The sequence below is a fragment of the Salvelinus fontinalis genome, chromosome 26 (genome assembly GCF_029448725.1).
Source record: "Salvelinus fontinalis isolate EN_2023a chromosome 26, ASM2944872v1, whole genome shotgun sequence".
NCBI classification, from domain to species: Eukaryota; Metazoa; Chordata; class Actinopteri; order Salmoniformes; family Salmonidae; genus Salvelinus; species Salvelinus fontinalis.
Genome location: NC_074690.1, coordinates 44,231,839 through 44,452,258, shown reverse-complemented (window position 1 = coordinate 44,452,258; position 220,420 = coordinate 44,231,839). Strand labels below are relative to the sequence as shown.

General features: G+C 45.7%; 4 protein-coding genes and 1 long non-coding RNA gene across 16 annotated transcripts; 4 read left to right on the top strand and 1 right to left on the bottom strand.

The window, feature by feature from the left end:
* Window positions 1-52,672: 52,672 nt before the first annotated feature.
* camsap2b (calmodulin regulated spectrin-associated protein family, member 2b) lies at window positions 52,673-146,781 on the top strand. 7 transcript variants are annotated; one of them, XM_055884056.1, is made up of 23 exons: window positions 52,673-53,363; window positions 64,330-64,589; window positions 87,790-87,978; window positions 90,827-90,916; window positions 93,969-94,001; window positions 95,147-95,288; window positions 99,614-99,753; window positions 105,392-105,482; window positions 105,640-105,727; window positions 105,884-105,906; window positions 106,044-106,410; window positions 106,551-107,187; window positions 107,538-107,678; window positions 107,900-108,128; window positions 108,388-108,568; window positions 108,789-109,449; window positions 110,638-110,774; window positions 110,984-111,192; window positions 113,039-113,135; window positions 140,472-140,537; window positions 141,781-141,905; window positions 142,069-142,187; window positions 142,289-146,781. In XM_055884056.1, the coding sequence occupies exons 1-23, from the start codon at window positions 53,225-53,227 to the stop codon at window positions 142,589-142,591; spliced, it is 4,467 nt and encodes a 1,488-aa protein (XP_055740031.1). In that variant the 5' UTR covers window positions 52,673-53,224; the 3' UTR covers window positions 142,592-146,781. The 7 variants fall into 7 exon arrangements, with proteins under 7 accessions (XP_055740031.1, XP_055740029.1, XP_055740030.1 ...); XM_055884054.1 differs by having other exon boundaries at window positions 141,766-141,905; XM_055884055.1 differs by having other exon boundaries at window positions 140,469-140,537.
* Window positions 146,782-147,652: 871 nt separating this feature from the next.
* Window positions 147,653-166,788, top strand: wdr47a (WD repeat domain 47a). 2 transcript variants are annotated; one of them, XM_055884050.1, is made up of 17 exons: window positions 147,653-147,788; window positions 149,831-150,000; window positions 151,104-151,187; window positions 151,437-151,521; window positions 152,680-152,811; window positions 153,497-153,673; window positions 153,840-154,342; window positions 156,754-156,862; window positions 159,746-159,939; window positions 161,674-161,943; window positions 162,108-162,174; window positions 163,007-163,176; window positions 163,329-163,501; window positions 163,768-163,938; window positions 164,081-164,212; window positions 164,339-164,557; window positions 164,937-166,788. In XM_055884050.1, the coding sequence occupies exons 2-17, from the start codon at window positions 149,843-149,845 to the stop codon at window positions 165,077-165,079; spliced, it is 2,787 nt and encodes a 928-aa protein (XP_055740025.1). In that variant the 5' UTR covers window positions 147,653-147,788; window positions 149,831-149,842; the 3' UTR covers window positions 165,080-166,788. The 2 variants fall into 2 exon arrangements, with proteins under 2 accessions (XP_055740025.1, XP_055740024.1); XM_055884049.1 differs by lacking the exon at window positions 147,653-147,788 and adding an exon at window positions 147,987-148,390.
* Window positions 166,789-170,982: 4,194 nt separating this feature from the next.
* Window positions 170,983-203,797, bottom strand: LOC129824414 (G-protein-signaling modulator 2-like). Of its 5 annotated transcripts, none has more exons than XM_055884044.1 (14): window positions 203,593-203,681; window positions 201,785-201,823; window positions 199,000-199,304; window positions 187,268-187,489; window positions 183,416-183,551; window positions 183,149-183,288; window positions 181,278-181,401; window positions 180,708-180,823; window positions 180,124-180,388; window positions 179,784-179,996; window positions 179,355-179,528; window positions 173,134-173,293; window positions 172,854-173,062; window positions 170,983-172,694 (listed from the first exon to the last, which is right to left on the bottom strand). In XM_055884044.1, exons 3-14 carry the CDS (start codon window positions 199,062-199,064, stop codon window positions 172,524-172,526), a joined length of 1,995 nt encoding a protein of 664 aa, XP_055740019.1. In that variant the 5' UTR covers window positions 199,065-199,304; window positions 201,785-201,823; window positions 203,593-203,681; the 3' UTR covers window positions 170,983-172,523. The 5 variants fall into 5 exon arrangements, with proteins under 5 accessions (XP_055740019.1, XP_055740021.1, XP_055740020.1 ...); XM_055884046.1 differs by having other exon boundaries at window positions 172,854-173,059; XM_055884045.1 differs by lacking the exon at window positions 201,785-201,823 and having other exon boundaries at window positions 203,593-203,683.
* On the top strand, window positions 196,050-203,597 carry LOC129824416 (uncharacterized). Its single transcript, XR_008754750.1, has 3 exons — window positions 196,050-196,302; window positions 196,972-197,100; window positions 202,243-203,597. It is a non-coding gene; the product is annotated as an uncharacterized LOC129824416 (long non-coding RNA).
* A 1,393-nt stretch (window positions 203,798-205,190) lies between the features above and the next one.
* LOC129824506 (uncharacterized) lies at window positions 205,191-219,811 on the top strand. Its single transcript, XM_055884204.1, has 19 exons — window positions 205,191-205,568; window positions 205,778-207,141; window positions 207,231-207,305; window positions 207,453-207,639; window positions 207,949-208,085; window positions 208,178-208,237; window positions 208,414-208,547; window positions 208,897-209,080; window positions 209,720-209,907; window positions 210,695-210,877; window positions 211,213-211,345; window positions 211,478-211,572; window positions 211,667-211,766; window positions 211,865-211,980; window positions 212,363-212,616; window positions 215,055-215,153; window positions 215,296-215,413; window positions 215,599-215,761; window positions 216,068-219,811. The coding sequence occupies exons 1-19, from the start codon at window positions 205,349-205,351 to the stop codon at window positions 216,236-216,238; spliced, it is 3,981 nt and encodes a 1,326-aa protein (XP_055740179.1). The 5' UTR covers window positions 205,191-205,348; the 3' UTR covers window positions 216,239-219,811.
* Window positions 219,812-220,420: the final 609 nt, after the last annotated feature.

Genomic DNA, 220,420 nt, shown 5'->3' with positions numbered 1-220,420 from the left:
TAACGTTAGCCAGCTAGCTAATCTCAAATGTCCGTGATCCTTTGAACGCGTTGGATGGGGGCGATGAAAGAAAGGATCCCCATTCAATGAAGGTAAGCGAGGTGGCAGAGGGGCGATTTGCACTTGGAGCTTGGCAAAAGGAAGCATGATTTGTTGACACAATTGTAATCCAAACCCAACCTTAATTTACTTGTTGTGACACACTGAGGTTCCAAACTCCATTTCAGACAATACTGACTTTATGACTATAATGATCCTATTTAAACTTTGTAGTCAATTTTGACTTGTGAATAAATGTTTCTGACTCATATCGATGCCAAGTAGGCCATTTCAAAAGGATTCATTGATTTATAGGGGCAGTCGCTCCTAAACATTGGTGGCAGCTCAGTTGCCACTAGTTCCCTTTCAGTCAGGCGTGGGAAGTGGGATCCCACTTCTGACACCAATGTAATGAAACAGCAGGGAGCAGGTCTCGAACCCTCGACCTCCTAGCCCGAGGTCCGGCGCGCTATCGACTGTGCCGCAAAAGCATGCTCAAGCGGCAGAGTCGATTTCCGCGCTTATAAACCCAGGGTCTTTACAATACTATGGGGAGTCGCACTCTTGCGGGGGGGGGGGGGGGGGGGGGCGGGGGCGAATAGGTAGTGGGCCAAGGGCAGGTAGGAGACCTGCGCCCACTTCCCAGGCTAACCGTGGAGAGCGGGAGTACGGGCAGACGCAGTGTTACGCAGTAGAGCGCACGGTGTCTCCTGTACGTGTGCATAGCCCGGTGCGGGTTATTCCACCTCCCAGCACTGGCAGGGCTAGATTGAGTATTGAGCCGGATGTCATGAAGCCGGCCCTACATATCTGGCCACCAGTGCGTCTCCTCGGGCCGGCATACATGGCACCAGCCTTACGCATGGTGTCCCCGGTTCGCCTACATAGCCCGGTGCGGGTTATTCCACCTCCCCACACTGGTCGGGCGACGGGGAGCATTCAACCAGGTAAGGTTGGGCAGGCTCAATGCTCAAGGGAGCCAGTACGCTTGCACGCACGGTCCGGTATTTCCGGCGCTACCTCCCCGCCCCAGCCCAGTACCACCAGTGCCTACACCACGCACCAGGCTTCCAGTGCGTTTTCAGAGCCCCGTTCCTCCTCCACGCACTCTTCCTATGGTGCGTGTCTCCAGCCCAGTGCCTCCAGTTCCGGCACCACGCACTAAGCCACCTGTGCGTCTCCAGAGCCCTGTACACACTGTTCCTTCTCCCCGTACTCGTCCTGATGTGCGTGCCCTCAGCCCGGTGCCACCAGTGCCGGTACCACGCACCAGGCAAATAGTACGTTTTGAGAGTCCAGTGTGCCCTGTCCCTGCTCCCCGCATTAGCATGAAGGTGCGTGTCCTTAGCCCGGTGCCTCCAGTTCCGGCACCACGCACCAGGTCTTCAGTGCGTCTCATCCGGCCAGAGCCATCCGTCTCACCAGCGCCATCTGAGCCATCCGTCTCCCCAGTGCTGTCTGAGCCATCCGTCTCGCCAGTGCCGTCTGAGCCATCCGACTCCCCAGTGCCGTCTGAGCCATCCGTCTGCCCAGTGCCGTCTGAGCCATCCGTCTGCCCAGTGCCGTCTGAACCATCCGTCTGCCCAGTGCCGTCTGAGCCATCCGTCTGTCCCGAGCCATTAGAGCCGCCCGTCTGTCCCGAGCCGTCAGAGCCGTTAGTCAGTCAGGAGCCGCTAGAGCCATTCGTCAGCCAGGATCTGCCAGAGCCGCCAACCAGACAGGATCTGCCAGAGCCGCCAACCAGACAGGATCTGCCAGAGCCGCCAACCAGACAGGATCTGCCAGAGCCGCCAACCAGACAGGATCTGCCAGAGCCGCCAACCAGACAGGATCTGCCAGAGCCGCCAGCGAGCCATGAGCGTCCAGAGCCGTCAGCCAGCCATGAGCGTCCAGAGCCGTCAGCCAGCCATGAGCGTCCAGAGCCGTCAGCCAGCCATGAGCGTCCAGAGCCGTCAGCCAGCCATGAGCGTCCAGAGCCGTCAGCCAGCCATGAGCGTCTAGAGCCGTCAGCCAGCCATGAGCGTCTAGAGCCGTCAGCCAGCCATGAGCGTCCAGAGCCGCCAGCCAGCCATGAGCGTCCAGAGCCGTCAGCCAGCCATGAGCGTCCAGAGCTGCCATGTATCCAGAACTGCCCCTCAGTCCAGAGCTGTCTCTCTGTCCGGAGCTGCCCTTCAGTCCGGAGTTGCCCCTCTATCCTGAGCTACCTCTCTATCTTGAGCTACCTCTCTATTCTGACCTACCTCTCTGTCCTGAGCTACCTTGTCCCGGAGCTGTCCCTTATTTTTGTGTGGCCTCTTATATTAGGTGGGTGGAATAGGAGGGTGGTCATTCTGAGGGGGAGAAGTAAGCTGGGATTGACTATGGTGGGGTGGGGACCTCGTCCAGAGCCTGAGCCACCACCGTGGTCAGATGCCCACCCAGACCCTCCCCTAAACTTTGTGCTGGTGCGCCCGGAGTTCGCACCTTAAGGGGGGGGGGGGTTATGTCACGTTCCTGACCTGTTTCTGTTAGTTTTGTATGTGTTAGTTGGTCAGGACGTGAGTTTGGGTGGGCAGTCTATGTTTTCTGTTTCTATGTTTGTTTAAGGGTTGCCTGGTATGGCTCTCAATTAGAGGCAGGTGTTTGGCGTTTCCTCTAAATGAGAGTCATATTAAGGTAGGTGTTTTCACACTGTTTGTTGTGGGTGGTTGTCTCCTGTGTCTGTGTATGTCGTTGTGTCACACGGGACTGTTGTCGTTTTTTTTTTTTTTTTCGGTTTATGTAGTCTGTTCCTGTTTCATGCGTTCTTCGTTATATGTAAGTTCTTATGTTCAGGTGCGTCTACGTCGTTTGTTGTTTTGTAGTTAATCAAGTACAGTTCGTTTTTTGTCTTCGTTGTTTTGTCGTGTCTAAATAAATATCATGTCTAAGTATCACGCTGCGTCTTGGTTCAATCCATGCTCCTCCTCTTCGGATGAAGAGGAAGAGGAGAACCGTTACAGAGTGTGGCGAGTTCAGATAGGAGATCTGCGTCAACTTCCCGTGCTACCCGTGAGGACCCGAAGAAGGAACCAGAGCCAGTCGGGCTGATATTGTAGGTGAGCAATGGGAATGATACAGAGACTGTTAAGGATTTATTGGGGAGTTTGGAGGAGAGTGAAATGAGGGAGCTGCTATGTTGGTGCGTGAGGCACAACATCCACCCGACAGAGCATGTGCGGGATGTGATGTTACCTGAGACAGCTCTCCATGCTCGTCCTGAGGTGCGTGCTAAGCATCTGGGAATGACAGTCCCACGAACCAGGCCTCCTGTGCGCCTCCCTAGTCCTGCACCTCCTGTAGCAGCCCCACGTACTAGCTCTCCTGTGGCAGCCCCTCGTACCAGTCCTCCAGTTCCGGCACCACGCACCAAGCCTCCTGTGCTTCTCCAGAGCCCTGTGCGCCCTGTTCCTGCTCCCCGCACTAGCCTTCAGGTGCGTGTCCCCAGCCCAGTACCACCAGTTCCAACACCACGCACCAAGCTTCCTGTGCGTCTCCAGAGTCCAGTACGCCCTGTTCCTCCTCCCCGCACTAGCCCTGAGATGCGTGTCCCCAGCCCGGTACCACCAGTTCCGGCACCACGCACTAGGCCTAATGTGCGTCTCCAGGGTCCAGTATGCCCTGTTCCTCCTCCCCGCACTAGCCTTAAGGTGCGTGTCCTTAGCCCGGTACCTCCAGTTCCGGTACCACGCACCAGGCCTACTGTGCGCCTCAGCCGACCAGAGTCTGCCATCTGCCCTGAGCCGCCTGCACTGCCCGTCTGCCCAGAGCCGCCTGCGCTATCCGTCTGCCCAGCACCGTCTGAACTGCCGGTCTGTCCCGAGCCGTCAGAGCTGCCCGTCTGTCCCGAGCCGTCAGAGCTGCCCGTCTGTCCCGAGCCGTCAGAGCCGCCCGTCTGTCCCGAGCCGTCAGAGCCGCCCGTCTGTCCCGAGCCGCCCGTCTGTCCCGAGCCATCAGAGCCGCCCGTCTGTCCCGAGCCGTCAGAGCCGCCCGTCTGTCCCGAGCCGTCAGAGCCGCCCGTCTGTCCCGAGCCGTCAGAGCCGCCCGTCTGTCCCGAGCCGTCAGAGCCGCCCGTCTGTCCCGAGCCGTCAGAGCCGCCCGTCTGTCCCGAGCCGTCAGAGCCGCCCGTCTGTCCCGAGCCGTCAGAGCCGCCCGTCTGTCCCGAGCCGTCAGAGCCGCCCGTCTGTCCCGAGCCGTCAGAGCCGCCCGTCAGTCAGGAGCCGCCAGAGCCGCCCGTCAGTCAGGAGCCGTCCGCCAGACAGGAGCCGCCAGAGCCGTCCGCCAGACAGGAGCCGCCAGAACCGTCCGCCAGACAGGAGCAGCCAGAGCCGTCCGCCAGAAATGAGCAGCCAGAGCCGTCCTCCAGACAGGAGCAGCCAGAGCCGCCCGCCAGACAGGAGCAGCCAGAGCCGCCCGCCAGACAGGAGCAGCCAGAGCCGCCCGCCAGACAGGAGCAGCCAGAGCCGCCCGCCAGACAGGAGCAGCCAGAGCCGCCCGCCAGACAGGAGCAGCCAGAGCCGCCCGCCAGACAGGAGCAGCCAGAGCCGCCCGCCAGACAGGAGCAGCCAGAGCCGCTCGCCAGACAGGAGCCGCCCGCCAGACAGGAGCCGCCCGCCAGCCAGGAGCAGCCAGAGCCGCCCGCCAGCCAGGAGCAGCCAGAGCCGCCCGCCAGCCAGGAGCAGCCAGAGCCGAGAGCCAGCCAGGACCAGCCAGAGCAGCCAGCCAGCCAGGACCAGCCAGAGCCGCCAGCCAGCCAGGATCTGCCAGAGCCGCCAGCCAGCCAGGATCTGCCAGAGCCACCAGAGCGGTTATTAAATATGATGGAGTGGGGACAACGTACCGCACCCGAGCCGCCGCCGTAGGAAGGCCCACCCGGACCCTCCCCTTCTGTGTCAGGTTTTGCGGCCGGAGTCCGCACCTTTGGGGGGGGGGGGGGGGGGGGGTACTGTCACGCCCTGGTCTTAGTATTCTTTGTTTTCTGTAATATTTTGGTTAGGTCAGGGTATGACAGGGGGCGTGTTTGTGTGTATTTGTCTCGTCTTGGGTGGTTGTTTTGTAGAGGTTATGGGGTTGTGTTTAGTGTAGGTGTCTAGGTAAGTCTATGGTTGCCTGAATGGTTCTTAATCAGAGACAGCTGCATTAGGCTATTGTGGGTAATTGTCTATGTTTAACGTTTGTAGCTTGTGTATGCACTTACGTTTGTAGCTTCACGGTCGTTTGTTGTTTTGTAAAAGTGTTCGTTTTTCGTGTTTCGTCTTCTCTAAATAAAAGAAGATGTATTTCTCTCATGCTGCGCCTTGGTCCACTCTTCCTCAAAGTTACGACGGTCGTGACACAGGCTCAGGGTCAGGTTAGGCAGAGGTCAATAATACAGAGGTGGGGCAACGGTACTGGACGGTAGGCAGGCTCAGGGTCAGGTTAGGCAGAGTGGTCAGGCAGGCGGGCTTAGAGTCAGGACAGGCAAGGGTCAAAACCAGGATGGCGAGAAAAAGAAAGACTGGGAAAAGTAGGCAAATCCTTTGTAGGAAACAACTTTGCCATATTATGATGTTGTCAAATTTTAGAGATTTCAATCTTGCCATAACTGTTACTAGCAAATTTGATAAAAATGGCTAGCAGTACTAATACGGTGGTCCCCACAATCTTAGTTAGCTGGCTTAAGTAATACTGCATCTAAAGTTAATCTGGCGACCTCACAATCATGAGAAAAGGTTTTCCTACTAACTATTTGCCTTGTGAAATGTTATCGTGTTTCAAAGCCAAATCTAAGCCATATTGAGGCAGGCTAACGTTAGCCAGCTAGCTAATCTCAAATGTCCGTGATCCTTTGAACGCGTTGGATGGGGGCGATGAAAGAAAGGATCCCCATTCAATGAAGGTAAGCGAGGTGGCAGAGGGGCGATTTGCACTTGGAGCTTGGCAAAAGGAAGCATGATTTGTTGACACAATTGTAATCCAAACCCAACCTTAATTTACTTGTTGTGACACACTGAGGTTCCAAACTCCATTTCAGACAATACTGACTTTATGACTATAATGATCCTATTTAAACTTTGTAGTCAATTTTGACTTGTGAATAAATGTTTCTGACTCATATCGATGCCAAGTAGGCCATTTCAAAAGGATTCATTGATTTATAGGGGCAGTCGCTCCTAAACATTGGTGGCAGCTCAGTTGCCACTAGTTCCCTTTCAGTCAGGCGTGGGAAGTGGGATCCCACTTCTGACACCAATGTAATGAAACAGCAGGGAGCAGGTCTCGAACCCTCGACCTCCTAGCCCGAGGTCCGGCGCGCTATCGACTGTGCCGCAAAAGCATGCTCAAGCGGCAGAGTCGATTTCCGCGCTTATAAACCCAGGGTCTTTACAATACTATGGGGAGTCGCACTCTTGCGACTTCGGTCGAAAGATCTACAATCACGCCTGACAAGGCCAGGTGATAAGCCTGAGGCTGGATTCATTCCTTCAATTATTGGGCTTATCACCTCGGTGCAAACAGGAACGATTCACACTACTAAAACAAACAATTAGTTATTCTTCAATTTGCTGGTGCAATGAGTAAGATGGCTAAGAAAACGACCGAGACGGTGTTGCCTAAAACGGGTTTGGGGTTAAGCACATGCCCCCAGTCATGCGGTTATAGCATTTCTCTGAAAGATACTCCCAATCTATGAGCAGTTTGTCTTGGCTTGGATCACGCTCAGGCGCGCTCGCTCGCACCAGTCCATGTGCCCATTGCCACGCACTACGTGCAAATTCCCTGGAATGACGTGTAGCATTCTTCAGGAAGCTTGTAATTACCTATGGCGACTTTCCCCAGATGCCGGTACCTCGACTGGGAGCGAGGCACAGGAAGCGGAGAGGGATTGGGTGGTCGGAGCAGATGTCTGGTCTGCCGCTCGTTTGGTCCCGCACCACCTGTTCCTGTGCTTGGTGAAGAGCGGTAATACATTGAAGGAATGAATGGGAGCCTGACGCTTATCACCTGTGGAAGGCAGGGCTTCCAGCGAGGCACGGATTTCATTGGCCTTGTCAGGCGTGATAGTTGATCCTTCAACCAAAGTCACGAGGTACAACATCGTTTCTGTCCTTCAGGGTACAGTAATTATAGTCATAATGTTACGTTTTAGTGTTACAAAGCAATTCATTTTAACAGTGTGGCATACATTGCATTCAGTTTATCAGTCAATATACATACAAATCCCCAAAATGTTTAATGTACATTGAAATCTACATTGATCTGATCTTGATGGTTATATATTACTTATACAGTACCTGGCCAACTAGAGGAGGATGGGGCCCCTCAATCTTCCTTTTTTGTGGAGTTTTTCCTTGAAGTCTTCTTTGCTTGCTGCTTTGGGTGTATGGGCCAGAGTTGCTTATAAGCATGTTGTTATAGATGCATTTGAAACAGAAACATTTAGATACAGTATATTGCCATTTACAATAGCTATCTAAAGATTGCAAAATGAAGAGCAGCAAACGACAACAGCACTGAGATATAGGGCCCTGCACGAGAATGAATTTGAATGCCCCTGACACCCTAGGCCCTACCCTACCCAGCCACGAATGCTTCTGCCAAATTTAAGGCCCCGGCCTGAAGCCCAAAATGAAAAAGGTAGTCAATCGATTAGCTGCTCCTCTATATCTGTCACATGCTCCCTGCACTCAGCTCGCTCTGCATGTGCTCTGCTCTTGTCGGCTCTGAGTATATAAGTATCCACAGCAACGGCTGCACTTGGGCTGCTCAATGAAGAGACACGAGACAAGGGTAAACAGTTAGCTAGATTTCGTCACTCCAAAGTCAGACAAAACTCAAGGAACCATATTATTTTCAGTGAAATCATTTCTCATGTCTTATTTTTGACGAGGTCGAAGCACTTCTGACACCATGTTATGATCTTAGTATCAGGAATCAAGGTAAGACCCAGACACGTCGAATTAACAGTGGTTTAATATTCCAGCAGGGGCAGGCAATAGACAGGTCAAGGCAGGCAGGGGTCAGTAAACCAGAGGTGTGGCAACAGTACTGGACGGCAGGCAGGCTGTCACGCCCTGGCCTTAGTATTCTTTGTTTCCTGTAATATTTTGGTTAGGTCAGGGTGTGACAGGGGGGATGTTTGTGTGTATTTGTCTTGGGTGGTTGTATTGTATAGGGGGTTTTGTAGAGGTTATGGGGTTGTGTTTAGTGTAGGTGTCTAGGTAAGTCTATGATTGCCTGAATGGTTCTCAATCAAAGACAGCTGTCTTTCATTGTCTCTGATTGGGAGCCATATTTAAGGCAGCCATAGGCATTAGGCTATTGTGGGTAATTGTCTATGTTTAACGTTTGTAGCTTGTGTATGCACTTACGTTTGTAGCTTCACGGTCGTTTGTTGTTTTGTTTTGTATAAGTGTTATTTTTTCGTGTTTCGTCTTCTCTAAATAAAAGAAGATGTATTTCTCTCACGCTGCGCCTTGGTCCACTCTTCCTCATTACGACCACCGTGACAGAATTACCCACCAAACCAGGACCAAGCAGCGTGAAAGGAGGGAACAGCGCTTAGTGGAGGAATGGACCCGGGAAAAGGATGAGTGGAGAACAACCTGGGAAGAGATAGACAGGTGGGCGTGCGATCCAGAGAAAGTGCCAGAGCCTGCCTGGGATTCGCTGGAGCAGTGCGAGGAGGGTTACAGGATTATGGAGTTGGAGAAAGGAGCACGAAGGCGCGGTAGGAAGCCCTCGAGGAAACGACAAAAAATTCTTGAGGAGGGGCACATGGGGAGTGTCACGTTCCTGACCTGTTTCTGTTAGTTTTGTATGTGTTAGTTGGTCAGGACGTGAGTTTGGGTGGGCAGTCTATGTTTTCTGTTTCTATGTTTGTTTAAGGGTTGCCTGGTATGGCTCTCAATTAGAGGCAGGTGTTTGGCGTTTCCTCTAATTGAGAGTCATATTAAGGTAGGTGTTTTCACACTGTTTGTTGTGGGTGGTTGTCTCCTGTGTCTGTGTATGTCGTTGCGCCACACGGGACTGTTGTCGGTTTGTTTGTTTTTTTCGGTTTATGTAGTCTGTTCCTGTTTCATGCGTTCTTCGTTATATGTAAGTTCTTATGTTCAGGTGCGTCTACGTCGTTTGTTGTTTTGTAGTTAATCAAGTATAGTTCGTTTTTTGTCTTCGTTGTTTTGTTGTGTCTAAATAAATATCATGTCTAAGTATCACGCTGCGTCTTGGTTCAATCCATGCTCCTCCTCTTCGGATGAAGAGGAAGAGGAGAACCGTTACAGAACCACCCACCAATCCAGAGCCAAGCAGCGTGAGTTCGAGCAGTGGACATGGGAGGACGTGTTAAATGGAAAAGGTTGCTACACATGGAAGGAGATCCGAGCTGGAAGAGATCGCCTTCCATGGGAACATCTGGAGGCGATTAGGAGAGCGGAGGCAACAGGAGAGAGAGACCGGATTTATGAAGGTACACGGCTAGCACGGAAGCCCGTGAAGAAACCCCAAAAATTTCTTGGGGGGGTGGGGGGCTAAGAGGTAGTGGGCCAAGGGCAGGTAGGAGACCTGCGCCCACTTCCCAGGCTAACCGTGGAGAGCGGGAGTACGGGCAGACGCAGTGTTACGCAGTAGAGCGCACGGTGTCTCCTGTACGTGTGCATAGCCCGGTGCGGGTTATTCCACCTCCCAGCACTGGCAGGGCTAGATTGAGTATTGAGCCGGATGTCATGAAGCCGGCCCTACATATCTGGCCACCAGTGCGTCTCCTCGGGCCGGCATACATGGCACCAGCCTTACGCATGGTGTCCCCGGTTCGCCTACATAGCCCGGTGCGGGTTATTCCACCTCCCCACACTGGTCGGGCGACGGGGAGCATTCAACCAGGTAAGGTTGGGCAGGCTCAATGCTCAAGGGAGCCAGTACGCTTGCACGGTCCGGTATTTCCGGCGCTACCTCCCCGCCCCAGCCCAGTACCACCAGTGCCTACACCACGCACCAGGCTTCCAGTGCGTTTTCAGAGCCCCGTTCCTCCTCCACGCACTCTTCCTATGGTGCGTGTCTCCAGCCCAGTGCCTCCAGTTCCGGCACTACGCACTAAGCCACCTGTGCGTCTCCAGAGCCCTGTACACACTGTTCCTTCTCCCCGTACTCGTCCTGATGTGCGTGCCCTCAGCCCGGTGCCACCAGTGCCGGTACCACGCACCAGGCAAATAGTACGTTTTGAGAGTCCAGTGTGCCCTGTCCCTGCTCCCCGCATTAGAATGAAGGTGCGTGTCCTTAGCCCGGTGCCTCCAGTTCCGGCACCACGCACCAGGTCTTCAGTGCGTCTCATCCGGCCAGAGCCATCCGTCTCACCAGCGCCATCTGAGCCATCCGTCTCCCCAGTGCTGTCTGAGCCATCCGTCTCGCCAGTGCCGTCTGAGCCATCCGACTCCCCAGTGCCGTCTGAGCCATCCGTCTGCCCAGTGCCGTCTGAGCCATCCGTCTGCCCAGTGCCGTCTGAGCCATCCGTCTGCCCAGTGCCGTCTGAGCCATCCGTCTGCCCAGTGCCGTCTGAACCATCCGTCTGCCCAGTGCCGTCTGAGCCATCCGTCTGTCCCGAGCCATTAGAGCCGCCCGTCTGTCCCGAGCCGTCAGAGCCGTTAGTCAGTCAGGAGCCGCTAGAGCCATTCGTCAGCCAGGATCTGCCAGAGCCGCCAACCAGACAGGATCTGCCAGAGCCGCCAACCAGACAGGATCTGCCAGAGCCGCCAACCAGACAGGATCTGCCAGAGCCGCCAACCAGACAGGATCTGCCAGAGCCGCCAACCAGACAGGATCTGCCAGAGCCGCCAACCAGACAGGATCTGCCAGAGCCGCCAGCGAGCCATGAGCGTCCAGAGCCGTCAGCCAGCCATGAGCGTCCAGAGCCGTCAGCCAGCCATGAGCGTCCAGAGCCGTCAGCCAGCCATGAGCGTCCAGAGCCGTCAGCCAGCCATGAGCGTCCAGAGCCGTCAGCCAGCCATGAGCGTCTAGAGCCGTCAGCCAGCCATGAGCGTCTAGAGCCGTCAGCCAGCCATGAGCGTCCAGAGCCGTCAGCCAGCCATGAGCGTCCAGAGCCGTCAGCCAGCCATGAGCGTCCAGAGCTGCCATGTATCCAGAACTGCCCCTCAGTCCAGAGCTGTCTCTCTGTCCGGAGCTGCCCTTCAGTCCGGAGTTGCCCCTCTATCCTGAGCTACCTCTCTATCTTGAGCTACCTCTCTATTCTGACCTACCTCTCTGTCCTGAGCTACCTTGTCCCGGAGCTGTCCCTTATTTTTGTGTGGCCTCTTATATTAGGTGGGTGGAATAGGAGGGTGGTCATTCTGAGGGGGAGAAGTAAGCTGGGATTGACTATGGTGGGGTGGGGACCTCGTCCAGAGCCTGAGCCACCACCGTGGTCAGATGCCCACCCAGACCCTCCCCTAAACTTTGTGCTGGTGCGCCCGGAGTTCGCACCTTAAGGGGGGGGGGGGGGGGGGTTATGTCACGTTCCTGACCTGTTTCTGTTAGTTTTGTATGTGTTAGTTGGTCAGGACGTGAGTTTGGGTGGGCAGTCTATGTTTTCTGTTTCTATGTTTGTTTAAGGGTTGCCTGGTATGGCTCTCAATTAGAGGCAGGTGTTTGGCGTTTCCTCTAATTGAGAGTCATATTAAGGTAGGTGTTTTCACACTGTTTGTTGTGGGTGGTTGTCTCCTGTGTCTGTGTATGTCGTTGTGTCACACGGGACTGTTGTCGGTTTGTTTGTTTTTTTCGGTTTATGTAGTCTGTTCCTGTTTCATGCGTTCTTCGTTATATGTAAGTTCTTATGTTCAGGTGCGTCTACGTCGTTTGTTGTTTTGTAGTTAATCAAGTACAGTTCGTTTTTTGTCTTCGTTGTTTTGTCGTGTCTAAATAAATATCATGTCTAAGTATCACGCTGCGTCTTGGTTCAATCCATGCTCCTCCTCTTCGGATGAAGAGGAAGAGGAGAACCGTTACAGAGTGTGGCGAGTTCAGATAGGAGATCTGCGTCAACTTCCCGTGCTACCCGTGAGGACCCGAAGAAGGAACCAGAGCCAGTCGGGCTGATATTGTAGGTGAGCAATGGGAATGATACAGAGACTGTTAAGGATTTATTGGGGAGTTTGGAGGAGAGTGAAATGAGGGAGCTGCTATGTTGGTGCGTGAGGCACAACATCCACCCGACAGAGCATGTGCGGGATGTGATGTTACCTGAGACAGCTCTCCATGCTCGTCCTGAGGTGCGTGCTAAGCATCTGGGAATGACAGTCCCACGAACCAGGCCTCCTGTGCGCCTCCCTAGTCCTGCACCTCCTGTAGCAGCCCCACGTACTAGCTCTCCTGTGGCAGCCCCTCGTACCAGTCCTCCAGTTCCGGCACCACGCACCAAGCCTCCTGTGCTTCTCCAGAGCCCTGTGCGCCCTGTTCCTGCTCCCCGCACTAGCCTTCAGGTGCGTGTCCCCAGCCCAGTACCACCAGTTCCAACACCACGCACCAAGCTTCCTGTGCGTCTCCAGAGTCCAGTACGCCCTGTTCCTCCTCCCCGCACTAGCCCTGAGATGCGTGTCCCCAGCCCGGTACCACCAGTTCCGGCACCACGCACTAGGCCTAATGTGCGTCTCCAGGGTCCAGTATGCCCTGTTCCTCCTCCCCGCACTAGCCTTAAGGTGCGTGTCCTTAGCCCGGTACCTCCAGTTCCGGTACCACGCACCAGGCCTACTGTGCGCCTCAGCCGACCAGAGTCTGCCATCTGCCCTGAGCCGCCTGCACTGCCCGTCTGCCCAGAGCCGCCTGCGCTATCCGTCTGCCCAGCACCGTCTGAACTGGCCGTCTGTCCCGAGCCATCAGAGCCGCCCGTCTGTCCCGAGCCGTCAGAGCCACCCGTCTGTCCCGAGCCGCCCGTCTGTCCCGAGCCGTCAGAGCCGCCCGTCTGTCCCGAGCCGTCAGAGCCGCCCGTCTGTCCCGAGCCGTCAGAGCCGCCCGTCTGTCCCGAGCCGTCAGAGCCGCCCGTCTGTCCCGAGCCGTCAGAGCCGCCCGTCTGTCCCGAGCCGTCAGAGCCGCCCGTCAGTCAGGAGCCGCCAGAGCCGCCCGTCAGTCAGGAGCCGTCCGCCAGACAGGAGCCGCCAGAGCCGTCCGCCAGACAGGAGCCGCCAGAGCCGTCCGCCAGACAGGAGCCGCCAGAGCCGTCCGCCAGAAATGAGCAGCCAGAGCCGTCCTCCAGACAGGAGCAGCCAGAGCCGCCCGCCAGACAGGAGCAGCCAGAGCCGCCCGCCAGACAGGAGCAGCCAGAGCCGCCCGCCAGACAGGAGCAGCCAGAGCCGCCCGCCAGACAGGAGCCGCCCGCCAGACAGGAGCCGCCCGCCAGCCAGGAGCAGCCAGAGCCGCCCGCCAGCCAGGAGCAGCCAGAGCCGCCCGCCAGCCAGGAGCAGCCAGAGCCGAGAGCCAGCCAGGACCAGCCAGAGCAGCCAGCCAGCCAGGACCAGCCAGAGCCGCCAGCCAGCCAGGATCTGCCAGAGCCGCCAGCCAGCCAGGATCTGCCAGAGCCACCAGAGCGGTTATTAAATATGATGGAGTGGGGACAACGTACCGCACCCGAGCCGCCGCCGTAGGAAGGCCCACCCGGACCCTCCCCTTCTGTGTCAGGTTTTGCGGCCGGAGTCCGCACCTTTGGGGGGGGGGGGGTACTGTCACGCCCTGGTCTTAGTATTCTTTGTTTTCTGTAATATTTTGGTTAGGTCAGGGTATGACAGGGGGCATGTTTGTGTGTATTTGTCTCGTCTTGGGTGGTTGTTTTGTAGAGGTTATGGGGTTGTGTTTAGTGTAGGTGTCTAGGTAAGTCTATGGTTGCCTGAATGGTTCTTAATCAGAGACAGCTGCATTAGGCTATTGTGGGTAATTGTCTATGTTTAACGTTTGTAGCTTGTGTATGCACTTACGTTTGTAGCTTCACGGTCGTTTGTTGTTTTGTAAAAGTGTTTGTTTTTCGTGTTTCGTCTTCTCTAAATAAAAGAAGATGTATTTCTCTCATGCTGCGCCTTGGTCCACTCTTCCTCAAAGTTACGACGGTCGTGACACAGGCTCAGGGTCAGGTTAGGCAGAGGTCAATAATACAGAGGTGGGGCAACGGTACTGGACGGTAGGCAGGCTCAGGGTCAGGTTAGGCAGAGTGGTCAGGCAGGCGGGCTTAGAGTCAGGACAGGCAAGGGTCAAAACCAGGATGGCGAGAAAAAGAAAGACTGGGAAAAGTAGGCAAATCCTTTGTAGGAAACAACTTTGCCATATTATGATGTTGTCAAATTTTAGAGATTTCAATCTTGCCATAACTGTTACTAGCAAATTTGATAAAAATGGCTAGCAGTACTAATACGGTGGTCCCCACAATCTTAGTTAGCTGGCTTAAGTAATACTGCATCTAAAGTTAATCTGGCGACCTCACAATCATGAGAAAAGGTTTTCCTACTAACTATTTGCCTTGTGAAATGTTATCGTGTTTCAAAGCCAAATCTAAGCCATATTGAGGCAGGCTAACGTTAGCCAGCTAGCTAATCTCAAATGTCCGTGATCCTTTGAACGCATTGGATGGGGGCGATGAAAGAAAGGATCCCCATTCAATGAAGGGAAGCGAGGTGGCAGAGGGGCGATTTGCACTTGGAGCTTGGCAAAAGGAAGCATGATTTGTTGACACAATTGTAATCCAAACCCAACCTTAATTTACTTGTTGTGACACACTGAGGTTCCAAACTCCATTTCAGACAATACTGACTTTATGACTATAATGATCCTATTTAAACTTTGTAGTCAATTTTGACTTGTGAATAAATGTTTCTGACTCATATCGATGCCAAGTAGGCCATTTCAAAAGGATTAATTGATTTATAGGGGCAGTCGCTCCTAAACATTGGTGGCAGCTCAGTTGCTAGTTCCATTCCATTCAGTCAGGCAACTTCATTACAACATACTATGGGGAGTCGCACTCTTGCGACTTCGGTCGAAAGCTCTACAATCACGCCTGACAAGGCCAGGTGATAAGCCTGAGGCTGGATTCATTCCTTCAATTATTGGGCTTATCACCTCGGTGCAAACAGGAACGATTCACACTACTAAAACAAACAATTAGTTATTCTTCAATTTGCTGGTGCAATGAGTAAGATGGCTAAGAAAACGACCGAGACGGTGTTGCCTAAAACGGGTTTGGGGTTAAGCACATGCCCCCAGTCATGCGGTTATAGCATTTCTCTGAAAGATACTCCCAATCTATGAGCAGTTTGTCTTGGCTTGGATCACGCTCAGGCGCGCTCGCTCGCACCAGTCCATGTGCCCATTGCCACGCACTACGTGCAAATTCCCTGGAATGACGTGTAGCATTCTTCAGGAAGCTTGTAATTACCTATGGCGACTTTCCCCAGATGCCGGTACCTCGACTGGGAGCGAGGCACAGGAAGCGGAGAGGGATTGGGTGGTCGGAGCAGATGTCTGGTCTGCCGCTCGTTTGGTCCCGCACCACCTGTTCCTGTGCTTGGTGAAGAGCGGTAATACATTGAAGGAATGAATGGGAGCCTGACGCTTATCACCTGTGGAAGGCAGGGCTTCCAGCGAGGCACGGATTTCATTGGCCTTGTCAGGCGTGATAGTTGATCCTTCAACCAAAGTCACGAGGTACAACATCGTTTCTGTCCTTCAGTGTACAGTAATTATAGTCATAATGTTACGTTTTAGTGTTACAAAGCAATTCATTTTAACAGTGTGGCATACATTGCATTCAGTTTATCAGTCAATATACATACAAATCCCCAAAATGTTTAATGTACATTGAAATCTACATTGATCTGATCTTGATGGTTATATATTACTTATACAGTACCTGGCCAACTAGAGGAGGATGGGGCCCCTCAATCTTCCTTTTTTGTGGAGTTTTTCCTTGAAGTCTTCTTTGCTTGCCGCTTTGGGTGTATGGGCCAGAGTTGCTTATAAGCATGTTGTTATAGATGCATTTGAAATGGAAACATTTAGATACAGTATATTGTCATTTACAATAGCTATCTAAAGATTGCAAAATGAAGAGCAGCAAACGACAACAGCACTGAGATATAGGGCCCAGCACGAGAATGAATTTGAATGCCCCTGACACTCTAGGCCCTACCCTACCCAGCCACGAATGCTTCTGCCAAATTTAAGGCCCCGGCCTGAAGCCCAAAATGAAAAAGGTAGTCAATCGATTAGCTGCTCCTCTATATCTGTCACATGCTCCCTGCACTCAGCTCGCTCTGCATGTGCTCTGCTCTTGTCGGCTCTGAGTATATAAGTATCCACAGCAACGGCTGCACTTGGGCTGCTCAATGAAGAGACACGAGACAAGGGTAAACAGTTAGCTAGATTTCGTCACTCCAAAGTCAGACAAAACTCAAGGAACCATATTATTTTCAGTGAAATCATTTCTCATGTCTTATTTTTGACGAGGTCGAAGCACTTCTGACACCATGTTATGATCTTAGTATCAGGAATCAAGGTAAGACCGAGACACGTCGAATTGACAATGGTTTAATATTCCAGCAGGGGCAGGCAATAGACAGGTCAAGGCAGGCAGGGGTCAGTAAACCAGAGGTGGGGCGACGGTACCGGATGGCAGGCAGGCTCAGGGTCAGGTTAAGCAGAGGTCAATATTACAGAGGTGGGGCAACGGTACTGGACAGCAGGCAGGCTCAGGGTCAGGGTAGGCAGAGGTCAATATTACAGAGGTGGGGCAACGGTACCGGACGGGCAGGCAGGCTCAGGGTCAGGTTAGGCAGAGTGGTCAGGCAGGCGGGCTTAGAGTCAGGACAGGCAAGGGTCAAAACCAGGAGTGCGAGAAAAAGAGAGACTGGGAAAAGCAGGAGCCGAGAACAAAAACACTGGTTGACTTTTCAAACAAGAAGAGCTGGCAATGGAAAAACAGAGAACACAGGTATAAATACACAAGGGATAATGGGGAAGATGGGCGACATCTGGAGGGGGTGGAGACAATCACAAGGACAGGTGAAACAGATCAGGGAGTGACACTTAGTCAGCTATGACTGTACTGCGCAGCAGAGCACACAAAAATGGCTCAGGTTCAAAATGTTAGTGATCGATTTCAGTGATCTCTGAGCCCTGCGTGCACCCCAAATGTTGATGAATAACAGGCCCGCCCTGGCCCTAACCCGATGTATAATGTCTTGGATAGCAGAGCTCTACTGAGATGTCAATCACTGGTTAATTCCCATATTCCCAACTGTCACAAAACACTATTATCTCTATTATCGAAGCAGTAAAATTTCAGTTCATGCAGGACCATGGAATTCCCTCACTAAAGATATTTTTGTTGTTGTTGTCATGCCTAAGAGTTACAAAGGTTATTTGAAGGTTTTACTAAAATAATAGACGTCAAGAGAAGAATGCTTAAGGGAGGTGAAGGTGGACACTGGAAAGAGACAGTATAAATTATTATTATTTTGCTCTCTTTACTGACTGCTAAGATTTTTCAAGTGGATATAAATGACTCTGCCATATTGATTTATCACCACGTTTCATTATTGTAATTTAACCAGACCACTGCAGGACTGTTCGGGGAATAGCTGTAGTACAGGCAACCAACACTAGATAGTAGCATAGTACCATTGCATTAGGCCTGATAGGTTGGCCATGTTGGGTTCAGCACCACCCCTCAGTCATTTTTTGTATCAAGTACCAACTTCACAAAATGGACCGTATTCTATTCATGCCCTGGTTTCCTTCTAGCAGTCCCCAATATTAGAAAATAATAGGTGAATGATTGTGGATAAAGGATCAGTCTGGTGAATAGGGCGCTGCTCAACACATTTTTTTAAATGTATAAATTTAACCAGGCAAGTCGGTTAAGAATAAATTATTATTTACAATGACAGCCTACCTCTGCCAAACCCTAACTCGGACGATGCTGGGCCAATTTTGTGCCGCCCTATGGGACTCCCAATCACAACCAGTTGTGATACAGCCCATAATTGAACGGCGGTCTGTAGTGATGCCTCTGGCTCTGAGATGCAGTGCCTGCGCCACTCGGGAGCTCCAAATCACTTCCATCTTCATCTTTGGACACATGTTGATGCCTGGCTGGTGAATCATTTGGTGACTGCCAAGGAGTTTGGACAAGTTTTCGACCTTCTCAAACTAGATACTTTAGTATTTGGCTGTAAATGTCAGTTGGAGAGGGCCTAACTACACTAGCCACCATCATTGTAAGAGAGGGACCATCTCTACAGTGGCCCTGTTCCTCCAATCATGTGAAGCCTTCCCAACTGATGCTCTCCACCCACAGCCATTATTACATCATCATGATCACCATTTCTGCACGACTTAGCAGAGTGCTTTCCCATGAATAATACAGGGGACTGGGGACAGGGATGAGAGAGAGAGAGAGAGAGAGATTTATTCCCAGCTGGGACAAAGGACACACATTCCTTCAGTAAGTACCCATCATGCTGTCACCGCTCTCTATGGCTGAAGTACACTACCATTCAAAGTTTGGGGTCACAAAGAAATGTCCTTGTTTTTGAAAGAAAAGCACCTTTTTTGTCCCTTAAAATAACATAAAATTGATCAAAAATACAGTGTAGACATTAATGTTGCAAATGACTATTGTAGCTGGAAACGGCAGATTTTTTATGAAATATCTACATAGGCATACGGAGGCCCATTATCAGCAACCATCACTTCTGTGTTCCAATGGCACGTTGTGTTAGCTAATCCAAGTTTATCATTTTAAAAGACTAATTGATCATTAGAAAACCATTTTGCAATTATGTTAACACAGCTGAAAACTGTTGTTCTGATTAAGGACGCAATAAAACTGTCCTTCTTAAGACTAGTTGAGTATCTGGAGCATTAGCACTTGTGGGTTTGATTACAGACTCAAAATGGCTAGAAACAAAGACCCTTCTTCTGAGACTCATCAGTCTGTTCTTGTTCTGAGAAATGAAGGCTATTCCATGCGAGAAATTGCCAAGAAACTGAAGATCTCGTACAAAGCTGTGTACCACTCCTTTCACAGAACAGTTCAAACTGTCTCTAACCAGAATAGAAAGAGGACTGGGAGGCCCCGGTGCACAACTGAGCAAGTGGACAAGTACATTAGAGAGTCTAGTTTGAGAAACAGACGCCTCAAAAGTCCGCAACTGGAAGCTTCATTAAATAGTACCCACAAAACACCAGTCTCAACGTCAACAGTGAAGAGGCGACTCCGGGATGCTGGTCTTCTCGGCAGAGTTGCAAAGAAAAAGCCATATCTCAGACTGGCCAATAAAAAGAAAAGATTAAGATGGGCAACTGAACACAGACACTGGACAGTGGAACTCTGCCGTGAAGGCCAGCATCCCGGAGTCACCTCTTCTTTGTGTCACACCCTGATCTGTTTCACCTGTCCTTGTGTTTGTCTCCACCCCCTCCAGGTGTCACAGATTTTCCCCAGTGTATTTATCCCTGTGTTTCCCGTCTCTCTGTGCCAGTTCGTCTTGTATGTTCAAGTCAAGCAGAGTGTTTTTCCCGTTCTCCTGCTTTTCTATTCTCTTTTACTGGCCCTCCCGGTTTCTCAAACTAGACACTCTAATGTACTTGTCCTCTTGCTCAGTTGTGCACCGGGGCCTCCCAGTCCTCTTTCTATTCTGGTTAGAGACAGTTTGCACTGTTCTGTGAAAGGAGTGGTACACAGCGTTGTACGAGATCTTCAGTTTCTTAGCAATTTCTCGCATGGAATAGCCTTCATTTCTCAGAACAAGAATAGACAGACAAGTTTCAGAAGAAACTGCTTCCGGGGCGGCAGGTAGCCTAGTGGTTAGAGTGTTGGACTAGTAATCGAAAGGTTGCAAGATTGAATCCCCGAGCTGACAGGTAAAAATCTGTCGTTCTGCCCCTGAACAAGGCAGTTAACCCACTGTTCCTAGGCTGTCATTGAAAGTAAGAAGTTGTTCTTAACTGACTTGCCTAGTTAAATAAAATTACAAATTTATTTCTGGCCATTTTGAGCCTGTAATTGAACCCACAAATGCTGATGCTCCAGATACTCAACTAGTCTAAAGAAGGCCAGTTTCATTGCATCCTTAATCAGACAACAGTTTTCAGCTGTGCTAACATAATTGCAAAAGGGTTTTCTAATGATTAATTAGCCTTTTAAAATGATAAACTTGGATTAGCTAACACAACGTGCCATTGGAACACAGGAGTGATGGTTTCTGATAATGGGCCTCTGTACGCCTATGTAGATATTCCATTAACAATCAGCCGTTTCCAGCTACAATAGTCATTTACAACATTAACAATGTCTACACTGTATTTCTGATCAATTTGATGTTACTTTAATGGACAAAAAATGTGCTTTTCTTTCAAAAACAAGGACATTTCTATGTAACCCCAAACTTTTGAACGGTAGTGTACATTTATTTTATTTTACCTTTATTTAACAAGGCAAGTCAGTTAAGAACACATTCTTATCCACAATGACGGCCTAGGAACAGTGGGTTAACTGCCTTGTTCAGAGGCAGAACGACAGCTACATAGTCTACTTAACAGTTTAGTTTATAAAGCAAGTTTATAGAGGTATTGGATCGATGTGGAAGTTTATAGAGCTAATGGATCAATGTCTTACTTATGTCAGGTATGCATCTATTTGTCTTGCTAGGAAACACTACATGTGCTGGAATAAAGGAATGAGAATGAGGCACAGATGTTTGAATCTCACCATTTTATTAAGCAGTTATTATAAAATACTAAATACAAATCAAACCAAACATCAAATGTAAAATGTAATTATTCCAATGTGTGGTCATGATACTTTTGGCTCTTAGATCATACCCTCGTGTTATGAGCTTATACTGTATTTGTGTGTGTAGGCGCGTGAGAGTGCGCGTGTGTCAATATGGGTGTAAAAATACATCAAAATATAAGATGTTTTATTGTCACATACGCTGGATAGATGCAGTGAAATGTGTTGTCATAACAGTACGGCATCCCTGGAGCAAATGAGGGTTAAGTGCCTTGCTGAAGGGCACATTGACAGATTTTTCAACTTATCGGCTCGGGTATTTGAAGCAGCGACTCTTCGGTTATAGGCCTGACACTCTAACCTCACACGGACAGCAAGATCGTGTGTCTCTCTCTCTCTCACACACACACTCACACTCACACTTTCTCTCTACCTCTGCCCAAACACAGAAAATGAGGCAGGGAATGAGAAAGCATATTCAAAGTCACAGAGATGGCAATGATCATATTTCTAAACTTGGAAGTTGCTGAAAAACTCCGTCTTGGGTTGTGTGTGAGCTGAATTCATTATAACAGAATATTGTTGCACACACCCCTTCGCCTATCGCACACACACACAAACACATGCACACAGGCATAAATACAAAAACACATTTGTGCTCCACACACAGACACACACTCACACATACACACACAACTCACACATACACAAATGCAACAACACACACACTACACACACACACGCTACACAGACACACACACAGGAAGGGAGCAGAACAGAACTCCAGCTGAGGATGCGGCAGGCAGCAGCTTTACTGAGGGCCATTTCAGTAAGCGCTAACACAACCAACTGTATAATTACACACACACACACACACACATACATAGAGCTATCACAGCCCACTGTATAATTACACACACACAAAAAGAGAAGACGAAACAGCTAAAGAAGAAGATACTCAAGATGATTACACATTCACTCGGCTTCCTTCCCCCTCGCTGCACACACAACCACCAATTAGAGGAGAGGAAGATGACGAGGGTGCAGTCCCAGACAAAGACTCTATTTAAGTCTCTCTCTCTCCCCCCTGAAGACATCCAGAGCCAGGGTGAGAGAAGAAGATGGAAAGAGAGAGAAAATGGGAAAACAAGTGATAAAATAAATGAAGAAATCAGAATGTGGTGCATCCAGGATGATCTGGCAGAGATATTCCATCCGATGTTAGTCGGGGGGGGGAAACTGGGGCCACAGTTGCACTCATTGTTCAGTGAGCTTTTTCACAGAGTCCAACCCAGCGACAGCAATGAATGTTGATTGTGACCTTTGGAGTTGAGAGGCCTTTTGGAGGGGCTGGACTGGGGGACGAGATGGGGGGGGGGGGGGGCGCGTGTGTGAGTGTGCGTGCATGCTTCTAGTCAAAGAAAGAAAGGCAGCCTGTGGCATGTGTGTGTTTGTACACATTCACCTCCCGCCAGGTTTTCGTCCATCGTAACCACCCCAATTCTTCAACTCTACTCGGAAGTGGTCGGGGCAGGCCGCGGGGCACAGTCAACGGTCGATGGTTTTTATGTGATCCATACCAAACTCACCGACAGCGTTGAATGTTCACCGAGGTGAGCGGGACCGCAGTGAGTGCGTGAGAGTGAGCAGAGCTGACAGAGGGCTTACTGAGGGCCGACGTGAGGGGACAGGACAGGAGGGAGACAGTAGGAGACCGGAGGGAGGCGCAGGTGATAGAATCATAGAATGATAGAATGACAGAATTAGTGCAGTGTCGACAGGGTTGGATGCACATTACCCATAAATATACAGCCACAGTGCTCTATTAGACACATTGAAAAGTTGATTGTGTCAAGATATTCCCACAACATTATAACCAATGAAAAAGCTGTGACACAACAAGAAAGGCAGGATCCATGGCGTCTGTTCATTGACCGACAGGCCACACTGTCCGGAGCATCCGTAGAAGCACCTGAAATAGATAAAGAAGAAGAGTATTCTTTTAGTATGGCTGAATCCATATGAAGAAATGCGGTGGGAAAAGCATTACAGATACTGTATAGACTGAGTTTGCTTACATTAATATCAACACAATGGGGGATGTGTCTACTCTAAACTGGTATATGTTGTCTCGGGGGGTTGGGTATTAATATGTATATATTATTTTTCCATTCCTTGACTTAGATTTGTGTGTTTTAGGTTGTTGTTGTGGAATTGTTAGGTTACATGTTAGATATTGCTGCACTGTTGGAACTAGAATCACAAGCATTTCTCTACACTCGCAATAACATCTGCTAACCATGTGTATGTGACCAATACAATTAGATTTGATTTGATTTGAAAGACAAAAAATGACACATTTCCCTTCTTTTCGAATGGACAAAGATATTCTATAGTTGGACTATTTAATTCTTCTGCTAGCACCAATGGACACCCCGTGTAAATTGAATCCCGGAGTTAGAATGATATTGTTGGAGAATGATATTGTTGGAGAATGATATTGTTGGAGAATGATATTGTTGGACCATTTCTCAGGCAGTCACAGTTTAATAGATTTGCTGCATGGGGAACAATACAACAAACTCACACTGTGCTGTCCCTATAGTGAGACTGAGCTAGCCTGTGTGTGTGTGTGTGTGTGTGTGTGTGTGTGTGTGTGTGTGTGTGTGTGTGTGTGTGTGTGTGTGTGTGTGTGTGTGTGTGTGTGTGTGTGTGTGTGTGTGTGTGTGTGTGTGTGTGTGTGTGTGTGTGTGTGTGTGTGTCGACATGTTTAACCATACTTGTGAAGACCAGAACTCCCCACAAGAATAGTAAATTAACAAAAAATCTACCAACCTGGGACATTTTCCGTCCCCGCAAGGAAAAAGGATATTTCTACGGGGGTTAGGGTTAGAATGAGTGTTGGGGTTAGAATTAGGGTTAGGGGTTAAAGGTTTAAGGTTAGGAGTTAGGTTTAGGTTTAAGGTTAGGTTTAGGGTTAGGGTTAGCGATATGGTTAAGGTTTAGGATTAGGGGTTAGGGAAAATAGGATTTTGAATGGGAATCAATTGTGTGTCCCCACAAAGTTAGTAAAACAAGACTGTGTGTGCGTGTATCGCCCAATCCCCTCACGAATGAATACTCCCATTGTCATTGGCAGGTCATTGCTTGGTGGAGAAACGACCCCTGCCAGCCTCCTGGCCAGCAAGACAGCAAGATGGGCCGAGGCTGAGGTCATGATGCTACATGCTAATGCGCGCATTCATCAATCTCTTTCATAGACTTCGAGTTAACGTCATGGTGATGCTAGCCTAGCGTGCCCACTGCTCTGGGAAACTCATTGACTGGGAAACTAACGCCATGCTAGCATGCTAGTAGCTTTACCACAATGGATGAATGGAAGGACTATGCTAATATGCTAGCAGTCTTGTTACCCCACTTCACGAACTGGAGTATATGTCATGCTTGCACGCTACCACTCTAACAATGCTTTATGGATTGAGGTATTTACAGTCAATGGGATAATAATGCTAATGTGGTTATCGTTCTCCCTCTCTGACTATGACAAATTCCCATAGTCTCTTTATAGTATAGAAGGCTTCTTGGTTGTTTGCTAAGACCTCTGCTGCTTAAAATACATTAAAACTTGAAGACATTAAAAGAATATTACAGGGAGTGGGGTTTTTTCTTCATTTTTTCTTATAGACACCAACAGGTGAAGGGTTCTCTCTGAGATAAATAACCCCATTCATTCACCATCCTTGATAAGAGGCCAGGATCAAGGCCTTATAATTAGGCATAATAATCTATATTACACACAAAAAGACACACACAGACACACACAACAACACACAGACACGCACAACACACACAGACACATTCCCTTTGTCCCCCAATGAGACCTGAAATGAGAATCAGTCGCAGGGTAGAGGGAGGGGAGACAAACGTTCTCTCCATGGCAACCTCAGTGTCGGCCAGGCATTTCTTAATCCCTCCCGTTCATTGTCACGCCCTCAGAGGTGGGTGGGGGGCAGAGGGGAGGACCCTTATTCTACAGCTGAATGTTGCCATTGTGTGTGTGTGTGTGTGTGTGTGTGTGTGTGTGTGTGTGTGTGTGTCGAGGGTAGATCATAGCTAACCCCTGCTGAATGAGGGGCCAAGCTGCAGGCTGAAGAGTCTCGACATTACACAGGGAGCACCGATTAGAGGGGATCACCCCCCCCCCCCCCCCCCCCCCCCAGAGATAAACTTCAGAAATAACTTCATAATTACACCATATGGCAAACAGCAGGGCTTTCCTTTGTGAAGCCTATTACAGTCCAACCCATGGTTTCTGCTTATTCACTTATGAATATGATAGTGTGTCTCTCTCTGCCTGTCTACACAGGACACTTTCCCTCTCAGACAAAAAGAGCTTTAGAGGAGGGGGAGGGTGGAGAGAGGCGTCAGATGATAGACTAAATAAAAAGGCTCTATTTGTCATGCACAATAAACGTCAGCCATCTTGGAAAAACTCCACAGCTACCACAAGATTGGCTTTCATTACATTTCGGGCAGGAAGGGAACTATTTATTTTTTACTGTACTTCACTGGACATGATAAAAAATTGGCTTAATTAACTCAACGCATAATGATAGTGTGATGGCTAAACCAGTGGATCTATGCAAACAAAAACACATCTCGAAAATCAAGAACCAAAGGCATGTGTCACAGTGTGTCTTGTTACTATTGAATAATGACTGTACAGTCTATTGTGCTCCACAAGCCAACTAATGCGAGAATGGGTATCTGCATGTCCAAGCTGTTATACTTTATGGGGCTGTTTCACAGACACAGATTAAGTCCTGGACTAAAAAACAAAATCCATCCAAAGTGCTTTATATTCCAAGACTATGCTTAATCTGTATTCAGGAAACCAGCCATATGTGTCTATCCTGGGAAGAATTACCTGAGTTTAAATGTTGTTCATGGATTCTCAGATGGCTAATTCTTGTAGGAACCTAATGTGAAACACAGAAAGATATGAATTAATATAGTTCTGATCAAATGGGATCAAATCACCCCGTTCTTTTATATTTAAGCGATGAACATCTTCTCCAACAATGTAACAGTATATTCAAGCAGGAAGTCATAAAAACATTTCCCTGGGGGCCAGCCAATGAAAACATAACAGGAAGTGCCACTGGTCTGTCTCTAGGGTGGTCTGCCGTGGGCGAAGCTTTAATGTAGCTAGCTACAGTATGTCCCATACACTGTATACATCTATTCATAATGACTTACAGACTCACCGACCTACAGTTTGCCTGGAAGGGCCTCACACAGAACAGACTTCTGACACATACATAGTACACACAGCCACACATCACAACCTAAAAAATAATTATAGAAACATTTGCCACGTTTTGGATGGTGGTCTTTAAAAAAAGACTTCTGTGGTAACGGCCATTAAAATATGTCCCATTACCCAGAACTATATTTGTCCCCTAAAATAGATTAAAAAAAGACTTCTGTAGTAATGGCCTCTAAAATATGTCCCATTACCCAAAACTATATTTGTTCCCTAAAATAGATTAAAAAAAGAAATACACTGCATTGGCTACCCTTTTAGTACCCTCACACGAGTCAGAAAACTGCTTTGCTGCTGTGGAGTACCTTGTTACAGCCCCTTAAACAGTGAACATTATATACAGAAGAGTAGCCTTCATAATGCTTTCTTATCCACTTCTAGGCCCACTCAGTGACTACATGTACTGCAGTCATTACAGTACAGGGCCATAATCAGATGGGATTGGAGAGAATGGTTCATAGTGACCTTACATGTGGTAAAGTTATTGCCTGTGGCATACAACACACAAGGCCAGGACCCTGTTTCAGTTCAATCTACATTTGTTATACCTCTGTCAGGGAGTTTTTATCATACAGAATGACAAGGGCCAGTTATTCTTGCCACAGGAAAAACCACTGGCCCTGTAGTATAGCTACTGTTTCCACTTCACGACAACTACTTTAAACATCTGACAAAAACAATCATTTTGAGGGTAATGTCGTTACTGCTTGTTACTGATACCGCTATTTCCTGCCGTTGCTGCATCTGCTGAGTAGGATCGGCTTCTCGCCATCATCCTCTCTCTCGCTCTCTCCCGTATCCTTTCTCTCTCTCCGAGCACGACAGGATTAAACTAGCTGAAGACAGATTTATCCTAACTTCTGTTTGAATATGCAATAACCTCTCACTATCACCATGAGGTGAGAAAGTTATTTTAGGCTCCATTCGTCAAATCAAAGCTGTGAAAAGCAGATTTGTTCATTCGTCTCATCCAAGCAGTAAAATGTGTAAAAACGTTCATGCTTGAGCCGCAGTGGCTGGCACATATCAAAAGGAACAGAAAAGGAGAACTAGTCCGTGTGTCTGTGTGTCTGCCAGTTACATCAGAGAACAATGGAATAGTAGTGTCAGACAACCTCAAAGTATCCTATCCTAGTCCAGTTACTTTGTTCGTAGTCCCTCCTTGAAGAGCCCCAAAAGCACCATCTGAGTGTGAACGTCCTCTTTCCTGAAGCCTCTCTCTTTAAATCCTCCTTATTGTCCTCGGCAACCTGAGGCTTTGTCAAACAAAAAGACATCACCAACTCTAACAACGTGGCCGGTTCAGTCTTAAGCCGTAAGCAGTTACTAAACATGTTTCTTCTTCTTTGACTGTGTATAAGCCAGAGAAATTTGGGATTTGGGACCCAGGCTATATATATACAGTACCAATCAAAACTGTATACACTCATTCAAGGGTTTATCTTAATTTTTACTATTTTCTACATTGTAGAATAATAGTGAAGACATCAAAACTATGACATAACACATATGGAATCATGTAATAACCCCAAAAAATGTTAAACAAATCAAAATCTACTTAATATTTTTCAAAGTTGCCACCTTTTGCCTTGATGACAGCTTGGCCCACTCTTGGCATTCTCTCAACCAGCTTCACCTGGAATGCTTTTCCAACGGTCTTGAAGGAGTACTCACATATGCTGAGCACTTGTTGGCTGCTTTTCCTTCACTCTGCGGTCCAACTCATCCCAAACCATCTCAATTGGGTTGAGGTCGGGTGATTGTGGAGGCCAGATCATCTGATTCAGCACTCGATCACTCTCCTTCTTGGTCAAATAGCCCTTAGACAGCCTGGAGGTGTGTTTTGGGTCATTGTCCTGTTGAAAGACAAATGATAGTTCCAAAAAGTGCAAACCTGATGGGATGGCGTGTCGCTGCAGAATGCTGTGGTAGTCATGCTGGTTAAGTGTGCCTTGAATTCTAAATAAATCACAGACAGTCTCACCAGCAAAGCACCCCCACACCATCACAGCTCCTCCTCCATGCTTCACAGTGGGAACCACACATGCGGAGATCATTGGTTCACCTACTCTGCGTCTCACAAAGACACGGCGGATGGAACCAAAACTCTCAAATTTGGATTTATCAGATTTTCCACCGGCCTAATGTCCATTGCTCGTGTTTCTTGGCCCAAGAAAGTCTCTTCTTCTTATTGGTGTCCTTTAGTAGTGGTTTCTTTGCAGCAAATCGAACATGAAGGACTGATTCACGCAGTCTAATCTGAACAGTTGATGTTGAGATGTGTCTGTTACTTGAACTCTGTGAAGCATTTATTTGGGCTGCAATTTCTGAGGCTGATAACTCTAATGAACTTATCCTCTGCAGCAAAGGTAACTCTGGGTCTTCCTTTCCTGTGGCGGTCCTCATAAAAGCCAGTTTCATCATAGCGCTTGACGGTTTTTGCGATTGCACTTGAAGAAACGTTCAAAGTTCTTGAAATTTTCCAGAATGACTGACCTTCATGTCTTAAAGTAATGATGGACTGTCATTTCTCTTTGCTTATTTGAGCTGTTCTTGCCACAATATGGACTTGGTCTTACCAAATAGGGCTATCTTCTGTAAACCACCCTTACCTTGTCATAACACAACTGATTGGCTAAAATGCGTTAAGACAGAAAGAAAAAGAAACTCCACAGATGAACTTTTAACAAGGCACACCTGTTATTTGAAATGCATTCCAGGTGACTACCTCATAAAGCTGGTTGAGAGAATACCAAGAGTGTGCAAAACTGTCATCAAGGCAAAGGGTGGCTACTTTGAAGAATCTCAAATCTCAAATATATTTATATTTGTTTAACACTTTTTTGGTTACTACATGACTCTATATGTGCTATTTCACAGTTTTGATGTCTTCACTATTATTCTACGATGTAGAAAATAGTAAGAATAAAGAAAAACATTGAATTAGTAGGTCTGTACAAACCTTTGACTGGTACAGTATATACAGTTGAAGTCGGAAGTTTACATACACTTAGGTTGGAGTCATTAAAACTCGTTTTTCAACCACTCCACAAATTTCTTGTTAACAAACTATAGTTTTGGCAAGTCGGTTAGGACATCTACTTTGTGCATGACACAAGTCATTTTTCCAAAAATTGTTAACAGACAGATTATATCACTTATAATTCACTGTATCACAATTCCAGTGGGTCAAAAATGTTTATACACTAAGTTGACAGTGCCTTTAAAAAGCTTGCAAAATTCCAGAAAATTATGTCATGGCTTTAGAAGCTTCTGATAGGCTAATTGACATCATTTGAGTCGATTGGAGGTGTACCTGTGGGTGTATTTCAAGGCCTACCTTCAACCTCAGTGCCTCTTTGCTTGACATCATGGGAAGATCAAAAGAAATCAGCCAAGACATCAGAGTTTTTTTTTTAGACCTCCACAAGTCTGGTTCATCCTTGGGAGCAATTTCCAAACGCCTGAAGGTACCATGTTCATCTGTATAAACAAAAGTACGCAAGTATAAACACCATGGGACCACGCAGCCGTCATACCGCTCAGGAAGGAGACGTATTCTATCTACTTGAGATAAACGTACTTTGGTGCGAAAAGTGCAAATCAATCCCAGAACAACAGCAAGGGACCTTGTGAAGTTTCTGGATGAAACAGGTACAAAAGTATCTATATCCACAGTAAAACGAGTCCTATATCGACATAACCTAAAAAGCCGCTAAGCAAGGAACAAGCCATTGCTCCAAAACTGCCATAAAAAAGCCAGACCACGGTTTACAACTGCACATGGGGAAAAAGATCGTACTTTTTGGAGAAATGTCCTCTGGTCTGATGGGACAAAAATAGAACTGTTTGGCCATAATGACCATCGATATGTTTGGAGGAAAAAGGTGGAGGCTTGCAAGCCGAAGAACACCATCCCAACCGTGAAGCACGGAAGTGGCAGCATCATGTTGTGGGGGTGCTTTGCTGCAGGAAGAACTGGTGCACTTCACGAAATCATGAGGGAGGAAAATTCTGTGGATATATTGAAGCAACATCTCAGACATCAGTCAGGAAGTTAAAGCTTGGTCGCAAATGGGTCTTCCAAATAGACATTTACCCAAAGTATGCTTCCAATGTTGTGGCAAAATGGCTTAAGAACAACAAAGTGAAGGTATTGGAGTGGCCATCACAAAGCTCTGACCTCAATCCTATAGAAAATGTGTGGGCAGAACTGAAAAAGCGTGTGCGCGCAAGGAGGCCTACAAACCTGACTCAGCTACACCAGCTCTGTCAGGAGGAATTCACCCAACTTATTGTGGGAAGCTTGTGGGAGGCTACTTGAAACGTTTGACGCAAGTTAAACAATTTAAAGGTAATGCTACCAAATACTAATTGAGCGTATGTAAACTTCTGACCCACTGGGAATGTGATGAAAGAAATAAAATCTGAAATAAATCATTCTCTCTACTATTATCCTGACATTTCACATTCTTAAAATAAAGTGATGATCCTAACTGACCTAAGACAGGGAATTTTTATTACATGTCAGGAATTGTGAAAAACTGATGTAAACTTCCGACTTCAACTGTATATTATAGGCAGCCTGCCTCTTTCCGTTCTACACCCAAACCACTAGCTCAAACCTCTTGGCTCAGGTTAAAAGTAGTACATAATACAGGGAATAGAGTGTCATTTCAGATTTGCATCACTGTAGCACTGTAAAACCCAGATCTGAAAGATCTGTAAGTTAGTAGCTTCAGACATCTGTAGTGTCTGGCTCCAGAGGGGGGCCACAAACAATCCGGTGGTGGTGAGACAGACAGAGAAGAGACCCAGACAGACAATTACTGTGCAGGTATGTTGGTTATATCCACCTAGGGCTGGCCAGAGGAAATGGAAGGGTTTATGATGTCATAAAAGAGGGCCAGAAGAGAGGTCTCAAGGAACCGGTTGTCACAGGACTGTAGGTTGTCTATGACCATAAAAAACTCCTGTGGTTTTACCTCCCCCAGGCTACAGAAACTGCCACTGCACTGTGTGTTGCTGCTACTGTTCAGGAACAATTATAGTAAAGTCTATGTCTGACTGGTAAGACTGGGACAACATGCTTTTTTGTGTTACACCATATACAGTATTGCATATGGCTCCAATACTAACAAAGACATTGGGTCTGACTTTTTTGCTGACTACGTGTCTTTGTTACATGTAAATAGAGACGTAGGCTTCAATTATTTTGTGAATGTTTTTTATTTTTAAGTACAAGTATGAATAATTTTAAATTGCTTATATTAGGCAAACCAGATGGTACGTTTTTTTTTTTTTTACGGATAGCCAGGGGCACACTCCAACACTCAAACATAATTTACAAATGAAGAATTTGTGTTCAGTGAGTCCGCCAGATCAGATGCAGTAGGGATGACCAGGGAGGTTCTCTTGAGAAGTGTGTGAATTGGACACTTTTCCTGTCCTGCTAAGCATTCAAAATGTAACGAGTACTTTTGGGTGTCAGGGAAATGTATGGAGTAAAAATGACATTATTTTCATTAGGAATGTAGTGAACCAAAAGTAAAAGTTGTCAACAAGTAAAGTAAAGTACAGATGCCTCCAAAAATTACTTAAGTTGTGCTTTTAAGTATTTTTACTTCAGTACTTTACACCACTGACCATTTGTTGTTTCGTAATGTGTTGTGCCCGACAGAAAACCCTACTCCTACTACTCCACATAGCATTCTAAAAGCTAAATGCTACGTACACCTCTCTCTCTCTCACACACACACACACGCACACGCACAACATACCCTCCCTCTTACACTTACACAAAATCACACACAGACACAAACAGATACACTCACGGGGCTTGTTAAAAAGGGGAAGAGAGAAAGGGGGTTATTTGTTCTACAAGCTCTACAAGGTTTCCCATTGTAAAAAGGGGTGGCCCCTGTTTCCTTTCATCCCCCTCCTCAAAGCCCCCCCCCCTTTGTCTGGCGGGGGATGGACGGAACTGTGCGCCGCCGCGATACGCTGGTCAAAGAACCGGGAACTACTACCACTACCTGCACAGTGGGACTAAATAACAAGAGGAGGAGGAGGAGTAGAGGAACGGGAACAAGGGACGGGTGTGTGTCTTTGTGTGCGCGTGTGTGTAGGAACCGAGAACAGCTGGAGAGGGAAGAGGTTGTGAAATAAAAGCTGTTATTAAATCCCAAAAAGTTATGGTAGGAGGAAGAAGATGAGGAAGGGTGGGGGGGGGCTGGGTGAGAGAAACACTAGTACATGGAGCCCATGGGACCATGTAGTCTGAATAGAATGACAACGAATGATAGAGGAGGTCCAGATTTAAGACTATGGCCTGGCGTATTTTGAAGGGCCTTTCTTCATGTAAATAAATGCATTTTGTGTCACTTATCAATGGCCAAATGTACCTTTCCTTACAGTAAAAATGCACCGCTCTTGCCCAAGTAGCCTCTTTTTCGCTCTCTCTCAGACACACCCACACACACATACTCTCTCTCTAGTTATGAGTGTCACTGAGGACATTGAGGGTGAAAGAGGGGAGTCAAACGTTATTTTTCTTCTTTCGTTTCTGCACTTCCCTGCCCCCTCAGCAATAGCAAAGGGGTTTGTGAAACCCGGAGGGTTGAATCTCCTCCCTCAACCACCAACTGAATGGCTGACTGAATGTAAAGCTTTACAGTGTATACGTTACAGCCAGCTCTGTCTTGGCTACAATACTGTACTGTAACACCTCATTAAGTAACATACAGAGAGCTATGCAGTAAGGCAAGGGAAACGAGAGGCAAACAAGGACAAATGGGGGCCTACAAGGTTGTTGTACCACTGGAATAAAACAAATGGAACCTATATTGATACTAAAACTAAACCGCACTGCTTAACAGAAACATAGAAGGCCTACTATTAAAATGTCAAGATCTGTAAACATTTTTACATTTTAAAAAGTTTGTAATTTAGCAGATGCTCTTATCCAAAGCAACGTACAGCAGTGAGTGCATACTGGTCCCCCATGGGAATCTTGCCTGCAGCATCACTTAATTTACAGGCAGAGGCTTTCTATCTGCACCAGAGTGACTATTCAAGAGGCCGATTAGTGTACTTGGTATAAGTGTGCAGGGAAAATATTGAGCATGGAATTAGGGCTAGTGACCTAAAACTAAAAGGTCACTAAAAGGCTTCTTGACTTCATCTCACAGCAGAGACGGAACCGATTGTGTCTTCTGGTTTCCCCCTGTACTCCAACCCAAGTTTATTTTTGAATCATCCACAAAGAATGCCTGTCATTTCCTGGCATTCCTGCTTCCATGCGAAACCCCCTATTTCTTTTTGGAACAATGGGAGAGATTCAACACTTTCCAAATGGAATTTTCTCCAATGGTGACAGTATTACATAGACTCTGATTCCAGTACTAGACTCTGATAGTAGGTACTGACTAACAGGGCCTATCTTTTGCCTATTGGAGTTCCTTCAGAGATGCTTGTCTGATAACTTTGAAGACAGCATGAGGAGAGTAGAGTATCTCAATAAATGGTAGTCTTACAGGACGAGTATCCTGCAGGGATGACAATGGAAAAGAGGCTTTTCCTTGAGTCTTCATCACCTAACTGATTAGCAGCTTATTTGTCCATTTGTTTTAAATGCTGAACATTGGTGGCTCCAGGTTGTCGTAACAATACTTCTACCTTATTCCACCATTTTGCCTTTACTGTGTCTGTGCTATCTGTCTTTGATGCTACGCAGACTTATGTGGTGTTTCCCAGTTCATTCAGTGTTACACCGTAAGGTGTTAAGGGGAATGAAAGGTGACGCTCACACACCGCAACCGTTTCAGAGTTCGTTTTAGAGAGCGGATGTTTTCAGACACAGCTAAGCCGCTCGGGTTCTGCCAGGTGAGAGGGGTGAGGAGTCGGTGAATTGAGAGGTGAAGGGGTGTGTGGGATAATTGGGGGGGGGGGGGGGGGGGGGGGTACCTCTAACCACCTGATCATGGGTCACTTGGCCGTGGGGAATAGCCAGGTCTTATACAGGTCATTTGTGAAATCAATTTAGGAGGCTCTCACACACACGCATGGGCGAGCACACACACACACACACACACACAATTGTTAAGTTATCTGAGATATTTAATTTGCATACTGACCCTGACAACTTTACAATAAAGGGTCAAAGGGACCAAAGGTCAAAAGTTAAATGCCACCGATGTGACCAACCAGGTCCTGGGAACCGGAGCGATGACACAGGAGGGACACCTGGCTAGCTGTAGGGGTACACCTGAGAGTTACCTCAGCCCATTGGGTATACAAGAGATCAGAGGTGACACAGTCATCTATACTGACGTAGAGGCTGAAGCCCCAGGCGCAGTGCAGAGGTTCATCCATTTCCTTAACTCATTAATGTACCTCGACCCTTAGCCCCCCTCTAAAAATAGCAACTACTTAAAGCCATGTTAGGCCTCAGATAGTTGTGAATTAAAAAACAACTGATAGATTCATTCCATGTTTAATTGTTATACTATGGTTATAGCATCCCTGGATACCGGAAATAGTACATTTTTCTTCACAATTGTTGAAATGTAATGTGAAGCCCTGTTTCACTCCAGAAGGATGGTGTGAATATACAAAGGGATAAAAAATTACAGATCAACTCATTGCCTCTGACTGCTTCAATACTGGATGTGGAGTACAGTACAGTTTTCTCCAAGGAGCTTCCTGTTGTTTTTCTGTCTCTTCCAGATGACTAGGCGCATCGTTTTTTTTTTCATGTTTAAAGGATTTGGGGTAGAAAGCCCAACGGGGAGGAAGTGTGTGTTTCATATCCTTCCTATGAACTGTGGACACACACAGGGGCGTGTGGGTTTAGGAGGGGCATCTTTAATCATGTGATCATGTAATGGTTAAGCAGCAAATTTAAAACGGCACTAAAATGACAGAATAGTCTTTACGGGAAGATGTTTTAAATATATATAATTCATCTACAGTAATTCTTGTGATTCGATCCAAAATGTATTTCATGACATAGATCCAGATAAGGACATCATTTACCTACAGATAAAGGGTTTGTGTGCATTCATCTATCAAATTCCCTCAGTTCTCTACTCTCCCTGTTGTGATTAGAGAATACACTGTGAAACTCAGCACACATATTAGGCCTATGTACTGTACCTCCAGTGTGAAAGATGCTGATCCATCGTTCGCCACGGGGGGAAAGGAGATAAGCCAGGACCCACCTGTCTCCTTCTTTCTACTCTCCAGGGGGAAGACAGGATAGGGTCATCCAAATATCAATTGTAACCCTTTAATATAAAACATCCTGTCCGTTGAAAAGCATTTCCCGTCAAAGCAAAATTACACCCGCCACATGAAGGCATATGCACGCACACACTGTAAAAAAAAAAATGACTCTTTGGGTGAACTAAAAGAAATTGTGTCAACTGGTTACAAGTAAATAACTTTCGCCAATTGAAAAAAACTAAATTTGTCTAAACAGAATATATGATTCAATGCCAACTGTTATAATTTATTATTAACAAACTTAGATTTCAAGTTGCAATTAACTGTATTTCTTTCAACACTCACCTTACTTTTCCCCTTTGATTAAACCTAATAAATAACATACAGGAAGTACTAACTCCCCTTAACTTCCCATGTGTTGTTGTGTTACAGCCTGAATTTAACATTGATTCAATTGAGGTTCTGTGTCACTGGCCTACACACAGGAACCCATAATGTCAAAATTGAATTATGTTTTTAGAAATGTTCACAAATTAATTAAAAATTAAAAGTTGAAATTCTTGAGTCAAAAATAATTTAACCCCTTTGCTATGTCAAGCCTAAATATGTTCAGGAGGGAAAATGTGCATGAACAAGTCACATAATATGTTGCATGGACTCACTCCGTGTGCAATAATAGTGTTTAACATGATTTTTGAATGACTACCTCATCTCTGTACCCCACACATACAATTATCTGTAAAGTCCCTCAGTCGAACATTGAATTCCAAATACAGATTCAACCACAAAGACCAGGGAGTTTTTCACTGTCAAGTTGGTTGTTGATCATTGCTTGACAGCCATTTTGAAGTCTTGTCATAGTCATTCAAGACGATTTAAGTCAAAACTGTAACTAGGTCATTCAGGAACATTCAATGTCATTTTGGTAATCAACTCCAGTGTATATTTGGCCATGTGTTTTCAGTTATTGTCCTGCTGAAAGGTGAATTTGTCTCCCAGCGTCTGTTGGTAAGCAGACTGAACTAGGTTTTCCTCTAGGATTTTGCTGTTGCTTAGCTCCAATTTGTTTCTTTTTATCCTAAAAAACTCCCTAGTCCATGCCGATGATAACTATACACATAACATGATGCAGCCATCACTATGATTGAAAATATGTTGTGGATCCATCCTCAGTTTTCTCCTATCGCAGCCATTAAACTCTGTGACTGTTTTAAAGTTACCATTGGCCTCTTGCTTGAAAATATGAAGAGTGGTACTCAGTGATATGTTGTGTTGGATTTGCCCCAAATATAATGGTTTGTATTCAGGACATAAAGTTAATGTCTTCGCCACATTTTTATCAGTTTTACTTTAGTGCCTTGTTGCAAACAGGATTCATGTTTTGTAATATTTGTATTCTGGATAGATTTCCTTCTTTTCACTCTGCCAATTAGGTTAGTATTGAAGAGTAACTACAATGTTCTGGAGTAACTACATTGTCCTCAGTTTTCTCCTATCACAGCCATTAAATTCTGTAATTGTTTTAAAGTCACCATTGACCTCATGGTGAAATCCCTAAGCGGTTTCCTTCCTCTCCAGAAACTGAGTTAGGAAGGACGCCTGTATCTTTGGAGTGACTGTGTTTATTGATACATCATCCAAAATGTCATTAATAACTTCACCATGCCCAAAGGGATATTCAATGTCTGCTTTTTAAAATCATTTTCCCCCGTCTACCAATAGGTGCCCTTTGTTGCAAACCTTTGACAGTGCTTGAAGAATTTAAAAAAGAACATTGTGCAAATATTGTACATTCCAGGTGTGCAAAGCTCTTAGACACTTACCCAGAAAGACTCACAGATGTAATCACTGCCAAAGGTGATTCTAAAATCTATTTCTGACATGCTGACCAGACCGGACACATCGCGTGCGGGAGCGTCGCAAAATAAATGTTGAAATCCATGTTATTCAATTATTGCATCCACACTGCTTGCGCGCGCACCAACGGGCGTCTGCGATGCCAAGGGCTAAAATAGAACTCCTTTCTATTTCTGACGCAGATCGCGCTGAAAGCCCTGCCTCTCCCATCTCCTCATTGATTTATAGAAGCAGGTACCCACGTGCCATCTCCTCATTGGTTATACCCACGTGGGTGATTGAAAGTCAAACTTTGTTGCCGGTTGTCGTGGTAATACAATGAAAGTTTAGATGTGATCACCATATAAGTTCAAAGATGAAAAAGCCTGGAAGGAGGAGAGATGACTAGAAACGATTCGGTTGGCCGTTTTATGTGTGGATTAATTGTCGGAGTAGAGGTCCTTGTGCATTTCAGGTAAAATAACAACTCAATGTTTATATCCCAGGACAAATTAGCTAGCAAGTGCAAGCTAACTAGCTAAATTGCCATAAAAGTTTAATGCTTTTCGACCTGTCCCCAAATTAATGTAATTGGTTCAGAATTTGTTTTGATATTTTAACCTGTGTGTCGTGATCGCGTTTGGTTTAGGGGGACAAAATAAATGTATGCACGATAGCGCACGATGGCGCACGCGCGCAGCCGGTTTGGGTTCCGTGTCAGGGGTTTGAATACTTATGTAAATTAGATATTTCTGTATTTCATTTTCAATAAATTTGCAACAATTTCTAAAAACATGACTTCACTTTGCCATTATGGGGTATTGTGTGTAGATGGGTGAGATTTAAAAAAAGATTTAATACATTTTGAATTCAGGCTGTAACAACAAAATGTGGAATAAGTCAAGGGCTATGAATCATTTCTGAAGGCACTCTAAATACAAACTAATATATACACAACCCATTTTTTCATAGATTTTTCACTTTGGAATTACCTATCCACATTTCTTCAATTGGGTTACAAACAATTCAGTTAGAAGGGTCGTTTTGTCGAACAACCAACTGATTGGTTTCGGTAGAAGAAAAAAAGGCTACCCTGAGCATGTGCTACGGCTTGTGTGACGTCATCTATAATAATTTGGCTGTTCTAGTGTACTCTGTGTTGATCACAGCCTCAAGTAATGAACCTATTTTTGACACAATTGGCAGAAAATGCTCAATGCTTCAGGAAGCTTTGTTCTCCATCACTACTCTTTACACCTCGATCACACCTAGAGCGTCATTGTGCAAAGTTGTACGCAGCATAAACTGGATATGTGTGCAACCAAAGTTCAACATTCACCTTCTGCAACCGTTTCTGCCAAGCCGTCTACGCATACAAACACAGTGTTCCATTGGAAATGAATGTACTTCTGGTGTACCAAAACGCAATTACGATTACTCTATCGGTACAATATATATACAAAAGCATGTGGACACCCCTTCAAATTAGTGGATGCTGACAGGTGTATAAAATCAAGCACACAGTCATGCAATCTCCATAGAGAAACATTGGCAGTAGAATGGCCTTACTGAGGAGGTCAGTAACTTTCAACGTCATACAGTAAGATGCCACTTTTTTTCCAACAAGTCAAATCATCAAATGTCTGCCTTGCTAGAGCTGCCCCTGTCAATTGTAAGTGCTGTTATTATGAAGTGGAAACGTCTAGGAGTCACTAATTGGTAGGCCACGCAAGCTCACAGAACAGGACCGCGGAGCGCTGAAACACGTTGTGCGTAAAAAATCATCTGTCTGCGGTTGCAACACCAATTTCCAAACTGCCTCTGGAAGCAACATCAGCACAAGAACTGTTCTTCGGGAGCTTCATGAAATGGGTTTCCATGGCCGAGCAGCCGCACACAAGTTTAAGATCACTATGCGCAATGCCAAGCGTCGGCTGGAGTGGTGTAAAGCTCACTGCCATTGGAGAAGTGGAAATGCGTTCTCTGGAGTGATGAATCACGCTTCACCATCTGGCAATTCGTCGGACAAATCTGGGTTTGGCGAATGCAAGGAAAATGCTAATTGCCCCAATACATAGTGCCAACTGTAAAGTTTGGTGGAGGAGGAATAATAGTCTGGGGCTGTTTTTCATGGTTCGGGCCCCTTAGCTCCAGTGAAGGGAAAGCTTAACACTACAGCATACAATGACATTTTAGACGATTCTGTGCTTCCAACTTTGTGGCAACAGTTCAGGGAAGGACCTTTCCTGTTTCAGCATGACAATGCCCCCGTGCACAAAGTGAGGGACATACAAACAGTTTCGAGATCGGTGTGGAAGAACTTGACTGGCCTGCACAGAGCCCTGACCTCAACCCCATCGAACACCTTTGGGATTAATTGGAATGCCGACTGCAAGTCAGGCCTAATTGCCCAATAGCAGTGTGCCCAATCTCACTAATGGTCTTGTGGCTGAACAATAGCAGCAATGTTCCAACTTCTAGTGGAAAACCTTCCCAAAAGAGTGGAGGCTTCTATAGCAGCAAAGTGGAATGACATTCAGACTCACCGATTGCCAAAAAGAACAACCAAAAGCCACGCCCCCAATAGGCCACACCTCCAATAGGCCGCCGCTTCATTGCACCCACTGCTATGCAATGCTAATACGCATGAGCTGTTAACAGAAATTTAGAAGCTTTCGTTCAATAAAAAATGATCACATTGATCTGTCAAATTCACTATCTGATTTCAGACAAGTTGAATAGAACAGGTTGAACGAACAAAATCCTAATTCTGGATCATAACAATCAGATTAAAACACTTCAGATGAACAACAGTGCAGTCCCACTTTTTACAGTGCACACACACGCACACACTGCTCCTCTACATCTTGAATAATTAGGATGTCCTACTCTGTCGTTTCTGAGGAGACAACAGACGAGGCTAAAATGAATTATTTGTAACTTAGCCCAGAGAGGATAGAGGAAGTAAGGATACAGTATCTCAGACCATCATCTCTGCACCAATCAATATCGTTCAGTCACTCTGGCCTGCTCTGCACAGTTCCAAATAACCATGGTCCATCCACCACCAGCCCTGTAAGTAGTAATAGACCGCATTGGTGTACTATGTTACCTACTGCTATAAATACAGAGTCCTTTTCATTATGTGTAGCATAATGTACTGTCAACAATAGTATATTCATTACCACATTACCGCATTTGTTCATCAAAGTTTATATGGAAACACTCCACACGTTAAACATCCGCTGCCACGAAGCATCTCTACCCAGATGGCAGAAGAACTTATGCAGATTGCCTCATTAACCTGCATGCAGGCACAAAGAGAGGAACTCCGGCCGTTTGTATTAGATTTCAAAAAGCATCAAAAGCATTGCAGGCATTGTAGTCTGGTTATAAAGCAGTAGAGTTACTGATAGAAATGCATCTAAATACGCCATTTTTGTCTAGACTAATAGCAAACAGATTCAAATTTCAGAGACATGAATGGATTGGCAAGAATTCATAAAACCACAAAATGTGCATTTCTGCGTTTCTTCCTACATTTTGAAGTGAGTCGGCTACAGTCAGACAGATGGTAACAAAACAGTAGCCTAATAACCCGTAGCATATCCGTTAAAATCCTGCAATTAGAGCACAACATGGGTCCTATTTTGCCTACATACAATCTCAAAAACTTTGGGGGACACGCAGTGCGCAAGAAGCTTTCCTCCTTGTACGTGGGCATTTTGTCAACTACACTCATTAATTCATGAAAGTATCGTACCCTAAGGCTCTTCTTTGATTTTATCTAGCCTAACTCTAGCAAATGATTTTATGCGGACCTTACTGAGTCTGCGTAGGTGTGCCCGCCGCGCCACCACTCTGCGCTCAATGCGGTGCACCAACTAGAGAACATTGTGCACTGACCTGGTAACCGAAGAGAGGGAGGGAGGGGGTGGTCACTGACAGACCGAGGGAGGGAGACTCTGTTGATCATTCGTCTGGGCTTCAGGTGTCTCTCCTCTGCTTGGCTGCGGTTGGTCGGGGGATGTGTATGATATATACTGTAGACAAAGCTGGTGTGTCCAGACCATGAGGCTCTCTAAAGGTTTGACTTTATTATGTCCCTGATAAACTCTTGTTATGGATGGGATGGTTCATTTGAATTCTTTAGAAGCCCATTCTGGCCCCATTTAAAAAAATAAAAAAGCAATACTATCTCAAGATTTCTAGATACCAACATTTCTAGATGCTGGTTCAAAATTGCGAGATAACAAGTCGAAATGTCAAGATGCCCAAGTAAAACATTCAAAATACTTTCTCAAACTTATAGGACATGTTTCTTCATTTGTAACATTGTGTGGTCATTTCAGAGGTGTCATCACAGGAGTGTTTTCCTGGGGCCCAGAGTTTTCCGTGATCTGGTAGGCTAACCTAACTAGGTAAAACTCCGGACCTTAGTTGTAGGTTATGACAGTAATAAATCAGCTGTAAAACGATTTTATATGGGCTATGATGGGACCAGATTTTTTTTAATAATCAGTTAATATGCTTCTCTGGGCTACCTGCAGCTGTGGTTGTTATCGGTAGGCTATAGTTGATCAGACTGAAGCGCAGATTAAGAGTGGGGGCAAATGCCAGCTCGCCATACGTTTTGCAGTGACCCTACTGTGCCGATGTCCGCAACGTGGATAGATGGAAATAATGCTCCAAATGAGGACACAAATACTATATGTATGTTTTACTATCCCATATTGTGATTTACAGTAGGTATCTCGACATTTCGACTTACTATCTAAAGATGTTGAGATACTATCTCCACATTTTGAGATACTATCCGGCAAAAAAAATGTAAACGATCCCCAAAAATGTGAGATACTATCTCGAAACTCTTGATTTTACATATCTCGAAATGTTGAGATAGTACAGACATTTTAAAAAAAACAATTGTGGCGGGAATGAGCTTCCATAGAATCCATTGCTCATTGTGCCAGACGGGTTTAATGTAACTCCTGTACTGCACATCTGTATTCTGTCAACTGATAGCTTCCAGAGTTCACACCCTGATTAAAATGCTGAGGTTTCTCCGACTCAATTGCAACCCACACTTTGAGAGGAGAAAAATATAGCCTATTTATTCAAACAATGGTTTAAGTTTAAATGAATGTTGATGTATTGGATTAGATTAAACCCAAACAAACAGAGAAAATCTTTCTACATATAGACAAAGGCACAATAGGCTGATCCAGAACTTTACGAAAAAGTTGCATTGGTCGATGTGCGCAGATGTGCCAGAATCCTTATCAAATAGATAGTGAGCAATTATTCGGACATGCATAATACGCTATAGGCAGCAAAGGCGCGGATATAATTTCGAGACGTGCTCACGAGTTGTCCCGGTTCTTTATAGCCGCCAATAACGGGAGCTCGAGCGTGCGGATCCCAGACTGGCGGGCGGATAAGCACCCTCCTAGAGGTCACCGAGTTTAAGCGCACTTATGAATTTATTAAAGGAAGTGCTAAACCGACCAGTCTCCATGGTTAACGGTTAAATCATAGCAACAGATAGTTTCATTGCGTTGATGTAGCTTACTCATTTTCTCTCAACGACAACGTAGCTTCAGAGAAGGCGGTGTGCGTTAAACGCATGGAAACCGTAACTATCCTGCATCCGTTATAAACAATAGCCTACAATTCCTGATTTCTGGATATAAACAATATTCTACATGTTTTGGAATATGTTTTTATCGATTTTTTTTATTCGAAACATGCGTATAAATGTCCTTGAAAATAAACAAAAAACATTGAAAATATAGTCACAAAATAAAGAGTTGCAATACTTACGAATCATTTCCATTCCTGCAAAGCAGCTGGATGAAAGCTCCTTTAAAAAAATATATGTTATTTGATATTGAGCATCAATTCTTAACTGTAGACGGATTCCTTGAAGTCTGCCACAGCGGCATTCTCACTGCATCCCATCTCGTAGTATCTCTGTGCTGCCCACGTCTGAATCGAAGTCCACCCGGCCTGTGTTGAGACAGGAGGGAGGGGATTCAGGTCACATGGCTCAACAGGACTGTCATGATTGGACGAGACACTGTAGTTTACTAAAATATCTGTTTCTCATTGGACAAGTAAGGGGGAAGGCGAGGGGTGAGTGGGGGGAACTTCGTGCGTAAAGAATTCGCGGAGAGAAATCGGGTGGGGTGAAGTGAATATATTAATAGAAACATAGAACGGAGAATATATTAATGTTGGCATGACTCATGAGATTCTGCAAAATGTTCTTTAATCCATTCATTTTCATAATTTCATCTCTTCATATAAACACATCTTTAAAAGTCCCTTGGATGTAATCCCTGTGGATATAATTCATGTGATTTAGGTTACAGAAAAAAGGCTGTGTGGAGAATTGCGACATTTCTATGAAAGAAATTGAAAGATGAGCCTAGTATATTTTGAATATGTCACAATCAGGAGCCTTTTAGAATCAATATATTCATAGGCCAGAAAACCAAATAATACAGAAAAGAAAGTCAGTATGATGTGCTGTCAAGGGAAGGAGAGTATGTCTGTGTCTGTGGCTGAGTGTAAGAGTGCAAAGATAATGTGTGTATGGCAGAGTGGTGGGAAATGGTGCATGGATAATTCTGACTTCAGATCCTCCGGGGCGCTTAGTGCTCAGCCGAATTGATATTCCTCAAAGCTTTCTCATGTTACCTCTCAGCACTCTTATGATACGTTACTTTGGCAGGGTCAAGGGTGAAGGAGCTGTGAATGAGTGTCACAAGCAGAATTTTCTTCTCAGCTTTTGTGTGGTATTTGTGAGGTGAGGGTGGATGCAAAACTGCTTTTCTAATTCTGAAGGTACGGTATCACTCACAATGCTCTCTCTTATTCATTTGCTCTCTCGCACGCACGCACGCACGCACACACACACACACACACACACACACACACACACACACACACACACACACACACACACACACACACACACACACACACACACACACACACACACACACACACACACACACACACACACACACACACACACACACAACCTATGGTGTGGTATAGCCTCCTTAGTGAATTATTGGTGGGGAGACAGCTATAACAGACAGGGATAATATGAATAACCTCATGGGATCTCTGTAGTTAAAACTTTCACTGGTATCCATGGTGATCCAACACATTTCAACACATTTCTCCAAACTCTGCAACAGCAGTCTGTCTGTATCGCACCCAGCTTGTATTAAGTCCCTGCCCTATTACTTGATGCTATAGGTTTTTATTTGCATTTGATTTAATACCACAACATTTTGATTACACTGTTCGCTGATGTTTAATCTGTTAGATCAGAATTCTGTTCGGAAAATGCATTCAATGCAGTGAAATGAAAGACTCTCATAGTAAACTGATGAAACACCATGCAAAGTGATGGAGCCGTCTGAGGAAGGCGTAAGCCATTTGGTACGTCTCCCTCTTCCAATCATGCTGCATTATCTCTGGTGTAAATGTGTAGGGGAACATGCATAATTAATGGAAAGGAAGATGCTCTCAGAGGTAAAACCTAGATTGGTACTGTCTAATTTTAGATCAAGGTTGAGTATTCAAATGAGGGAAACAGCCTTAGTTATCTTTCCTCTAAACCTCTAATCTCTTTCCTTTCACTTTCCTAACTTCAGACTTTATTCTCATGGAAATAGCAGTGTGTGTGTGTGTGTGTGTGTGTGCACGTGCATGCGTGCATGCCTGCATGTGTGTGTGCGTGCATGCCTGCATGTGTGCGTGCATGTTCATGCCTCTTTGCATTGCATATGCGTATGTGTGTTTGTACTGACAGTAGAGAAGAAATTGATGCGCCTTCAATCAATTTAGTTAATTGCTGTCATTAAGAAACATATGCGTTAACTGTTTCTCACAGCTTCCTTTGTCACTGATCGTACGCACCACCGGGGAGTGTGTCTGAATGAGGTGCAACGTAGATTCCCATGGCAACGTATTACACCCAGGGATTTAACCATATCAGTGCCATACCAGCACTAAGTAAGAATGATGTCTCCCACTGCTTTGTTGATGAAATGTACTCTACCCCCTCATCAGGATGAGGTCGAGTTGATGAAGGCTCCGCTCAGTTTCAGCTGTTAGTGCGAACCTGTATGTCAGCAGTCATTTTTAGTAGTAAAATACTTGATGATTGTGGTTGATGAAGATCGGAATGGCGACAAAGTCTGATGGACTTGAGCCAGCAGAGAGTGAAGTGGAATCCAATGTAAGAAATATGCACGTGTTCAATTTAATACCCAGCTAGTTTTGATGCAGTGTTTACCAAATGATGGGTCAGGAGGGACGGTAGAGATATTCTAAATCTGTGGCTAAACCCTGGGATGTGGCTAGAGACATGAGCTCATTTATCTGATGGGTCAGAAGACATTATTAAAGGCTTAAAATGGATGACCACTCAAAAAAAGCTAACTGAGGAAGCACTGTGATAATGCATTTGTAACAGCTGTCTATCTCTTCTTCCTCATCGGACGAGGAGAGGCGAGAAGGATCGGAGGACCAATACGCAGAGTGGTAAGTTTCCATGTTTTAATATAATCCACGAAAACAAGACACAATACAAAATAACAAAAGAACTAACTGAAACAGTCCCGTGTGGCGACAAACACTGACACTGAAGACAAACCCCCACAAACCAACAGTGAAAACAGGCAACCTAAATATGGCTCCCAATCAGAGACAATGCAAAACACCTGCCTCTGATTGAGAACCATATCAGGCTAAATGAACAAACCTAAACATAGAAACAAATAACATAGACTGCCCACCCCAACTCACACCCTGACCATACTAAATAAAGACAAAACAAGGGAAAATAAAGGTCAGAACGTGACAGCATTTCTCTACACCATCCCATTTAGATGTACTGAGATCACGGAACACCTCGGCTCCATACCAAGAAGTACATTTCCCGGTTGGTTAACATTCTACTGCGATGCAACGTGCAAATCCTCCATCTCAATTAATCATAGATATTCTAATGGAATGCCTTCCTTCAGGAGGAGGCCCAACGCAGAGGGGGACCTGGTTAATGCTGCTAGTAATATCGCCTGATTGCCTTCATCATACACACACATGCACGCATGCACACGCGCACACACACACACAACACTCAGGCGTGCATGCGCACGCACACACATACTACAGATCTGGATTCACTGCAGATGTCTTCTAATTGTGGTGATTATGTTGAACTGAGGGTGGTAGGAAATAGGAATATGTAATGACTTCCCTCTCGCTTTCAGATCGTTCAATCCTTGACATCCTTTGGTTATGTGCATCTGCTGTACAACCACATCCGGAGTTGCTTGGAGAGGGACGAGAGTGATGGATGGGGATTGGGAATAAGCTCTTAAATGTGTGTCGTGAATGGCAGTGACTAACTCCGGTCCTGGAGAGCCGTAAAGTACAGGCTATCAGTTTAGCGCAACAATAGCATGCCTGATTCAAATAACTGTGGTGTCCATTGAAGATTGTGATTTAGTTGATTACTAAATAACACTCTTGCACTCTATAAAAAATGGTTTAGATGGAGCTGTAACATGTAAATTGCCTTTGCAAATTCAAAGCTCTTTGGATCAAGCAGGAATGTTTTTTGATTGCCATGTCACCCTAAAAAGAAGTCAATAACGAATAGTGTTTAAATGAACAGTTCGTTTTTTTCTCTTCTCGAAATAGAGAATAACCTCCCAAAACACTGAAATAAACAATGACTGTTGAGAGTGTAAGCCATTTGATTCATTGTGAATTTACCATTACACAGACGAGAGCTGGCTGATTCCTCTGGGGCTATAGTCCTTGCTGTCACACTGATGTAACAGTATCTCTAGATATGAGCAGAAGCGGTTCCATGCCCTATCACCAAGCGCGCGCGTGTGTGTGCTACGTGTATCCGTGTGTGTGTGTGTGTGTGTGCGCGCACGCACAATTTTGGGCATTTGTGTGTACATGCCCTATCACCAGAGGGTATATTATGCATTGTTGTTGGCATGGCCTACATGCTCATCCAAGCATAGCGTAGCGTGGTACAGAACGCACGTCTTCTCATTCCATTTCTCTCAAGTCACGTCCCCGGGCCTGCTTCATTTGTGTCTGCTGTTGATTTAATGGTCGTTCTTATAAACACACATACATAAATGCTATTAATTACATTTGAGCGCATGATTTACCCTACTTAAAATACATGATGTTTAAGCTCCATATCAAAATATCATAATTTCTTGAATTATTATCCCATATTTCTCCATCCCCAGTGGTTGATGACTGGTTACATAACACGGATACTAACACACCAATTATGTGCTTATTTATGTAGGCTACAAGTAAAAATGTACAACTAGTGAGTTTTTTACTTTGCCGTGTTATTTGAGGCGATCAGTGTCTAGTGTGTATGCAGATAACATGAGGTCTATGGTTTCCTGTCTACAGTTGGAAAATGAACGCAGGTGTTACATATGAAGATGTGTCATTCATTGGAAAAATAGGGCCCAAACATACAGGCGTTTGCCACCTACCAAGCGTGTGGGTTTTTACTCTCCTGTGGTACAGTACAGTGCTACATGGTAGCAGTAACGTCAGAAGCAGGCCCAATGCACGTGTAGCAATAAGCCTAAATGGAAATTGCACTGTAGTGTTCTGTTTACAAAGCTATGTTATAAGCCTTGTGCTAGATAGAACGCAAGCTTAGTAGTCGTCCACGATAGCATTTGTTTTGTATCTCAGTAACAATCAATGAGGCATTTTAGCATGCCGTAATCACTAGCTATCTTCTCCTTCATTAAATTATTCATCTTTGGCTCTCTTGCTTAACCGTTAGGATGGGTTGTTTTTCCACATAAAGAAATGGAGATTTGTGTGTGTGTGTTTGCCTGTGTGTTTGCATGTGTGTGTATATATATATATATATATATATATATATATATATGTGCGTGTGAATACATGAGCTTGTGTGTGCGTGTGTATGATATTGTGTGTGAGTGCTTGTCTCAGTATGTGTGTATGATGGTGTGTGTGTGATGATGTGTTGTGGCCTGTCAGGAGTGAGTGTGTTAAATTCTCTTAGCATGTGTGACGAATGAGGACCTGGGAAGAGCAGGCTCCTCTGTGGCCACTCTCTTATGCTGCATTCTAAAGAGGCAAAATATCGGTCGCACGAGGTCTCAACACTGCCCTCTCTCTCTTGATCCTTCTCTCTCTCGATCCCTTCTTCCTGTCTTTGTAACCCTTTCTCTCGCTCTCTATCTATGTCTGTCATTGTACCTCTATCTCATGTTAAATGGGGTTGATGCAGTGACTGTGGGAGAGATGGAGAGAGTGAGCGAGACAGATAAAGAAAGAGAGCATCCCCCACTCATACCTCTTTTATCCTAATCCATGTCTCTTACCAAGAAACGGGCCCCCTTTTCACGTCTCCACCAAAGCCTCTTATATGTGACCCCTAGCTGCTCGCCCCCCAGATCTCTCTCCCACGCTCAGAACGTACACAACATACACCACAATGTCACAATAATATACTATGTAAGACCATGTAGGCTTCATTTGGTCAATTTAGCATATTAGCAAGGTATTAACATGTAATCTGTTATTACATACAAACGACAATGAGAAACCTTTACAAGTTTGACTAATTCAAAAAGTGTTGTTGATTATTCGCTGATTGCATTTTCTATCAAGTGCATGGTGTGGGTGCATTGTATGTCCGTTGTGTGTGTGTGTGTGTGTGGACTGATAGTTAATGTAATAATAGTGGTATTGCATATAATAAACTGTTATAGGCCTAAACAAAGATGACCTGTTATAGCCTAAACCATACGATGCTGAAATGTCTGCACTAAAGGCTATGAAACTGCAGAAGTGGCATTTGTTGCCTGTTTGTGCCGTAGAGCTACCGTGTGGAGCCTCAGGCTTAAGGACATCTGACTGCAAGGCTGAGTAACACATCTGCTAGGAGAATGTGTCACTTTGTAAAGGGACTAACCCTAATAAGAACTGATGAGTTGGCAAAGTTATGTAATGAGTAAGAGTGTGAGGAGGATCCTGAAGCTGTAGTCCTTTTGTGTGTGTGTGTGTGTGTGTGTGTGTGTGTGTGTGTGTGTGTGTGTGTGTGTGTGTGTGTGTGTGTGTGTGTGTGTGTGTGTGTGTGTGTGAGCACATGCACACCTGCATGTGTGTGTGCATGTTAAGATTGATATGATTTCTCTATGGTGTAAAATAGTGTCGGTTTAGTTAAAAAAGTACAGAGCCAAGAGATTAAAACACACTAAAGCAGGCGCTAACCACTGTCCCAATAGAATCATCTCTCTATATAGTGGTCAAACCATGCTTTAGCAAGGACAGGATCCCCACCAGAACAGGAACGTGTACACCCATATCTGCCAGAGAGCTGATGGTAGCCCTGTCCTCTGTCCTGTACGACCCAGTAGACCCACCCCTGGTAAATACAGGCTAGGAGGTTCTCTCCATGTTTAAAAATACCCAGATCTAAGTTCTTATATAAGGGGTTATTATGGCTACTGTGGGGTTGAGGATCTCTCTCATTTTGTTCTTGTTAGCAGTTTTCTTAATTTGACCCCATAGAAAGTCAGTCTTATTATTCCATCAAGCTGTATCCACACTTTATCTGCAGTGCAAACTTTCTCAAAATACTTCACACCACAACACATTATACACACTGTTCTGTAAATGCCTGGATGTTCAACAGAATACGCCATTCCCGTTGGCGGTGTTGAAGCATTCAGGAACAGATATCCAAACTGAGTTCTGTAGGATCACTGATGTGGACGTTTTCTTGGAAAAAGTAGCTAAGGACTGCCATCTAATGGGCATTGAATAAAAAAGTCCCATCAAAGTTAGAAGCTGTTTGTACCGATACTGCCCACTGGGAGGCAATGATGTAACATATCAGTGTGTGAGTATTGCGGAAAAGGACTGTAAACTGCACAATCATCCAGGTAACACCACTATACTGCCCTACCAAGCAACAGAGCAGTAACTGCTCATAGAGTGAAACTGAGAAAAATTACTTCAAAGTTGTTTTATTGTCCAGCCAGATCAATTGTAGGCAGATCATTGGAGATGTGGTTATCTGTTGTCTTCCTGTTAGGTATTTTTTTTAATTCATATTGACCCTGACCTCTGATATGACCTTTGACCCTAGATGGCAGTTACTGCCTTCAGTGTCATATAGTTTGATACTTGTATCAGCAAAGAACAATAAATAATACAGAGGTCAACCGTAGACACTGCAGCCCAAAGCTCAGTGAAACCAAGGTCAACCGTAGACACTGCAGCCCAAAGCTCAGTGAAACCAAGGTCAACCGTAGACACTGCAGCCCAAAGCTCAGTGAAACCAATGTAAACCGTAGACACTGCAGCCCAAAGCTCAGTGAAGCCAAGGTCAACCGTAGACACTGCAGCCCAAAGCTCAGTGAAACCAAGGTCAACCGTAGACACTGCAGCCCAAAGCTCAGTGAAACCAAGGTCAACCGTAGACACTGCAGCCCAAAGCTCAGTGAAACCAATGTAAACCGTAGACACTGCAGCCCAAAGCTCAGTGAAACCAAGGTCAACCGTAGACACTGCAGCCCAAAGCTCAGTGAAACCAAGATAAAAGGCACTAACTGACATGTGTGATGGCAGTTACTGCCTTTTTCCTTGGTTTTTGAGTGGCGCAGCGGTCTAAGGCACATCAGTGGTGTCACTACAGACCCTGGTTCGATTCTAGGCTGTATCACAACCGGCCGTGATTGGGAGTCCCATAGGGCGGCGCACAATTGACCCAGCCTTGGCCGGGGTAGGCCGTCATTGCAAATAGGAAGTTGGTAGAGCATGGTGCTTGCAAAGCCAGGGTTGTGCGTTTGATTCCCATGGGGGACCAGTATGCAAATGTGTCCACTCACTCTGGAACAGAGCAGCTACTAAAATGAACTATCTATTGTGGACAAGCCTGCAGCTAATAGGCCCATGTGACATCTATTTTATATGTGTTGCACAATATTCTTCACTGTAGTGCTGAAATTATACTAGCAGTAACAAAAAAAACTATGCACACTAAGAGCGTGTCTGTAGAAGAGTTTGGTAGACGCTTATTTCAAAATGTGTTTTATGCATATCCCAATTTCCCCTAAGACAGCCTCAGAGAGTGGGGTCACAGCAGGGTCAGTCATTATCAGCAGCGGGGAGCGATAAGATTTAAGTGTCTTGCTCACGGGCACATCGACAGATTTTTCACCTTGTCGGCTCTAGGATTCAAATTAGCGACCTTCAGTTACTGGCCCAATGCTCTAACCGCTAGGCTACCTGCCGCCCTTTTTGTGTGGTGTGTGTGTGTGTCTAAGTGAGTGTGTAAAGAGTGGGAGGAGCATTTATGGGAAAGCAGAGTAAATTACTTCCATTTGTGTCTGAAAGAGGGTGAGCCATAGAAAGAGAGAATGAGAGAGGGGAGAGAGAGGGGGGAAGAGCTGTACGCCAGGTGTGAGTCTTCTCTGAATAAAACGACTGCTAAATTTGTATCCTATTTTCATTCATTGATCTTTTGTTGTTATTACTCTTTAATTCACTTACTTTCCTTTTGTTGTTGCATTGTCGAGTGGTGAAGTAAGCGTTTCGTTGCACTGTGTACTTACTCCATGGACATCATATGTATAGAACAAATGTAAACAACTAAACCAACTTGAAACTTGAACTTAAAAGGCAGTGTGACAGGTCTTAAAGAAAGAAGGCGGGGCAACAACTTGGGCGGCCAGAAACCCCACCCCTTCCTGTCTGAAATGCCTTATTGTTTTAACTGTCTTCACCCAAAAACTTCTCTGCCCTGAACCCAAGCCACTGATTCAGAATCAGAACACCTCATCCCTGCCTTTAACCTCAAACCTCTCATGTTCTGCTTGCTACATCTCCAACGAGAATCTCCAGTCCTATTCCCAGAGATTTGAAAAAGATATGTTACCGTGATGAGACTAACACGATAAGAAAACGTATGCATGCTTTGGATAAAAAGTGTCTTCTAAATTGCATATATTATTATTATAGTAGCGAAAGGTTAAATAAAGATTAGAGAATATAATTTCACAGCACTGAGATTCACCCTGCTTTGATTAATACAGTATACCACCCTATACGTCCTCTTTAGGTCATCACACAGTTATTGTAAGTAATCCAAGCTCCTAATCACATGGAGTACACGACCAAAAGTAACCATGCTGGCAAACAAGTATCATTCAGCGCAGCATAACAAGATCAAAAGTAATTGTTGTAGTAGACTTAGGTTTATAGAGATTTTGGGGGATACTGAGCGTAGACCTCTACTGGCGTTCCAAGTGCAGAGGAAACACGTACCGCGGGAATTTCACAAGATACTTGATACACTGTATCCAGCACTGTGTCTGTGGAAGTTATGGGTGGACCGCGCATGCGCTCTGTGGGCGCTCGCCTTTGAGGCCAGTGCGGCAGGAAAAGCGCAGGGGAGACGCCGCCGTGATCGAGGGAGAGGAAAAAATACAAACAGTTATGATGAACAATTCTGGACAAGGACAACCTTTTCCGTTTACTTATAACTTATAATTGAACTATTCCAGCGAATAGAAGTCGGACAAATGCGCGACCCGTTTCGTAGATAGACATAGCCACTGTATGCTTGGCAACCTGAAGATAATGTCAGGGAATCAATGGATGAAAATCCCCAAAACTACTGCAGTTGCCTGGCTGGAATTCTCGTCTCGTACTGAGAGTATCGAACACTTGGAAATAAAAACGGTTAACTTATAAGGACCACGGGAAGGAGCCACAACATATCTGAGTGTGAGGAATTATAACGGTGTCCAGTCGGTATTTGGCTAGATAACGCATTTAAAGTTTGAACGGAAAGAACAGTTTTGCTGCATCGAATTCCTTTGGACGGGATGTCATCTGCCACCGGTAGAATTCCACGAGCTAACCGACCATCTCCCTCTCTGTAAAGGAGGCCGAGCGAGCCAGGCGTGAAGATGAGTGATGCGGCAGATACCAAGGGGTTGAGGCGAACCTTTATCGTCCCCTCGATCAAGGCTTTTGATCACTATGATTTCACAAGGGCCAAAATATACTGTAGTTTGACATGGCTTGTGGCCAAAGCCTTCGGCTCAGGTGGGTGGCGCCTTTTTTTGTTTTCTGAATATTGGGGTGGAAATGTGTCAAATGTGATGCAACATTTGGACAAATTGTGTCAGTGCGCACATCTTCAGAGGGTTTATCATAATTGACCTCGGTATTCCCGATGGGCCAAGAGAGCATGTCTTATCTGTCTTAAGAATGTGTTATTTGGCCTCAATAGCCTTGTTGAAACATCATCTTCACCACGAGCGATTATTAAACATGCTAATTAGTCATTGTATTAGTCACACCAGGGCTCTCTAATTGACGGTCTGTGTCCGAGGAGAAGTGCAGGTGATGGACAGACTAACTGTTGCACGTTTGTCCAATATCTCCGATTTTTTCTGTTATGAACACGGCAGAGGACGCTGTTGCTGTTGTTGATAATGTACGTATTCTCCCATCGGCATTGACGTCTGTGGCATTTGATTGATCAGTAACTGCAGCTGGCTCCTGATGTTCACAGTAATGGCCACATGGCCCTATACAGGTTGTTGGAACATCTAAACAGTATTATAATCTGGGTGGTCTGATCCCTGAATGCTGATTGTCTGAAAGCCGTGGTATATCAGACTGTATACCATGGGTATGACAATCAAATACTTTCTACTATTCTAATTACGTTGTATATAGTGTATAATAGCAATAAGGCACCTCGGGGGTTTGTGGTATATGGCCAATGGCTAAGGGCTGTTTCCAGGCACTCCGCGCGTCGCGGGTAAGAACATCCCTTAGCCGTTGTACATATATTGGCCATATACAGGTAGCCTAGTGGTTAGAGCGTTGGACTAGTTAACCGTAAGGTTGCAAGATCGAATCCCCGAGCTGGCAAGGTAAAAATCTGTCGTTCTGCTCCTGAACAAGGCAGCTGTTCCCAGGCTGTCATTGAAAATAAGAATTTGTTCTTAACTGACTTGCCTAGTAAAATAAATATACCTCAGGCCTTATTGCTTAATTAGATTATTCCATGTGATTTGACAATAACACAGTTAGTGGGTGGTTGTAATTAGAATGTAACCTATTGTGAACAGAAAACATTCAGAGTACCGTTTCTGGATGACAGGCAACACGTAGCCTATATTAAAAGCTGCTACCAGTGTAGTTGGGGGAAAGGCTTGGCCTTGGCCAGTAGGCAGCAGCAGCCCTATGAAGTCAGTAATTCCAGCCGGTTGACTGACTCCAACTCTCTAAGGAAGTTTTTTAATTGGGCTACACTCGGTCTGTGTATGGTAATAATGGACAGAGAGAGAGCAAGAGAGGGAGAGAGAGAGAGGTTATGCTGTAGCTAGCCTTGGGAGCCAAGGATTCTCGCGTTCAATGGCCACACGACACTATGCTAAGCCTACAGCACATAGACTAGGTAGCTCCTCCTATAGTTTCCAGCATGTCATTTGTAAGCTTTTCTCAAGTGTATAAAATGGTGGAAAGCCCTGTCAACTGCTCCACTCGCCTCACTACTCTGTCATAGAGGCTATTAGCATACCAGGACTTGGTTGTTTTTTTCCTGTCCCTCCTGGTGACACACATTACTGCTCCTTTCCAGCACCATGAGAACTGTGGCCCAATTCATCAACCACGTCTTAGTTTACACACACAGCCACGTTTGGTCTAGTTACTATGGTTCTGACAGTAGTTTGGCCCACGTAATGCAGAAAATTCAAAACAATCTCTCCCATTCAAAATGCATGCTGATCACGGATGTAGATCAACTGAAATATAGCCTAGACACAGGACAGGTCTATAAGCGTGACCATAAGAGCATGTACGGACACATACACACTCACTAAATGGTTTCCTCTAATATGACACATTTTGACCAAAGGCATCTGTGTTTTCTGCTTTCCTGTCTGGCACTGGATCACTGACTAGGTCCCAATGCTCTCTTTATCTCTCTCTCGTCTCACTCTCTCTTTGCAACAAGATCTCACGGTCTAACTTTAGTGTTCAACGTTTGTCTCAGTTACATCACAATGCAGGGGCCTCCAGGCTGGAGACTGGGCCCAATGGAAGGACCAACAGAAGATGCTTCAGCTTTACATACTGGCTCTGGGCACTAACGCTCATTAGTCTAGTAACGTGTGAATTCATTAGCCACAATCAATGGGAGTGACAACATTTCTGGTATACTTTGGTCTGACTTAATTTATGTTCGTACTGCATTGGAAAATAAGTAGTCCAACATGAATTGGCATAGTGAGCAACTGAACAAAAATGTTACCTCTGAAAGCCACTGCTAAAATATATCTAGTTATTTCTCAGCGAAGTAACCCAGTGTTTTGAATCAGACATTATCAACTGCCGATATAGGCTACACAGGTTTCTAAGAAAGTAATAACTGCATAGTAACAGACAAGTAATGTTGCTGACTGGTGTACATTCTTTAATGTTCCCTCCCTGTGCTGTGCTCCAATTGGACGACTTCCTGTGGTCGGCACGGTAACGGTCGATATTCCAGGTCTCGTGTTTGGACTTCCTGCGACAGCTACTTCCTGTCTATTTCCTGTTTGATGGCAGACACAAAGGAGATCGGTTTTCCTTGATGCGGCAGCTTTTGATGAACTGGTGGAAAACTAAAGCCCACTTACTATGTGGAGGTTGTATCTGCACTCCACACTGTTAAAAAGAAGGGTGCTTTGTTGATCTTATAGAACATTTTTGAGGGCCATATGAACCAAGCCATAGAACCCCTGTTTGGTTCTTTATAGCACCATTTCTTCTAGCAGCACTTATATGGCAAGACTCTGTTAACATTGTACAGCATAAGGTACCGGCCAGATAAAGATGTGTAGTAGACTGTTACTACAGTATTTGCATTGGTGCTGTTTTAGGAGGCTATGTGAAGTCATAGGAGCTTTTGTCCACCCTCTCAGGGTTATGAGGGGGTTTTATAGTGGGGAGTGGGGACTTTATAGTGGGGACAGACAGTTATTGTGAGTAGCTGCTAAAGTGACTGGCTGTTAAGTGGTTGTTGGAATGGTAAACACCCGCCATTGTCGGAAATAGCCCACTTTCGTCTTTCTGGATAAGAAATTAGCTTCTGAACCCTCCTTGGAAGAAATGTGGTCTACTGATAGGGGATGAAGAGTCCTCACTTATGTCGGAAATTATACACTATAACCTTAACCCCACGTCTCTGCCTTTCATACAAGTAGGCTACAGTGTCCGCTGCACATCCCTGTTCCTTTTCGCCAGTCCACCATCCAGGCCGAGTAGCCCACGGTCTTCGGAAGTGTCTGGCTGCCTAGCTCCCTGAGCTCTCCATTCACTAGGCTACATGTTAACCCATATTTTCTGTCTTTATAAAGTAGCCTACAAACTTTGTTTACTTTTCCATTCAAAAAGAGAATCATAGGCATCAAAGTCTGCGTAGGCTTTAATAGCTTCCCAAGTGTAGGCTAATAGCACTCTCGCTTTACCAAGTCGTACAATATTATCACGATACTTAGGTGTCCCGGTATGATATGCATTGCTATTCTATATGTATCACGATTTATCCCCATCGATACTTGGAGTCATAGAATCGATATAATATCGTAAAAAATTATATTTTTTGCTGCCAGAATACATTTTCAATCGGGCAATAACAAATGAAGCCTATTGGACGGATTTTATGCGCGTAATGTCAGAATACACTCACTGTTCAAAGTGGGATTGTTATGCAAAAGGGGAGTTAACCTACGCTGCCTCAAACCAAGGCATGCTGCCTGCTAATTATCTATAGGCTATGTTTCAACTTGTCCATTTCAAAGGATTTTTTAAACAAGTTTTATTTTCTAACAACAGTTTGAATTGAGGTGTGTTCTGCCTCCTCGTTAATTCACAAAGGAGAAGCCCATTTCACTGTTGCGGACAATTTCTGTTTGAGGCTTTGCTGGGCCGAACAAACTTCTCTCTTCGAGGAGAGCCTAAGCACTTCCCCAGAGTTTCCCCAGATCAAGTATGCAGGCAATAGTGCATCCCCATTCAGAAATTAACTTTTTGCCACCTGGTACATTTTCCGGCTGGCACCCGCATTGCCTTCAATGTTGTTTTCCTTACTAATAATAACTTTGGACGTGTGCGTTCCTATCAAAGTAAGTGCCTTGTTACGTTATCATTATAGTTTCTGTATATCGTGTTATCGTTTCTACTGTAGCACACAGTATGTATGTACAGTGCATTCGGAAAGTATTCAGACCCCTTGACTTTTTCCACATTTTGTTACGTTACCGACTTATTCTAAAATGTTTTTTTCCATCAATCTACACACAATAATCCAGAATGACAAAGCAAAAAACAGGTTTTTAGTTTTTTTAAACAAATGTATAAATAAATAAATAATAATAAGACATTAACATAAGTATTCAGACCCTTTACTTAGGACTTTGTTGAAGCACCTTTTGCAGCGATTACAGCCTCGTGTCTTCTTGGGTATGACGCTACATGCTTGGCAGACCTGCATTTGGGGAGTTTCTTCCATTCTTCTCTGCAGATCCTCTCAAGCTCTGTCAGGTTGGATGGGGAGCGTCGCTGCACAGCTATTTTCAGGTCTCTCCAGAGATGTTTGATCGGGTTCAAGTCCGGGCTCTGCCTGAGCCACTCAAGGACATTCAGAGACTTGCCCCGATGCCACTCGTGCATTGTCTTGGCTGTGTGCTTAGGGTCGTTGTCCTGTTAGAAGGTGAACCTTTGCCCCAGTCTGAGGTCCTGAGCACTCTGGAGCAGGTTTTCATGGAAGATCTCTCTGTACTTTTCTCCGTTTATCTTTCCCTCGATCCTGACTAGTCTTCCAGTCCCTGCAGCTGAAAAACATCCCCACAGCATGATGCTGCCACCACCATGCTTCACTGTAGGGATGGTGTCAGGTTTCCTCCAGATGTGATGCTTGGCATTCAGGCCAAAGATTTCAATCTTAGTTTCATCGGACCAGAGAATCTTGTTTCCCATGGTCTGAGAGTCATTTAGGTGCCTTTTGGCAAACTACAAGCAGGCTGTCATGTGGCGTCTGTCTGGCCCCTCTACCATAAAGGCCTGATTGGTGGAGTGCTGCAGAGATAGTTGTCCTTCTGGAAGGTTCTCCCATCTCCACAGAGGAACACTGGAGCTCTGTCAGAATGACCATCTTGTTCTTGGTCGCCTCCCTGACCAAGGTCCTTCTCACCCAATTGCTCAGTTTGGTTGGGCGGCCAGCTCTTGGAAGAGTCTTGGTGGTTCCAAACTTCTTCCATTTAAGAATGATGGAGGCCACTGTGTTCTTAGGGACCTTCAATGCTGCAGAAAGGTTTTGGTATCCTTCCCCAGATCTGTGCCTCGACACAACCCTGTCTCGGAGCTCTACGGACAATTCCTTCGACCTTGGTTTTTGCTCTGACATGCACTGTCAACTGTGGGACCTTATATAGACAGGTGTGTGCCTTTCCAAATCATGTCCAATCAATTTACCACAGGTGGACTTCAATCAAGTTGTAGAAACATCTCAAGGATGATCAATGGAAACAGGATGCACCTGAGCTCAATTTCGAGTCTGATAGCAAAGGGTCTGAATACTTATGTAAATAAGGTATTTCAGATTTTTTTTTAAATATATATAATCGCAAAAATGTCTTAACTTGTTTTCGCTTAGTCATTATGGGATATTGTGTGCAGATTGATGAGGATAAAAAATTATTTAATCTATTTTAGAATAAGGCTGAAATGCCCACTCTCGCATGGCACTTGCGGGGGGCTGGCATATAGCGCTCCGGGCTATGAGCGCGCACTGGAGACACCGTGCGCTTTACCGCATAACACGGTGCCTGACCAGTACCACGTTGCTTCCGGTAAGCATGGGGAGTTGGCTCAGGTCTATTGCCTGACTCCGCCAATCTCCCCGTGTGCCTCCTCCCAAAAAATGTTTTGGGGCTGCCTCTCGTGCCTGCTGCGCTGCCTTGCCTCATATCGCCACCTCTCAGCTTTAGCTGCCTCTAGTTCTTCTTTCGGACGGCGATATTCCCCAGCCTGTCTCCAGGGTCCCTGTCCGTCCAATATCTCCTCCCATGTCCAGGAGTCCTGAACCCTCTGCTCCTCCATACCACGCTGCTTGGTCCGCTTGTGGTGGGTAGTTCTGTAACGGTCGTCGGATGAAGAAGGAGTGGACCAAAGCGCAGCGTGGTAAGTGTTCATGATTTATTTTCAAAAAACACTTGAACAAAATAACAAAGAGCAAAACGCCAACGAACAGTTCTGTCAGGTGCAGAAACACAAAACAGAAAATAACTACCCACAAAACACAGGTGGGAAAAGGCAACCCAATCAGCGCAGCGTGGTAAGGTTCCCAATCAGAGACAACAATAGTCAGCTGTCCCTGATTGAGAACCATACCCGGCCAAAACAAAGAAATACAAAACATAGAAAAAAGAACATAGAATGCCCACCCAAATCACACCCTGACCAAACCAAAATAGAGACATAAAAAGCTCTCTACGGTCAGGGCGTGACAGGCACAGCCATCTTTTACTATGTTTATTTGCGTCTTATAGTGAATGGGATTCTGGGATTAGGACGTTATCGCTTGTCAAACATAAACAAACATGGCTGCCATCATAAAGAATTTTTTTTTTTTTTTGGGCAGCTAAATTTCATAAAGAATTTAGCTGTCGTTGGCTTAGCTGAAACGCGTCTCTTTTCTAAACAATAGAAGGTGAAATTGAGAAATAATGTTGTAAAGACCTTTTATTTCCCATCAGTACAAAACATTGTTTAGGTGCTTTTCAGACAACAATGCTGTTTAGATGCATTTGTTACATCAAATGTTCTGTTACTACTGTTTCAATCACATATTTGCGATGGTATGCTGCAGGGACCACTCAGAAATGATCACAAATATGTAATCATACACGTTTAAGATGCCTGCCCTGTCTCCTGTTTCCCCCTGTTTGTGCCTGTGATTCACAGCCATGGCGTGGGGAAATGACCTCACGCACACCAGGTATGCACACACACAAACACACACCACAAACGCTCTCATTACCCCATACGCACCCTTTCAACTAGGGATGGTGGGAAATCGATACAGTTACAGACAATATTATATCGATTAGTCAAAAGAATTATAATATTTTTGAAAACTTTTTCTTGCTAGGTAGCATTAGCTAGCGCTAGTTGGCTGTACCTGTGTCACAATGCTGGTATTTTTCATCATGTAGCTCGTTCTTCATCTTCTTTTTAAAGTGGAACTGACAGAGTTTTAACTACTTTGCAGATATGAAAGAAACAAATCATCATAATATCAGTAAAACATATCAAATTCCCAGTTCATGCGACAAAACCAACTTTATAAGAGGTTTAAAAAAATATATGTTCTATTTGACTCAACATTCCATGGCGTACACAAAGGCATTGTTTCCAGAGTAGATGGATGCGGTTCAATGCATGATTAATATCATTTACCAATATATTTCTTGGTAGTCCAAAATGTATTGCTATCAGGTTGTAAATCACCGCTGGCCTGGTACATGGTTTGTTGCCTCCATTTGGGATGCACTGTTTCAGTTTCAATGGCTCAATATTTTGGACAAAATGGACAAATATCACTAAGACTGGGAATGTCAATACAAGGGCAAAGATCACAAGTCAGTCATAGCGTAGCTAATAGGCTAGCACATCTATTTTTGTAGCAAGCTAAAAACATGGACCCTAACGTTAGCTAGATAGCTAGCTAGCTGCTAGGAGGATGTCATGTCATGCCTTTGGAGGAGTGGGTGAGTGACTGACTTTTTCCCCTCATATTGTTTTTCCGCGGCTATACACAGCTAGTGATGCAGGTGTCATTTGGTTAGCTAGCAAGAACCTGAACGACTGTTATCCGGTTAGCATATGGCTAACTGGATAACACAAATTCACTCTCGCTATCTACTCCAATTTCAGAGTACTCTCATCTGAGTGTGCCAGAGCGCAGAATAACTGATGAATTTACTAACGTTACACCCACTGAATATGACTGACCGGTGTCAGTAAACGTAGGCAAAGAAAGTAAGTTAGTCACGAACGATCTAGATAACATGTAAACATCCTAACCAGCTCTGCTATGGAGAGTAAAATGGTCAGAGTGAGGTGTTCTCTCATTTGTGTCTGGAAGTAGCTAGCTGGCAAGCTTGCCAATTAGCTTTGGGTGCTTGGTTGGGACAAACATGCATTGTTGGCAGGCAAGCTGCAGAAGGACTAGGAGGCTACAATTTCCCCATTGTTTATCAGTGCAATTTTGACGGCCAACAAATTGAAAAAGCTTGAGAGGGTTTATCTAATGTTCCTTCGTTAGAGTTTAGCTCATCTTTCTCAGGCTAGCATTATATTTTGATATTTTTGTTGTTGATGTGAATAATTGAGGTTGTTTGATCAATAAGACTGTAAAGTTCCCAAATGGAAGAGGACTCCCATGCGGTATTGACATATTTGCAGAAATCCATTCAGGTCTATTTTGTGGCTTTTGACGAGTGTGTTCTAATGATCTAAAGTCACGCTGTTGCAATTGCCTGTAAACACACAGTCCAGTTCATAGTGAATGATGTCAGGCCCTACTGCCTGTAGACACACAGTCCATTTCAAAGTGAATGACGGCAGGTCCTACTGCCTGTAGACACACAGTCCAGTTCAAAGTGAATGACGGCAGGTCCAACTGCCTGTAAACACACAGTCCAGTTCAAAGTGAATGACGGCAGGTCCTACTGCCTGTAAACACACAGTCCAGTTCAAAGTGAATGATGACAGGCCCAACTGCCTGTAAACACACAGTCCAGTTCAAAGTGAATGACGGCAGGTCCAACTGCTGTAGACACACAGTCCAGTTCAAAGTGAATGACGGCAGGTCCAACTGCCTGTAGACACACAGTCCAGTTCAAAGTGAATGACGGCAGGTCCAACTGCCTGTAAACACACAGTCCAGTTCAAAGTGAATGATGGCAGGCCCAACTGCCTGTAAACACACAGTCCAGTTCAAAGTGAATGACGGCAGGTCCAACTGCCTGTAAACACACAGTCCAGTTAAAAGTGAATGACGGCAGGTCCAACTGCCTGTAAAACACACAGTCCAGTTCAAAGTGAATGACAGCAGTCCCTACTGCCTGTAAACACACAGTCCAGTTCAAAGTGAATGACGGCAGGCCCAACTGCCTGTAAACACACAGTCCAGTTCAAAGTGAATGACGGCAGGCCTGTGTGGCAAACAAAGGCCTACTGCAGCTCTGACTGGATTTGGCGCACCGGTCTGCGTCGACTCTGGTCCTGGACGAGACAGATGGTTCAGGTTTTATTTAATGCAGTTAATTGTCCAAACGCACAGCTGCTTCCCCACTCTGTACTGCTATAGAATTTTCACAAATGCCCTAGTACAGTATACGTAATTCCCAAGCATTCTAAGAATTGATGAAAATGTGAAAATGAGCATGTCTAAATACTTGCTTGACAGAAAATGTTTTTAAAAAGTCATATTCTTCCCGGGGGTGTATATGAACAGATTTGAATCATATTTAATTTAGATAAAATGCTGTCTGTTTCGCTTTAAATAGTGAGCATGTTTTCAGCACTTATTTCCATGACTGATCAAAACAAATTGTCTCTGCAGAAAATTTGTCTCTCTGCAGCAGGGCAATATGTTTGGAACGTCAAATCGCAATAGTATCGAATCGTAATACCTATAGAATCGTGAGAATCGCAATAAATATCGTATCGGCACCCAAGTATGGTGATAAAATCCCAGCCCAACTTTCAACCTCATCCGCCCCTTTCTCTGCCTAAAAAACACTCTCGGGACCCCTTGACACATCATGTGATGGCACATACCAGAGAAGAGCAGAAAGTGGTGTACTCTTTGCCCCTGAGTGCAGACAAGTCTATTGTGTGTGTGTGTGTGTGTGTGTGTGTCTGGCTATTTTGAAGATAAAGATAAAGTAAATCAGATTTAGCATGTGAGTCAACAGACAAAGAATAGCCTCTCTCTGTCTCACACACACACACACACCGTTCCTGTACCATACCGGTGTATACGGTGTTACCGTCAGTACACACAAAGGACGCTATTTCTTTACAAATGTAACAAATAAATCAAATACAAAAAACTCAATCTTGATCCAGGAGGGGATTGATTGTCTCTGCCGTAAGCAAGAAGCTAGCCACTTAGCTAGTAAGTTTGCCAACGAGATGCGTAGCTAGAGCCCTCTGCTGGAGATAAATGATATACCACCCAAGCCTGACGCATACACACACACACTCTTAACCACGCCGTCAATGGAGAAGGTCTAAGATCCGTGTGTGAGAGAACCATGTGTGCAATGGGAGAGTGGGGCTCGCACAGGCACGCCTGTTGCCGTCACAGTGGACTCATTCAGCGGGGGCCAGTACAGTCATGTCAAGTTATTGTTTCACCCAACTAACCTGTTTCCCCTCTCTCCACGGGCAGCCCAAAACGAGCTGACTGAAATGTTACTTATGTATCCCACCTATCCTCACGTCCTCCACAGATGACCTGCCAGAGAAACTCTGTTTATCATATGTCCACACTAACCTGTACCTAGAACTGGGCGATATGGACAAAAATCCATATCGCGATAAATTGCCTGAATTGATACGGTAGCAATAAATAGAACGAGAAGTTTATCAGGTTAAGGTGCACCACAGTTTACAAAAAAGTCTCCTTTAAACTACTACTACTAGTCTGATGGTTGTAACAATCAATTGTCCCATTAACAATCACCAACATTAGCAAACTTATTTAAAACTTCACATTTCTCTAGTATAGGCTACTTATCATAATGCCTGTGATAAGTGATCGGTATGGTAAGTGTTGATCATTTGGGGGTTATCGTCCCAGCTCCACCCGTACCCGCTCTCTCCACAGACACGTCCCCAGATGACAGTTATCATATCCCCAAACTAATCCAGCGCCCTTCTTTCAGAGAAACAATGTTCATCGTATCACCACACTAACCCCTCTTCTCTCCCTTCACAGATGCGGTCCCGGAGGAGCTGGCGGACCCCTTCTACAGGGACCAGTACAGCCAGGAGCACCTGAAGCCCCCTGTGGCATGCCTGCTGCTGTCCGCAGAGCTGTACTGCCGGGCGGGGAGCCTCATCCTCCGCAGCGATGCCGTCAAACCTCTGCTGGGACACAACGCCATCATCCAGGCCCTGGCACAGAAGGGACTGTACGTCACTGACCAGGACCGACTGGTCACAGAGAGGGACCTGACCGGCACACCCATACACATGGTGAGGATGAAGAGCTGTCTGGACACACACACACACACACACACACACACACACACACACACACACACACACACACACACACACACACACACACACACACACACACACACACACACACACACACACACACACACACACATACAGATTGTAAAGAGTGTAATATTAGGGTCTGGTTGGGTTTTGTTGGGTCTCAACCCATTTTTATGTCTCTACGTTCTCTTCCTTCTCCTTCTCACACACACACACACACACACACACACACACACACACACACACACACACACACACACACACACACACACACACACACACACACACACACACACACACACACTCGCTCACTCATCCTCTGTCTCTTTGTGTGTGCTCTAAGGTAGGGCTCTGTGAGTACAGTATTCTCAGCGGTGTCTCTTGGAAAGGACAAAAGCAAGTCTAATGACAGGTTTCCAAGATAAACCACTTACAGACAGACAGACAGACGGTACTCTTATGTCACATAGTACAAGGTAAAAATGTCTTTCTTCCGAAAAAGTTATTTTGATGTGCAAAGGAAAGGCTTAAAAGTCAGCCCTTTTAAATCTACAGTCCTTTTCAATTGATCATCATCCGTTGAAGAATGTATTATAGCTAGATATGAGGGGAATGCCGTGAGCTTCCCGTGAGGGAATGCGTCAACAGTAGCGAAATAGTTATTCTAAACCAATACTGTGTGGCTGAGGATCATGAGTTCAGAGACTGAACATAGCTGCTGACGAAATGGGAACCTACGTCGCAGTTCTCTCTGTCTCTGCCGCTCTCTTTCTGGGAGAATCGCAATTGCCCTATCTGCTGTGGCACACAGACTCTTTCATTCCCTAATCTCGCTCCCCTTCCCTCCATATCTCATCATCAGTTATTTCTGTCTTTCTCCATCTCTCTTCTTTTCTTTCTGTCTCTTCAACAGCACTTTCTCGCTCCCTCCCTTGGTCTTTCCTTCTTTCTCTCTCTTTTCCTCGGTCTCTCTCTCTCGCCGCCGTCTTTCTCTCCCCCCTCTCTATTATGTCTCCTTCTCTCTGGCCGTGTCGAGACTTGACAGTTAATGCAGTTTTTGTATTATGATCATGAAGTTCTGGTCATGGAATTTCGAATACATCATGTGTCTACACCCATTTTTTGTGACCCCACCCAAAATCTAATGACACAAATTTTAATAACAATTTTTACATCAACAAATAACCTTAAATTAATTTAATTTTCATCTCTTATCGAAATGAAAATAAACCAATAAATACATTTACTCAATCAAATAGTTTTTTTCAAGTTATCTTTCTCCAAACGTTTGTATATTGATCCCATACAATAATCGGTACTCTTTTTTAAATTATTAATAGTTTAACAACTTGATGGCAGTAGCTAACTACTGTAGATAACTAGGGTTGGGCGATGTCAATCGTTGTCCTATCATGATTAAGTACCCATAAAACATTGTGATATATGAATTTGAGAGAGAAAAAAATATATATTTTTGACTAGACATTTTGCGCTGCTTTGATGAAAATCTTAGCTCGGTCTACATTGTTCTCTTGCATTCTGTACATTGTTTATAACCACTTGCGACCAGTCATTCAGAGCATGTTTTGAGCCCCACCTTTCTAGCAACAAATAAAAAAATAATTTTTGCGGAGATGCCTGTTTTGCATGTTATTTTGTTATTAATACGTGTCACATATCAGTTTGCAAACAATGTAAAAAAAAAAAATTGCAAAATTTGAGTTAATTAAGTCGTATACAAACTTGGTCTCTTTTTTGCTTTCTTGAGTTAGGCAGCTCCAAAATGCAGGTGTTTCAGCCTAGCTCAATGCTTTATGTGGTGGTGGGGCAGCCAGTGGAAAATACAGACCTTAGGGGTTGGTAATGTTCTCTTGTTGTGCCGTGATTGGCACATTACGTCAACGCTAAATCTATGGGTAGAGCTAGAATATTCAAGCCCCTTGGGTGCTGCCATAGAGTTACATTAGAAGTGCTCATCCAAGAAGGCTCAAGGTCATTGGCCACAGATAAAATTACATTAAACCACGTTATATCTACAGCAGCTTTGATTGAACTGATCATGTCAACGTCATACTTTCAAAATCTTAGCTAGCATGCTAGCAGTCATCATCCTGAATCAAGTCGACAATCTACTGGCAAATCCTTTTTAATCCTTGTCATATGAAGAGAAATTATAGATAAAACGTATCGGTGCTCATCGGCCATTGGATATAGATATTAAACAAAAAGTTGGAAATCGCAAATTCAACAAGGAGTGGTTTTGAAGGAATCAGTGGCTAAATGCAAGCATTGCAAAGCAATCACTAGACTGCTATTCATTGGAGTGGGTGTGTGGTCCCAATTCTGGGTTAAAGCGTCTCTTTTCCAAGCTTAACAGATTAACATTCAACATTGGCCATGGTGTCAATCCATCATGACTTATGCCGCGCTCAAAACAACTGGAAACTCAGAACTGGGAAACTCTGATTTCAATGGGTTCAAGACAACTGGGAACTTGGGAAAAAACGAGCTCCGACTGGGAAAATACGTTTTGAACGGTCATCCAACTCGGAATTGGGAACTTGGGCCTCTTTCTAGAGCTCCGACCTGAAGAACCCTGACGTCATCATGATTCGACCTTGTATTTTTCCAAGTTGCCAGTTGTCTTGAAAGCACCATAAATCCAGAGAATGCCAGACTTTGATGACAAAGTTTGATGACAAAATTTGCCCAAGAAGGACTGCCGCGCCACCTTCCTGTTCAAGTGAGCACAGCACAACAAGGTGAGTTCAAAAATGTGTTGTATGCTGTTGCATAAATTATGTAATATGCCAGGGATATATGTAAGCTGTAGCTAAGAAAGTAATACTGTATGTTGTGTAGTAAGCTGTTCACCCCCTAATAAGCTCACCCTAATAATTTGGTCCCGTTTCCCCTCCTAATTTTACCTACTGTTCTGACTTGGTGGTGCACATGTAGTCTATAGCCTGTTTTAGAGAAATGTCATCATCAAATATTGTAAGAGCTTTCATTGTCTGCTTATATGCCCCCTTTATTTATCCTACAGTTCTGACTTGGTGTACAGGGAGAATACTGTAAGAATAGCCCATGTTCTGAATTATGTTGTTGTACATTTTAAAAGGGCTGAACAAATAGTTATATCGACTACGTCCGTCCTAGCTCGCTTAATCGAAATTATGGATTGCCTCTTATCTGCTCATCGTCCCCTTATGCCATAGTTTGTATATCGCAATTGTCAGGAGAAACCACATTTGTTTAAGCAAGTCAGACATATCAGCTATGTAAGGTGTTGGGACTGCTGTTGGGACTCTGCTGCTTTATGTAGGCCCTAACAGTGTGTGGGCACAATTTGTCACCGTTATAGTGCAATTCATGTATTGTTTAGTGTTGTGTTGTGTCGTGGGTTTTCTGGCATGCATCTAAAAAAAAAATGTTTTTGTTTGCCCCATCAAGATTTACATGCTAAAATGTCCACTGTTTATAACATGTTTATTGAAATAGGTTATTCAGGCTATAGCGAATAAATAGGCCACTTGTCATGGCCTTGCTGTGGGCTACCCGGTCAACTCTTTACTGTGTGGTGCCAGTCAACGATGGCTGTCAATCATCTTCGATATCCTATACTATCGTTATATTGCCCAACCCTATAGCTAACTAGCCAGCTAACCTACTGTATGTAGCTAGCCAGCAAGCTAGCAAGCAACGCTAAAGGGATTGCAAATGGATAATCATAACTCTATTTCTCTAACTATTAGCTAGATGGATGGCTAGCTTTTATGAGGCCAGCAAACACGTTCCCCACACTCTAGTTGGTATTTCCTCCAACGTTTTAATAAAAAGGTGCCTCTTGGTCCCAAAACACACGTTTTCCCGGAGACTTGTCGGCAGAGTACTGATGACTTCGCCCACTGTATGACCTTTTGGTAGCCTAATTGCATCAAGACTAGAGGTCGGCCGATTAATCGGAATGGCCGATTAATTATGGACGATTTCAAGTTTTGATAACAATCGGAAATCTGCATTTTGGACACCGATCATGGCCGATTACATTGCACTCCACGAGGAGACTGCGTGGCAGGCCGACTACCTGTTATGCGAGTGCAGCAAGGAGCCAAGGTAGGTGCTAGCTAGCATTAAACGTATCTTATAAAAAACAATCAATCTTAACATAATCACTAGTTAACTACACATGGTTGATGATATTACTAGGTTTATCTAGCTTGTCCTGTGTTGCATATAATCGATGCGGTGCCTGTTAATTTATCATTGAATCATAGCCTACTTCGCCAAACGGGTGATTTAACTAGCGCATTCGCGAAAAAAGCACTGTCGTTGCACCAATGTGTACCTAACCATAAACATCATCGCCTTTCTTAAAATCAATACACAAGTATATATTTTTAAACCTGCATATTTAGTTAACATCGCCTGCTAACATGAATTTATTTTAACTAGGGAAATTGTGTCACTTCTCTTGCGTTCATTGCACGCAGAGTCAGGGTGTATGCAGCAGTTTGGACCGCCTGGCTCGTTGCAAACTAATTTGCCTGAATTTTACGTAATTATGACATAACATTGAAGGTTGTGCAATGTAACAGGAATTTTAAGACTTATGGATGCCACCCGTTAGATAAAATACGGAACGGTTCCGTATTTCACTGAAAGAATAAACGTTTTGTTTTTGAATTGATAGTTTCCGGATTTGACCATATTAATGACCTAAGGCTCGTATTTCTGTGTGTTATTATGTTATAATTAAGTCTATGATTTGATATTTGATAGAGCAGTCTGACTGAGTGGTGGTAGGCAGCAGCAGGCTCGTAAGCATTCATTCAAACAGCACTTTCGTGCGTTTGCCAGCAGCTCATCGCTGTGCTTCAAGCATTGAAGTGTGTTTATGATTCAAGTGTTTATGATTTCAAGCCTATTAACTCCCGAGATTAGGCTGGTGTAACCTGTGTGAAATGGCTATCTAGTTAGCGGGGTGCGCGCTAATAGCGTTTCAATCGGTGACGTCACTCACTCTGAGACCTTGAAGTAGTTGTTCCCCTTGCTCTGCAAGGGCCACGGCTTTTGTGGAGCGATGGGTAACAATGCTTCGAGGGTGGCTGTTGTCGATGTGTTCCTAGTTCGAGCCCAGGTAGGGGCGAGGAGAGGGACGGAAGCTATACTGTTACACTGGCAATACTAAAGTGCCTATAAGAACATCCAATACTCAAAGGTATATGAAATACAAATGGTATAGAGAGAAATAGTCCTATAATTCCTATAATAACTACAACCTAAAACTTCTTACCTGGGAATATTGAAGACTCATGTTAAAAGGAACCACCAGCTTTCATATGTTCTCATGTTCTGAGCAAGGAACTTAAACTGTTAGCTTTCTTACATGGCACATATTTCACTTTTACTTTCTTCTCCAACACTTTGTTTTAGCATTATTTAAACCAAATTGAACATGTTTCCATATTTATTTGAGGCTAAATTGATTTTATTGATGTATTATATTAAGTTGAAATAAAAGTGTTCATTCAGTATTGTTGTAATTGTCATTATTACAAATTAATTAATTTGTTTTAAAAAATCGTCCGATTAATCGGTATCAGCTTTTTTTGGTCCTCCAATAATCAGTATCGGTATCGCCGTAGAAAAATCATAATCGGTGGACCTCTAATCAAGACTGAGGAGAAATCCGCACACAATGCTCACCACAGAAGGTGGTCAGCCGGATGTGAACACAATCAGACCACAAGCAACTTTTGTCCGTCTTTTCAATGCGATCTTCATATTCTGATAGCAGAAGTCGCATGTACGTGTCAAGTGTAGACAAGGCCTCTGTCTCTAACACACATGTAACACACAAAGTCACTAGTTCACTACAATGAAGATTTGATCAATTGAAGCAGTCGCTCAAGTGTGATGAGGGGGCGAGATGGAGGGGGGACTCTTAGTTTGACGTATTCCTCCCGTCCTCTATAGTATCCAAGGACAGCGTGTGTGTGTGTGTGAGAGTGTGTTTGCGGTTGTGTATAGGTGGTGATCTGATTAAGCAGGCAGCTTTAGTCGATATGTTTAAGCAGACAAATGGAGCCTATACTGTATGTGTAATGAGGGTGTAAACAGGAAATGACCTTCATCGGCAACAAAGCCCACAGCCAGTTAATTTACGAGCCTGTAGATCCTTCCTGACACATGCAGGGACTGACACACACACACAGACACAGTATACCGTTTACACCACCACACCCCCATTGTCCGTTACAAAATGCACAACCTCTTCAGTATAGGTGGGATCCCCATAGGAGTTGAGAGTGTGTATGTGTAGACTCAGCAGTCTGTGAAGTTTAGTGCAGATACATTCGCCCAGAGAATTGCTGTATTGGGTTTATGGCACATATGAGGAGAAATGATGACCTCGCCGTTATTTTTCACGCACCGCTACTTGGCACAGGTCCAGGTCGGAAGGCGGGATGACAGTATATTAAAGAGGAGGACAGCAGGAGGAGGAGTGGAGAGGGGGAGCGTGGCAGACTGTCGGGATGAATAAAGAGGGGGAGTGAAGGAATGGAGGGGTAGAGGGGCTGCCTCTTGGCTGGGGTCCAGGGAGGAAGGAGGGGAGGACTGTGCTTGAAGAGAGAGGGCGGGGAAGGGGGATTGTGGAGGTCTGTCAGATGAAAGGAAAAGAGGAGTGGTTTGAGGAGTAAGGGCTACTACTTGGTTAGGCTCCAGGTAGAGGAGGGAGGGAGGGTCGAGAGGGGAGGGAGGGAATAATATATCTGTGTATGGGGGATGAGATGACAGGTCGAGTATGACAGTATATAGGAAGTAGATCAGAGAGGGGATTACATCTGTGCTCCAGAGAAGGATGGGGAATGGGTATGTGACCATCTGTGATGGGAGGGGGGGGAGAATAGGGGGTTGTAGAGTAGAAGAGAGGATAAAGGGGGATGGAAGAGTGGAGAAGGGGAATACGTGCTGGTGCTCCACTGCAGTACGATAGAGGGTGGGGTCTCAGACCAAGTCTAGGCACATATATGGCAGCCTTTATAGAAAAACACATGCACACACACATCTCTCTCTCTCTCTCTCTCTCTCTCTCTCTCTCTCTCTCTCTGCTTTACCTCTCTCTCTCTCTCTCTCTGCTTTACCTCTCTCTCTCTCTCTCTCTCTGCTTTACCTCTCTCTCTCTGCTTTACCTCTTTCTCTTTGCTTTACCTCTCTCTCTCTGCTTTACCTCTCTCTCTCGTTCTGTGCTTTACCTCCTGCTGCCCGTCTCCCTCTCCTTTCTCTCTCCTTTCTCTCTCTCTCTCTCTCTCTCTCTCTCGCCCTCTGTCTGAGACACAGGGTGTTTCTCAATACGCATACTACCGTACTCCACACTCTCATGCTCCGAGAGCATTCTCCGAGGACATTCTCTTGAGTCTGTGGAGAATACATAAAACCTTTGAGAAGCACTCACACTTCCCCTACTGTATTACCTCATGCTACATCTCCCCCTACTGTATTACCTCACGCTGCATCTCCCCCTACTGTATTACCTCACGCACGCTGCACTTCCCCATTCACTAAACCTTTTTCCTGCCAGGATAATGGCAATAGAGACGAAACAAGATACAATACACAAAGCAAATGTTTTACTTAATAATTATCAGCTAGCTACATGTCTCTTCAAAGGGGGAGACACCCTGGACCCAAACTGTTACAGACCTATATCCATCCTGCCCTTCCTAGCTAAGGTCTTCGAAAGCCAAGTCAACAAACAGATCACTGACCATCTCGAATCCCACCGTACATTCTCCGCTGTGCAATCCGGTTTCCGAGCCGGTCACGGGTGCACCTCAGCCACGCTCAAGGTACTAAACGATATCATAACCGCCATCGATAAAAGACATTACTGTGCAGCCGTCTTCATCGACCTGGCCAAGGCTTTCGACTCTGTCAATCACCATATTCTTATCGGCAGACTCAATAGCCTCGGTTTTTCTAATGACTGCCTTGCCTGGTTCACCAACTACTTTGCAGACAGAGTTCAGTGTGTCAAATCGGAGGGCATGTTGTCCGGTCCTCTGGCAGTCTCTATGGGGGTACCACAGGGTTCAATTCTCGGGCCGACTCTTTTCTCTGTATACATCAATGATGTTGCTCTTGCTGCGGGCGATTCCCTGATCCACCTCTACGCAGACGACACCATTCTGTATACTTCCGGCCCTTCCCTGGACACTGTGCTATCTAACCTCCAAACGAGCTTCAATGCCATACAACACTCCTTCCGTGGCCTCCAACTGCTCTTAAATGCTAGTAAAACCAAATGCATGCTTTTCAACCGTTCGCTGCCTGCACCCGCACGCCCGACTAGCATCACCACCCTGGACGGTTCCGACCTAGAATATGTGGACATCTATAAGTACCTAGGTGTCTGGCTAGACTGCAAACTCTCCTTCCAGACTAATATCAAACATCTCCAATCCAAAATCAAATCTAGAGTCGGCTTTCTATTCCGGAACAAAGCCTCCTTCACTCACGCCGCCAAACTTACCCTAGTAAAACTGACTATCCTACCGATCCTCGACTTCGGCGATGTCATCTACAAAATAGCTTCCAATACTCTACTCAGCAAACTGGATGCAGTTTATCACAGTGCCATCCGTTTTGTTACTAAAGCACCTTATACGACCCACCACTGCGACCTGTATGCCCTAGTCGGCTGGCCCTCGCTACATGTTCGTCGTCAGACCCACTGGCTCCAGGTCATCTACAAGGCTATGGTAGGTAAAGTGCCGCCTTATCTCAGTTCACTGGTCACGATGGCTACACCCACCCGTAGCACGCGCTCCAGCAGGTGTATCTCACTGATCATCCCTAAAGCCAAAACCTCATTTGGATGCCTTTCCTTCCAGTTCTCTGCTGCCTGCGACTGGAACGAATTGCAAAAATCTCTGAAGTTGGAGACTTTTATCTCCCTCAACAACTTTAAAAATCTGCTATCCGAGCAGCTAACCGATCGCTGCAGCTGTACATAGTCCATCTGTAAACTACCCACCCAATTTACCTACCTCACCCCCATACTGCTTTTATTTATTTACTTTTCTGCTCTTTTGCACACCAGTATCTCTTCTTGCACATGATTATCTGATGATTTATCACTCCAGTGTTAATCTGCTAAATTGTAATTATTCGATTTATTGCCTACCTCATGCCTTTTGCACACATTGTATATAGATTCTCTTTTTCCTACCATGTTATTGACTTGTTTATTGTTTACTCCATGTGTAACTCTGTGTTGTTGTCTGTTCACACTGCTATGCTTTATCTTGGCCAGGTCGCAGTTGCAAATGAGAACTTGTTCTCAACTAGCCTACCTGGTTAAATAAAGGTGAAATAAAAAAAATAAAAAAAACGTGAATCGTAATAATCTAGCTCGTCAGCTAGTTAAGCAGAACTTTGTTATCCAATTCTTTATGGCTAGCTAGCTAGCTAACAGTAGTAGCTAGCCAGTTCGTCATATTAACTTACTATGGGCTTGCAATCTACGCACACTACAGTGGGTATTGTAAGCAGGTAAACATACCAAAATGAACACCGAATGTATTTATTAACGTTTTCAAGATAAAATATTGTAGTCCGGCATGAGATGTGAATGGGCAACATTTAATTCCCAAGTCTTGAGTTTTTCTCTCGCTTTCAGCTCAAATAATTGATTGATTTCAAGAAATTGGTTGCCTCATGTTTCTACTCCCTACTTTTCGTTCAAGCTTGCGTCGATGCATGATTCTAAATGTGTACGAGCGGAGTACGCATCCTAGAAGTCCCCTCCGTGCTCCGTTTTGCATACTTTGATTTGGACACATGCTCCGACCCTCCCGTGCTACAGTTTGCGTGCTCGGAGCACGGCAGTATGCATATTGAGAAATACCCACAGTGTTCCATCCACAACCCTCTGTAGGTGCTGAAAGCCGTCTATGAGACCAGGGAGCAGGACTGCATAGGGAGGGAAGGAGATGTAATTGAATTTGTCTGCCGAGGCAGCGTTTTCAGTGTGTGTGTGAAAAGCCATCTGTGTAATGACATTAGCATTGGAGGCATGCATAAGTGACAGTCCCACTACTTAAGAGCAGAGCAACAGAATGTATAAACTGTAGGCTAAGGAACAAAGGGCATCCGTCTCTCTGACCTTCATCCATCTCTGTCCTTGTGAAGTTCAGGGGCAGATCTCAATAGTCTAAAGGGCCCTCCTCTATTTGTCTCTTTTCCTTCACCTGCGCTGATCTGGAAACCAGTAATAGGTGAAGTCATTATGGTGAATGAAGGCCTACTTTTGAATAAGCTTTCACCGTTCCAGTAGTGGAAACAGAGACAAAGAGGGTACACCTTTTCAGACTTGAACTGCAGCCCCCCGTGTGTCTTAAAGCTCAGAGTGAGAGCTATAACCAGGAGAACAGATATGGCTGTAGTCATAGATGCAATACAGTGCATCATGTCGCCCTGACCTCTGTGGATGTCCGCAGTTGTGGCTGTTTTTATTGTCAGTAAATATCTTTGTCTCTGACGGTGTATCTTTGTCTCTGACGGTGTATCTTTGTTTCTGACGGTGTATCTTTGTCTCTGACGGTGTATCTTTGTCTCTGACGGTGTGTGTATCTTTGTCTCTGACGGTGTATCTTTGTCTCTGACGGTGTGTCTTTGTCTCTGACGGTGTATCTTTGTCTCTGACGGTGTATCTTTGTCTCTGACGGTGTATCTTTGTCTCTGACGGTGTATCTTTGTCTCTGACGGTGTATCTTTGTATCTGACGGTGTATCTTTGTATCTGACGGTGTATCTTTGTCTCTGACGGTGTATCTTTGTCTCTGACGGTGTATCTTTGTCTCTGACGGTGTGTGTATCTTTGTCTCTGACGGTGTATCTTTGTATCTGACGGTGTATCTTTGTCTCTGACAGTGTATCTTTGTCTCTGACGGTGTATCTTTGTCTCTGACGGTGTATCTTTTTCTCTGACGGTGTGTCTTTGTATCTGACGGTGTGTCTTTGTCTCTGACGGTGTGTCTTTGTCTCTGACGGTGTATCTTTGTCTCTGACGGTGTATCTTTGTCTCTGACGGTGTATCTTTGTATCTGACGGTGTATCTTTGTATCTGACGGTGTATCTTTGTATCTGACGGTGTATCTTTGTCTCTGACGGTGTATCTGTGTCTCTGACGGTGTATCTGTGTCTCTGACGGTGTATCTTTGTCTTTGACGGTGTATCTTTGCTGAGCAGACACTGGTGACTCAGGGAGCGGTAGGTGTCTGTCTGTCACTACTGGTATTATCAGTATGTTCAGCTGAAGTGGCCTTTCCTCTGAGTGTCTTTGATCAAGGACACACACACACACACACACACACACACACACACACACACACACACACACACACACACACACACACACACACACACACACACACACACACACACACACACACACACACACGGCAGATCTCTTTATGAAGGGATCTAAGACAGTCAGAGCATGGCTTTTAAATCCATGCTTTACTATCAACACCAGCACTGTTTTCATTCCAGAGGAGATCCCAGCTACCGTAAGCAGCCTAATACCCACAGTTTAAAACTCATCCCACCTGAGCGATCTAGCATGACAGTATCGTTCCTCAGCAACAATGTAAAACCTTGAAAACAACCCAGAGAAGGTCAAATATTATAACAGCTTTTACTGTAATATTGTCATCTTTTTCCCACATATTATAGCAAACAACATTTTCAACAAGGAATCACGGTCCGGAATGGCTGTCCCTACTATTTTCCTAAGTATGTGGCGAATGAAAAAAAGAAACTCTTAGTACAACACTCCAAACTGGTAAACACTTTTTAAAGCATTCATTTTGTTTGTTGACATCTTTCACTGCACAACCACTGATCCCCCCAAAAAAAGTTTACAGTGAAATATAATGAGTACATTCATTTTAACCACCAAAATACAAAATAATGACATCCTCTCAATGTAGGTATTTTAACAATCAGTTAATCCAATAGCAAAGTAAGGTGGACAAAGTATTCACACCCCTTGACTTATTCCACATTTTGTTGTGTTACAGACGGAATTTAAAATGGATTAAATCAAATCACATTTTATTGGTCACGTACACGTGATTAGCAGATGTTATTACAGGTGTAGCGAAATGCTTGTGCTTCTAGCTCCGACAGTGCAGTAACGTCTAACAAACTATACATATGGACGAGGGATGTCAGAGCGGAACGGACTAAGATACAGTAGAATAGTATAGAATACAGTATATACACATACTGTATATACACATATATACACATAAGTCGGAAGTTTACATACACCTTTGCTGAGTTTGTCAACATTTCTGACATTTTCAGAATGTGAAATGTCAGAATAATAGTAGAGATAATGATTTATTTCAGCTTTTATTTCTTTCACCACATTCCCAGTGGGTCAGAAGTTTACATGCTACCAAATACTAATTGAGTGTGTTGCCTTTAAATTGTTTGACTTGGGTCAAACGTTTTGGGTAGCCTTCCACAAGCTTCCCACAATAATTTGGGTGGATTTTGGCGCATTCCTCTTGACAGAGCTGGTGTAACTGAGTCAGGTTTGTAGGCCTCCTTGCTCGCACACGCTTTTTCAGTTCTGCCCACACATTTTCTATAGGATTGAGGTCAGGGCTTTGTGATGGCCACTCCAATAACTTGACTTTGTTGTCCTTAAGCCATTTTGCCACAACTTTGGAAGCATGCTTGGGGTCATTTTCCATTTGGAAGACCCATTTGCGACCAAGCTTTAACTTCCTGACTGATGTCTTGAGATGTTGCTTCAATATATCCACATAATTTCCCTCGTGCAGCAAAGCACCCCCACAACATGATGCTGCCACCTCCATGCTTCACGGTTGGGATGGTGTTCTTCGGGTTGCAAGCCTCCCCCTTTTTCCTCCAAACATAATGATGGTCATTATGGCCAAACAGTTCTATTTTTGTTTCATCAGACCAGAGGACATTTCTCCAAAAAGTACAATCTTTGTCCCCATGTGCAGTTGCAAACCGTAGTCTGGCTTTTTTATGGCGGTTTTGGAGCAGTGGCTTCTTCCTTGCTGAGCGGCCTTTCAGGTTATGTCGATATAGGACTCGTTTTACTGTGGATATAGATGATTTTGTACCTGTTTCCTCCAGCATCTTCACAAGGTCTTTTGCTGTTGTTCTGGGATCGATTTGCACTTTTCCCACCAAAGTACGTTCATCTCTAGGAGACAGAACGCGTCTCCTTCCTGAGCGGTATGACGGCTGCGTGGTCCCATTGTGTTTATACTTGCGTTCTATTGTTTGTACAGATGAACGTGGTACTTTCAGGTGTTTGGAAATTGCTCCCAAGGATGAACCAGACTTGTGGAGGTCTACAAATTTTTTTCTGAGGTCTTGGCTGATTTCTTTTGATTTTCCCATGATGTCAAGCAAAGAGTTGGAAGGTAGGCCTTGAAATACATCCACAGGTACACCTCCAATTGACTCAAATTATGTCAATTAGCCTATCAGAAGCTTCTAAAGCCATGACATAATTTTCTGGAATTTTCCAAGCTTTTTAAAGGCACAGTCAACTTAGTGTATGTAAACTTCTGACCCACTGGAATTGTGATACAGTGAATTATAAGTGAAATAATCTGTCTGTAAACAATTGTTGGAAATATTACTTATGTCATGCACAAAGTAGACGTCCTAACCGATTTGCCAGAACTATAGTTTGTTAACAAGAAATTTGTGGATTGGTTGAAAAACGAGTTTTAATGAATCCAAACTAAGTGTATGTAAACTTCCGACTTCAACTGTATGAGATGAGTAATGCAAGATATTTAAGCATTATTAGGTGAATAAGATACCGTAGAATAGTATAGAAAACAGTATATACACATGAGATGAGTAATGCCAGATATGTAAACATTAAGTGACTAAGATACTGTAGAATAGTATAGAATACAGTATATACATATGAGATGAGTAATGCAAGATATGTAAACATTATTAAAGTGACTAGTGTTCCATTCCTCAAAGATGCCAGTGATTCATAGTCTATGCCTATAGGCAGCAGTCTGATGTCCTTGAGATAGAAGCTGTTTTTCAGTCTCTTGGTCCCAGCTTTGCAGTGGGACCTTTGCAGTGACAAATTATACACAATACCCCATAATGACAAAGTGGAATTATGTTTTTTCGAAATTGTTACAAATTAATTAAAAATGAAAAGTTGAACTGTCTTGAGTCAATAAGTATTCAGGCCCTTTGTTATGGAAAGCCTAAATAAGTTCATGAGTATAAATGTGCTCAACAAGTCACATAATAAGTTGAATGGACTCACTCTGTAGTGCAAAAAATAGTGGTTAACATGATTTTTTAATGACTTCCTCATCTCTGTATCCCACACATACAATTATCTGTCAGTCGAGCAGTGAATTTCAAACGCAGATTCAACCGCTAAGACCAGGGAGGTTTTCCAGTGCATCGCGAAGAAGGGCACCTACTGGTAGATGGGCACTTTTTTTTTTAAGCAGACATTGAATATCCCTTTGAGCATGGTGAAGTTATTAATTACACTTTGGATGGTGTATCAATACACCCAGTCACCACAAAGATACAGGAGTCCTTCCTAACTCAGTTGCCGGAGAGGAAGGAAACTGCGCAGGGATTCACTGTGAGGCCAATGGTGACTTTAAAACATTTACAGAATTGAATGGCTGTGATAGGAGAAAACCGAGGATGGATCAACAACATTGTAGTTACTCCACAATAATAACTGTCACTTTCTGACCTTTATTTTCCCTTGTTTTGTCTTTATTTAGTATGGTCAGGGCGTGAGTTGGGGTGGGCAGTCTATGTTATTTGTTTCTATGTTTATTGGTCCTGTTTGTTGCCACACGGGACTGTTTCGGTTAGTTCTTTTGTTATTTTGTATTGTGTCTTGTTTTCGTGGATTATATTAAAACATGGAAACTTACCACTCTGCGTATTGGTCCTCCGATCCTTCTCGCCTCTCCTCGTCAGATGAGGAGGAAGAGATAGACAGCTGTTACAATAACCTAACTGATGTAGTGAAAAACCTGTACAGAATACAAATATTCCAAAACATGCATTCTAAAGTAAAGGCACTAAAGTAAAATTGCAAAAAATGTGGGAAAGCAATTAACTTTTTGTCCTGAATACAAAGCGTTATGCTTGGGGAAAATTCAGTACAACACATTACTGAGTACCACTCTCCATATTTTCAAGTGTATTGGTGGCTGCATCATGTTATGGGCATGCTTGTAATCGTTAATAAGGAATGGCAAGTTTTTCAGGATAAAAAATCTACAGAATGGAGCTAAGCACATACAAAATCCTAAAGGAAAACCTAGTTCAGTCTGCTTTCCACCAGACACTGGGAGATTCATTAAACTTTCAGCAGGACAATAACCTAAAACACAAGGCCAAATCTACACTGAAGTTGCATACCAAGAAGACAGTGACTGAGTTACAGTTTTGACTTAAATCAGCTTGAAAATCTATGGCAAGACTTGAAAATAGTTGTCTAACATGATCAACAACCAATTTGACAGAGCTTGAAGAATTTTGAAAAACATAATGGGCAAATACAGTATTGTACAATCCAGCAGCGGAAAGCACTAAGAGACGTACCCAGAAAGACTCACAGCTGTAATCGCTGCCAAAGGTGCTTCTAGCATGAATTAACTCAAGGGTGTGAATACTTATGTAAATTAGATATTTCTGTATCATGTTTTGACTTTGTCATTATGGGGTATTGTGTAGATGGGTAAACATTTTTTGGTTGAATCCATTTTGAATTCAGGCTGTAACACAACAAATTAATACTTTCCGAAGACACATGTTTCAAAATGTCCCTTGGAATGTAAAATGCTAGAGTACTGTAAGTTACAATACATTACACTGTTTTCACATTAGGCATCATTTCTGTCCCATGTATGATCATTGAAGACATCTTTCACAACGTAATCAAATGAAATAAATGAAACAAACAAAGTTTAGCAGGCACTAGTTTGTATCAAGCCTGTCAAAATCACAGTAAATATACTCATTGTTCATGTACCTGGGGGAAAAACGTTTGGCATGGCGAATCCAATCCTGACATACAGTACCAGTCAAAGGTTTGGACACACCTACTCATTGCAGGGTTTTTCTTAATTAAAAAAAAATGTCTACATTGTAGAATACTAGTAAAGACTGCAAAACTATGAATAACACATGTGTAATCATGTAGTAACCATAAAAGTGTTCAACAAATCAAATGATATTTTATATTTGAGATTCTTCAAAGTAGCCATCTTGATGACAGCTTTGCACACTCTTTGCATTTTATCAACCAACTTCATGGGGTAGTCACCTGGAATGCTTTTTAATGAACAGGTGTGCCTTGTTAAAAGTTAATTTGTGGAATTTCTTTCCTTCTTAATGCGTTTGAGGGGAAGGTAGGGGTGGTATACAGAAGATAGCCCTATTTGGTGAAAGACCAAGTCCATATTATGGCAAGAACAGCTCAAATAAGCAAAGAGAAATGACAATCCATCATTACTTTAAGACATGAAGGTCAGTCAATCCGGAAAATTACAAGGACTTTGAAAGTTTCTTCAAGTGCAGTCGCAAAAACCATCAAACGCTATGATGAAACTGGCTCTCATGCGGACCGCCACAGGAAAGGAAGACCCAGAGTTACCTCTGCTGCAGAGATCATCAGAGTTAACTGCACCTCAGATTGCAGCCCAAATAAATGCTTCACAGAGTTCAAGTAACAGACACATCTCAACGTCAACTGTTTAAAGGAGACTGCATGAATCAGGCCTTAATGCTCAAATTGTTGCATAGAAACCACTACTAAAGGACACCAATAAGAAGACGAGACTTACTTGGGCCAAGAAATACGAGCAATGGATATTAGACCAGTGGAAATCTGTCCTTTGGTCTGATGAGTCCAAATTTGAGATTTCTGGTTCGAACCGTAGTGAGATGCAGAGTAGGTGAACGGAGGATCTCCGCATGTGTGGTTTCCACTGTGAAGCATGGAGGAGGAGGTGTGATGGTGTGGGGGTGCTTTGCTGGTGACACTGTCAGTGATTTATTTAGAATTCAAGGCACACTTAACCAGCATGACTACCACAGCACGTGCCAAATTCTGTAGACCAGGTGTAGACCTTACTGTGAAATGCATACTTACAAGGCCCTACCCAACAATGCAGTTCAAGAAATAGAGTTAAGAAAATATATACAAAATAAACTAAAGTAAAATATGTAGTAAAAAGTAACACAATAAAATTACATAACAATAACGAGGCTATATACAGGTGGTACCGGTACCGAGCCGATGTGCTGGGGTACAGGTTAGTCGAGGTCATTTGTTCATCTAGGTATGGGGCAAAGTGCCTATTCTTAGATAATAAACAGCGAGGAGCAGCAGTGTAAAAACAAAATGGTCAATGTAAATAGTCAGAATGTTGACCAGTTTAAAGGTCTTGCTCACATCGGCTACAGGGTATGCATGCAATGTCAGGCATCTACTGGCACCCTGAAGATACACTGGTCACTAGTGAGGGGGGGAAATGAATACAGTTACATATCAGGATATGTCACACCCTGACCTCAGAGATCCTTGTTATTCTCTATGTTTGGTTAGGTCAGGGTGTGATTTGGGTGGGCATTCTATGTTCTCTATTTCTTTGTGTTTTGCCGAGTGTGGTTCCCAATCAGAGGCAGCTGTCTTTCATTGTCTCTGATTGGGGATCATACTTAGGCAGCCCTTTTTCCCTCCTTCAGTGTGGGATCTTGTCTTTGGTTGAGTGCATGTAGTTTGCACGACGAAGCTTTTCGTTCGTTGTATTGTTTAATGTTTTTTCTTGGTGGAACATTTTAAATAAAAGAATGTACGCCTACCCACGCTGCACCTTGGTCTCCTTCCGACAGCAAACGTTACAGGATATAATATATCGTAATGTATCGTCTTGACAATTTCACAATATTATTTTTGCACTAATTGGCTGTACCTGCACCAAAAGATCCAGTATTTTGCTTGGATAAAGGGAGCCAATTTTTTTTCAGTACTTTTATTTCCATGACTGAGCAATACTCGTTTTCTCGTGGCTCTCTGTTGTCCCTCTGCAACAGACATATGGTGAGCAATATGTTAGGAACATCGAAATGAAATCACAGTATCGAATCGCAGTACATGTAGAATCGTGAAAATCGTAATGTCACGTCTGCTCCCGCTCTTCCCCCCCAGGCGCTTGAGGGCGCCAGGCTGCCCTGCATCACGCATTCCTGCCATGTATTACGCACACCTGCCTTCCCTCGTCACACGCATCAGCGATATTGGACTCACCTGGACTCACTCATCACCTGTTTATTACCTCCCCTATATTTGTCAGTTCCCCTGCTCTGTTCCCCACTGCTGCATTCATAGTTTTTTCCCCCTGTGTTACTCGTTTGTTGATGCTGTTCCTGTCTCGTTCCATGTCAGTTATTTATTAAATGTTTGACTCCTCGTACCTGCTTTGTCTCTCCAGCGTCATCCCACGTGACACGTAATACATATCGTAACGGCACCTGAGGTCCCTGGCAAAGTATTCATAGCCCTTGACTTATTACACATTTTGTTGTGTCACAGCCTAAATTCAATTCATTTACATAAGTATTCACACCCTTGATTCAGTACTTTGTAGAAGCACCTTTGGTACGTCCCTAAGAGCTTGCCACATCTGGATTGTACAACATCTGCCCATTATTCTTAAACAAATTCTTCATGCTCTGTCAAATTGGTTGTTCATCATTGCAATACAACCATTTTCAGGTCCTGCCATAGATTTTCAAGATTCGAGCATACCCATAACATGATGCAGCCACCACTATGCTTGAAAATATGGAGAGTGGTACTCAGTAATGTATTATATTGGATTTGCCCCAAACACTTTGTATTCAGGACGAAAAGTTAATTGCTTTGCCACATTTTTTGCAGGAGGCATGTTTAGGAATATTTGTATTCCGTACAGGCTTCCCTCTTTTTACTCTGTCAATTAGGTTGGTCTTGTGGAGTAACTACAATGTTGGTCCATCCTCAGTTTTCTATCACAGCCATTCAACTCTAACTGTTTTAAAGTTACAGTGCCTTGCAAAAATATTCACCCCCTTGGCGTTTTTCCAATTTTTTTTCATTACAACCTGTAATTTAAATGGATTTTTATTTGGATTTCATGTAATGGACATACACAAAATAGTCCAAGTTGGTGAAGTGAAATGAAAAAAATTACTTGTTTCAAAGAATTCAAAAAACTTCAAAACAGAAAAGTGGTGTGTGCATATGTATTCACCCCCTTTGCTATGAAGCCCCTAAATAAAATCTGGTGCAACCAATTACCTTCAGAAGTCACATAATTAGTTAAATAAAGTCCACCTGTGTGCAATCTAAGTGTCACATCATCTGTCACATGATCTCAGTATATATACACCTGTTCTGAAAGGCCCCAGAGTCTGCACCACCAAGCAAGCGGCACCATGAAGACCAAGGAGCTCTCCAAACAGGTCAGGGACAAAGTTGTGGGGAAGTACAGATAAGGGTTGGTTTAAAAAAAATATCATAAACTTTGAACATCCCACGGAGCACCATTAAATCCATTATAAAAAAAATGGAAAGAATATGGCACCACAACAAACCTGCCAAGAGAGGACCGCCCACCAAAACTCACGGACCAGGCAAGGAGGGCATTAATCAGAGAGGCAACAAAGAGACCAAAGATAACCCTGAAGGAGCTGCAAAGCTCCACAGCGGAGATTGGAGTATCTGTCCATAGGACCACTTTAAGCCGTACACTCCACAGAGCTGGGCTTTACAGAAGAGTGGCCAGAAAAAAGCCATTGCTTAAAGAATAAAATAAGCAAACACGTTTGGTGTTCACCAAAAGGCATGCGGGAGACTCCCCAAACATATGAAAGAAGGTACTCTGGTCAGATGAGACTAAAATTGATCTTTTTGGCCATCAAGGAAAACGCTATGTCTGGCGCAAACCCAACACCTCTGATCACCCCGAGAACACCATGGTTCATGCTGTGGGGATGTTTTTCATCGGCAGGGACTAGGAAACTGGTCAGAATTGAAGGAATGATGGATTGCGCTAAATACAGGGATATTCTTGAGGAAAACCTGTTTCAGTCTTCCAGAGATTTGAGACTGGGATGGAGGTTCACCTTCCAGCGGGACAATGACCCTAAGCATACTGCTAAAGCAACACTCAAATGGTTTAAGGGGCAACATTTAAATGTCTAGGAATGGCCTAGTCAAAGCCCAGACCTCAATCCTATTGAGAATCTGTGGTATGACTTAAAGATTGCTGTACACCAGCGGAACCCATCCAACTTGAAGGAGCTGGAGCAGTTTTGCCTTGAAGAATGAGCAAAAATCCCAGTGGCTAGATGTGCCAAGCTCTGGCTCTACAAAGTATTGACTTTGGGGGGGGTGAATAGTTATACACGCTCAAGTTGTATGTTTTTTTGTCATATTTCTTGTTTGTTTCACAATAAATCCTATTTTGCATCTTCAAAGTGGTAGGCATGTTGTTTAAATCAAATGATACAAACCCCCCCAAAAATCTATTTTAATTCCAGGTTGTATGGCAACAAAATAGGAAAAATGCCAAGGGGGTGAATACTTTGGCAAGCCACATGGTGAAATCCCTGAGGGGTTTCCTTCCTCTCCGGCAACCGAGTTAGGAAGGACCCCTGTATCTTTGTAGTGACTGTGCAAGCGGCACCATGAATACTGGGTGTAGTAATACACCCAGTCAAATTGTAAATAATAACTTCAACATGCTCAGTCTTTTTGTTTTTTTGAGCCATCTACCAATAGGTGCCCTTCTTTGGGAGGGATTGGAAAAGCCTCCCGGTCTTTGTGGTTGAATCTGTGTTTTAAATTCACTGCTCGACTGAGTGGACCTTACAGCTAATATATGTGTGGGGTACAGAGATGAGGTAGTCATTAAGAAATAATGTTAAACACTACTATTGCCTGCAGAGTGAGTCCATACAACTTATTATGTGACTTGTTTTTTTGTTTTTTTAATAAATGTTATCCCATTTTCTCCCCAATTTTCATGGTATCCAATTGCTAGTAATTACTATCTTGTCTCATCGCTACAACTCCCGTACGGGCTCGGGAGAGACGAAGGTCAAAAGCCATGCGTCCTCCGAAGCACAACCCAACCAAGCCGCACTGCTCACAGCGCGCCTCCAACCCGGAAGCCAGCCGCACCAATGTGTCGGAGGAAACACCGTGCACCTGGCCCCCTTGGTTAGCGCGCACTGCGCCCGGCCCGCCACAGGAGTTGCTGGAGCGCGATGAGACAAGGATATCCCTACCAGCCAAACCCTCCCTAACCCGGACGACGCTATGCCAATTGTGCGTCGCCCCATGGACCTCCCGGTCACGGCCGGCTGCGACAGAGCCTGGGCGCGAACCCAGAGACTCTGGTGGCGCAGCTAGCACTGCGATACAGTGCCCTAGACCACTGCGCCACCCGGGAGGCCTTATTATGTGACTTGTTAAGCACATTTTTACTCTTGAACTTATTTAGACTTTCCATAACCAAGGGGTTGAATACTTATTGACTCAAGACATTTCAGCTTTTCATTTAAAAAATAAATAATTTTTTTATCAAAAAACATAATTCCACTTTGACATTAGAGGGTATTTTGTGTAGGCCAGTGAAGAAAAAAACGAATCCAATTTAAATTCTGTCTGTAACACGACAAATGTGGACTAAGTCAAGGGGTGTGAGTACTTTCTGAAGGCACTGTATTATGGTGTATCAGATGAAGCAGTTCTTCATTCTTGAAAGGGTGATGTTAGAAAATGCATGCGATCTTGGATAATTTTTTGAGATACTGAAACCTATAAAATAGTAATTAGAATATCTATTAAATGTATGGCTTTCACCAAATTCTAGCTGTATGTTAAATGTGTAATGTTCCATGAGGACTTGGTCTGTAGTGACACTGTACAAACCTACTATATTTGCTGGCAGTGGAGTAGAGGAACTGGGATGGGCTTTAAAGAACAGGGAGAGAAAGCACAGAAAAGTTGGTCAGTTGGTCTCTCTTTCTTTCTCTGTCTCTGTCAGTCTCTCTCTCTCCTTCTGTCTTGTCTGTCTGTCTCCCCCCTCTCTCTTCCTCTCTTTCGCTCTCTTTGGAAACACAGGGCCAAACTACGTGTAAACAGTCTCTTATATAAGCGTCTCTATGGGGTCATGAATAGAGGTCTGTGTGCCAAGTTCTGCCAATGCGTTGCTGTTTGTGTTTTTGTGTTCCTCTGTTTTGTTGCTTGGTGCTGTTAGTTGTGCGTCAGTATTTTAAAGCATAGTATTGTTGGAATAACAGAGTAAGTTCACTTCGAGGTTTCCTGTAGGTTGTCGCGAGAGTAGGCCACTAGCTCAGAGACTCCTTCTGCCTTAGTGTATTACTTCATATACATATTAGCTTGTTACAGAGTATTGACGTACGTTATTACACCAATAGTTATTCTGATCACTTCGTAATGTAGCACTGTGTAATGGCACATGCAGTGTTTCATCAACTGATTGGAGAGCAGCTCTTCTTACCACAGTAGTAGCCATCTGACTTCGTGCCGAACGGCAGAGCTGACCTGTGTCACAGGCAGGAAGTAAACACACACACTAGAAGATGTTAGAGTGAACCAGACCTCTGGAGAGGCAGGAAGAGGAAGGGGAGGGAGAGCTGCTAGCTGTTCTGACCGCCCTGGAATGGGATTGGAAAGGCCAGCAGAATGTCATGCTTCATAATGTTCTAGTCAGACAAACACACTAAGACACACATTTACACGGTTCCACATTTAGAACTCAAGTGACATCCGTTAATATTGTCATAAATACTGAAACGTATGTTTTGTACCAAACATGCCCGGGGTTTTTATGTGACCTGCATTTGACCTTAGATGGGCATCTATTACCTTTTTATTTCGGCGTGACTGGAAGAGGGAACGGGATGTCAAGTTTTCTGTGAAACATTGATGATGGTGTCCTCTCTGAGCATCCATTCTATCACCCATCTCTGAGAGGACACGGACCAACGTGGACCATTCTAACACCGTCTCCCTTCCCCAGAGTTCCCACCTGGCTCTGATAGACACTCTGATGATGGCGTACACGGTGGAGATGGTGAGTGTGGAGCGGGTGATGGCCTGCGTCCACCGCTACTCCTCCCCTCCCAATGACCTCTCCTCCCATCCCGACGGATACATCAGGGACCTGCCCTACGACACAGAAGACGCAGTCACCACCTGGATCAACAAGGTAGGGTACACACACACACACACACACACACACACACACACACACACACACACACACACACACGCACCATTAGTATTGATGCTAATTTTGCTAGCGTTCCACTCGTTGGCATCCCAGTAATGTCCCAGCATCAGTAACATCCTAAAGAGTACACACTCTGGCTCCGTGTTGTCGGCTACCAGCTGAGCTTGTTGACAACATTCCTCCCTGCTGCGAGCCCAAGGCCAGACGGATACACACATGCAGACACGCGTGTACACACACGCATGCTTCACACACAGATTCACATGCTTACAAATATAGTAATGGAAAAATGCACACTCATGCAGACATATGAGGATGGACAAACACAAATATTGACATGAATACACACGCCCACAGATGTGGGATCTTAATTTGACTAGTTTCGTCGCAGGAGTAAAAGTAGTCCTGCAGCAGTAAGATTTCATTATTCAAAAAATATATAGATATCTTTTTTACAGGAGATGTGTTTTGATAGGCTAGAGAGTGAGAGTGAGAACTATTTTATTTCCCTCATTAAAACTTCTTATGGCAGCAATCCCGTTAACGGGATGATATGACAACAGCCAGTGAAAGTGCAGGGCGCCAAATTCAAACAGAATTCTCATAATTAAAATTCCTCAAACATACATGTATCTTATACCATTTTAAAGGTCATCTTGTTGTTAATCCCACCAAAGTGTCCGATTTCAAATAGGCTTTACAGCGAAAGCCCCACAAACGATTATGTTAGGTCACCGCAAAATCACAGAAAAACACAGCTATTTTTCCAGCCAAAGACAGGAGTCAAAAAAGCAGAAATAGAGATAAAATGAATCACTAACCTTTGATGATCTTCATCAGATGACACTCATAGGACTTCATGTTACACAATACATATATGTTTTTTTCGATGAAGTTCATATTTATATCCAAAAACCTCAGTTTACATTGGCGCCATGTTCAGAAATGCCTCCAAAATATCCGGAGAAATTGCAGAGAGCCACGACAAATAACATAAATACTCATCATAAACTTTGATGAAAGATACATGTTTTACATAGAATTAAAGATACACTTGTTCTTAATGCAACCGCTGTGTCAGATTTCAAAAATCTTTACGGCAAAAGCACAATATTCAATAATCTGAGAACAGCGTTCAGCCACAAAAGGAAGCCATACAGTTACCCGCCAAATTGTTGAGTCAACAAAACTCATAAAAAGCATTATAAATCTTCACTTACATTTGCTGATCTTCGTTGGAATGCACTCCCAGGACTCCCACTTCCACAAGAAGTGTTAGTTTTGTTCGGTAATGTCCATCATTTATGTCCAAGTAGCTACTTTTGTTAGTACACAAATCCAAACGCTCGTGCAGGTCCAGCCGAACGTCGGACGAAAACTTCAAAAGGTTATATTGCAGGTTGAAGAAACTTGTCAAATTAAGTATAGAATCAATCTTTAGGATGTTGTTATCATAAATATTCAATAACGTTCCAACCGGAGAATTCCTTTGTGTCTATGGAAGTAATGGAACGCAAGTCGATATCGTGTGGAATGCGCATGACCAGGACTTGGCTCTCTGCCAGACCACTGACTCATTCCCCTCTCATTCAGCCCCACATCACAGTAGAAGCTTCATTCAAGGTTCTACAAACTGTTGACATCTAGTGGAAGCCGTAGGAAGTGCAAACAGATCCATATCCTACTGTGTTTTCAATAGGCGAGGAGTTGAAAATCGACCAACCTCAGATTTCTCACTTCCTGGTTGGATTTCTTCTCAGGTTTTTGCCTTCCATATGAGTTCTGTTATACTCACAGACATAATTCAAACAGTTTTAGAAACTTCAGAGTGTTTTCTATCCAATACTAATAATAATATGCATATATTAGCAACTATGACTGAGGAGCAGGCCGTTTACTCTGGGCACCTCTGTGCACCTTTCATCCAAGCTACTCAATACTGCCCCTGCAGCCATAAGAAGTTAAGTTTTGTTTATGTTTGTTGTACACATACAACTTCACAACAAGGCTTAGTGTCACGCCCTGGCCATAGAGAGGTTTTTATTCTCTATTTTGTTTTAGGCCAGGGTGTGACTAGGGTGGGCGTTCTAGTTTCTTTATTTCTATGTTTTCTATTTCTTTGTGTTTGGCCAGGTGTGGTTCTCAATCAGAGGCAGCTGTCTATCGTTGTCTCTGATTGAGAACCATACTTAGGTAGCCATTTTTCCCACCTGTTTTTGTGGGAAGTTGACTTTTGTTTAGGGCACTTAGCCTTGAGCTTCACGGTTTGTTTTTGTAGGGTTTGTTGTTTTGTTCTGCGTCATCTTTTATTCAATAAAAGAAAATGTACACTCACCACGCTGCACCTTGGTCCTCTCCTGTTAACGGCCGTGACACTTAGAGCTAGAGCGCATCATTTACGAGGTTATGAGAGGTTGCAATGTTTTTCATGGGCTGAATGATGGAAGTCATAGGACTGTATTTTTAAATGACATTATGGTAAATTTAATCTTGCCACCAAGAATGTTTAGTCTGTCACGAGAGACTGTAGTCGGTCCCTTTCTTTCTCACTTGCACACACAAAAACAAAACCTCTCCATTCATTCCCCCTTATTCCTTATTGGTAATGTGGCCTTCAATAATATCCATTCTCTTTCTCCAATCTCTCTATCTGTGTCTCTCTCTCTCTCTCTCTCTCACTCACTCACTCACTCACTCACTCACTCACTCACTCACTCACTCACTCACTCACTCACTCACTCACTCTCACACTCACTCTCACTCTCACTCTCACTCTCACCCTCACTCTCACTCTCACTCTCACTCTCACACTCACACACACTAGGTCAATGAGCACCTCAGGGAGATTCTGGTGGAGGAGCAGAGGTTGAGAGAGAGCTCCTGCCCTGAGAGCACAGCTACTGCATCACAGAGGGTGAGTACTGACAAGCACACACACACACTGACACACACGCTCTGACTTCTCTCCCTCATTGCCCTCTGTTGACATGGTCTGATATAACAGTCTAGACAGGGTCTCCCAGGCCCAACAGCAAGGGTCCCTCGCCAACCTCTCCAACTCCACTAGTACGAACTGACCATACAGATGCAGACATTTGTTTTCTTTCCGTCTCTCTTGCTCTCTCTCGCTCTTGCCACTTTCACTCCTCTCGCTCTTGTTTTCTCTTTGACACAAACAAACACACACACACACACATTTCCCAAGCTAACAGAATAACAGATGAGCTCAGTGTCATGTCAGCTGTATAGAGATATTGGCAAGAGGCTCTGCTGCACTACTGTTAGAGAGAGAGAGAGAGAGCAGCAGAGACCCACACAACACAGAGCAAGCGAGAGAGAGAAAGGGGAGAGAGAGAGAGCAAAATAGAGGGCAACAAATAGTGAGATAGGGGGAAAAAAGTGGAACAGAGCAAGACTGGGGGCAAGACAGAGAGAGCATCAGACAGACAGACAGACAGACAGAGAGAGGGCAACAGAGATCGAGTGGGACAGACTGCACTGAAGGGACAGTAGTTATGTAAGGCCTATGTGACACTCTGAGTCATCCCTCTGGTCTACTGCTGACAGTACAAAGAGACACGAGAGTCCTCATCTCACCCACAGTGACCTGTGTCAAGTCACGACCCTGTCTGAGAGGTCAAAGATCAAACCTAAAATGCTTTTTAGTTGCCTCTTTGTTCATTCTCCTGCCCCCCAAAAAACGTCATGTGAAAAAGTAGATTTTCAGTCCGGGCCTGATACTCTAAGAGTTGATTTGGGTTGGGTCGGCCCGGGCTTATGGTTTGAGCAACATTGTAACCTATGTTTGAGATCAACGCCTGGCCGTGGCTGTGTGAGAAGCGAGCCTGTATCTCTGAATGAGAATGAGATTCACTTTATATGACCTCTCTCCTTTTCTCTGCTCTGATAGACATGAGTCTGCAACTCTCATCTCTTCAGCGTTGGTCATTTTATTTCCTTATAGAATCATAGCTTCAGCACCCCTGATAAATTGAAATGAATTTGCTAAAGTTAAAGAATAACTACTGTCTGTTCAAAAAGAAATTAAGTCATTCAGAATAGCCTACTACACCATGAGAAGGCCTGTAATTTAGCCACAGAGGATCAATAACTTATTTTTAAAGCCTAGCTGTGGATTGTGTGCAGACCAATAACAAGGCATAGCCTACAGTTGGGAACGCACTGCAAATCTGTCAGTGAACAGCACGGGGACAAAACAGGCCTTTCCCAATATTTCAAGTACAATTGCGGGAAAACACAGGTTGGAAAGCAAATGGCTCCTACTGAAAAGAGAAGACTAATTTGTCTGCTGTAGGCTCCCAAAATATTTGATCAACTTCCAAATATTGTTTTACAATGTAAAACAAGAGAAAGATAGGCTTTTGGCACGAACGCATCGGCCGTCACCGGCGAGTGAGCCGCGCATCATTGGGTGAGTCAGTGACACTGTAAAGCGTTTGTAGGACTATAATTTCCTCCTCATATTGCAGCCTACATTACGTCTCTCCACAAGACACGGTTCTGTTGTTGAGCTCAGATGTTCGGTTTGTCGGTGTCAAAGTAGCCTGTCATTTCCGTCATTTGGGCGGTATGAAAGATTCTGCCAAAGTCTCCAGTCATGTAAAATGACGCTGAATTGCGTGAAATGCGTTTATAAAAAGGACACATTTTCCCCTGACCCTAGGCTATTAAAAATGGTCTATGCAAATGCAATGATATGCATGCAGTGCTTTACTATAAAGGGGATTTTTCTGTTATGCGTTCCGGTCCGCCAGAGCTCCCCAGGTCGCCCCCTCCGGCGTTCACTTTTTGTTCTGGCACCTCCCGGATTTACAAATGAACCACGGCTCACACCAAGCTCAAAGAAACATATGGTTCTCAGAACTTTGTGTTACCTGGGAACTTCCCTGTCAAAAAAAAAAATAATTTGACTTACCTGGCTAAATAAAGGGGAAACAAACAATACATTTCCTTTGACTGTTTCCTTTGGCAAATGTTGTGAGCATCTTGTGATCGGAGCTTAACGCCGTTAAGCTGGGGAACTTATTGAGAAGCCGCACGATTACATCAGGAGCCAAATCACATCAGACGACCTTTTATCAAAAAGTTACTACTCTGCCTATGATATGATAAGAGAGAGATCTTATCACACACACACACACACACCGATACCTTCCTTCCCACACATTCCACCCTTTTCAAAGTAAAAAATGAAGGGAGGCCTTGACGTGCTTGTTAGCCTCAGCCAGAGAAGAACTGTACGCTCCTAATAAACTGCTAGGGCACATGCTCTGTCAGAACCAACTCGCTATCACTGCCTTTAGCAGGGTCAACACTGGACAGGGCTGTCTGTTCACTGGACAGGCCACACTGTAAAGAGGGTCTTACGTCCCAAATGACACCCTTTTACCTACACAGAGCACTACTTTTGACCTGAGCCTTTATGAGCCCTGGTCAAAAGTAGTGCAATAGATAGGGAATAGGGTGCCATTTGGGAAGGGGACGAGGGCGTCGATTTAGTGTCACAGCTTGAATACAGACAACAATCCCTTTCTCAGACGAAAGCCTCAGACCGTCTCGGTTTAAGGGCCACGTGTGTGACTGTGAAGAGTCTTTGAACTTGATCTGATGACAGAGCGTGTGTTGTGAAGCGATTGGAGGGGGGTACTCTTTCAGTTGTGACAAAGGAGACACTCACAGTAGCTGCTGGGTAATTTGATATGGAGTAGGATGCATAGGGAGTCTATCAGCTGCAGCTCCATACCTCCCGTTGGTCTGGATGGAGAAGAGCCACTGTGTGAAATTAATTGACACATGAACCAATGATTTTTTTTTTTTAAGTCAAAAAGACAGAAAGGATGTCCCATAGGATGATGTGTGTGGATACAGTAGACCTGAGCCTTCCTAGGCCTAATGACTCTCCCCTCTCTTCCTCTTGTTGGCATCGTGTCCATTGTTATCTCAAGGCTCCAGACAAATGGTATTGGAGACTGGTACCTGTAAGTCCATCTATCAGCCTTTCCCTCTCCCCCAGACCTCCCCCTCCCGCAAACTCCCCAATCCCTTTCCCCTGGCCCCTTACCCCTACCCTATCCCACGTGCAGCCCTGTCTATCACCCCTACCCTCCACCGATGTTCCGCCCTGTTCCTTCCCTCTTACCTCCCATGTTGTTTGTTCGAACGACCGTATAACATCTGTATAGAGATGCTCATACTGCACCTCAACGCCAGTACAGCGCAACCGTACGCAAACAGCCCGCTATATCACACGAAATGCTAAGTCACACACCGGACGAAACGCAACTCCGACACCCAAAGCTCTCCTCTCTCTGCTTGAAAAATGGTGGCCACTCTTTCCCCGGGTAAAGTAATGGATGCCCGGGCCTGTTCCTTTTATTAAAGGGCAGACTGGGAGCAGAGAGGGGAACCAGTCGTTGTACTGGTGCAGCACCAGTGTGTTTTATAGGCTCTGAGAGAGACACATCTACAACTATAACGTATTCCCTCTTGTCAGAACAGCTTATTAAACTGTAAATCATCGCCCTGCCCTTATCCTCACCCGAATCATTAAGGGGGGAAGCACAAAGTGACCCCTGGATCAGATCGGCGAACCTGATCTCACCTCCATCCAGTCGACACTGCAGGACACCATAGTACAGGAGATTTTATTTTATTGGTTGGATACTGTGGCACAGTAGATTTATCTGGTCGTAACAGTTCAGGAGACGAGTGTAAATCGCTAGATGATATAGGGACATTCAGACGCAGTCACACCTAAGTGTAATTACAGTACACGACCTCCAAACCCAGTGGAAGTGTAGCCTTGGTGCCTGACTGTTTTTCGCATTCGACAACGATACAGGATCTTTGCCGTAGAGGACAATGTCAATGTAGCCTGTAAAGATGGCATTGGTCGATCCGTCAAAGTCTCCACAGTCTGTTTTCTTTGCATGCAGCGACACCCTACTACCTGTTTAGTTGAGTCTGAACCCTCCAATGCTTGAATAACCCCAGACTAAACTACTGTGTGTGTGTGTGCGCGCGTGTGTGCGCGCGCGTGTGTGTGTGCGTGCGTGCGTGTGTGTGTGTGTGTGCGTGCGCGTGCGTGACCCGTAATTTCTCTCTGTTGTTGCCATGGCTGCAGGCTCGCTATAGGAGGGAGCATGCTAAGCAGAGGTCAGCTCCCTCCCTCCCCCTGGTGGACAATCTGCTAAAGGACAACACAGATGGCTGTGCCCTGGCTGCACTCGTCCACTTCTACTGCCCAACGTCTGTCAGACTGGAAGGTACAAGAGGGTTATCATACCACGTCATACCTGGAGCCTTCTCTGGTTGGCCTACTTTATACTAATAGTTTACAGTAACAGCATCTGTTATAGCTCACACTCACTCAGAATGGTAAGTACATTAGTCTGCCGTGAGACAAGTGATTGACCAGAATCTGATGAGCATAGGGGCATTCATTCACAGCAAACTATATATTTTCTAGAAACATGATAGCTACAAGGTTACATTATGCATACAACAACTGTTGAAGTATTACACAGGGACTCTTTGGGCACAGAATCATCTTAGGGATCAACAAATGATGGAAATGGAAAGAATGACCAGTACTATCAACAGCTATATTGTTTTAACCATCACACATACAGTACTTATTGCAGGGTTTTTCTTATTTAAAAAAAAAAATACTTCTACATTGTAGAATAATAGTGAAGACATCAAAACGATGAAATTATACACATGGGATCATGAAGTAACCAAAAAAGTGTTGATGACAGATTTGCATACTCTTGGCATTTTCTCAACCAGCTTTGTGAGGTAGTCACCTGGAATGCATTTCAATTAACAGGTGTCCCTTGTTAAAAGTTAATTTGTGGAATTTCTTTCCTTCTTAATGTCACAAGCCAGTTGTGTTGTGAGAAGGTAGGGGTGGTATACAGAAGATAACCCTATTTGGTAAAAAACCAAGTCCATATTATGGCAAGACCAGCTCAAATAAGCAAAGAGAAACGACAGTCTATCATTACTTTAAGACATGAAGTTCAGTCATTGCGGAAAAATTCAAGAACTGAATGTTTCTTCAAGTGCAGTCGCTAAAAGCCATCAAGCGCTATGATGAAACTGGCTCTCATGAGGACCACCACAGGAAAGGAAGACGCAGAGTTACCTCTGCTGCAGAGGATAAGTTATTTAGAGTTAAGTGCACCTCAGATTGCAGCCCAAATAAATGCTTCACAGAGTTCAAGTAACAGGCTGTATCACATCCGGCCATGTTTGGGAATCCCATAGGGCGGCGCACAATTGGCCCAGCATCGTCCGGGTTTGGCCGGGGTAGGCCGTCATTGTAAATAAGAATTTGTTCTTAACTGACTTGCCTAGTTAAATAAAGGTAACCCCCCCCCCCCCCCAAAAAAAACAACAGATATCTCAACATCAACTGTTCAGAGGAGACTGCGTGAATCAGGCCTTACACCAGGAATGCACAATCCCTCCATCAGTGCTCAGACTGCCCACAATAGGCTGAGAGAGGCTGGACTGAGGGCTTGTAGGCCTGTTGTAAGGCAGGTCCTCACCAGACGTCAATGGCAACAATGTCGCCTATGGGCACAAACCCACCGTCGCTGGACCAGACAGGACTGGCAAAAAGTGCTCTTCACTGACGAGTCGCGGTTTTGTCTCACCAGCGGTGATGGTCGGATTTGCGTTTATCGTCGAAGGAATGAGCGTTACACCGAAGCCTGTACTCTGGAGCGGGATCGATTTGGAGGTGGAGGGTCCGTCATGGTCTGGGGCGGTGCGTCACAGCATCATCGGACTGAGCTTGTAGTCATTGCAGGCAATCTCAACGCTGTGCGTTACAGGGAAAACCTCCTCCTCCCTCATGTGGTACCCTTCCTGCAGGCTCATCCTGACATGAACCTCCAGCATGACAATGCCACCAGCCATACTGCTCGTTCTGTGCGTGATTTCCTGCAAGACAGGAATGTCAGTGTTCTGCCATGGCCAGCGAAGAGCCCGGATCTCAATCCCATTGAGCACTTCTGGGACCTGTTGGATCGGAGAGTGAGGGCTAGGGCCATTCCCCCCAGAAATGTCCGGGAACTTGCAGGTGCCTTGGTGGAAGAGTGGGGTAACATCTCACAGCAAGAACTGGCAAATCTGGTGCAGTCCATGAGGAGGAGATGCACTGCAGTACTTAATGCAGCTGGTGGCCACACCAGATACTGACTGTTACTTTTGATTTTGACCCCCCCTTTGTTCAAGGACACACTATTATATTTCTGTTAGTCACATGTCTGTGGACCTTGTTCAGTTTATGTCTCAGTTGTTGAATCTTGTTATGTTCATACAAATATTTACACATGTTAAGTTTACTGAAAATAAACGCAGTTGACAGTGAGAGGACGTTTATTTGTTTGCTGATTTTATAAATATATGGATGAGCAATGTCAGAGTGGCATAGACTAAGATACAGTAGAATAGTATAGAATACAATATATACATAGGAGATGAGTAATGCAAGATATGTAAACATTATTAAAGTGACTAGTGTTCCATTTATTAAAGTGGCCAATGATTTCACGTCTGTGTGTTGGCAGCAGCTTCTCTGTGTTAGTGATGGCTATTTAACAGTCTGATGGCCTTGAGATAGAAGCTGTTGTTCAGTCTCTCGGTCCCAGCTTTGATGCACCTGTACTGACCTTGCCTTTTGGATGGTGGCGGGGTGAACAGGCAGTGGCTCGGGTGGTTGTTTTCCTTGATGATCTATTTTGCCTTCCTGTGACATCGGGTGCTGTAGGTGTCCTGGAGAGCAGATCGTTTGCGTTGTGCAGACTGCACCACCCTCTGGTGAGCCCTGCGGTTGTGGGCGGTGCAGTTGCCGTACCAGGCTGTGATACAGCCCGACAGGATGCTCTCAATTGTGCATTTGTAAAAGTTTGTGTGGGTTTTAGGTGACAAGCCAAATTTCTTCAGCCTCCATTTCAGTTTGTCACTTTCCACCTTCTCCACCGCTGTCCCGTCGATGTGAATAGGGGGGTGCTCCCTCTGCTGTTTCCTGAAGTCCACAATCATCTCCTTTGTTTTGTTGACATTGAGTGAGAGGTTATTTTCCTGGGACCACACTCCTAGAGCCCTCACCTCCTACCTGTATGCTGTCTCATCGTTGTTGATAATCAAGCCTACTACTGTGTCGTCTGCAAAGGGTGGCTACTTTGAAGAATCTAAATCTAAATGAATCTAAATGTGTTCATTTGTTTAACACTTTTTGGGTTACTACATGATTCAATATGTGTTATTTCATAGTTTTGATGTCTTCACTGTTCAAACTTTTGACTGGTACTGTACATACAACTGAACAGTGATTTTTCCGACAGTTTGACCTCCCGATCCGTTCTGAGACAATGACCCCTGACCCTGATATGACTCCAACTGACAGGAATACCCCTTATCACCATGACTGCAGTCTAACAGACTAGCTTAGACTAGCTACAACACAGAATAGTTAACACACACCCACACACATACAGAGAGAGAATAGCTTATCCACTATCGTGCCCAGTAGATATGATATGAAAAAATGCTGTTGGAAAGAAGATTAGCCCCTAATGATGAAGTCAATGTTTACAATTTCACCAATACTGTCAAAAGGGTCCATAAGGTTCAGGTTTATTCAATGACACATGTTATTCAGTGGTAATGGTGTCAATAGAAGACGCCAAGGGTTGTGGGTTTTGAATCCTGCTGGGGCTACCCATACGTCAAAAAATATATGCACACATGACTGTAAGTCTCTTTGGATAAAAGTGTCTGCTAAACGGCATATATTATTATTAAAGTTTTAAACCTGAGGGGTTACATAACATGAGAGAGAGAAGGAGTCTGTTGAGACAGTACCCAGTGATCCAGCCTCCACCCACTGTTCTAAAAATGCCGCAGGGCCAGGCTAAGATGTGATTGGTCAGTAATGTGACAGCAGCACAGTCCTTTAGACAGAGGACAACCGTTGACTGTTATTTTTTTTAAAGATAAACATTGCCACTCCCCTTCTGTGAGTGCCCAGTCATATATAGATGTCTCTGTGTGCTAGAATGGGACACTGTAAAGAAGGATTGGATAGTGAGGGAATATTCTAGAACACGGCAATTTTTAACAGTACATGTGACCCAGCTGTGACAATCGTTTCATTCAGTTCCATTTGGCTCCCGTTGTGGAAATGCTGTACTTCCTGCAGAATCTGGTAGACTGATGACATCACTGTCCAATCCTTCTTCAGCTCGTTCTACTCTGCGTGGGCTCTCCCCATCATGACATCACCATCTCTGTTCCTCTGTGTACTCTCCCCTGCCTTCAAACCTTGCCTCCTCTGACCATTATTCTGGCCAAACACTACAAATAATACAAAGTATTTTATAAAAGGAACATTTATAATAAAATAACAATCATACAAATAAATAAAAAAAATCGGAGCAGTGCACTTCTCAATTGCATAAAAAAAACAGAAAAGCCATTGATGCACAGCTGAAGCTTTTCAAATCCATGCGAATCCAACCCCTGAAGATAGAAACACTAACCCCGCCCCTACGCTCTCCTCTCCCCGCCCCTCCAGATATCTGTCTGAAGGAGACCATGTCGCTGGCTGACAGTCTGTACAACCTGCAGCTGGTGCAGGAGTTCTGCAGGGACAGCCTCAACCACTGCTGCCACTTCTCCCTGGAGGACATGCTCTATGCCCACTCTTCCATCAAGGTAGGACCATGGGGAACAGAAGGGGGGCTGGGGGGACAAGGTAGGGGGATAGGGAAATAGGGAGGGAGGGAGGGAGGCTGTGGGCGACAGGGGAAGAGGTCTGGGAGGACAGGGATGGAGGCTGTGGGGGACAGGGGAATGGGTCTGGGGGGGACATGGCGGCTGTGTGGTACAGGGGTCTGGGGGACAGGACAGAGGGTTGGGGAGGACCCAGACTTGGTTAGTTGGAAAGGGAGGGAAATGGGGTGTTGACATTGGAGGTAGAGTATACAGTATATATACACTGAGTGTACAAAACATGAAGAACACCTTTCTAATATTGAGTTACGCCCCCTATCATTTTGCCCTCAGAACAGCCTCAATTCGTCGGGGCATAGACTCTACAAGATGTTGAAAGCGTTCCACCGGGATGTTGGCCCATGTTGACTCCAATGCTTCTCACAGTTGTATCAAGTTGACTAGCTGTCCTTTGGGTGGTGGACCATCTTGATACACACAGGAAGCTGTTGAGCGTGAAAAACCCAGCAGCGTTAACTAAAGCTCTTGACACAAACCGGTGCGCCTGGCACCTACTACCATACCCCGTTCAAAGGCACTTAAATATTTTGTCTTGCCCATTCATGGCACATAAACAATCCATGTCTCAATTGTCTCAAGGCTTAAAAATCCTTCTTTAACCTGTCTCCTCCCCTTCATCTACACTGACTGAAGTGGATTTAACAAGTGACATCAATAAGGGATCATAGCTTATTTTCAAATGGGGTAATGATGCATTGGGGGGCATAAGAGGACAGGGAGGGTAGATGTTTTAAATTACTTTTTGGCAAGAATGACTCATGAAGAGTATATTAGTCATTGGTGTTCAACCGGTGTGCCTTGAGGAACTCTCAGGTGTGTGAAAATCATTAGCAAAGGAAAGTCTGATTAGGATTTATTTCTAAATATATGGTTCTGGTCTTAGCTATACCACAGACTCTGGTACTCTATGGCTCTGGGCTTAGCTATACCACAGCCTCTGGTACTGTATGGCTCTGGGCTTAGATATACCACAGACTCTGGTACTCTATGGCTCTGGGCTTAGCTATACCACAGCCTCTGGTACTGTATGGCTCTGGGCTTAGATATACCACAGACTCTGGTACTGTATGGCTCTGGGCTTAGATATACCACAGCCTCTGGTACAGTATGTCTCTGGGCTTAGCTATACCACAGCCTCTGGTACTGTATGGCTCTGGGCTTAGCTATACCACAGCCTCTGGTACTGTATGGCTCTGGGCTTAGCTATACCACAGCCTCTGGTACTGTAGGGCTCTGGGCTTAGCTGTACCACAGCCTCTGGTACTGAATGGCTCTGGGCTTAGCTATACCACAGCCTCTGGCATAGAAACAAATGGAGCATGGCTTTGTGTCCGTGGTTGCACCTTTACATGGCAGAAAACCTTGTCTGTAAGCGTTCAAAACTAAAGACCAATTTTACGGGAGCTACATTTTCTTCTTTCTGGTGCAGATTTGCCGGACGCTTTTAAAGGGGTACACACAAATTAGTAAAACTGAAAATATTTCAAATAAACCCTATTTAATCTAATAGAAAATAGATGGTTTTCAGTATGGATCAGATGAGATGGAGGCCATTGCCACTAAATAAATGAATAGGGAAATTGTCGATGTGCTTCATTTTATATCCCATCAAGGTGTGCCACGGTTCAAAAAAGGCTGTGAACCACTGTATCAGTGTACTGTACTCTATGTGGGTAGAGGAGATTTGGGTGTGCGTGTTTGTGTAGGAGAGGTCCATTCTGCCACACTGACTGTTCTGCCAAGTCAAATGAGAGTATGAGTCACTGTGTGTGAGGAGTGTGTGTGCGTGTGTGCGTGCGTGTGTATGGGGTTATTCCAGAACAGAAGGGTCAAAGTGGGCCAAAGTCTCCCCCTCAGACAAACAGAGGCTGCTTAGAGAGAAGTGGCATGCTACTTTCTCTGTGCCTGCCTCTCCCTGCCTCTCTTGTTCTGTTGTTGTGCCATTTTCTATCAAAGGAAGACAGAACTGTCAGTAAAGAACTGTTGGTTATTTATGTGCTACATAGAATACTGAATGGTTCTGATGTACTAATCACACATACAGAATTGATCACTTAACTGAGATGTTTTCAAAGTGAGGCTGGACAAAACCGATAGAAAACCATGTCATCTGGCTATAGACCCCCAGAATGCATAGCATGTAGTATAGGACAGTGGAAGGCTGCTGAGGGGAGGACGGCTCATAATAAAGTCTGGAATGGAGTCAATCGAATGGTATCAAACGTGTGGTTTCCATGTGGTTGATAACATTCCACTGACTTCATTCCAGCCATTATTATGAGCCGTCCTCCCCTCAGCAGCCCCCACTGGTATAGGAACATTAGTCAGAACCAATTAGGATTCTGGTCCTCCCCCTGACCGTTGGCACACTGTGTCTTTTCCATAGACTGCTTGTTGCTTGTGTGTGTGTGTGTGTGTGTGTGTGTGTGTACCAACCTCTTATTGAGTGATACAAACACAACCAAGGGGGTGCACAGGGTCCCTTTTGGTCTAACAGACACACACACACACCATGCACTGCTGGGTGTGTATAGAGTGGAAACAGTGCTACAAGGGAGTGTCTCAGGCAGGGAGAGAGAGTGAGAGAACGGCTCCTGAAGAGCAGCCAAAAGCTGGCATAGAGCCAACTCCCAACTGGCCAAATCTCCAGAACCCCTAACCAACCAGCCACAGTGTGTGTGTGTGGGCGTGTGTGAAAAGGGACACTGTTCACACCCGTTATTTGTGGAGGAGTGTGTTCTAGGCTCAAAACTCGACTTGATGTCCAAGAACTATAACAATACAAAGAGCATATCCAAGCAACCATGTTCTGGAATCTAAAGTCTTAGTTTTGTGGTCAATGGAGATGCTCTTTTCCGTAGAGAGAGAGAAGCCCAGTCAAAATATGTGGTTTAAAAGGCTCTCAACAAATGAATGACTCTTCTATGGAGGTCTCCAGAGTCTGTTTTTACCATTAAAGCATAAAATGATATTTGAGTTACACTCTATGGGGTGTGTATTGCACACTAAACTATACCAGATGGTATTTAGTCAGTTCTTCCACTACACACTAGAAGTTGAGGTAACATAGCTATATGAGGCTGCCAATAACCCACACACACACACACACACACACACACACACACACACACACACACACACACACACACACACACACACACACACACACACACACACACACACACACACACACACACACACACACACACACACACACACAATCAGTTACCTAGCAACAAAGGCAGCTCAGAGGCAGCTTTACCTGCTATCTCTGGCCTCAGTCACAGTACCTTCAGAAAGTACTCATACCCCTTGACTTATTTCACATTTTGTTGTGTTACAGCCTGAATTCGAAATGGATTAAATAAATAAAAATAATCTCTCACCCATCTACACATAATACGCCATAATGACAAAGTGAAAACATGTTTTTATTTTTATTTTAGCAAATTGATTGAAAATGAAATACAGAATATCTCATTTACTTAAGTAAGTAAGCGAGTCTTTCTGGGTAAGTGTCTAAGAGTCATTACAGCTGTGAGTCTTTCTGGGTAAATGTCTAAGAGTCATTACAGCTGTGAGTCTTTCTGGGTAAATGTCTAAGAGTCATTACAGCTGCGAGTCTTTCTGGGTAAGTGTCTAAGAGTCATTACAGCTGCGAGTCTTTTGGGGTAAATGTCTAAGAGACATTACAGCTGCGAGTCTTTCTGGGTAAGTGTCTAAGAGTCATTACAGCTGTGAGTCTTTCTGGGTAAATGTCTAAGAGTCATTACAGCTGTGAGTCTTTCTGGGTAAATGTCTAAGAGTCATTACAGCTGCGAGTCTTTCTGGGTAAGTGTCTAAGAGTCATTACAGCTGCGAGTCTTTCTGGGTAAATGTCTAAGAGTCATTACAGCTGTGAGTCTTTCTGGGTAAGTGTCTAAGAGTCATTACAGCTGTGAGTCTTTCTGGGTAAGTGTCTAAGAGTCATTACAGCTGTGAGTCTTTCTGGGTAAGTGTCTAAGAGTCATTACAGCTGTGAGTCTTTCTGGGTAAGTGTCTAAGAGTCATTACAGCTGTGAGTCTTTCTGGGTAAATGTCTAAGAGTCATTACAGCTGTGAGTCTTTCTGGGTAAATGTCTAAGAGTCATTACAGCTGTGAGTCTTTCTGGGTAAACCGCTAATATTTGCACATTATTCTTTTTTATATTCCTCAAGCTTTGTCAAGTTGGTTGTTGATCATTGCTAGGCAGCCACTTTGAAGACTTGCCATAGATTTTCAAGACGATTTAAGTCAAAACTGTGACTAGACCACTCAGGGACATTCAATGTCATCTTGGTGAGCAACTCCAGTGTGAATTTGGCCTTGTGTTTTAGGTTATTGTCTTGCTGAAAGGCAAATTAGTTTTGCTGAAAGGTGAATTCATCTCCCAGTGTCTGGTGGAAAGCAGACTGAACAAGGTTTTCCTCTAGGATTTTGTCTGTGCTTAGCCCTCTTCTGTTTAATTTTTATCCTGAAAAATAGGAAGAGTGGTACTCAGTAATGTGTTGTATTGGATTTGCCCAAAACATAACACTTTGTATTCAGGACAAAAAGTTAATTGTTTTTCCACATTTTTTTGCAGTATTACTTTAGTGCCTTGTTGTAAACAGGATGCATGTTTTGGAATGTTTTATTCTGTACAGAGTTCCTTCTTTTCACTGTGTCAATTAGGTTAGTATTGTGGAGTAACTACAATGTTGTTGGTCCACCCTCAGATTTCTCTTATCACAGCCGTTAAACTCTGTAACTGTTTTAAAGTCACCATTGGCCTCATAATGAAATCACTGAGCGGTTTCCTTCCTCTGAGTTAGGAAGGACGCATGTAAGAATTTGTTCTTGACTTGCTACGTCTTTGTAGTGACTGGGTGTATTGATACATCATTCAAAGTGTAGTTAATAACTTCACCAGTCTCAAAGGAATATTCTATGTCTGCAAAGGAATATTCTATGTTTTTTTAATCTACCAATAGGTGCCCTTCTTTGCGAGACATTGGAAAACCTCCCTGGTCTTTGTGAATGAATTTGTATTTGAAATTCCCTGCTCGACTGAGGGACCTTACAGTATGTGTGGGGCACAGAGATCAGGTAGTCATTCAAAATTCATGTTAAACACTATTATTGCACACATAGTGAGTCCAAGCAACTTATTATATGACTTGTTAAGCAAATTTGTACTCATTAACTTATTTAGGCCCACCATAACAAAGGGGTTGAATACTTATTGACTCAAGACATTTCCGATTTTCATTTCTTATTAATTTGCAAACATTTCTAAAATCATAATTCCACTTTGACATGAGGGGGTATTGTGTGTAGGCCAGTAACACAAAATCTAAATGTAATCCATTTTAAATTCAGGCGGTAGTACAGCAACATTTGGAAAAAGTCGAATGGTGTGAATACTTTATGAAGGCACTGTATTTTGCCTCCTGTGTGTCTTAACAGAGGCACCTTGTGGACAAATGTAGGTATTTGGTTGAATTACATTTTCTTTGTCCTTCTCTAACTCATACTGTGTGTGTTTTTGCCCTGTTGCAGAATAACTACCTGGTGTTTATGGCAGAGCTGTTCTGGTGGTTTGAGGTGGTCAAGCCTTCGTTTGTGCAGCCCAGAGTCTTTGACCCACAAGGTAAGCCGAAGAGGGTGACGCTGAAGATGACGATGGGGATAATGAAGATAATCAACTGCATTGACATAGTATATTTCAGTTTTCACCAGAATTCAGAACACGTCAACTACCTTTTATTGACTTGAGTATCCTGACTGATTGGTGTTTGTTTTGTCAGCCTGGGATCTAGCTCCGTCAGCAAGGGCTATGGCTCCTATCTGTAGCCCAGCCAAACAGGACTTTGGGGACAGCCCAGAACACAAAAGGTATGATTTAATATTGAGTGGACAAATGTAATAATCTGGAGTTATTTAATGTTCCCTTATTGAAGAAGCTTGGGAAAGGTCGAGCGTAGTTCAACTTGGCAGTTACATGAGGTGTGATTTTGAGTTTTATCGTAATTCTCTCTCTCTCTCTCTCAGACTTCAACCAGACTCTGCTTCAGGTAAGAACACAGGAACTACCCTTTTCCTCAGAATCACAAACACTTATCTGTCAGAAGACTCTGAACTACTATTGGTTCTCTTTGATTTAGTCTCTGTGCGTGTGGAACTAACCTTTTTTTCCCCCTGTTTCGGGCAGGTGTGATAAAGAGGACGGCATCCATGTCCTATGTGGACGGCTGTGTGGGGACGTGGCCTAAGGAAAGACGGTCTAGGGGCATCTCCTTTGAGATTCCTTTGGACGGGGATCCTAACGTCCCTCCCTGTTGGGGTCCCTCACTCCGGGACATGACCCGCTCTGCCAGCACTGAGGGCCTGGGGCGGTTCAAAGTTCACCACGCACCCCAGGGGGACATGAAGAGCCACCTCTCCTTTCAGCCAGTCAGTGTCAACGGCCCTAGCAGCACCGCAGGACACATTACTGAGGGGGACTACAACAGGGACTCACCAAACTCCCACAAAGCACTGGGGCGCGGGCAGACTCAGCCACACAAGAACCGGAACAGGTACTTATGATGGCTCTGGCGGTAGGACACCCGAGTTGTGTGTACAAGGGATACATATGCTGAATATAAATATGTTACTAACTGTTAGTTTCTTCTGATAAAAGTGTTTAATAAATTATCATACCGGTCTGTCAATCTAGATATTCCAATGGTGTTCTCAAAGAGAACGGCAATGGCGGCAGCGGCCCCGTCAGCCCGTCGAGCCCCCCTAGCATCGAGGAGGCTCTGAAGATCATCCACGACACAGAGAAGCACCACGGCAGTCTGGGGCCCGGGGCCAACGGCTTCTTCCTCCACGATGGAGCTGAACCTTCAGACCCAGGGGACGACCCTGATGACTATCCAGGATCGGCTAAGGCCCGGGCAGACGAGGCCGACCCCTACTCAGCCTCTACGGAGGAAGTGGACACAGGGATCCACGTGAAGTCGGAGGACATCCAGGAGAGTTTGGATGAGGACAATTCTTCCCTCAGGGACTACTCTGATATGGACCCTGACTATGAGGCTATGACCCGATCCTGTCCCTTACCAGAGGGGAATGGAGAGAGGGGGGTGAGGAGCAGCCCATACCCCACCTCGGTGTCCCCAGCCCCTTTGTCTCATGCTCCCAGCCCTGCCTCGTCCTCGGGTGGTTCTGGCGGCGGACTGGTTCGCATGACCAGCTTCGCCGAGCAGAAGTTACGGAAGCTGGAGGGGCGGAGCAGTGGAGGGACCACCCCCGAGAGCGCTGAACTCTACGTTCCCAACACGCCCCCCACACGAACTGCCACGCTCGAGGTCAGTAGAGAAACTCTACCTCTCTCTCTCTGTCACTATGTTAATGTCTCTTGGAATCTCTCTCTCTCTCTCTCTCTGTCTCTCTCTCTCTCTCACTCTCTGTCTCTGTCTCTGTCTCTCTCTGTCTCTCTGTGTCTCTGTCTTTCTGTCTCTCTCTGTCTCTCTGTCTCTCTCTGTCTCTCTGTCTCTCTCTCTCCATTGATCTATTTCTCTGTCGCTCTTTCAACTCTTTTTGGTCCTACTCCACATTTCTCTTTTGCTTTTTCTCTCTCCCCTCTCGTACCTCTCGCCCTCCTCTTCCCACCCTCTCTCTCTCTGTCTCTCTCTCTCTCTCTCGCTCTCCTTCTCAGATCTCCAGCCCCACCCGCCCAGCCCAGACCCCGGCCACGCCCTCTCCCAGAGACCACACCCACCTGTTGCCGTCAGATATGGTGCACCTGAAGATGAAGCTGGAGGAGAAACGCAGAGCCATCGAGGCCCAGAAGAAGAAGGTACAGAGAGCTTCTCGTCTTTGGCAGCGTCTCAAGCGGCATCCTATTCCCTGTTTCCATAGGGCTCTAGTCAGAAGTAGGGCACTATGTAGGGAATTGGGTGCCATATCAGAAATCAAACAGAAATCATTTGCACCATCATCTTGTTGGATCATTTGGTATGCTCATTGGTTCCCCCCCAAAAAATTGCTGAAATAATAAGACATTTCCTTCTGTTTCAGGTTGAGGCAGCGTTCACCCGGCATCGTCAGAAGATGGGCCGGACAGCCTTCCTCAACGTGGTGCGAAGGAAAGGGGTGACCCCCTCGCCCACCAGCCCCATCCCTGGGGGCCACGACCTGGACAAGCCCTCCCCAGATCGCTTCTTCGCCCCTTCGGAAAGCCTGGGCCAGGCGGAGAGGTGCAAGCCCGACGGAGCCGCTCCCAAGTCCCCCTGCGAGGAGGGTGCAGGTAGTCACCACTATAGCTTCTGATGAAACCAACCTTTGTTTCCTACTTTTTGTTTCCTACTTTTGGTTTCCTACTTTTTGGAGCAAATAGCCTGGTCCCCAGCTCTGTTTGTGCTGCGTTGCCAACGTTGGCTTGACAAGACAGCACAAAATGATAGAGGGCCAGGCTAGGGAGCACGTGTACTGTTTTATGTGTCGTGTTTGCTGCATGTGTAACAGCCACCTTATGGACGAGAGGTGTCTGCTGTGTCGTGCTCCAGGTGTCGGGGTTGGAGAGGTGGACCTGGGCGAGTACACTCGCTCCATCGAGAGGCTGAACACGTCCCTGGGGTTCCTGCAGACGGAGATGCAGCGGCTGGCCCAGCAGCAGGACAGGATCATGACCATGAGGGAACAGCAACAGTCCTGGGTCATACCTCCTCCAGCGCCCTCACCACACAGGTACGGTCATCAATATCACATAAGTGGTACCCAAGACTGGCATGAGAATTGATAATGCGGACTAAAAATAGGGGCGTTTAATATCGGATGAAGTTAAGATATTTCACCTAAAACCATTTATCATCATACTATTATCCCTAATTTATCGTGATAAAAGCAGTTGTCGCAATACTATTATTGCTTAGTTAGTTCTCATTGCAAATGTAAACTCTCTCTACAGGCAGCTCCGGGAGCTCCGCAGCAACAGTGTAACCGGCCGGGGGTCCGTGGGGTCCTTGTCCCCAATCTTGTCCTCGGCGGGTGGTTCCCCCCGCGCCGCCCACCGTTCCCCCGGCGGCCTCAAGCGCCGACCGGCCTCCTTCCATGCCAGCACCCCTCACACCCCACGCACCCCACGCCCCACCGAGCTCAAGGTAACCCCCTTCCGACGGATGCTCGACACCCCCACGTCCGTGGACAGTCTGCCCAGGCTGAGACGCTTCTCACCCAGCCAGACCCAGGTCACCTCCTTTGCCTACCTGGGACACGACGAAGGACCTGGGGCCACGGAGGGCAAGGAGAGAGGCGCCACAGGGGGAACAGAGGAGCCCCAAAACCAAACCAAACTACCTGAGACAGAGGTAGCGGGGGCGGGGATAAGGAGTGCCGGCGCTCGTCCCTCCTCGCCCACCGCAGCGCCAGCCGAAGGGAGAGAGAAGGAGAGGAAGGAGGAGAGGAGAGACAGAGAGGTGCTGTCTCAGCCAGTGAGAGACCTGACGGAGGAGCCGGCGTCGTCGCTGAAGCCTTTGGGTGGACAGGGTCTCGAGACAAGTGGAGAGGGGGAGAACAGAGGAGAGCCGTACGGAGAGGACCAGAAAATGTGCTGTGGTTTCTTCTTCAAGGTAACTGTACTTCACTGTACGTTTCAGAATTGTGAGAGGACGGGACACGTGCTGTATGTGGCGTGTTACGACGACGGGTTCATTGATCCATAGGTTCTGTAACAGCAACACATGAACTATGCAAAGACTCATGAACCATGACTTCAAATGGGTCCGGGACAGTAATTGTGTTTGCAGTATCTAGGATAAAGGGTGAGACAGCTCACATACTAATGCTAGAACAGCAGACTAATGAGCCGTGCTAGGAGAATGGAGCCAACAGAGCTACTGTATGCCACGGCAGAAGGGATAGCTAACAGTGTATCTGCTGGAACATACTATCAACTTCAACAGACACAAATGTTATTATCCCAGTCTAGAAATATCTGGAAATGAAGCCAACACTGTACAACATTAAAATGGGTCACATACACCGAGTATACCTAACATTAGGAACACCTTCCTGATATTGTGTTGCACGGGGTGTCGGAAGCGTTCCACGGGGATGCCGGCCCATGTTGACGCCAATGCACAGTGCTGTCAAGTTGGCTAGATGTCCTTTGGGTGGTGGACCATTCTTCATACGCACGGGAAACTGTTGAGTGTGGAAAAGTCTGCCGCGTAGAAGTTCTTGACGCAAACCGGTGCACCTGACACCTACTACTATACCCCGTTCAAAGGCACTTCAATCTTTTGTCTTGCCCATTCACCCTCTGAATGACACACATACACAATCCCATGTCTCAATTGTCTCAAGGCTTAAAAATCCTTCTTTAACCTGCCTCCTCCCCTTCATCTACACTGATTGAAGTGGATTTAACAAGTGACATCAATAAGGGATAATAGCTTTCACCGGGATTCACCTGGTCTGTCTGTGAAATGGTAAGAGCAGGTATTCTTAATGTTTTGTATACTCATCTGCCATGAATTCCCTCTGACATACATTTGACCAATCAGAGCCGAGGATGAGTGTTGATCTTTGAAGTGAGAGGATGTGACAATGCTGCCTGATCTCATGTTGTCTCTGGCGTTACAAATAACCGCAAACTAGCCTTCATGTTGGCACCAAACGTTCTATGACAACAAGATTACAATTTCCAATCTAAGCAGAATTTGGATGTCAACTTGGCAGCCATTCAAATTCTAAACACAGTTTGCCAACCTATTTATATATATATCTGACTCCGTCTCCACCCCACACCCCTCCAGGACGATGGGAAGGGAGAGGAGGACATGGCGGTGAAGAGGGCTGCTCTGCTGGAGAAGAGGGTGAGGAGAGAGAAGGAGACGCAGGAGAAGAAACAGCAGCAGGAGCTGGAGCAGGAGCAGAAGAAGGAGGAAGCACGGTCAGTCTGGACCTCAAGGGCCCTGTACCTTTTCCACTGTTATGCCGGGTCTGAAAACTACCATTAGGGGTGAAACCTTACTCCCACTTCAAATGTAGTCATGCATCGTTGTCAATGGGTGACTAAGTGAAAATATGCCTCTTAGTAACTTCTCTTTAATTGGGTAGTAAGTATTGAAGCTTCTCTTCTCTTCTGTCCCTCTTCCCTAGGCTGAAAGCGGAGGAGGAGCAGCAGAAGCGAGAGGACGACAAGCAGAGGAAAGACTACATAAAGAACGAGTACATGAGGAGGAAGCATTTGAAGCAGGTGGAGGATATGGATGTCAGGCCCCGCCATGGAAGTCTCAAAAAGAAGCCCCGCCCAAAATCCATGCACAGGGACGTCATGGAGTCACCCAAGCCACCTGCCAGAGCCACAGGTAACACACACACTCTTAGACACACACACATACACACAAACGCATACACACACACACACACACACACACACACACACACACACACACACACACACACACTACACATGCTCATGTTACACATATATCAGTGGAGGCTGCTGAGGGGAGGACGGCTCATAATAATGGTTGGTACGGGGCGAATGGAATGGTATCACACGTGTGGTTTCCATGGAGACCATGTGTTTGATGTTGTTGATACCATTCTACTATTCCACTCAAGACATTATCACGAGCCCGTCCTCCCCAATTAAGGTGCCACAAACCTCCTGTGACATAAACTCAGCAAAAAATGAAACGTCCTCTCACAGTCAACTGCGTTTATTTTCAGCAAACTTAACGTGTGTAAATATTTGTATGAACGTAACAAGATTCAACAACTGAGACATAAAATGAACAAGTTCCACAGACATGTGACTAACAGAAATAGAAAAATGTGTCCCTGAACAAAGTGGGGGGGTCAAAATCAAAATTAACAGTCAGTATCTGGTGTGGCCACCAGCTGCATTAAGTACTGCAGTGCATCTCCTCCTCATGGACAGCACCAGACTTGCCAGTTCTTGCTGTGAGATGTTACCCCACTCTTCCACCAAGGCACCTGCAAGTTCCCGGACATTTCTGGGGGGAATGGCCTTCACCCTCCGATCCAACAGGTCCCAGAAGTGCTCAATGGGATTGAGATCCGGGTTCTTCGCTGGCCATGACAGAACTCTGACATTCCTGTCTTGCAGGAAATCATGCACAGAACGAGCAGTACGGCTGGTTGCATTGTCATGCTGGAGGGTCATGTCAGGATGAGCCTGCAGGAAGGGTACCACATGAGGGAGGAGGACGTCTTCCCTGTAACGCACAGCGTAGAGATTGCCTGCAATGCCTACAAGCTCAGTCCGATGATGCTGTGAGACACACTGCCCCAGACCATGACGGACCCTCCACCTCCAAATCGATCCCGCTCCAGAGTACAGGCCTCGGTGTAACGCTCATTCCTTCAACGATACACACGAATCCGACCATCACAGCTGGTGAGACAATACCACGACTCGTCAGTGAAGAGCACTTTTTGCCAGTCCTGTCTGGTCCAGCGACGGTGGGTTTGTGCCTATAGCCAACGTTTTTGCCAGTCATGTTTGGTGAGGACCTGCCGTACAATAGGCCTACAAGCCCTCAGTCCAGCCTCTCTCAGCCTATTGCGGACAGTCTGAGCACTGATGGAGGGATTGTGCGTTCCTGCTGTAACTCAGGCAGTTGTTGTTGCCATCCTGTACCTGTCTCGCAGGTGTGATGTTCGGATGTACTGATCCTGTGCAGGTGTTGTTACACGTGGTCTGCCACTGCAAGGACGATCAGCTGTCCGTCCTGTCTCCCTGTAGCGCTGTCTTAGGCGTCTCACGGTACGGACATTGCAATTTATTGCCCTGGCCACATCTGCAGTCCTCATGCCTCCTTGCAGCATGCCTAAGGCACGTTCTCGCAGATGAGCAGGGACCCTGGGCATCTTTCTTTTGGTGTTTTTCAGAGTCAGTAGAAAGGCCTCTTTAGTGTCCTAAGTTTTCATAACTGTGACCTTAATTGCCTACCGTCTGTAAGCTGTCAGTGTCTTAACGACCCTTCCACAGGTGCATGTTCATTAATTGTTTATGGTTCATTGAACGAGCATGGGGAACAAGCATTGGATTTTTACGAATTGTCTTTGAAAGACAGGGTCCTGAAAAAAGGGACATTTCTTTTTTTGCTGAGTTTAGGCTGTTTGTGTACATATATTCACACACACACACACACACTCAAACATGTCTTCTGTTTTTACCTCCAGGTACTCGACCGCGTGGGTTCTCAGTCTCCAGCGTGTCCCTGGCCTCCCTCAACCTGGTTGACAACGACAGCAACGCCGGAGATAAGAGGATCCCCAGGTGAGGCCAGAAATTGCCTGATTACAGACTTCCTCAATCGCGTACAAGCAATTTTTGGATCTGTGCTGAGACGCATCTATCGTAGAACAGCAATGATCAAACGCTTAAATACATTTACAGAACTTCTGATCCAAAATGTGCCTTTGCACCTGACTTGCATATCTTTGACCACCTTTTGCAAAACTTTAAAAGCAAATGTCATCAGTGAATACAAAATTCACTGTTAAGTGTTTTGTTCACAGAATATTAACACATTGTTTAACACAACATTTTAAATGACCCTGTCAGTGTCGTACATGTGCAATATAGGGAAAGATCTAGGCAGAGGGACTGTCAAATGTTTCGGACATGCAGAGAATTAAGTTGGGTTACTGCTAAGTCATCGTCTCCAACATTGTGACCTACATTTAAGAGCTCTGCTTTGGTGTGGATGGAGGCATACGGTGCGTTCAGAAAGAATACAGACCCTTGACTTGTTCCACATTTTGTTATGTTACAGCCTATATGACGCTACAAGCTTGGCACACCTGTATTTGGGGAGTTTCTCCCATTCTTCTCTGCAGATCCTCTCAAGCTCTGTCGGGTTGGATGGGGAGCGTCGCTGCACAGCTATTTTCAGGTCTCTCCAGAGATGTTCGATCGGGTTCAAGTCCGGGCTCTGGCTGGGTCCCTTAAAGGACATTCAGAGACTTGTCCCGAAGCCACTTGTGCATTGTCTTGGCTGTGTGCTTAGGGTGATTGTCCGGTTGGAAGGTGAACCTTTGCCCAAGTCTGAGGTCCCGAGCGCTCTGGAGCAGGTTTTCTTTAAGGATCTCTCTGTACTTTGCTTCGTTCATCTTTCCCTCGATCCTGACTAGTCTCCCAGTCTCTGCCGCTGAAAAACATCCCCACAGCTTGATGCTGCCACCACCATGCTTCACCGTAGGGATGGTGCCAGGTTTCCTCCAGGCGTGACCCTTGACATTCAGGCCAAACGGTTTAATCTTGGTTTCATCAGACCAGAGAATCTTGTTGCTCATGGTCTGAGAGTCCTTTAGGTGCCTTCTGGCAAACTCCAAGTGGACTGTCATGTGCCTTTTACTGAGGCGTGGCTTCCGTCTGGCCACTGTACCATAAAGGCCTGATTGGTGGAGTGCTGCAGAGATGGTTGTCCTTCTGGAAGTTTCAACCTAGAGGAACTCTAGAGCTCTTTCAGAGTGACCATCGGGTTCTTGGTCACCTACCTGACCAAGGCCTTTCTCCCCCGATTGCTCAGTTTGGCCGGGCGGCCAGCTCTAGGATGAGTCTTGGTGGTTCCAAACTTCCAAACAGATTTTTTGGTACCCTTCCCCAGATCTGTGCCTCGACACAATCCTGTCTCTGAGCTTTACGGACAATCCCTTCGACCTCATGGCTTGGTTTTCGCTCTGACATGCACTGTCAACTGTGGGACCTTATATAGACAGGTGTGTTCCTTTCCAAATCATGCCCAATCAATTCAATTTACCATATATGGACTCCAATCAAGTTGTAGAAACATCTCATTAATTATCAATGGAAACAGGATGCACCTGAGCTCAATTTCGAGTCTCATAGCCACGGGTCTGAATTCTTATATAAATAAAGGTATTTCTGTTTATTTTTTATACATTTTCTAAAATGTCTAAAAACCTGTTTTCACGTCGTCGTTATGGGGTTTTGTGTGTAGATTATTGAGGGAACAAAATGATTTAATCAATTTTAGAATAAGGCTGAAATGTAACAAAAGGGGCCTGAATACTTTCCAAATGCACTGTATACATTCATATTTACAGTTTAGTTATTTAGCAGACACTCTTATCGAGAGCAACATAAGTGAGTGCATATATTTTAGTACTGGTCCCCCATGGGAATCAAACCCACAACCCTAGCGCTACAAGCGCCATGCTCTACCAGCTGAGTCACACGGGACCAGTGTTGTTACCCTAACGCTACAAACACCATGCTGTACCAACTGAGTCACACGGGACCAGTGTTGTTACCCTAGCGCTACAAGCACCATGCTCTACTAACTGAGTCACACGGGACCAGTGTTGTTACCCTAACGCTACAAACACCATGCTGTACCAACTGAGCCACACGGGACCCGTGTTGTTACCCTAGCGCTACAGGCACCATGCTCTACCAACTGAGTCACACGGGACCAGTGTTGTTACCCTAGCGCTACAAGCACCATGCTGTACCAACTGAGCCACACGGGACCAGTGTTGTTACCCTAGCGCTACAAGCACCATGCTGTACCAACTGAGCCACACGGGACCAGTGTTGTTACCCTAGCGCTACAAGCACTATGCTCTACCAACTGAGTCGCACGGGACCCGTGTTGTTACCCTAGCTCTACAAACACCATGCTCTACCAACTGAGCTGCACGGGACCCGTGTTGTTACCCTAGCTCTACAAACACCATGCTCTACCAACTGAGCCACACGGGACCAGTGTTGTTACCCTAGCGCTACAAACACCATGCTCTACCAACTGAGCCACACGGGACCCGTGTTGTTACCCTAGCGCTACAAGCACCATGCTGTACCAACTGAGCCACACGGGACCCGTGTTGTTACCCTAGCGCTACAAGCACCATGCTGTACCAACTGAGCCACACGGGACCAGTGTTGTTACCCTAGCACTACAAGCACCATGCTCTACCAACTGAGCCACACGGGACCCGTGTTGTTACCCTAGCGCTACAAGAACCATGCTCTACCAACTGAGTCACACGGGACCCGTGTTGTTACCCTAGCGCTACAAGCACCATGCTGTACCAACTGAGTCACACGGGACCCGTGTTGTTACCCTAGCGCTACAAGCACCATGCTCTACCAACTGAGCCACACGGGACCCGTGTTGTTACCCTAGCGCTACAAGCACCATGCTCTACCAACTGAGTCACACGGGACCCGTGTTGTTACCCTAGCGCTACAAGCACCATGCTCTACCAACTGAGTCACACGGGACCCGTGTTGTTAGCCTAGCGCTACAAGCACCATGCTGTACCAACTGAGCCACACGGGACCCGTGTTGTTACCCTAGCGCTACAGGCACCATGCTCTACCAACTGAGTCACACGGGACCAGTGTTGTTACCCTAGCGCTACAGACACCATGCTCTACCAACTGAGTCACACGGGACCAGTGTTGTTACCCTAGCGCTACAGACACCATGCTCTACCAACTGAGTCACACGGGACCAGTGTTGTTACCCTAGCGCTACAGACACCATGCTCTACCAACTGAGTCACACGGGACCAGTGTTGTTACCCTAGCGCTACAGACACCATGCTCTACCAACTGAGTCACACGAGACCCGTGTTGTCACCCTAGCGCTACAAGCACCATGCTCTACCAACTGAGCCGCACGGGACCCGTGTTGTTACCCTAGCTCTACAAACACCATGCTCTACCAACTGAGCCGCACGGGACCCGTGTTGTTACCCTAGCGCTACAAACACCATGCTCTACCAACTGAGCCACACGGGACCCGTGTTGTCACCCTAGCGCTACAAGCACCATGCTGTACCAACTGAGCCACACGGGACCCGTGTTGTTACCCTAGCGCTACAAGCACCATGCTGTACCAACTGAGCCACACGGGACCCGTGTTGTTACCCTAGCGCTACAAGCACCATGCTCTACCAACTGAGCCACACGGGACCCGTGTTGTTACCCTAGCGCTACAAGCACCATGCTCTACCAACTGAGTCACACGGGACCCGTGTTGTTACCCTAGCGCTACAAGCACCATGCTCTACCAACTGAGTCACACGGGACCCGTGTTGTTAGCCTAGCGCTACAAGCACCATGCTGTACCAACTGAGCCACACGGGACCCGTGTTGTTACCCTAGCGCTACAGGCACCATGCTCTACCAACTGAGTCACACGGGACCAGTGTTGTTACCCTAGCGCTACAGACACCATGCTCTACCAACTGAGTCACACGGGACCAGTGTTGTTACCCTAGCGCTACAGACACCATGCTCTTCCAACTGAGTCACACGGGACCAGTGTTGTTACCCTAGCGCTACAGACACCATGCTCTACCAACTGAGTCACACGGGACCAGTGTTGTTACCCTAGCGCTACAGACACCATGCTCTACCAACTGAGTCACACGGGACCCGTGTTGTCACCCTAGCGCTACAGACACCATGCTCTACCAACTGAGTCACACGGGACCAGTGTTGTTACCCTAGCGCTACAAGCACCATGCTCTACCAACTGAGCCACACGGGACCCGTGTTGTTACCCTAGCGCTACAAGCACCATGCTGTACCAACTGAGCCACACGGGACCCGTGTTGTTACCCTAGCGCTACAAGCACCATGCTGTACCAACTGAGCCACACGGGACCCGTGTTGTTACCCTAGCGCTACAAACACCATGCTCTACCAACTGAGCCACACGGGACCCGTGTTGTTACCCTAGCGCTACAAGCACCATGCTGTACCAACTGAGCCACACGGGACCCGTGTTGTTACCCTAGCGCTACAAGCACCATGCTGTACCAACTGAGCCACACGGGACCAGTGTTGTTACCCTAGCGCTACAAGCACCATGCTCTACCAACTGAGTCACACGGGACCCGTGTTGTTACCCTAGCTCTACAAACACCATGCTCTACCAACTGAGCTGCACGGGACCCGTGTTGTTACCCTAGCTCTACAAACACCATGCTCTACCAACTGAGCCACACGGGACCAGTGTTGTTACCCTAGCGCTGCAAACACCATGCTCTACCAACTGAGCCACACGGGACCCGTGTTGTTACCCTAGCGCTACAAGCACCATGCTGTACCAACTGAGCCACACGGGACCCGTGTTGTTACCCTAGCGCTACAAGCACCATGCTGTACCAACTGAGCCACACGGGACCAGTGTTGTTACCCTAGCGCTACAAGCACCATGCTCTACCAACTGAGCCACACGGGACCCGTGTTGTTACCCTAGCGCTACAAGAACCATGCTCTACCAACTGAGTCACACGGGACCCGTGTTGTTACCCTAGCGCTACAAGCACCATGCTGTACCAACTGAGTCGCACGGGACCCGTGTTGTTACCCTAGCGCTACAAGCACCATGCCCTACCAACTGAGCCACACGGGACCCGTGTTGTCACCCTAGCGCTACAAGCACCATGCTGTACCAACTGAGCCACACGGGACCCGTGTTGTCACCCTAGCGCTACAAGCACCATGCTCTACCAACTGAGTCACACGGGACCCGTGTTGTTACCCTAGCGCTACAAGCACCATGCTCTACCAACTGAGTCACACGGGACCCGTGTTGTTAGCCTAGCGCTACAAGCACCATGCTGTACCAACTGAGCCACACGGGACCCGTGTTGTTACCCTAGCGCTACAGGCACCATGCTCTACCAACTGAGTCACACGGGACCAGTGTTGTTACCCTAGCGCTACAGACACCATGCTCTACCAACTGAGTCACACGGGACCAGTGTTGTTACCCTAGCGCTACAGACACCATGCTCTACCAACTGAGTCACACGGGACCAGTGTTGTTACCCTAGCGCTACAGACACCATGCTCTACCAACTGAGTCACACGAGACCCGTGTTGTCACCCTAGCGCTACAGACACCATGCTCTACCAACTGAGTCACACGGGACCAGTGTTGTTACCCTAGCGCTACAAGCACCATGCTCTACCAACTGAGCCACACGGGACCCGTGTTGTTACCCTAGCGCTACAAGCACCATGCTGTACCAACTGAGCCGCACGGGACCCGTGTTGTTACCCTAGCGCTACAAGCACCATGCTCTACCAACTGAGCCGCACGGGACCCGTGTTGTTACCCTAGCGCTACAAGCACCATGCTCTACCAACTGAGCCGCACGGGACCCGTGTTGTTACCCTAGCTCTACAAACACCATGCTCTACCAACTGAGCCACACGGGACCCGTGTTGTTACCCTAGCGCTACAAACACCATGCTCTACCAACTGAGCCACACGGGACCCGTGTTGTCACCCTAGCGCTACAAGCACCATGCTGTACCAACTGAGCCACACGGGACCCGTGTTGTTACCCTAGCGCTACAAGCACCATGCTGTACCAACTGAGCCACACGGGACCCGTGTTGTTACCCTAGCGCTACAAGCACCATGCTCTACCAACTGAGCCACACGGGACCCGTGTTGTTACCCTAGCGCTACAAGCACCATGCTCTACCAACTGAGTCACACGGGACCCGTGTTGTTACCCTAGCGCTACAAGCACCATGCTCTACCAACTGAGTCACACGGGACCCGTGTTGTTAGCCTAGCGCTACAAGCACCATGCTGTACCAACTGAGCCACACGGGACCCGTGTTGTTACCCTAGCGCTACAGGCACCATGCTCTACCAACTGAGTCACACGGGACCAGTGTTGTTACCCTAGCGCTACAGACACCATGCTCTACCAACTGAGTCACACGGGACCAGTGTTGTTACCCTAGCGCTACAGACACCATGCTCTTCCAACTGAGTCACACGGGACCAGTGTTGTTACCCTAGCGCTACAGACACCATGCTCTACCAACTGAGTCACACGGGACCAGTGTTGTTACCCTAGCGCTACAGACACCATGCTCTACCAACTGAGTCACACGGGACCCATGTTGTCACCCTAGCGCTACAGACACCATGCTCTACCAACTGAGTCACACGGGACCAGTGTTGTTACCCTAGCGCTACAAGCACCATGCTGTACCAACTGAGCCACACGGGACCCGTGTTGTTACCCTAGCGCTACAAGCACCATGCTGTACCAACTGAGCCACACGGGACCAGTGTTGTTACCCTAGCGCTACAAGCACCATGCTCTACCAACTGAGCCACACGGGACCCGTGTTGTTACCCTAGCGCTACAAGAACCATGCTCTACCAACTGAGTCACACGGGACCCGTGTTGTTACCCTAGCGCTACAAGCACCATGCTCTACCAACTGAGCCACACGGGACCCGTGTTGTCACCCTAGCGCTACAAGCACCATGCTGTACCAACTGAGCCACAAGGGACCAGTGTTGTTACCCTAGCGCTACAAGCACCATGCTCTACCAACTGAGTCACACGGGACCCGTGTTGTTACCCTAGCGCTACAAGCACCATGCTCTACCAACTGAGTCACACGGGACCCGTGTTGTTAGCCTAGCGCTACAAGCACCATGCTCTACCAACTGAGTCACACGGGACCAGTGTTGTTACCCTAGCGCTACAGACACCATGCTCTACCAACTGAGTCACACGGGACCAGTGTTGTTACCCTAGCGCTACAGACACCATGCTCTACCAACTGAGTCACACGGGACCAGTGTTGTTACCCTAGCGCTACAGACACCATGCTCTACCAACTGAGTCACACGGGACCAGTGTTGTTACCCTAGCGCTACAGACACCATGCTCTACCAACTGAGTCACACGAGACCCGTGTTGTCACCCTAGCGCTACAGACACCATGCTCTACCAACTGAGTCACACGGGACCAGTGTTGTTACCCTAGCGCTACAAGCACCATGCTCTACCAACTGAGCCACACGGGACCCGTGTTGTTACCCTAGCGCTACAAGCACCATGCTCTACCAACTGAGCCGCACGGGACCCGTGTTGTTACCCTAGCTCTACAAACACCATGCTCTACCAACTGAGCCACACGGGACCCGTGTTGTTACCCTAGCGCTACAAACACCATGCTCTACCAACTGAGCCACACGGGACCCGTGTTGTCACCCTAGCGCTACAAGCACCATGCTGTACCAACTGAGCCACACGGGACCCGTGTTGTTACCCTAGCGCTACAAGCACCATGCTGTACCAACTGAGCCACACGGGACCCGTGTTGTTACCCTAGCGCTACAAGCACCATGCTCTACCAACTGAGCCACACGGGACCCGTGTTGTTACCCTAGCGCTACAAGCACCATGCTCTACCAACTGAGTCACACGGGACCCGTGTTGTTACCCTAGCGCTACAAGCACCATGCTCTACCAACTGAGTCACACGGGACCCGTGTTGTTAGCCTAGCGCTACAAGCACCATGCTGTACCAACTGAGCCACACGGGACCCGTGTTGTTACCCTAGCGCTACAGGCACCAGTCTCTACCAACTGAGTCACACGGGACCAGTGTTGTTACCCTAGCGCTACAGACACCATGCTCTACCAACTGAGTCACACGGGACCAGTGTTGTTACCCTAGCGCTACAGACACCATGCTCTTCCAACTGAGTCACACGGGACCAGTGTTGTTACCCTATCGCTACAGACACCATGCTCTACCAACTGAGTCACACGGGACCAGTGTTGTTACCCTAGCGCTACAGACACCATGCTCTACCAACTGAGTCACACGGGACCCGTGTTGTCACCCTAGCGCTACAAGCACCATGCTCTACCAACTGAGTCACACAGGACCAGTGTTGTTACCCTAGCGCTACAAGCACCATGCTGTACCAACTGAGCCACACGGGACCAGTGTTGTTACCCTAGCGCTACAAGCACTATGCTCTACCAACTGAGTCACACGGGACCCGTGTTGTTACCCTAGCTCTACAAACACCATGCTCTACCAACTGAGCTGCACGGGACCCGTGTTGTTACCCTAGCTCTACAAACACCATGCTCTACCAACTGAGCCGCACGGGACCAGTGTTGTTACCCTAGCGCTACAAACACCATGCTCTACCAACTGAGCCACACGGGACCCGTGTTGTTACCCTAGCGCTACAAGCACCATGCTGTACCAACTGAGCCACACGGGACCCGTGTTGTTACCCTAGCGCTACAAGCACCATGCTGTACCAACTGAGCCACACGGGACCAGTGTTGTTACCCTAGCGCTACAAGCACCATGCTCTACCAACTGAGCCACACGGGACCCGTGTTGTTACCCTAGCGCTACAAGAACCATGCTCTACCAACTGAGTCACACGGGACCCGTGTTGTTACCCTAGTGCTACAAGCACCATGCTGTACCAACTGAGTCACACGGGACCCGTGTTGTTACCCTAGCGCTACAAGCACCATGCTCTACCAACTGAGCCACACGGGACCCGTGTTGTTACCCTAGCGCTACAAGCACCATGCTCTACCAACTGAGTCACACGGGACCCGTGTTGTTACCCTAGCGCTACAAGCACCATGCTCTACCAACTGAGTCACACGGGACCCGTGTTGTTAGCCTAGCGCTACAAGCACCATGCTGTACCAACTGAGCCACACGGGACCCGTGTTGTTAACCTAGCGCTACAGGCACCATGCTCTACCAACTGAGTCACACGGGACCAGTGTTGTTACCCTAGCGCTACAGACACCATGCTCTACCAACTGAGTCACACGGGACCAGTGTTGTTACCCTAGCGCTACAGACACCATGCTCTACCAACTGAGTCACACGGGACCAGTGTTGTTACCCTAGCGCTACAGACACCATGCTCTACCAACTGAGTCACACGGGACCAGTGTTGTTACCCTAGCGCTACAGACATCATGCTCTACCAACTGAGTCACACGAGACCCGTGTTGTCACCCTAGCGCTACAGACACCATGCTCTACCAACTGAGTCACACGGGACCAGTGTTGTTACCCTAGCGCTACAAGCACCATGCTCTACCAACTGAGCCACACGGGACCCGTGTTGTTACCCTAGCGCTACAAGCACCATGCTCTACCAACTGAGCCGCACGGGACCCGTGTTGTTACCCTAGCTCTACAAACACCATGCTCTACCAACTGAGCCACACGGGACCCGTGTTGTTACCCTAGCGCTACAAACACCATGCTCTACCAACTGAGCCACACGGGACCCGTGTTGTCACCCTAGCGCTACAAGCACCATGCTGTACCAACTGAGCCACACGGGACCCGTGTTGTTACCCTAGCGCTACAAGCACCATGCTGTACCAACTGAGCCACACGGGACCCGTGTTGTTACCCTAGCGCTACAAGCACCATGCTCTACCAACTGAGCCACACGGGACCCGTGTTGTTACCCTAGCGCTACAAGCACCATGCTCTACCAACTGAGTCACACGGGACCCGTGTTGTTACCCTAGCGCTACAAGCACCATGCTCTACCAACTGAGTCACACGGGACCCGTGTTGTTAGCCTAGCGCTACAAGCACCATGCTGTACCAACTGAGCCACACGGGACCCGTGTTGTTACCCTAGCGCTACAGGCACCATGCTCTACCAACTGAGTCACACGGGACCAGTGTTGTTACCCTAGCGCTACAGACACCATGCTCTACCAACTGAGTCACACGGGACCAGTGTTGTTACCCTAGCGCTACAGACACCATGCTCTTCCAACTGAGTCACACGGGACCAGTGTTGTTACCCTAGCGCTACAGACACCATGCTCTACCAACTGAGTCACACGGGACCAGTGTTGTTACCCTAGCGCTACAGACACCATGCTCTACCAACTGAGTCACACGGGACCCGTGTTGTCACCCTAGCGCTACAGACACCATGCTCTACCAACTGAGTCACACGGGACCAGTGTTGTTACCCTAGCGCTACAAGCACCATGCTCTACCAACTGAGCCACACGGGACCCGTGTTGTTACCCTAGCGCTACAAGCACCATGCTGTACCAACTGAGCCACACGGGACCCGTGTTGTTACCCTAGCGCTACAAGCACCATGCTGTACCAACTGAGCCACACGGGACCCGTGTTGTTACCCTAGCGCTACAAACACCATGCTCTACCAACTGAGCCACACGGGACCCGTGTTGTTACCCTAGCGCTACAAGCACCATGCTGTACCAACTGAGCCACACGGGACCCGTGTTGTTACCCTAGCGCTACAAGCACCATGCTGTACCAACTGAGCCACACGGGACCAGTGTTGTTACCCTAGCGCTACAAGCACCATGCTCTACCAACTGAGTCACACGGGACCCGTGTTGTTACCCTAGCTCTACAAACACCATGCTCTACCAACTGAGCTGCACGGGACCCGTGTTGTTACCCTAGCTCTACAAACACCATGCTCTTCCAACTGAGCCACACGGGACCAGTGTTGTTACCCTAGCGCTACAAACACCATGCTCTACCAACTGAGCCACACGGGACCCGTGTTGTTACCCTAGCGCTACAAGCACCATGCTGTACCAACTGAGCCACACGGGACCCGTGTTGTTACCCTAGCGCTACAAGCACCATGCTGTACCAACTGAGCCACACGGGACCAGTGTTGTTACCCTAGCGCTACAAGCACCATGCTCTACCAACTGAGCCACACGGGACCCGTGTTGTTACCCTAGCGCTACAAGAACCATGCTCTACCAACTGAGTCACACGGGACCCGTGTTGTTACCCTAGCGCTACAAGCACCATGCTGTACCAACTGAGTCGCACGGGACCCGTGTTGTTACCCTAGCGCTACAAGCACCATGCTCTACCAACTGAGCCACACGGGACCCGTGTTGTCACCCTAGCGCTACAAGCACCATGCTGTACCAACTGAGCCACACGGGACCAGTGTTGTTACCCTAGCGCTACAAGCACCATGCTCTACCAACTGAGTCACACGGGACCCGTGTTGTTACCCTAGCGCTACAAGCACCATGCTCTACCAACTGAGTCACACGGGACCAGTGTTGTTACCCTAGCGCTACAGACACCATGCTCTACCAACTGAGTCACACGGGACCAGTGTTGTTACCCTAGCGCTACAGACACCATGCTCTACCAACTGAGTCACACGAGACCCGTGTTGTCACCCTAGCGCTACAGACACCATGCTCTACCAACTGAGTCACACGGGACCAGTGTTGTTACCCTAGCGCTACAAGCACCATGCTCTACCAACTGAGCCACACGGGACCCGTGTTGTTACCCTAGCGCTACAAGCACCATGCTGTACCAACTGAGCCGCACGGGACCCGTGTTGTTACCCTAGCGCTACAAGCACCATGCTCTACCAACTGAGCCGCACGGGACCCGTGTTGTTACCCTAGCGCTACAAGCACCATGCTCTACCAACTGAGCCGCACGGGACCCGTGTTGTTACCCTAGCTCTACAAACACCATGCTCTACCAACTGAGCCACACGGGACCCGTGTTGTTACCCTAGCGCTACAAACACCATGCTCTACCAACTGAGCCACACGGGACCCGTGTTGTCACCCTAGCGCTACAAGCACCATGCTGTACCAACTGAGCCACACGGGACCCGTGTTGTTACCCTAGCGCTACAAGCACCATGCTGTACCAACTGAGCCACACGGGACCCGTGTTGTTACCCTAGCGCTACAAGCACCATGCTCTACCAACTGAGCCACACGGGACCCGTGTTGTTACCCTAGCGCTACAAGCACCATGCTCTACCAACTGAGTCACACGGGACCCGTGTTGTTACCCTAGCGCTACAAGCACCATGCTCTACCAACTGAGTCACACGGGACCCGTGTTGTTAGCCTAGCGCTACAAGCACCATGCTGTACCAACTGAGCCACACGGGACCCGTGTTGTTACCCTAGCGCTACAGGCACCATGCTCTACCAACTGAGTCACACGGGACCAGTGTTGTTACCCTAGCGCTACAGACACCATGCTCTACCAACTGAGTCACACGGGACCAGTGTTGTTACCCTAGCGCTACAGACACCATGCTCTTCCAACTGAGTCACACGGGACCAGTGTTGTTACCCTAGCGCTACAGACACCATGCTCTACCAACTGAGTCACACGGGACCAGTGTTGTTACCCTAGCGCTACAGACACCATGCTCTTCCAACTGAGTCACACGGGACCAGTGTTGTTACCCTATCGCTACAGACACCATGCTCTACCAACTGAGTCACACGGGACCAGTGTTGTTACCCTAGCGCTACAGACACCATGCTCTACCAACTGAGTCACACGGGACCCGTGTTGTCACCCTAGCGCTACAAGCACCATGCTCTACCAACTGAGTCACACGGGACCAGTGTTGTTACCCTAGCGCTACAAGCACCATGCTGTACCAACTGAGCCACACGGGACCAGTGTTGTTACCCTAGCGCTACAAGCACTATGCTCTACCAACTGAGTCACACGGGACCCGTGTTGTTACCCTAGCTCTACAAACACCATGCTCTACCAACTGAGCTGCACGGGACCCGTGTTGTTACCCTAGCTCTACAAACACCATGCTCTACCAACTGAGCCGCACGGGACCAGTGTTGTTACCCTAGCGCTACAAACACCATGCTCTACCAACTGAGCCACACGGGACCCGTGTTGTTACCCTAGCGCTACAAGCACCATGCTGTACCAACTGAGCCACACGGGACCCGTGTTGTTACCCTAGCGCTACAAGCACCATGCTGTACCAACTGAGCCACACGGGACCAGTGTTGTTACCCTAGCGCTACAAGCACCATGCTCTACCAACTGAGCCACACGGGACCCGTGTTGTTACCCTAGCGCTACAAGAACCATGCTCTACCAACTGAGTCACACGGGACCCGTGTTGTTACCCTAGCGCTACAAGCACCATGCTGTACCAACTGAGTCACACGGGACCCGTGTTGTTACCCTAGCGCTACAAGCACCATGCTCTACCAACTGAGCCACACGGGACCCGTGTTGTTACCCTAGCGCTACAAGCACCATGCTCTACCAACTGAGTCACACGGGACCCGTGTTGTTACCCTAGCGCTACAAGCACCATGCTCTACCAACTGAGTCACACGGGACCCGTGTTGTTAGCCTAGCGCTACAAGCACCATGCTGTACCAACTGAGCCACACGGGACCCGTGTTGTTAACCTAGCGCTACAGGCACCATGCTCTACCAACTGAGTCACACGGGACCAGTGTTGTTACCCTAGCGCTACAGACACCATGCTCTACCAACTGAGTCACACGGGACCAGTGTTGTTACCCTAGCGCTACAGACACCATGCTCTACCAACTGAGTCACACGGGACCAGTGTTGTTACCCTAGCGCTACAGACACCATGCTCTACCAACTGAGTCACACGGGACCAGTGTTGTTACCCTAGCGCTACAGACACCATGCTCTACCAACTGAGTCACACGAGACCCGTGTTGTCACCCTAGCGCTACAGACACCATGCTCTATCAACTGAGTCACACGGGACCAGTGTTGTTACCCTAGCGCTACAAGCACCATGCTGTACCAACTGAGCCACACGGGACCAGTGTTGTTACCCTAACGCTACAAGCACCATGCTCTACCAACTGAGCCACACGGGACCCGTGTTGTTACCCTAGCGCTACAAGCACCATGCTCTACCAACTGAGTCACACGGGACCCGTGTTGTTACCCTAGCGCTACAAACACCATGCTCTACCAACTGAGCCACACGGGACCCGTGTTGTCACCCTAGCGCTACAAGCACCATGCTGTACCAACTGAGCCACACGGGACCCGTGTTGTTACCCTAGCGCTACAAGCACCATGCTGTACCAACTGAGCCACACGGGACCCGTGTTGTTACCCTAGCGCTACAAGCACCATGCTCTACCAACTGAGCCACACGGGACCCGTGTTGTTACCCTAGCGCTACAAGCACCATGCTCTACCAACTGAGTCACACGGGACCCGTGTTGTTACCCTAGCGCTACAAGCACCATGCTCTACCAACTGAGTCACACGGGACCCGTGTTGTTAGCCTAGCGCTACAAGCACCATGCTGTACCAACTGAGCCACACGGGACCCGTGTTGTTACCCTAGCGCTACAGGCACCATGCTCTACCAACTGAGTCACACGGGACCAGTGTTGTTACCCTAGCGCTACAGACACCATGCTCTACCAACTGAGTCACACGGGACCAGTGTTGTTACCCTAGCGCTACAGACACCATGCTCTTCCAACTGAGTCACACGGGACCAGTGTTGTTACCCTAGCGCTACAGACACCATGCTCTACCAACTGAGTCACACGGGACCAGTGTTGTTACCCTAGCGCTACAGACACCATGCTCTACCAACTGAGTCACACGGGACCCGTGTTGTCACCCTAGCGCTACAGACACCATGCTCTACCAACTGAGTCACACGGGACCAGTGTTGTTACCCTAGCGCTACAAGCACCATGCTCTACCAACTGAGCCACACGGGACCCGTGTTGTTACCCTAGCGCTACAAGCACCATGCTGTACCAACTGAGCCACACGGGACCCGTGTTGTTACCCTAGCGCTACAAGCACCATGCTGTACCAACTGAGCCACACGGGACCCGTGTTGTTACCCTAGCGCTACAAACACCATGCTCTACCAACTGAGCCACACGGGACCCGTGTTGTTACCCTAGCGCTACAAGCACCATGCTGTACCAACTGAGCCACACGGGACCCGTGTTGTTACCCTAGCGCTACAAGCACCATGCTGTACCAACTGAGCCACACGGGACCAGTGTTGTTACCCTAGCGCTACAAGCACCATGCTCTACCAACTGAGTCACACGGGACCCGTGTTGTTACCCTAGCTCTACAAACACCATGCTCTACCAACTGAGCTGCACGGGACCCGTGTTGTTACCCTAGCTCTACAAACACCATGCTCTTCCAACTGAGCCACACGGGACCAGTGTTGTTACCCTAGCGCTACAAACACCATGCTCTACCAACTGAGCCACACGGGACCCGTGTTGTTACCCTAGCGCTACAAGCACCATGCTGTACCAACTGAGCCACACGGGACCCGTGTTGTTACCCTAGCGCTACAAGCACCATGCTGTACCAACTGAGCCACACGGGACCAGTGTTGTTACCCTAGCGCTACAAGCACCATGCTCTACCAACTGAGCCACACGGGACCCGTGTTGTTACCCTAGCGCTACAAGAACCATGCTCTACCAACTGAGTCACACGGGACCCGTGTTGTTACCCTAGCGCTACAAGCACCATGCTGTACCAACTGAGTCGCACGGGACCCGTGTTTTTACCCTAGCGCTACAAGCACCATGCTCTACCAACTGAGCCACACGGGACCCGTGTTGTCACCCTAGCGCTACAAGCACCATGCTGTACCAACTGAGCCACACGGGACCAGTGTTGTTACCCTAGCGCTACAAGCACCATGCTCTACCAACTGAGTCACACGGGACCCGTGTTGTTACCCTAGCGCTACAAGCACCATGCTCTACCAACTGAGTCACACGGGACCCGTGTTGTTAGCCTAGCGCTACAAGCACCATGCTGTACCAACTGAGCCACACGGGACCCGTGTTGTTACCCTAGCGCTACAGGCACCATGCTCTACCAACTGAGTCACACGGGACCAGTGTTGTTACCCTAGCGCTACAGACACCATGCTCTACCAACTGAGTCACACGGGACCAGTGTTGTTACCCTAGCGCTACAGACACCATGCTCTACCAACTGAGTCACACGGGACCAGTGTTGTTACCCTAGCGCTACAGACACCATGCTCTACCAACTGAGTCACACGAGACCCGTGTTGTCACCCTAGCGCTACAGACACCATGCTCTACCAACTGAGTCACACGGGACCAGTGTTGTTACCCTAGCGCTACAAGCACCATGCTCTACCAACTGAGCCACACGGGACCCGTGTTGTTACCCTAGCGCTACAAGCACCATGCTGTACCAACTGAGCCGCACGGGACCCGTGTTGTTACCCTAGCGCTACAAGCACCATGCTCTACCAACTGAGCCGCACGGGACCCGTGTTGTTACCCTAGCGCTACAAGCACCATGCTCTACCAACTGAGCCGCACGGGACCCGTGTTGTTACCCTAGCTCTACAAACACCATGCTCTACCAACTGAGCCACACGGGACCCGTGTTGTTACCCTAGCGCTACAAACACCATGCTCTACCAACTGAGCCACACGGGACCCGTGTTGTCACCCTAGCGCTACAAGCACCATGCTGTACCAACTGAGCCACACGGGACCCGTGTTGTTACCCTAGCGCTACAAGCACCATGCTGTACCAACTGAGCCACACGGGACCCGTGTTGTTACCCTAGCGCTACAAGCACCATGCTCTACCAACTGAGCCACACGGGACCCGTGTTGTTACCCTAGCGCTACAAGCACCATGCTCTACCAACTGAGTCACACGGGACCCGTGTTGTTACCCTAGCGCTACAAGCACCATGCTCTACCAACTGAGTCACACGGGACCCGTGTTGTTAGCCTAGCGCTACAAGCACCATGCTGTACCAACTGAGCCACACGGGACCCGTGTTGTTACCCTAGCGCTACAGGCACCATGCTCTACCAACTGAGTCACACGGGACCAGTGTTGTTACCCTAGCGCTACAGACACCATGCTCTACCAACTGAGTCACACGGGACCAGTGTTGTTACCCTAGCGCTACAGACACCATGCTCTTCCAACTGAGTCACACGGGACCAGTGTTGTTACCCTAGCGCTACAGACACCATGCTCTACCAACTGAGTCACACGGGACCAGTGTTGTTACCCTAGCGCTACAGACACCATGCTCTACCAACTGAGTCACACGGGACCCGTGTTGTCACCCTAGCGCTACAGACACCATGCTCTACCAACTGAGTCACACGGGACCAGTGTTGTTACCCTAGCGCTACAAGCACCATGCTGTACCAACTGAGCCACACGGGACCCGTGTTGTTACCCTAGCGCTACAAGCACCATGCTGTACCAACTGAGCCACACGGGACCAGTGTTGTTACCCTAGCGCTACAAGCACCATGCTCTACCAACTGAGCCACACGGGACCCGTGTTGTTACCCTAGCGCTACAAGAACCATGCTCTACCAACTGAGTCACACGGGACCCGTGTTGTTACCCTAGCGCTACAAGCACCATGCTGTACCAACTGAGTCACACGGGACCCGTGTTGTTACCCTAGCGCTACAAGCACCATGCTCTACCAACTGAGCCACACGGGACCCGTGTTGTCACCCTAGCGCTACAAGCACCATGCTGTACCAACTGAGCCACAAGGGACCAGTGTTGTTACCCTAGCGCTACAAGCACCATGCTCTACCAACTGAGTCACACGGGACCCGTGTTGTTACCCTAGCGCTACAAGCACCATGCTCTACCAACTGAGTCACACGGGACCCGTGTTGTTAGCCTAGCGCTACAAGCACCATGCTGTACCAACTGAGCCACACGGGACCCGTGTTGTTACCCTAGCGCTACAGGCACCATGCTCTACCAACTGAGTCACACGGGACCAGTGTTGTTACCCTAGCGCTACAGACACCATGCTCTACCAACTGAGTCACACGGGACCAGTGTTGTTACCCTAGCGCTACAGACACCATGCTCTACCAACTGAGTCACACGGGACCAGTGTTGTTACCCTAGCGCTACAGACACCATGCTCTACCAACTGAGTCACACGGGACCAGTGTTGTTACCCTAGCGCTACAGACACCATGCTCTACCAACTGAGTCACACGAGACCCGTGTTGTCACCCTAGCGCTACAGACACCATGCTCTACCAACTGAGTCACACGGGACCAGTGTTGTTACCCTAGCGCTACAAGCACCATGCTCTACCAACTGAGCCACACGGGACCCGTGTTGTTACCCTAGCGCTACAAGCACCATGCTCTACCAACTGAGCCGCACGGGACCCGTGTTGTTACCCTAGCTCTACAAACACCATGCTCTACCAACTGAGCCACACGGGACCCGTGTTGTTACCCTAGCGCTACAAACACCATGCTCTACCAACTGAGCCACACGGGACCCGTGTTGTCACCCTAGCGCTACAAGCACCATGCTGTACCAACTGAGCCACACGGGACCCGTGTTGTTACCCTAGCGCTACAAGCACCATGCTGTACCAACTGAGCCACACGGGACCCGTGTTGTTACCCTAGCGCTACAAGCACCATGCTCTACCAACTGAGCCACACGGGACCCGTGTTGTTACCCTAGCGCTACAAGCACCATGCTCTACCAACTGAGTCACACGGGACCCGTGTTGTTACCCTAGCGCTACAAGCACCATGCTCTACCAACTGAGTCACACGGGACCCGTGTTGTTAGCCTAGCGCTACAAGCACCATGCTGTACCAACTGAGCCACACGGGACCCGTGTTGTTACCCTAGCGCTACAGGCACCAGTCTCTACCAACTGAGTCACACGGGACCAGTGTTGTTACCCTAGCGCTACAGACACCATGCTCTACCAACTGAGTCACACGGGACCAGTGTTGTTACCCTAGCGCTACAGACACCATGCTCTTCCAACTGAGTCACACGGGACCAGTGTTGTTACCCTATCGCTACAGACACCATGCTCTACCAACTGAGTCACACGGGACCAGTGTTGTTACCCTAGCGCTACAGACACCATGCTCTACCAACTGAGTCACACGGGACCCGTGTTGTCACCCTAGCGCTACAAGCACCATGCTCTACCAACTGAGTCACACGGGACCAGTGTTGTTACCCTAGCGCTACAAGCACCATGCTGTACCAACTGAGCCACACGGGACCAGTGTTGTTACCCTAGCGCTACAAGCACTATGCTCTACCAACTGAGTCACACGGGACCCGTGTTGTTACCCTAGCTCTACAAACACCATGCTCTACCAACTGAGCTGCACGGGACCCGTGTTGTTACCCTAGCTCTACAAACACCATGCTCTACCAACTGAGCCGCACGGGACCAGTGTTGTTACCCTAGCGCTACAAACACCATGCTCTACCAACTGAGCCACACGGGACCCGTGTTGTTACCCTAGCGCTACAAGCACCATGCTGTACCAACTGAGCCACACGGGACCCGTGTTGTTACCCTAGCGCTACAAGCACCATGCTGTACCAACTGAGCCACACGGGACCAGTGTTGTTACCCTAGCGCTACAAGCACCATGCTCTACCAACTGAGCCACACGGGACCCGTGTTGTTACCCTAGCGCTACAAGAACCATGCTCTACCAACTGAGTCACACGGGACCCGTGTTGTTACCCTAGCGCTACAAGCACGATGCTGTACCAACTGAGTCACACGGGACCCGTGTTGTTACCCTAGCGCTACAAGCACCATGCTCTACCAACTGAGCCACACGGGACCCGTGTTGTTACCCTAGCGCTACAAGCACCATGCTCTACCAACTGAGTCACACGGGACCCGTGTTGTTACCCTAGCGCTACAAGCACCATGCTCTACCAACTGAGTCACACGGGACCCGTGTTGTTAGCCTAGCGCTACAAGCACCATGCTGTACCAACTGAGCCACACGGGACCCGTGTTGTTAACCTAGCGCTACAGGCACCATGCTCTACCAACTGAGTCACACGAGACCAGTGTTGTTACCCTAGCGCTACAGACACCATGCTCTACCAACTGAGTCACACGGGACCAGTGTTGTTACCCTAGCGCTACAGACACCATGCTCTACCAACTGAGTCACACGGGACCAGTGTTGTTACCCTAGCGCTACAGACACCATGCTCTACCAACTGAGTCACACGGGACCAGTGTTGTTACCCTAGCGCTACAGACACCATGCTCTACCAACTGAGTCACACGAGACCCGTGTTGTCACCCTAGCGCTACAGACACCATGCTCTACCAACTGAGTCACACGGGACCAGTGTTGTTACCCTAGCGCTACAAGCACCATGCTCTACCAACTGAGCCACACGGGACCCGTGTTGTTACCCTAGCGCTACAAGCACCATGCTCTACCAACTGAGCCGCACGGGACCCGTGTTGTTACCCTAGCTCTACAAACACCATGCTCTACCAACTGAGCCACACGGGACCCGTGTTGTTACCCTAGCGCTACAAACACCATGCTCTACCAACTGAGCCACACGGGACCTGTGTTGTCACCCTAGCGCTACAAGCACCATGCTGTACCAACTGAGCCACACGGGACCCGTGTTGTTACCCTAGCGCTACAAGCACCATGCTGTACCAACTGAGCCACACGGGACCCGTGTTGTTACCCTAGCGCTACAAGCACCATGCTCTACCAACTGAGCCACACGGGACCCGTGTTGTTACCCTAGCGCTACAAGCACCATGCTCTACCAACTGAGTCACACGGGACCCGTGTTGTTACCCTAGCGCTACAAGCACCATGCTCTACCAACTGAGTCACACGGGACCCGTGTTGTTAGCCTAGCGCTACAAGCACCATGCTGTACCAACTGAGCCACACGGGACCCGTGTTGTTACCCTAGCGCTACAGGCACCATGCTCTACCAACTGAGTCACACGGGACCAGTGTTGTTACCCTAGCGCTACAGACACCATGCTCTACCAACTGAGTCACACGGGACCAGTGTTGTTACCCTAGCGCTACAGACACCATGCTCTTCCAACTGAGTCACACGGGACCAGTGTTGTTACCCTAGCGCTACAGACACCATGCTCTACCAACTGAGTCACACGGGACCAGTGTTGTTACCCTAGCGCTACAGACACCATGCTCTACCAACTGAGTCACACGGGACCCGTGTTGTCACCCTAGCGCTACAGACACCATGCTCTACCAACTGAGTCACACGGGACCAGTGTTGTTACCCTAGCGCTACAAGCACCATGCTCTACCAACTGAGCCACACGGGACCCGTGTTGTTACCCTAGCGCTACAAGCACCATGCTGTACCAACTGAGCCACACGGGACCCGTGTTGTTACCCTAGCGCTACAAGCACCATGCTGTACCAACTGAGCCACACGGGACCCGTGTTGTTACCCTAGCGCTACAAACACCATGCTCTACCAACTGAGCCACACGGGACCCGTGTTGTTACCCTAGCGCTACAAGCACCATGCTGTACCAACTGAGCCACACGGGACCCGTGTTGTTACCCTAGCGCTACAAGCACCATGCTGTACCAACTGAGCCACACGGGACCAGTGTTGTTACCCTAGCGCTACAAGCACCATGCTCTACCAACTGAGTCACACGGGACCCGTGTTGTTACCCTAGCTCTACAAACACCATGCTCTACCAACTGAGCTGCACGGGACCCGTGTTGTTACCCTAGCTCTACAAACACCATGCTCTTCCAACTGAGCCACACGGGACCAGTGTTGTTACCCTAGCGCTACAAACACCATGCTCTACCAACTGAGCCACACGGGACCCGTGTTGTTACCCTAGCGCTACAAGCACCATGCTGTACCAACTGAGCCACACGGGACCCGTGTTGTTACCCTAGCGCTACAAGCACCATGCTGTACCAACTGAGCCACACGGGACCAGTGTTGTTACCCTAGCGCTACAAGCACCATGCTCTACCAACTGAGCCACACGGGACCCGTGTTGTTACCCTAGCGCTACAAGAACCATGCTCTACCAACTGAGTCACACGGGACCCGTGTTGTTACCCTAGCGCTACAAGCACCATGCTGTACCAACTGAGTCGCACGGGACCCGTGTTGTTACCCTAGCGCTACAAGCACCATGCTCTACCAACTGAGCCACACGGGACCCGTGTTGTCACCCTAGCGCTACAAGCACCATGCTGTACCAACTGAGCCACACGGGACCAGTGTTGTTACCCTAGCGCTACAAGCACCATGCTCTACCAACTGAGTCACACGGGACCCGTGTTGTTACCCTAGCGCTACAAGCACCATGCTCTACCAACTGAGTCACACGGGACCCGTGTTGTTAGCCTAGCGCTACAAGCACCATGCTGTACCAACTGAGCCACACGGGACCCGTGTTGTTACCCTAGCGCTACAGGCACCATGCTCTACCAACTGAGTCACACGGGACCAGTGTTGTTACCCTAGCGCTACAGACACCATGCTCTACCAACTGAGTCACACGGGACCAGTGTTGTTACCCTAGCGCTACAGACACCATGCTCTACCAACTGAGTCACACGGGACCAGTGTTGTTACCCTAGCGCTACAGACACCATGCTCTACCAACTGAGTCACACGAGACCCGTGTTGTCACCCTAGCGCTACAGACACCATGCTCTACCAACTGAGTCACACGGGACCAGTGTTGTTACCCTAGCGCTACAAGCACCATGCTCTACCAACTGAGCCACACGGGACCCGTGTTGTTACCCTAGCGCTACAAGCACCATGCTGTACCAACTGAGCCGCACGGGACCCGTGTTGTTACCCTAGCGCTACAAGCACCATGCTCTACCAACTGAGCCGCACGGGACCCGTGTTGTTACCCTAGCGCTACAAGCACCATGCTCTACCAACTGAGCCGCACGGGACCCGTGTTGTTACCCTAGCTCTACAAACACCATGCTCTACCAACTGAGCCACACGGGACCCGTGTTGTTACCCTAGCGCTACAAACACCATGCTCTACCAACTGAGCCACACGGGACCCGTGTTGTCACCCTAGCGCTACAAGCACCATGCTGTACCAACTGAGCCACACGGGACCCGTGTTGTTACCCTAGCGCTACAAGCACCATGCTGTACCAACTGAGCCACACGGGACCCGTGTTGTTACCCTAGCGCTACAAGCACCATGCTCTACCAACTGAGCCACACGGGACCCGTGTTGTTACCCTAGCGCTACAAGCACCATGCTCTACCAACTGAGTCACACGGGACCCGTGTTGTTACCCTAGCGCTACAAGCACCATGCTCTACCAACTGAGTCACACGGGACCCGTGTTGTTAGCCTAGCGCTACAAGCACCATGCTGTACCAACTGAGCCACACGGGACCCGTGTTGTTACCCTAGCGCTACAGGCACCATGCTCTACCAACTGAGTCACACGGGACCAGTGTTGTTACCCTAGCGCTACAGACACCATGCTCTACCAACTGAGTCACACGGGACCAGTGTTGTTACCCTAGCGCTACAGACACCATGCTCTTCCAACTGAGTCACACGGGACCAGTGTTGTTACCCTAGCGCTACAGACACCATGCTCTACCAACTGAGTCACACGGGACCAGTGTTGTTACCCTAGCGCTACAGACACCATGCTCTACCAACTGAGTCACACGGGACCCGTGTTGTCACCCTAGCGCTACAGACACCATGCTCTACCAACTGAGTCACACGGGACCAGTGTTGTTACCCTAGCGCTACAAGCACCATGCTGTACCAACTGAGCCACACGGGACCCGTGTTGTTACCCTAGCGCTACAAGCACCATGCTGTACCAACTGAGCCACACGGGACCAGTGTTGTTACCCTAGCGCTACAAGCACCATGCTCTACCAACTGAGCCACACGGGACCCGTGTTGTCACCCTAGCGCTACAAGCACCATGCTGTACCAACTGAGCCACACGGGACCCGTGTTGTTACCCTAGCGCTACAAGCACCATGCTGTACCAACTGAGCCACACGGGACCCGTGTTGTTACCCTAGCGCTACAAGCACCATGCTCTACCAACTGAGCCACACGGGACCAGTGTTGTTACCCTAGCGCTACAAACACCATGCTCTACCAACTGAGCCACACGGGACCAGTGTTGTTACCCTAGCGCTACAAACACCATGCTCTACTAACTGAGCCACACGGGACCCGTGTTGTTACCCTAGCGCTACAAGCACCATGCTGTACCAACTGAGCCACACGGGACCCGTGTTGTTACCCTAGCGCTACAAGCACCATGCTGTACCAACTGAGCCACACGGGACCAGTGTTGTTACCCTAACGCTACAAGCACCATGCTCTACCAACTGAGCCACACGGGACCCGTGTTGTTACCCTAGCGCTACAAGCACCATGCTCTACCAACTGAGTCACACGGGACCCGTGTTGTTACCCTAGCGCTACAAGCACCATGCTGTACCAACTGAGTCACACGGGACCCGTGTTGTTACCCTGGCGCTACAAGCACCATGCTGTACCAACTGAGCCACACGGGACCAGTGTTGTTACCCTAGCGCTACAAGCACCATGCTCTACCAACTGAGTCACACGGGACCCGTGTTGTTACCCTAGCGCTACAAGCACCATGCTCTACCAACTGAGTCACACGGGACCCGTGTTGTTAGCCTAGCGCTACAAGCACCATGCTGTACCAACTGAGCCACACGGGACCCGTGTTGTTACCCTAGCGCTACAGGCACCATGCTCTACCAACTGAGTCACACGGGACCAGTGTTGTTACCCTAGCGCTACAGACACCATGCTCTACCAACTGAGTCACACGGGACCAGTGTTGTTACCCTAGCGCTACAGACACCATGCTCTACCAACTGAGTCACACGGGACCAGTGTTGTTACCCTAGCGCTACAGACACCATGCTCTACCAACTGAGTCACACGGGACCAGTGTTGTTACCCTAGCGCTACAGACACCATGCTCTACCAACTGAGTCACACGGGACCCGTGTTGTCACCCTAGCGCTACAGACACCATGCTCTACCAACTGAGTCACACGGGACCAGTGTTGTTACCCTAGCGCTACAAGCACCATGCTCTACCAACTGAGCCACACGGGACCCGTGTTGTTACCCTAGCGCTACAAGCACCATGCTCTACCAACTGAGCCGCACGGGACCCGTGTTGTTACCCTAGCTCTACAAACACCATGCTCTACCAACTGAGCCACACGGGACCAGTGTTGTTACCCTAGCGCTACAAACACCATGCTCTACCAACTGAGCCACACGGGACCCGTGTTGTCACCCTAGCGCTACAAGCACCATGCTGTACCAACTGAGCCACACGGGACCCGTGTTGTTACCCTAGCGCTACAAGCACCATGCTGTACCAACTGAGCCACACGGGACCAGTGTTGTTACCCTAGCGCTACAAGCACCATGCTCTACCAACTGAGCCACACGGGACCCGTGTTGTTACCCTAGCGCTACAAGCACCATGCTCTACCAACTGAGTCACACGGGACCCGTGTTGTTACCCTAGCGCTACAAGCACCATGCTCTACCAACTGAGTCACACGGGACCAGTGTTGTTACCCTAGCGCTACAAACACCATGCTGTACCGTCTGAGTCACACGGGACCAGTGTTGTTACCCTAGCGCTACAAACACCATGCTCTACCAACTGAGTCACACGGGACCAGTGTTGTTACCCTAGCGCTACAGACACCATGCTCTACCAACTGAGCCACACGGGACCAGTGTTGTTACCCTAGCGCTCGAAGCACCATGCTCTACCAACTGAGCCACACGGGACCAGTGTTGTTACCCTAGCGCTACAGACACCATGCTCTACCAACTGAGCCACACGGGACCAGTGTTGTTACCCTAGCGCTCGAGCACCATGCTCTACCAACTGATCCACACGGGACCTGTGTTGTTCTTCCATTGCATTCACCTTCACTTATTTCTGTTGTGGATTGTTTTTGTGCGCCAATGGAAAGTCTATAAAACTATGAGCGAACCAGCCAATGTATTGAAAACATGAATTTGGATTGGGATGATACCAGTGAATGAATCTTACACACTTATTAATGGGGCTTTTTTAATATAATTTTTTTTACAAATTAGGAATAGTATTTAATTTGATGTGTATGAAATTGTTTCGTGAAATATGCATAAAAAGGACAGTAATTGCTCGTAATTCTGCAACTTTGGATAGTTGTACTTCCACTTTTGATCATCATGATATTGTGACTGCAAAGAAATCCCAGTGGGCACAGACGTCAATTCAACGTCTAGTTTTGATTGACATTTGGTCGCGTTGTCAACTGACGTGAATTCAACAACAAAATGTCACCGTGCCGTTGGACTTAGGTTAAAAGTTGGGTGAATAACAATTCCCTTACGTTGATGACTTTTTGCAAATCCAATCAATTTTCCACGTTGATGCAACATCATCACATTGAATTTTTGGGGTTGAAATCACGTGGAACCAATGTTGATTCAGCCAATTTTTGCCCAGTGGTGTATAATTGATCTAGTTGGACTTTTTAAAAAACATACACGTCTTCTGTTTTTTCTGCTTGGACTCGAGAGATCAGTATGGTAGTGTTCATCTGTTTGCAGGCAGTCGTGTTCTATTGTATGTATTTGCAATTTTTGACGGTATAATATAGTTTTGATGAATGTATTTATGTATTGAGAAGGTAATTGTGTTTCGAAAACACATTTACTGTTTTTCCAAAAGGACACAGAGCTCCGTGTCTTGTGGACTCTGTTTTTGAACTCGACAATATTGTTGAGAAAATCTGTAAAAAGGACATACAGTTTAGCCAACTCCTTTAGCATGACGACGTCAAAAGAGTTGACTAAAGCACAAACAGACCAGGCTGGCTACGATACAAAAAAAAGGCCTTTACAGAGCATCGAAAGCATAAATACTTCTTCAAGAGGACATTCACGTGTCTTATGACTTGTCTAGGTATTGCAACCAAAACGGTTTTCGCTCTCTTCACCTCTCTTCTCTATTCCTCTCTCCCTCCTCGCTCTTTGTTTTTCCCCCCTCTGTTTTGCACGGACCTCCCGGAAGCAGTAAACTCGGCACTGTGAGAGGCCATATCTCTTTCTTTTTAAGCTCTCCCAAAGAGAGAAAGGGAAGGTTTGTACGGTCCCTCCCTAGACCAGCCTAGGGCCTAGACTTTCATCTAGACTTTCATCTCAGTGCATCACACTCCAGATTGATCAATCAATCTGCTTTTACTTGAGGTAATATCTTTGAGAACAATTCCCTGTAGCCATACCTAACAGAATCTACCTCTCTATATTTATGAATCATGTTTGAGCAAGCCACATACAGTACAGCAACATTCTTTCTGAGTATGACCTGAGACGTAGAGGACACATCCATATGTTTTTAATAGATGTGTTATTTCACGGTCATGCTGTATCGGTTAAGTGTTGGCCAATTACCTCCATTAAAACAGAAGAAAAAAATTCCGCTCAGTACCACAGTTGCTTCTGCCTCATTTCATACATGCCCAGCCTCCTGCCTCCACTCCTGCCTCACCGACTCTGCCCTTTCTCTGCTCCGAGGCTGGTCCTTGCTAGCTGCTCCATGCTAGCTGCTCCATGCTAGCTGCTCCATGCTAGCTGCTCCATGCTAGCTGCTCCTAGCTGCTCCTAGCTGCTCCATGCTAGCTGCTCCATGCTAACTGCTCCTAGCTGCTCCTAGCTGCTCCATGCTAGCTGCTCTACGTTAAGCTGCTGTCTCTAGTTGTTACCTCTAGACTAGACCCGGCGTCAGAGCCATCCAAGCTGCAGGAGACGGGCGCTCTCCCGTCCCAGGCACGGTAACTTCCACAGCCATGCTGGCTCACATGGAGCCATAGGCCCTTTGTTTTGTATGCAGAGACTTCAAACTAGGGCACACACTAACCCTAACCCCAATTAGGACATGAATGAGCCTGGGCCTGGGACATGAGTGTGGCTGCTGCAGTTGTATTCTGTCTTGTCACTGTACAGTTGCCTAAAGCTGCTGTTGCATACTGCAGTGTTTCTTCTCCATATCCTAGCAGCCATAATGATTGGACTGTACAATAGCTTTGCTCTACTGCACATGCCTCTGATCTGATCCAGGGAGACAGAGATCACTGGGGATGATGTAATATGAGGGAACAGGGAAGAGGGAAGGCTGCCTGGGAGAACTGTGTCTATGTCTGACCCTTTGACCCTCTGACCGTTTCTCTGTATGTCTCTGTGTCTGTGTATACGTGGTGTATATGTCTATGTCTGTTTTTTTTTGTGTGTGAATGTGTATCTGTTATTGTGTGTGTGTCCACGCATGTGTCACTCGTACTGTATATGTGTGTGCGTGTGTACATCCCTAGGTCAGACTCTGCTAGGCCAGACTCTGCTAGGCCAGACTCTGCGGAGGGCAATCTGTCGTCCTGCCCGTCTCGTAACGGAGAGAAGGACTGGGAGAACGAGTCCACAACCTCCTCCACTCCCTCCAACCAAGAGTACACAGGTACGGACCGCTCTGCTACGATCATGGTATTCTGCTTTCAAAAGGAGACCAAACTCTTGCAGTATACCAGAGCTATGTAGTCCATGTGTAGAACAGGCTGTGTTGTGAGTTTCTGTTTGCTTGTTACTGCATTCCTTATGCTGGTATTCGCTTCTTCCCTCAGGGCCAAAGCTGTACAAGGAGCCCAGTGCTAAGTCCAACAAGCATATCATCCAGAACGCCCTGGCCCACTGCTGCCTGGCGGGCAAGGTCAACGAAGGACAGAAGAATAAGATAATAGATGTAGGCAATTTGTTGTACACAACATGTTTCTTTCTCTCTAATTTGACTTCACTCTTTTACCTCACGTTTGTTCCTTTCTTCTCCTCCACTATCTCTTTCAGGAAATGGAGAGGTCGGGGGCCAACAACTTCCTGGTTTTGTTCCGAGACACGGGTTGCCAGTTCCGCTCGGTGTACACCTACTGCCCTGAGACGGAGGAAATCACCAAGCTGGCGGGCATCGGGCCCAAGAGCATCACAGCCAAGATGATCGAGGGCCTGTATAAGTACAACTCAGACAGGAAGCAGTTCAGCCACATCCCTGCCAAGACAATGTCAGCTAGTGTAGACGCCATCACCATCGCCGCTCACCTGTGGCAGACCAAGAAGCAGGGCACGCCCAAGAAACTGGGTAGTCTCAAGTAGTCACCGCAACAACCCTGTTCATACCAAACCCAGGATATTGTTGCTAGGTGTCCTGAGTTATAGTTGAGGACTGAGGGGAGGCGTTGCGGGTTATCCGACCCAGGAACGGCCAAATGACCTGGGATATTACAGGGTCTGGTTTGGTATGAACAGTGCTAAAGAGTCCATCTTTCTAATCTTCTTTCCCATTCAGATATGTTAATGAACACTTACACTTGGCATTCCTTCTGGATCTGATATCGGATGTGCCGTTTAATTTGATGAATATGTGGTAGGTGGTTTTCTTCGAAACGGGACACTATTGACTTTATGCACAACTGGAATGTAGGGGGAGAGAACATCAACACAAGCCTCAAGGGACATTGTTGTTGTTATGCAAGACTGTGTGTGTGTGTGTGTGTGTGTGTGTGTGTGTGTGTGTGTGTGTGTGTGTGTGTGTGTGTGTGTGTGTGTGTGTGTGTGTGTGTGTGTGTGTGTGTGTGTGTGTGTGTGTGTGTGTGTGTGTGTGACCCAGAGTCATTCTAATGGTGCACGTGTGTACGTTCGTCAGCATGCATGGGTGCCCATGTTCTTGTGTGCCAAAAAATAAGGGGCTGATGAAAGGCTTACTGAATCGGACCACTGAAGCACTGAATGTCATTCCTTTCGAAATAGACAGAGTTTGAGTTCCCTATGTTCATCATGTGTGGCCTTATGCTTGTTTTGTGGAAGCGCAGTGATTAGGTCATATTTCAGCGCCAAATGTGATGTTTTTGTGAGTACAGGATGATACGTATACGAGAGCTTGTTGAGAGTGGCTGTGTGTGAGGCTTGCTTTTCTCTGTGGCTGAAAGATGACACTGAGAAGTTGGGTTTACATAATGTGTCAATAGTTAAGTAGGTTGTCATAACTTCCGATAAGAACTAGATTGTAAAATCAGTGATTAAGTATAATCTAGTTCACAGGAATGTCATCAACTGACTCTTAATTTATTGTATGTTTTTGATAAGGCTTTGGAAGTCTTTAAAGATCCAATGCAGCTGTTTTTATCTCAATATCAAATCATTTCTGGGTAACAATTAAGTACCATATTGTGATTGTTTTAAATGGTCAAAAAGAAACAAAAATAGCTTATTAGCAAAGAGCAATTTCTCAAGCAGTAATTTTGCTAGGACAGTCTGGGAGTGAGCTGTTATTGACAGAGAGGTTTGGAACTCTTTTTTATTGGTCTAGTAACTAATTTACTGCATGGTGATGTCACTATAGAAGGCCAAAACCCCTCCAACCAAAACAGGCTGAAATTTCAGGATGGTCTTTTCAAACAGCTCTTACACTAGAAGGGCATTACCATCCTTTTCACGATATCCCAGTATTATTCCAACCTCATAGTGTGGACATATATATAAAACACAGGTAAATTATGCTTTTGACTGCACTGGGGCTTTAAAGGCTTTTAAAGTTTCATCAACAGAGGTGCGTAACATACTTTAAGACCATATATAGTGTATAAGTTCATTTAATTTGTATATAATGGCTATTCCATTCAAAATGATTGAGTGAAACTAGCGTTTATTATTTAATATGGACGTATATAAACGTACTATACTGTATATGGGGCCTTCTATTGTTTAAAAAATGCAATGTATGATCCCTTTTCAATGTCACTGGCAGGACAATTTCAAGCTTCAGAATAGAAGCAAGTTCCACAAATTGTGTCATGAGCCTGTGCAATTCCGAGAAAATATCTTATAAAAATCCTTGTTGGCATACAATACCAGTCAAAAGTTTGGACACACCTACTCTTTCATGGGTTTTTCTTTCTTTTTACTATTTTCTACATTGTAGAATAATAGTAAAGACATCAAAACTATGAAATAACACATATGGAATCATGTTTTTTTTACGTTTAAAGTTTATTTAACTAGGCAAGTCAGTTATGAACAAATTCCTATTTACAATGACAGCCTACTGGAGAACAGTGGGTTAACTGCCTTGTTCAGGGGTAGAATGACAGATTTGTACCTTGTCAGCTCGGGGATTTGATCCGGCAATTCGGTCTTTCGGTTACTGGCCCAACACTCTAACCACTAGCCTACCTGCCACCCCCCAAAAACATTCAAAAGAATAATGTAGTAACCAAAAAGTGTTAAACAAATCAAAATATTATTTTTTTATTTGATATTCTTCACAGTAGCCACCTTTTGCCTTGATGACAGCTTTGCACACGCTTGGCATTCTCTCAACCAGCTTCATGAGGTAGTCACCTGGAATGCATTTCAATTAATAGGTGTGCCTTGTTAAAAGTTAATTTGTGGAATTTCTTTACTTCTTAATGCGTTTGAGCCATCGTTTGTGTTGTGACAAGGTAGGGGTGGCCCTATTTGGTAAAAGACCAAGTCCATATTATGGCAAGAACAGCTCAAATAAGCAAAGAGAAATGACAGCCCATCATTACTTTAAGACATGAAGGTTAATCAATCGGGAAAATTCCAATAACTTTGAAAGTTTCTTCAATTGCAGTTGCAAAAACCATCAAGCTCTATTATAAAACTGGCTCTGATGAGGACCGCCACAGGAAAGGAAGACCCAGAGTTACCTCTGCTGCAGAGGATAAGTTTGTTAGATTGCAGCCCAAATAAATGCTTCAGAGTTCAAGTAACAGACACATCTCAACATCAACTGTTCAGAGGAGACTGCGTGAATCAGGCCTTCATGGTCGAATTGCTGCAAAGAAACCACTACTAAAGGACACCAATAACAAGAAGAGACTTGCTTGGGCCAAGAAACATGAGCAATGGACATAAGACCAGTGGAAATCTGTCCTTTGGTCTGATGAGTCCAAATTTGAGATTTTTGGTTCCAATCGCTGTCTTTTTGTGAGACGCAGAGTAGGTGAATGGATGATCTCCACATGTTTGTTCCCACCGTGAAGCATGGAGGAGGAGGTGTGGTGGTGTCGGGGGTACTTTGCTGATGACACTGTCAGTGTCCAGCATGGCTACCACAGCATTCTGCAGCGATACGCCATCCCATTTGGTTTGCTCTTTGTGGGACTATCATTTGTTTTTCAACAGGACAATGACCCAAAACACACCTGCAGGCTGTATAAGGGCTATTTGACCAAGGAGAGTGATGGAGTGCTGCACCAGATGACATGGCTTCCACAATCACCCGACCTCAACTCAATTGAAATGGCTTGGGATGAGTTGGACCGCAGAGTGAAGGAAAAGCAGCCAACAAGTGCTCAGTATATGTAGGAACTCGTTCAAGACTGTTGGAAAAGCATTCCTCATGAAGCTGGTTGAGAGAATGCCAAGATTGTGCAAAGCTGTCATCAAGGCTAAGGGTGGCTACCTTGAAGAATCTTTGTTTAACACTTTTTTGATTACTACATGATTCAATATATGGTATTTCATAGTTTTGATGTCTTCACTATTATTCTAATGTAATGTAGAAAATAGTAAAAATGAAGAAAAACCCTTGAATGAGGTGTGTCCAAACTTTTGACTGGTAATGTATATGTTTGGACCTCACAGATATTCAAAAGCCTTTTACTTTATTGTGGATAGTATCTTTACTGTTGAATTCCTATTACACTTAAAGTAGTCCACAATACGTATGTGTACATATTCAATAGAGAGTAAGGAATAGAATTTCATGACTCTGTCCCACTGTAGATTGCAGTATTTGTAGTTGATTTAAATGCGTACTTACATAAATTAAGTAAAATACAGATCACAAAAACATAAAACATATTTTTTCAGGACTTTCAAAACATCTGTTACGTTCTGCTTCAACATGTTACATTGTTCTAACCTATGAAAGGAAACTGACATTTATTAGTATTTTATTTTGGAGCAAAGCAGTGTTTACGCTGTACATATATTTTGTCGTATAAAGTATTTTTTGTAAACCATTTACCATTTTGAGGTTTCATATGAGCAGCATATCTGTTGCAAAAGGAAATGTAAAACCATGAGAGGGTACAATATGTTTTGTATGAGTGACGGGCAGGAAACGGAGAGAGAGAACTGACTGCAAACTGTTTCCACTGCATACTCTATTGTAGTGGATAATCAGATATGTGTGAGATGCCATTCTGTGTTTTCCCCATCTAAATGTGTTTTATTTTAACCTTGTCAATATGATCATGTATTTGTTATTTTTTATAAATTCCTTTGAACAATATTAAAATGCAAATGTTCATCAACACTTGTGACTGGTGTTTTTGAAGCCTGGTTATCCACCAGAATCTCATTTTAGGCTAGCTCAGATTTGGATTCCTTGTTGTGCTAAATGTTCACATTTCCTACAGCACAATATCCAGTTAATTACAGAACAAGAGGGTCTTGAACCTGCAACCCGAGGCCACGGGGGACACAAACGCAGGTTCTGTGCCATGAAGGTCAAAACCTCATGGAAGAGGAATAGGCTTACATGCAGGGATGAACATACCAGTGGTAAAATATCAAGATAAACCGTTTGTCATTTTGTTACAGAATTTCTCATAAAAATGTTGGTCCTTTGAATGCACCTTTACTAATACCACTAGGTATCACCTAATGATTGAGAAGTAATGCACTAGTCGTCCTCTCTTGTATTCAAGAAGAGTAACCGGAAGGCTGCTGGTTAAGAATAATAGCCTACCAGCCAGATTTACTTCTTATCACTGTCTGTCTTAATCCTCTTAAAGCCTTTTCAGGGAGCCATGTTCTTCAAGCATTTAATCAGTTTTGAACTTTCCACTGTGATTCTGCGATTAGCCTACACGCAAATGGAACACACCATCTAGTCTGAGCAGTCGAAGGCATGCGGATTAGGCCTAGCCATCCACCATCAAGTATTCTCTTGGAAGTGTCACACACCCTGACAAGTTATTATTTAATTGAAAGTGGCCTAATTGGACTTTGATGACAACTTGATGTGCATACTCAATGGATGGTAGTAGCCAGGAATGTTGATCCATAGCCAAAAGCTGTGTGGTTTTGACTTGCAAGACAAGAGATGCTTGGAGCGCCCTTGTGAAAATGCTGGGATCTGATTGGTAGACGAAGCGGTGCGCTTGACAACCGACTGGGTTGGGTAGCAGCAGCAGACTCAAGGCAAGAAAGGAAGGAGAAACAAATCGAATCAGGATCGCCGTGACAGCTACGCTTTTTCAACAACATAGAAACAAATCCAGGAGCGTGTTTTCAGCCCATGTATTTTTAGACCAAGGTGCGCTTTAAATCGCATTTGGGAGCGTGTTTGTTAATTATGCGTGAGAAGTATCGCTCCCCACCTATCCCGCCTGTGCTGCTAGCGGATGATTCCCTTCTGGAGTTTGACCTGGGGGTGTATTCATTACGCCGTGTGTTGCAAAACGTTTTGCTACAGAAACAGTTTACTCCAAACGCTGTTGAGTTTTGTCTTGTTCTTAAACGAAAGTTGTAGTTCAGTGGTCTCGCTTCAAAAAATAAATACGCGGCTGAAAGAAATTGTAACCCCGCGGAATTCACGCCACTTGAGAGCATGGAAGAATCGACTATTTGGCTCGTTCCAAACACTTCGCAGACTATTCAGATTGGAATGGCAACTCGTGGAAACAATAACATTAAAAGGAACTAGCTAGCTACAACTTCAGTTTATGAATACAACAGATTTTACGTGACGTTGAAGAGCGTTTGGAGTAAACCGTTCCTGTTGCTAAACGTTTTGCAATAGAATCGACGTAATGAACACACCCCTGACTAGCCGTTCTCTTGTCGGCTGGCTGCTTGTCATGATCTGAATCTGTTAGTGGGTTTGGGTGTGCGTTCCTGACAACATTACTCTTCGTGGTATGTAGCTACTAGCTAACATTGGCTGTTAGCTAGCTAGTTAGATAGCTTGCTAATATATCTGAGACAGCTTGTGTTGTCGTGTATTTCATAACAGGACAAGAACAGCTTGGGGTGAAGTAGCTAGCTAGTTATCTAGCAGTTAGCTAGCTAATTTGCTGTGTTGGAACCCCACCCCTAGCTGCAGTGCATAGCTTCATAGCTAGCTAGGTAGTTATAGATTGTAAATATATGTTTATTGGAACCCTCCCGTACAAGTAATACTTAGCTCATCCTTTGTTTAGGTGATACGCATAGTTTATTTGCTGTTAAATTGTTGCCGCTGCTGCCGTCATTGTCCCCAGCAGTGCACCTGGCATGATCTGCATGCGACTTGGTTGTTATTTTTCTCTTCTGAATGGCCTGTTATGCTGATTGCCAGATATCTAACAATGTTCTTTGTTGACTGCACCAAGGTCTATTTAAAAGCAGAGTGATGTAACGTTAGCATCAGTACGTTTTGAGCAACCACTTGCTTGGCCACCTTGTCAACAATGCAGGTTGCAGTGCAACACCAAGATCGCATGACTATTGACATAGCTAGTTAGCCTAACACCCCATAATAATAATAAAAAATGTTTAACCTTTATTTAACTAGGCAAGTCAGTTAATAACAAATTCTTATGTACAATGACGGTCTACCGGGGAACAGTACCGTGTTCAGGGGCAGAACGACAGATTCGACCCAGCAACCTTTCGGTTACTGGCCCAACGCTCTAGCCACTAGGCTACCTGCCGCCCCAAATTAAATGAACATCAAAACAATTCTAGTCCATAATGTTTGACTGTTTGTTACTACTTAATTAATAGCACAGCTGTGTGTGTGATTGGATTAACTCTCTACTGCAGACTTTGTACTGACACTGTCCTGCTGCTAATCACAGTAGCCAGAGAGTTGGGGCTTGATTCCATTAGGCACAATTGAGGCTTTTGTCATTTTGTCCACATTAAGTAGGTGCGCAGAGAAGTACCTATATTTCCTGTGCTTGTTTGCAGGAAGGAATTGAAATGAATTATGCTAGACTTCTTGAAAGCCTATTCAAAAGCAAGGTCAGTTGTAACAATGGTTGGCCAAGCAAAAATATTGGGAACAAAAAAAATAATTGGTTGAACACAGTGTGGCAATAACGTGACATTGTTACATTAGAAATTGATTGTTTACCAGACAGCTGGGTCAGATGAAAATATTGGGTTTTCACGGATACAGTATCTTCAACCTAGCTTCCTTTTCCTTTGAAACCCGGATGTGGGGACCTGTTCAGTCGTTTCTTTATGCCCGCTACGCTAGGTTAACCAGACAGATACTAGGCTGCCTTTCTAGGATCACCAAGAGAGCCTCCGTTTGTGGTTTGTATACTCACTCTGAGTTGTGTTGCTGGTCTATGTGTGTGGGTGTGTCAGCCCGTCGTCACCATGGCAGCAGAGGAGATCATCAATGTGAAGGAGGTGGAGATCATCAAGGTGATCCTGGACTTCCTCAACTCCAGGAAACTTCACATCAGCATGCTGGCCCTGGAGAAAGAGAGCGGAGTCATCAACGGACTCTACTCTGACGACATGCTGTTCCTCAGGTACACCTGGGTCGTATTCATTAGGCACCAACAAAAACAAAACGCAAGATTAAAACAGGGAGGGACTACCTGGATTTATCCAACAAGGATCTTTTCATTTTCAGTTGCAAAATGATTTGCTACGGTGCGCCCTAGTGAATATGACCCTGACATTAATGTTTGGGTCTTACTACATGGCTAGGTTTGGAATGACAAAGGTCTGGCTAGCCCATAGCATATCAGGACACCTCCATAAGTGTTTGCTGCAATACAACAGTTGACAGACTAATTAGACAAGATTGTTGCTGTTCAGCGTTCCAAAGCATTTTCATCAACTTCATGCAGGTTTCGTTTTTCAGTCGCATATGAATAGGTCACTGGTTGCTAAACTAATGCTGAAACACTAACAATGTTCAGAAAGTGCAGCATAATTTAATTTGTTCGTGCAATAATGATCTAGACCTCTTCTATGCTGGATTGGAGTGGACATTTGAATGTCAGCCAGCAGTGTAGACCTCTTTGGCATTCCACTCAGCTGAGTGTGTGAAATGCCTGATGGGATTGGAGTTGGACCCCTTTCACACAGAGGGCCCCCCTGTTACCTGGTGACCATTCACTGCCTGTCTTTCATCTGCCAATAAAAAAACAATCTGTTCTGTTACCGTAAGACATGGCATAGCAGGGAAATCAAATAGAGAACCCTTTGTTTATTTTTGTTCTGTTTTGTTTTTCCTGAAATGATCTGGCTAGTGTGAATAGGCTCAGAGCACGTAATAGGTGTCACAAAGACCTACATTTTACATCAGATGTATTAACTGCTAGGGGACCGGGGACAATTACCATTATCGTGATACTCGTTAGGATCGTGGAAACAAAACACAAAGCAGGTTTAACTTCTTTAGGAAAACAGCCCTAATGTTGGAAACAAACATCATTGTTGTCATCCAGAGTCACATGTATTTATTTTCCAGGCTATAGCACACACTATACAGCAGGTTTTTAAAGGACCAAAGAGTTTGGTCTGCTTTGCGTTTTTAATTTTTGCCATGGGAAAAAATATTGCCATACTGGTATCAACCCGGCCCTATAACTGACTCGCTTGTGCATTGTTTCTCTCTGTCCAGACAGCTGGTGTTGGATGGGCAGTGGGACGAGGTGCTCCAGTTCATTCAGCCGTTGGAGTGCATGGACACGTTTGACAGGAAAAGGTGAGGCATCGATACAACACTAAATTCTGTGGTCAGAAATGAACGTACGTAGTCTTGACTATGCCTGGCCATTTCTGCACTTAGCAACGCTATTATTGCCTTGTCAAACAACAACACGTTAGCCAACTGACCCCCAGGCTAGAATGTTCAGGCAGATACTGGGTTTGAATTACTTTACTGACACGTACATATACTGTAGGATGAGGCAACCCAGCACTGGGGCTATATTATATTGTTGTGCTGTCATAGGTTCCGTTACATCGTCCTGAAGCAGAAGTTTCTGGAGGCCCTGTGTGTGAACAACGCCATGTCTGCTGAGGGCGAGCCACAGCATGTGAGTCAACAGACAAAGAATAGCCCCACACACACACACACACACACACACACACACACACACACACACACACACACACACACACACACACACACACACACACACACACACTTTGTTCTAGTGTCTGTCTCTGCCCTTACATTTTCCATCTCCCTGTCTTTGTTTGTCTGTCTCCTTCTGAATGAGCAAACAAATGAGCAATGAATCCTGAGACAGTCCCGCTTTTATTTTTCCATCGAATTATTTTCTATTTCTCGCTGCTTCTTTTTCTCCTAGCCCACACACTTTCATTGAGCTTTCTCTACCCATCGTCCTATATTAGCTTAGTCACAGACAGTGTAGATGTGAATCCAGCTTGTGTAGCCTGGCTGGATTAGTCTGGGCTCCTCAAGCCAGCTGTGTCTGTGTGTATAAGTGTGTTAGGTTGTCAGCCCAGCTCTTCATGAGTTAGTGTGTAACTGTGTGTGACATGTGAGTCAGATTTAGGTCTAGGTTAAATCTCGGGAACATCTCTTTTGCACATTTATTCAAAGCAGTTCAAAGTAACACAGACCTGTTCTTATTTCTGAGGTTTCTCCTTGGACATGATAGAGATCTAAGCCCTTCTACCCTGACGTTTAGAATCTAAGGGTGGGTTGCACCAACATGGTTTAAATTAATCTAGGTTTTAAAGTGAAAATTCTATTTAGATTAGAGGAAGGATTTAATTTAACTAGGATTCATTTAAAATTAGGTTTAAAATTTGGTGCAGCAAGATTAATAGATGAGCCTTGATTTAACTCAGTTTAAGAGATAATCCATGTTGGTGCAACCCAACCTAAGCCTCAGAGAGCGATAACAGGTAGCTGCTTTTCTACAGGATCTACAGACATTCTGGGTTTATATGTTCAAAACATACTTTTTCATCCCCCCTCTGTCTCTGGGGGAATGTTGAGTTTGGAGGGAATGGGGATGGTATTGCTACATTGCCTCTAGAAATGAATAAATATGATCAAAGCGTTTTCTTTATTTATTGCAAACCTTCTAGAGTGTATCAAAGTCCTGCTACGTGTGAGAGCGTAGCATGAGTGAATCTGATGTGGCCCATAATACACTCTTTCTTTCTCTCCCCTCTACCGCTCTCTCTCTCTCTCCTCCCTTCATCCTTCTCTCCCTCAGTTGGAGTTCACCATGCAGGAGGCGGTGAAGTGTCTTCATGCTCTGGAGGAGGTCTGTCCCTCTAAAGATGACTACAGCAAGCTATGTCTGCTCCTCACCCTGCCTCGTCTCACCAACCACGCTGAGTTCAAGGCATGACACATTTTTATATTTATGGCACACTATATCATATTATAATAATATATATTATTATGATTATTATTTTATGGCATCTGACCTTCTGAATCGTACTGTTATTCTAGCACAGTGGATTGATTCGAGTACTTACTTTGAAGAAGGTTAGGTAACAGTTTACTGAAAGCAGGTATCAAAAGGAATGGAACTCTAGTCACTTTAATAATGTTTACATATCTTGCATTACTCATCTCATATGCATATACTGTTTTCTATACTATTCTAAGGTATATTAGTCCGTTCCGCTCTGACATCGCTCGTCCATATGTATAGTCTTAATTAATTCCTACTTTGATTTGTGTGTATTGGGTATATGTTGTGTAACTTCTTAGATATTACTGCACTGTCGGAGCTAGAAGCACAAGCATTTTGCTACACCTGCAATAACATCTGCTAATCACGTGTACGTGACCAATAAACTTTGATTTGAAAAGGCATTACTACATTGTTCATTGTTCTAAGCATGTATGAGCGCTTACGGTTTATTATTCTCTCATAATGCTCTATCTGATGTATTTCAATGCGGCAGTTTTCAAACCATCCCAAAATGGATCGCTCTGAGAGAACACTGAGCCATTTCTAAGGTGTCATCGTGTTTTGGGTTTTAGCTAAATGACTAAACAGCATAACGTTTCCCCTCCAGGACTGGAATCCCAGCACGGCGCGGGTGCACTGTTTCGAGGAGGCGTGCACCATGGTGTCAGAGTTCATCCCTGCAGACAGGAAGCTGAGCGAAGCGGGGTTCAGGGCCTCAGGGAACCGCCTCTTCCAGCTCCTCATTAAAGGCGTTCTGTATGAGTGCTGCGTCGAGTTCTGCCAGGTACTTACAAAGTACCTATACGATTCTATCGATGGCTTGAAAGTACTGTTTTGGTTGAATATGATGTTATGATTTCATTGCTCGCTTGATTTATATGAATTAGTCATTGATTCATTCAGTGCTTGATTGGCTGATGGATTGATGGATTGACTACCTCTGTGTCCAGAGCAAGGCGACAGGCGAGGAGATCACGGAGGGCGAGGTGCTCCTGGGGGTGGACATGCTGTGTGGGAACGGCTGTGACGACCTGGACCTGTCCTTACTGTCCTGGATGCAGAACCTGTCCCACAGCGTCTTCTCCTGCGCCTTCGAGCAGAAGCTGCTCCAGATCCACGTGGACCGCCTGGTCAAGCCCGCCAAGGCCGGCTACGCAGACCTCCTCACCCCGCTAATCAGCAAGCTGTCTCCCTACCCCTCCTCGCCCCTCCGCCGCCCCCAGTCCGCCGATGCCTACATGTCCCGCTCCCTGAACCCGGCCCTGGACGGGCTGTCCTATGGTCTGTCTGGCCAGGAGAAGAGGGGCCCTGGGGGGGACACGGCGGGGGGGAAGGGGGTGTCCCCCATGTCTCATTCCTTCGCTAACTACCACACGGGGGGCCAGAGTCTGAGCAGGAGTCTGATGCTGGAGAGCTCCGACTGCCACAGCATCTTTGAGGAGTCGCCTGAGAGGTGAGGATTCATGTAGCGCTTTTCAATATGGAGGTCGAAAAGGGTTTTCCATTGTAAGTGGGGAATTTAACTCATCTACCGTTAATGTGTAGTACCCACCTGGGTGATGCGCTCTACCTAGTCATTTTCCCCTCTAGAATAATCCCCAAACATTGGCTAAGGAGGCCAAGTAATTACATGAATTAACCTGTTTGATTTAGCCCAGACACTGGAGTAGCCTGTTGATTAGCCTGCGTGGTAGAAAACACTTGAGACTCTACTGTTGAAGGAGAAGCTCAGTGATTATCTTGAAGTTTTCTACTGCTCAATAACACTCACTTATGTGGACACTGTGACAGTAGGGAGTAGCTGAGTGACAGTAGGGAGTAGCTGAGTGACAGTAGGGCGTAGCTGGGTGACAGTAGGGCGTAGCTGGGTGACAGTAGGGCGTAGCTGGGTGACAGTAGGGCGTAGCTGGGTGACAGTAGGGCGTAGCTGGGTGACAGTAGGGCGTAGCTGGGTGACAGTAGGGCGTAGCTGAGTGACAGTAGGGCGTAGCTGAGTGACAGTAGGGCGTAGCTGAGTGACAGTAGGGCGTAGCTGAGTGACAGTAGGGCGTAGCTGAGTGACAGTAGGGCGTAGCTGAGTGACAGTAGGGCGTAGCTGAGTGACAGTAGGGCGTAGCTGAGTGACAGTAGGGCGTAGCTGAGTGACAGTAGGGCGTAGCTGAGTGACAGTAGGGCGTAGCTGAGTGACAGTAGGGCGTAGCTGAGTGACAGTAGGGCGTAGCTGAGTGACAGTAGGGATGATCTGAGTTGTGTCTGGTACATCTGTTTGTACTCTGCAACCCTCTCTCTGCACTTGCATTTCACTGTACCGTTTACACCTGCTGTATCCTGTGCACGTGATGAATACACTTGGATTCAATTTTATGTTTTGCTAACTTCATTGCTGTGATTGGTGTTGGCAAGAAAGCACAAACAGATGTGGGACTCAAATCAAATGTTATTTGTCACATGCGGGGGGCAGTGCAAATAGTCTGGGTAGCCATTTGATTAGATGTTCAGGAGTCTTATGCCTCGGGGATAGAAGCTGTTTAGAAGCCTCTTGGTCCTAGACTTGGCGCTCCGGTACTGCTTGCCATGCGGTAGCAGAGAGAACAATCTATGACTAGGGTGGCTGGGGTCTTTGACAATTTTTAGAGCCTTCCTCTGACACCGCCTGTATAGAGGTCCTGGATTGCAAAAAGCTTGGCCCCGGTAATGTACTGGGACGTACGCACCTCACTCTGTAGTGCTTTGCGGTCGGAGGCCGAGCAGTTGCCACACCAGGCAGTGATGCATCCCGTCAGGATGCTCTCGATGCTGCAGCTGTAGAACCTTTTAAGGATCTGAGGCATGACAAATCTTTTCAGTCTCCTGAGGGGGAATAGGTTTTGTTGTGCCCTCTTCAGGACTGTCTTGGTGTGCTTGGACAATGTTAGTTTGTTGGTGATGTGGACGCCAAGGAACTTGAAGCTCTCAACCTGCTCCACTACAGCCCTGTCGATGAGAATGGGGGTGTGCTCGGTCCTCCATTTCCTGTAGTCCACAATCATCTCCTTTTGTCTTGATCACGTTGAGGAAGAGGTTGTTGCCTGGCACCACCCGGTCAGATCTCTGACCTCCTCCCAATAGGCTGTCTTGTTGGTGATCACTGTTGTGTCATCGGCAAACTTAGTGGTGGTGTTGGAGTCGTGCCTGGCCGTGCAGTCATGGGTGAACATGGAGTACAGGAGGGGACTGAGCACACACCCCTGAGGTGCCCCTGTGTTGAGGATCAGCGTGACAGATGTGTTGTTACCTACCCTTACCACCTGGGGGAGGCCCGTCAGGAAGTCCAGGATCCAGTTGCAGAGGAAGATGTTTAGTCCCAGGGTCCTTAGCTTAGTGATGAGCTTTGTGGGCACTATGGTGTTGTACGCTGAGCTGTAGACAATGAATAGCATTCTCACATAGGTGTTCCTTTTGTCCAGGTGGAAAAGGGCAGTGTGGAGTGCAATAGAGATGGCATCCTCTGTGGATTTGTTGGGGCGGTATGCAAATTTGAGTGTGTCTTGCACCACTAGGAGCTCCGCCTCTGGATGAGCGTTTTCCTGTTTGTTAATGGCGGTATACAGCTCATTGAGTGCGGTTTTAGTGCCAGCATCGATCTGTGGTGGTATGTAGACAGTTACGAAAAATACAGATAAACTCTCTAGGTAGATAGTGTGGTCTACAGCTTATCATGAGATACTCTACCTCAGGTAAGCAAAACCTCGAGACTTCCTTAGATATCGTGCACCAGCTGTCGTTTACAAATATACATAGACCGCCACCCCTTGTCTTACCAGAGGCTAGTCAGGTAGTCCATAGAGCAGTAGTTCATGTAGTCTCTCTGGTTCTTCTTCCTAGCTCCAGGACGGACACGCCCGTGGATAAGATGATGAGTTCGGGCACCCTGCGACCTGACTCCGCCCCTGGAGAGGATGCCCCGTCACCAGGCTCTGCACAGAGGAACGAGGTAAAACACCTGATGGAGGAGAGGAAGATGAGATGTAGTAACCAGGTCTGTCTTGCAAAATATACAGATTTCTAGAAAATACATTTGAAGTCGGAAGTTTACATACACTTAGATTGGAGTCATTAAAACTTGTTTTTCAACCCCTCCACAAATTTCTTGTAAACAAACTATAGTTTTGGCAAGTTGGTTAAGACATCTACTTTGTGCATGACACAAGTCATTTTTCCAACAATTGTTTACAGACAGATTATTTCACTTATAATTCACGGTATCACAATTCCAGTGGGTCAGAAGTTTACATACACTAAGTTGACTGTGCCTTTAAACAGCTTGGAAAATTCCAGAAAATGATGTCATGGCTTTAGAAGCTTCTGATTGGCTAATTGACATCCTGTGGATGTATTTCAAGGCCTACCTTCAAACTCAGTGCCTCTTTGCTTGACATCATGGGAAAATCAAAAGAAATCAGCCATGACCTCAGAAAAATAATTGTAGACCTCCACAAGTCTGGTTCATCCTTGGGAGCAATTTCCAAACGCATGAAGGTACCACGTTAATCTATACAAACAATAGTACGCAAGTATAAACACCATGGGACCACGCAGCTGTCATACCGCTCAGGAAGGAGACACGTTCCTTCTCCTAGAGATGAACGTACTTTGGTGCGAAAAGTGCAAATCGATCCCAGAACAACAGCAAAGGACCTTGTGAAGATGCTGGAGGAAACAGGTACAAAAGTATCTATATCCACAGTAAAATGAGTCCTATATCGACATAACCTGAAAGGCCGCTCAGCAAGGAAGAAGCCACTGCTCCAAAACCGCCATAAAAAAGCCAGACTACGGTTTGGAACTGCACATAAGGACAAAGATTGTACTTTTTAGAGAAATATCCTCTGGTCTGATGAAAGAAAAATAGAACTGTTTGGCCATAATGACCATCGTTATGTTTGGAGGAAAAAGGGGGAGGCTTGCAAGCCGAAGGACACCATCCCAACCGTGAAGCACGGGTGTGGCAGCATCATGTTGTGGGGGTGCTTTGCTGCAGGAAGGACTGGTGCACTTCACAAAATAGATGGCATCATGAGGGAGGAAAATTATGTAGATATATTGAAGCAACATCTCAAGACATCAATCAGGAAGTTAAAGCTTGGTTGCAAATGGGTCTTCCAAATGGACAATGACCCCAAGCATACTTCCAAAGTTGTGGCAAAATGGCTTAAGGACAGCAAAGTCAAGGTATTGGAGTGGCCATCACAAAGCCCTGACCTCAATCCTATAGAAAATGTGTGGGCAGAACTAAAAAAGTGTGTGCGAGCAAGGAGGCCTACAAACCTGACTCAGTTACCCCAGCTCTGTCAGGAGGAATGGGCCAAAATTCACCCAAATTATTGTGGGAAGCTTGTGGAAGGCTACCCAAAACATTTGACCCAAGTTAAACAATTTAAAGGCAATGCTACCAAATACTAATTGAGTGTATGTAAATCTGACCCACTGGGAATTGATGAAAGAAATAAAAGCTGAAATAAATAATTATGTTATTATGACATTTCACGCTCTTAAAATAAAGTGGTGATCCTAACTGACCTGAGACAGGGAATTTTTTCTAGGATTAAATGTCAGGAATTGTGAAAAACTGAGTTTAAATGTATTTGGCTAAAGTGTATGATAACTTCCGACTTCACCTGTAAGTGCATGAGATGGAAACAATTTTTACCTAGTTCCAACAAACTCTGGAGTTGTCTTCTCTGCTGATGTGTATGGATTATGGTTGTGGATTGTGGAGAGGATTACTTTCAAAAATGGTGGCCTTCTCCCTCAGTCTAAATATAGGCCGGACTTAGAGGTGTGTGTGTGTGTGTGAGACTCACTGAGTCATCGACCGTCTGGGGCTTACAGGGCCTGAATTACAGCCAAGAGACATGTCACCTGCCCTGCTCTTTCTCTCTCTCTCTATCTCTGTCTTGTCCTCTCACATGAGTTACAGTACAGCCCAAAGGACACTAGTCCCCTGACTCCACTCCAACTCTAGCCTTCGAAGAGATCAGACTGTGTGAATTAACAGCCCTGCTCTGCCATGTCACCTGGGAGACTGATCAACAGACCAGGAGCAGAATGGGAAATTAGACTGTGTGATTTCACCTTCAGATGAGAGACTGGTTTGTGGGTCCCTCTGCCACACTGTGTGTGTGTGTGTGTGTGTGTGTGTGTGTGTGTGTGTGTGTGTGTGTGTGTGTGTGTGTGTGTGTGTGTGTGTGTGTGTGTGTGTGTGTGTGGTTATTGGATTTCACACTGGCCGTGGTCCCTGTGTCAACGAGGGTGAGGGATGGCAATGCATCTCATGAACGGCTTATTTCTTCCAACCCTCTCTCTCTTTCCCTCGGCATCTCCCTCATCTTTGGCACGCTGGCCCCTGGTCAGTGTGTAAGTTAATGCCTGTCAGATGGGCACTGCAGAGGGGCACCGTGAGGGAAGTTGTCTGTCCTCAGGCCTATGACACACCGTCTTTTCCTCTCTCTCTCTGAAGTTACAGAGGGAAGGGGTGTGGGGTCAATGCTGGCTTTGAATGTGAATGGCAGTATGCAAGAAGTTGGCTGTACTTCAAACAATTATGAATTTGGTTTATTTTAGTATGGTGTGTGTGTGACTACTGAGAAGTTGGGAGGGTTTTACCAGGAGTGTGTGTCGGTGTATGTACAGTGCATTCCGCAAGTATTCAGACCCCTTGACTTTTTCCCCACATGTTATTACGTTACAGCCTTATTGTAAAATGGATTAAATAAAAATCAATCTCATCAATTTACACACAATACCACATAATGACAAAGTGAAAACCGGTTGTATGTGTGACGATATGTTCACTGTGTGTGTCTTACCACCTCAGCTGCATGACTCGACAGAGAAGTTTGAGGAGTTTTACCGCCAGCGTCTGAGAGTGCAGCAGCACCTGGAGCAGAAGCAGCAGCAGAGACAACTCTACCAGCAGATGCTTCTGGAGGGAGGGGTACAACACAGTGACCAGCCAGCCCCCGGGACAGACGCCACACAGCACAGCCTCACTGAGACGTTCCTCAACAGGTTAGCGATTGGAATGTGGACACACACACACCCTCACACACACAGCACAGGACTTCAGGTCGTCAACAGGTCAGATCGCCCATGACTGCACAGCACAAAGTCTGAAACCAACATAACAAACATGAGGTTGCCTTGATTGTCTGTGGTTTGATGAGTTGCCATTTCGTCCTAAACCTTGTAATGACTCTCCTGTTGGACTGCTCTATCTGTGGCAGACCACATTCTGTCAGATGTTAAATTATGTCATGTAGTTCCTTCATGTGACGAATGGAATAAGGGTTGTTGCTAAACATATTGTTTAATTTAAGCACGATTGCCTCAGACATTTGCAAAAAAAAATTTAAAAAAATTGGCCGATTTTAGAACACACAGACCCCTCCCTGTACAGCCCATGGCTTCGGCCTAACACGAGGCAACGGAAAGACACGTGTTAAATCCCCAGAATTCAGGACAGTCTGGGTTCAGCGTGACACAAAAATATGGGAACATTTTGAATCTAGTTAAAATAGGAAAGGACAAAGAAAGATCCCAAGAGAGCTGTGGAGACACTAAGGATGTCATTATGCCCTGACCTTATAAATAATGCGGGTGGGGGGGTGGGGGGGGAGAAGGGTTAGATAGGGAGAGATCAAAAGGGCTTTGTCCTACTGATGCACACCGCAGTCTAGAAGGGAGGGCATTAGTGATGGGTCGTTCGCGAACAATCCGATCCTTTTGGTGATCGCCTGGAACCGAATCACATCTGTGAATGCGCCGTTCATTAGGCTCCCCGATTTGCATACTGCTTCTTGAGCCCCAAACAGCGGTGATCTGTCGGTAAGTTCTAGAAACATGAAGGTGGTTATTCCTCACTGGGAAGAGGTGAGAGCCTCATTCTGTTCCACGCAAAATGGTGTTAAAAAAAAAAAAACTTCCCTTTTATTGCAAGAGATGTAATTTTGTCAGGTAAAATGTATTCGAACTCAGGTATACAATCTGACATAATGGTAGGCAACCTTTTTCTGCTTACATTAGAAATGTGCTATTTTTCAGGGTTTTGATTTAAAAAATAATAATTTACTACTGAACGAAGAGTCGTTTCGGAGCCAAATGAACAGCTAATTTAGATGAGCGGAGCCAAAAGATTTGGACTGCCAATCACTGGAGAGCATGGCCTGACCCTATGATGTCATCTCGACTATAGTGAAACCACAGGTCAATGAGAGAATCTAAAAAAACCTGGATGTGACTGTTGTATTGTTTTGTTGGACAAAACTGCTGACTAATGCTTAGAGATACAGATGACTTGACATACTGGTGTTTTTCTCAGTAACAGGTTCTGAAACGGGACGTTGGTTTGTGTGTGTTGGGGGGAGGTGCTGATGGTGGTGGTGTTGCAGGTTGGTGATGATTAATGATTGGGTGTATAGTGGAGCTGAGTCTGGTACCCCAGATGGAGCAGGGTGTGCCTAGGGGTTGAGGGGGGGGGGGGGGGGGGTGGAGGAAGCCACAAGGGACCCCTTATTGTCACCCCCCCCCCCCCCCGCCTGCTGCTCCTCTCTGTTCTTTATGAACGGTCTTTACTGTCCTGAGCACCAGCTGCTCCTGTGGTACCTGCTCCGTGTGTCTCTGGAGCAGAGCCAGACTCCGACTGTCATCATCCAACATATTTAAATGACTGACATTATTAAAAAGACAGAGGTGTCTCTGGCTCTGTCCTGTCTGTGTATTAACCTGTGTGTTCTGTCTACCCAGGTCTATTCAGAAGCTGGAGGAGTTGAATGTTGGGATGGAGAGTCTCGAGGAGGATGTCCAGTCTCTGGCCCAGCAGTGCAATGGTACGGGCCCCTCTCCCGAGAACAGCAATATCGGTGACCCCGTAGGCTTGACCCCTGACCCCGCCGTGACCCTGACCCCCAAGCAGGGCCAGCCCCATGGAGGAGGGGTGGTCAGCAGCACCCCACAACGCACCGCAGCGGGTCGGGGGGTACCCCCACCGAACGAATCCCCCGTGGTCTCCCAGAGGTGAGCAACGTGTGTGTGTGTGTGTGTGTGTGTGTGTGTGTGTGTGTGTGTGTGTGATACACACACGTCTGTATGGCAGGTTTGTATACATTTTGTTGATGTGTTTGTCTTTGTGTACATACACGGGGTAATGTACTAATGTGTTGTATCTGTGTGTGGTCTAGTCCTCAAGTAGCCGGACAGCCTTCCGCATTAGACGACTCACCAGGAGCCCTAACTCGGAGTAAGGAGGTAGGTTCCTATCCCCTTCTCTTTCGTACGTACACCCACAGTCTGTCTAACCTCCCACTGTAGGCTTAGTACAACTCTTTAGGAGTGAGAGGCATTGGGGCGGCAGGTATCCTAGTGGTTAGAGCTTTGGGCCAGTAACCGAAAGGTTGCTGGATCGAATCCCCGAGCTGACAATCTGTCGTTCTGCCCCTGAACAAGGCAGTTAATCCACTGTTCCCGGTAGGCCGTTATTGTAAAATAAGAATTTGTTCTTAACAGACTTCCCTTGTTAAGTAAATCAAAAAAAATCAAAAAAAATAGTATCAATTCAGTGTATCCACTGAGGTCATGCACAGTAATCCTAGATTATGCACTGTGATGAGTGGAGATTAAATCCATCAGATTATAGTTAGACCGGCAGCGATAAAGGGTATTCCATGTTGGCATGAGCTGTTGGCTCTATTTCAGAATAATAGCATAGAAGATCAACCCAGATTACACTGGTAATTATGTTAAACCCATTGCCCTTGTATATGTGCGGGCAGTTCTGTGTGTGTGTAAAAAACATTGTAAAAAAAATAGTTTTTATTATTTTATTTAACCTTTATTTAAGTCAGTTAAGAAGAAATTCTTATTTACAATGACGGCCTACACCGGTCAAACCCGGATGACTCTGGACCAATTGTGCCCCGCCATGTGGGACTCCCAATCACGGCCGGATGTGATACAGCCTGGACCTTCTTAATCTGGATACCCCAGATGCACCGCTCTGCTGACGGGCTAAAAAGCACTTGCCTGGGTCAAGTGGGATATCTTCATTCTCATCCCGAATGTTTGTTTGTGTGTGTTGCAGGGGGACAACGGGGACAAGCCCAAGGCCCTGTTTGTAGCTGTGAACACCCTGGAGGACACTCAGGCAGTGCGCGCTGTAGCCTTCCACCCCACGGGGGCGCTGTACGCTGTCGGTTCCAACTCTAAGACGCTACGCGTGTGTGCCTACCCAGATGCACCGCTGGACACCAGGTAACACGCACACACAGCCTAATAACTAATCATTCCTGAAATGGTGGATATCTACTGTTCAATTCCTTTGCGAGGTATTCCGCTGTAATGGAACTTAAGCTTTTATCTCTCTCCGCTCGCTCTCTCTCACTCACCCCCTTTCCTTCCCTCAGTGGGGTGTCGGGTATGACCAAGCAGCCGGAGGTTCGTTTTAAGAGGAATAAGCACCATAAAGGTTCTATCTACTGTGTGGCCTGGAGTCACTGTGGAAAGCTACTAGCCACCGGCTCCAATGACAAATATGTCAAAGTCCTGCCCTTCAGTGCCGAGACCTGCAACGCCACAGGTAAACTCAATACAGAGTTTCATATCCGTTAGAAATCCATTCGATTCAAAGGTTGGGAATCTATAACATTTAAATCTACTCTATACTCGCGTTGGGATCAATTCAGTTTATATCCTGAAATGTAATTCATCTCCTGAAATGACTGAATTAAATTGGAATTTACTCAATATACACCTGACAATGAAAGTTCCAGTTCTCTTGATTTCAGTTCGGTACACTCTCTCGCTCTCGCTCTCTCGCTCTCTCGCTCTCTCGCTCTCTCTCAGGTCCAGACCTTGAGTTCAGTATGCATGATGGGACCGTCAGAGACCTGGCATTCATGGAGGGACCAGAGAGTGGAGGGGCCATCCTGATCAGTGCCGGAGCCGGAGACTGTAACATCTACACTACTGACTGTCAGAGAGGACAGGGCCTACACGCTCTCAGTGGACACACAGGTACACACACAGACACACAAACACTCATTTTTGCGTTGCACTCATGTCCTACTTAGTTAATCATCGTTATTCCTAAATGGGAAAATAAAGGCTTCGGTGAGAGTGCAATGTGAGACTGATGGGTCCGTATGTTTATCCTCAGGTCACGTTCTGTCTCTGTATACGTGGGGAGGGTGGATGATAGCGTCAGGCTCTCAGGATAAGACTGTGAGGTTCTGGGACCTGAGAATACCCACTTGTGTTAGAGTGGTGGGCACTGCCTTCCATGGATCAGGTTGGTACTGCTACCCTACACACGAAAAAACAGACCCACACACATTTATGACACATACTTAGTAGTCTCTCTCCCTCTTCCCCCTCCGTCTAATATTATTTTTTTTATTTTCTCTCCCCCTCTCAGGCAGTCCCGTTGCCTCGGTAGCGGTTGACCCTAGCGGTCGTCTCCTAGCGACGGGACAGGAGGACAGCGGCTGTATGCTCTATGACATCAGAGGGGGGCGCGTTGTGCAGACGTACCGGCCCCACTCCAGCGACGTGCGCTCCGTTAGGTTCTCCCCCGGGGCACACTACCTGCTCACTGGTTCCTACGACACCAAGGTCATGATCAGCAACCTGCAAGGTAAGGAAGACATCTAGGGAAGATCTCAATTGCCTACTCTTCGCATCCTCACTCCTCGTTTCCTTCTGAGTGGCCGTTAGAGGAGAAGGTCACAGGGAAGGGACCGCCGGCTTTCTCACCCAATGGGTTTTGAGAAGGAGACAAAAAGAGGGCACGAGGAGTATGCAATTGAGTTCTTCCCCTTGTCACTGAATAGTCTGGGTGTGTTGTTCAACTGTGTAATTGTTAGTTGTGTAACTGCGCGTTAGTAGTTTTACCGAAGCACAAAGAAGCTAGTGAAGTATTTTATTTGTTTAAGCTGCTATCAATGACTTGGACTCAGAAGTCATTTGTGCCCTTTGTACTCACAATATATTGAAATGTGTGTTTGTCTCTGTAGGTGACTTGACGAAGCCGTTGCCCCTGACTCTGGTAGGGGAGCACGGTGACAAGGTGATCCAGTGCAGGTGGCACACACACGACCTGTCCTTCCTCTCCTCCTCCGCTGACCGCACCGTCACACTCTGGACACACAACACCTAACACACACACACGACCTGTCCTTCCTCTCCTCCTCCGCTGACCGCACCGTCACACTCTGGACACACAACACCTAACAGACACACACTCACGCAACACAACCCGTAAAACACACAAACCCTAACATGCACATAGCTCGCGAACACACACAAATATAGACACACAAACACAACCCCTAAGTCACATATAGTGGACATGCGTAACCCGTAATACACAACCTGGACACACATATGCACCCTTTTCCTTACACTCTTTTCCCTCTTGCAACAAACAGGACAGTTTGTCCCGCTGTACATTTGGTTGTGTGGCTGTCTGTGGGTATCTTTTGGCTGTATTTAGGTTTGATTTCGTATCCTGCTCAGCTCCCCTCAACATCACTGCTTCTGTGAACAACTCTCACTTTAGCAAATGCATCCCCTAGTTGTGTGTGTGAGTGAAATGGGGAGAGTGGAAAAAGTGCACCAACTGACCCTCCCCTTCGCTCGCTCTATCACTCCATTCCTCCACTCATCCCATGACTCTTCACATTTTCATCTACAAATGATACATCTACTCCATCATGTTTTGAATAAGGAGAGGGATGTTTTGCTATAGTGCATTGTCTCATATGGTGCCTTGAGTTATCCAGTCTCCCAATACAGAAACCCATGTGGGTCCCTCTCCATTTCAGGGTCAAAAAGATTTAAGTTTTCTGTGAGCTCTTTTCAAGAACAAATTGACATTCCTAATTAGTTTGCACAGTCAGTGTTTTTGTCGCAGCGTGTGTTACTACGCTGCTATTAGTTGAGAAGAAACCATGGCAACGATGTTGCGATCTAAACTGCTGACAATATATCAGGTGCTCCTTGCCGGAGTTGTAATCTGTTGCATTGGTCGATCAATTAGCTATCGCTTAGCTAATTGACAATTAGCTTAGCTGTTGTCAATACTACTACTGTGGGAGTTTCTGATGTCTAACGTTGCCGTGCAAGTCTGCCCGCCGCATTTCTGCTTCAGGCTTTGTAAATATCGGAGACAAAAATGTGTACATTTGCTTGTACGTTTTTAATGTTGAATCAGTGTTTGGTGCAAAATGCTGTCTTCAGACAGTTGTTATGGTGTTTTTTTGCTACGGCTTGCCTGCAAATAGGAAATGATAAAATAGTTGTTTTATATCGACATGGAAAGGGAATAACAGATCTACTTTTTGGCTTGGCCAGCTTCAGTGTACGGTTAAGCAACCCTCCCTGTGTAGTGTAGCTTTGCTTTCATCTGCAATGTTACTGGTTGCCACCTAGATGGCAGGCTCTGTCTATTTCGAAAGGGAGTAGTTTATAGCACAATATCTTATCAAATTATAAACCCGTATTGACGGTGTTTTGCGTTTCTTACTTTCAGTTTCCGTATTTTGCACTTTGTCACTAGACCCACCATTTAATACAGTTTTGTTTGATTTGTCAAAAAATCAGGCTTGAGTTTTAGGCTTTGTTCTTTGTGTACAGATTCTCATTTTAAATTAAAAGGCCAAACTAATAAATAGATGTATTTATTTATCTTTTATTTTAAAATTGTATTGTAATATAGGCATCCTTTTCTGTTGATATGAAATTAGATAGTGTTTCTGGTATGTAGCTTTTCTAAACCTTGTTTTAAGTGACTAAGAGAAATGAATAGAGCTTATTGAAGTGTGATCGCTGCTGTGGTATCTAAATAAAATCCTCTTTGACATTTCATACTGAACTTGTGTGATCTGTGATGTCCTTCGTAATAAAGTGAAATCATGATATCATAAACTCAGCAAAAAAAGAAACGTCCCTTTTTCAGGACCCTGTCTTTTAAAGATCATTTGTAAAAATCCAAATAACTTCACAGATCTTCATTGTAAAGGGTTTAAACACTGTTTCCCATGCTTGTTCAATGAACCATAAACAATTAATGAACATGCACCTGTGGAACGGTCGTTAAGACACTTAACAGCTTACAGACGGTAGGCAATTAAGGTCACAGTTATGAAAACGTAGGACACTAAAGGAGCCTTTCTACTGACTGAAAAACACCAAAAGAAAGATGCCCAGCGTCCCTGCTCATCTGCGAGAACGTGCCTTAGGCATTCTGCAAGGACGCATGAGGACTTCTGAGGACTGCAGATGTGGCCAGGGCAATAAATTGCAATGTCCGTACTGCGATACGCCTAAGACAGCGCTACAGGGAGACAGGATGGACAGTTGATCGTCCTCGCAGTGGCAGACCACGTGTAACAACACCTGCACAGGATTGGTACATCCGAACATCACACCTGTGGGACAGGTACAGGATGGTAACAACTGCCCGAGTTACACCAGGAACGCACAATCCCTCCATCAGTGCTCAGACTGTCCGCAATAGGCTGAGAGAGGCTAGACTGAGGGCTTGTAGGTCTGTTGTGAGGCAGGTCCTCACCAGACATCACCGGCAACAACGTCGCCTATGGGCACAAACCCATCGGTACTGGACCAGACAGGACTGGCAAAAAGTGCTTTTCACTGACGAGTCGCGGTTTTGTCTCAGCAGGGGTGATGGTCGGATTTGCGTTTATCGTCGAAGGAATGAGCGTTACACCGAGGCCTGTACTCTGGAGCTGGATCGAGGTGGAGGGTCCGTCATGGTCTGGGGCGGTGTCACAGCATCATCGGACTGAGCTTGTTGTCATGTCAGGCAATCTCAACACTGTGTGTTCCAGGGAAGACCTCCTCATCCCATTGTGCAAGTCTGGGACGTGTTGTATCGGAGGGGAGGGCTAGGGCCATTCCCCCCAGAAATGTCCGGAACTTGCAGGTGCCTTGGAAGTGTGGGGTAACATCTCACAGCAAGAACTGGCAAATCTGGTGCAGTCCACGAGGAGGAGATGCACTGCAGTACTTAGTATCTGGTGTGGCCACCAGCTGCATTGACTGTTACTTTTGATTTTGACCCCCCCCCTGTTTGTTCAGGGACACATTATTCAATTTCTGTTAGTCACATGTCTGTGGAACTTGTTCAGTTTGTCTCATTTGTTGAATCGTGTTATGTTCATACAAATATGTACACGTTAAGTTTGCTGAAAATAAACGCAGTTGACAGTGAGAGGACGTTTCTTTTTTTTGCTGAGTTTATAAATATGCAATGGCATATTGATGCAAATAAAGCCTTTAAGTCCGGGAAATCTCCAGGGCTGGATGGTATACCAGTCGAGGTATACCAAACCTTTTGTGATGTACTCAGAGGACCGTTATTAGCATGTTTTAACCACTCCTATGAAAATGGTAGATTATAAAATACTCAACAAGAAGGTCTGATTTCATTATTACTGAAACAGGACCCAAGGGGTAAATAAAGATCGACCTTTAAAAAAAAATGAGGCCCCTTTACACTTCAATGGTGTGATGCACAAATACTAGAAAATGCATAGCGCAAAGAATTGAAGAGGTATTGTCGGATATTATTCATCCTAATCGTTTTTTTTTTTACATGGAAGATACATTGGAGATAATATAAGACAAGTACTGGAACCAATAGAACACTATTGGAAATCAGGCCTGGTAGTCATAGCTGACTTTGAAAAGGCTTTTGATAAAGTATGATTAGAATTTATATATAAATCAAATCAAATGTATTTATATAGCCCTTCTTACATCAGCTGATATCTCAAAGTGCTGTACAGAAACCAAGCCTAAAACCCCAAACAGCAAGCAATGCAGGTGTAGAAGCACGGTGTCCAGAAAAAACTCCCTAGAAAGGCCAAAACCTAGGAAGAAACCTAGAGAGGAACCAGGCTATGAGGGGTGGCCAGTCCTCTTCTGGCTGTGCCGGGTGGAGATTATAACAGAACATGGCCAAGATGTTCAAATGTTCCTAAAAAGACCAGCATGGTCAAATAATAATAATCACAGTAGTTGTCGAGGGTGCAGCAAGTCAGCACCTCAGGAGTAAATGTCAGTTGGCTTTTCATAACCGATCATTAAGAGTATCTCTACCGCTCCTGCGGTCTCTAGAGAGTTGAAAACAGCAGATCTGGGACAGGTAGCACGTCCGGTGAACATAAATGCCTGGAATGTTTAAATTTTGGAGAATAGCTTATATAATGTGTTATGTGTAGTAACCCTTGGTGTAAAATAGTAAATAATGGCTACTTCTCAGAAAGTATTAAACTGTCAAGAGGAGTAAAACAAAGTTGTCCACTATCGGCATATCTATTTATGGCCTTCGAAATGTTAGCTATTAAAATCAGATCCAACAATAATATCAAGGGGCTAGAAATCTAGGACTTAAAAACAAAGGTGTCATTGTACACTGATGATTCATGTTTTCTTTTAAATCCACAATTTGGATCCATAGAGGATCTAGATACTTTTTCTATCCTCTCTTGATTAAAACCAAATTAAGTGTACTATATTACGTATTGGGTCACAAAAAAAATATAACTTTTACATTACCATGTAGTTTACCAATAAAATGGTCTGACAGTGATGTGGACATACTCGATATATACAGTTTAAGTAGGAAGTGTACATACACTTAGGTTGGAGTCATTAAGACTGCCTTTAAACAGGTTGGAAAATTCCAGAAAATGTCATGGCTTTAGAATAATGGACCACACAGCTGTCATACCGCTCAGGAAGGAGATGCGTTCTGTCTCCTAGAGATGAACGTACTTTGGTGCGAAAAGTGCAAATCAATCCCAGAACAACAGCAAAGGACCATGTGAAGATGCTGGAGGAAGCAGGTACAAAGTATCTATATCCACAGTAAAACGTGTACTATATTGACATAACCTGAAAGGCCGCTCAGCAAGGAAGAAGCCACTGCTCCAAAACCGCCATAAAAAAGCCAGACTATGGTTTGCAACTGCAAATGGGGACAAAGATCGTACTTTTTGGTGAAATGTCCTCTGGTCTAATGAAACAAAAATAGAACTGTTTGGCCATAATGACCATCATTATGTTTGGAGGAAAAAAGGGAACGCTTGCAAGCCGGAGTACACCATCCCAACCGTGAAGCACGGTGGCAGCATCATGTTGTGGGGGTGCTTTGCTGCAGGAGGGACTGATGCACTTCACAAAATAGGCCAGCATCCCATAGTCGCCTCTTCACTGTTGATGTTGAGACTGGTGTTAAGTAATAAAAAAAATCTGAAACATGGGTCAAATTTATTGCCACCATTTTCAATACTCCAGCACTCTCCCCTTGCGAGGATAACAACAGGGGACTTTTTATAAAATGCTTTGAGTTGGAGAACACAGTGGGAGGTTGCTTGGGCCATTCCTCCATACAGATTCTTACCAGATCCTTGATATCCTTCGTTTTGTCTTATGAACTGCTCTCTACATTTCAAACAGTTATTCAATGGGGTTCATGTCAAGACTGCGATGGCAATTTGCAAAATGTTGATTTTGTGTTAAATTAACAATTTCTTTGTGGATTTTGATTAGCGCTTGGAGTTATTGTCTTGCTGGAAGATCCACTTGCGGTCCTGGGGCCTCATTTATAAAAATGTTCTTAGATTTATACTTGAACTTAGTCGTAAGATCATTTCCGACAGTGTTCTTACATTCGATTCATAAAAGATACCGAGCATAAATAAAATCTTGCTTACGCAGGTTCTAAGAAGCCCATTTGTAATTTACGCACTTGTGATCTATAAATCTCAAATGAACTTCAACTTGACGGCACCTGAACGTGCCTTACAATCAGCGATTTCCCCTTATAGAATGCCAGCACAGATGAGGGTTTAGTCAGGAATAGGCATGAATAATCATGTGCAAAAGTCATTCCGGTCTCAAACTCTCTCCCTTCTAAAAGCACGGTTTTCAATGTCTTCCAATAACAGCCATGGTTACTTTTTTATAATTTGACACTATTTATAGAACATAGCATCCTGTTTTTAATTCAAAACACCTTGCATCTGGCAATTCATTCCTCACACCTTTAATTGATAACAAATGCAACGTTTACCACAGACTTGGATGCATATGCATCCCAAACTGAAACAGCCCTACATAACAAACAGGAAAATCACTCCGCGTAAAGATAAGATCATTTCCACGTCAAAGTAAGGTTTTATAAATAACTCCTAATGTGGTTTTCTGCGTAAGTCATACATCAGATCAAAATTGATCGCAAGTCCGTTTTATAAACAAGGCCCCTAGTACTTAGTAAAGTTCATGATGCCGTTCACGCCTTTTGCTTCCAGCGTGGCCAGGAAGCTGTATGTTCATGTCATCTGACCATAGCGAAGCCTGGAGTTTGTTAAACAGCATCTCATATGGACTAATACGTTTTATTGTATCTCACTTAGACCCATCACTCCATGAGGAGCATAGCCCATCACCAACACCTCACTAGCGAACTCAACTTTGGGCAGTCATTAATTCCAGGAGTAGCCGATCCTTCTGTGCTTTGGAGTGCCATCTCCATGTATGTGTCAAGCTGCACTGAATATAAAGAAAGCACTCTGGCTTCTTGCTGTTTTGCAGATGACAAGTGAGGAAAAAAACCACACACAATACTCTTTGATAACACATTTTAAAATAAAACAAGACATGATTTCTATACTAAATAAACAAGTGTTCATTCTTCTAATCTCATATATATATATATTTTTAAGTACAAAAGAGCATCAGGGACAAAACACACCCATGGGTGAGTTCATTATTTTATCAAAGATGGTTAAGGCTGAAAGAATTAAAAAAACATTTTTTTAAATTCCTTACCTAAAGTACAGGTATCCCCACCCTCCATAACCACAACTCCTAACATACATATAGACAATTCAAAAACATGGAAAGATAGAGCTGTACCTGTCTTTTGAGTCTAGTCTACATCAGAAAAATATGGTGCAAAAATCAAACCAACCACTTCAAGCCACAATGGGAAGTAAAACGGCAGTACGTAAGCGCTTAATAAAACAAAATCATTACACACACAAAAAAAAGGTACAATAAATACATGTCATGACTGCAGTTTTGTATCTGAAGATACATTTTCAGGTTGTAGTGAGTACATAATCATACAAAATAATTCCCTGGACCTACTCGTTTGATATGTTAGCTCATGTTCGTCTGTAGTTTTACAGGTCCAGTACATTTCCAGATAGAGTACAAGGTCAAATTGAGAACAGTTGATTTCATAGTCTATAACCCTCAGTGGGTTACTTTAGTTTTTGAATGTTGCATTGTTCCCTATAGGCTACTACATTAATGCTGGCAGTGCTTTCAACTGGGAAATGAGGCTGATTCCTAACAACAACCATAATTGGTCTATGTTATAGAGAGAAAGACCAGAACTTTTCAATGGTGTTATGTAAAATAGCCCCATCCACTGTTGAGTACAGTATCAACGTCCTCATCTCCACAAGTGGACGAAACTTCCACACCCTTCTTCCACAATGTTTTCCTCCAGAAGCCCCGTCTCCGGGATTTTCACCCGTCGGGGTACTCGCCCTGGGCGAGGCTCAGTTGGAGCAGGGCCGTGCTGCGGAGCCTGCTGCGGAGGGCAGGGTGACCCGCTGCTCGTCCATGCGTTTGGCCTGGGACCTCGTGATGAGGCTGAAGAAGTCCTCGTCTGGGACGGTGGGGCCACGGGCCGGGGGAGGGGCGCAACGCTGGTCATCCAGGCGAGAACCCTGAGGGGAAGGATAGAATAGGAGGTAAAAAGTGGCTGAAAAGGAAGAGTTTTACCCCCTTTCAACATAAAGCACTGAGCACTAGCACAACATTTTTGCTACATTGTGCTCTACTGAACACCACCCTAGTGAAAAGTTGAGTCTATTTAAACCTCACACCTGGCATTTGACAAGCATGTCGAAGAAGTCGTCGTCAGGCTCCGTGTTGCCTGCGTTAGCCATCAGGTGGCTGAGGACAGCCTGGCTGCTGTGCCTGTTGAGCCGAAGGCCGGGCAAACTACCCCCAGCACCAACACCTTCCTCTAACCGGCGACCCTGGGCACCAGACCCAGAGCCCAGGCCTGCTACTGCTGCCTTCTCGTACACTGCTGGAGGAGAGGGAGAGAGGTCAGAGCGAGAGATCAAGGCGATCACAGAGAAATGATGTGTGTGTACTCACATTTCCTCATGGCTCTGGGTGGAGAGTCAGAGGAGCTGGTGCTGACTGACAGACGGCTCTTCTCTTGTATGGAACAGCGCTGGTCGTCCATCCGGTTACTCTGGAAACGACTCAGCAGGTCAAAGAAGCCCTCGTCCCCGAGCATGTCTGGACTGACCCTCTGAGTGAGTGAGAGACATATTTGAAATCAGTGGAGGCTCCTCAGAGGAGGAAGGGGAGAACCATCCTACTCTATTTACATTTTTATGAAATTCACAGAGAAACCTTTAAAATATATTCACGCCACCAAAAAATAATAAATAACTAATAAATAAAATCGATTAAACACTGAATATATTGAAGGTCTACAGTAGCCTCAACAGCACCCTCTTGGGTAATACCATTGTGTAGCCGGAGAACAGCTATTTTGCGTCCTCTAGCTACATAGACTTCAATACAAAACCTAGGAGGCTCATGGTTCTCACCCCCTTCCATAGACTTACAGTCATTATGACGACTTACGGAGGACGTCCTCCAACCTATCAGAGCTCTTGCAGCATGAAGTGACATGTTATCCATTCAATCAAAGGGTCAGAGAATGAATCTAGTACTGAAAGGATAAGCTACAGCTAAAATTGAGAAGCAGCAGAGAAGCAATCTACAGTTGAAGTCGGAAGTTTACATACATCTTCCCCAAATACATTTAAACTCAGTTTCACAATTCCTGACATTTAATCCTAGTAAAAATTGCCTGTCTTAGGCCAGTTAGGATCACCACTTTATTTTAAGAATGTGAAATGTCAGAATAATAGTAGGGAGAATATTTCAGCTTTTATTTCTTTCATCAAATTCCCAGTGGGTCAGCAGTTTACATACACTCAATTCGTATTTGGTAGCATAGCCTTTAAATTGTTTAACTTGGGTCAAGCGTTTTGGGTAGCCTTCTACAAGCCTTCCACAATAAGTTGGGTAAATTTTGGCCCATTCTTCCTGACAGAGCTGGTGTAACGGAGTCCTGTTTGTAGGCCTCCTTGCTCGCACACGCCTTTTCAGTTCTGCCCACACATTTTCTATAGGATTAAGGTCAGGGCTTTGTGATGGCCACTCCAATACCTTGACTTTGTTCTCCTTAAGCCATTTTCCCACAACTTTGGAAGTATGCTTGGGGTCATTGTCCATTTGGAAGACCCATTTGCGACCGAGACAGAACGCATCTCCTTCCTGAGCGGTATGACGGCTGCGTGGTCCCATGGTGTTTATACTTGCGTACTTTTGTTTATACAGATGAACGTGGTACTTTCAGGCATTTGGAAATTGCGCCCAAGGATGAACCAGACTTGTGGAGGTCTACAATTTTTTTTCTGAGGTCTTGGCTGATTTCTTTTGATTCTCCCATGATGTCAAGCAAGAATTTGAAGGTAGGCCTTGAAATACATCCACAGGTACACCTCCAATTGACTCAAATTATGTCAATTATCAGAAGCTTCTAAAACCATGGCATCACTTTATGGAATTTTCCAAGCCGTTTAAAGCACTGTCAAACGCTCCCTGAAACACTTCAGCGAGCAGGCCTTTCTAATTGACCTGGCCGGCGTATCCTGGAAGGATATTGATCTCATCCTGTCAATAGAGGATGCCTCGTTATTCTTTTTTAAATGCCTTCCTCACCATCTTAAATAAGCATGCCCCATTCAAGAAATTTAGAACCAGGAACAGATATGGCCCTTGGTTCTCTCCAGACCTCACTGCCCTTAACCAACACAAAAGCATCCTATGGCATTCTGCATTAGCATCGAACAGCCCCCGTGATATGCAACTTTTCAGGGAAGCTAGAAACCAATATACACAGGCAGTTAGAAAAGCCAAGGCTAGCTTTTTCAAGCAGAAATTTGCTTCCGGCAACACAAACTCAAAAGTTCTGGGACACTGTAAAGTCCATGGAGAATAAGAACACCTCCTCCCAGCTGCCCACTGCACTGAAGATAGGAAACACTGTCACCACCGACAAATCTACTATAATTGAGAATTTCAATAAGCATTTTTCTACAGCGGGCCATGCTTTCCACCTGGCTCTCCCTACCCCGGTCAACAGCACTGCAACCCCAACTCGCCCAAGCCTTCCCCATTTCTCCTTCTCACAAATCCAGTCAGCTGATGTTCTGAAAGAGCTGCAAAATCTGGACCCCTACAAAACAGCAGGGCTAGATAATTTTAGAAAGAAAGAGTCCAGATTATCTGCTGAAATTGTTGCCACCCCTATTACTAGCCTGTTCAACCTCTTTCGTGTCATCTGAGATTCCCAAAGATTGGAAAGCAGCTGCGGTCATCCCCCTCTTCAAAGGGGGGGGGGGGCACTCTTGACCCAAACTGCTACAGACCTATATCTATCCTACCCTGCCTTTCTAAGGTCTTCGAAAGCCAAGTCAACAAACAGATTACCGACCATTTCGAATCCCACCATACCTTCTCCGCTATGCAATCTGGTTTCAGAGTTGGTCATGGGTGCACCTCTGCCACGCTCAAGGTCATAAATGATATCTTAACGGACATCGATAGGAAACAATACTGTGCAGCCGTATTCATTGACCTGTCCAAGGCTTTCGACTCTGTCAATCACCACATCGGCAGACTCGACAGCCTTGGTTTCTCAAATGATTGCCTCGCCTGGTTCACCAACTACTTCTCTGACAGAGTTTAGTGTGTCAAATCGGAGGGTCTGTTGTCCGGACCTCTGGCAGTCTCTATGGGGGTGCCACAGGGTTCAATTCTTGGACCGACTCTTCTCTGGATACATCAATGATGTCGCTCTTGCTGCTGGTGAGTCTCTAATCCACCTCTACGCAGACAACACCATTCTGTATACTTCTGGCCCTTCTTTGGACACTTAACAACCCTCCAGGCGAGCTTCAATGCCATTCAACTCTCCTTCCGTGGCCTCCAATTGCTCTTAAAATACAAGTAAAACTGAATGCATGCTCTTCAACCGATCGCTGCCTGCACCTGCCCGCATCACTACTCTGGACGGTTCTGACTTAAAATATGTGGACAACTACAAATACCTAGGTGTCTGATTAGACAGTAAACTCTCCTTCCAGACTCACATAAAACATCTCCAATCCAAAGTTAAATCTAGAATTGGCTTCCTATTCCGCAACAAAGCATCCTTCACTCATGCTGCCAAAAATACCCTTGTAAAACTGACCATCCTACCAATCCTCGACTTTGGCGATGTCATTTACAAAATAGCCTCCAATACCCTACTCAATAAATTGGATGCAGTCTATCACAGTGCCATCCATTTTGTCACCAAAGCCCCATACACTACCCACCACTGCGACATGTGCGCTCTTGTTGGCTGGCCCTCGCTTCATACTCGTCGCCAAACACACTGGCTCCAGGTCATCTACAAGACCCTGCTAGGTAAAGTCCCCCCTTATCTCAGCTCGCTGGTCACCATAGCAGCACCCAACTGTAGCACGCGCTCCAGCAGGTATATCTCTGGTCACCCCCAAAACCAATTCTTCCTTTGGCCGCCTCTCCTTCCAGTTCTCTGCTGCCAATGACTGGAACGAACTACAAAAATCTCTGAAACTGGAAACACTTATCTCCCTCACTAGCTTTAAGCACCAGCTGACAGAGCAGCTCACAGATTACTGCACATAGCCCATCTATAATTTAGCCCAAACTACTACCCCTTTCCCTACTGTATTTATTTATTTATTTAGCTCCTTTGCACCCCATTATTTCTATTTCTACTTTGCATATTCTTCCACTGCAAATCAACCATTCCAGTGTTTTACTTGCTATATTGTATTTACTTCACCACCATGGCCTTTTTTTGCCTTCACCTCCCTTGCTCACATTGTATATAGACTTATTTTTCTACTGTATTATTGACAGTATGTTTGTTTTACTCCATGTGTAACTCTGTGTTGTTGTATGTGTCGAACTGCTTTGCTTTATCTTGGCCAGGTTGCAATTGTAAATGAGAACTTGTTCTCAACTTGCCTACCTTGTTAAAGGTGAAATAAAAAAATAAAGTCAATTTAGTGTATGTAAACTTCTGACCCACTGGAATTGTGATACAGTGAATTATAAGTGAAATAATCTGGCGAAACAATTTTTGGAAAAATTACTTGTCATGCACATAGTAAATGTCCTAAACGACTTGCTAAAACTATTGTTTGTTAAGAAATTTGTGGAGTGGTTGAAAAACGAGTTAATGACTCCAACCTAAGTGTATGGAAACTTCCGACTTCAACTGTATATTTCATTGTATTATTTTTTTCTTAGTTTGCCTTTCACTTACTTAGCTAATGAGGCTAAGTTAGCCTACTCAATAACCTGACTTAAACAGAGAGAAATTATATTTATGTTGGATAGCCTTAGCCAGCTAGCTAACACAGCAACTCTTCCAAGTCAATGTAAGCTTTCGATTTATACATTTATTGCCACCAGGGTCCCCCAGTGTAACTACTAAACTGTACACATGGATTGGATTGTGGGTTCACGAATGTGTTAGTTCTAGTTTGTTGAACCATAACAGTAATAATGGTGACAACGATGTAGGCTGTGTAGCTGTTAGCGGTTATGGTATGAAGATTTGGCTGGGAGAGGTTATTGCGCCTGGTCACAGACCAGTGGAGGCTGCTGAGGGGAGGACAGCTCGTGATAAAGTCTGGAGCGGAGTAAACTGGAATGGTCTCAAACACATGGAAACCATGTGTCTGATGTATTTGATACCATTTCACTTATTCCGCTCCAGCCTTAATCACGAGCCCATCCTCCCCAATTAAGGTAATGCCAACCTCCTGTGTCACAGACATATTTTGTGTTTTACACTGAAGTCCACAAGCGAAGGGAAAAGGTGAGAGGAGGAGAGCGTGTAGATGCGAGAAGGAATTATACAATGAGCAAAGTGTTGATGCTGTATGAGGCTGCTATGGAAATTAACTGTGTGCGCGCGGGTGATCAGGGGTGTATTCATTCCGCCGAGTCTGTCGCAAAATGTTTCCTCAACAGAAGAATACGGAACTAAATGAGAGACCTACCTCAATTTGTCCAATAGAAACTCTTGTTTTGACTGTTACGGATACAGGTATCCTGTGTGTGTGTGTATCCTGTGTGTGTATTTCTTTTCTCTCCTTTTTCCCCTCACAGATGACAATCCTCATTCCCCAATCAGTCGCTAATTAGAAGACACCTGCTCCTTTTCCCTTACCCAATCACATTCCCTTAGTTTAAAAACCCTGTCAGTTGTTTTCTCTAGAGCTCAATCTCTCTGTCAACGCCATCTGTTTGTAGATCTGGTTTGGTTTTTGCAACTACATGTCACTTTGTCCCCACCTGTGAGTATTGGTTTTGTTATGGTGTTTGTTTGACGGTGGGAAAAGGGGGTACCTAGATAGGTCGCCCATGGGCATACATTACCCGTAGGAATACTTTGTATAAACACACTAATTAGAACTAGGCGGACCACCCACTGTATTTTTGGTTAGTTAGCTGTTGTTAAAGTAGGCTAGTCTAGCTTAGGGGTGTTTTTGGAGGAGATTTGTTTCTTTCCTTGGGTCCAGCTCAGCCCCTTTTCCTGCCCCCCCATTACCGTGTGTTTTCAAATAAACCCGGAGTGTTTGACGGTAATTTTTGTGTCTGTGGTTATTTCGTTCTCACTCTTACTTTTTCACTATTATAATTTGCATGAGTTGTTACACGGGTCTCGTTACCATCCCCCCTAGACTGTCGGGCCAAAGGAATTCGTAACAGGACTAATGATTACACCCCAGATCAGCTAGATGCAGGCAAGAGTGTGCAAGGCGGTACTGAATGTGCCAAAGTCTGTCACCTTGATTACTCCAATTTGTCTCTCGACCTACGTTCTAAACTTTCAATTGTAGGCTAGGTTGTAGCAACCTCATGATGGGTATAGGGAAAATTCGAGCATCATGTAGTAGACTAAACCCATTGATGTTACATTGAGCTGGGTGAAAGGAATATGAATGACAGTCGTCCAATATGCTGTAATAGAAATATGGCTCATAAAAATAAAAAACATTTGTCCTCCCTGATCTTAAAACTGCAACCACCACCTATGTCGATACTTTATTCCAATCCACAACGAGATAAGTACAAGAGTTCACGTCAATCGCATGCTCTCCCTCATGGGCAGGCATGCATACAGACACACAAACCCATAGAAAAGCACACGCTAGGTGGATACCTGAAACGCAGGTTTCCCCTCTTACCTTCTGTGGTCCCTGTGCGGGGATCTGGGGGGTGTTACTGGTGTCCTGCAGGACTTTACTGGAGCCCCCAGCCCTGGTCTTCTTCCCCCGCAGACGGCTGATGAAGAACAGCTTGGAGGAGCTCTTCGCCAGGGTGGGTTTAGACTGCTTGGTCAGGATGTCACTGGTCCACTTCTGAGCCGGGGAGACAAGAGGGAGAGGACACGCACGTCAAAAACCAGACTTTATACAAATCGCATCTAACTCCGGTGTCAAAATACACATCACAAACAGTTAAAAGAGAGTTATGAAGACAAAATACATTTTAAAAATGTGTAATTAAAATGTGTAATTAATTTCACTCACTTCAGGTTAATAGTGCACTTCGAATTGCCACTAGGCCTAGGGAAGAGAAAGTCTCAGATTGCACATTTGAACCCAGTAACTTACATTGATCTTGTCGGGGGTGAGTTTCATTAGCTCCAGGTTTTCCATGCTGTTTCTCCGTCCCATCCGGGGCCCGGCCCCATGTAGGTTGTGGTCCATGTCCTTGATGGGGTTCTCAGACAGGGTGGAGTTGTTGGTGCTGTAGCTCAGCCCCAGCACCATCTGCAGGTCTGACACGTTCATACGGGCCGTCAGCTCCCCGCTCCGGTCGCCAGTCTGTAACACACACACACACACACACGTGGGATTGACCATGCTGCATTTTCAGATCAACTCCCCTTTCTTTGATCAGGCTCTTGAAGGCTGTGTCTGTATATCTATAGGCGATAAGGGAGGTGGGTACCTCTTTGGAGATCTCCAGGTGTTTCTCAGCAAAGTGCATGGCCTGGTCATGGTTCCCCAGGGCGGTGTGAGCGTTCCCTAAACTCCAGCACGCCCGGCCCTCACCAATCCGATCGTTGAGGTCCTGTGCTATGATCAGGTGTTTGAGGTGGTAGTCTATGGCCCTCTCGTAGTCCTGGAGGAGTGTGTAGGTGTTGCCCAGACTATAACAGGCCTGAGCCTCTACAGCCCGGTCCTTCAGCTGTCTGGCCAGCTGCAGAGTCCTCCTGACAACCACAACACAACCACATTAGATCACTGGCTCTCATTCATAGTGACACACAAAGGCTACTCTGGTCCTGAAATTAAGTTTAGTATATCAATTCACACACACACTTAGCGGTTTGCTAGCCCTCTTGACATAGTCCTTTGAGGCATAGCAGCTGACATTTCTCTCCTAAAAAACCCTACGGCCTCTTAACTGTGTTAAACCCTCCAGGGTCCAGACAGAAAAAAGAGTTGTTTTAACAGCTGGACTCCAGACGGAGGGAGTGAACTTCATTAAGAGAAGATGAATGGCTGAGCTGGGGGGGTGGTTTGGCTCACTTGTAATGCTCGGCTGCCACTTCAAATTCACCCAGAAATATATACGCATTCCCCAGGTTGCAGTAGGCCCTTCTCTCTGCTGAGCGGTCGCCAAACTCCTTGGCAATCTGGAGGCGCTGAGAAAGGAAAACAAATGGATGAACACACACGGACACCGGACCAGAAATGCACCCACCCACTTCAACATCTTGGTATCGGAACAGCCAGCCAGTGACTCTAGTCTGCCATTATGTGGTGTTTACCTATAGTCTTTCTGTGGACTGTACTGAGCCGTACAGGACATTATAATTAACTACAGAGAACCATTGAAAAAGGAAAACTGAAAAAAGACTTAACTGGATTTAAATCAAACTTGGCTTTTGAAATGTTTATGCAGTTGCTTTGTGTACAAGCTATTATTAATCATCCAGTGAAGTGAGTTTAACTGGTATTTCTACTATAGTACGCAAAACCACTATTCCATTTGGTCATAGGATAAAAATTGTGTGTTTCACATGCTACAGCAGTGCAGTTTTTTATTGAACCGAGCACTAAATGTCACACTATAAACTTTGATAAGATTTTCATTACCTGTTCATGTGATGCCACAGCATTCTGGAAGTTTCCTAACAGGTAGTGTGTGTTGCCAAGGTTACCATATGTTCGGCCCTGGGCGGCCGGGTCTGCAAGCTCCTTCACTATGGATAAGTTTGCTCTGAATATAGACAAACCATAGAATGAATGATGGACCACAAAGTCAAGATTTTAGCGTGGCCATCACAAAGCCCTGACATCAATCTTATAGAAAATTTGTGGGCAGAACTGAAAAAGCATGTGCGAGCAAGGAGGCCTACAAACCTGACTCAGTTACACCAGCTCTGTCAGGCAGAATGGGCTGAAATTCACCCAACTTAGTGGGAAGCAATAACCGAAACGTTTGACCCAAGTCAAACAATTTAAAGGCAATGCTACCAAATACTGATTGAGTGTATGTAAACTTCTGACCCACTGAGAATGTGATGAAAGAAATAAACTATATAAATAAAACCAGTCAAAAGTTTGGACACAGCTACTCATTCAACGGTTTCTTAATTTTTACTATTTTCTACATTGTAGAGTAATAGTGAAGACATCAAATCTATGAAATAACATATGAAATCATGTAGTGACCCAAAAAGTAAATATTTGAGATTCTTCAAAGCAGCCACCCTTTGCACACTCTTGGAATTCTCTCAACGAGCTTCATGAGGTAGTCACCTGGAATGCATTTCAATTAACAGGTGTGCCTTGTTAATTTTTTGAATTTCTTTCCTTCTTCATGCGTTTGAGTTAATCAGTTGTGTTGTGACAAGTTAGGGGTGATATACAGAAGATAGCCCTATCTGGTAAAAGACCAAGTCCATATTATGGCAAAATAATAGCTCAAATAAGCAAAGAGAAACGACAATCCATCATTACTTTAAGACATGAAGGTCAGTCAATCCGGAGCATTTCAAGAACTTTGAACGTTTCTTCAAGTGCAGTCGCAAAAACCATCAAGCGCTATGATGAAACTGGCTCTCATGAGGACCACCACAGGAAAGGAAGACCCAGTTACCTCTGCTGCAGAGGACACGTTCATTAGAGTTACCAACCTCAGAAAACGGCAATTAAAAGCACCTCAGAAAGCAGCCCAAATACATGCTTCAGAGTGTTCAAGTAAAAGACACATCTCAACATCAACTGTTCAGAGGAGACTGCGTGAATCAGGCATTCATGGTCGAATTGCTGCAAAGAAACCAGAGGACACCAATAAGAAGAGACTTGCTTGGGTCAAGAAACAAAAGCAATTGACATTATACCGGTGGAAATCTGTAATTTGGTCTGATGAGTCCAAACACAGCATTCTGCAGCAATACGCCATCCCATCTGGTTTGCGCTTAGTGGGACTATCCTTTATTTTTCAAAAGAACAATGACCCAAAACACCCCTCCAGGCTGTGTAAAGGATATTTGACCAAGGAGAGTGATGAGTGCTGCATCCGATGACCTGGCCTACATAATCACCTGACCTCAACCCAATTGAGATGGTTTGGGATGAGTTGGACCACAAAGTGAAGGAAAAGCGACAAGTGTTCAGCATATGTGGAAACTGTTGGAAAAGCATTCCTCATGAAGCTGTCATCAAGGCAAAGGCAGGCTACTTTAAAGAATATAAAATCTACTTATTTGTTTAACACTTTTTGGTTACCACATGATTCCATATGTGTATTTCATAATTTTGACATCTTCACTATTTTTCTACAATATAGAAAATAATAAATATGAAGAAAAACCTTTGAATGAGTAGGTGTCCAAACTTTTGACTGATACTGTATATGGTATTACAGTATGTACATTAACTCTATGGTATCTGATTTACAAGGTGCAAAACGTACCGAACACACATGAATGCAATGCTTGCACACAAACACACTAACTTACTCGTAATATTCCGCTGCTTTCCTAAGTGCAGCAGTGACCTCCTCGGGGAACTCTCCTGGCTCCGCCCCGCTCCAGCAGATGCTCTTTCCTTTTGCATGATACACGTTCCCAAAGTTATACAGCGCCCTCGCCTGTCCCACCTAACAGAGACAAAAAAGCAGGGCCAATGTCAACTCCACAACAGGGGGAAAAAGCATTTAAACACCAGAATAAACTGCAAATTAGTTTCAGGAGGCCTAATAACCATCATTCATGAATCAATCTCACCTTGTCGTTCATGTCCATGGCGATATCTAAGTGCCTCTGACAGCAGACCACAGCCTCATCAAATCTACCCAACACCTTCAATGTGTTGCCTAGGTTACCACTGGATTTAGCCTCTCCCATCTGGTCCCCGACAGTCCTGAGAATGGGACCATAAAACATAATAAAATGGGATTGAATGCTCACCTAATTTAAACGACAAAATGCTTAAGACCAGACAAAATGTTTTCTCCAGGTACACGAGTAGCCAGCCAGGCCTCCCCGGGTCGAGAGGGTAATTTGCATAACAAGCTCCATTTTGGTGCCCTCTGAAATATTCTAGTGCCTTGATTCCATCCGAAACACTGAGCACAATTGTTATTGTTGAATACTTTAGAGTTTAACTCCCAGATTGGTAAATTAGTTTTGTGGTATTGCGTAGAAAGACATGACTTTAAAATATACATTACTGAAAATGTAGTGAATTCAGTGTATTGTTAGCGCTTTTGAACATGATCTAGGCCTATCTGATCAGGACTATTTTCTAAGAGTAGAACATTAAATCTGCCTTCAAGAATAAAGTCTAATTTACAGTTTGACTGCAAAATATGAATTGGCACAATGTTTGTTCTTCAAATTATGTATTTTATTAAAACAGAAAAATGCACACATGATCTTGAACAATAAATTAAAATGGGTTATATCAGTCTTAACAATGATATAGTTCTGATTTAACAGAAATGTATTTAAATGAAGCATTATCATATCTGGACCAGAATGAGTCTCTCTCACCAACACATATTGTTTCTTGCACCCCTTCTGAAAAAACCTACACTCGATCCCTCCGATGTCAACAACTACAGACCAGTATCCCTTCTTTCTTTTCTCTCCAAAACTCTTGAACGTGCCATCCTTGGCCAGCTCTCCTGCTATCTCTCTCAGAATGACCTTCTTGATCCAAATCAGTCAGGTTTCAAGACTAGTCATTCAACTGAGACTGCTCTTCTCTGTGTCACGGAGGCGCTCCGCACTGCTAAAGCTAACTCTCTCTCCTCTGCTCTCATCCTTCTAGACCTATCGGCTGCCTTTGATACTGTGAACCATCAGATCCTCCTCTCCACCCTCTCCGAGCTGGGCATCTCCGGCGCGGCCCACGCTTGGATTGCGTCCTACCTGACAGGTCGCTCCTACCAGGTGGCGTGGCGAGAATCTGTCTCCGCACCACATGCTCTCACCACTGGTGTCCCCCAGGGCTCTGTTCTAGGCCCTCTCCTATTCTCGCTATACACCAAGTCACTTGGCTCTGTCATATCCTCACATGGTCTCTCCTATCATTGCTATGCAGACGACACACAATTAATCTTCTCCTTTCCCCCCTCTGATAACCAGGTGGTGAATCGCATCTCTGCATGTCTGGCAGACATATCAGTGTGGATGACGGATCACCACCTCAAGCTGAACCTCGGCAAGACGGAGCTGCTCTTCCTCCCGGGGAAGGACTGCCCGTTCCATGATCTCGCCATCACGGTTGACAACTCCATTGTGTCCTCCTCCCAGAGTGCTAAGAACCTTGGCGTGATCCTGGACAACACCTGTCGTTCTCAACTAACATCAAGGCGGTGACCCGTTCCTGTAGGTTCATGCTCTACAACATTCGCAGAGTACGACCCTGCCTCACGCAGGAAGCGGCGCAGGTCCTAATCCAGGCACTTGTCATCTCCCGTCTGGATTACTGCAACTCGCTGTTGGCTGGGCTCCCTGCCTGTGCCATTAAACCCCTACAACTCATCCAGAACGCCGCAGCCCGTCTGGTGTTCAACTTTCCCAAGTTCTCTCACGTCACCCCGCTCCTCCGCTCTCTCCACTGGCTTCCAGTTGAAGCTCGCATCCGCTACAAGACCATGGTGCTTGCCTACGGAGCTGTGAGGGGAACGGCACCTCCGTACCTTCAGGCTCTGATCAGGCCCTACACCCAAACAAGGGCACTGCGTTCATCCACCTCTGGCCTGCTCGCCTCCCTACCTCTGAGGAAGTACAGTTCCCGCTCAGCCCAGTCAAAACTGTTCGCTGCTCTGGCACCCCAATGGTGGAACAATCTCCCTCACGACGCCAGGTCAGCGGAGTCAATCACCACCTTCCGGAGACACCTGAAACCCCACCTCTTTAAGGAATACCTAGGATAGGATAAAGTAATCCTTCTAACCCCCCCCCCCCTTAAAAGAGTTAGATGCACTATTGTAAAGTGGTTGTTCCACTGGATATCATAAGGTGAATGCACCAATTTGTAAGTCGCTCTGGATAAGAGCGTCTGCTAAATGACTTAAATGTAAATGTAATGTAATGTTTCTGCAGTGAGGATTCACCATCTTCATCGTATATTTCAGAATTCATCTACAGATCAGCAGCAAAAAGCCTACCAATATACAAACTAGGGAGCCAAATGAACAGCTCTCACCAATGCGATTCGGTACGCTACACTGACGAGTCACTCACTGAAGCGTCACTGTCTGGCAAGTCACGACGTGGGCTTCGATATCCTAAGGAAATACAAGCGAGATCTATGGTTTACTTGTCCCGGTGCGATACCATGGACCTATAACGACGGTGTATGATTTATGAATGGCAAAGGGAAATAGGAGATTAACTTTATTCAGTTAATTTGACACCTTTCAATAACTAATCAACACATGCTGTTTGGTTGTCAATCAAAGCACCGTAAATAGCCTTGGCTCTGTGGCTGGCTATAGGCAATAATTAGGCTAAGTGGGTTTCGACTCATTGTTACCACTTACATTACATGGGATGTGCAGTGTGACGACCCTCCCACTCTGTCTGCCGTATTCTCTTTGTTCTTGTTTCCTTATTAGGATGCCGGTGGGCGGAGTTGGGAGGGTCGTCAGCTACATGGGAAACACCTGGGCCCACTGTCATAGGATAAATGCACCACTTCCCCATTCATGGAGGAGACTCTCCATGCAGACACCTTGATAGATTTTGTTGTGTTTCGTGGTGCTTTTTGGTTATTTGCTTTGGCACCTTAACACCCTGCATTATCACATTCATGCATGCTAAACACTCACACTACTGATTACACACACCATTGTATATTGTATTTAGTTACTTTATTTAATAAATATATATTTTGTTATTCCTTATCTCCACATGGTCTCCCTTTTGTTACGGGCTTTGAGCCGGGTTCGTGACATGCAGATTCACAGAGACGATTGAAGGAGCATCATGTGCCCTCCCTCCGCCGTGTAATTTTTTTTGATTGCAACCAACCACAGCGCACATCACACGGGAGAGACAGCATACTGTCAAACCAGCAGTGTTTTGTCGTCATCGCTCGCCATGTGACTGACACGCGCCTGTCCTATCAATAGATTGCTAATAGATTCATATTGATCATTCTAGCAGAGGAGGGCTAGACTGACTATTGGGACTACTAAATTGAAACTTTTAAAACAAAGTAGCCGTTAGATTTTTCAAGTGGTCAAAATATATTTTGGTGGGACAAATAAGAGGAAGTAGCAATCAAACATTGATACATAAATAGCTGCTAGTTGACTACAGTTACCGTCAGCAGTAAAGTAGTCTATATCTAAGATGTTTATCTAAGCGTTTCGCAAAAATGGTGGTCGTATTTATAAATATGACAGCCAGCGCATAGGGAAAACACCACAGACATAGGAGTTGTGTGGTGAGGTCATGCTGATAAGCGGGGACAACAGTCCTACTGTGAGAAACATTATGATTACGAGCCCTGGGTCATAGGTGCGTGTTCCTTCCTACCTGGTCATAGGGGTGTGTTCCTTCCTACCTGGTCATAGGTGTGTGTTCCTTCCTACCTGGTCATAGGTGTGTGTTCCTTCCTACCTGGTCAAGGTGAGGTCGTGGTGATGGAACTCCAACGCCTTGGCGTAGTCGTGCAGATGGAAGTATGCATTGCCCAGCTGGCTGTAAATGGCACTCAGCACCTGCAGGTCCTCTGTGCCAACCTGGATGGCTGTCTCGAAGAAGGACACCCCAGTGTGGTAGTCGCCCACTTTACAGAGCCGCTCACCCTCCAGGGCCAGCTCCAGGCAGGATGCATCCATCCTACAAGAGGCAGCAGAAGCGGTTTAGGTAGAAGATAGGAACAGAGGTCTCCTCTTTGTTGATCCAAGATGCTCAGTAGGCACACAGGAGAAAATGTTCTGGTCCAAAACAACCTCTTGCCCCTTCCACTAACACTCAATACAAGTGTATTTAGTCTAAACATTCCAAAGTGGCCACTAGAAACCAAAAGTTAGATGGGTTTTCCCCGTCTGAAAACCCAGGACTAGCATCCTTCTCACTCCATCAGACTGAATGTGGAGTTTGTTTGGCTACTTCCTTCCACCTCCTGAGAAAAACAGCCTTGGTTTTTAGGGTGTGTTTGTTATGGTAGGACTGATTTCCTATCTACGTGGTCTCTACAGCACAATACACAGATCTCTCCGACTGCTCTTCTGAAGACTAGGCTATTCAGTGGGCTTCAATGTTTCCAGAACATTCAGACAAATGTATCGTCTTCAGACATGATTGTCTGCTGTGTAGAATGGGGATTGTGCAAGCTGTAGACGATGACGTTTCTATCTGAAACGTTCTGGATGTTTGACCCCGAACATAGCCTACTCCTGGTCACTTTAACCCCAGATAGGGTCAGAGAGGAGTATCCACAAGGGATTATTCACAGGGACGGGTGGATTAACAGATGAGTCACATGCATGCAACCTGGCATCGATTGTTACGCCCTCTTTGACAGCTTTTTGTGTCCTACAGCAAAAACGCCCACCACTTTGTTGAAGAGGAGATTACCTGTGTTCATGCATGCACGTTTTCGACTTCAGGTACTCTATTAAATCAAGTGCCCACCCAGTGTTTTTTTTTGGAAAGCCCTCAAAAGAATATTGGCATTAGCCTACTAAAGACATTTTATGCAATATATACAGTGAATAAAAATATAAAATGCGACATGTAAAGTGTTGGTCCCATTTTTCATGAGCTAAAATAAAAGATTGGAGTATTTCTGTCCGTAATTAATCCCTTTTGTGGAGAAAAACTCATTCTGACCGGCTGGGCCTGGCTCCCGAGTGGGTGAACCTATTAGGGGGGGGGGGGGGATTCACATAATATATGAATTTCACATACTGCAGTATTTAAAACAACCGATTTACATCTATGAACTGTAACTCAGTAAAATCTTTGACATTTTCGCATGTTACATTGACATTCAGCAAAATAAATCAACAGCTTTGTTAACTGTATAGATTCGTTTTTTTACTTTAATAATCTCCAATTACAGACTATAAACAATGTCACATCTTGCAGACGAAATGACTGTACCCTACATACTGGATTGAGCCTACTTTAACACAGTAAGACCCTACCTGGGTTTCTTTCTCCTTTACAACAGCATCACATGACACATCTGAGAGGCATCTAAAGAGGCTTCCACTGGGTTGGTTTGAAAGAGGATTCCTGTACAGCAACACTCTGAACAGTCCAGAGCTGGCCTAAACTCATTGCCGATCCGGACACAGGCCTAGGTAGCCTATTCTTTTCAATGTCTCACTGAGATACTTTGAAAGATTGTTTTATTCATTCCCCACAAACTAGAATAACCCCTAACGTCATCAACGAACCAAATCAAATATTATTGGTCACATACACATGCTTGTGCTTGTCGCTTCTCGTTCCGACAGTACAGTAATATCTAACAATTCCAACAACTACCTAATACACACAAATCAAAAAGGGGTGAATGAGAATATGTACACAAGAATATGGATGAGCGATGGATGAGCGGCAAGGTGCAATAGATGGTATATAAACTCAGCCCCCCCCCCCCCCCCCCAAAAAAATAAATCACTGTCAACTGCATTTATTTTCAGCAAACTTAACATGTGTAAATATTTGTATGAACATAAGATTCAACAACTTAGACATAAACTGAACAAGTTCCACAGACATGTGGGGGGGGGGGGGGGGGGGGGGGGGGGGTCAAAATCAAGTAATAGTCAATGCAGCTGTGTGGCCACACCAGATACTAAGTACTGCAGTGTACCTCATGCTAGGGGGGAGAGAAATAGCACTCACCCTCAGATCCAACAGGTCCCAGACATGTGCAATGGGATTGAGATCCGGGCTCTTCGCTGGCCATGGCAGAACTCTGACATTCCTGTCTTGAAGGAAATCACGCACAGAACGAGCAGTACGGCATTGTCATGCTGGAGGGTCATGTCAGGATGAGCCTACAGAAAGGGTACCACATGAGGAAGAAGGATGTCTTCCCTGTAACGCACAGCGTTGAGATTGCCTGCAATGACTACAAGCTCAGTCTGATGATGCTGTGACAAACCGCCCCAGGCCATGACAGACCCTCCACCTCCAAATCGATCCCGCTCCAGAGTAAAAGGCCTCGGTGTAACGCTCATTCCTTCAACGATAAACGCAAATCCGACCATCACCCCTGGTGAGACAAAACCACGACTCGTCAGTGAAGAGCACTTTTTTTTGTCCTGTCTGGTCCAGCGACGGTGGGTTTGTGCCCAAAGGCGAAGTTGTTGCCGGTGATGTCTGGTGAGGACCTGCCTTACAACAGGCCTACAAGCCCTCAGTCCAGCCTCTCTCAGCACTGATGGAGGGACTGTGTTCCTGGTGTAACTCGGGCAGTTGTTGTTGCCATCCTGTACCTGTCCCGCAGGTGTTCAGATATCCCAATCCTGTGCAGGTGATATTACACAGTCTCCCACGTGTCCATCCTGTCTCCCTGTAGCGCTGTCTTAGGCATCTCACAGTACAGACATTGCAATTTATTGCCCTGGCCACATCTGCAGTCCTCATGCCTCCTTGCAGCATGCCTAAGGCAGGTTCTTGCAGATGAGCAGGGACCCTGGGCATCTTTCTTTTGCTGTTTTTCCAGAGTCAGGAGAAAGGCCTCTTTAGTGTCCGAAGTTTTCATAACTGTGACCTTAATTGCCTACCGTCTGTAAGCGTCTTAACGACCGTTCCACAGGTGCATGTTCATTAATTGTTTATGGTTCATTGAACAAGCATGAGAAACAGTGTTTAACCTCTCTTGGGTAGGGGGCAGTATTTTCACGTCCGGATGAAAAGCGTGCCCAGAGTAAACTGCCTGCTACTCAGGCCCAGATCCTAGGATATGCATATTATTAGTAGATTTGGATAGAAAACTGAAGTTTAAAACTGTTTGAATGATGTCTGTGAGTAACAGAACTCCGGTCCCTGTACCGGCATTTCGCTTGTTTGATTGCCTTGGAGGGAACAACTACACCGTTTATATTCAGCCATATTCCCAGACCTCTTTCTATGGTTAAATGTGGTGGTTTGCGCTTTCAGTTTTGCGTGAATGCCACCCTCCATCCAGTTTCTGGTTAGGGTAGGTTTAAATAGTCACAATGGGTACATCATCTCCACTGCACTTCTTTATAAACTCACTCACTGAGTCAGCGTATAGGTTTATGTTGATCTCTGTGGCTGACCAGAACATATTCCAGTCCGCGTGATCAAAACAATCTTGAAGTGTGGCTTCCGATTGGTCAGACCAGCGTTGAGTAGTTCTCGTCACTGGTACATCCTGTTTGAGTTTCTGCCTATAAGACGGCAGGAGCGTCTTGGTCGGATTTGCTGAAGGGAGGGCGGGGGAGGTCTGTGTGCATTGCGGAAGGTAGAGTAGCAGTGGTCGAGTGTATTTCCCCTGTGCGTAGTGCAATCAATATGCTGATAGAATTTAGGTAGCCTTGTTCTCAAATTTGCTTTGTTAAAATCCCCAGCTACAATAAATGCAGCCTCGGGATATATGGTTTCCAGTTTACATAGAGTCCAGTGAAGTTCCTTGAGGGCCGTCTTGGTGTCTGTTTGAGGGGGAATATACACAGCTGTGACTACAACTGGCGAGAATTATCTTCGTATGTAAAATGGCCTGCATTTGATTGTAAGGAATTCTAGGTTGGGTGAGCAGAAGGTCTTGAGGTCCTGTATGTTGTTATGATTACACCATGATTCGTTAATCATGAAGCATACACCCCCGTCCTTCCTCTTCCCAGAGGTGTTTATCTCTGTCAGCGCGATGCATGGAGAAGCCCAGTGGCTGATCTGATTCCGACAACATATCCCGAGAGAGCCATGAAACATGAGCCATTTCCGTGAAACAGAGAATGTTACAACCTCTGAGGTCTCTCGGGAAGGCAACTCTTGCTCGAATTGTCTACCTTGTTGTCAAGAGACTATGCCACTCGCCAATGTCCACTCGGGAGCGATGTGCTCTTCTACGGAGCCTGACCAAGAGGCCACTCCGTCTGCGGCGCCGTTGTTTTAGGTTGCCTACTGGGATTAGATCCATTATCCTGGTTGGTGGTCCGAACAGAGGACTCGTTTCGGGAAAGTCGTATTCCTGGTAGTAGTGTTGGTTAGTTGACGTTGCTCTTATATACAATAGTTCTTCCTGGCTGTATGTAATAAGACTTAAGATTTCCTGGGGTAACAATGTAAGAAATACAACAAAAAATGTATAAATACTGCATCGTTTCCAAAGCACTCGAAACGAGGCGACCATCTCGGTCGGCGCCATCTTGCAGTAACCATTGTTTTTTGCATGCCACACAATACGGTCAACCAGTAATGTCCATGATATTGCTACAGTATTAGCCTAACCCTAAACCTAGGACAGAGGTGTTACATCTCAGCGTTATCAGACAAGATCTCTCTCGCCTTGTCACCTGGGATTACTATAGTGGCCCCGAGTGATTAGAAAGGCCCTGCTTATAGAGCTCCTGGGCAGCATTAGAGAGCTTTGTTAAAGACGTCTAGTCTGAGATTCAGGTGGCCAAGAGGTTTATTCAATTTAAAACATACAAGGTTTGATTAGGAGTGAGATACCTTCTTGCTTAATTCAACACTAAAATGTAAGCCTGCCATAATTGTCAATGCTCAATTGCAGTTTAATGGTTGACCAGGAAAATGCTTATAAATTCTATACGCAGGGATGAACATGGTTGAAAATACAACGATGGTGCCTTCTACCAAACAGACATCTTCCACTCCTTTCAAAGTTGAATAAACCAATTTTAAAACTACAAAGGCAAAGCAAATCATGAATGTTTGAGGGGATTGTTAAATATTGATATATCACAGTACCAGTCAAAAGTTAGGACACACCTACTCATTCAAGTGTTTTTATTATTTCCTACATTGTAGAATAGTGAAGACATAAAAACTATGAAATAACACATATGGAATCATGTAGTAACCAAAAAAGGGTTGAACAAATCAAAAAATAGAGTACACTTTTGGCATTCTCTCAAATCAAAATAGATTATATATTTTAGATTCTTCAAAGTAGGCACCCTTTGCCTTGATGACAGCTTTGCACACGCTGGGCATTCTCTCAACCAGCTTCGCCTGGAATGCTTTTCCAACAGCCTTGAATGAGTTCCCACATATGCTGAGCACTTGTTGGCTGCTTTTCCTTCACTCTGTAGTCCAACTCATCCCAAACCTCAATTGGGTTGAGGTCAGGTGATTGTGGAGGCCAGGTCATCTGATGCAACACTCCATCACTCCCCATCTTGGTCAAATAGCCCTTAAACCGCCTAGAGGTGTATTAAGTCATTGTTCTGTTGAAAAATGAATTATAGTGCAAACCCGATTGGATGCTGTGGTAGCCATGCTGGTTAAGTATTCCTTGAATTCTAAATAAACCACTGACAGTGTCACCTGCAAAGCACCCCCACACCTCCTCCATGCTTCACGGTGGGAACCACACACGTGGAGATCATCCGTTCACCTACTTTGCATCTCACAAATACACGGCGGTTGGAACCAAAAACCTCAAATTTGGACTCATTAGACCAAAAGGACAGATTTCTACCGGTCTAATGTCCATTGCTCATGTTTCTTGGCCCAAGCAAATCTCTTGTTCCTATTGGTGTTCTTTAGTAGTGGATTCTTAGCAGCAATTCGACAGTGGTGCAAAAAGTACTCAATTGTCATACTGGAGTAAAAGTAAAGATACCTTAATAGAAAATGACTCACGTAAAAGTCACCTAGTAAAGTACTACTTGAGTAAAAGTATTTGTTTTTTTAAGTGCATACAGCGATCAAGTGTAGCTGGGCCTGTCTTAAGCTGGATGCCACAATAGAGGTGAAAGGAACACCACACAGTTTCTCACTTTTTCAATACAGTGGATTAAAAGGGGTATGCCGTGTGTACTCTCTGCCTGTAAGAGATCAATTATGCCAACAAAGGGTATAATGCTCTGCTGGCACATTGTAGAAGATGTACACAGGCAGAAAGTGTACAACTGTAGTATGTGCAGTCCAAAGATTTTGCTTGTGTTGAACTTGACAGTAACACGTGTGTGTGTGTGTGTGTGTGTGTGTGTGTATGAGGGGGGATTATTACAATTTTTACTCAGTGAACATTATTTCTGAACACATGTAGCCTTGTGCACTTGATCGATGTCTACTATAGTGGCCATTATAATGGAATGCCTGTTTGTTTCATTCTATTTCTACTTTAAGATGTTTTTTTTTCTCCAAGTGCAATATTTAGAAGGCTGTCATGGCTAACTGCAATGCAGTGTATTGCTTTTTTCTCAAGACTTGAGTGTCATTTACAGTAAAGTCTAGGCAACAAATATTGCCTAGACTTTACATTGGATTGCTTACTTATTTTTTTTTTTTAGGTGTGGGTTAGGTTCACATGAGCCATTTTTTATTTTATACACAGAGCCTGATAATGTAGATCATATTCTTTGTTTAATTAGTTAAAACCCACATTTCTCACTAGCTGGGTTTTTTTTGTTGCATGTTTCAGTGCAAGAAAAAGTCACCTTTTTTGGGCCCTCAACCAGTTTGCATCCCCTGCTATCCATCAATAAAAAAAAAAGAGAAAATGATGCTGTCTGGTTTACTTAATAGTATAATAATAATACTTTTGATACTTAAGTACATTTTAGCGATTCCATTTACTTTTGATACTTAAGTATTTAAATTAAAGGGGATAGGGGTAGTGGCTGTGGTCAATGGCGCGGTTTTAGAGGCCCTCTTGGACGCAGAGACAAAAATGCTATTTCCTGCAATTCTAAACATTTTCCCATGGAAATTTCTCAATTTTAAAGCTAATGCTTTATAGCTGGCTTTAGTCGTTTAAGTTTACACTGAAAACTTTTAACCCACCCCCAAAAATACCTAAATATACAGAGCCAGTCAAAAGTTGACACCTACTCATTCAAGGGTTTTTCTTTATTTTTCTAATAGTGAAGACATCAAAACTATGAAATAACACATGGAATCATGAGGTAATCCAAAAAAATTGTTAAACAAATCAAAATATATTTGGGATTCTTCAAAGTAGCCACCCTTTGCCTTGATGACAGCTTTGCACACTCTTGGCATTCTCAACCAGCTTCATGAGTTAGTCACCTGGAATGCATTTCAATTAACAGATGTGCCTTGTTAATTTGTGGAATTTCTTTCCTTCTTAATGGGTTTGAGCCAATCAGTTGTGTTGTGACAAGGTAGGGGTGGTCTACACCCCTACCTTGTTTCTACCCCTAAGCCAGGGGTGTCAAACTCATTCCACGGAGGGCCTAGTGTCTGCAGGTTTCTGGTTTTTCCTTTCAATAAAGCCCTAGACAACCAGGTGTGGGGAGTTCCTAACTAATTAGTGATGTTAATTCATCAATCAAGTACAAGGGAGGAGCGAAAACCCTCAGGCACTCGGCCCTCCGTGGAATGAGTTTGACACCTGTGCCCTAAGCCATAAGACTCCTGAACATCTAGTCAAATGGCTACCCAGACTATTTACCAAGTCCACATTATGGCTAGAACAGCTCAAATAAGCAAAGAGAAACGACAGTCCATCATTACTTTAAGACATGAAGGTCAGTCAATCAAGAACTTTGAAAGTTTCTTCAAGTGCAGTCGCAAAAACCCTCAAGCGCTATGATGGAACTGGCTCTCATGCGGACCGCCACAGGAAAGGAAGACCCAGCGTTACCTCTGCTGCAGAGGATAAGTTCATTAGCGTTAACTGCACCTCAGATTGCAGCACAAATAAATGCTTCAGAGGGCAAGTAACAGACACATCTCAACATCAACTGTTCAGAGGAGACTGCATGAATCAGACCTTCATGGTCAAATTGCAGTGGTGTAAAGTACTTAAGTAAAAATACTTTAAAGTACTAAAATCGTTTTATGGAGTATCTGTACTTTTATATTTATGCCAATTTTTACTTCACTACATTCCTAAAGAAAATAATGTACTTTTTACTCCATACATTTTCCCTGACACCCAAAAGTACTTGTTACATTTTGACAGGAAAATGGTCTAATTCACACACTTATCAAGAGAACATCCCTGGTCATCCCAATTGCCTCTGATCTGATCCTCTGATTCACCAAACAAATGCTTTGTTTATAAATTATGTTGGACAGGGATGCAAACTAGTCACCTTTCGGCAAAATTCACTGTTTTGAATCCAAAATAGGCAACCTACGTGATTCGTGTAGATCCGATGAGAAAAGTATGGGGGGGGGGCAGGTTGGATCACTACTGGCTGTAAGCGAACGAGTGATGCGCGTTTGGAACAATACTGGCTGTATCCGAGGCTCAGCCAGTCGCTCACATAACAATAGAATGCAGCACATGATTGAAGAGACAACCAATTTGCTAGTTACAGCATTAGCGTGCGCACGCCCTGGAAAGAGAGCAGAGTAGAAAGGCAGTTTGTCAGTTACAGCAGCACGTCCCCTGGACGATAAAGAAGAGGGTGGTCAGGCTTCTCACCTACGAGACGGGGGTGGTAAGGTGATGAAGCGTACTTCACGAGCTGTAACTGAAACTGGCATTTGGAAAGTTTGAGGTGAGGGAGAAAGTGTGATGGAACAAGTATTGTTAGCATTGTTAAGTATCTTGCTGGCGGATCGAATTCTCCATTAGTTAGCCAGAAAAATGTTGAGCAACATTGGCCAACTTAATTGATCAAATAATTGAGTTCATGGTGTGAAAATTAGCTGGTTAGTAAAGTCAGACAGCTAACGTTAGCTAGCTAATGTTACAACATCAGATGAGTTAACGTTAGTAACCTAACCAATTCGCTATAGTATTAACTGGTATACGACTCCTTGCCGTTCAAGTTATTATGCGTTAGTTGCTTACTGGACCCTGGCAATCTGTGTGAAATGTTAACTAGCCAACGAACTAACTACTATCTGTGAACTAATGCTTTCCCTCTACGGTATGTGGTTAATTTTCAGAATGAGAGAATTGGGTGAAAATGAGGCGTTGCTTGTTAATAAGCTTGTTAGGGCTAGGGTCCTTTTTTCAGAATTTCCGCCTGACTGACGTGCCCAAAGTAAACTGCCTGTTACTCAGGCCCAGAAGCCAGGATATGCATATAATTGGTACCATTGGATAGAAAACACTGAAGTTTGTAGAAATGTTAAAATAATATATGAGACCAACACAATTGATATGGTAGGAGAAAACCCAATGAAAAACCAACCTGAATCTTATCTTCTTTTTTTTTCAGATCCCATGCCCTTCCAATGGAAAGCTACAGGTCCTATGCAATTCCATCTCGCAGACTGCAATTCCTATGGCTTCAACTAGATGTCAACCCTCTTTGTTTAAGGTTTCAGGCTTGTTTCTTCCAAAACGAGTAAGAATTTTTAGTTTTGGTACAGGGAGTCGGAGTTGGAAATCAGAGGATGTGCACTTGCTAATTTTACTTTTCTATTGAACATACTTCTTTCCGTATGAAATATTATAGTTTAATTACATTTTAGGGTACCTGAGGATTATATAGAAATGTAGTATGACTTGTTTTAACAAAGTTTAACGGTAGCTTTTTGGATTCCTTTGTCTGCATGTTGAACCCAAAATCGATGGTGCCAACTAAAGACTTTGTGATATAAAGAAGGATTTTATCTAACAAAAGGACCATGTATGTTGTAGCTGGGACGCGTTGGATTGCAAATCAGAGGAAGATTTTCAAAAAGTGATTATTTAAAATCGCTATTTGTGATTTTATGAAGCCTGCTGGTTGAAAAATATGTTGATGTGGGGTGCCGTCCTCAAACAATCGCATGGCATGCTTTCTCTGTAAAGCCGATTGTAAATCGGACAATCCAGTTAGATTAACAAGAATTTAAGCTTTTAGCCAATATGACACTTGTATGTACCTAGATGTTTAATATTTTTTATTTTATTTTTTATTTGAATATTGCACACCCTCCAATTTCACCGGAAATTGTCGACAGGTGTCCCGCTGACGGCCCACCTGGCCAACATCCAGTGAAATTGCAGAGCGCCTTATTAAAAAATGTAAATACTCATTATAAAAATTAAAACATACAAGTGTTATCGGTTTAAAGATTAAATTCTTGTTAATCCAACCACGGTGTCAGATTTCAAAAAGGCTTTACGGTGAAAGCATACCATGCGATTAACAGACAAATCGTTACAAATAGTTACCAGCCAAGAAGAGGAGTTACACAAGTCAGAAATAGTGATAAAATGTATCACTTACCTTTGATCTTCGTATGGTTACACTCACAAGACTCCCATTTACTCAAATGTTCATTTTGTTCGATAAAGTCCCTCTTTATATCCAAAAACCTCTGTTCGCGTGTTTTGTTCAGTAATCCACAGGCTCAAAGGCAGTCACAACAGACAGACGAAAAAAACGAAAAGTATCCGTAAAGTTCATAGAAACATGTCAAACGATGTTTATAATCAATCCTTAGGTTGTTTTTAGTCCTAATAATCAATAATATTTCAACTGGACAAAAGCGTCGGCAATATAAAAGGAAAACAACAAAGGCGCACTCTCGGTCGCACGCATGAAAAACCTCTGGGACACTGAATGGTCCACTCATTCAAAGTGGTCTTACTCCCTCATTTTTCAGAATACAAGCCTGAAACAATTTCTAAAGACTGTTGACATCTAGTGGAAGCCATAGGAAGTGCAATTTGAGTCCTAAGTCAACGGATACTGTAATGGCATTCAATAGAAAACTAAAAAATTAAGAAAATCACACTTCCTGGGTGGATTTCTCAGGTTTTTGCCTGTCATATTAGTTCTGTTATACTCAGACACTATTTTAACAGTTTTGGGAACTTTTTAGAGTTTTCTATCCAAATCTACCAATTATATGCATATCCTAGCTTCTGAGCCTGAGTAGCAGGCAGTTCACTTTGGGCATGCTTTTCATCCAAAATTCCGAATGCTGCCCCCTACCCTAGTGAGGTTAACAACTTCAGTTAAATGGAAGTGGGAAACCTAGCCTAGCAATTCACACCCGGAACCTACATGGGAAAGCTGATCTCATCCCATGCGACAGACCTATGAGACACCAGTATGAGATCTAGGCCACTTTGTCTACATGTATAAAATCCTACACATCAGTTCTGTTCAATTCTTGTTCCAACACTTTTTTTTCTCTCACTAGTATGAAGGAAAGTTTAAAGCACCCGTTCTAGGCCGTACATGAAACAAAATGTTGACCAAAGATTGAGACAGTATAATGTAAGGGGATATGAGTAGGTTCATGCCTACCTGTAGCGGACATGATAGGACTGGTCCTCATCAACAATGCTAACCAAAGAGCCAACGGAATCCATTGAAGATTTATAAGTGGGACGATCCCAGTTTAAATCCCCAAAATGTTGGTAAAAACAAAAGTGGAAAACATCTGATGGTCCAGGAGAACTAGTCCTAAAATTCCCCTTGTGCTCGCCTTTGACCTCTTAAGCTGACACGTAGCCCCAGGAATGACAGAGAGATCCTCAGAAAGTGTTGTCCGTCAGGCTACAGTTTGAGCTTGGCTTGGCAGTGCCAGCACGGCTCTCCTCAGCAGCCCTCTGTGAAGAGAACACAAGATGCTGTGTGTAAAGCCTCCTGACCACACGACACCATGGCAACACCCACTAAACAGCGTGCACAAGAAAGGCAGGTAGGGGGTGTGAGAGAGGAGTGGATAGGCGATGGATGGATGGGTTCAGTGTCAGCCAAACCACACACAAGCTGTCAATCACTGACTCAACCATGAATGCTCTGAGGTGTGCTAGGCTCTACCGGAGGGTGAGGATACAGCTAGCCTAGGCAAGCAGAAAAGCAGGGAAGGATTTTCACCAATCACAACAGATACATTTAATGCTTTATGCAAATCGTTGGTAGGGAAAATAGAACATGTATCCACCACAGCAAAGATAATTGTAGATTGATTTAAATATTATTTAGTGAGAAATAGGGAAAGTAGCCTGGCCGCAGACTCAAAACAAGGCCTGTACAGTGAAGGCTTGTGGAAATTCCATTGTAAGTACAGTGATAAGCAAGTCTAGTATGTAAGGTACAGCACCAGAGCAAGACCAACTGCCACCTCATTCCCACATGCGGTCAAGTAGGCCCCCTCTTTACCTACGCACACATTTTAGTAGTAAACAGGTTTTCCCAAACCCAATTTAGGCTACTACTACAAATCAAGAGCAAGATCATTACAAATGTAAAGGACAGTATTCAAATGTATGCTGCAGGTGCATATGAATTGAGGAATTTTAAAATTGTGTATTTATTGGTGGATAGAGGAATATTCTGATAGTAGATTAGCAAAAAAATGGTATCACAACAGCTTGTAACCAAATGACATTCACAAAGATTATTGAAAGACTTTCTTAATCCAGGAGTAATCAACTTTCAACCTGGTTGGGGATAGTCCACCATAAACCTCCCTTTTGTTGATCTGCTCGTTGGATACAGCTTAATAAAACCAATGCATCATCACACTTTGAAGCAAAATTGAAAGACTCAGTGGTCACATGAAGATCAGAGGTCAGAGAGCAGCAGAGCATTGAATTCACTCCAGAACACCACCGTCCTCAGTTTAACCCCTCACCACTAAAACCCCGGCAGGCAGCAGAGCAGACATGAGAAAGACTTGCACCCCTCAGCCAAGAAGGATAGGAGGTCATAGCAACAACTGTGATCAGCAAAAAACCCTTACATTAGGCTACTTCTTCTGGAAACAACTGTATGTTAATAAGGCCGGTGCACACAAATCTCATGTAATTATATAGTGCCAATCCTTCCCTTTCATTAGGGATTGAGGCTTGCACAGATGCCTCCTGGTGTATGCAGAATTTACACAAGTGATGTCGGCATGGAAATGGGTTTGGCAGCTTGACTTTAGATCCCTTTTGATTACAGTAACATAACTTTGGGGTACTTCTGAGCTCTCTCTTTAACTGTGTTAGGGCCTAGCCTACATGATGACCTGCAGAAAGTGTTTGTGAATTCTTTTCGTAGACAACCTAGATTCAGGGACTGGCCGGCGGCCATCCACGCCACAAAGCAGAACTGTAACCAAAAAGCGCTGGTTGTCACATCAGGGGGAGGCCAGAATCTGACAGCCACGCCAAGGTGGAGGTTATTTCAGCAGTTTTATATTTCACTCCACAATCCCATATCGTAGCCACAATGAGTATAAAGAAAACCTCATTTTGGGAACGTTGTAAACAGCTTATCTTTGGAGCAACTATTTGTAGCAAGCTTATCATTACATCCATTTGGGATCAATGATCCCCAAATCTTGGAGAACAAAGCTATGAGAACTAGGTCAGCTCTGCTCTTTAGTGGCCAGGTTAATGTGAACTACTTTAATCCAAAGTGGAGCCTGCTTGTGTTTCGGGAATCTGTTCCCGAACTACATACAGTACATGCTCGTACATATGCTTACGCATGAGGCCTTTTCCAGTAGTGTGCGCCAAATGGGAAAGGGAGATACCTAGTCAGTCGTCCAACTGAATGTATTCAACGGAAATGTGTCTTCCGCATTTAACCCAACCCCTCTGAATCAGAGAGGTGCGGGGGGCTGCCATAATCGACATCCACGTCTTCGGGGCCCGGAGAACAGTGGATTAACTGCCTTGCTCGGGGGAAGAACGACAGATTTTTACCTTGTCAGCTCGGGGATTCGATCCAGCAACCTTCCTCTTACTGGCCCAACGTTCTAACCTGCCGCCCCTGGTGACAAAGCTGCACTCTGTATGAAGTAGTGGTTAAAAGGACAAGTGATCTACTAATACAGCGCAGCTGCGGTAACAAAAGCAGTCATTTGAAAAGGCCAGCTTCACAGGAAGCTCCCACATCACACACTGGACTGTCACCATGACCTCATCTTTAATGTACTCACAGGGTGATCTATTGTGTCTTTGTGTCCACATCCTCTTATTAGCCAAGCAAACATGGAAACACCAAAGCAGCATAATGCCTGATAGCAGGGATACAGCCAGCAAATCACCATCAAAACAAAAGGGACAGATCTAGAAAGAGAAACAGTCCTCACCTGAAATTATTCAGTGCTGGGATTGGGACTATGAGAAACCTGGTAAAAAAAAAAAGATTGTGACATAGCTAGATTAATTTTCAATAGTTCAATATTCTTCTAGTCCTACTGGTTTCTTTTAGGCATATATCTAGCTAGCCTAGTGTCCTAATTAATTTCCAAAATGAGATTAAGTTATGCCATGATTTCCCAGTAAAAATAATTTCCATTGCACTTTTACAGTAACTAATTTAGTAAACTGTAGGTGTTTTGTACACGAGACAGACAGGCAATTCCACGATAACAGAATGATGCTGAGAACTAGCCTCCAGCCTCCAGTATTTATGCTGCAGTAGTTTATGTGTCGGGGGGCTAGGGTCAGTTGGTTATACCTGGAATACTTCTCCTGTCTTATCCAGTGTCCTGTGTGAATTTAAGTATGCTCTCTCTAATTCTCTCGTTCTCTCTTTCTCTCTGAGAACCTGAGCCCTAGGACCATACGTCGGGACTACCGGCCGTGGTGACTCCTTGCTGCCCCCAGTCCGCCTGGCCTTGCTGCTATTCCAGTTTCAACTCTTCTGCCTGCGGTTATGGAACCCCTACCTGTCCCAGACCTGCTGTTTTCAACTCTTAATGATCGGCTATGAAAAGCCAACTGAGATTTATTCCTGATTATTATTTGACCATGCTTGTCATTTATGAACATTTTGAAAATCTTGGCTCTCTCTAATTTTCTCCTTCTCTCTTTCTTTCTCTCGGAGGACCTGGGCCCTAGGACCATGCGTCGGGACTGCCGCCCGTGGTGACTCCTTGCTGTCCCCAGTCCGCCTGGCCTTGCTGCTATTCCAGTTTCAGCTGTTCTGCCTGCGGTTATGGAACCGCCACCTGTCCCAGACCTGTTGTTTTTCAACTCTTAATGATCAGCTATGAAAAGCCAACTGAAAGTTATTCATGATTATTATTTGACCATGCTTGTCACTTATGAACATTTTTGAACATCTTGGCATAGTTCTGTTATAATCTCCACCCGGCACAGCCAGAAGAGGACTGGCCACCCCTCATAGCCTGGTTCCTCTCTAGGTTTCTTCCTAGGTTTTGGCCTTTCTAGGGAGTTTTTCCTAGCCACCGTGCTTCTACACCTGCATTCTAGCTGTTTGGGGTTTTAGGCTGGGTTTCTGTACAGCACTTCGAGATATTATCTGATGTACGAAGGGCTATATAAAATAAAATTGATTGATTGAACTATTTAAAAAGTAATTTCAAACAAAAACCAATAGTTGCAAACCATACAACTATGCACAAGGACTACTTTTAGCAATTTCCACTGAGAATTTTACAAAAACACATTTACTCGAAGAACAGTGCAAATGCAAAGTTTGGTAACATTATTACAGAACAAACCGCACAACCCGTCATTCTGTTACCAAACTTTGCATACGTAAAAAAATATATATAATAATCAGATTAACTGAAATCGGAACCTTATCACTTTCACTGTTACCGTGGATTTGCAAATAATGACATAGAAAATATTTATTTTGACTAACATAAGGCGTTCCCCAAATGGTGAACTCGGTTCTTTTGAAAACTTCAGTCACAATCTGACAGATTTGATCAGCAAATCAAGTGAGAAAGCCACCTAACTGTTAACGTTAACAAGCCAGTTCTAACCATCTTGCAAGCTACAACCAAAACCATATCTATATTTTGTATTTATCTTATAACTAAAAGGGCTACGCTATGGGTACATAACCAGAGAACCTCTACAACCTGTTAGCAAGCTAGCGTTACTGTAATTAGCTAACTGGGTAGCCTAGCAGTCCACTTACTTTAGGCGGTCCAGTTCGAACAATGGTTTTACTCCCCTTTTCGATACTTCGACGGTAAATAAAAGTCCAGTTTTATTCTACAACAACAAACCTAAGTTCTTAGCTATAAATTCGGCACTTTGATAACCTAGCTAGCAATAAAGTTTGGGCTAGCTAACTTCGATGAGTGGTTGGGGAATTTAGCTACTGTTACTCTGTGTTGTTAGTTCAGTAGCCAATCATCGAAGCAGATTCAAAGATAGCCACGCCCCAAATAACCGTCTCTTTGACCGTACAGCCATTGCTCTGGACCAATGACATTTGAATAATGAATGTGTCAACTGTACGATGAGTCATTCATGTCATCTTCATGCAGCTGCAAAGTGTCAAATGGGTCAGCAAAAATGATGCTATCATCAGCAAACTAAAACAAAGATAGTCGTTTTTTACTGTAACGGCATTTACTAATGCAAACATCTCCGTTTTGGGGCTGGAAATTAGTAAGTAAACTAACCAGCATCGACTGCCTGACAAAACTGCCTCTCTAGCTAACGTTAGTTGCACTGTTGAAGAAAGTTAGCTAAGTTAGCTGATAATGTTGAGGCTAGCCGTTAGCAAACTAACAAGAGACGTTACTATTGTTTAAATAAATTGAGAGGTGGTCAAAACACACAAGTGTTTTCAAAAGCTCTGCGTTTGTCAGCAGCAGGGGGAGAAGAGTGAAGTGAGCTTGCTGCTCCCCCATGCTTTTTTGAGAAGTTTTCAGGAGTCCTGAAGCAACCAAACTCCTCCCCTCGCGTCAAGTCCAGACGTTCAGCGATACAATGTACATTATTGATGAATCCACAGGTATTAACCTGCCCTAGAGCTTGAAACAATGTGACATACGAAGTAGGAACTGGTGTGTTGTGTCAGAACTTAAAGATCACATACGAATTAATTATGTGTAGGATAGAACACATTCTAAACACATGAGATTGTCAAAGCTGAAGTTGGACTGCTAAGGGCCAGGTCAGGTGAGTTTCAGTAGGTACAGGACAGACAAATGCTGATAACTTTAACTTAGCAGCACGGGTAGAGGTAACGTTAGCCTTATAAATAGAAGCGTTACTCCATGTTCATGATATTAGCCTAATAAACATTTACATTTGGATATTGTCTTTTTTATTCATTACATAAATAAAAAATGCCAATATCCATATACCATTTATAGGGTTAGTGTAGAGATTGTTTTGAGAGGTTGCACCGACTGTATGAGACCTTTGAGAGAGAGGTTAGTTATCCTAATATAATTGTACTTATACTGGCTTAGTAAGTGCTTGTGAACTTATGACATACTTGTTATGTTGAAGAGCAAGTTTATATAGTCTCACATTACTCATACATGCACCCACAGACACATATTGTAGGTCAGGCTGCTCTCTCACTCATATGCACAGATACTCTCATACTCACACACACATATCACTCACGCCTACACAATGCATACAGATTCTTGAATAATTGAGATGAACACATCTTGATCTATTGTTGTCGGTTCACCTGTCTGCGTTGCTAAGGAATGAACAGCCGTTGTCCTCCTCTTCCCTTTTCCCTCTATCTGCAGACCGAGGCAGACGGGACACAGGAGACCAGAGTCAAGGCATCGGTGGAAAACTGGGCCAGAGAAAGTGCTCCTTTTAAGGAGGGGACCGTTTTGAGGGAGGAGGTAAGCATTGGGGAAGTTGTTGAAGCCGTGGGCTAGCACAACATCAGGATAGTTCTGAGTGAGGAGCACATGGAAGGGGATCCCCAAGATCAAGAGGAGGATTCTGAAGCCCAGAGGAGAGCCTCTTCCCCTCAGTCCTCTGTGCTGTGGGAGAAGTGTATCCGGCAGAGTATCTTTGTGGACCTGAGTGAGGATGAGAGTCTCCACTTCAGTGACCTGGAGGGCTCCTTCACGGTGCATCTCTCCCAGGCAGAGTCGGCTGTCTCAGGGAACAGCATCCATCTCAGTGGTAAGACTTACGCTGTCAACTTGCTCTTATACCTGTCTAGTAACCCTGTAATTACTCTAGAAACACCATTGTTATACTTTAGCAATTGCATTGTAAAAAAATATATAACAGCCGTAAGCTATGTAACAATATCATGCCAAACTATAAAATGACTGTAGCATACTGTTCCTATGAATACTTCACAACTTCTTACTCTCTGTCATTCATAGAGAACTTAGAGCTGTCAGTGTCTGACTCTGGGGAGTCCTCCACAGAGAGCAGTAGCTGTGTCAGTGGCCAGAGTGAGAGAGTGGTGGAGGGTAAAACCAAGAGCAGTGGGAAGTGGGTGTCTGCCCAGAGACCCAACACCGAGCAGGAGCAGACCATCTGGGAGTATGAGAACCCAGGAGACACCTCCGATGAAGAACAGGAGGACCTTCCACATGACGGGGACCTGGGAAGCCAGTACATTAACCCCACAACCAATGACAGTGACAAGTCTGAGGAGAATTGCAAAATAGCTGATGTTCTGTCAAAAGACCAAGCTGGAGCATTGCATTCAGGACACAATGTTAGAGATCATTTTGACTTGTCAGCAATGGTTGGAGAGGTCAATATCATACAAGGTCACATGCAAATTGAAGTCAACACTATGAACCATGTATCTATAACTCCACCCGAGGGAGAGGGTAAAGGAGCTTTTTTTGACTCTACAAAACCAGAGGCTGTTCCCACATGCAGTAGTCCTGTTCGTAAAGTCCCACACCCAGACATCACCCAGCTGCTGCTCCGTCACTTTTCCCAGGATGAGCTGTTCTGCTCAGGCAGTCTGATCGAGGCAGAGACCCTGCCGGAAGTGTCCCTTCTGGAGAGCATGGACGAGACAGTGCTGAGCAGGGGCCCTTTGCACAGTAGCACAGGGAGCCCCAATAATAATAATAGTGGAGGAGCCCCACAGCGCAGCAGCGCAGGGGGACCCAGCATCGAGAGTGAGAGGAGTCAGAGCCTACAGGAAGAAGATGAAGGGAAGAGTGTTCAAATGAGTCCAAGAAAAAACCTGGAGGAGAAAAATGGAAAAGGGACTGCCTCAGAGGGAAAGAACACACGGAGTGCTGAGTCTTACAACAGTGACGTCAACTCTCCTCAAAATAGTGGCATATCAAACAGTAAAAGTGAAGTCCCTGAACAGGACAGTAATGATAGCAGTAATGGTTCAGACCTAACCAAAGAGGAAGATGAGAATGATGAAGATGAGGAGGAAGACCATGTCTATAGAGGTCCCCTGGTCAGAACCAGGTCTTTCAGCGAATTAAAGTATGGACAGGGCCAAGTACACTACCCACTCCCTGACTTCTCCAAGGTGGCCCCCAAAGTGAAAATCCCGAAGAGTACCAGTGTTCCGGTAAGACCTGTCAGCCATTCTCCCAGCTTCCTCAGAGCTCAGTCCTCGCCAGGCATGCTGGGTAAGTCCTCTGCTTTGGAGGTGATCCACAGAGTGATGGAGGACTCTATTCAGTCCTCAGAGAGACCCTATGTGTTCAGAGACCAGGACAAACAGACAGAAACCTCCCCAGGACTGGTGCGTCATCTACAGGTGGGTCATCATGTTCAGTAGTATAGCTCGCACACCTCTATACAAATGCGTCATTCATCCTTCATCCAGAAGACATCTTTCTCTTTTAGGCTGAATACGATAAACTTATGACTAAGTATGCAGAGGCTGAGAACCTCATTGATCAGATGAGACTGGGGACAAAAGTAAGTCTTCAGAATGTTTTCTATTTTTAAACACTTCTTTCTCTTTGGTCTTTTTGTTCTTTCATCTCATTAAATATAGCCTTAAGACAGCCTTCTTATTCTTGTCAATTTGGACTGAATTTATCTCAAAATGTGTCAACAAATTAGAATCAAGCGCCCTCTGACCTTACCCTGGATTTTGACTGTGGTGACCAACAAGACCTTCCGGGTCCTGGTGGAAGCCATTTTGGATCTATGCTCTTCCCCAACGCCCCATCTCCTACAGGCAAGATGCTGTCTCTGACATCTGATATTATGACGGGTCCTCGCTCTGTTACAAATTACCTGGCCAAGAGCCACCGGTTTCCTTAGTGGCAAATGGGGTCGGATGACATCAGATTCCGGTTACACTCAAAGTCACAACTAGCCTGTCATAAGAGTGAGGATTCCAGAAAAAAAAGATGACACAAATATATTATACAACCAGTTTACATGAGATGATGCAACCTTATCAATGACATTAGTAATTCCTCATTAAATTAAAACAATTTCACACAAAATCATCATCAATTAGAAATAACATACTTTCCATTTTCAATGCTGTAGAATTTAGGCCATAACATACGTTGGATCTGCATCGTTTCAGCTTTTGTTGTGTTTGCAGGACAATTTACCGATGGTCCAAACCAACAAAACCACTCTAAACAGCCTAGCACTTCTCCGACCCAGACGGACCAACAGAGTGAAGGGGAAAGGATGACCAGGGAGTTGAGGGATATTATCAGTCAGTTTTTGCTGAAGGTAACCTGGAAAACACACCAAAGCTGTATAGTGGTGCATTATAACCCATCATTTAAATGATACTGAATTATAAAAACTTATTTTTATTACAGGTGGATGAATTCAAAACGTGTCTGACCACAATGTCAATTGCTATTGAAGAGCAAGAAATGGTAAATGGATCTTCGTTACTTTAAAAGTATTTTTCTGTTCAGGACTGTATTCTGGGTGATGTGATTCTAAAGAAGTTGTAACAATTGTAACTTATAATAAGAGTTGATTCTCATTTCCTTTATTCTATAAGCAGAGTGTGTTGTTATGGAATTCATAACGTTGTGTGGTTTTCCAGGTGTTTAAAAGTATGATGGATTCCCAGGACCAGCTGGAGAGGCAGTACATCAGTAAGAAGGAGGAGCACAGAACTCTGGAGATGCAGAACTACTTTGGCCTGGCCAGGAACACAGGCCAGTTCGACCCCGAAAGGTTAGAGGTCAACTGATATATGTTATTGTGTGTGAGGAGTTTGAGTTAAACAGTATGTCTGCGTGACTCACACTATAGGGCCACCCAGAACTGTACTGTGCTGGCTCGGCTATTTTCTTTTCACATAGACCATTCCCGCGCGGTTTCAGCAACAATGGTAGATGCGTAACTAGGTCAGCTCAGTAGCTTACAGCTTGGCTTGGCACAGTTTAGCCCTAAAGTGTGTGTGAATTAGGCAGTTCTGTCTAAAACCGGAAACAAACTGACACCCAGGCTAGGTTTGTGTAGAATTCAGCATGATGTGAGGGGTATTTTATGCACTTTATCGGTTCTTTTTGTTTGTGTGAAGGCAGGTGGAGGGGGAGATATTCAGGATAGGGATGCGTCTAGAGGACATTAAAGAGCTGATTGACAGGAACGTGTGTGAGCAGCAGCTCTCCCCACCCCACTCATCCTCCACACTCCTGTCACTGTGTGGGGGTCCCAGTCTTCCTGGTCTGCTCACCCCCTCACTTCCACCACCCATGCATGAGGTAACACACTCATTTACTCATAGCATAGCTGTTCATTTGCTGCTTTGCCCTTTATTTGCTTGCTCACTCTTTCACTCACTCACTCACTCAAATACCTTAATGATTACTGCATAAATGCATGTATGTACAAGCCTTTTACCGAGTAGTTATATCGATTATTGCACTGTTAGTTACACTGGTATAAGCCTCTGTAATGTTAGGCGTGCTCAACTAAGGGAGTAATTAATTGCACCATCTACATTTCCTTCATCTTAAATGCATACATGTGAGACGTGTTTGTGTGAGCAACATGAGCTGTATATGCACGTGTTCTGTGCAGCAGTAGTCCTGATGAACAGGGCTACATTTCATTCCCAAAAGTTGCGTCCCGGCCCCCCGTTCACTCCCCCTCACAGATCTGATAGGACTGAGTAGTTGAAAGCGATATGGTGTAAACTAGGAGGAACAATACCTTATCCCCATCTGTGGAGGGGACAACTTTTTAGAATGAAATGCAGCCCAAGTCCTTGTTTTGTAAGTGGAGGCGTGTCCAGCGCTCTAATTGAGCGACAATAATTTCCAATGTCGCTCATGTTTCAGAGTGAGGACACATTAGCTACTCAAAATGTGTTCTCCTGTTATCAACCTCTCTGTGGTCAGGGTCTCACATTACAGATTCCAGGCCCCTGTTTTTCCACTGGGGGTTATGAGACAGTGGAGAGGGAGGAAGAGGAGGACGAGGAAGAGGCCAGAGAGGTCCATGGACATGATGGTTTAGACCAGAGCTGTGATCTCACACCTGCTGACCCCCAACTAAACAGCACAGGACACAGCAGTGTCAGTCTACGGTACTCATCACACATCTCTGAGTTGCTCCATAGGCCTGTGAATTCATGGGTTTCTTCAATGTGTACCATCTACATTCCTGCAATACTACACTGTGTACCGTCTACATTCCTGCAATACTACACTGTGTACCATCTACATTCCTGCAATACTACACTGTGTACCGTCTACATTCCTGCAATACTACACTGTGTACCATCTACATTCCTGCAATACTACACTGTGTACCGTCTACATTCCTGCAATACTACACTGTGCACCATCTACATTCCTGCAATACTACACTGTGTACCATCTACATTCCTGCAATACTACGCTGTGTACCGTCTACATTCCTGCAATACTACACTGTGTACCATCTACATTCCTGCAAAACTACACTGTGTACCATCTATATTCCTGCAATACTACACTGTGTACCGTCTACATTCCTGCAATACTACACTGTGTACCATTTACATACAGTACGTATGTTTTTATGCCTTATGACCCCAAGTAGAAATCCTGTCTTGGGGAGTGATATTATCTGTCATTTCCATGACATTGACATCAATGGCAAGTTATGGTACCTGTGGTACATGAATGGCTTTAGATTCAGATAGTCAGATAGTCATGTAGACTGTTGATGGATGCTGTGAGTGGAGAGTATGTTCATGTGTGCTGATATCAGGCACGCTTCTGGCCCTCCCATGGGGGATAATGTTCCATCCAAGCACAGAGGGGGTGTTGGGTTCCGTTAGAAGTAGGAACAGTTTGTTTTAGTCGCTGTGTTTCTGTCTGTTCCCCCAGGAGGCTCTCACAGGGCTCCCTGGAGACACTGGACATCACCAACACAGAGGAAGAGGAGGAGGAAGAAGAGAGGAGGAGCTGGACCTGCTCGGGCCTATCTGAGGGGATAGCTCATGATAAGGTTCTGCAGTATTTGGCTCTCCAGAACCCGGGATTTCGAGACAGATTGTGGACACCTGAAAGGTTAGTGTTTTGGGATTTGAGTGTACTGTACTAGATAAGTAAACAAGCTAACCAATTCAATATTCACCTCAACACAACTATTTTCTTTATAATGTATCACATGTGTGTAATGTATGGACCACACAACTAATCCCCACTAAGTAGTGTAATTGATACAGTTGTGGTAATTTGATGTGAGGATTTCAGAAATACCATAGTAAGAGATGGTGTACTGTCTCATATTCCAAAACTGACACGCCAAACATTCCTGAAAGGTCTGTGGGACAAGTATTTACCAATGAAACCTATCTTCATCTTTTCATTTTGACCGTGTATTGTTGTCGTTGTTACTGTAGCCTGCAGCAGAGTCCCCTGAGCCCAGACTGTGACCTGGGAGGGAGTGTGAGTCTGGCTGTAGAGGTTTCCTGTTCCTCTTATCTGAAGAGCCAGTCCCAGAGCATCACAGACCACACTCTCACCACTTCCCAGGTAACGTCATCTTCTATGACTTATACTAGCTGTCCCATGTTTATTTCTGTATTTACTCGAACTCCCTAGCCAATACCACAGACTATTGTAATATTGTACAGTAGCTACATGGATGTTACATTGTTGTTGCAGAGAATAGTGAGTCCAGAGACAGACAGTGGGTTAGGGAGCTCTGACTTGAGTCTACAAGCCACAGGACTATCTCAACCAAAACTCCATACAGAAAGGTACAGGCACACACATCCATACAACTGCTTACAGGCTAACTGAAAAAGTCAATGTTTCATGTATGTTTATTATGTTGTTACGATCCAACCTCAGGCTCCAGTTCCAGCCTGATGGGAATTCCAGTCCGATCAGTATGAGTGACAGTGAAGGCTCCTGCGCCAACCTGCAGACCACTATGCATCAGCCTGTACAGGTGGGAGAGAGGAGACCCAACCCGCAGATAAATGTCCATTCGGCTGAGCTGACAGGAAAAGGGACACCTAGCCTGCAGTCTACTGTCCATCTGACTAGGGATATTGGAGAGAGGAGACCCAGCCTACAGACACCTGCTCAGCTGCAGCTTTGCGCCACTGCGGTGGACCACTGGGTGACCAGCACTACTCAGAGTGTACCTGCCGGACTGCATGGTGAGTGATGAGGAATCACAGAGTGCCTGCTGTGGTCGTAGTGAAAGTATAGACGTTATTCCGTAGACAGTACAGCAGGGAAAACACTGAACTAAATGCTCTAATGTACACACAGAGGGTGAATCCCACACTACCAGTCAGCTCAATCATCACGGCCCTGACTGCCAATTAAAAACCTCCCATAGCATCACCATGGATATGCCACAGAGAGACTGCCACTCCCACACCTGTTCCTGTCACGGGTTAGTCTAAAAGTACTGAGTATTCAACTCAAGAGTAAACTTTATTAAATGAAATTGGTAACCAGGTCAGGCTGCCTGTCTGACCTCATAGAGGCAAAAACCTATTGTTTTTGAGTTGGCCAACCCCTCTCTCTCTCCAGTTTGGCCATCCAGGCCCTGCAGTCGGAGGTGTCCCAGCTGAAGAGAGACCTGGAGGAGGGTCTGGTCCAGCTGCCACACCTCTCCCAGAGGATGGATTACCTGACCTCCAGATGCAGGCAGAACAGAGACAGAAGGCCCAAGACCCGGCCCAGAACACACCACAAACCAGCAGGGAGCAGACAGAGTCTGACCAACACCAACTCCAAGATAGAAGACTGGATCTCCTCAGATATGGACCCTAGCAAGAGCAAAGGTACCTTACTAACCGGGTTAATGTACTGGGAGCGTGTTAACAACAACGTTATTTTGCATCAGGGTTGATGCCTGCCTATGTCTAATGCAGTAGTACAGGGTTCCCAAATTGGCAGCAGACTTGATTTGCCCCCCCCCCCCCCCCCCCCAAGTTTTATGAACAAAAATTTAAAATACTCAAATAAAATCACCGGGAAATCAGTTCCAAGTGATTTTAACTTAGGAAATCTGTTCCCAAGTATTCCCACACATACATTTAGAGGCATATGTGATTGTATCCCAATGTAATAAAGGTTTAAATAGAAAAAGGTGTATACAGCAGTAGTTACAGTATATACAATGCATTCGGAAAGTATTCAGACCCCTTGACTTTTTGCACATTTTGTTACGTTGCAGCCTTATTCTAAAATGGATTAAATTCAAATTCTCAGGAATCTGCACACAAAACCGCATAGTGACAAAGCCAGAACAGTTTTCTTGACATTTTTGCAAATATATTAAATATTTAAAAAACAAAATACCTTATTTACATAAGTATTCAGACCCTTTGCTATCAGACTCGAAATTGAGCTCAGGTGCATCCTGTTTCCATTGATCATTCTTGAGATGTTTCTACAACTTGATTGGAGTCCACCTGTGGTCAATTCAATTGATTGGACATGATTTGGAAAGGCACACACCTGTCTATATAAGGTCCCACAGTTGACAGTGCATGTCAGAGCAAAAACCAAGCCATGAAGTCGAAGGAATTGTCCGTAGAGCTCCGAGACAGGATTGTGTCGAGGCAGAGATCTGGGGAAGGGTACCAAAACATTTCTGCAGCATTGAAGGCCCCCAGAACACAGTGGCCTCCATCATTATTAAATGGAAGAAGTTTGGAACCACCAAGACTTCCTAGAGCTGGCCGCCCAGCCAAACTGAGCAATCGGGGGTGAAAGGCCTTGGTTAAGGAGGTGACCAAGAACCCGATCGTCAGTCTGACAGAGCTCTAGAGTTCCTCTGCGGAAATGGGAGAACCTTCCAGAAGGACAACCATCTCTGCAGCACTCCACCAATCAAGCCTTTATGGTAGAGTGGCCAGACGGAAGCCACTCCTCAGTAAAAGGCACATGACAGCCCGCTTGGAGTTTGCCAAAAGGCACCTGAAGACTCTCTCAGACCATGAGAAACAAGATTCTTAGGTCTGATGAAACCAAGATTGAACTCTTTGGTCTGAATGCCAAGAATCACTTCTGGAGGAAACCTGGCACCATCCCTACGGTGAAGCATGGTGGTGGCAGAATCATGCTGTGGGGATGTTTTTCAACGGCAGGGACTGGGAGACTATTCAGAAATGAGGCAAAGATGAACGGAGCAAAGTACAGAGAGATCCTTGATGAAAACCTGCTCAAGAGCACTCAGGACGTCAGACTGGGGCAAAGGTTCACCTTCCAACAGGACAATGACCCTAAGCACACAGCCAAGACAATGCAGGAGTGGCTTCGGGACAAGTCTCTGAATGAACTTGAGTGGGCCAGCCAGAGCCCGGACTTGAACCCGATCGAACATCTCTGGAGAGACCTGAAAATAGCTGTGCAGCGACGCTCCCCATCCAACCTGACAGAGCTTGAGAGGATCTGCAGAGAAGAATGGGAGAGTCTCCCCAAATACAGGTGTGCCAAGCTTGTAGCGTTATACCCAAGAAGACTCGAGGCTGTAATCGCTGCCAAAGGTGCTTCAACAAAGTACTGAGTAAAGGGTCTAAATACTTATGTAAATGTGATATTTCCATTTTTTATTTGTAATATATTTGCAAACATTTCTGAAATCCAGTTTTTGCTTTGTCATTATGGGGTATTGTATAGAGATTGATGAGGTTTAAAAAATGATTTAATCAATTTTAGAATATCAAAATGTGGGAAAAGTCAAGGGGTCTGAATACTTTCTGAAGGCGCTGTATATATAGGTCATTGTATGTGGTCGTCTTCTCTAGGTACAGACAGTGTGGAGTCGGACCGGTCTGGGATCATGTTACCATTCCACAGTACACCACTAGGTGGCAGGAGAGGGAGCAGCAAGCCCTACTCCTGCTCAGATGGACCAGTGAAACCCCAGAGCAAAAAATACTTGAATACAGGTTGGTGGTGCTGGTATTGACTTTCTGCTTATGGGTGTAAAATAAAAGGAACAATTGCAAAAACAAGAGGGATTCTTACATTATATTTAACAAAATATTAAATCAATTGCTGAGTTAGATTTTGGTCCTTCAGCTTGCAGAATTTGCCTTAAAGTTGTATTTGGTGGTCATAAAGGCAGTTGTGTGTGTGTTTCTACATGTAATTGTCTGTTGGTGTTATGTATTATGTCATGTTTTATGTGGACCCCAGGAAAAGTAGCTGCAGCTTTGGCTGTAGCTAATGGGGATCCTAATAAAATACTAAATACTAAAATCCCTTTTAGCATCAGAGGAGAACCGTTCTCTGGAGACCTCCAATCTCACCCATCCCAGTCCTCCAGCACTCTGGCACTCATACAAGAACTTCAGCTACAGATCTCCACGTAAGGACCAGCCCACTCCTACCCCTGTGACACTGCCATGACTGTGTATCATTCTGACTACTCTACCCAGTTCATTTTAACATGTAAACATTGAACAGATTCGTCAGGGTTGCGATGTTGATTCTGTCTTTTTTCATTGTAGCACCACCAGGTGACATGGAGAATGTCTACTCTAAGGGCAGGTATCCTCTCTCCTCTCAGCCTCTCCAGAAGCCTCTGTTGCAAGTCAACTATGGCTCATCCTGCAGTTTACCTGCAGGGTAAGATATGGTTTCATCATTTATTACCATAATCTATTTGCCTTATTTGAATCCATATTTATCCCCCATATTGCTTGAACCTACATCAGTGAAGGTGAAAGAGAGAAGAACTGAGATGCTTCCTAGGGTTGCCTACTCCTACACTACTGTACTCATGCTCTCGCTCTTCACCGTGGTCTCAACAGTTTCAAAGTGCGAGAGCAGCAGTCTGTCTCCCACCATCGGAGGCGCTCTACCCAGTCAGACTCAGCACTGCTGCCCAGCAATGTGTACTTTCAGCGGACGTTTCCCCCAGCTCTCAGCCCCCCCAGGACTGGGGGCAGAGGCAGCAGGCACAAAGCCAGCAAGGTGAGGCTGGCCACATGGAAAGCATTATTTCATATCAATGGGTGCCAGTAGTGTTTTACTTGTATTTACTGATAAATTATTAGTGGTACTGTTAACTTGTAACAATTTAGCACATCTGGTACTTGTACTGGACACTTTGTTTTGTGCTCAATTTCATTTTACAAAGAATTGTAATCCTAAAAGAACCAAGGAGCTTTGTGTAGGTTATTATCATTTCATGTCATAACCGTTTTCTATGCCTTTTGTAAGTAAATAAAAGGTGACTGAGATACAAGCGTAACCTTAAACTGTTGTTGTTTGTCTTAGGATGAGGATATCAACAGGACATTGGACAGGGCTATCGAGGCAGCCCGCATTATGAAGAGGACCACTGATAGGATGGCCAAGAGCCTGTCAGCTGACCTTGCCAAGGTTGAGCTGTATAGGAAGTTACACGGCTTTCACCCATTGACAGGGAGGAACAATACTGGCTCATAACACCCTAATTGACACACTGGAGATACTGCTGCTACTATAGAGCTGGTCCAGGATTAGCTAACCAGTGAATTTAGCAGGGATTGTTTTGTATACAGGTGAAGTCAGGAAGTTTACATACACCTTAGCCAAATACATTTAGACTCTGTTTTTCACAATTCCTGACATTTACTCCTAGTAAAAATTCCCTGTTTTAGGTCAGTTAGGATCACCACTTTATTTTAAGAATGGGAAATGTCAGAAAAATAGTAGAGAATGATTTATTTCAGCTTTTATTTCTTTCATCACATTCCCAGTGCGTCAGAAGTTTACATACACTCAATTAGTATTGGTAGCATTGCCTTTATATTATTTAACTTGGGTCAAACGTTTCAGGTAGTCTTCCACAAGCTTCCCACAATAAGTTGGGTGAATTTTGGCCCATTCCTCCTGACAGAGCTGGTGTAACTGAGTCAGGTTTGTAGGCCTCCTTACTCACACACACTTTTTCAGTTCTGCCCACAAATTTTCTATGGGATTGAGGTCAGGGCTTTGTGATGGCCACTCCAAAACCTTGACTTTGTTGTCCTTAAGCCGTTTTGCCAAAACTTTGGAAGTATGCTTGGGGTTATTGTCCATTTGGTAGACCCATTTGCGACCAAGCTTTAACTTTCTGACTGATGTCTTGAGATGTTGCTTCAATATATCCACATAATTTTACTTCCTCATGATGCCATCTATTTTGTGAAGTGCACCAGTCCCTCCTGCAGCAAAGCACCCCCACAGCATGATGCTGCCACCCCCGTGCTTCACAGTTGGGATGGTGTTCTTCGGCTTGCAAGCCTCCCCCTTTTTCCTCCAAACATAACGATGGTCATTATGGCCAAACAGTTCTATTTTTGTTTCATCAGACCAGAGGACATTTCTCCAAAAAGTATGATCTTTGTCCCCATGTGCAGTTTCAAAACGTAGTCTGTCTTTTTTTATGGTGGTTTTGGAGCAATGGTCTCTTCCTTGCTGAGCAACCTTTCAGGTTATGTCGATATACTTTCAGGTTATGTCGACTCATTTTATTGTGGATATAGATACTTTTGTACCTGTTTCCTCCAGCATCTTCACAAGGTCCTTTGCGGTTGTTCTGGGATTGGTTTGCACTTTTTGCACCAAAGTACGTTCATCTCTAGGAGACAGAACGCGTCTCCTTCCTGAGCGGTATGACGGCTGCGTGGTCCCATGGTGTTTATACTTAAGTACTATTGTTTGTACAGATGAACGTGGTACCTGCAGGCATTTGGAAATTGCTCCCAAGGATGAACCAGACTTAGCTGAGGTCTGATGTTTTTCCCATGATGTCAATCAAAGAGGCACTGAGTTTGAAGGCAGGCCTTGAAATACATCCACAGGTACACCTCCAATTGACTCAAATGATGTCCATTAGCCTATCAGAAGCTTCTAAAGCCATGCTATTATTTTCGGGACTTTTCGAAGCTGTTTAAAAGCACAGTCAACTTAGTGTATGTAAACGGCTGACACACTGGAATTGTGATACAGTGAATAAGTGAAATAATCTTTCTGTAAACAATTGTTGGAAAAAATTACTTGTGTCATGCACAAAGTAGATGTCCCATCCGACTTGCCAAAACTATAGTTTAACAAGAAATTTGTGGAGTGGTTGAAAAACAAGTTTTAATGACTCCAACCTAAGTGTATGTAAACTTCTGACTTCAACTGTATGTCATCCCCTTCCCTACCAGTTGCCCCTGGCTGCTGCAAGTGCTCCACTGCCCTGCTGTTCTCATCTGTCCTCCTTGTGTAACGGATGTGAAATGGCTAGCTAGTTAGCGGGTGCGCGCTTGTAGCATTTCAATCAGTTACGTCACTTGCTCTGAGACATTAAGTAGGGTTGCCCCTTGCTCTGCAAGGGCCGTGGCCTTTGTGGAGCGATGGGTAACGCTGCTTCGTGGGCGACCGTTGTTGATGTGTGCAGAGGGTCCCTGGTTCGCGCCCGTGTCGGGGCGAGGGGACGACGTAAAGTTATACTGTTACACTTGGCTCATCTGAAAGGTAGCAAGATAGAGGTGCAACTTGTCACTGGTTAGTTTAAGGGAAACTGCAGTTCCTGATTTGGACTCGTTTTAGGTTTGGGTCATTAAGAAATGCTAGTGGCCATGACTGAACTCAAACGTGAGTTGGTTTTCGGGTGTGGTTTGATGTGATGTCTCGTGTGTTCGCAGGTGGTAAGTGTTAGTCAAATTATTTCACCATTTCGCCAGTTGTACAACTGAATGTGTCTTACACATTTAAACAGCCCGTCTGAATCAGAGTGGCTGCCATAATTGACATCCATGTCTTCTTCGCCCAGGGAACAGTGGTTAACTACCTTGCTCAGTGGCAGAATGACAGATTTTTACCTTGTTAGCTCGGGATTCAATCCACAACCTTTCGGGTTACTGGCCCAACGCTCTAACCACTAGGCTACCTGCCGCCCCAATTAGCTTCAGCTGGCTGGTGTGTGACCTTACTTTGACTAGCCTATCTCCGTGGCTAGTTAGCAACCCTCAATAAATTACACAATGTAAATTAGACTATTTTCATGTTCCACACTGTTACGTACACCTCTTGGAGGGACACCCTGCTACAACTCAACTCCCTGTGGAGTGAAAAAAGGTATGTGATTGTAGGTGTTGCTGGTTTTGCTGGTAAGGATGACAGAGGCAGAGAATATTACCATTTACAGGGAATGTATTCTTCCTTCACACTGAAAGGTGGGGAAAAGGGGCTGGACAGAACCAAAGCAAAGAAACTAAAAGTTAGTTTCCCCTCTCCTACCTTACCTGCCTACCCACTGGTTACCTACGGTATTCATAACGCCACCTGGCGCGCTAACCAAAATACAGAGGGTGGTCCTCCCAGGTCTTACCTAGTGTGCATAGTCATAGTAAATACTACAGGTATATGTATGCCTGCAGGACTCTTGCCTAAACACTCCCTAGGTCCCTTCCCCCCCTGGGAACAAATGAAACAGAATAATTCACCAAACTTGGTGAACAACTTGAATAAACCAAAAACACTAGGTATTATGGTATACACATACCTCTACAGGAGCGGCTACAAACCACTTCACAACACTTTCTAACCAACACAGCACATACATACTCTCTCCTAACAAAGGAACACTGCATTTTCAAGCTGCAGAGGGAGTCAGTAATTGCAGACAGCTGTATCCCCTGACGAGAGGGCGGGGTCAAAACTCCAATTAGTGATGGGCCAACCAATCAGCTGTTTTGGAATCCAGGAAGCCATTTCCTGAAATACACACACACACATATACACAAACCCACAACAACACCGAAACTGGGGAACGTAACACACACATTTTTGTTTTCTCATTAAATGCTTTCAATATTTGTACATGTACGTCTACAATTTATAGTTTGTTTGAGGGTTTTAAGTCATTTGGAGTTTTTGGAATTTTAACATATTGTACCATGTACATTGTGTAATTTGCAGAACTGAACTGATGATTACTTGTGTGCTGCCAGCTGTGGGCTTGATTGAAACGAATCCAACCTTAATTTACATTGTGATGCAGTTATGACCACAAGTCTCACAAAACTCTGTTTTGGACGAGACTGGCTCTATGATCAAAATTATCCTATTTAAACTTGTAGTTAATTTTGACAGTGGAATAAATGTTTCTGACTCACACCGATCCCACATAGGCTGTTTTCTAAATGAGAAGGTGATTTTTAGGGGCAGTTGCTCTGTAAAGTTAATGCATACTGACACCACCAGGGAATCACATTTTTCTTAACAGTTGAAAGTGTCTGCATAACAGTGCAACACAACTCCAAACATAACAGATGAGAAGCTACATAGCCCCTAGGCTATATGAATATATGAACAACAAAAAATACCTGTTGAATTGAGTAAGTTATAAGACATCTATGATTCATTTCATCCATTCTACCAGCTAATGTTAGATTTTTTGATTACATAACATTATATAACTTAAGGGCCTATGTATTTTCAATGTTTTGTTCTCCCACAATCTAACCACAAAGCTTGTCATCTTTTCCCCTGTCTTTCTGGCTGACCCGTTCCCTTCATATATACATGGAGTAAGTACACAGTGAAATGAAATGCTTACTTGCATGTTAACCTCTAGAAAATTCCCCCCAAAAATTACAATTAAATAGCTAAGTG

Coding starts and splice junctions, on each gene's coding strand:
- camsap2b (XM_055884053.1), top strand. CDS start 53,225: ATGAGTGATGCGGCAGATACCAAGGGGTTGAGGCGAACCTTTATCGTC. Junction 106,411..106,550: donor CCACACAAGAACCGGAACAG/GTACTTATGATG, acceptor CTGTCAATCTAG/ATATTCCAATGGTGTTCTCA. Junction 107,679..107,899: donor TCGAGGCCCAGAAGAAGAAG/GTACAGAGAGCT, acceptor CTTCTGTTTCAG/GTTGAGGCAGCGTTCACCCG.
- wdr47a (XM_055884050.1), top strand. CDS start 149,843: ATGGCAGCAGAGGAGATCATCAATGTGAAGGAGGTGGAGATCATCAAG. Junction 151,188..151,436: donor GACACGTTTGACAGGAAAAG/GTGAGGCATCGA, acceptor GTGCTGTCATAG/GTTCCGTTACATCGTCCTGA. Junction 154,343..156,753: donor TTTGAGGAGTCGCCTGAGAG/GTGAGGATTCAT, acceptor TCTTCTTCCTAG/CTCCAGGACGGACACGCCCG.
- LOC129824414 (XM_055884045.1), bottom strand. CDS start 199,064: ATGGATTCCGTTGGCTCTTTGGTTAGCATTGTTGATGAGGACCAGTCC. Junction 183,289..183,415: donor CCATGGACATGAACGACAAG/GTGAGATTGATT, acceptor TGTCTCTGTTAG/GTGGGACAGGCGAGGGCGCT. Junction 181,402..183,148: donor AAAGCAGCGGAATATTACGA/GTAAGTTAGTGT, acceptor GTCTATATTCAG/AGCAAACTTATCCATAGTGA.
- LOC129824506 (XM_055884204.1), top strand. CDS start 205,349: ATGGAAGGGGATCCCCAAGATCAAGAGGAGGATTCTGAAGCCCAGAGG. Junction 207,640..207,948: donor TACAAATTACCTGGCCAAGA/GCCACCGGTTTC, acceptor TTGTGTTTGCAG/GACAATTTACCGATGGTCCA. Junction 210,878..211,212: donor AGATTGTGGACACCTGAAAG/GTTAGTGTTTTG, acceptor TTGTTACTGTAG/CCTGCAGCAGAGTCCCCTGA.